The 248,000-nt window shown below is 42.2% G+C and overlaps 2 protein-coding genes across 2 annotated transcripts; one reads left to right on the top strand and one right to left on the bottom strand.

Moving 5' to 3' along the window:
- Positions 1 to 7,971: 7,971 nt before the first annotated feature.
- LRP8 (LDL receptor related protein 8) lies at positions 7,972 to 175,311 on the bottom strand. Its single transcript, XM_062497017.1, has 19 exons — positions 175,242 to 175,311; positions 174,260 to 174,379; positions 71,661 to 71,783; positions 44,392 to 44,520; positions 29,516 to 29,878; positions 23,098 to 23,220; positions 22,636 to 22,758; positions 19,651 to 19,770; positions 19,396 to 19,521; positions 18,523 to 18,694; positions 15,966 to 16,193; positions 15,312 to 15,430; positions 13,725 to 13,864; positions 12,442 to 12,583; positions 11,839 to 11,991; positions 10,862 to 11,092; positions 9,315 to 9,383; positions 8,899 to 9,071; positions 7,972 to 8,010 (listed from the first exon to the last, which is right to left on the bottom strand). Exons 1-19 carry the CDS (start codon positions 175,309 to 175,311, stop codon positions 7,972 to 7,974), a joined length of 2,763 nt encoding a protein of 920 aa, XP_062353001.1.
- Positions 175,312 to 240,918: 65,607 nt separating this feature from the next.
- Positions 240,919 to 246,848, top strand: DMRTB1 (DMRT like family B with proline rich C-terminal 1). The gene is made up of 4 exons (XM_062497723.1): positions 240,919 to 241,381; positions 242,974 to 243,206; positions 243,766 to 243,910; positions 246,778 to 246,848. Exons 1-4 carry the CDS (start codon positions 240,919 to 240,921, stop codon positions 246,846 to 246,848), a joined length of 912 nt encoding a protein of 303 aa, XP_062353707.1.
- Positions 246,849 to 248,000: the final 1,152 nt, after the last annotated feature.

Genomic DNA, 248,000 nt, shown 5'->3' on the forward strand with positions numbered 1-248,000 from the left:
GCACCTGAAGGTTATTCCTCTTTGGCCTTGTTCTTGTTATGAAGGTAGAGTGTGCTCTAAAAGGGAAACATTAAATCAAAGCTCACCACGTTCTGGAGCCCTCACAGCACTAATAGCTACTGACACTACAAATTATGTTGTCTTCATTAGGATTTTTGCCTTGAAGTGACTTATGGAAATTAAAAGGCTTCTGTATACCTGCTCATTAGAAGGTGCTGCTCCAGTATTTAGGATTAAATTGAACCTTTTGTAGGCTGCCTGTGTAGGTTATGCAGATGGCACACAGGTCCTTGAGGGAAGAGGGAGATAATTCTGCATCACATTGATATATAAGTACAAATGCTGATGTGTGTTTGTGTTTTGGCCAAGGTGTGAGCAGGTGTTTGATGTTGTGCTGTTTGTGCTTCCCCACAAAGCTCCACTTCTCCCCCCTGGCCCACCCCTGCCCTGTGCAGTTCTGGGGGGTGGATTTGCCAAACACCCGCCTGCTCTGTAAGGTGAGAACTCCCAACAGAGAAGCCATCTCTGATGTGACACTGGATTATTGGGTCAGGAAGCAGAGGTCTACAGGCAGCCATTGATGTGCTTTGCTGGGCAGTCACATTTAAAGCACCATCAGTGCAGAGCTGGTCTGTGTGGTCACTGTGCAGGGACAGGGACTTCATAAACAAAGTCCTGTGCACAAGACTTACTGAATTAATGACATCTAGGGGCAAGTTTAGTGGGTTTAGGCCATCCTTCTTTGGTTGACCAGGTTTGTCTGCAGGGTCTGGAGCAATGTGGGAGTGGTAAAACACCAGCTGCTATGAAAGGAGTACATTTTGAATGAACTCGAGAAGTATTGCAGATGCACATGGAGAAGCCATGTTTCACTTTCCTGCAAAGCAAGGGAACACCTGGCTTGGCTCACCACGGGAGCTACAGCTCCTGTTCAGCTGGGTTTTCCTGGGCAATTTGTCCCATATATCCTGTTGCTATGGGAAACCATAACTGTAGCTAATTGCTGGCATAGTGTAGCTGAAAGTCCAGAGTAATGTGTTACAAACAACACATCATCATCATATGGTCCTGTCACAGCTTCTCAATTAATTTATCTAGCTCTGCAGATGGCCCATGTCTTTGGTTGTGTATAAACCAGGCTTGGGGTGCATCCCTATCTGTGTATATTTGTATTACTTAGAGTCTATTCTAGTCCAGTGATCACACTTTGAATGTCATGCGTTCTCTACTTTAATCATTTTGGTGCCTTACATATTCATGGCATCATAGAATGGTTTGGGTTGGAATGGACCTCTAAGATCATCCAGTTCCAACCTTCTGCCATGGGCAGGGATGCCTTCCACTAGGCCAGGATATTCCAGCTTAGCCTTGAACACTTCCAGGGATGGAGAAGCTACAACCTGTCTGTGCAGCAAATACCATAGCTCTGTGAGCTTCTGTAAACTGACAGTGTGACTGAAGAAAATACCAAAATGTTCTGTATTTGGTGGTTGTGCATGTAAGTTGCAATGAGTAAAGCGTCACTGCTTATTTATGTCCTGGCCAGAGCCATAGCCAAGGCAAAGGAACAACTTTAACTGTCCTTGGGGATTGTGAGCCAAGCCCTTGTTTTGGTCTCTTAGTCTGCAGGAGACAAAGTAGGTTTTTATGATTAGAGTCTGTATGGATAGTTCTTAAATCACCTTTTAAAAAAAAGGAAGAAACAAGGAGAGATGTAGCTTGGCGAGTTCATACCTCACTACACTGGGGTGGAGCTTGTGTCAACTGAACTCCAAAAGGGCAAAAAATGTTTTAATTTGGCCTTTCCTGCAAAGACCTCTATAGCAAGAGATTCTGTTAACCTCACCTGCTCCTCTACAGGCTGCCAGCCACTGATGTGATGGAGAAAAGTTTTTATGATTGACTTCAATTGCCCCTGATGCCTTTAGGATCAGAGTAATATGAAGTCAGTTCATGAAGTAAGGCTTTTGAATGTGACACCCATTTCAGATGTTGCTAAAAATAATGTCAGTTTCCAATAATTTTGAGTCAGCTTTTCATTACAGGAAGTGTAGAAGTCAACTTTAGCCTTTGTAAGAAAGTTTCTGTCAATGAAACTTAGACCTAAATATTACCTTTAACATGTTCTTTATCTTCTAAGCATAATTTCAAGGTGCTCTCTTTGCTTAGAACTTATTTAGGACTGTGTCTTATTAGTAAAATATGTAGATTCAGGGATTTTTCTTTAATGTTTGGTTGTAAGGCTTTCCATCATCTTTTATGTGTAATGGCTTGAATTAAATGAATATATGTGCTTTTAGCTGAGCCCCAGTGGGGGAATATATGCATGAAAATAAATTACTGCAGTTGGAACTAATTAATTCCTTGATTGACATGCTCAGCAGAAAAAGTCCTGAATAGAGTAATGGGGAATGTCTTTACTATTTGGCCTCAGTTGTACCTGGCCAAGAACTGTAGGTAAAACCTCTTCTACCTGACTTTGTAGCCTCGAGGCAAGGGCTGAAGAACTGATGTGAAGACAAAATTCAGTCCAGCCTTCTGTAATCCTGTGTACATTGTCCTTTGAGCCAGGCAGGGGCCTATCAAGCTATCAGGGAGATTTGCTTGTTTCACTAACAGAACTTCAGCTCCCTGCTACGGCACTGCCTTATCACCCTGACAAGATTACAGTGGTTTCCTTGATGGTGTGGGGATTTTAGCAGGCAGCTGTGGCTAATCCCATAAGGAAATGTTCTCCCACTGAGGTACATAGAGAGATTTGAATGCTGCAAATAATTTGAAAAAATAGTGTAATTTTTCAAAGCATGGTAATTCTCATTCTGCTTGCTGATGCATAGGTGCAGATACAGGTTACCATTACCACCCTCCTGTAAAAGCTAAGAACTCAGCCTGGACTGCTGCTCCTTGGCTTCTTCAGGAAGTTAGGATGAGAAATCTGCATTCAGCACCCTGAGGCATACAGCCCACCTTGTGGGGACTCTCCGGGAGGTGATCTATTGTGAAGCTGATTGTTTGTGTCATGGTCTCTGGTGCTGTGATAGCAAAAAACACAAGTTCATCTTTATTTGTGTAAAATTGGACTCTGAGATTTGCGTCTTGGCTGGGGTGTCGGTGCTCAAAGCCATACAAGTAAAAACGAGGTGGCTCAGTTCATTCTCTGGGGTGTGATGAGCCTGACAAACTTTTGGCCAGGCACCTTTCATCTATCTGAGAAGAGCCCGTTCACTCTGTAGAAAATGAACCCCCCCCTTTTTCTCTTCTGGGCTTGGTGGGTTTACCCTGCCTGGATGCCATTTGCACACCAAAGGCCTTCTCTCACTCCCATCCTCAGGAGGGCAGAAGAGAGGAAACACAAGGAAAGGCTCATGGGTGGGGATAAGGACAGGGAGAGATCCCTGCACCAGTCACAGGCACAACTGACTTGACTTGGGGAAAGACTGATTTCTCTTATTACCAATTAAATAAGAGTAGGATAGTGAGAAACAAACCAAAATCTTAAAATATCTCCTTCCCCACTGGGTTTAACTTTGCTTCTGATTTTCTGTCTCCTCCTCCCCCAGTAGATTATTTACTGAGATGTGTGGCTCTGTGTATTCTTTCTTGCTGTAGCTAGGGCTGACCAGTGTCCCTTTTCTTCACCACACTGGGGCAGGTGAGGGTTCAGGTGTGCAAGGGTTGGGCCAGCCCCGTCCGTGGCACAGGCTCTGTGCACTGGGACTCGGGCTCACCCAGACTCATCACATTTCAGCTCGTGAAATGACAGTCGTGGCCAGGCTGTGCTCGCCATCGGAATGATCCCCTGCAAAGCTGCAGCCCCAAGTTTTGTCATCAGGACAAGCCTTAACAACCCCCAAACTACAACTGGAACAACTCTGTTAGTCTCCAGATGGGACTGTAGCAGTGCCTTCATCACCCCGTGTGCCATTTCCAGGCTATCCCTGAGCAGGAGACAGAGCCCCAGGACCTGCAAAGGAAACAGAGGGAGTGTGTGTGTGTGTGTGGATGTTTTATTAATTAGCATTTGGAGCTGGCCATTGAGCACCCAGCTTGTTAATGTGCAAATGGACTGTAGCTCGAACCTAAAGGGTGGCTGCTGTATCCCACTTCTGAAGTCACTTGCTTTTTTTCTTGTTGAATCCTTCTAGTGTTGACGCTGTGCACTCAGGAGACAACTGGAACTGGCACCACTCTATGAATGCCTGCACTGGGGCAGTGAAAGAGCTCACAACAGCCCATGGCTGTAGGCCCCTGCTTCAAGGCAAGGATGTAAATTAGGAAGACAGATTTAAAAGTGTTTCCCAGAGTTAAAGGGCTGGTTTGATAGAGAACAAACAATGTAAGGAAATGAGCACACAGATTCCTGCAGAAGGCAGAAAGGTGACTGAGTTGCATGTGTTACATAAACACCAAGGGATGTAGATCAGTCCCTATAGTCCATGCAGCATCTTAACGGGAGCAGGCAGAATGTGTTAGTGTGGATTAGCTCAGACTGTACAGTTACTATGTGTGAGAAGTGAAACAAAAAATACAATATTATTATCCAAACCCAGGCAGGTTTGGGACTCTCTTATTGAGGCTATTTCAGTTTTCTTTTGTGCTGTCCTTGCTGTTTAGATCTGGAGAGAATTTTGTTGTTGTTTCACTTGTTCTATTTGTTACCATATTACTTTGTTAAAATACTTAACTGAAAGGGAAGAATGTTCTGAAGTTAGAAAAACCTATTTTCAGTTAGATAGAAAATGAAACCACTGATATTTACCAGTACATCAGCCCCTATTAGTTTGGTAATAACTCTTTGTGCCTGAAAAGTTTTACCTGCTTGGCTGCTTCCTTTGGGAGCTAGAATTGACTGAAAGAGAATTTCAATAAATGCACTGCTTCCAAGGGCTTTGAACAACATGTGATGGGGAAAGGTTTTGTTGTATTGTATTATCCAGGATTTCATTTTTTTTAAGAGACAGGGAAGAGAGAGCAAGCTAAGTGTGTTTAGTTCTGAGTCACTTATGTGTCCAACCAAAACTATTGTCATACTTCCATTACAGTGAACCTTTTTCCAGCTTTATTTCCATGGGGGAGGGACTGTTTGTCCCTAAAAGAAGTTGAGCCTGCCTCTTCAGATCCAAGAACAGCAGTATTTCTGTCTTTTTTTAGAGATGGCGTAAGTGTGGCTCTAAGGAGTTTTGCAGCTTCTGTAGGTGTTTTACCAAAAGCTCAGAGAAGAAACTGAGTTGTTTGCAATTAGTTGTTGAATAGTCCAACATGTAATAATAGTTCAGGTTAAAAACTCCACCAGTTGTGTTGTGGGCACCGTTCAGTTCTGGGACATTTTCTCACGCTGGCTAAGGACTGGTGTACTTGTACCACAGGAGGTTTTACTCAGTTACATAACTGATGGAATTGCTCAGCTCAAAGAAATGAAGCTGGTGCTGTTTTCCATGTGATTTGCAGATGGCCAAAACCAGCATGGTAGAAAAAGACAATTCAGAACAAAGTTCTCTGTTGTGGAATATGAACTGTCCCCAGTGCTGCTGTTGTGCTGCTGCAGCTGAACAGCTGCATTACACAGCACTGCTCCCAGATCCCATTCTGGATTTGGGCAATGAAGAGTTAGGGAAAACTCAGACCAAAATATGACACAGTCCCCTTTCACACACCACAAAGTAAGTTCAGTAATCCCAGATAAAAAAATTTAATCTTTCTATAGAAACAGTGCACTGTTTTACAAACGTGTTCATTTGGTTTCCAGTACAGCAAGTGTTACACAGAGCCCCCCCGCCCCTCCCTGGGCCTTTTGTCTGGAAGGTAAGAACTGAAACACAAAAGGCACCAAGCAAGAACTTACTCTAACAGAACTTCAGTATGACAAGACAGAGCAGAAATGATTACAATGTTAAATATCAACCTACCAATCTGAACCATTATTTAAAATAATTAATTTCTTAAAAAACAAATTTGGTGTTTGACTTCTCAGTAGTTATAAATCTGTAAAGGTTGAAATCAGCACTGCACATTGAATTAATTTACAATGGTTTGAAAAAACCTGCAGCCTCTTACACGTGGTTTGTACAGGTTGGTTTGTGTGTTCTTAAAAAAGTATCAAAACTGTAGAACTTTCATATATATTTACATTCGTCTGTTAGTTACAGTGTTATCACATACAGCCTTTCTCAGCTTTTTTTCTTCATGCACACAGTGCATGGATTTGTAAAAGAGAGCTTCATACCTTAAAACAATAATGGGATATCTCACTCATTTTGTCACTACCTTAAAATCTAAAATTTGGAATAGAAGGATGCTTGATTACTTCTGTATTGTCTATGCAGGCCATGAGGCATTTGAGAGTGTCTATTATGTCTGTAATGCATACCAGGGCTTTAGACACTTTCTTCCTTCTCTTAGTAAAGAATCAGCTTCCAGCTCACATTACTCTGTACATTTATTCTAAAAGAAAGGAAGAGAAAAGGAAAATAAAATCCCAAACCTACTCAGCGTGAGTTTCTTCTATTCACTCAAATAATACAAAAGCTTGGACTAACATAAAGACATGAGGAAGATTTCTCTAGGATTTGGTACAGTTCAGGGAGGTACTAGTCCATTATGCAGTGGGAGGTAAGTGTATTCACTTCCCACAGAATTCCCAGGAAATCCTATAGAATGAGATGAGAAAAACCAGGTGTTTTTCTTGCCAGGTGCAGGATGATCCAGCCAAGGACACTGGAAAGGCTGGGAGTTTTTAACCTGCTCTGGCCTCTTTGCCCAGTGGTCTGGGAGACCTGCCATGGGGCAGCTTGTTCCACGGGCAGGACTTTGGAAGAGTTCTGTGTGTGCCACAGCAGCTCCTAAAATTGGATTTTTTTATCAGTATGAGCAGGGACAAGGGCAAGGAGGGATGCAAGTGACTTTTGTTAATGTGTTGTTCTCCTGATGAACCAGGGAGAGTGCTCACTTGGGAGTGTGGAAATATATGGCTAAATCTTTGTTTCTGTTAATTCTGAGCTGATTTACGAGGTGCAAGATTCTCAAACTGGAAAATAATTTAGATTTACATTTAGAAACAAATGAACAAAAACCAAATCAGATTTGTACCAAGCTGTAAAAAAGCAACAATACAACACAAAAACCCTGGGTGCTGTAAGAATTTATGCTGACTGAAATGCTGGAGGCAATAGCTCTCCAGTAAAATGCACTGCATGGATTCTTCATGGATAGACTGGAAAATGTAAAAGCAGCCCTTAAGAGCCAGGATGGAAGTCAGGAGCATTTGCTATGGAGTGCTTCACTAGTCATCTATCTTACACTACAGCTCTTTCTTACATAGTGTCTTTAGATTTCAAAGCAAACTTCTCAAACATCCTGTAAAAATTCAATTATCCCTAATTTTCATAAATGTAGCCTAGTAGTTTTAAAATATATGTATATATTTATATATATATGTATATATTTATATGCCTATATATCTATCTTGTCCAGATAGATATATACACAGATAATCTATGCACAGCAAGCCAAACATACAAAAAATAAATACTCTCACCCCTCTACTATATGTACACAACAGCTCTTATAATCCACATTTTGTTAATAAATATTTCTAAAACTGCCTGTACAGAATTTTTTTTTTTACTTATGTTGATGGATAGCCACAAAGCATATTCAACATATTTACAAAATATCTATAAATATAGTCTTAAAATAAAGCAATAGCTACTGAACCTTCAGCCTGGCTGGTTATGTACATTGAGTTAGTAGCTCAGCTGTTGCTTATTCACTATCACAAATGGGTAGTGCAACAAGTTAAAATGTGTATAAAAGATTATACATACGAAACTCTCACATCCTTTGGATGTTTGTAGTTCATTATAACTTTGTGGTTACCCTTCTGCAACATAAATAATGATCAAAAAGAAGCAGGTTCTGTGATCCAAAGCAGATTTGTTCAGTGTTCAGATGACTGGAGCAGCATCTTCATCCTCATGGCAACCCATCATCTTCTAAGCTTAATGCAACGCGCTGGGGAGGGAGAAAACACACTTTTGTGAACTGTGATACTGGTGCTAACTTACATGTCTTCTTAGAACTCTCAGGGCTGTCCCTACTGCATTGGTGACAAGTCTATTCGAGATAGTGATTTTTTTTTTTTTTTCCCCCAAATGATGTCACTCACTCAAGTGCTACTAAAGAGGTGCTGGAAAGTTTCCTGCCCATGTATGTTGGATAAAATTCCTTGTAAGGGATGGCACCTTCTCCAGTGTGATCTTGTGAGGGACCTTTAGATGATAAAGGACATTATCTACCTACCCACCTGCCTACTGGAACTCTACTGCCTTCACTCGTTACTCTGGATCTTGCTGCTCTCTTCTGAAAATACAGTGCACTTGTACCTGCCAGTGCTCCTCTCCCCAGGGATGCTGCTCTGACAGAGGACCCTTTTCCTTAACTTCTTACAGAACCTCACTCACTCCTTGGGAAGAACGTGACTTTTCTTTATAGTGTTACTGTAGAGAAGATATTCTCCCTGGTTTGTAGAGAAATTCAATTTATCCATAGAATAGTTTGGACACTTGGTAATAGCCTAAGCACAGATATAATGGAAGCCAGCAGAGGATGAGTAATCACCTGTCCCATCCTGACATAGCTCGAGGGAACTTTACGTTTGTCAGATTGGTACCTTGATTAGGACAATTATTCTTCTTTTGAACAGAGTATCTGATCCAGAGCACTAAATTCTAAGATAACTGATGGGCTGCCAGAAGTTTAAGCTTCTGCCAAATTAATGATACTAAAGAAGTTTTGGGTTTTGTCATTATTTGGCAAATAAGCAACACTGATCCAAATTCTGTATTGGAAAATTCTCAACAGAATTAAAACTTGTCCATCAGCCTCTCCTCAGGTACTTACTGCTGGGTACACGTGTCCAATTTGGGCAGTTCGCCCAATGTGGATTTCATCTTCATCTTCCTCTTCTGTTGTCTTCCTATAAACTGGATTATCAAAATTCATGCTTTTAGTATTCTTCCGTTTCCAGTTTCTCCAGATGAGGTATCCCCCCATGCACAGCAAGCCAATGACCACTGAGGAGAGGGGAGAGAAAGGGCTGTTAGGCAAGCATGGATCTGCTGGGATGTTCCCATGTTGGCAGCCATCCTCATAACATTTTCTCAAAGCTGGGCTACTTTTCCCCAATTCAGCAGTTCCTGTGTTCTTTCCCACCCCACCCCTGAAAACTGGAAAAGTGTATTTACTGTGGTAAATACAGTATTTTGGTGTTGCATTTTGGTGTGGTCTCCTTCAAAGGTTAAATCCAATCTGCTTACCCACAGGAATGACAATTCCAATCACAGCTGCTGTCACAGTTGAACCGAAGCCTTCATCATCATTTGCATCTGTAATTACAGAAATGTTCTGATAATTTAACTCATTTGCTGCTTTTAAAGAATGTTTTCTGCTAGTACCTGTGCTGTTCTGCCCATCAGAAATTTGCAATTAAAGAATTTACAAAAAGTTTTGTAACAATACCATTCTGGTGACACTGAGCAGTGCACACAGATCTGGGCTGAGCTGAGCTCCTTCTCCTGAGGAATGAGGTCCCTGCAGTGCTGCTGCCTTGCCAGGGGACAGGGACACCCCAGAGCTTGAGGTCAGTCAAGGGACACACTTGGTCCAGGGCTGTCAGAGAAGCTCTGACCAGAAATGGGTGACTGTGCTTGGCCCTCCAATTTTCAAGCACAAAAAAGGAGGCCAGTTTTAAAAACCTGACATTTAATGGAAATGCCATGCACAGATCAGGGGATGGTGAATAACGCTCCTAAAAATCCACAGCAGAACACTTGCTTGTACTAACACAATTAATGACTTATGGAGCTGTCAGAAAAAGAATGCAGTTCAAAGCCATCTGCACAGCTTCTCTGTTTAATTTTTTCCCTTTTTATGATTTACAGCTAAGGAGTTAGTGAACACATCTATCCCTCATTGCTGCAGCCTGCCCCAGCACGCAAGAATGGTCCCAAAACTCAATAGTGTACTTACAAGAGAAAAAAGCAATTACAGGAAAATATAATTAAAAAAATTCAATATAACCTTTCAAGTTCTATACTTTAAAATGTTTGCCCTGAGCTCTCATATACAGTATCAGTAGAGAAAATTTACTTTTGCTAAAATATCAGGAGTTGCAGGAGGAGGAACTAACTGTATTTTTTTTTTTTTTTTTTTTTGGAACAGTAGTTCAGCCTTTCTGCTCTGTCTTGGCAGCAGGACCTGGAAGGATTGCCTGTTAGCTCTGAGATGGAGGCTGGTGTTCCATTGAGGAGAGCCTATTAGTGCTCTCCACTGGGATGCTCTTCTGATAAATAATGCAAAACTTCAAACCTGTGTCATGATGAGGCCACATTAACATGCCAAACACAGTCACGCAAACCAGAGCAGCTTGTCCTGGGCTGCAGTGATTCCACATGTCCAGCAGCACTAAAGATGCACAGGGGGAATTTTTCACACAGAACTTGTGCAGGATCATAATAATTAAATAATTAAAATAGGTGAAGCACCTGCGGACTCATCCATTCTACTGCAGCACTGAAGCTGGGATGAGCCAGTACTGGCTACAAGGCAAGGACGGATGTGAACTCTCAGGGCTGTTAATGTGCCTTGGATAAAAGCTGATACAAATTCCTTGACATGCCAAGCGCCTGGAATGACAGCAGCAATGGTAACCCAGGTGCCTGCAGAGAGAGGAGCTGATGTCTCCTGCTGTGCCCCAGGGTGTGCCTGCACATGACCTCTCTGGAACTCGGACATTAGGTCAGGTCTCCCACCAGTGCATGAGGAGATGTGATCTAGAGGAAGGAAAGGGATCTCATTCTCTTACAGTGCTGTGATAAATTGCTGTTTCCAGTAGTCATCTCAGAATCTATGAGGATGGATGTGGTGGAAGGTAAATGAAGACTTGGGGTGGTGATTGTAGCTTCTGGTACAGCTTTGGGGATGACTTCAGTGGTGTCATTGGCACTGCCAGGGACAGCGGCGATGGTCGTGGCGCCATCAGCACGGGACACTCTGCTTGTAGAAACCACTTCAGGAAGTGCAGTGGTTGGGAGATCTAAAAACCAAGAGCAACAATGAAATTTTGTTAAAGCAAGTACACCAAATCACAAATGGTGATATAAATCTGGGAAGGACTGTTACGTTTAACGAAGAGAGGCAGAAACCAAATTCCAGTTCTATTTTCCATGCAGTCAAACTATTGACAGTTCTCTGCCTACAGCTACAGAAACTATTTCCTGAAGTCAAGATTGGTTAATTAATACTAATAAAAAAAGAACTCTGTATTGAAGGTAGCTAAGAAGTTCACAAACTTGGGGGTTTTTGAGAACCTCCTGAGATTCTGATTTTGTACCAGGAACTCATTGCATGTTAGGAAAAACTACAATGAAGCCACTCGTCTCTTCAGGATATTATCAGCAACAACTGTGGCCTCTCAAGATTTGGTATCATTCTATAGACTGATATATAGATATCTAAATATATATAAGTATATATTGCATATATAGATTACATAATCAATATATCAATACATGAGTAATCAATTTTAGTGGTTTATTGACTGTTCACACTTTTAGTGCTGGTCCCTAGCCCTTTTTTCCTCTCTTTCTGCTGTATGTTTTTTTGGTTAAGCTTTCCAAAATAATCAAGCTTTCAACAAATGACACCATAGTGCTGCTGTGCTCAGAGGGCAGCAAGGAGTGGAATACAGAAGTTGGTGTTTGTGTTTTCACCACCAGGAAATATACTCACTGTAAGTATGACGTTGTTGGGACAGTGAAATGGAGATGTGATTGTATTTACCTTTGTAGCATTTTTTCATGTCAGGACCCAGCCACATATTGTCAGGACAGGCACACGTGTACTTGGGGGAATGGGGAGAGATCTGAGGTGCAGGAAGACACAAGTAGTCACAGCCTCCATTTGGCTGGGGGCTGAGCTCACAGGAATCTGGAGCTGTTCCAGGATGGAAGAAAAGACAAGTTATTTTTCTAATTATTTATTCCTTGCTCTTTGGCAAAGAAATATCAGATCCTCTGAAAAGACCTTCTCCCACTCCCTAACTCAATTTATCAGGCTGCTTAAGCATTTTTACAGTTTGTAAGGTGGAGTGGAACCTTAGAAAGTACTACAAAAACTTCCCAAATACAGAATGAATGGGAAGCATCACAATGACAAGAGTAACTCATTCTTATCAAAGATGCTAATTAAACAGCTATTAGCAAATTGCAGATTCTTCAATAAATGCTGCTGCTGAATTAATTATGCAGGAACTTCAAACATTAGGCATTGATTTCCCATTATTGCCTGTGCATGCTCTCTCATCAAGAACCATCAGGGAGCATTTCATTTGGCAGCTCAAACAAATCTGATTCAGGGCCATGACATACTGAGGACACCTCTTACCTTTGGGCTGCTTTAATTCATGAAATACCACGATGTCATGAGGGTTATTGAGATTCTCTGCCAGAATGGAGATGTCCAAGCCATTGAGCCTGTTTGCGCTGAAGATCGCTTCATTCTCCAGGTCAGTCCAGAACACTCTGTCCTGCAGGGAATGCAGATTCCTGACTTGGCCTGCTCAAATCCTACTCGAGTTGGATTAAACTCCAGCAGTCACAAAGTGCCCCATGTTCCTACCTTGGGGCACCTTCTGTTCATGCTACTTTTGTCTGCAGCTTTTTCCTATTTTCGACAATGTTCAAAAGCCCAACATTCCTACAGGTTTACAAAATGCTGTGTAATTTTGAGTAGCTTTGAGACTGAAGTGAGGGAGCAGAAATTTGGCACAGGCGAGTTGCATCCAAGTTGTTTCTGAACTGCTTTTTCTTTGTAAGCTGGAGTAGATCATGAGCAAAGTGCCATACTCCATACTAGAAATATTTGTTACCTTGCTGATTTTTTTCCCCTTTCCCAAGATAAGACAGTAACACCTGCATTAAAAAGGTATCTGTGAAGAGGCCAGTGCCTAGAGCACACCTAGAAGCCGAGCACCTACTTCTCTTTTGTATTACTATATTATGACTGAAGATACTGGTGGAAGAGGTACCCAGGAATACCAAACAGTTTAATTGCTTGATCATCTGTGTGTGCTGCTGCCTCCTAAACCTGTGCATATTTCTATAAGGAAAGCCACACTGCTGGGCAACAAGGGCAGCTTAGCAAAAGCAAAAGGGCTGTCTGTTATCCTACCCAGCCATTCATACCAGGAAGGATGGAGAGAGGTGAAATAACCTAAGAGATCCTTCCAAATGCTGCTGATGGGGATAGCACTAAAGAGCAACAATGACCTGGAGAAACCTATTCCCAAAGTCAGATGCCCAGATCACACACTTCACATAGGTGGAGTAAGGGATTTAAGGATGAGGGTTTTCCTGAGCCAGAAGCCAACTGGACCTTTCTCTGCTATAACTTACCTACAGTGAGTGCCAAAGTTGAAGCCTTTGTTCACCTGATCATTTAATGCACTGGTGCTGCGTTAGATAAAAGCATGAGATAACACTTTGCTCTTGATTAAGGGCTTTAAAAAACAATTCCCCTGCTGAACCCACACGAGGTTAATCGGTTTCTATAGCAGCAACTGCCCTCACTGAGGTCTGTGCTGTGCAAAAGGCAGAGATTTTCATCAAGAGGAGCTCTGAGACCTCGTACAGGCTCTAGTCTGTTCTGCATCCGTTTTCCACTCTTACCTCAAACACTGCCAAGCCAAAAGGATGGCTCAGATCATCCACAGAGGAGATCAGAACTTTTCTGTTGCTGCCATTGAAATCAATGCAGGACAGTGAATGCAATTTGGAGTCTACCCAGTAGAGACGCTGATTCAGCAAATCTGGAAAGTAAAACACAATGAAGCAAAATTACACACAGCTCTTGCAACTCTTTTGCTCTTGCCCAGCATGTTTTTCCTGCTGGCAGTATGACTAATCTCTTTATTATTGTGCCTCTTTTTCTTTTTTTTAACACTAGTTCTGATTTTGAATCGGTGCCCAGATACGCTGGGATAAGACCCTATAAATAAGATTAAACAGGAGGAACATTCTGCTGTGTGTGTATGTGGGGAATGCCTGACTGACAGCTTTGTACAATGAGGTTCTTTTGTAACCAGGAGCAGCAGAGAAGCAGCAGTTTGGGTTTCCCAGATTCTCTCCATCAGTGCCTGAGTGAGAAGCTTTATTCCTCTCAAGGTTGTTCAGGCCTTGGCCTCTTTCTGAAGAACAATTACTGAGATTCCAGTGAAACACCTCCCTGAAGGAGCTGTGAGATTCATACATTTTCAGTGAAGAAGAATCCTTGGCCCAGAAATCCTTCTTATGCTGCGGTCTGGGAGAATCTGCTGGTGGGGACAGTCCTACCACAACCAGCCAGGTTTGGGGAGGGTGCAGGTGAGAGTGAGAGGAAAAGACCCAATACTATTTGGAATGCTAAGCATTGCATTTTTCTTTCTGGAGCAAATTCCCTCATTTTGGATGGGATTCACTGAACAGAATGCAAGTGGATGAGAGCCAACAAAACAAGGTTATATAATTAAACAAGTCATTAATTAATTTCTTAATTACTAAATGATAACATTATTTGTTCACAGCAGTAGCACCTCAGCAGTATGCAATGACAGCAGCATTTCCTCCTACATACTTGCCACAGCCAGCATTTTCAAAGCCAAGCACAGAAGCTCACAGCAGCACGGTGTTAAACACACAGAGCTCCAACTTCAGAGCAGGATGTTCCCTGCTGCTCCACAAAACCTCCTTCCCACTCTGCTGCTTGGTGTGGCAGTGAGAACCACCACAGTCCTCTGGTGGGTTCTATTTGCCCTGAGCAGCTGGGCAGGCAGGGAATGGTGACAGGGAATGGGTTCTGCAGGCCCTGTCCCTTTCCCTGATGCACTGTGCATCAGTCATCAGTCCAGTGTGGGATCCTCACACTGCTCCTGAGACAGGCCTGGGTACAGAGACATTTGACACCAAGGATTCAGATGCTTTTCAGACTTCTAAAGAGTTATCACAGCTTTGCATCCTCCCCCAAAATTTCCTTTTGCCTTAAGACACAATGACAAGCAACTCAAGGCTCCTGCAGTATGAGATTCTGACTGCAGCAGGACTTCCTGTTTGTGCTACTGAAAAAAGGGCACTCATGTTTGTGTGCAGTAGTGACAGACCAGTTTAGGATTTGTGTATGCAAGTGCCTTTGAGCATTTACAGTTTTGTTTTCCTACTTGAATAGTAAACCTGTATTTCCTTCAGCCCCAGTGGGTGCTGTAGCTCTGACTGGGCACTTACCAAGTGTGATGCCATTTGGCCACTCGATGTTGTCGGTGACCAGCACCTGCCGCCCCACCCCGTTCAGACCGGCCTTCTCAATCTTGGCTTTGTCTCCCCAGTCAGACCAATACATGAACCTGAGAGAGGCAGAGGTAAGAAAGCAGTAACCTGGACTCCAGTTAAGAAACCTGCACTGCTGATTGCAGTAGGAGGTGCCCTAAGGTTGTCTCTTTACTAGAGCAGTTAATTCCACTGGTGGAACCCCATGCAGTTCTCCCACTGGGTAACCTGCCACAAAACTTGCATCAGAATGCAGCATCTCACCCCAGTAACTAACCCCTGGAAACTCTCCTGCTGTGCCTCTTAGGTACCTGGCATTCACTCATCCAAATAGCCCAAACACAAATCAGACTTCATTTCCCAACACAGCCTCTGTGTTGGGAATAGCTCAGGCCCATTGAACACATGAACTTGCCCTGAGCTGTCTTAACAGCAAGGACCTTGCCAAGGGCTAGTTAAAGAATCTCCACAGTCCCATTGCAGGGTATATCTTAAAGGGTATCTGAAGTCCTGGTGAGATGAAACTACCCCAAGTTTGTCAGAGCGGCAAAAAGGCAACAGGAATGTCTGTGTTGGTAATGTTGGCAAAGGGGTGTTTGTGTTCACACCCACCTCTGTGTGGGATCCACAGCAATGGCTCTGGGCTCGCTGAGGTCACTGTTGAAAAGTGTCCTCCTCCTGCTTCCATCTGCAGTGGCCACTGAGATGGTCTTGTTTCCAGAGTCTGTCCAGTAGATGTTCTTGTGGACCCAGTCAATGGCCAGTCCCTCGGGGGAGTTGAGCTGGCTGTCGATCAGGATCTCCTGCTCGGCCGTGTCACTCGCTTTGTCGATGTAGGCACTGTGGGGACAGGAGGTCACAGAGCTCCCACGTGGCTCCCAGAGCAGGGCCCAGGGGCAGTGTGGCTGACACAGGAACCCTTATGGTGCTCCTGCAACCTTCTGCTTTCTCCTACAGCTTCTTATTTCCCTGTTCCTATACGGCAGCATTTCCACAGTAGGGAACTGTTCATTTCGTTGTTCTACCTGCTTCCTACTATAACTGCACAATTCAGGAAAACATTTGACTTCAGGCATGTTAACTTCAACAGCATTGATTTGTGGGATTTATGGACATTAAAAATATAATCTCCAGGGCTCTGCTAAACAGAGTTGAATTGAGCATGCAATAAATATGGTTAAATGTACTGCAGAATTAGGAGCTGTGTAGCTAATTATGATTCATCAAAGGAATTCATGAAGCTGCATTAATTTGGCAAGTGATTTCACTAGATACAAACAAAATGTTCACTAAATATTAGTGGCAGCCTCATAATAATCTTTCAAAAAGATAACGAAAGGCAGCAGACTCCACATGGATGTTTCATAAATAACTAGAATGTTGCTCCCACAACCACATAGGCTGATTCTGCTCTCAATATCAATCCTGCTGAGTGAACTGAGATTAGTTGTTCTGAGTTTGCATCAGTGTTTGTAGAGGTTAGAGCTCTTTGAATAACTCAGTACATCTTAAAGCAGTTATAAAACAGCAGGAAGTTTCTGCCCCTCACCCCAAACATTTGAAACTGTAAGATGTATCACATTGTCTCTTCACTGCCCGTCCTGCACTTGCTCATGGAATGAGAAGGTGAATTTTACGGGAGTTCTCCAATATCAGGTTAGAGCCTTGGTACTGAAACCCAGGAATTCCTGACAGTTTTACAGTCTGCAGTCAGGGCTGGAATGGCCATGCAGTCAGCCTGGATGACCAGCACACTGCTGCATCTTCCCTACAAGAATGGTTTTGGGTTGTCTCTGACCCAGCACCACAGGAATGGTACCTCAGGGCCCTATGGGCCTGACAGTGCTCCCGAGATCCCAGTACTGCAGTGTGACGAGCACCCCGTGGTCTCAGTGCACAGCTCCAGGCCAAGTCATCCCTTGCCAGTGGAACAGTTGTTCCCTGCTTCCTGCCTATGCCTGCACAGGAGGGAAAGCCAAGAGGCTCCCACAGCTTCCACAACGGAAGGGCTCAAGTACAGGTGACATTTCTATTCTCCCAGAAACTAAATATTGTAAAAGATCTGACACCTCAAAGGAGACATCACCTCAACAGTACAGGATCTGGAAAGGCAAGTGAGGTGACCATTATGAAAGATGGGCTCTCTTGCCAGCAATTACCTCCTGTACCAGTTTTCACCTTGCAATAGCCTCAACCACAGACTGCTTGTTCCCAGGGACTCCCAGCATATTTATCTGGTGGAGAGCTGCAGGGAGGAGCAGTGTCTTGGATAATTCTCTGTGTATGAACTCACCCCTTGTCCAGACAGGCCCAGTGAGTGCTGACAGCTTTCTTCTGAACTATCCCCCAATTTCAGAGCCCCACAGGCCCCTCAGGGTACCTGCCCAGTTACTGGTGGTCAATACCCAGCACAGCCTAAGCAGATATCCCTGCAGGGCATAGGAGCTACCAGAGCCTGTAGAAACCCTGGCCTGGCTCCCATGTGCTGACACCAGTCAGCCTGTGCCTGATCATTAGCTGAAATCCTGAGCAAACCACTGCAGAACCTGCAATAGCTGCACAAATCAGAATATACACGGGGGATTTTAAGCACATAAATTAAATGCTTTTTTGGCTAAGCACACTCACAAGCCCCATCACATAATAACTGTGATGGATGCCATAAAAACAGCTGAAGGAGGAGTGAGAATGAGAGTTACACAAAGTGTACTGTGGTCAGGTGCTGTGAATTTAAATCCAGTCTACCAGAGACTGCAGTGGGCAGCAGCTTGTGTTCGTGTTGCTGCCTTCTTGCTCCCACCATTTGCCTGCTTTGTGCTTCCAGGTGCCAGGTTCTTTGTGGCCCCCCATACAACACTCACAGTGTGGCAGCAGCCTTGACTCTGCAGTGTCCACGGTTCAGGAAACAAGAGCCTACATTTAACTGCATGAGTGCAGCAGGACCTGGCATTGATGAAAAGTCACCCTGTATTATCAAAGAGGTAACTGCACAAGCCTCTGATGTCTTTATCAATTCCCCCCAAAAAATTACCAAGTCTGGGCCACAACAGGTAATCCTGTCAGGGCAGAAAATCCCTGAGGTGCCCTGTACCCTGCACTGCTTTAGGGGATACGGATGGAATGCAGCTTTGGGAAGGGACCAACACACACATCCTCTCTTGCCCCTTACCTGTAGATTTTTCGGTAGAACAAGTCACACCAATATATTCTGTTTGTTGACACCTCCACATCCAGTGCCACCACGTTCTTCAGCATGGGAATGATACGGGAATAGTCCCTTTTCACCAGGTCTATTTTACGGACCTCGTGGCGATTGGTGAAGATCAGGTACGGGCTCTTGCCTACCACAGAAAATCAGCATATTTATCACTTCAGCAGCTGTCCCAAGGGCTGGATTCAGCTTTCATTTCTCAAACAACAATGGAACTATCAGTCACTGATAGCTGTGTTTTTACAGAAGCTTTACACCACACTGGAAGCAAGTGGAAACCTGCTCCAGAGGCAGAGCTGTCACCTGCAGGCACCCCTGTGGTCTCTGGACACACGCTGGCACTTGGATGGCCTGTTCTGCTAAGCCACAAGCAAAACTCTGGGGAATGGCCTCATCTTCAATTCATTTCAGTGCAAAATCCTGGGCCAGATTTTGGTGACTTACAGCTGGGAGGGTGGAGGGGTGGCTCAGCTACCCTGTTTGAATCAGGATGTTTTCTACTACCACTAAACGTTTTTTTGTGGCACTGTTTTCAATAACACCTGTCAAGAGACTTTCTTTTTTAGTTTCAGCTTCAAACATCCAAGTAGTGACTGCAATCTTGCTCTGTACACTGTTAAAATATTCTGATCTGCATGATCAGTAGTTCTTGCCTAGAGACGCATCTGCTATTGCTGCAGCAGCTCTGTGCTGCTTGCAGTGAAATGTCTTTGCTTACTTTGCATGTTTCCTTTTGTTTCCATTCCCCTGCCTCAGCCCTGTGAGTGTGTTTTCTTATCGGAGCTGTGCTGTTGAGCAAGCAGAGTTTTAGTGCCTGTGGCACTGTCTTACCTACAGCTTTGCAGTTCTTGGACAGGGTGTCCATCTCGTATCCTTCATAGCACTCACATTTGTAGTCTCCTTTGTAATTAATGCAGATCTGGCTACAAGCGTCTGGATTCTCACATTCATCTATGTCTGAAAGGAGTGTTTGAAACCCATCAATAACTTGAAATCAAACCATCTGTGATGGAGCAATGCTCAAGTGAATATAATCACGTCTCTCTATGGTGAAACACAAGGGACTGCTGTTTGCATGTCAATTACCTCCACACGTTTTTTTATCCAGAAGCTTGTATCCAGGCGGGCATTCGCACTCATAACCAATCTTCAAATCTCTGCATATGTGTGAGCAGCCACCATTGTTCATCGAGCATTCATTAACACCTGCAGGGGATACACAGATCACCTATGACAAATGGGGGCTTTCAGTTGTGAGATTGAATAAAATTAAGAGATTTCCTCAGAAATTTTCCCATTCTATCGGTTTTGGTACGGGCCCTATAGAGCACAAGTGCCTTCAGAGACAGGAAGCCTCCACTGTATCACTTTCTTGCTCTTTATTATTCCAAACCAACGCTGGGGGATCATTTGGACTCAAAGCTAGTGGCTGAATGAATGGGGAGCCCTGGGGATACAGCATATGTGAGTCTCTGTCTGCATCTCATCCCATCTGAGAGCTGCTGCTTTGAGCTGTTCTGCCACATGTGAGAAACTTCCAAGGGACCTAAGGGCTCTCTCCAGCATACTCCTCCTTCCCCATGCACTGGTTCATGTTGACTTTTCTGAACAGTCTCTCTGAGCTTTAATAATTCATGATGGGGGACTCTCATCTCCCAGGGGCCAGCTATTTTGAAACACTGTACTATTTTCCCATCTAGCTCCAAGGAATGATCTATGTGAAAAATTCCAGAAAACACTGAAGTGCAGTCTGTCAGAGATACTCAATTAGCACTGAGATACAGTCCTCCCACAAACATGTCCCCTACAACAGTCTTTGCTGGCAGCCCCCAGCAACCCCAGTGTGCAATTTATGAAGCAACAGCCCCCATCCTGTCCTGGGGCCTTTTCAAATCCAAGGCCACCTCTCTGATCCTGCTCTCAAGTGTGGAAATGAAAAACAGAATAAATGGATCCTTGAAAGTAGAACTGAATGAGAGGTTGGGAAAAGCTGGTTTCCTGTCAGAGAAAACATTTTTTCTTGTTGTAATTGACCTACAAAAGGTGAAGAGAAAATTCTGTCCTTAAGGAAGACTGCTGAACAGGAGCTGTGGGATTTCAGGGATAGTGGGCTCACCAGAAGAAGGAAGACTGATTTGCTCCAGTCTATATCACAATTTAAAGGCAAATTATTAATTTATCATTTGCTTTTTTCTTCCTTGCACACTGCAGGTGAGCAACACAGCAGAGCCATTAAACCATTGCTTTTGGAAGAAAATGGAAACAACCACCGTTAAGACAGTAGGACTGGGAAAATACCATGCCAGAAAGAATCCATCTCAGCTCTGGGATGCTTTCACCTTCCTTGCAGGTACATATAGAGATATCAATACATAATCAATGGAGCAAGTTCACCAGGCTCCAAGGTGTCCACAGTCTCACTGTGTGTTTTCACTGTTCAGTGACATTTATGGACAGAAATCTCCTATTCCTACATTTGCATGAGTCTGTAGCAAATTGGGTCATCAACATGCACAACTGCTCTCTGCAGAACACCACAAAAGCTCTTTTTATTAACAAGCAAATTCTCACTCAGGTGATTCCCATGGTTTCAGAGGTGCTCTGTGGAATGGATTTAGGGGCTGTAAATCAAGTGCTTGTTCACTTGCTGCACTTCTCAAGAGGAGCTGAGGAGGAGCCAGGCAGAGCCAGGCAGGAGGACCCTGGGCAGCTGCTGCTCTTCACCCAAACTTCAGCAGTGTATTCCCTGCCTGACTAAAATAGCCAAGTGTTGTCCTGCCTTCTGCAGTGCTTTTCTGGGGGATTCTCAGAGGGCACTGCAGAGTTTAGCACAGCCAGCCAGCCAGATTGAGCTGGGGAGTGTGTCCTGCACCTCTTCCTCCTGTGGGGATAACCTGTGTGGGGGCATTACAGTCACAGCAACCCACAGCAATGTGCCCTTCAAGAACACCTTCCCTTGGGGGATCTTCTCTGCTTCCCAACTCAGACACTTCAATGCCAGCCCAGGGCTGCACCAGTCATGGCACCACAGCCACTGGGTTGAGCATCAGCCCAGCTGTGCCACTGCCCAGTTTCCTATGACAAACCAGGCTGCCAGTTTTGCTGGGAGACCTCCACAGACAACTACAACACCCACTCAGAGAAACAGGGAGATGTGGATTAGTGGAAGAAAGCAAGGGCACACTGGAAGCATGAGGTAGGAACATTTTCACTAGGCATGTACACACTCTTCCTTGTCTAAAACAGGGAGAGACTGACAGTTCTTCCTGAACAGGAGTTATTTAACAGGCAGCCACTGAGCTCCATGATGTCATGGAAAGAGATGCCTGTTGGAGACATCTCTGCACTGGGGAAAACAACAAATGTATTTGAGTAATGCTGCAGATCAGGGCTGGTGTCCACAGTGTCTGGTGGGAAAGGCAAGAGAGGGCTGTCCTATGGAGAAGGGCATGGCTCTGTGGCCTGGGCTCTTTTCCCCTGGCTCCAACAGCCCTGACTCTCCTGGCTTTCCCACAGCCCAGAGCTGGCAGGATGCTGCAGAGAGCAGCCTGCTGTCATTGCTGAGGGAAGCAGCAACAACATGTACAGTGAAAACCAACTAACCTAGAAATGGCTGAAGTCCTCTCTCAGGGGTTGCTGCCATTCTACATGGGAACATTCAAAGCATGTTCCTAATGCTATATGTTTATGGTGTTACCATCATCTTAGAATTCAAATATAATTTAGGCAATGAGACTAAATAAACTGGTCTGTGTTGTGGAGGACACTGGTATTTAGGGAGAGAGGGAATTCCTCATTCCTAGTCCCGTGCTCAGTTCATACATCCCTCCAAGAATAAAAACTGAGTGGAGAAGGGCGCAGTTCAAACTTACAGATGATCAGACTAAGCTACTAATTATATTCATATGAAGGGTGATGAGAGAATAAAGGCAAGGAAAGAGGAGGAAAGAGGAGCAGAGTGAGAAATAGCATTAGCAGCTACATGTGGTTACACTCAAAGCTGTGAGCACCAGATGGAGAAGAGGGGAAGCAGTTACAACAGGAGCAACACGTAGAAGGCAAGTACTGTACCACATTCTTTCAGAGGCTCGTCAGACCAGTCCCTGCAGTCTCTATGTGAATCGCACACTTTGCCTCCGTCAATGCACTCTCCACTCTTACACTGAAACTTGCTGGGACTTTCACATGCTGATTCTGTCATGTTGGGCAAGAGAGGAAAGCAACTAAGTTAGATGAGGCTCGTGACAACAAACAGGCTGATATAAAGCTCAGGAGGGTGTCATTAGCAGAAATGGGATGGGATTAAGCAAATGAACATTGAGCCTGAGCATCATGCAAAGAACTTTTCAAGTCACGCAGTCTGCCTGGTCAGCAATTATCTCCCACAAACAATCCCACTGCCAGAATGGCTTAAAACTGTATAGGAAGCAGCTTGGCACAGCCCAGAGGAGCAGCACAGGCCTCTTTCCCTTCCAGAGGGCACACAGCCCTGGCAGATTTACCCCATGGAGTAAGAGGAGCACCTCTACCCACCTTGGACACAGCCGGCCTCGTCACTGTTGTCAGGACAGTCGTGCACCTTGTCACACTGCTTTGCTCCGTGGATACAGGTCCCATCACCACACTGAAATTCATCTGGCTGGCAGGTTACCAGAGCTTTAAGACAACATATTTAAGCATCAGCCACACAGAACTCAAGTAATTTATGTGGTACGTATCAGCCATGTCCCTCTGACACTGCTGGGGTTGCATCCTCTGTCAGCAGATGTCAATCGGCTGCTTCCACCAAAGCAACACAGGCAGCACCTGCCTCAGCCACTGTTCTCCTGTGCCCCTCTGCTGTCCCAGATCACCCTCTACATCCTTGGGAAAACAGCATCGAAGCCCATATGAGGGCATCCAGTCAAAACAGACCCAGTGCTGGCAGTGAAGCTTCTCAGGTGACACTGAAAGAACCCAGTGAGCAGCAAAACTCGCAGCAGTGGGGCAGCTCTGGGGGCTGCAGTCTTGTGACACCCAGCTGCTTTCTAGCTGGGAGTGTACAGTGCCACTGGGTAGGCAAAGGCAACTGCTCCTCAGCTCTCCCTCCTTCAGAAAAAATTACATTTCTGTCACATTTCAAAACATGTTCAGGCGAAGGCCCAGGCGAGAGACCTGTAGTGACTCTGCCAAAGCATTGTGGTCACAGCAGCAATGAAGGCCAAGCAATGAGACACAATCATCAGGCTACCAAATGCCCATGAGCCAACAGCCCACTGGAAGGCAGAAGAGCTCCACTGCACTGTGGTGTTTTTGGGGCTTTCCAGCCTTAAACACCTCAGCAATATCGACACAGTTTTCATGCCTCAAATTCATTTGTCCACGTCAGATTATAACAGACTCAAATGAGATCTGATAAACAGCAAATTGGAGAAAAATATAAACCAGACACTTGCACTGACCATGCTAAAAGCAGTTGTATTTCCCTCCCCAGGTTAAAATGAGTGAGAGACCTCCGTAGCTGGGACCAGCCCTGTACTTACACAGGGTACAGGCAGCCTGGCAAAACGGGCTCCTCATTCCTGGGACATGTTTTGCAGCTTCCTTCTGAGGGAGCCATCAGATGTATTCATACAATCCTATTAAGGCAGCACACCCTGGAGAGCTCATGATTCCAGCCTTTCCATCATGTGATCATATCCTGGTGTGGTCTGACAGAAAATCACTGCTTCAGAGCAGTGAGGGGAGGCCAGCACTGGTGTTACTACATGGAAGGTGAGAGCTGTCTGCAGACTGCCCTGGACAATTTGACAAACTGGCTCTAACATAAAAACAACTACTTTCAGATAGCCCAGGAGAGCTGCAGACATGAAGTGAGCCAGCATCAATACCATAAAGTATCAGTTGCACAAAGACTCAACATTATTGGTGATTGCATCCTGCAGGATGCAGGATCCAGGTTCATGACTGCTTCACTGGACTTGGTTCTAGTGCATCTTCAGCCAGCAAAAGGCACCAGAGACAGGAAAAGCCACAACTGCGGGGGCTGGTGGGGGAAGGGAGAAATCCTGTCATTAGAAATACACAGTATTCACATGAGGAAAGTTTGGAAATAGCAGTGCTCCTTGGAGAAGAAAGCCATATGCACTATATTCATAAAAAAGCTGCAAAATGAGAAAAAAATCCCAAGCAATAAACACAGTTACGGAACCAGCTGTGCTGCCATGTTTCAGCTAATAAACCCAGGCACAGGAATGGGAAACCTCAGTGGGACATCTGGGACAGCAGCTCCAAACTAAGCATGTGGGATCTGCTGCTCTACCAAATGCAGAAAAACGAAGGAGGGAAAGAAACAAAGGCATGGTCTGGGAGAGTCACAGACACCACAGGTCGGGAAGTGGCACCAAGAAGTCCTGCAGTGAGGCAGAGTCACTTCTGCTTAAACTATTCCTGGCATGTGCAGTCACCTGCCTGGGGAAGCCCTGACCATGGACAGAGCACCCTCCTCCACAGGAAACCTTCACTTCTGCCAAGCTAAACCTTGGCCACTGCAAGGCTTTTCCTGCTGCCTTGCTGAAAATTCCTTTGCCACAATTATTTCTTGTCTTCACCCCTAACTTGAAAACCAGTTTGCTTCACCTTTTCTGTAGCAACTTCTATGTGTGGAGGTAGGATAGGATGATCCTCAGTTTATTACTATAAACATTAACCCCTAACAAAAATGCAACATGTAGTTAAAGCCAATGGGGTTTTGTCTTTTCTGGAGCAGAAACAGGTCTCCAGTTTATCAAGTAAATCTGCATGACAACAGCTACAGATTTGGAAGACAGCTGTTATAAAACCTATAATTGTCTTCAATTGTAATTTTCAAAGCTCTTCCAAAAAGCAGTTATAGCTAAATGCTAAGAACAGAAAGGTTTCTAATCCTAAAATGAATTTAAATTAAGGAGAATTTTATATAAATTGCAAAGACAGTGCTGCACAAGCACCACAAGACTGAGAGAAAAATGACAGCACAATTCTTAGCTCAGTTGCTACAGAGACTGCAAAACACAGATGTGGGGCTGTACTCCACTGCACAAAGCTTTGCTTCAAGAAGAGACAGAAGTCTGGAGACCAGGATGGGTTTCCTGGCTCACTTCTCACTCCACCAGAGCTGTGGAAGTTCAGATCTTTGAGGAACAGCCCCTGAGCCTCTTAACAGACATCTAGAAAAGGCAGATACAGTACTGGATCTTACTGATTACAAAGGCATTAAAATGCATGTATGGCATTCTATTTTTTCTGCATTTTTCACAATTCCATGTTATCCTGAAGTGGAGACACTAACCCATCTCAGCCCCACTGGCAGAGCTGACAGCAGGTTCCCATTAAGGCCATTCCCAAGGCAGAGCAATAACCCAAGAAGAGGGAAGAGCTGTGCTGTTTATTTGCACAAGATGTTCAGAAAATTGCTGTGCCTAATTTGGAAGGTTTAAACCAGTGAAATCTCAGTAGTTTTACAGCCATCTCCTCTGCAAATCAAATACAAATTACCAAAGCCCTGTATACAATGTATACAATTTGTATACAAATACAAAACAAATTACCAAAGCCCTGCCAAATTAACAGGCACCCTCAAAGAGACACATTTCCATTTACAAATCCTGGGCACAAAGCGGCATCACTCAAACTCGGCAGGTATATTCCAGACTTCAAACCTGACCCTCAATTTCTTGTGGTTTCTGGTTTTTTTCCCTTCCTCCCCAAAGAAGAAAATCCCAACATTTTCAAAGTGCATCAATCCCATTTTATAGATTGGGAGACAGGCAGGAAATTGTGAGGTCAGGTCTCGAGGGGTCTGTTTTCTTGTAAGCATTATTTATTCTCCCTTCTAGATGCCCTAATGCAAATTGCAAAGGACATCTTAAAATATAACCATTCCAGATTTGCAGACTAATAAATCTAACCTAATGTTCATTTTATAAATATACATATATACATATTTGAATATATATGCTATGGAAAAAACCCCAGCCACCCAATGTTCTCACACAGCTTTCCTGAAATGACTCATTCCCTCCTATTCATTTGCTGTCTCGCTGCCAAAACCTGTTCACCAATTGTCACCCTTCATTTCTGCTCTAGTCATTTACCAATCCAAAATGTTTAAAACAAATGATGGGTGATGGCCTCATGACTTTTTTTAAAGCATTAGCTCCCATCCCTCTGTTTATACTGCACAAACCCCATATGATCCCCATTTGCAAGAGAAGATGTAGTGGGATCTGCAGTTTTAATCAAGTCCAGCCAAGAGTGCCATCCCTGTTGCTAAGGGGACAGAGCTGTGTCACACACCTGTAACTCTCTGCATGCCCCATGATACTGATCTCAAACAGAGAATTTCTGGAGAGGAAAAAATTCAAAAAGGTCCCTAAACCCTTCAGTCCAACAGATGAGCAGTAATGCTGAGTTTCCAGAGCTCCCAGTGTCCCTTTCTTACTGCAGGCAGGTGCACCCCAGCTGCAGCTGCATTTAGGATGGGGAACCAACATTAATTTTGGCTCTGACACAGCCAACACATCAGCTACACGAGGACTCAGTGCTGCAAGGCCTCCCCTAGTTGCTACCTCAGAGAATCCCATCCATGCAGTGTGAACAGCCACGGGGTCACACACTGCTGTGGCACTGGGATGCAGCCAGAACCAGGCACTCTGTGCAGAGGAGCACTGAGGTAGTTACAACAGTGGGGCTTTGAATCCCACCATTTCCCAATCCACTGGACTGAAGGCAGCAGAATCAACTCACATGCTTCTTTCTCCCAGGTAGACAAACTGCACATTGTGTTGGACTGAGACTTTCTGGAAAGAAACCCTCATTGTGCTAAATCTCCACTACTCATAATTCTCTCAAGTCACTTCTGCCACATTTCCCCCTTTCTCCACTGGTTGTCAGTACCGTGCTGTGCTGCAGCGGTGTCCAGCTGCATCCTCTGCCCTGGGAGCTGCCTCTGGTGCCTCTGGAAGTGCTGCTGGCTGAGGCTGCTCTGCAGCTCAGGGAGGCTGGTGGAGCTGTTCTCCTTCAGGTCTCATGGCTCAGCAGTTTGAGTTCAGCTGGACATGGCTGGTGCTTGTCACACCAAGGAAAGAGGCTGGGAAACAATGGGACCTCTGCTTCAGGAAGGTACATGGGCACAGTCCCACTCCTCTCACCCAGCAACATGTCAAAATAAATGGGGCCTGTAAAGGACTTAAGATGTTTCAAATTGAACAGGGATTGAGATTTAAGAGGCATTTCGTCAGGAAGCATCATCAGTGAGCTGCTCCACTCTTTCTCCACTTGACAATAGAAGGGAGCTCTCTCTCTGTTTCCCTCTCCTGAGCTGTCCAAACTCAGCCATCCTCTCAGGCTGCTGTCACTGCAGGGAATGCATCCCCTGGGACAGAGATCACTTCTGCTGGAGTCCCCTGTACCAGACACCAGTTCTTCACCTTTGTTTGTAACATGGCCCTTGCCGCAGCCTCCTGATTTGGAGGGGATACAGGTACAGGACTGCCCACAGGAGATCTCAGAATGAAAACAGGCATCAAACCACCCAGGATGCCCCAGCCAGCAGTGCCCATCTCCAGCAGCTGTACTTCTGCATGGCTTTCCTGACAGAGGCAGGAACCAGCTTCGTTTCCTGACTCCACAGTCCCTGTGATCCTTCAGAGCCAGGCAATACTTTCTGGGTACCTGCTGCCCAAGAGCTCTGTCAGCAACTTTGGCACCTTTTCGGAGAAGAAGGAAAAGACAGCCTACCCTAATCCACCCCTCCTTGGGAGAGGCTGACCAACAACCAGAGCCTTGTACCCAACAGCCAAAGCTGCTCTCTTCCAAACAAAACGTTTTTGGCTTTTCCTATTCAGCTCTTGCCTCTCTTCAAAGAGTCCTTGGCTATTTTAAAGGCACAGCAGCTCCAGGGTAACCTGTGGCTCATCCCCCTGCTCTCCTGCAGTGCAAACAGTGGCGTCCAGGATTCACTACATCCTCCTCTTGTTAAAGAATCCTCTGAATTTATATCTGCTTCTCTGCTTGGAAGAGTCTGACCCCCAGCTCCTTGAAGGGCTCTCCCACACAGCTGCTCATCAGCCTAGCCTTAGTATTGTCATGGGTATGAAAACATGCTGCTGGCAAAAGTGATAAATTTTCTTAGATACCTTACAAAAATCCCTGGGTTTGCAGCTGGTTGCTGCCTTCCTCCCCAGAGATGGCCCAATGTCAGAGCTGCTAAATATAAACAGCTATGTAAATATTTAATTTCAATCTTGTCATTATGAATATTCTAGCAAAACATTTTGCTCTTGTTTTCTTCTCTCTCCCTCCTCAGGTAAGTGACCAGCTTGAACAGTTTAATGGCCAAAAATGGATGAAACGTTCAAAATACCACACATACCAACACCAGCATGTTAACTGCATAAAGCCAGCTGAAAAGAAATCCATTATTTATTAGCTCTGTGCCTTATAAGCCAAGCTCAAAATGCATTTCAAACTGGATTCTTCATAGGTACTTCTCTTGACTGCTTTGTTCAGTATACTCCAACTTCAGAGGCAAAAAATGAATTATTTTTTTCCACTGATCATATATTCCCTTTAGCATAGCAGCTTCTAACCTCCAGGCTGTGACCCCACCATGCAGCCTGAGGGCTTTGAACATTTTTCCCATTTTTCACTCCTTGTCTTTCTAGTGAAACAAATCTCTTCTGAGGCACAATACCACCCAACAACTCTTACACCTCCTCCACGGATTCTCAAGGAAAAAGCACAAAAGGAGTGTGGAATATACCTGACCCTGCTGGGCTGGGCACCCAGCCTTGTCGCGTGGGACACAAGCGCTCCTTGTCTGGCTCAGCTGCCGCTCAGACATCAAAGCCTCGCCTTCAAACACAGCCCACAGCAGCCTCCTGGCCCTTCCTCCCCAGCCCAGAGAGCCCTGGACCCTGCAGACACTCACGGCAGTCCTGCTCATCAGACTTGTCCTTGCAGTCCTCGTCCCCGTCACACTTCCAGTTGAGGTGGATGCATTCGCCATTCCTGCACTGGAACTCGTGGGCCGCGCACGTGTTGAGGGCCTTGGTGTCGTAGCCACACTTCTCCATGGACTCGTCCGACTGGTCCTCGCAGTCGGGCTGGTTGTCACACACCCACAGCTCCGGGATGCACATGCTGTTGTTGCACTGGAACTCGTTGGGGTTGCAGGTCAGAGGGGAGCACTTCCTTTCATCGCTGCCATCCCCGCAGTCGTTGTCGCCGTCACACACAAAGATGATGGAGATGCACGACTTGTTACTGCACTGAAACTCGTTGGGAGAACAGGCTGGGGAATAAACAGACAGGTAAGCTGGGAGGTCTCCAACCCAGCCCTCACCACTGCCTCAGCTTTAGCACATTAGGGATGTCTGAGGGCAAAGGCACAGAGACATCACCACAGCCTTTCTACCCCAAAACATTTCTCCCAGTGGTTACTACGTGGCAAGGAGCCAGTGAGGCCACAGTGCTCAGCTGTGCCTCAGGATGCATCCTCCGGGGACCCCGGGCAGCCCTGGAGAAGGAGGGGCAGCAGGGCTGTGCCAACTGCGCTGGGAGAAGCAGGGACAGCGCTGCCCTGGCACTGAGGAGCAGCCAGATGAGCCCCGGGTGGAGCAGCAGCCCGGAATGGGAATGGGCAGGAGGTTGCAGGGAGAGGCTGGGGCTGTGCTGGCAGTGCCGGGGCTCTGCTTGGCTCCACGCTGACATTACCAGGCTTCCCGACTTTCATAAGCACAGAATCAGGTTTCAGGATTTCACAGTATGCCTGGTTTTGGACATATTAAGTGGGATGTGTAGGGTAAATATTTAGTGAGTCGAGCATCAATTTAGCTGCAATCTGCCAGTAAGGCCCTTTACAACACGCTGAATGCTTTCCCTGGAAATCACAACTCAACATTAACATACAAATGAGGCGCTTGTCAGATAGAAGCTGACTGGAGCACTCTCCTCTGCAAGCCTAATGGACAGCTGAACCAGAGATGCCTGCTCAAATTAAACTTTCAGGTACTCCAACCAAGTGCAGTTCGCAGTCACTTTAGTCCATCAAGGTGTGGGGGAGCCCAAACCACGGAAGAAATTCTCCGTAAGTACTTTGAGGTAGTTACTTACAAAACAATTATTCTTCTGCAGTTTCAGCCCTCTACAGGGAAGTTATAGCTTTGATAAATTACAAGTACAATAACTATAAATGAGTACAAATTGAAATAAGCTTTTTTTTTTAATTGCACTTGGGAATCTTTTTGTCTTCAGAAGTAGAACTACTTATGCCATATCTGCAGAGCCCCTACATTAGACCACACAGTTTAGATGGTACCAATCACTGCAATGGCAATTGTACCTGGAAAGCAGCAGAATCCCTCTAAAGGACCCGTCATAGCTCAGATTTTAGCCAGTGACAGGAACCCAGTGGGATTCTACTGCAATATTATGTCTGATTTATACCTGGGACTAAAGCTGTATTTATCCAGCAATTAAGAACATGTCCACTTGCACAAATTCCTAATTACATTCTGTCTGGCAAACTTGCTGGGCTCTGTCTGTTAACCTAAGCAGCCTCTCATCAGGACATGAATATATACAGACACACATACAAACACACACACACATATACACCTCTCCCCTCCTGCCCTGTGCTCTGGTGCCATTTAGTCCCAGGTTTTCCAGCTGTTAGAGCACAGCAATCCACCTAATTAGAAGAGAAAGAGGACTGTCTTCCTTGCTGCAATGCCACCATGCCCTGGCCAGGACCCAGGCTCCCTCCAGCAGGGAGAAATGTTCAAGAGAATCTCAGCTGCCTGACTTGACACCAATCACTGAACTCAACTCAGAGAGAGGCACCAAAGGAGCTGCTCGGGCTCCTTCTGCACTTGGTATTTTAGACAGTAAGCTGCCCTCAACAGGCACCTGGCCCTTGGAACAGCCAGAGTTTCTCCTCTCTGAGCAGAAGGAACTGAGATCAGACAACTAATACTAGGAGATGAATCCTTCTCATAAAGACCTGAAATACAAGCACAGTCTGATAGAATAGCATCTAAAACCTTCCTCTTTTGCATGGCAAAATTGAGACCATTAAAATGCTCTGAATATCACTCAAATTCTGCTCTTTATTTCCATTCAGCAGATTTTTCTATCCTTGCCCCATAACTAGGAATCTATTAACCCTACTGATCAGTACACAGCTATATAACTTAACACTGTCTTCAGAGGAGCCATTATATGGAACTGCCTATGGAACATTTCTCCAGAAAGTGGAGATTCAAGGTAACAGTTACAAACTTACCAATCTATTTTAAAATGGTAGTGGGAAAACAGGACTATTTCTATAGCTATGTACAGCTTCTGTAACAGATAAAGGCTGAGAAGAAGAAATTGCTTTTCTGACATTATTTTGATGAATCTCAAAAACAGATCAGAGAGCAAAATCTTGCATAGCTCTTTGATCCCTAATGTTTGGGCAAGATTGTAATGATTTGCACGTTCCACATGTGCATAAATTTCCTTTCCACCAACTGAAATGAGCCCCTATTTTCCCCTTCCTTGTTTTCCTGGTCCCACCTCCACCCCTCCTCCTGTTTGTCCATATTTCCCTTCAGAAATCTGCTGCACTGGCAAATTAGTGACTGATAAACATAGGAGTGGGATACAGACAATGGATGTTTATATAAAAGCTCCTCCTTCGCACCTACAAATCTCAGTACAGATATAAAATTACTGATAATCACAGCCAGAAAGTAGAAGCAGTTCAGCTTTTGTAACCTCTCATGAGGACTTTCTTAGTGAAGCATAAGAACTGGCAGCTAGAAAAATTGCATGATCATGATTATTTTATTTCTTTTAAAAAATTAAGTTCAGTGTGATGCCAGCACTAGAGACACAAGCTCTCTCTCCATGAACAAGCCCAGCAGTTTGGCTGTGCTCCCCTCTCCACCCCACAGCCCTTAAAGAGGGATCAAGCAGCTCCCTCTGGATCACACCTCTGCTCCAGCAGAGCTCCATCCTCCCCTCCCGTGTGTTCTGCTGCTGCCATGGGAGGGCAGAGAGCACCCCAAGAGCCCTCACCCTTCCCTCATCCTCCCGGAGAGCTGAAATCCCTGGGTATGGCAGGGTCAGGCCAAGGCTGCAGCTCCCAGCCCCGGGAGCGGAGTCGCCGCTGCTGCCGGGGTCGTGCGGCACCGCAGCCAAGAGCCCAGGAAATCGAGCACTGCAATTATCTTACACAGCACCTGCAGAGATGGGCATGGGGCAGGAGGGCCCCAGGGACTGGTTATTCACATCCCTTTCCATAAATCTGTCGGGGTACCCCGCAGTCCCATCACCACAGTATTTCGTTGCCTCCAGAGCATTTCAGTAGAAAACGTGTCAATAGTAATGAAATGATCACTGGGGTATTTTTTGACTTGAGCAATTTGTTTGCATTCTCCAAATGTGCTACTTGTCCTATTGTAGGATGATTCACTCAAGACCAAGGAATCAAATAATAATTTGCTTTCTTTAGCGCAGAAGAAATTAATAAATGTTGTACTCCAAGGTTCAAAACCTACCTCAAACATGAGTGATCCCAACAGAAATGTTGGAAATGTTTGTTGCAAGGTGTTTAATCAACAGCCTTCAAAGCATAACTATAACATAAGTTTATTGTAGAGCACTGTAATGTGTAAAGGTTCTTCACAGTTTTAGGAAGTAAAATATCACACATAAATGATTATGTAGATGTAATTTTGCCCGTAGACAAAATATAACAGAGGGATTCTGCATTAATTTTTGCCCTGTGCTATGTGCCAATCTGTAGAGCACAACTGTCACAGTTTTTGCCTCACAGCCTGCAGCTGCACTCTTGTCACTTCTCTTGAGGAGAGTGCAGCAGAAGTAGCCTTGGGATAGAGGAAGTTAAAAATAATAAAATAACAGAAGATCAGAGAGATTGGAGTCAGTGTTTCAGTGCTGGCTGGTTCTCTTTTGCCCAGAGTCAGGATTTAACCAGAGGCTTTAGTGAGAGTCTGGTGCAGCAGGGACAATCTTAGCTCAGGCATGGCACCAAAAAATTCAGATAATTCTGCCACATGCTTTTTAAGTGCTTTTAGAAAAAAAAAGTAGAATTCTCTCATGATGCAGAATTCTTTAAAAATACAGGATGCTCATTAAAAAGTGTAATTTCAAAAAATATATATTTGTACATAACATTTCTACAGTGGGCAGCTATACCAAGTATGGATCCTCAAATCTGGATAAAATCTGGAAAAAATAAATGGTATGTCCATCATTACCAGGAGCTGGGAATTATGTACAATGGACTATAACTGCTGTCATTGCTAATCTCTAATTAAAGATTTTATAGCTTTTCAGTAAGACTCAGGTATTTAATTCACCTCTCCAGCAAAAGAGCTATTTCCACTTGAAATTACATGAATGGCTTAAAGAATTATAATTATTTGGCAAAATTTGTGGCAAAGTGGACAGCAGCAATTATCTGCTGATGCTGATGACAAGACAGTAAGATGAATTATTACACTGTATTTTTCTGATATTGTCCCCAAAGCAACTTAAAAAAAAGTGTCTGAAAACTTATGTTTGTTTTTTTTTTAAATCTGATAATTGATCTTCTAAAGCAGAAGGATAATTTGTGCATACCAACATTTGCATCAGGGAGGGAAAGACCTGCTGTTGATTCATGGCTGCTTCAACGTTGGCAGGAGAGGCTGCTGGACTTGAGAAACCCTCCCAAGCTCTGAGAATTAGGATTTGAGTTCTGCAGGGCTGAGGGGTGGAATTTCCAAGCTCCATCTGCCCAGGTTTTCTGTCCCAAGTGCAAGCCCAGCTCCCCCAGCCCAGAGGGACCAATCTCTGAGCTGGGCCATGGATAAGGAGGTCACAGAGTGCAGACAGGGTAGATTATGTAGGAACTCCCAGTTACCAGCACTGTCAGCATGTTAGTTTTGCTTAACTAGTATTTATTTTCAGGTTTAATTCTGTCTAAATTATTTATTTTGCCTGCAGTCAATTGCTTACTAAACACCTGAATATTTCATACAGATCTTCTGTCAAATGCCAGTCTTTAAAGCACAGATTCGTGCCTGGAAGGACAAGTTTCCCATGGAAAGCTGCCCTCCAGGAAGGACAGCAAAAGAGATGGAGGTAAATTAAGATGACCTTGAAGCTCATTGCTCTGAAAAAAAAATGACAGGCCTCCCATGGAGGGAATAATGCAGCGGAATTGCAGCCTCACTCCCACCACTGGTTGTTGCTATGGTGATTGATACCAAAAAGCCCATCTAGATGGAGGCTGCAGAAGGAATAGTAATTCCTGATATTGTTCAAATCACTAATGGAGCTAAGGAGCCATCTCACACACTCCTGCAAATTAATATTTGCATGTGCTGGCTGTCTTTGTCACATGCTGCCCTCAAACACAAATCAGTCATTTTCCATTCTCTGCAGCAGTATTTGCATAGTATTAGTTAATTATAACCCAGCAACAAGATGCCCAAGCCCCTGCTGACAAGTAATAGTTGGTTCAAAAATGTATTTGGTGATTTAGAATGTATTTCCTGAGATTCATATATTCCTTCCAAGTGGTTTAATTATCTGGAAATAGAATTAATGATGACCCCCAATTTACAGAGAGAAACAGTTTATGTACAAAGGTATGCACACTCTGCACTGTTTGTCTTTAATTTCATGTACGTGCATTAAGGTTGCTACTCATACCTGTGGTCTCCTCAGTTTTCCTTCAAACCAGGAAAGAGTTAGGAAGTTTATCAGATGTTCTTCTGGCTAAATGGCTGGAAATAACCTCAAAATAAGGACAGGTGAAGACAGTGTAGAGGGTTTAAGAGTAAAATAAAGCAGCTTGAAAGACAAAAATGGATGGTCAGAATACCAAAGGTTAATACTGTCCTGCTTTTGTGACAATCCAAGACACCCCAAGGGGATCTCATGAGGATAAAAAAATTATTATTACTCTTTTATATTCTGACTGGAATATAATCAGCTGAATCAGATTTGAGATGTTTGGTACTAGCCAAAATTTAACAGGAAAACAAATGTGCTGTGAAGTGTCCAGTGAGGTTCTTTCCCGACTTTGAAAATTGAGGCCTGTACAGGACAAGCTCACTCCTATTCCCTTAGACATGACTTGCTTATTAAAATGGCAATTTTACAAATTACACCAATTTGGCAAATCCCTCAGAAACATCTGATAATAACCATGAAACCAACATCTGCTCTAATATCATCACACAAAATTCTCTATTTCTAGGAATATATGAACATTCAGCAAGCAGAACAGGGCATTCTTGAGCAGGGCTTCATCCTGGGACAGTGCACACAAATCCCACGTTACTGCACACACAGACCTCTTGGATTCCCTGTGGTTATAAATTTTCTGCACAACCACGGTTTAATTTTGCCATTCCAGAATTTAAATCACAGACACTTTACCAGGAAAAGCCAATCCATGGATGTCACCTTCCATCCACTGGGCAGATTCCCACTCCGTGCTCGTCTGCTGACACAGAGACATGATCTGCCTGTTTTCCCAATGTTTTCTGGTTCCTTATGTCCAGCTCAGGAGAGACATCATCAGAATCCTAAAAGCTACACTGCAACCACATTGGCAAATGACAGCACAGTTGGGTTTATTCTTAGGAAATGTGGGAAAGGCAAGGAATCCCAGCCCATGGCTCCACAGCCATGACACTGGCCTGCCACTTTCTCCTTCCCCTTCCCCACTCCTAAGCACAGGGATGGTACCAGATTAACCAGTGGGAAAGCTGAGCCATTTCTCCAGAATAAAACAAGTCATTTATAAATTGCTGCCATAACTAAGCAGGGAATCCTGGAGGTTGCTGAGTCACAGGTTTGAACTCACCTGAGCAGTGAGAGACAAAGCAGAGCTCACATTGCAAGCAGTGATGTCAGTGCCCCATACAATTTCCATTTACTAATTTACTTTGCTTGATGGGAACTGTCTGTAAGAGGAGATATTGCTTATTGCAGTTTGCTTCACTATTAAACACTCACTGCACTTTGGAACATGCACTATTAACTCTTCTGGAGCACAGACAGAACAAGGTAAGGCTGAGAGCTTTGCCTTTTGAACTCCCCAGTTTACCCAACCATGTCTCACATTTCTCTAGGAACAGTGATCCAAAGTGAGCTTGAATGTAAGTTCAATAACAATTAAAAGATGCTTTTGAAATAAAATGGTTTGCAAGACAACCGATCTGAAAGAAGAAGTACCTTAAAAAGAAGTACTGAGGATGCAACAACAGGCAGAATTTGGTGTAGCCCCATTCAAGGTTATGAATGTAAGTACATCCTATAATGACCAAGTCCATAAACACAAGACCCATGTGGTGATTTTGGGGAGAGACTGACAGACTGCTCAGGAAATAACCAGCCCCTGACTGTTTTCAGTTATGTGATAATTAGGGGGCACAGTTATTATGTGATGTAGACAACGTACCTATGTGCCCACAGTTCCAGAGAAGAATGGCAATCATTTCTCAAAAAACAGTAATAGATTTTCTACTCAAATGGAAAATTTAATCACTGAGTGACACTCACTGCAATTAAACCTGTAAGGGTCGTGTGCTGACTGTACTCACATTAACAGCAAGGAGATTTCCATAGCATTAAGATTTGCCCTGCAGTTTCTATGACTTGGGAGTAGAAAGCAGCATTTTCTTGAATTTGGGCTGAGATGAAGACTCACATGATCAACATGAGCAATTATTTTAAAGTTATTGGAACAAAGAAGGGTAATGAAGTCGTGTTTATTGTGAGCTAAACCTTTCTCATTACATTTTATCTAATGAAAAAATTTCTTTGCAAAGTAAAAGCCAAGTTAATCCAACCCTTATGTCATCCTCTATGAAGAGTATTTCAGCCACTAAAATGACTTTCAGATTAGTTTTATCTGCTAATGTGACTCATAAACCAACTTTTTTTTTTTCCCTCTTGCATCAAACATGACATGGTCCTCTCCTGCGTAGGACTGTGCTCAGTTCAGGCTACTGATTTTGATTTAGCCTTCTGATCATATGCTCAGGAAGCAGAACTGTTAATTAGTGTAACACATATGTACTGGTGGCCACTGCAGGATGCAACTCCTACCCACATATCTGCCATCACAGCATCATCATTGGCACTGCCAGCTACAGAAGATTTCCCTGAATAAAACTAAACAGATTCTTGCTTTTTGATGAATAGGCTCAAAATTATAGCTGCATTCTTATGAAGAAAGCACTTCAGGGACATGAAATACAATTGTATTTGGCAATAAGAGATGCAATTCCTTGACTGTTTCAACTCTAGGAGCTCTAACTGCTGAAAGACAGACTCCCCAAAAGATAAACATAATTACAGGCCAATTCTTGCTCCTCTGCCAGTATGATACGAGCCTGGAAAGAAGAAGCAGAGCCGACGTCTCCATATAAAGTGCAGAAAGAGCAGCAGGACAAAGCTAGTGTGGGTATACACAGGTATCCTGCAGTCCAGCACTATGAAGCTTTACTTTTAATTACCCACAGATCTTTGTACAAAGCAGCTCTTTCACAGACCTATTCCGGGCCCCTGTGAACAATGATCCTTTGGGGTGTGAAGGACGTGTCTGTGTGGGGGTGTGTGCTTATGCTGTTCCTTCCATCCCCCCTTTTCCCTCGTGCTCCTTCAGAGAAATGCTGCACAACTACCACTGCTGCATTGTCTTGTTTTCAGATTGTGTTTTCATCTACTCTGCTTTGGAGAATAAATTATTCATGGAACACTGATAGGGACAATTTCTCTGTGAGGAGGATCAGCACAGGGCAGCCCCACTCTGTGCTGGAAGCTCCATTTGCAGATGTGTCACACATCCTCCTTTATAAACCTAAGCTCATGAGACAGCAGCAGGGAAGGCAAAGCCATTTTGCCCTCACCCTCTGCAGGTAGAGCCCTGGCACAGCTTGGGCCATGGCTTTAGGGTTTAAGTCTGGATTTACACAATGACTGTCTTACCTCTAACCCAAGTTCACACACTGTTTAATTATGTTTAATTACAACGAGCATCCAATATATTAAAAATGCAACCACCTTCACTTTTCCTGTCAGCATGCAATTAAAAGTAACTCCCAATCCCTTTTATTTCTTGCCATTTTGTTCTGAAGGAACTCAGGACAAATATGATTATGGGCTGAGATTTTTTTCTAAATAACAATGGGGATTTTTCTGCAAATTACTACCGCTTTTGAAGGAGCTCTAATACTTTAAGCAGTGATAAAGTGGCAGCTGTACATGTTTAATTTCTGAGGGCCAGGGCATAATGCACACACATTAATCCCTCCAGCTGTCCAGTAATTAAACATGATGTAAAGCCCAGAGGATATCATTGCTGTGCTACCTTATTTATGAAGGACTTGCATTTTGTTAAATCTAGCAATTCCTTTTTTTCCTTCTTGGAAATAACTGTAAATTCTTCCACCATGGCAAGTGCACTGAAGCTACAGCTACCCTCTATAAAATGCGAGGAATTTCAGACCAGCCATGTTTCTTTTCATCACATACTAAAAAAAAATGAATAATAATAGTGGAAAAACATTTATTTTACAGGCATGACTGTGATGCTATGGGCTTTAACCCTGTTAAAATTGGTGGGTTTTCTCAGGGAGAATGCATAGCAAAATTTGATCCTTTGGGTTTGATGCCCCTCTGAGCTGACTGAGGGACAGCACATAATGAATGTTAATTCATTAACAGGCAGTGTACAGAACTAACTTTGACAAAAGCACACATTAATCAAACTGCAGTGAAAGATAAAATCAGTGCTACATTATCACCAAGTTAAAAGGTCTCAGTGGGATCAGTGGAGATCTGGAATGGAATGGATCAGTATGGTCAAATCCCAGTAGGGAGCACTGAAAACTGTGACTCATGCAAAATTTTACTCCTTTTACTGCACAAAGAAGAAAACAGTGCAGGGACAACATGATGCTCTTTATAGCTACAGGACAATGATAAAAGATGATAAAACAATTTAACTGTCAATAGAGAGGTCACTTCATGTGAGCGTAGGTGCAGGAGCAGAGTGGGGGAAGCTGACTTTAAATCAGCTTTGCAATTTCCCTCCTTCAGCTGGTTCATCACCAGGTGGATCTGCTGGAGGGATGAACAGTTTTAGCCTGCTTTAAATTCTGCTGCAGCCAATGGTTCTCAGCTGATCTGAGGGCTGTTAACCAGGGCACTGGCAACAGCTGACTCAAAGTTTTCTGCCGTTGGACCTTCCAAGGAAAGGACCCCTCACTCGGAGGGGCTGCTGCTTTCTATGGAGACTAACACATGAGCGTGGAGATGTGCCTGGAAAAGTGGGAAGTTTAGCACCTGAGGATCCTGTAAATGATCTATATACACAGGAAAGTCTGTGAGCTGCCATGGCAAGGACGTGGTTACAGCTGAGCACACCTGTGCTTACTGTGGTTTCCCTCACGAATTTACAAAACCTTTATCCAGTTCACTTTTAATCTGGCATATCAACATACCATATGGCTGAAGATCTAGAACTAATTCTGATAACGTGGTCAGCAGTGAAAAGCCTGAAGACCAAGGTCCAAAAGAACATGTTCTGGGTAATGGGGCTGTCACTGGCATAAGACTCCTGCAGGAATTCCTGGCTCTCACCTCAGCCAACTGCACAAGTATGAGTATGTCCACTGCCTGCAAAAGTTCTCCATGATCACTACCTCTGTGCTATAGCTAGCAGAATAAACCATGGTATGGATAAATAATCTGCTATCAATGTATCAATGAATACATAATTTCACTGCATCCAGCTGTTGGGAAAGGGGAAAATGGTGCACTTCCAACCCCTCATCAGCAAGACACAATTTCCATATTGAGTGCTATCAGTGGTTCAGGTGAGAACCAGTGACACAGCCAGAAGAGATGGGGCCAGAGCCTTGTTCTCTGTGAGCATCCGAGTCCTTTCAGGTGGAATGTGTGCATTAAAGGGGTTCAGTGCCCTTTCAGCTGGTACAGGATGGCAGCTCTTTTATTCTAAAGCCACTCACAAGCGCTCTCTGCCTTCCTGAGCAGCTGACAAAACACTGCTTACTGTCTCTCTCAGCAGAGATTTAAAAAGTTCTGCAGTACTAGTCCACACAGACCCTGAGTTGTGTTGCTGTAATTACAGCCTCTCATATTTAATTTCTCTTTTAGTCTCAGTAAACACATTCCTAAGCTTGTCCAATCCATTGTGACAAAGGTTGGGTGCACTGGAAACAGAAAACCCTCACCAGGGAAATAAGGAAGCTGCCAGCACCTCCAAGCCAGCAAATTCAAGACTGCCAACCCTGACCACCTATGACTACAACACACCTGGTATTGTGAAGACTCAAATTACTTCTGCTCCAAAAACTGAAAAATACAATTTTTCTTTTTATGTAGTCTTATTATAAAAAGGCAGGTATTTTAATTTTCAGAAATTGTTAGTGCACTGGAAGTCAGTAGTGTTCTTAAAGTCTGTCTGTTGGAAGTCAATTATTGAGGCAGATGGGCACTTAACTACCTATGTGCAATTAATCCTTGGTGCAATTACAGCCTGTGGAGACAAATCTGGATCCCTGATCACTGGTGCTTTATCCATTGCAGGTGAAAGAATCTGCAGTTTCCATTGCTTCCTTGACAAGTTCTTCCACAGGGTGAAAATCACGCCATTTTGTCTCCTCACTCAGATTCTCTACTTTTGTCCCCGAGTCTCTGAAAAACTGCTTTCTCCCCCCAGCTGCCTGTGCCAGTGTCTGCACTAGATACATTTCACATGGATTCAAAAAGCAATGGTATCATTCTGAGAGGAAAAATCCAGCAAGAATTACAAGGTTCAGAGCAGTAACTGGACAGGAGACTGCTGGAGGAGGAAGAACCATAATACACCTACACTGTTCCTACAGTTTTGGATGATTCTGTACCACGATCATTACTGTCCTCTCCTGCAGGAGATCCTCCCTGAACTTGGGCTGTGAACGTTCTGACACAGGGACAGTTTCTTGCACAGTCTCAGCACAGCCAAACTTTGCTCCTGGATACCAGCACAATCTTGTTACTGGTACAAATTACCAATGCAGAAATGCAGGCATAAATAAGGTTCATAAACTCCATATTAAATCCTCTTGAAGAATTATAAATCCAAGAGGCAGTTATTCCTATCAAAAAGTAAGAGTATACACAGTTAAAATATTTTTAAAGTGCCACATGAGGTTGCAGTAATAGCTTTATTAACATGTATTTAGAAAGAGCTTAGGGTTTTTTCTTCTGGATGCCCTCACTCACACCATCCTCAAGTCATCATCCATTTGTTTTTTTGCACATGTAGGCTCTCACCACAGAAATTATCCTGAGCACAAATAAATCCCCTTCCAAACATTTATCCAGCAAGATGTGTTATTTATAGGCAAGTTGGTCAGCTCTGTGACAGGGTGCAGTGCTCCAAGGGGCTGCAGGTGACAGGCAGTGCCAAAGCTTCTTAAAAATGAGAATAAAAACCCGAGTGTAGAGATTAAATTAACAAAACAAAGAGAAGAAGGGGTCTGAAGTGGTCAGGATATTGTGTGCTGCTGAGATAAGAGGAAATAGAGAAAGGAGGATTCTAAACAGAGAAGAAATGGGAATGTTAACAGAGTATCAGTGGATAGGCTTAGTGAGGTTTATCAGATTTGGATAAGGGAGAGGATAGCTATCAATCCTCCACAAGCTCCCTGATGAAACAGCTCACACAATTGTTCTCATGCATGAGGAAAAGACCTTCATTTGACAGGCAACCTCTCTGAAAGTGCTCCCAGTACGGCCATTCAGCAATGCCTCCTGTTTCCCTTTCAAAGCAAGTTTTGACCTCTGAAAGATGCTGAGTTGAGATCTTAGGACTGAAAGCTTTTGATGTTTGCACCCACCCAGGATGCTCCAAGTTCACCTGTCAATGCCTTTTCCCCTGGTCCTTGTGCCAGAGAATGGCCCATCCCACAGCCAGGCTCATCAGAGATTTCCAGTGTGTGGGGACAACACTCAGTCATTAGAAATTGGTTGAAAGTTACAAATTCATTTCTCACCAGTTACCCAACAACCATCAAAATATGGTTACTTGTCCTTGGATTAAATTTCCATTTTTAAGACCCTGCACATGCACTAAAACTGGAAGCTAAGTAAGAGTAGAGGTGCTGAAACATCCAGAAAAGAAACACTCAGCTATTTCCAAATCCATTAATAGCATCATTATGCTCAAATTGTGTCGCATTCAGAACATATTTACATTCATTTTGGGGGTTACCTTAGGCTTTGAAAACAAAAGGTTCAAAGCAATTTTAAGTAGATTTTTATTATAACTAAAAGACTCCATGAGACCATTCCCACTGGTGTGAGCAGCAGCAGCAGCATTACATCAGGAAAGGCAGTGTAAAAATTGTTCTAATTTCACTAACTCATATCAGGAAAATAGCAGTTACAATTATCTTCTGAATTTGTCTCTAATTCAAGCCTCCCATTCAAAGAAAAAAAACCTGCATACTAAAGGGAAAACACTCAAGAGTTTCACATGGAAAACCAATAAAAGAAAAAAAAAAGGCTAAGAAAAAAAATACTTTTACAAAGAGAGCTAAATAGTGGAGTAAGTTCCTCACAAAGTAAAAGCTTTGGTAATACTTTGTTTGATAAAGCTGACTGCAAAGCAATAAGTTTGTCCACAACGCTCCACTCAGAGCCACAAAATGTTCATGTAAAACATATTTCATTATACAGCTTCAAAGAAAAGATATAATGTGGATTATGAATTGGGCAGGAATTAGAACCCAAAATCCAGTTTTCAAATGAAAAAACTTCAATTTGTGCTTGAATGTAATCATTCAGCCCTTTCACCAGTAACCTGGAAGTAAAAATAACATTGCTGAAAGCAAATGCAACACTAGAAATATTGAGGGATGGGTAAATACACAGAATTTGGAAAGCTTCTAAAAAGCCTGGGATCATTTGCACACAAAGAATTTAATAAGAACAATATTAGAAATTAGAAAGGTGATTTTACTTCTGCACAGACTGGCAAGACTGATATTCCCTAAATTCTGGTGGTTTATGTAAAAAAAAAAAGTTGGAAAACCAACTGGAATACCAAAGGGAGCCACAAGAATGAGTCAAGCATTCATACAAAAGAGAATATTTGACATCAAGAAGCATAAAGAACTTATATATTTGGTCGACCAAAAAGGCAGTCTGAGAAATGGTTTCATCACACAATGTAGGAGTTTTCACAGACTGAAAACACTGTTAAAGGGCTCTTTCATTCTGCAGAATGGCCTAATAAAAGACAGTGGACATTTAGGGACTGAATTTAAAACAGTTATGGGTACAGAGTACATCATTCTCTCTCTGTCCACTGAAACCAACAAGCTATCAATGTCCAGGCCTATCTATTCCACCCCAGCAGAAGCCAGCCTGAGTCTGTCCCCACTCTGCAGGGACAAGGACACAGCAGGAACCTGCTGAGCCACCACAGAGGAAGGTTTGGACCTTATTTTAGTACTTTCCGTATCACCTGGGTGTTAACTCTAATAATAATAATAATGATAATAATAATAATACCTAATTCTCTACAGAGTTTACACACTCTCCAGCCAGCCCCAACTGGAGAATCCTCTTTTCCTCTCTGTCTCTAAAAGTCACCACTTAGCACTGCAAAGCAGACTGAGTTTGTTGGCAGGAAAAGTCATCCCTTTCCATGCAGTTTGTAACAGCCACTCCAGGACTTTTATAATCCTAAATGGAGATGTTGGATCTGTGTTAACTCACCAGGAGTGCAACCAGCCTCATCAATTCCACTTTCACAATCCTTCTGCCCATCACATCTCCACGACAATGGGATGCACTTGTTGCTTAAGTCTCCACAGCTAATTTTTTCAGATGGACACACTTGTTTGGCTGGAAGAAAAAAAAACCAAAGAAATAAACAGAAGTTAAACATATTTCTAAACATTTCTAACATTGTTTATGATGTTAAAGTTACTTTGAATGGCTCAGTACTGAGACACACTGGAATGAAATCCCAAGTCAACCTGCTGCCTCTTCTATCAGGTCTCCCTGCACAGGCTGCCCTGGGAACGAGGCCCTTCCTGTCCCTCCAGCCTGTGCCTGCCCCAGCCAACCCCTTCCAGGACCATGCAAATAAAACAAACACCACCCCTCACTCTTAGTTTCAAGCCTAACTCAGCAGAAATGAACTGAGAAAGTTGTTTCAACAGACCAAGAGGGATTCCAGCTGAGAACCTGGGGCTGGTTGATACAGGGAGGGATGTTCAGTGCAGCACCAGCACTGCCTGGCTCTGCCTCCTGCCCAACACACTGAGCTGGAGCTGTTGAGTCACTGCCCCTGCACACAGCACAGCAGCTCTGCACAAACCACCTCCAGCTAAGCCAGGAAAAACAAATCCCCTCATTTTAGTACAAGGGTGTATGTCTATGTTTGGAAAGGCAATTTCTAAACATAATGATCTGGGCAGACTGTGGTCAGCAAAGCTGAGGAAAAAGCAGCAAGGACAAGCAGGAACTTGCAGATGTTTAACAAACTGAGCTGTAACTGTGTAAATTGAGGACAACTGTGATGTCAGACATGGAGACACAGGAGGACCCGCAGAAAGCAAAAACCCCAGTACAGGCAAGAACACAACTATGAAAAAGAATCTGCCAGATTTATCTGGAACCAAGTCAGCTGTGAAGCTCATTCTCTCATAACTAGTTTGCATTGCTAAAATTCCTACTTTTCCCCCCTTCATACCAGTGTAAAGAGCAACAGATCTATATTTATTGTGACAAGGCTGCTGAAATGCAAAATGTTTCGCAGTTTAAACAATTGTTTAGCATTCTGGAATCATCATCCAGTTTGGCAGGATTTGCTTATTAAACAGACCAAAAAAATAATGTGCATTCAAATAGTTCTTCCATTGGTATTAATGACAGTAATGCTGTGTATGGCTGCAGGTCTACTGAGCAAAGGGAACCTAAATTCTAAATTAAAACTTTCACATCACCATGCCCTGGTAAAGGTATTTACACAAAGTCAATCAGCTTCCCAAGTGCTGAGCAAAAGAGGATGAAAATTACACCTCCCCTTGCATCTACACAAGGAGGCTGGGAAAGGGCATCTTAGAGCCCCAAAGCATCAGTCAGCCACTTGGACAGCAGTGCCATTTCATGCCTGGATTTCTCTGTTTTACCGCCTTGAAGTGTTATAAGAAGCACTTTTGAGAAGCTGTGGGCAACCAATACATCAAGAAAAATTAGCTCCTGCCACAGACAGACAGTTAATAACAGATGTAATGAAGTTTTAGAACCCTGAGGCATGACAGCATTTCTGTTGAAATTTGCTCACTGCATACCTAAATAACATTTATGAATGTTGCACGATTACAGGGGAGAGGAAAAAATGATCCTTGCTTAGGCTTTGGGATTATTTTTCCAGCAAATAAGTAATTAAAAAAAAAATCAGAAAGGTTCCCCAGCAAGATCCCACCAAGACCAGTGGATCTGCCAAGTCAGGCCAGGTCCTGTGTCCCCATCCCTCTAAGCTGCAGGTTTTGTACTGCCCATCTGCAGTAAGGGTCAAGACAGGTGAGAACATGTTCCACACACCTGATTTTGAAGAAGGTGAAATACAATCCTAAAATGGTATCATCACACAGTGGGCTCATTAACCAGCAAAAAGGTTACTTATGGGTCACAGTTTAAAGTATGGGCATTACTTTTGCTTGGCTGCTGTGGGCAGATGCTTCATAGCTTTGGGAAGCTGAAAGGTTTGGAAAGGTATGAACAGAAGGCTCCTATTTATGGAAAGCAATCTCTGCGTTAATCATCTCCCTGACAGAATAATTACAGACATTTAAAATATGTAAATCAAAGCTTGAACTTTCAGGGATACAGCAATAGAAACTGCTGTTGGTCACAGTTCATCAAATCTCTGTGTTCCAGTGGTATTTGCACCCAAGCCATCATTACATGGAAGCCAATGCCTTGTAAGCACCGGCAGGTAACAGAGAGGGGATCTTGCACAAAACTCAAAGCAAAACCTTGGTGAAAACACATCTGCATTTCCAGCAAGTTGGGTGTTTTCCTCCCGTCTCCCTGAAGAGGCTGCAGATGCAAGTGGAGGTCATGTTATTGTCCATGCTATTAGAGAGGCTTTCAGCAACTGCAGTCCAGACTTAACTTAATTTCTGTTTCTGTGAATGGCTTACACAAACCCAGGCCTCTTGAGCTGACGTGACCAAAATGTTTTGTGCAGCCAGAAAGGAAAGGGTTAGTGCTGTGTGTGATGGCGAGTGCTCTTACCCTGGAAGCATTCTGGACCAACACGAGTTATAGCAAGATCTGCCTTTTCAGAAAAGCACCATTAAACAACTTGGTTGAAATGTCAGACACATCAAGACCAATTTATCACAATGAACTGCAAATGCCAAGGATGGACAACAATGGTTTATTTATAAGGAGACAAGAGCAAAGAAGACAAGAAGGTTCCATTTACTCACTACCGCCAATGGCACATTCTTCTTTCTCTTTATAGGAGGCTACAAAGTCTTTCAGAGAACCATAGAGCCTAACTGGCGCCCCACTGTTTGCTTCCTCTTGTGCCACTGCTGTGCTTTTCAGGCTCCGGACATCATGTATATTCAAGAAAGCCCAAGAAAACAAAATTGATTTACTTTCAGAAGACCATTTGTCAGGTTCTCACCAAACAGGTACTCTAAGAGCATACACAAAATGCAATTAAGCAGCTTCTACTGGTGGGAAACCCACAAGACTTTTCATCAGCAGACTGAAAAGAATGCCCTTTGTGGAAATACATCATCTTACAGGTCTGAACAGCTCCTCTATCTCTGCTGAAATAACTCCCATCCTCTCCAGACTGCCCCTTGTGGTTTTCCCAGGTTCTTCAGAAGTTCCAACCCAAAACTTTTTTTCCTACAACAGAGAAAACTCAATACTAAAATGGTTTATTTTCTGCCATGGCAATGAACTGTTCCCACAAATATTTCCACTATTTTTATTATGGAACTAAACATTCCTACCTCTCTCTTTCCTCCAGCAATGGTTTAGTTGTCAGCTTTTTTTTTTTTCTTTAAAGGAATGTTTTTTAACAAGGAACTCCCTTCCGCAAACACTGCCCTAAATCTTCTTTTGCCACAGCTGGCAGAACTGCCTCAGAGATGTACCAAGAACAAAGTAAGTGTTCATACCTGCCCAAGTACAGGTCTAGAATCCAATTTGTTTCCAGACAAAACAAGCCAAACTGGTAAATGAGCAATTGTTCTACAGAGAGGGGGGGTGCTGACAGGCAGAGATTGCTTAGGGAAATTCAGAACTCAGAGTTCTCAGTCACTGAAGATTTGTGATTCAGAAAAAAATCTCAGTCACAAGTTTGCATATATAGCTCTTTATATATATGTGTATGTATATGAATGTATATCCCAGTCTACACTCACTACTGACTTACAACTCCAAGTTTCCCATTGAAGTATTTAAGGTGCATGAGAAACACACTTTAAAATCCATCTTCTGACTTAAAATATTGTCACAGCTGAAGGTGTGTCTGACTGGTACTGTCCTTCCCTTGCCCCTTCTCTCAGCTGTGGGTGGGTGTGAGGGACACTGGCCTCTACCAGTTCACTCTGCAGCTCCAGACAGGTCACTGTCATTTTAGTTTACTTTACTCAACCCTTCAAGACACATCAGATTCTGGGTGGGATTTTACAAGGTGTGTTACATCATCTTTGTTGTACTTGATCTCTGTGATGCCTTCCTTGTGACACATTACCATCAGAAGTGTTTTTGTGGGGACAGCAACATCCATGGTGGATGATTCCCACGTGCTGAGAGTTTCTTTGGCCCTGTGCACAGAGCAGTGTGAGCACACAGCGAATCCCCTGAACCCTCAGCTTTCACTGGGTGCTTGAGTTTGGATCTGTGCATCACCAATACACAGAGACAGAACACACTCGGGGGAATGCTAATCAAAGAATTGTTCCCACTAAGGTTAGCTGCACCGAACTCCCCTTCTGTCATGTGGAGCAACACACACAAGAAGCAGCCTGCTGGGACAGCAAGACTTACATGAACTTGTAACTTCTACAAAAGCCAATGCAACTCATCCAGCAGCAGTACTTGGGCTGGTCACCCTATCTGTATTACACATACACTTGAGATCTCTGAGAAAATACAGGCAACTCTACAATTTCAGTTGAAAGCAGCCCAGGCCAAAACAAATGTCATGATTAGTGGCTTAAGTGAATTAAGATTACAGCAGTGAGACTTGGAATGAGACCAACCCACCACCAGTGACGCCTTTGTTGACAGAAGCAGCCACCCCATCCATCTGCTCCCACAGGAAACTGTTCTGGTCAAACTGGGGCACACTAGCAACACCAATTCCCAGGACCTGGGAGCTTCAATTGATGCTACCTGACTCTACATCTGTGGGTGTGTAAGTACAGGCTGACGTACCATAACCTTTGTGGCAGCATGCAAGGGCACAGAAATAGCAAGAAATCTATTCTTGCTCCACAAAAAGATGATTAACTTATGGGCACTGCCTTTAAACTTTCAACATAAATTAAGCAAATCAAGACAGATTAAGAAAGGTGACTAAGGAACTGTACCGTAAAATTCTTGTGTGCTTGTAAGAAGGGCTCCTTTACACCACCATGTATTAGGAGTTTCCAACTCCTTTACCATGAAAGTGGAGAGAGAAAATAAGCTTAGCACACAAAGGGTTCAGCTTGTCTCTAAGAGACAGATAGCAGTTACCTTGCTTTTGTACAGATTAGCACATTGGTAATTACCACCTCTGACATCAGTGTGAAATAATCAGGAATTCAAAATCCCAAGAAATAGAAATAAAGACTCACTGTCAGAATAACAGTGAGGTAACTTTTATAGAAAAAGTGTGTTCCAAAAGCACAGACACTACAAACAACCTCAAGTAAGAAATTTTTTCTCTGGTATTGTGCCAACAATTATAACAGGTAATAATATAAACTATTTTTGAGCACAGTGCAAGGAGGTGAGAGATCTCTATAGCAGTCTGCAAAGACAAATGGCATCAGGTTTTAGCTAAGCTCCATGTCTCACAACATGAGCTACCTGCATAGGTCAGGAAGAATCCCAGGTTCAGAGCTATCCTGATATATTTGGAATACTGAATACTGTCACAGCCCAGGACAACAAGCTGCATTGAAAGGACTGCTACTCTTGGGTTTCCAGGGCACCATTTTATCTTCCATTCCTGATTGCTATGTCTTACTCGTCCACTTCAAAAATCAAAACTACCATCAAACTTGGCTACAAAAAGCATTTCCTTCCCTCAGTCTGACTGGCAGGACTTCAGCTGATTTTGTATCCCTGTAAACACAGCAAATACTCTTTTGCTGCAATCATCTGAGCGCCATCTCACCTAATTAATCTCAGAGCTTCTCCAGATACTGTTCCACTGGCACTTCTGTTCTCTACCTGATGTGCCCAACATGCCCTGCTGCTGAGAAATAAAGTTCTTAAATTCCAGTCAGTTGGCTTGTTTAGGGTAAATTCAAGTCTACGTCAATGTCCCATGGTAAACAGGATGATTACATGATCCTCCTTGGTGTCAAACTGCAGGAAAATTGTGATACCTTCAGTAGGAATCAGAAAGTTTTTAAATTGCCTTTAAACTGTTCCTTATGGTCATACTTCTGAAATTTCAGAATTTACAAAGATCATATGTTTAAAAGGAATGGGGATATAGGATGCTGATCCTCATTAAATTCAACTTTTTAACCATCTAGTGCTTGTAAAACAACAGTGATTTTTTAACTGGTATCTATAGAAGACACTGACATTCCCCCACTGTCAAGTCTGGTTGTGCACAGAGAAACCAGTTTCTAAGAGACCATGACAGGTTATTAGGCATGAGAGAGATGCACATGATACAGTGAGGGCTTTCTGCTCCAGAACAAACTACATTTCCTTACCTGCCATTGCACACATGAGAATTCATTGCAAAAGTTCATTCCCTAAAGCAGCTTTTATGCCCGAGCACCTTGAGACAAAAGCTGCCTTTGCAGGGAAACGGAACAGTTCCACAGATACTGTCAGCAATCCCTCAAGGCCAGTCCTTGCCTTGCCCTGGACTTTCTGCTCCCCCCAGCCCTCTCTGTATTCTCAGCAGTGCTCTGATGGCTCTGATGTTAAATGCCTCGAGGCACTGCTTTGGTCAGGGATGCACAGATCCTTTAATAAACTTGAATGAGACATAGGATAACCCTGGGATTCCAACTCCATTCCTTGCTACCATTTTCTGCAGATTCTAGACACCAATATACCCAATAACCACGTCCACACCACACTGGTGGTGTGACCTGCTGCAGAGCTCAACTCCACTCCACGGGGCAAGGCAGAATGTGAACAACAGAATGAGGCTGGTGCAGTCCAGCTGCATCTGAATAAAGCATTATTGCACAGTGTGCAGCCTTGGGAGGGCCCAGGAGCCACGTGCCACCTCTGAATGCCAGGTTCTCATCTTGCCTGGCACCACAGCCATATGGTCATGAGAAACATTTACTCAGATTAATCCAGAGAAGAAATGAATACAGCCCTGTAGCAACAGCCCTGCTTCATGACAATGAAGCACAGCCCTCATTGTTTAGAGGAACAAAAAGGGGACTTTGATAAACTCAAGTCAGAGGCTGTCTGCCAACCTTCCCCTCTCTTTCTACAAACTTTGGCCCTTTTCATGTCTTCTTGATGGAAAAGGAAAATCTGCAGTTTACCCAGGACTTAAAACGGAGAGCTGTTTAAAACCCTAACATGGTCTCTCCCTGTGAAACCACCAGACTCTCTTGACTTTCTTTCTCTAAGCCAGATAGAACTTGCCTTCAAGAGGAGCGGTGTCTCTAAGACATGATTCTGGCTACTGAAAACCTGAGTTTCCACATCAGATTTCTTCAGATCACTTTGTACTACTTAATATTGTGTTTTCTCTTCACTGGTGGTTTTGTCTCATCTCAAGGATCAGTCGGTCATGCCCTTAGCTTGGCACAGAGGCAAGAAAATACTAATAAAAACCACAGGGAAAATCCTAGCCCTCAAAATAAGAAACCAGAACAGCTGAAGAAGAACCTTTTCCTGGCAGAAGTAAAGCAGCAACGTGCACTGCTGATCTCAGTTTCATAATAAACTGACACTTGACTTTGGTAGTTAGCAAACACCCAGGCCTGCCAGCAAAACCCAGGACTCAAAATTTTCTTTAGAGATAGTTTTCTAATAGAAAAGCTATTAAATATTCCCTTTTGTGAGAGGCATTTTTCATGCTCAATCAAAAGCAAAGATTTAAAAAAAAAAAAATCCAACAATGACATGACTTTGTTTAAGGTCAGAAAAAATACTCTGCTTTTTTCTACCCCGAACATAACATCTTCTTTAAACTCTATTGTTTCTAGAGCTAGTTTGAAAGAGAGTGATGCACAACATGGTCCTGTCAAACCTGCCATCCCACCACTGTCTACATCAATAATTACCCTGTCAATCTACGTACACATTGCCAGTTGCAATGCAGTTCAGCCTTTCCTTCCCTTCTGTATCAACAGGACTAGGGGAGATCAGGGGAGAAAAGAGAAAAAGAAGAAAAAAGGGGGAAAAATAAAAAATAAAAGGATTTTGCCTTTTCTATAGCTCAGAAAACAAATGGAACTCCAATCTTTGACATGGCTGAGAGCTGAGCTCTGTTTCTCAACACAGATCCTCCACCTCTGCTTTTTTCCAAGGATGCCTGTTGTGAAAAACTAAGTCTGCCTACAAACAACCTTTAAAAATCTATCATGATCCACTGTGTCCCCCCTTGACTAGTGATGCGTGATGCTTTTAAGGCAGTTCTGATTCAGACAAGCCTCAGGAGAATAAAACACCCGAGGGTAACAGCTGACCCACAGACTGGTAGCAAAGTAACTGGGAATCAGCAGAGTTCAAACACAGACAAGCTCTGGGAAGAAAGGGGAGTGTCAAGGAAGGAACCATAGTCGGGAGGTTACGGCGGCACAAGCTGGGCATGAATGGAAGTCAGCAAATTAACCCTGAGAAATGCAGCTTCTGAAAGCAAAACGTGTTCCCTGCCCGAGATCAGCGATTCCAGAGCCTTGTGGACAAACAGATTTGTGAAGAACGGAGACTTTCTCACGCAGCCCCAGGTGACAAATGCATGTGCTGAGATGCTGACCAGAGCCCTCGGGCCCTGATGTGGCACAGGTGGGCAACAGCCTCAGCTTCCACCCCAAAGGGGACTCATTACAAATCTCGTGCCTAGCCAGGTGTCAGCGTGTGCCTAATTCCCATTACCTCATTAATTATCCCTCGGGCACACCAGAGCCCACCCTTGATACAAAGCCCATCCCTCCTGTCTGAGTTGGCAGAACCATGGGAAGAGCTGATCTCCACAGAAACTCAGGTGATAACCATGTTCTGCTGATCTGTACTGATCCAATAAAGATTCCTGCTTTATTCCTAGGCTTTGGGTCTAAATGCATTGCAGCTTTAACAACATCAACTTTCTTCACTAAAGATTCAGTGATAAAATACTCCAGATTGCAGCACACAATAAATCAATCATCCCTCCCTGTATGGATTTGTAACTCAGCAGTTTGAAAGCATCTTGGAACAATTTCTGCACAGATACTTTTAGATAAGGGACAAATTTACTTTTTATTGAATCAAATGTTAATTGACTGGCTTTGGTTTATAGCTAAAAATGACAGTTTTCTAGGCTCTCTTCAAATTGCTGGCACTGTGACCCTGAACTGTTGAAAAAATTAGTTTCTAAAAATAATTCATTCTCTCCATTGGCAGTATCTCACTTAGTCTGAGCCTACCAGACATTATCACCTGGGTCATTTGTCAGATTCTTATACAAACAGCTAAGCACAGCACCAGGACAGATTTTTATCTATTTTTCTTCCTATATATTAATTTCTAGAATTCCCCATAATATGCATCCCAGAGTGCTCTGTTTCTATTACAGCAAATCCAGAAACAAAATTCCAGATGGCAGCTTATTTCATACATATTCAGGCATATTTAGGCACTTGACTTCTCCACTCACTTCTTAGGAAGCAAATTAATGCTCAACTCAAAATAAGGTTTTGAAGCACAGTTTAAAAAAATTCACCTATATCGCACAATTAGCAAAAATCAATTACCAGATACCAGTCTGAATGTGAAGATGAAAAAATTATTGTAGTTTGTAAGTACTGAAAATAATAACAAAAATCCTTTAAGTTGGAGAAATGCCTCTGCAATGGTGACTGTGTTTCACAGGCCCAGCGCAGACTGGATTTGAGAGAACGGAGCAGGTTGAAGCAAACATCCAGAATGCTACTGGATGAACCCCGTGGACAGCTAGCCTGGCAAGAGGGGTTTTGTGGGAACAAAAGAGAGCAAAAAAACTGTAATGATCCTCACAGCATCCATACACTGTGCTCATTTAGCAACCAAGAAATATGAGGGGCCAACTTCTACCTCCAGTTCTTTCCAGCAAGGCCGCAAGAAAGTACTTGGCCTGTAAATTGAGATGTAAAACATTATATATACATATATAAATATATAAAACTAGTATACAAAATAGATGTAAATTGTATTATATAAATTTTACTGGCAGTAAAAATTATATAATCAGGAAATTTATAAAAATTTATATATCAGGAGCTGGCAGCTCCTGTCTCTCACTCTTCCTTATCACTTAGGCAGTAACTAGGAAATCGTCAGATATTCCAGTACCATCCTGAAGATAAGCATAGTTTGCTATCTGATGAACTCCTAATGAATATACTGTTAATTGCATAACCTTCCTTCAGCACAGGAACTTTTCTGTTCATCAAGGGCATGGATAAAACGGCTTCTTTGCTTTGGAGCATCCTTGTAATTAATAATATATTCTTCACACTTCTAAATATAACCCATAATGAGATGCTTTAAAGGATCCAAGCTGCACCTTTCACCAAGTGCTTTTGATCAGAAGGGAAGGAGCCAGAGCCTGTTCAGACAACAGAGGCTGCTGGAACAGCGACTGTCGCTTCCCCATCCTGAAAGGCTGCAAACGACTTCAAACAGGGCTCAGCAGCAAAACATGCCAAAACAGCTTCCTCCACCTAAAACACTGTCTCGTTATCTCTGGGCATATTCTGTGCACATCAGAGATGAAAAGAAATATATAGATAGTATATATAATATAGTCTACATAGATGTATATTGGGTAACTTCTATCATTAACATTCTACTCATTAACTCCATGAAAACTCTGCCATCAGTCACAAATTAGGTGATGAGCTACTACAATGTGAAAAATCTCCCCAGTTATGTTTGCCATCCATGTGACCTGGCACCTCTCAGAAATTTCTCCTGGTTTTCATGTGTTGAGAAAAACACATCTCCAAGGATCACAGAACAGAAAAAAAGGTTTCTTGATACCTATGGCTTTCTCTGGAGACATTTTCCAGAACTTCTTTATGCTGAGGGTGGCAGAGCACCGGAACAGCTGCCCAGGGAAGTTGTGGAGCCTCCTTCTTTCTGGAAACATTCCCAACCCACCTCGACATGTTCTTGTGTCACCTATTCCAGGTGACCCTGCCTCAGCAGGGGCATTGGACTGGATGATCTCCAACCCTGACAAATCTGTGATTCTGTGACCTTCAAATAATGATCCATAGCTGGGGAGAAGAAAGGAGAGTGGTTCTCTCCCACCTGTGGAATTCTCTTAATTAAACAAAACCATTTTTGCCCTGAAAATTCCTTCCCAGTGATTTGGATGGAGTATTCCATGACTCTGGGGTGGAGTTTCTTCCAGTGTCAGAGCCTGCTGTGCCTTGCAGCAGCTGGGCCAAATGCCTTCACCTATAAACTGTGAGCATCACTGCTGTCTGTGTGCAGCAGCTGAGAACTTCCCATGTTTAAAAGCCTAGGACCATTAAATGCTTGCACAGCAAAGGCTGACTTTCTACATCAACACCTCGTTTAAACAACAGCGTATCTTTAAGACAGGTACCTATTTTGATTTACAGATTTCAGTCAGTAAGGATTTCTGTACAAAGTGAGTCTACTGTATTTGCCACTACTGTTAAGAGCTGTATCTCATCTGTGTGTCTCTTGTTTCCTGGATCAGGCTGATTTTTGCTAAGCTAAAGAAACAATTGTGTGATGAAACCAAAGAGACAGGTGTAAATTGATAAAGGCAACTCTCTACCCGCTCTTCCATTAATCAAATACCAAATACCCTTCTAATAAGGTTTATTTTTCAACTTTAATCATGTGAGCCTTGTAAGGTTGTTCACAGCCCCTTTTCTAATATCCTTTCCCCTTTATAACAGCTGCCCATGTCTTTTACCACCTCTCAACCACCTGCCCCCTTCAATTTGCTTAGCACGACCTCTAATTACTCCGTAAACTACATTTTTCTAAGCTTTATGTTTAAGACAAATCACATATCACAAAATACACACAGTAGCTTATTAACATTCACAATATCTTATTAACAAGGTCATGATTCAATCAAGAGCCACCGAGAAGTGACAAAACTCTTGGTTTCCCGTAACATGTTGACTTGATTTTTTTTTTCTTTTTTTAAATCTTGATGTATTATATGTTCCATTATCAGGCTCTCTGTGGCTTTGTCCAAAACTAACAACAGCCAGTTCAGGGCACACAGCTTTGGAGTTGAATTGTTATTGTTCTAGCAGTCAGAAACTCCAGGTTTGGGCTGCAGACCTTCTACAGCAGGTTCTGTGCTGTGCTCTGTTTAACCTTTTAAGCCACCCTAAAAATACAGCTTTTACTAACTTACTGAAACTTCCACCAGCCTTTCAACATCTGCAAAACACAGTAATGCAAGTTATAAAAAAAAAACCAGAAACACACATCAGAAAACTGACTGGCTCTGTCCCTCGCTGAGAGTTTTGTCAGTGCTTATGCTTTAAAAGCCAAACCTTTAATAGCTACTGTTGCATAGCAGGCACTTAATTAAATGTGCAAATGCAACTTTTTCCTCTTTCTTCTGAACAAAAATTAGAAATGCTTTCAGTATTTATTCAGTTTCTGCCACTGCAGCCTATACTTCCACTCTCATTGACCACTATTACACTATATGGATTTGTTTTTCATAAAGGATTCCTTATAATCCTTCCTATACCTGGCCACAAAATTGTCATGCTTGGCTTCTGGCTTTTCTTATTCAATAAATTTATTACCTCTTTCTTGTACCTGGACTGTAATAATTTCAACTCTCAATATTATGGATTATTACACTGAATTTCCTACAGCAACTAAGTTTCCATATACAATTAATGCCTCTCCCCAGTAATCTGCTTCTCTGTCCTCATAACTAAATGTGGTAGTCAAATTGAATAAAATAACAAAAAGATAGGACATCTTGAGGGGAATTTTTACATCTTCAGTGAAAATACATGGCAGGGCAAAATGCTCTGACAGAAGAAAAGGCTGCATCAAAAGCCCAGCCTGTACTGGATGACAATCCATGAATGAAGAAATTGGGGAAACTTTTAATTGGAATTCATACTCTCTTATACACCAAAGAGTCGATCAAGCCCAGGACATAAATGAACAGGAGTCAGGGATGGATGAGAAATCAAATTCACAAGTTCTGGTGCTCCTGAAGTATTTGCTAACTCAGTGACTGAAGTCAGTTTGCAGCAATCCCAAGCACAGAGCAAGCAAGAGAAAAGCTCACAGAAATACAGCGTAATGTGGTTCTTGAGGGCTGGTACATGATTTTTTAATGCTTTCAGCAGGAAGACTTTCTTTCCAACCTACTGTAACTAAAACAAGCAGAAAACATGTCTGTCACCTGTATAGAAGGTAAAATTGCACTTGGTCTAGCTAAAGTAATTTTTATGACATTCAAGTTGAAAGAACACCTCATTTTCTATGCAGGTCAGCTATAATTTCCTACACAGCCACCAAAGACTTGAAGGACTCTGATGTCAGAACTTTAAATAACTACACTTGGAGTGCCCAACCTTTCCAAAACCTTCTGTGACAATGCAACAGAGCTGTTTTCATGTAGGTTTTCCCCACCAGGCAACTGCAGAAGTGAAAACACACGGAGCTCAAGAGGAAAGGGTCTGGCAGATTGAAGAGCTTTGCCTCAAGACCCAAAGCACTGGCCCAGCCCTGCTCCCCCTTCCCCACCAAAGCCAGGAGCAGCCAGAAGCCACCAGCCCTGCCTGCCAGCATCAGGGACATGGCACGACTGGCAAGCACAGGCACTTCCACTGGAGGCACAGAGGGCAGCTGTGAGGCAGCTCCTCTGCTCTCTGGGCATCTCTGCCATCTTCCCTAAAGAAAACAGATGCCAGGCTGCTAATCTGCTTTAGGAGACGGAAAGAACAGCCTGGCAGAGATTTTGATCCGTGTCACAATTACAGTTCACTCCCGGAGCAACACACATTTCTCATGATCCCCAGCTGGAATTAGTACAAAAGCTGAGCTGAACCAATATAACCTTCAGAAGGTGAAGGAAATATTCTCTTGCATCGCCCTTAGAAAGTAACTTTAGTATGAAAAATGTGGGGATACCTAAAGAGTGCTTCATCCTGTTAAATTAAAAAAAATCAAAACCAACAAATACCACCATCCAAAACAAGAGTAGCCATGTGAAATCATCGAAATAAAATACTCCTTTCTTCATGTTTGAAAAAGCCCTGATCTCCTGATTGACTATGCCTGGTGAAGCATGCTCGTAACGATGTTCAAAGGTATTACTTTATTTCATTCTCAATACAGGTAACACTGTGGGGCCACACAAAATATTAAATCTAGCCTACAAGTCACCCCAACATCCGGATTTCAACATGTACCAGTCTCAATGACCCGGGTTATACAGAAAAGCAAACACAGATTCTGTGAGCCTGTTACAGAAGAGGACATGTGGTGCTCTTGCTGATTTTCAATCAACAGAACATGATTTGGTCAGCCCAGTCTTTCTGCTGTGTAGGTCCAGTTCTTAATTTGGTTTTAGCTGACAACCACTGCACTCTACACAATGTGCTGGAGCTCCACATGTAGTTATTGTGGTTTTAAAGACAGATTTCTGCATCCATTGTTGTGTGCACTGGCATGTGACAACCTCAGCTGCCTTAAGCATGCACTGAACCATCACTCTCGAGACTACTGTTCCTCCTTCCCCTCTCAAACCTGCCCACTCTCTCCACCCAGCCAGTTTTGACCTCTTAAGATCTGTGGAGTTTGGGAAAGTGCTTAAGTAAACTACAGTACAGAGGAAGCAAGTCAGCACATGTATGGGTTTGAACTACGAAAATTTTTCATTTGTCTCAGGAGGAGAGAAAATGTGTCTTGAAAGCCAGAAACATCAGCCCTTGTTCTCAAAATATTTGATGAGCAGATAGGGACACATTCACTCCTCCTGGAACATACGCTACACGACAGCTTCCAGTGGCAGCTGCTTTACACTCTGGGAAAAAACACTTTTTTTTAATTTTACAAACCAAAACCATAAGAGACAAATGAAAAAAATCCAAGTGAAGGAGAAGAATATGCAGAATTGTTGTTAGGCTATGTATAGTTAAGAACTGACCCCACAGTTCTGAAGTTCCTCCCTGATTTTGCATAGTCATTGAATACACTTTTTGCAGGAACCTGAATCTCAGACATATTTTTATTTTAATTCTTTTACACAATTTTAGAGATTTCTTCTTCATTTATTATGTATAACAGGGATTACATTTTTATTTAGTTTAAATTGGCCCTTTCTAAACATAGTTCTATAGCTTTAAGCTACTTCCCTTTGAAATGTTTTCACAGTGGCCGTCTCCCTGGTATTTAGAACTCACCATGACTAATTCCTCATAGCTTCTTAAATATATGCAAAAAAGAAAAGGACTTTCATTTATGTTACTAAATGCAGTCACATCACAGACTGTCTCCTAAAATCAACCTTTAAAAACAATAATAAATATTTCATACCATATGCTGAGAATATCATGGGCTCCAATCTCATAAAAAAAACCCAGAAACACATGGAAATTCCTTGCTCAGTACTCTGTGGAAAGAAACTGTAAAGCACAACTCAGAGGGGTGGATAGGAGTTGTTATGTACAAGCACAATGCAAAGGCAACTGTTAAATAAACAGAAATTGTGTGCATTAGGACTCAAACTGTGCTCAGAATTCAGGCCACCATGGATCTGAGGCCACCAGCAGTTTAGATCTGTTACCTCTTCTGGTTTGCATTCCAAGTACCGTTTCAAAGGACAATTCTGCATTTCAAGGAAAACAAGGTATAGTGTTTACACCCTCACAGTGTAACAATGAAAGGAAGGAAAAAGAAGAACAATGAAAATTCTCAATTTTCTCCATAATCCTGATACATACTGCTGCCTAAATACTTCTCTTTAAACATCGTCAATCAAGATTTCCAGCTTACAAAACATACCAAGGAATGGCTCAAGACACACTAAGCAATGGAGCATGACTGTAATGAGACAATGTCATTCTGCAGTGATGGGCTGACTTCTCAACAACCCAAAAATCCAAGCTCCCAGTCCAACAGCAGCTGCAAGTAACAACAGTGACCTTTAAATTTCAGGACAGTAAAATCCAGCTACAGCAGGCAGTAGAACAGCAAGAGGCAAAATCTGAGAGCACATATGGGAGACATGATCTATGCCTAAAGGCTACAAAGAATCAAAACTTTCATTTTGGTTTTTTTTTTTAAGCCTTCACACCAATGGTTTTGAAAAGTTGCTGAAGCTCAATTTTTGTCAGAGCCTGTGCACCTCACTGCCTTCATTGAGTTACTGATGCATGTACACATGTTAGCAAAAGCACAGGCATGGCCAGATGTCCCCCTTCTGACTATCACTACAGGACAGTCTGCAAAAGGAATTGCTTCCTAGAATCCATTAATTTAGAGCACTCACCTTAGAAGTTGCTGCCTACACTGAAGCATCCCAAAGGGTGCATATAAACACTGACAATCTCTTTCAGAAATCTGAGTCTGGATCCTATAGATATTTCCTGGTGTACTTGTGAACATCTAGGCTTTACTCTTTACCTACACTTATTGGAAAACAGTGACTTAAGAAAGTATCTTACTTAAATTTTTCATCCACACTCTTTAGTAAGGGATTGCAGAAGAGAAACAATCAAATTAAAATGTCCCATGTGCTCAACTTTTACTCACAGTTAACAAAAAAAAAAAAAAGGCAGGAAATTAGACCAAGAAGAATACCAAGTTAAAAGCTCTCAATCCAATGAAAAAATCCAACCACAATTCATAGCCCTATTATTACCTGGTATCTGTCAAAGAGGAATATAATCAAACCTACTCCAATCACTCAGTTATGACAACACAGCAGCAGCCTTGACAAAGTGGCACCACTTCTTTTGCAGATGGTGATGCTTTTAACCACTTCAGTCACCCATGGCCCCACCACAAGGCAGCAGCAGTCAAACCCAGGGTTCTTGACTGCCAGACCTGCAGCTCCAGGACTTTATGGCAAGCAGTCCTGCAAGTTCCCCTAGAACCACACATTGTTATCTTCGTTTCCTACCACGGCCTCAGCACAGAAGGCAGAACCAGGTGTGCTCCACCACTGGCACCAGACTCCTGCTTCTCCCACCCCTTCTCCTCCTACCTGAACTGCTGCTCACTACCCCACGTGCTGCTCACCTGCCCTTGACACAGGACATCCTCCCATATCTGCTGGTCGTGCTCTTCTTCAAACCCACCTTTGGAGGCTGCTTTTGCCCAATGTACAGTAACTATGTTAATACAATTATCTCTCAGTAACACTCAAGCTGCACCTGGTGTCAGATGAGGGACCCCACTGCAGTCTCTGTTCCACTCCTGATATTCCTCAGTTTCATTGCTCTTCTTGCTTCTCTCCAGGCTCTTCCGGTACCAAATCCCTCTGCCAGCCCCCTGTAACCTCAGCACAGCCATAAGCTCTGTGCCAGAAGGTGGCTGCACAGTTGGGGCAGAACCCCACTGGCTTCAGCAACTCCCTGCTGAAAACTCAACTGCTTAATTACACTGCAAACACAATTATTTAATTACAAAGGAAACTGGGGCTGCTATTACAGGACCTGTGTTGGATTTGCTTTTTGGAAGCACCTCTTGGTGCTGAAATTACAAATCATGATGTAAGCTGGTAGTTTAAGGGCTTGGTGGTTATTGGACAGAAGAACAATTTAGAATGGGCTTGCAGTAGTGTAGTTACATGCAAAAATGAATGTAAAAAATGTGATTTTAAGGATGACAGCGTTTATTTAATCTCTTAAAAGCTGTTTACTTCGCTGCCCGGCTTGAATATAATTAATCAGGAACCATTTTTCCAGCTTTCACATCACATAACAGGTAATTATGGAAACAGAATGGAACTTTAATTTTGAGAAAAACATAGATTGTTCTATTGTGATCATCCACAGCATTGCTGTTTCTTAGAAGTAAACATATTGTGCGAGCTGGAAAGAAACCATTGATTAAAATAATCAAAAGCCCCACTAGAAGGATGGACATGCTTTTCTTTGTAAAAACCAAAATGTATCTCACTAGGGATACAATAGTTGAGGTATTTGAATTACCTCTTCCAAAGCCCACTTTAATTTTTCCTCCCAGATTCATTTAATTAAATCTACTATTACAGGGTGAGGTTTTTTTCATTTTACATACAGTATAGAAAAGCTTGGTGTACTCTGGGAAATCTAACAGATTAGAAAATCTTACCAATATTTTTTTTATCTTGATTTCTTCCCAGTGATTTTCAGCTGAAGCAACCTGTTTAAGATGCTGTTTCCAAGCATGCCAGCAATCAAATATATTTTAAAATAAAACAGTAGTAGTTCCACTTATAGGTACCTGATAAACAGAAAAACTTTTCAATTCCTCCTCTTAAAAGCTAGAATATCAATAAAACAAGGTCAGAGGTGTCAGAGCCATAGGAAAGAGTCCAGAACTGGAATTACCAACCAAGCCAGGCTATGACTGGAACGGGCACCAGCTTTCCCCCAGTGTTTTGTCAGCACAGTGGGTGCTGTGCTGTCGATGCCAGCCCAGGACAGGCACATAAGCACCAACAAACACTTCAGGGGAGATCAGGCCCAGTGCAGGCAGCTCCCCTTCTGCAGATGCTCAAGCACAAATGAGAGCAGGGGGTTCCTGTGGCTCCTTCCCTTTCATTCCCTGGCTCATCAAGGAGCAGGGGCGCGGGGGAGAGGGAATGCTCACAGAGCACTGCCAGGCTCCATCAGCAGGGCTGGTCCCACACTGCCGTGGGCACACAGCCCCTGCTCCAAGCTCTCAGCTGTGGCTGTGGGTCCAGCACAGCCCCGAGGGGTCTCCCAGCATCGGCAGCTGCTCGTTCATCTTCCTTCCTCCCAGGCTCACTTTCCCTCTCTTGTTCACAGAGATTATTATTCCAATTCTAATAAAAACAGGGAGGAAAGAGCCCCACAGAATGCTAGGGGGATAAAACTGTACAAAGGATAAGGGAGTTGAGCAGCGCTGAGACGTGTTTGTAAAAGAGATTATGGTCGCAAAAGTGCTCCTTGTCACGAGGGAAAATAAAGGCACAAAAGGTCCCTCCATGAGCAAACATAATGAAAACTGACAGGATGAGTGATAAAATCATAGAAAGAAAAATTATACAGGTCTCCAGGACACTGCCAGAATTCATTGTAAAACTCTTTTTCCTGCTTCCTGAAGTCTGTACTTTTAAACTTAAAAACTTGCCTGAGGATGGTGCAACATTGGTATTTCAGCTTATTGCTGCCAGGACAGTAACTCCTCTCTGTTCTGTCAAAGGACTGAATAAAACAAACAGCATTCAGGACTTCCCAAAACCTTACACCACAAAGGAAAAACTGAGTGCAGCATCCCAGCCCACCTTCAGCAGCCCCAGCAGCTGCAGGGAGGCCATCCCACACCACTCCTGGCAGCACCTGCACGGCCACAGCGAGGACATTGCTGCACCAAGCTCCAGGCTCATACCAAGCAGAGATGCTGTTCTTTCCACACTAAAGTGACAACTCTTCTGAGGTTTTACAGGTATTGAGAAGTGAAATGCTGCTCAAAGGAACCATGAAGAACTCGGGATTCAGCAGATAAGCGTAGATTTAATAAATTCCAGTATGTCCTCACCCTTTTAAGTACAAAACAAAGTAAGTCTGAAAAGGCTCTGGTGCTATTAAATAATTGTGTTTCTTATCTTGGAGTGAACATTTCATCTTTTATATACATACAAAGACACCCCCACCTGTTTTCTTTTTTAGAGGATGGAACAGGCAGCTTAGATGGCAGTTTTAATTGAATGTGTTCAGGCTGTTGCACAAGAACACTGATGTGTAGACTCGTGACTGGGAAGAAAAGACTTTCCCTTACCACCTACACCTTAACTTCATTATAAATATCCTGCTGGCTCTCACAACTCAGCTCAAAGTTTGACACTTGCAACATGTCTAGAGGCAGGAATTGTGAGGCAGCAACACAAATTCCAGTGGAATTCAGTATGTTAATTGCTATTTCTCAGTCACACTCCACATGGGGCTGATATACCTGATGAAATACTTGAATAACCAATTGTTCTTTTCTCTGTGTGTCTATGTGCATTTCTCAACACATGTTTCATGCACACACAGCGGCTAGAAATGAAATCAATTGTCAAACATGTTACGCATGTTAATCCCTGTACGGGAAAAAAAAAGAGAAGTGTGGTTATGTTTGCAACCTCTGCCAAAACAGAGAATCACAGACTCATACAACATAGAGGGTGACAGAGTAAGATGATGAGAGCAGGCCAGAAAAAGGGTGCAAGAACTGGCATGAGCCCAACATGTGCTCTAACAAAGCTACTCAGTTCCCTGCATTTTAATGCAAAGGATTCAAATGTGCTGTAGTAGGTTAAAATACAAGACAAAAAGGGAGAGATGAAACGTGTCACTTCAAATATAGTCATGAATACAGTGTCCCTAGAAAGGAGGCTGGAGCTGCTGCTGAAGCCAAGCCTTGATTAAGGCTCTCAGAGCATCCCACAGAGACACAGGGAGGATCCACACCACCCTCACACGTGCAGGCAGTGCTGGCTGTGACCCTCTCCCAGAGCACAGCATCACTGAAAGCACTGCGGGCATTAAAAATCTCCAGTGCAAGGTTTAAATTACAGAAATTACCTACCAAAGCATGCAGAAACTACATATTAAACCAATCCTAGAGGAAACAGGATGGAGTGTCATGAGACCCTTACTAACACTGCAAAAGATTTCAGTGGGAGTGAATGAAAACAGGATCCTACAACTGCAGGAACCAGAAAGAGATTAAAAATCCCCATTAAAGAAAAGGTGGTAGAACAAGGAAACACAGCTTCAACTGCAGATGCATTTTAATGTCAGTAAATTTAAGATAAAGTCATTTAATATTCACTTATTTTCCTCACACCATAATTCACCCATTCAAAAAAGGAGAAAAGGTTTGTTGTCTATGCTGTTGCACTGCAATACCACTTCATTCAGTTAAAACATTTCAATTTGCAAATTATGTTTTGCCTTTGATTCCCAGAAATTATTTCCTTTTCACATCAGCCATAGTAGTTAAGCAACTGTGATTCCTGCACCCTTCCCTATATAAACAAACAAAAGGATTAATATAAAAATCAGGTAATCTGAATTTCAGAAAGCAAGTAGCAAGAGAATGGAAAAAACAAAAGCACTAGGCAATGAAAAGCTACTTGAGATTTCTGAAAACCTTTTATGCTTTTAGTAGTTCAATATTTATAGCCTGTTAAATAATTACACATACAAGAGCTTCACACACTCAACTTTAATTTTCCTGCTATTCTCTCCTATTGAAATAACTGCAAGATTAACTGTAGCCATAAAAATGCAGCATCCAACTCCTTTATGACCACTCTTGTCTATAAACTTCACGAACACATTAGACCAATAGGGAAAATGTTTAAATGCTGGTGTTTAAACTTTGTAGCCATCAACAACAAGCAAAATCGATCTGGGGGATGGAAACACTGCAAATGTCCAAGCAGAAAATGCTACATGAAAAAGTGACTCCCTTGCAAGACACCACTGCTGAAGATCAGAGCAATACAAACATCAGAACAGACCCAGTAGGTTTTTCCAGTTGGTTTCCCAACAGAACTCAGTCAGCCCTGTGCAAAGGTCACTGCTGAGACGTAAGCCCTAAACACATTCCCAGAAAGGAAAAACACATTTTATGCAGGCATTACTCAAAACTTTTCAGCAGTGGTAGAACTGCAGCACAATCATTACAAATCCTAAACTCATTTACATCTTTAGGTAAGTAAAATGCTGAGATCACCAAAACCATGTAATCATCATCAAAAAGGAGATGTAATTCACTGCCCACAAGCCACAGACAAAGTTATTCCACTACTGGGGATAAACTGCTCAGCTTTGAGTTTGCTGAATTTCCTTTGATGTAAAAAGAGTAATTTCATGCTTCAAGAAAAGGAACAGGATGCCAGAAGAACTGGATTTGATTCCCTACTCTGTCAAGGACTTTTCTTGTTAGTCCCTGCGGATCCTTTGGGACACTGAGGTTGGCTTAGGGCTGCTCAATCAGGACACACCTGGAGGCAACTCCAGGCAGGTGCAGAGTTTGTGGATCCAGAGGCATTTGGGAAGCAGTGGGCTGAGATAAGATGGTTCAAGCAGGGGTAAAGGGCCATTTGTAAGAGTTTGAAGAATCTCTTACACTTACAAAAAAAGTGACTGTAAGCCACCATGCCTGGGAACTACAGGTCTGCTGACAAAACTCAAAAAGTCTTGTCCATCTCCACTGTTAAGCACTCCCATGGAAAAGGAGTTTTCAGGAGGCTGGAACCCTTTCTGCAAAGTAAACCTGGAAGCTAAGTGACATCTTAAAACCAGAGAAATTAATTAATTAATTAATGTTCAAGTTATATTTTGGATGTGATAAAGCTTTGATGGGGTGAATGAACAAAGCAAAACCTGTATCCTGATTACAGAATTGCATCACTGACAATTATCTGACAAATTAATCTGAAATGAGAGACTACGAACAAGGAGAGTTTGGGGGACCAGCACTTGTTTGGCCAATTGAAGAGCAGGATAAAGGAAGATATCATTGCTGCCTCCAAGTTCAAAATGGGAGGGAATTTTGGAAGTGAAGATGGAGCCAGACTGTTCTCAGAGGTGCACAGTGACAGGATGGGAGGTGACAGACACATGCTGCAACAAAGGAAAGTCTGTCAAGATAAAGGGATTTTTTTTTTCCATTAACAGGGGTGGTCAAACATGAAGACAGGGGTCCAGTTTGAGCAAGGAATTGGACTAAATTACTCCCAAAGGTCCAAATTATGAACCTCTGTCTCAAATTATTCCATTACTTCATGGAGAGATGATCATGGCTGTTTTCATTTTATTCTGTCTCAATAAATTTGATTACATTGACAAATCAAAGCTTTCATCACTATCCCTACAAACCAGTCTGAGCACCTGGAAAATGAGACTGCCACTTTTGTGCCTTGTCTCTGGGAGGATCCTGAGGCTCTAGAAGTGTTTCCACATTCAGTACCTTGTCCTATATTTGCTTTGCAGATGGGGTCCTCATCAGCAATTCAGCAGGGCTCCTGAAGGCCCAGCAGGGACAGTGCCAGGGGGACAGTGCTGTATTTTCTGCTGGCTGTAGCCAGTTGGTGCAGTTGGAGTGTTGTTAAAATGCACACCTGTACATCTGGCATTAGCATCACCGTATTTAATTCCCTGAATGGTCTCTAACAGATTATTCCAACAGAACAGTCCTTAATTTACACGTTCCACTGCATTTGCAACCCCCCAGCATCTTACCACATTTGTACCAACAGATCTGCTCTTAACTTTGGGGAAGAAAAAAGGGGGGGGGGGAAAAAAGCTTTTTTTACTGCCCCTGGTCCTAAAACTGGGTATCTGGCTGTGCCTGGCTGATTTGGCCTAGATTTTTCTTTTGCTACTTGAATTCAATGGCTCAGTGTATGTGATGCCCTGAAAGGAACACTCAACCCTTCTCCAGGAAAAATTCTCCAAGGGCAGGGAACAGTTTATTAAGTCCTTTTCCACAAAAGCACAGTAATGTCACCAAACCCACTCAGTCATGCAGGAGATCTGCATCAAAGAAGAATAATAGAGATGTAACATCCTTTGGGCTGAAGAGAGCTGGGAGAGGATTGTGCATTTGGGGGTGAACGATACCATCAATGCTACCAAACAACAGCATTTTACATTTGGGCAACTTAATAGGAAATGAGGGCAGAACTGACCAGCACTGTGAGCACACACAGCAGCAGCACACAGAGTGCCTGGGACCATGGAAAATACCCATTAAAAATATAACTGTCAAGTTTGGATACATCTCCCTGAACCACTCGTGACATGTACTCTAAAATAAGAAGGAAGTGCCTGAACTGGTGCCGTATTTCAAACCAACATTCAGGATTCGATTTTATATTCCACTTCCATTTTAAAATCTATTTCCAGAACTGTGCTTATTAAACCTGCCCTATTAAATCATCCCCCTATTAAATACAGTATAAATTAAAGTTTCTTTTTCTTCCTCTTAACACCCTACACTCTGTATCTTTCTGTAAAATAAATTCTGCTCTTAATCAGGAGAATGTCATATATCTGAAAAAGAACTAAGTGGTGAATTTATGCTCTCTGCATTCCTTGATCTCATTATATATACAATGTCCTAAGGCAAGAGTTTGCCAGCTTAGATTTTCACTTGCTCTATCCCTTTAATTTGTGTTCCCATCAGTGTTGCTACTGACTGTTAGCATTTGTTTTTATTTTTCTCTTGAGGTTTTATTATTTTTTTGCTAAAATCACTGCTTAAATAATCTAAATCCTTTAGAGGGAAATTTAAAATTTCCTTCTTGTAAAAAGCAGAATAATTCAGTACCTGAGCTGGAACAGCATTAGGTAGGTAACATTCATTTTGCTGGAGGTTTCTGTTAGCTCAGAAGCATGACTTCCCTTCCCCCTCTCTCAGCTCCAAGATAAGGAATAGGTAAGGAATCTTTCCATACTCATAAGCAGAGCCTGTGGGTATCAGCAGCCTGCACCACAGCCCCAGGGTATCACCAAGCCACACTGGGCTGCTCTTAGTGGCAGTAATGAAAAACGGGGCCAGGGTTCTGGATATGGTGAACTCTCCAATGTAGAGTACATGTGAGTGAGCTACCAAAACTCTTCTGCAGGTGCCAGAGACCTGTCTTGCAGAAAAACTGAAGACATATAAACAGTTTCTTATTTCCAGTGAACCATTTCAAAACATTTCCTCTGAAATCAGTCCATGCTAGAAACTAATCAACTTCAGCTAGAACCAAAACCCACAACAGGGAGAAGTCCTAGAGATTTCACCTGCTGAGGATTCAGTGGTGAGATACCCTTACAGACACCACTCACAGACACATTCAGTGGCTAAAAGAACACAGTTAAAAAATAGTAATTGCATGAACAGCAGAAAAGGTGCAGACATCACAGGTCCAGCAGAAATAAGGCCAGCTGGGATGCAATCTCACCCATCCAGTAGGACACAAGTCATGCTGCCCTGTACACCTGGGAATGGCTAATGTCCCTAGAGAACATATTGTTAGGTACAAAGCTGAGCACCTTCAGTGATTAGAGAAACAGAAAAACCAAAGTACAGTCTAGGCTCTGTAAAGAAACAAAAAAACCCACAAAACCCAAACAACCGAAAAACCAAACCAAACCAAACCCCACAAACTGTTACCTTCAACCAAGCAAAAGAGATGGGGAAACAACATCCCTAAGAGAGCATAAACTGTATTTAAAAACACATAAAAAGCCATTTAGCATGTGGCTAGATGCTGAGAGGAACAGCCTTGTTTTCACCACATTCTAAGCTGTAAGTACTCCTAAAATGCAACAGTCAGCATTATTAATGCTCTTAAACTGCCTGGATTGAATGGACTATGGACAATGTCCCAGTGTTGCATTAACTGAGGAATAACCCCAGATCCTGGCAGAGGTGCTGACAATTATGTAGCCTGTCTGAAAGCCATTGATTTTATAAAGCAGTTTGATCTTAACAGAAGTGAGAAACCTCTTATTTCCCAGCCTGTCCATTCCCTAGGGAAGCTCTGCAGGGCAGGTCCCTCCCCAGGGCTGTGCTGCATTTCTAAGCAGCAAAATGAGACAATCACAGGCCCTGCAGTAACCCCTTGACACAGGAAGAAAGTCCAGCCTTGATTTTATCAGAGATAAAGAAAATGGGACTGGAGAGAAGTATCGTACAGGAATGAATGTCCCTCTATACATTTTGCCTATCACTGCATTTCCTGTCATTACAGCCTCATCTTAAATGACATTTACAGAGATGAAGAGTCAAGCCTTTTACAGGCCAAATTATAAGGAAAACCCCACACTCTTTAATAGTTTCTTTAATAGAACAGGAACAAACTTCTTCCTGTGTTGCAGGAAGATGTTTCATGGGCATTTTTCTGAACTGAAGAACCACCAGAGAAACACAGACTTAGGTCTCTTGGAAAGTTTCGAGTAGGAAGAAAAAGAAAAGATTAAAAAATTGAAAGAAAAAAAACCCACAAAAATCTGAACAAATTACTTTTCTCTGAGGACAGCAGTCCTGTATGGTAACAATCTGAGGCTCAGGTCAAGTTTCTTTTGTGATACTTACGATTTAAGGCTGATTTCCCCAGAGGATGAAGTAAGTGGGGGAAAAAAAGAAAGGTGAAATGGGTAGAAAAGGAATGGAAGATGATTAACAGAAATCATCAGGGATCTCAGTGCAGCGTGGCCTATCCATAGCTTGTGTTATGGCCTCTGACACGAGATTTGCAGGCAGAGACTGCAGCAAATGAAGCTGCTTAGTTATTCAGCCCCCCTCCAGACAATCAGGTAGTGGAAGTAGCATTAATGAGGCAGCTTTTAACTAAGGAGGATGCAGGGTGAAAGACCAGCAAATACAGTACATAAATATGTTAATGTATTTATTGAGGTAATTTTTTCTGTAGCCTGTATGTGGCTGCAAAAATTCAATTCATTTTATGCAAGAGAAGTGCATTCATCTCCCTTAATTAGGGAGAAAGTAGGACTGGTACTAGGATTAAAAATAAAAGTATGGTTGATTTTGAAGTCCTCTATGTACCCCATTCTGGTGAAATTTGATAAAATAGTTCCTCCAACACTGCTTCTGACTCATGGGAATATTTGTGAAGTACATGACTGGAAATTCAATAGAATGGCCTGTACTAGATTGTTGCTCTGGCAAGAACAAATCTGCAGATGTAAGTAAGCACACAAATAAAACTCTACATATTAGTATTTTCATTAAAATATCCCTGTGTTTCCCTTCAACTCAACATCAGACAACCTTTCACAGTTCTAGAACAATGGGGCACAAATGGACCTCCTCAAAAGGACATGATAAAATGCACTACATGAAAATCAAGAATGCTCTTTTCAACTTACTGGGTTTTTAAAGGGTGTTACCTGCAGTAGCATCTGTCACACTTACTCAGCTGTAGTTATTTTTTTTTTCATTCATTCTCAGAGGAAAAATAAAAAAATGAAGATCGAGCAACACAGTAACATTGTAAAGCTCCTCTGGAATAACAGAAGTGCTGTCTGCAGTGATGATAAATCCCAATATGTTACCATGCAAAACACCAAATCTGAGTTTCCAAAAAGCCTGATCCCAGGTGAGTGTGACACTTCTCACACTGCCGCTGATCATGAGGCTGACAAGGAGGTCATGATGTTTACAATTCCCTTGCAGACAGAAATCCAGACTAGACATCGCTGCCTGTATCACAGTCTGGAAAAGGAGTACATCCGCAAGTTTGTAAACCATGTGATTTGAATGACCTGAATCCTTTATGTCTGTAAATTTTTGTTCTAACACAAGCATAAATTGACAGATCATCCTGCAAGTGCTGGGAATAACAGCTCCAGTTTCTCTGTGTTTTGATAATAGAGCATGTCTGAGAAACTCCACTTTGTGCTACTCACTGCATGCTGCTTCTGATTCATCTGACCCGTCGGGACATTCTTCTTCCCCATCACATTTCCACCTGGCTGGGATGCAGTGCCCGTTGTCACAAGTGAAATCTGACTCAGCGCAAGTTTTCTTTGCTGCAAGAAAAGAAGAAAGTACTTGGCATGAATATAAACTCTACAGAAGAGCTCCACTGCACCCAACCCCACCAAGGACGATATAGATTACGTTGTCCTAAGCACACTGATTTCACATTCAACACTGCTTCTTCATGAGAGTCACACATATATCATAGATGGGTGTTTCTTCTCACCAGAACTCTTATCCCTCCATTATCTGACACAGATTCACCCTTCCGTGTCTTTTTCCAGCCATTCAAAAAACAGGGATGTTCCTTTTCAAGATAATTTTCTAAGGCTTTTACTATAAAAAGCTGTTGCCTTCATGGAACTGAAAGCATGCTGCATGATTTACAGACAGGCAAGACAAACAAATATCACCTTTCTAGTACTATAATCTAAATATTAATGTTTCTATCTATGCCATCTATTCATGGCTCGTTAGTACATCTGTCACCACAGCAGATGATCATAAAGCACTCCTTCAAACACTAACATTCATTTCATTGAATGTCAACCACTCCACACTCTTTGCTTGCATTAATCTAAGGCTTGAAAAAGATGCAAGACGAACTCAAGCAATTAATTGGTCTATTCCTCCGTGCCAGTGGTGCAGCACCAAGTGCTCTGCAGTTCTAGGCAGCATCCTCCCACTGCAAAGAAAAGAAAAAGAGAAAATTCTACATCTGTTTGGTCCCTTCAGGCTTGAGGCCTCAGTGTTGATGTGACACCACTCGCTCACTGCTTTAGCAGTGGTGACCTCAGTGGCTTTTCTGCTGAGTCCTGAGCAAGGGCTGGGGTTCAGTGTCACCACACTGAAGTGAAATGCTCTCTGGCTACCTGGTATCTACCTTTGTTAGCCATCAACTGACACAGGAAGTGCTGGCAGGGAGATTTGTCTCTTCCCCCTGCAAAGCTGCTCACAACTAATAGGATCACAGGAAAATTCAGGTAATGAAGGACCTCAGGAGGTCACCAAGTCCAACCTCCTGCTCAAGACAGTCTCAGTTCCGAGGTCAGAGTAGGCTGTTCTGTGTTTTATCCAGTCTGATAGGAAAAAAAACTCAACCAAGATGGAGCCAGCACAACCTTCCTGGGCAGCCTATTCCATGGCTTAGCTGCCCTCACAGGGAGACCTGGGCTTGCCAAGCCATTCTTACAAGTCATGTGCACATATATTGCTACATCAATACTTCTTCCAGCAAACATTTTCAAATAAACACAACAAATAAGCCTCTGGGGTTTGATTTTTTACTTTCCTTTCTTGTTTTCCTACATGAGCTGCTGTCAGGAAGGGAGTCATGTTAAATATCACTCACGTGCCCATACAGGAAACATGGAACATTTCTGTGTGAGGTGCTGAAGAGACCTACATAGCTGAAATAAAGCACTCATTTTCTATCACACAAAACATGAAGCTTCTCTCAGGGGACATCCAGCAGGAAAACACTGCAAAGCACCACTAAGCAGCTGTACAATCTCTCAGAATGCACTTCTTAAAGAGAACATACATTTACTCCCTTTCATTTGCTAAATGAACCAAATTCTGGAGAATAGGGAAGGAAAAAAAAAGAGACAATTTTCAATTTTCTGTTCAGCCATTCAGAACATATTATGGAGTAATATAGGATAGAAAAAACATTTCCATACAAACCAAGACACCAGTCATGCTAAGGATCATCCAAAGACATTGCACATCTGTTACCAGAGGGAAAAGATGTTCTCCAGAATACCTCCTTTTAGAAATTCAAAGCTCATGAAACTGGCTATTGCACGTCACTTCTGGGGTATTTAATGCAAGTTTTAATGAATCTGATGTATTTAATGGCCAGAAATGCTGATACTGATAGGATACCTATGCATAGCTGAAGTGAGAACGCTCTCCTGCCCACTGGGAAGTTCACTGGTTAAAATGCTGCTATCTGCTCTCAGGGGAAGGTTGTGGCATCTACGAATGAAACAATCACAGCTCCATCCAAAAAGGAGAGACCAGTGTAATACTGCAGACATTAGAAACCTAATTTTGAAAATGAATGTTGTTTTGTACTTGCTCTCTCAATGCCCTAGTATCTTGCTTTCCACATTAAAACTGTCCTTTAACTTATTCTCCAGAGATCCAAGCAGCAATAAAACTACTATTGTGCCTAAGACAAACCTCTCCTTTTGCCATCAGTCTCACAGTCTGATATGTTTCTGGGATGTGGGGATGCAGGAGCGAGGGGCCAGCCCCAGAGAGGAGTGGCAGGTTCACTCCCTTCACACTTCATGTGCTCCCTCCCTTCAGAAAAACAAAGCTGGGCACAACCACTCACCAGCAGTAGCCAAATCCAGAAGTGTCACCATGTCCCCACGTCCTCCTGATGGTCCCATAGTCCCATGACAAAAACCAGCAGGATACAGAAGTGTTTGGTCTTTGTTTGAATCTAAATTGTCTAATCTCTTCAAGGAACAGGATTAAGAGAGGGGGAGCTCAAACCTTTTTATGATTCTTATATTTACTTCTGCCATTTTATTTTTTTTCTTTTTGCTATTTCCATTTTAAATATTATCATGTATTTGCAATTATTTTTTACTACTATTATGCTCTAGCACTGGGTCAGAGCTCTGCAGACTGTCTCAATTCCAATAACTCCACTTTCTGTTGCAAACAGTAACCCAGATTATTCAAACTGCAAGAATATTGAAGCACTGTCTCATTTTTCACCTCTAATACAAGACTGGAATCACTTTATTTCCAACCAGATTTACCTTCTGGCGCTCAATCCTCATGTCTCTGGGATCACAATGCAGGCAGGGAGCAGTTAATTAAAATATCAGCTCTCTGTTTTTTCCTTCCTTTTTCTTTTTGAAGTGTGATAACCCTTTTTATTAATCTCCCATGTTATACACCTTCCTTCTATCAATAATTCATTGAGGCTCACACCATAAATTGCCAGCGGTGCATTAAAATGTAAAATAAATAAATACATCCCTTTTAGACAATGGGGAGGACACGGGTTCATTTTACAGTTTCACCCGGCTCAGAAATAGTTGAGCAAAATTAATTGTACCCCTGAGATCCATTTCCTTTGCCGTAAGCAGCTCAGGCAGCTCTGCTCACGTCTCCTCCAAATGAACATAAACAAACAGGAGTGAGTAGTCACAGCATCCCTGAGCATCTGCTCCTCAGGGGGCAAAGCAATACCTGGAACGAGAAGAGAGCCGGCTCCCGAAGCGTGCACAGAGCTTTCATCTCCTCCCCTGCTCGGCTGCACACAGCGACACCAAAGAGCCTGCCTCCCTTTGGACTCCTGCTTCATGTGCCTTCAGTTCCTGCTTTTGCTTTCCCACATGTGCAGGGGGACAGATCCGTCAGAAACTCCACTGTGACCGTGGGGCTCAGCTCCCACAGGGAATGAGCCCTGGCTTGGGCAGCTCTCCAAAGGAGGCCTAAGCTAAAGTCTGGTACTCCTACTTCTCTTCTCCCAGAAAGAAAGGCAAGGGAAGAGGGAAAGGCTTCAATTTTACACAGCAGTGACAAAAAAATACCCTAACGTGCTGAATTTTAACTAAAATCGCATCAAGCCCAACACGGCCCCTCATTTTCCACAATGTCCTTTTCCTTCCATTACTCACATCTCTTATCCTGAACTGCAAGTAAGGAGTCAGGGGTCATCCCTGTAGCAAATTAAAAGCAGGGAACCCAGGGAGAGTGGTTTAGAGCATGAACATTTACAGAGTGAATTCATAAAAAAGCAGTGACTGGGGACATGTTTAATTAGACTGGAGGGAATAAATACACACTGAAAGGAACAAGCCTTGTACTGGCTAGGAGCAGGGACTGGATGATACAAATGTGACTTCCAACTTCCAGAAATACCTAGTTCTGAAAGATCAAATTCCCTGACACTAACCCAAACAAGGTATCTGAATCTAATGGAAGAGTCCAGGACTTACTCTTTTTTCCTCTTTCTAATAAAACCCAATGTCCCCTGATGCCCTCAGTCACTTCATTTAACCTCACTTCACTTTTGCCTCAGTTTTAGAGACTTTAGAAGGCAGGTACATCTTTGCAGTTACACCTTATAAGACACCAGGCCCTCCATGACTCATTTTCCAATTCAGGCCTTGTTTATTCCTATTTTTCTTTAATATTAAGCAATACCAATAAAATAGTTTCATTTCTTGCTACTCCCAATTTCCCCAAGCCAACAGCTGAAAAGCAAAATGAACACATTTCCTCTTTTATCGACAGTTCTATGTGGCTGCTCAACAGCAGCAGCAATGTAAAAACACACAAAACCCCATATTTTCTTACTACAACTTGCCTGTAAAGGACACTTGAAAGTGAGGGGAATTTTTTTTTCCCCCATTAGACAATGAACCCTATGTAGTTCTACCACTCTAGACAAAGGGATTTGTTCAAACTCTGGGTTGTGTATCCAGACAAAAAGCCAGGCAAATGAGAGCATCCTTGAGTGTTAACCCACAAAGACCCTACAAACTGTTCCCTCTCTCCATTTTCTTCCCTCAGTAACCCTTGGCCAACTTCCACCAATTCTAAAAGACGGGAAAGATGTGGAAAATAAGTCTAATCTCACAAATTTGATAAAATTGGGAGCTGAATAGAGAACAGTCGAAGTCACAGTTCCACACAGGGAGATAAGGGCAGAAAGTGGCCACGGGGCTGACGTGCCCCATGGGCTGCCAGTCAGCCAGGGCTGCCCAGAATCTGCATCTCATCCCAAGGTGGGTGTATGGCAGACGGAAGGTGGCAATTAGGGATAAAAAAAACCCAGACACCAAACTCATTGAAAACTGATTTAATTTGTTCCACTACCCTCATTCCTTTATGCAGATCCTGCTATTTTAATTTCTGAATCAACACCAGACTTCCCATCAAACTGTATATCTGCTCTCATTTGCAGCCAATATCCAGTCTTCTAGCAGAAAACAGTTTCACCCAAGCTGCTGTAAAATGTAACAAAATACAGTAAAAAACCCCCATACAATGAAAGCTTTGCTGTGATCCTTCTGCAGCAATAAAATAGCACAGCCCAGTATGACGTGATAATGGGGAGATGATGGTAGGCCAGACACTAAAATTCACAAAACAGGCTTTCATTTCATGCTGGGGAATTTCAGTGGCAACTTTGATCAGTGACTTATCAGATCCCCCGACAAGGCTCCATATGAGAACAGAAGCAGCATTGCTGAATTGAGGAGCTAAAATTCAGCCCATCAGCACCACTCTGCCCTGAGAAGTGCCAACCACAGCTCTGTGGGTAATGGGACAGAAGCCAGCTCTTCCCAGAACAAAATACATCATTATTATGGGTTACTCTGCACCTTCTAAGGACCTCCATCAATCCAGTCTGAGAGTGAGCAAAACATAGCCCAGCTCCATCACTGGGTTGGCCCAACAAGATTTTCTGCTTCCCAGAGACAGGTAAGGGCTGTACTCATGATTCAGCTCGAGAAAGCTTCTGTGCTACACAAAACTCAACAGCAAACAGTTGTTTTCAGTTTATACCCTCAGTCAGCTCCTGAATCACAAATACAGCCACCAGGACATTGCAAATGCAATTCCCAGCAACAGAAGAAAACAATTAAAAAAAAAATCGAAGTTATGTTCACCACAAATTTGATACATACTCCCAAACTAAGAAAACACTTGGAGCAGGAGACTGAGCCCTAACTAAATACTTTGACAGCATCTCTGCCCTTCAAAAAGAATCTGTACTATTGATCCCCAATCCTTTGATCAGGTTTTGTACTCCAAGGATATCTTAGTTGTCCTTAAGGAGATCTGAAAATCCTAACCAACATCTGCAGCCCGAGTTCTCTCAGTTGCTGCTGTTGGTTTTGCAAAGGAGGAAGTGTCACAGGGAGTGTGGACGACCCATCCCGGAGTGGTTTCCTGCTCCCAGCAGGTGCTGCATTCCCTGCTTGTACTGGGAGCCTGACCCTTCACAGCACCTCTGCCACAGCCACCGCTGCCAAATCACTGGCATGGGAATCCCAGGAATGTGCTGGTTTGAAGCTATAAAATGGCAACAGAGAAGATCCCAGAGTTGAAATATCAGGAAATCCTAGTGGATGTGGATCATCAAGTCCTTTTAATTTTCATACAACTAAGGACACCTTGAAGTAATGAAAGGGAATATTTAACCATGCTCTGAATCTGGCCACTTCTTTTGACACTGCCATCTCAGCAGGCAGTTACTTTTATACAGCAAGATTAATCAGATCCCCTCAAAGAGCCAGTGCTCAGGCACAGACCATGGTCCCTTTGATACTCCACATGAAACACATTCTAAAGAAACCTCTCCCCAAGACCCCCTGAAACAGCCCCAGAAAACAAGGCCCCATTGACAGAAGCCCAGTCAGAGGCTCTGGGGGCTGCCTGAAGCTGTTGTTCACAAAACCAAAACATGCAACTGCAGAGCCTGGAGCCCCTTAGATCAATCAAATCAAACCAATGACTTTAAAAGAAGAACAAAAGATGTCACGTCTGATTTTTCATTAGTATCAAAGGTATCCACTTTCGTGCATTTTAAATGGTAATATGTGTAAGTCTCCTATTTAGAATTATTTAAATCTGTTTTCATGTTTAACACTGAATTTAATGTAAGGAAAATGACAGAACCTAATTGAAACCTATGAAAAGCAGAACACTGAAACAACATACTGTTCTTATGTATGAAATTAAAGTGACTTCAACTAACAAATACAGGCCTTTCTTCCTAAATTTACTCACATAAATCAAAGTAAAACTGAACAATATTTTTCCCCAGCCAGTCCTCAGGTTGCTGTTGTCATTTCAGTCTTTAAGAAAGGGCTGTATGCTTAAAGCTTGCTCTGTTTTTTACCAGATATGTAAGTTGGTCTAATGAATGCAGCACTTGTCCCTCCAAACCATGCTTCAACCACAGGAAAAGCCGCATTTCTCATCTCCCCTGAAGAAAAATCAAGGACAAAAAGTCCACTTGGATTGGCATGCTCCTTGGAGGGCTTTAGAGGTTGGTCAAACACTGCTTGGTATTCAGGACAACTTCTCCTTGCAAGTTTGAAGGCTTAGTTGGGGCTCTGGGGCTTGGTCCTAGGGAGCTTCGCAGCTGGGAACAGCCCAGGCAGAAAGCTCAAGTGCTGCCTCACTCCCTTCAGAGGAACATGCCCCACACTCCTTCAGGCAAAGCTCCCTCCAACATCTGCTCCCTCCATTCTTCCCTCAGCTTTCTCCGTGTTTTAAAAATCCACTCATAAATCATCTTTTAAGTTGCACAAACCCAGGTTTTATGACAATTTCTTAATTTTTATAATCCAGGAACCCCCTTCACCTCAATGTTCAAGTCTCTGGAATTAAAAAACAAACAGACAAACAAACAAACCCACAAGAAAACCATCTTCTCCCACACTGTACTTGTAAATTGGAAAATCATGCCCTTCTGCAGAGGAAGGGAAAGAAAGGACAGATTTTCCTACCAGTATCTGAAATACACTCCAGTTTTGACGGCCCTGTCCAGCCTGCAGTCACCTCTGGATGCTACCAATCAACCTCATTGTTGTGTGACACTGCACAGCAGGTGTGAAAAACGACCCACCGCTCAATGTCAAAACACGCCACTGACAAAATATCACTGAGGCTCTTCCTCATCCAGCAGCAATAGTGACAAAAAGGCTGCCAAGTACACAGACAAGGTTTGCCTTCAGTAAATGGATCTTTTCTTACAACAAAGCTTATACAAGGTAACACTGAATGGAAGGGGTATTAGAAAACTTGCTCCCTGTAAGAGATCTGAGAACTTGCAAATGCAGGAGTCGCATCCTCCCTTACAGGTTCGCGGGCACAGAGGCATTAAATGAGTCAGAACTCGTGCAGCCAATCTGTGGCACAGCCAAGGGCCTGCCCACGTCTCCTCCACGGTGGATGGCGCGGTCGCCGTATCTCAGCTCACATCAAGATTTCCTCTGTGTGGAAAAGAGCAGCCATCGCTCTGCTGTGGAAGCTGAACGTGTTTCCAGAACTCCATATTGCTGCAGTCATGACCTTTTCAAAGGATTTGGTATGCTCTGACTTTCCAGTTTGTTTCTAAATATTTCTTTGACTGAAGCTCATCCACGCTCACTTTTGCTGACAGAATTGCCAGCTTTGTCTGTCTCTGGGTTTTGTTTTGCCTTCTTTTTAACAAGCAAGACATTGTTGCAAGACAGAAGCTCTTGGGGTGGCAACTACATGTATATTATTTCACAATGAAGGATGTCCACAAATTCCTCAAGAGGCACTTGGTATTATTCTGTCTTTCTGTTTCTGGGAATTGAACCCTAGGGGCCATATTCTACCCTGATGAAACATCCCCAAAGTCCATAATAATTATTGGTCTCAGTGGTCTCTGTGCAAAATTGGTCTCAGATGTTTTTATGACACCCTGTGATGTCTGTTTTCAGTGCAGGTTTTATAACCCTCAGCATAAACCAAAGCCTCTGATGACAAAACTCTCTGGTGTCCTGAGTCAATGCCCCAGTGATATAAGCCAGGTTTCCTGAGGACAAAACAGACTAAAAACTATTTCTGAGAGCAAATATAGTAAGACAGAAAAGCAGAAGTGGTTGAGTGGATAGAGCAATTTTAGTTCCCACCTGCACATATGCCCATAGCTTATCAGACAGGTACCAGGAAAAGAGAACAGCCATATTTTATGGATCAAATCGCCTTCAGTTATTCAGAAAATTAGAGAAATGAGGCTAAGGCATGTGAGCACAGAGAGAGAAAAGAGACAAAGACATGTGAATGCAGATCCTTTCACCGAGTGAGACAGAAGGAAAACACAGGCTTCTCTACACAGTCACTGCTCTCGGCTCACTTTGATGTTTTTAAGTATGATTCCTTTTTCACAGATGGTGGTAAGAAAATCTCCAAGACCAGTGGAGAGGATAGCAAAGAATACCCCTAAAGCCTGATGTGCCACCTTTTCTTACCTGGCTCATGCTGTCACATTGAAACATGACAACACTGGAGTTTACAGGCACAGAATTTGCCTTTCACAGCTTGGACACAGCATTTAAGTTCTCGTTGCCTGAATTTAGTGTACACACCGTGAGGTTAAAGTGCACCAAAGCAAAACATGGCACCTCCAGCAGAATTTCACACCAAGTTTGCACGCAGGAGATAAACCCAGGGGCCCTAAACCCTGCTCAGAGCCAGGTACGATGAACTCCCTGTCACGCTTTCACTGCAGCTGCGTGATCTGGGGTTCAAATCAGCATCAGGCATTTCTGGCAAGCCTCAGGCCCTGGCTGCACATTTGTCACTGCTCTGGTAGGGTCTGTGACTCAGCCCACTTGGCTGACACGGGCTGTGAGAGCACAAAACATCTGCAGGGAAGCAGCAGCAATTTCAGCAGCCACCTTTGCCACTCAGAGCAGAGAAGCACCATTACACACTGGGGGTCCCCAGAACTGCAGGCAAAGTCAATTCCTCTGCAAATCAGCCTTAAAAACAGCAAGAGAAACAAACACTGTTTATACCCTGTTTTGCAGAACTTGGCCTGGGTCCAGGCTGCATACTGATCCATACAACTGTGTGGAAAAACAGCAACCTGATATTTACACCTGCGAGCTCTGTGTCTCTAAGCACGGTTAAACACATGTGCAGGACATTCCTATGCATGAGCGTTACATGTTTCTAAAAATATGGTAATGACTAACAGTACAAGTATCACTGACCTGTCATATAAATTATCCAAATCTAAGGACATGCTGGAAACCAAACAAAAGTCAATGCAAAGCTCCCAGCTTCTAGGAAAACAAAGAAAGGGGAAAAAGGAAAAAAGCAGAGGCTTGTCAAGAGTCAGGACCAACGGCCTAAATCAGAGATTTGAAGACTCAATCCATTTTGCAGTGGCAAAATAATGCCTCGTGTGGGTACAAAACAGGGAGAGGGGATACAAGAAGTGTAACAGACCTGGGATGCCTGAGGAGGTATTGCTGGTTCAATGCACAAATCCATGTGGGTGGACAGGAGGGAGAGGCAATGAGGGTTTGTGCTCTCAATTAGGGAATTACATGGGCAAAAACACACCTGAGCATCCTGTTTGGCAGCCAACAGCAGGGGGAATGAAGCTGTTATTTCGCTTGGTTCTGCTGCATTTATGCATTTTTTATTAGAAGCAGCACTGCTTTTTATGTCAATTTATACATGGTCCAGTTGCTTAATGTTGGATCGATGTTTGCTCTTTTTCATCTGGTCCTACTTTAATCAATAAGTTGCAGGGTAAAACACGCAAGAAATTCTCTATACAGTTAAGAAAAAAAAAGTGCCATGGTTTACTTTTTGGGAGGCTAAAATATTACAATTAAAATATGCACTGAAGTGTCTTGGAAGAATGAAGAGTCAATAACATAAAAAAGGAACAGAGATTTTTCTGAATATTTAAGTCTAGTGTCTTCAGCTTCATTCCTTCTTTCCCACTTACTTTATTAATAACAAAACGATGGCACTTCAGAAAGTTCTTTATGTCCTGAAGTATGTAACTCCTTCAGACACCAAAAATAGAAATGGAAAATTGAAAGCAATAATTGGAATGCCACAAAAACCAAAAATACACACAGAAATCCCTTATGCCATAACAAATAGTACTGAAAGCTTTCTTATATCATACCAATAGCTATAATACAAACTTAAAGTAAATTAACTGGGCAGCAAAACATTGGGAATACTCAAGACAATAAAAGAAAGACTAGAGCCTGGTTGTTAATGATCTTTAGACAAACCAGTGCCACAGATGTCCCTGTGCATGCACCTGTGAAGACACCTTTTCTACAGCACTATTAGCTGCCCTGTAAAGAAGACATTCATTGTATCCAACGACTAATTGGCCAGGAATCTCGCTTTAAGACCGCTGAATCAGAGCCCTGGGAATTGTAAGGGATCGCACACAAAAGCATTTTTAAGCCTGTCTCCAAAGCCAGCATCGTTTCAGACTGAACAGCAGGTTCATCCTCTGATCCAAGTCTGTTGCGGCGGAACAGCGCCAAACAAATGTCTGTTAATATTCTGCCAGGAAGCGCGAGCGGATGGGCTCCTGCACTGCATTGAGGCAAGTGCTCAGGTTACGAGCTGGGCACAGGTCACGCAGCTCCCCCATTCAAGCACAAACCTCTTCACCCATCACCGTGTGTTGTCAAATGCTTTCATGCATTGCAGTATTAAATACTTGTGTCCTGGGGATGGGAATTGAATAGGCACAACATGGAAATTATGATTCATGCAACCATAGCCTTTAACCTATTAACAAGTATGACCAAGATACTTATTTGGAGCTTTCTAATCATCAAGGCAAGAAGACATCAACAGCAACTGTGTCACACTGACAGGGCCTTCAATGGCAAGTGTGGTTCAAAGGTCCATAAGAAACACAAAGAAGCTTTGTCTTTTGATGTAAAGAACAAAGCTACCATGTGGCACAGCATCACACATGCAATTAGTCAGGAAAGTTAATACAGTAGAAGCAGATGGTGGAACCATGTCAACATTTTTAGTGGGCACGTTTCCCCTTACTCTCCAGTTGCTGTGATCTGAGGTCGGTGGAGCAGCAGGCAGATTGTTGGTAAACTGGACCCCACCAGGGATTGACAATCTCCTTTTATCTATCCATCTGAGGTACCCCTGTGCTCCCACTTCTACTGGCACAGCTCCATCTTTGACACCTCCTCTCCACCACATCCCCACACCACAGGGTAGCACCATTAACCTCAGTACACACTGAGAGAAAACGAGGCAGAGACAGTCAGTCCCCAACCCTGCTTGTACTGGGAGATACTGACAGGAAAAGGCATTAAAAATTCCCCTTCAGTGGCCCTTGCACTGCTCATTCTGCTCATTTCTGCAGCTCAGTGTTACCAAATGCTACACAAATCACACGTACAGCACACGTCACTCCGCAGGACTTGAAATGTTTGCAAAGAGCAACTGCTCCTTCCTCACTGCCAGCCCTAAAGCTCAGCTGACGCAGGATGGAAATGAGAAATTTGAAAATCTTGGTCACCACCAAGCGTACTGCACACACAGAAAGTGTGCAACCCAAACCACAAGGATCACACAAAGAAATCCAATACAGGAAACGCTGTGGTTTGCATGACTTTGAAGGTAACAGCCCTGCACAGCTTTCAGACTGAGTCTCTCCCCTGCTATTGTCAACCAGTTTTGCCCAATTCCCCAGCTCCACACACCACAAATTTCAACAGTACCCAGGTGAGCATGGCAGGAGCTTTCAAATCTGCAAGTCATTTAATTAAAATGAAATGAACAACCAGCAGTTAGTCAAAGTGCTTGTATGCTCCAGCCACCACAGCCACCGAATTCTGCAGCCCTCGGTCCAATCTGATTTCCTTTAAAGCTCCTGGCAACCCGTTAATTAAAACACATTATTTACAGCTTCCAGGGGCTTGAAACCATGGGATGCACTTGATGGAATTTATGCAATTACATACAGCCAGTGCTAGTGACAGGCTCCATTCTTGCTCCTGCTCTCCCCTGCTCCCACACTCGGCTGTTCCCTTCCCCACAGCTCATCCACGCAGGGCTGTTTGGCCTGGGTCCTCCACACTGGGATCGGCTGCCATGGAAATGAGCAGGAGGCAACAAAGGACCTGTGAGTCTCTCTCTGGAGATGAAGGAGTAGCAAGGCAATAGCCCAGGAAGGCCAAAACAAAGAGAAACCAATTTGCCTGCTGCCTTTAAACACAAACAACCCTCCTCCTTTGTGCAAGGAGAGGTTGATGAATTGAGTTTTCCCCTGATTTAAGAAACCAAGCCCCTTCCAGCCTAATGCAACAAAGCCATGTGGATAGAGCATCCTGCCTTTGGCCCTATGCAGCATTCCATCCATTAGTGGGGAAATGATCCTAAAGCAAACCCAGAGAAGGTGTAGGTTAATAAGCAATCCTTATGTCACTGGTACCCCAGCATCAGCTGCAGACAGATTTCTCTGCTTTCAGAAGGAGTTTCTCTTTTTACTTCATTATTAAGCAGTCACACTCATCACACAGCACTTCCCGTGACTCTGCAAGAAAAAAGCATCCTAAAACATAACCTTCCAGAGTATGACTGACAAGCATAAAGAAGTCTCCCGTGTCTTTGAACTGATTTCCAAAGGTATTTGAGAAGGACTGAGAACAGCCCTGTCAAGGATTTGGGGTGCTTGGTGGATGTGAGGCCGGACATGACCTGGAGATGTGCATTCACAGCCCCAAAACCAAACGTGTCCTGGGCTGCATCCAAAGGAGTGTGCACTTAATCACAAGTCTAAAAAACAATAAATTCTTGTATGGTATATAAGATAGAAGGAATAAAAGATGGATATAAAGAAGGTATTTTTTATATAATTGCAAAACACTGGCACAGGTTGCCCAGAGATGTGAATGCCGAATCCCTGGAAACGTTCAAAGTCAGGTTGGACAGGAATCTGAGCAACCTGATCTAGTTGAAGACATCCCTGCTCACGGCCAAGGGTTGGACTAGATGACCTTTAAAGGTCTCTTTCAACCCAAGCTACTCCATGATTACTTGTGTTTTACGAGAATAAAGGGAACATAAATTTTTATGGAACTGTGAACTTTTTACTGCTTATGGAGTCCCACATGAACACTGCTGAAAGATCAAGTGCCATAAGCCAAAGACATCCACAGATATAATTATCCCAATGACTATTACTCCTGCCCCCCCATTTGTTTCTTACCTTTTAATTCCATGAGGCCAAGTGATTAATCTGTGTAAAACCTATGGAAATCATCCAGAGATAAAAAAAGGAGAAAACTCTATTAAAGTAAGTCACTACCAAAGCCTCAATCTTTCTTTCAGCAGTATAAAAGTGGATTTTTGCTTTATTCTCCTGTGGTCCATTCACAAAAGGAAGGAAAACAAGAAGTGGAGAAAGCATTTCTTGCACGATGCAGAAACAGCTCTGCAGATTTCAGTCTGTAATTCCAAATACCCAACGTGCACCATGCCCTCAGCTGGTGTGAGAAATTGCTTGTCTGGTCTCAAGTCACTGTAGCTATTCCAATTCAGATTAGCTCTAAAAGCCTCTTTCCCCAAGATGTATTGCAGTAAGACACTGCTATTATTTAAGTCCAGATTTAAATGTAGTACAGGAGATACACTTTTTGCTGCAAGAAAAACCAGAAACTCAGGACATTGTATCAACATTTGTCTTCTCATTAAGTCTTTTGTCACTGTGGTTATCTTAAGAAGAGCTATGAATGGATTTATAGGAGGTAGTGACCATGAAAATGTCTCTGAGATTACTGCTTTCTTGCTTTTCTGTACAGGGCCCCTGTAGGTGATAAAAGTACAAATTCTTTCCCTCCAGGGCAGCCAGAATGAAATACCAGACACTTTTCAGCAATAAAAAAAATCAGCAATATTACTTTAGACCATTCAAAACAGGAATCTGTAAATGCCCGGCCATACTAGAGTATGGAGTGCTAAACTTGCAATACTACAGTAATTTTCCTGGTCCCCAGCATTAATATAACACTAGAAACATTATTCTGGGTGCACAATTTTAAGGCAATAGGTTGGGTTTTTTTTAATTAACTTTTTTATCTTTTAAGACTGTTGCATCACATATACTGACAGTGCAGCAAGTGACCTGTAGCCCCTGTTAATCAGTACCCTCCAGAAATTAAAAAGTAGCATTAGAACCAAAAATCAAGTTTCAGAGATAAGAATTCAGCCTCCAGCAGCATCCTCCAGCTCAGTATATCAGAAATGAAGGTACAAGTAGAGGAATCATTTTCATATGTTCCTCCGAAGTCTTCTCTAAACAGCACAGGTAAGACCCTATGAAGGCCCTGGCCACAAGGTAAAGGTAGAAATTTTTGTCACTACCAAACACCATCCAGCTTGGAGTGGATCCCCAGCACTGGGACCGGTGAGCAATATCAGAATTAAACTTCCTCTCTGCAAATGGTTTCCAGTCACCTAAGTGTTACCAAGACAACTCCAGCACCCAGAATACAAATTACCTTTGGGGTAGCACCCTAAACTCTGAGCACTCACCAACCCTGCATGCAAATTTAAATCACAACAATTTAACTGACAACTGTGTAAACAGCAGAAACTATTAAACTATCACAGGAGTCAATGGTACTATAGTCAGGAAAAATGTTACTGGAGGCAGCAACAAAACCGAGCAAAAGGAGGAGGAGAGACACATTAAAAAGTTCAGCCTTGTAATTCATGAGTGCCAGGCGAGGGCTTCTCATTCCCTAGGAAACATCACTTTTTCTTTGACTTTTCCTTGTTCTGGATATCAGCTATAAATTAGGCCCGATGTTGGGGCAAAACTTTACATGCAACAAAGCCAGGCAGCTTTGGGGTGCCAAGAGACACTGGTTATAAGCAACCCTGGAGCAGTGCATTGCAATTTCTTTATTTCCAGCAGCTGCACTTAAAAAAAAGGAAAAAGAAATAAAAAGAAGAAATAAATATACCTTCTTTTGCCTTTGGCACTGATGTGTGAGGCATTTTTAAAACTCAGTGTTAAAAGAAATGCTCTGGATGTACAAACTGGAAAAAAAAGCTGATAAACTGAGCACAGCAGTACTTATGTCACCACCCTGAAAAATTACATCAGCAAATAGCTTCAGCAAGAGTAACTGTAAGGACTTAGGCAACAGAAGTAAGAATTTTAGATGTGTGACAAACTCAGAGACTGAAACCTGAGAACAAGGAAGGGGTGGGAAACACCAAAAGCTGCAGCCCCCATTAAAGCTGTGTAACAGAGTAGTATTTTATCCTTTCAGAACATTTTTCACTGGAAAGTCCCAAACACTTTACAGCCAGGACAGTCAGAGCCAGGAGGAAACCAGTGGTGCCCTTGATTTTATGCTTCCATCAGGAAGTAACTTCACCTGGCAAGAGCCAGGAGCTTTCCAGCCAAATTCCTTCCTCTCCAGCTGTCCTATCTTCATGCAGACTGTAACAAAAAAAGCAACAACAAACCCCCCAAAGCCCTCCATTTTTAGGGGAGCACCTTAAACTGGATCCCTTGAGAGCAAGCAGTGGGGCAGTGAGAATGACAGAAAGTGACATAAACCACTCAGCTACCAGAGCATTAACAGCCACTTAAGTTCTTATTTATGTTAGATATGTGAAAAATAGAAGCGTGTTATTAGGCTCCATATTCCTTCAGCAAGACTCAAAGAGGTCTGGATCCTTAGGCAGCTTCACAAATCTCCCCCACAAATGAAAGCCAGCAGAGAATTCCTGCTGTCCATAACTCACATGACTGCTTGGAAATTGCTGAAGTGTTCACACCCCTTTATTTTCTCTCTCACAGTGACACTTTATCAAGTGCTTGGCTACAAGAAGATTTACTGATTAAGGTATTAAGTGCAACAGCTCAACTTCACAGTGCCAAAAGCAAGGCAATGTGAGCCTGACCACTTTATTCCTTCTTTTCTTATGCTAAGGTGAAGTCCTCCCTAGCAGATTCAGTCCTTCCTACCAGTGCAGCTTGTAAGTAAAAATTCTCATTCTCCTACCAGGTAAAATTACTGCTGGAAAATCTGTATAACCAGGCAGGAGCCTCTGTTAGAGTATGAGAATTTGCCCAGTGGGACTCTGTGCAGCCACAATCACTTCAGACATTGATCATTCCACAGAAGATGACATGGGATAAAACCTGCCATTATCAGACCTTGCCTTGCCCAGCTGGGAGCAACCGATGAAATCCAAGAAAAGCTTATTTTAAAAAATCAAGAGAAACCCTCTTCATGCCTCTGCATTAAAACCCTCCCTCGTCACCAGTCATTCCCTAGAGGCCACATCTTGCTCTGACAGTTTTGAGGCAGGAGAAGGCAGGAATTTTCCAGGATATCCTGCTTCACACCATAGGAGGAAGGAGCTGCACATGCACAAACAAAAGGCACTTTTAAGCCCCCCTAAGGGATAGAGCTGTGATTGGCCCTGCTTGTCAACTTCAGTACCAATTAGTACTGATGTACAAACTCAAACTGGTAAATAATGGTGAGACTTAATAGAATCAATTAAAATCTTCGTTCTGAAAAGAAACATTAAAAATGGCATAAAAAGTTCTTCACCATCCCCTACTACATGACAGTGACAATGAACAGCCCTTAGGGAGAAGTTGTGTGATCTGGTTCATCTCATCCATCGATTACCTACTGCTTGTCTCTCCAAAAGCAGAAGATGGGAATAAAAGACCCCAATCCCTCAGGAAGCCTAAAAAAGCAAAGAACTTCAAATTACTACTGTCAGAAATGATGCTGTTCTAATAACTCTGTCCTACAGTACTTGGCATTGGGAACTTCAATCCCAGAATATTTTTTCAGTGGTATCACTTTTCCATTTGCTGTGTGCACATTTTTTTTCACTAGTTGCCTCTGGGAAAGGAAAGGGAATTGGTAAAGGAGCACAGAGGGAAGAGTCTACCCACACTGGGGTGGGATGGGGGAATAACTGCACACTGGCTTTGATAGTGTTCACTTTTCTTTAGCTGTTACAGGCAAAAGAATAAGCAAAAGAATAAAATTGAACCCATTGCCAAGTCCCCAGCAGCTCAGTCCCTGCTCAGATAATCACCTAACAGGTATCAGGGATATGCACGTGGCAATTATGGAATGAATTGTTAAGAAGTCCAGATGTCTAGAACCAATCACCATCACCTCAAAAAGAAAAAAAAAGAAAAAAGAAAAAACAACAACAACAACAAAAAACCCAACCAACATTACACATGAGAAAAATGCAAGTATGGAATTTAGAAAGCAGATTTTTTTCCAAAGGGCCATACATTTAAGAGTCCTGATCCTTGGAACTACAGCCACTGGGCAATACTTCCCTTCTGATGCCAGAGTCATTCCTGTGTCCTGCACAAGCAGCTAACACAGGCTGACCATCCTCTGCCCTCAGCTCTCTGTTGGGAGAGGGCTGGAAGGGAGGAGCAGGCTGGCAGAATAATCACTAGAAAAGGGAAGGGAACTATGCACAGAGAAACACCCACATGCAAACTTGCTTTCTTGTGAAAGAATAAATAATTCAAGGATGTGAAGAACAGATAATAGAGCAAAGCCACTTACAATATTTTAGTAAGAAAGCTCCTATTCCCTGCCTTGTGAAAAAAAAAAAGTTTTGTTTCTCATAGAGCTGACTCAATTCTTCCCTTTTTTCTTTTCAGCTCTTGGTCTGTGGCAGTTCATTAAAAGATATGAGCATTTCCCTTTGTTCCTGGGTCAGCCAGGTCCTGTCATACAATTCAATTGGCAGGTGAATTTTAAATGGGTCAGAACTGATAGTAAGCTCTTAAAATGAGAATAAGCTGATTGTCCCTGGAAATAGAAAAGAACAGAGGGGACTTTCAGAGTATCTGTGCCTCCAGATAACCTTTGTTATGTAATGGAGCTGCCTTACACCGATATTTTTTTTTCCCTGCCATGGAAGAACTCTGTCAAGGCCTGCTGACACTGGAATAGCTATTTATCAAGGAGAACCACGGCAACTGCACACAAAGCCTGGGAGCACTGCAGAGAATCACAACTGTGTCCTGCAGCCAAGTCAGACCCCTCGGGGCTGTCCTCCTTGCATTTGCAGCACAGGGGCTTCTCAGTCCCTACCAGGCTGCTGCACAGTGAGCAGAGGCAAGGCACAGGTCTAAGGCTACAACACTCCAAGTGCCCAAATCCCAGTGAAGGACTGCCAACAGTGACTGGCCCCACACAGCAAAGATGAACTGGTTTGCTGGCAGTCTCCTGAACACTAAATCTGACTGCCCTAAAGCCAGATGCACTATGTACAAGGGTTCAAAGTTACTTTGGAGACAGATGAATTTATAAATAGTTGCTAAGAAGCTTTCAGGCTTATATAAGTTTTCTGTGAAAATATCAAGTCCTTTAGCTCACGACTGAGATCCAACCCTCACTGTCCTCCCCACAAGCCCTCCAGGGCCAAATGAAGACCAGTCACTAATATTTAAAACATAAGATGGATATTGGGTACTTGAAGGCTACTGCTCAAAATTACTTCCTTTCAGGAAATCCTCACTGATCAAAAATCAAACCAGAAGCCAAAAACCTCCTGCTTCCCCAAGTCATGCTGTGCCTCCAAACAGCCTGAAGAGATTTCCTAAGGGGTTAATCTGAATTTAGGTAAGCTCAAATGGAGAAAAAAAAAACAAAAAAAACCAAACCAAAAACAAACCAATAAATCTGGTCTCTTCTGTGTTTTAGCTGCAATGAAACAAGAAACAAAGCACACAGCCAGAGATCCCTGCTGTGATTCTTGTGGCCAAAGTCCATTTTTCTCTGGACCAGCATTTCTGCTTTGAGATCAGAATGGTTAACAAGTTTTAAATAGCAGAGCATGAGAAAATCTACAATTATTCCAGCTTCAGGCCTGTCCTTAGAGATTTGATATTATCTAAAAACTAATAAAACCATTCACAAGAAACACATGTAACAAAATTACAATTTGGAATAGTTTTTCCATAGTCAGCAATAGGAGACTACATAAATTTGATTTATGTGAACACAAAATTATAAGCCTGCAGTGATATTTCCAATCACCACCCCTTTCCAATCGCCACCTTGAAAATTATGTATTGTTCTCTGCTCTATTTGAATTAATTCTTAAAATTAGAGGTTCATATCAGTTTTTATTAGTTGTTTCCATTGCTATTTCTTAGTGTGATTTTATTGTACAACTTGCCACACTGCAGAGCCTTTATTCATGCAGCAAAGAGGCTGCCAGGATGAAGCTTTAGATTGTAGCTTAGCCTTTTTATTAGCCTAACTTTTGTGATCATCTTTTATTAAGTCAATAAAGTATTTCATAACCATGAAAAAGAAGAAAAAAAAAAAGTAAAAATGAAAACCACCTTCCAACCTCCCGAGGGACAGCAGAGCCCTAAACCAGTGACATCAGTGATGCATCCCATTCATCCAAACCCCCCACTCTGTGGCTGCCTTGCCCCACGTTTTTTTTTTTTCTGGATTCCAGGCGTCCCCAGGAAGAAATCCCAGCAGAGTAGGACAAGCTTGTGAACACACACCCAGCCAGCCCAGCCCACAACCTCTGCTCCTCTGCAGCAATGTGCTGCCAGCTCCAAATGAAGCTGGGAGAGGTGGAGAAGAAAGGGAGTGATTCCAGCCTGCCCATTCCCCACACCATCCCTAGCCAGGGTTCATGTGTAACTTGCAGGATATCAAATCCACTCTCTGCAGGGACAAATCTCTGGAGCAGCCACATCCCAGAGGTCTCTCAGCTGCCCTCTCTGCCAGCAGCCACATCCCAAGCACAGGCTCTGTGGTGCTGCACAGGAGCAGGAGAGCTGCCATTCTCACACTGTGGGGCCTTCCAGGTTCTATTGTGACAAGGAAGTAAGTCAAGAGCATCCTAACCTCACACCCACATGGTGACAATGCTCTCTCCCTGCCCCCAGGGCACCTGTATATCAAACCCCTCTCCCAGGATGCCTCTGTAATTTTAGAGATTTAAAAAGGTCAAAATTTTACCTGCATTTACTTTAATTGCATTCATATATTATTAAAACCTTTTAGGGATCACCTGCTTGCTCCAGGCCCTCCCCACAGTACAGGGCAGCAAGGGCATGCTAACTAGGGAATTGTTATATATTCCCTGTCAAGGACATGAATTCAGTCAGGCACAGCAGATGCCAAATAAACGAATGCCTTGATATTTCTAATTCAGTTGTAAAATAACTGGTGTTGTTTAAATATGTGTGCATTTACACAACCCTGGAATCTCTCATTTGAGCACACAGAGCCCATTATCCAAAAGTGGTAAGATGCTCTACAAGCCTTTCCACATGAACTGTAAGGAGCAAGCAAAAAAAACCCCCAAAATCAATCTACCTGCACATGAAATTCAGCTGCTTCTAATCTATTTATGAGCAGACAAAGCACCAAGCAACATATGGATATAGAATAATACCACATTCCTCTGAAAATCTGAGAAAAGATCAATCCCAAATAGTGAATCCTCCTTCCTTCTTCATCTGTTTGCACTGGAGAGCCAACACCTGCCGTAGCTTTACATCCTCTTACCAGTAGGAAGGAATATTGATTTTTGTCCAGGGGAAAAGATGAGAAAAACAGAGACACATAATGTTTAACAGCATTTCCTAAAGCAATAACTTTTCTTTTTTTTAAGACTCCCTTTGAAGATTAGCAACTAGTTCATTTCTGGTAAGTCTGAAAGATACAGTACAAAACATAGCTGAAGGCAGGATAGCAAATCAGAGGTTGAGTTTAAACAAAACAAACAGAAAAGATGACAACTTTCCAGACAACATCTTGTCCAAATGTGGTCACTGTTTATAATGCTCAAATACCTATTATTGCTTCTTAATTCACAGATTTAGTGGACAGAAGCGCAATCTTACGCCCAAAGGATGCACACGCAATGTTATGTGGGAATTTCCCTGTTCCCCACAGCTCCCACACCTTGGAACACTCTCCCAGCCACTTCTATAGGGTCGTGTTCTGAAGAATGGAAACCTCAAATGTTTCCTTCTCTTGGAGTTCTCCAGACTGAAGAATGGAATTCTGAATTCTGAAGAATGGAAACCTTGAAGAGTGTGCTCCTCCTCTTGGAGTTCTCCAAACTCCCTCAAGCAGCTGCACACAAAACAAGCCAGGACTGAGCAGGCAGGAACACTCAGACTTCCTTACACCCCTTCAGAAGCTTTGCTGAGGTCTCAAAGGCAGAGGACAGCGTGGACTGAACAGCACAGCTGAAGCCAAGTGACACAAGACTTCTCCAAAGCTCACTTCCCCAGTGAGCTGCCATAAGCCCCAGCCTACTGCAAATGGCAGCAGGGATTCCAGTGCCAAGGAAATCAGATTCCACAGGAAACCTGGGGACCCAGGGAGACTTGGGGGCAGTGCTTCCTCTTCCCTTGCTCCTGTCAGTGGGTGTTCATGGTACAGCTCTGAGGGCAATGACTGCCAAGCCCAGCGGCAGCTGTGGGCAGTGCTTTATGAAAATAAGGAACGTCTGAAGCCAGTTTCAGACCATGGGTTGCATTTTGAACCCCCTGACATCCATTTGAAGTTGCAGATGGAAATCCTGATCCTTAATAAGTAAAGTCTTCCTGACAATAAAACAGGATCTGGGAAGCATCTGGCTGCCTTCCCCTATCCTGATCTCATGGGAACAGTAGCTACCTCACGATAAACCTTTCAACTGACTTGTACTTGAATTACTCTGGTAGGCTCATTCTTTCATCCCATCTCCTGCCTTCAGTTCATCTTAATTTATTGCCAATTTCCATAATGTGCTCCTTTGGTGACCTGTGTATAAACAACAGTTGCTTCTATAAATCAACTTTTTTTTTTTTTCCCATTTGGTTCAAATGTACTTGCCTGGCATCTGCATAACATTTTGGACTCAAAATCTCACACTTCAGACATCCCAGATCTTATTCTAATTTTCTATTTCCTTCTTATTCGCCTTGTAACACTTGCAAGAATAAGTCAAGATATAAATTAAATCTTTAGGTTACAATGCTGCTTATGTTACCACACTTGTAATAAACAGACTTTATCATCACAACATGCTGAGCCACCCTAACAGCTGCCAGGACATTATAAAGTCACCACACTGCAATATCACACATCCATTCCTAAAGGTATTGCTGAGATTTTTTCAGAGCCTGAAAACTCCAAATACACTTTATTTTTTAACACCTCTAAGAGGTCCCTGTCCTAGAAACACTTCCTGTGAACAGTTAATACCAATGGTAAAGCCAAACAGGTTTAATCCACTCCTAGGAACATTCTCAGCTGCTTAACACATTCATTAAAAACATCTTCTGAACTGCTCTTGCTAACTCACAGGGAGTGAGGAATGGACACTGCCAGCAGTGGCTGCCGGGACTGAAAGGAGGGATGTTTAGATTTCCAAGTTCTGCCAAGTACTGATATCAATTACGAGTCCTTATACACTTACAACAGATCATATTCAGTGATCTGTGCTTGTAAATCAGTGAATTGGTCGTTAGTGTAGCACCAAGGCCACTTTCATACATTTGCTGTAGAGAAGGACAGCACACATCTCACACCAAAGCAGGAAAAACATTGCTCAGCAAAATAACAACAACAAAATAAAAAAGAAAAATCCCACAATGAAATTCTCTGTGTGTCAGCACAAGTATGCAGATTGTCTTGGGTTACAGCATGAAGCACACTGGAAACTTTTGTGTTTTACTTTCTTTCCAATAGGTAGAAAGTTTCTCATCTTAATTATTCAAAAGTAGGCAATAAATGAGGGCAATTAGCTCAACGATGCTCTTCCTTGGCGCTAGAATAAGGCTAAACAAATTTACTCCTAGTGAATCTCCACCCTGTAAGTTTTATTACATCTAAATAATTTCTACAGCTTCCTCATGAGGGGACGTGGAGGGACAGACACTCATCTCCCCTCTCCAGTGCCCAGGGACAGGGGATGACATGAAGCTGCGTCAGGGAAGGTTTAGGCTGGAAATTAGGAAAAGGTTCTTTGCCCAGAGGGTGGTAGGGCACTGACCAGGTTCCCCAGGGAATGGGCCCAGCCCCAAGGTCCAGGTACATTTGGAAAATGTTTCTGCTCTCAGGCACAGGGTGGGATTTTTGGGGTGTCTGTGCAGAGATGGACTGATGAACCTTGTGAGTCACTTCTACTTCAGGATATTCTACGATTGTGGACTGGCAGAAGTATGAATAAGCATGAATTTCATATTCCATAGGTCCAAGCAGCCCAGAGAGTATGCAAAGCTGGCTCTGATCCCAACAACTTTAACTTAACCTCTCTTCTTGGTTCCCATCTTTCATCTGGAGCATTAATACATACTTCACAGGCTTGAATTTTTTTTTAAAAAAATCTATTATTTCAAGTTCGCACAGTACTTTGAAGATGAAAAGAGCTATGTTTTCTCATAGCACAGCTTCAACCCAGAGATGTGGTTTATTTTTGCTCAGGAAATTTTGGCCATTAAGTTCTGTTTGAAGAATGTATTTATCAGAAGAAAAAATCTACTTTATGTGAATAAAAAGTATTGTATTTAATAACATGTCTAAAAAAAAAGAAAAAAATAAAGAGAAAACATGGAACAAACAGGAAAAGATTTTGGACATTATATACTCACATGATCAGAAAGCTGCATTGTCTCTCAAAGCACCCTGGAGATTCAGGAGATCCCTGGCGTGACCCTACGTGTCCATGACACAAAGCAAAGCAAGCAATTGTACTGCATCCAAACTCTGAGGGTCCTAAGCTGCAAGAACAGCCCCTTGCTGAGCTCTCCTGACTTCATACTCACAACAAGAACACAGTATAGACCATTCCCTGGGAAGTCAGCACCTCACCTACTGGTGCCCAAGGAGATGTTCTGTCTGCACCAGCAGTTCCTGCTCCACCGCTGTGCTGGGATGTACTGCCACAATAAAGTGCATGTGACAGAACATGACCAAAAGGAAAATGTTCTGTGCTTCCTTGAGTTCTTTCTGGTCAGAGGCATATGGAAACTGGGACCTAAGCAAAGAGCTTACATGGATCTAGACTTGCCTCGTTTCCCAACCCTGCTGCACAAACCACCATGTTTTTTACTACTTTCACAAAATATCAAATCATGTGATTTCCCCCTCCCTTGTTTCTTCAAAGAGGAGGGTTGTTGCTTTTGTTTTGTTTGTTGTAGCTGCTGGCATGTGCAAGGAGAGCAGCGCCCCAGTTACAACAGTTTTGGAAGCTGGATTCATTGTGTTGTGACGGGTAGCTCAGGGCTCTCTCCACATTTTTCCATTTCCTTGGCAGAGCTGCAGGCAGTGCAGTGTCAGAAGACAAATTACAGAGGCATTTACCCAGTTCTGGGGCTCGTCAGCTGCTATTCAGCCTTGACCGAGCTGGCAGTGATGGACTGAGTGTGCTCCACTGCTTGTGGGACAATTTTCTTGGCACTGCAAAGAGACTTTTCATCATATTTTTTGGACAAATGCACTGTGTTAAACATGCCCAAGTATTTTAGGCCACAACCCTCGTTGACGTAAACCAGTGTAGTTTTACAGAAATCTGCACAGCTGTTTACATTCAGTCCTCTAACGTCAGATCAGTTTGAGAATAGGGACTTTAAAACACACAGCACTCTAGGATTTGTGTTTATTGCTGTACAAGCTTTGAAATCATCATCACACAAGCTTCCAACACAATCATCAAGCAACACCATTCATGCAAAAGCAGTTTGTGAACTCTGCCAGATTATAAATAATGAACACATGCATTACATGTGCTGTTACCAGGTGTACTGTAAAACCTCCACAGCTCAGCAATGGTAGAAGTCACAGCAGGGTAACTTTACCAGAGAAGCCAGTTTCATATCTGGTAACCTGACTTGCTCTCACATTCCTCAGGGAGCTAATTCTCCGTCAGGGGTCTTGCCCCTAACACTCATTCCTTTTTTCCCCCAGTACATTTTTCCTCTACCATAGCAGCCATTTCAGCCTCCTGCTCCTACTGGGTCACCTTTACTTTTAAGGCACCAGCTTCTGGGCACCTGTGGTACAGGCAGGTACCTGGACATCTCATGGACACCAGCCTGGGCACCTCTCCCTGACAGTTCTTGGACTTTGTGTTCCATCTCAAGTCACAGAGAGGTTCACTGATTTATCAGCCAAAGTGCTCAAGCTTGTTCATGGACTCAAAGTTTTGTAGGTGGACCTTTAAAGCAAAAAGGAATCTGTTTTTCATGCTTAAATCAAACATGTGAGAAATGGGACAATAAAAAGCAAAGCCTTGAATTCTTCCCCCTTCCACAGATCTCTAGTTTGACATTTCCTGCACTATCAAGGCAGTGCCACATCCAAGGCTACAACAAGATTCCCATTGTCAGCAAAAGGATTTAACTTGCTCTCAAAATTCCAAGGAGCTGTGGAATAACTCCCACCAGAGAATGTTATTTTAGGATCCCACTCTTTTATCTCAAACTATTCAGGAGGGAAGAGAACATAAATCACAGCTCTTCTCTCAGGGAAGAGGGGCTTCCTGCTCTTCAGCTGCTGTGGAGTCTCCCCTTATCCTGCTTGGACTGGTTGAAAACAGGAAAATTCCAAGTAAAATTCACTACTCTCCAGAAGAAAAGAACAAGCAAATAAGTGAATGTCAATCTAGATATCAGAGTCCCTTCTGACACTAAAAAAATAAACAAACCAAGAACACTTTTGAGAAGCAGCTATGCTTCTAGGACAATAACAAGGTACCTGGTGCAGCCCTGAATGCCACTCAAGAGGAGTTTGAGTGAGAAACAAAAAATTTGAGGATTTTCAAATCCTCAAAACAAAACATGTAATGGATCAAATCCCCTGTGGCAGGTGCACTTCTACAAATGTAAGTTGAGCTGTGCTCCCTTGTAGCACTCCTGTGCTCATACCCATGTCAAGAAATCCCATCTGGCATGCAGCCCTGATGCAAGGAAAGTACATTCTCTCAAATACACATCACTCTATCATCACTTCAAAGCCCTTCCTAGTATGCTATAAGGTTGTGGAAGATATTCCTTGTACAGGTTGATTCATTAAATGGTTGGAATAGTTTAATCAGTGGTTTTGCTTTAATGATTGCTGTAGAAGGTATGGCATTGATTAGCAATATGTAAGTTAAGAAAAAAATAGATTGTCTAAATCTATGTTAAACTATGTTTCTGCACCAAACCTAAGACAATTCTGCTTCCTTCCACCACCACTTTGATTGATGGTGATATTATGTAATAGGGATCTTATGGAGAAGGAGAAACCTTGCATCAGCATAATACAGCAGTGCCTAAGGAGTCCCAAAAAAGCATCTGCACTACTGTATCTGGGAGTGAAGGGTTGAAGAGCTGGCTTGGAAGCAACAGCCAGGACAGGGTCCAGGAGGGAACTATCCAGCCAAGGATTCCAAGCAAGGATAATGGCCACTGGGTGCATCTTCCCAGCTGCCTCTTTCATACAGAAGGTTGAAAATTAGCAAAGCCTGGATTATCTTTAAAGCCCTCAGCAACAGCAACATAAAAATTACGCTGGTAGGCTCATAACAAATATTGATCACCAACAAATCTATTTGGCTTCTAGATCCCAGGTGTATTGGCACACACATATCAGAAAGAAGCACTAAGAAAAACATTTTGTGATTTTATTCTTTGCAGAGATTGCTATTTCCTTGGGCAGCACTAAGACAAAAGAAAGGGTAATGCAAACTTGCCAATTCTTCTTTTCCCCATTCCTTCTACAAATAATATATGGTGTCACTTTGCACCTAAGTGAACCCTACCAACGTCAGGGAGCCTTTCTTGCAGAAAATGTTAAAATAAACTCTAAGCCATAGAATTTAGGAAAGAAGTGCCAAAGATCAAAAGTTACAGAATGGCAATTGTAACTCAGAGCTGAGAAAATGGTTCCTGAGGCTTCAGCAAGTCCAGGAAGACATCAGAGTAACATTTCAGGGATGCTTTCTGAGATACCTGAAGGAAAACAATTACAGAGGCACTGAGTCTCTATCTCAGCAAGTCTAACATCTGGGATATCATTTCATCCCATGGAGGAAGCAGGATGAAAAAGTTATCCTAGGAACATGTGTACTTCTAGCAGTGACAGCTAGAAACTGCCATGGGAATGACACTGTTTACTGTCTCAAACATCTCATTTTTACATAGAAGAGTTCGCTTCTGCACAAACTTTTCGCTATGCCAGAGATCTCCCAGTCTTTCAGGGACCATTGTCTCTGCCATGAGCCAGAGAGCATCATTTCTGTGTCACACTAATAATACCTAGAGCCAGCCAGCCTCACCCCTGAACTGTGTGAACATAACCCAGGTTCAAAGTCTCCTTTTCTTAGCAGAGTCCACTTTCCTTCAATCAAATCCTTCACTGTCTTGTCTCTGACTCCTGCCTTATGCAAATGTCAAAGGGTCACACACAGAACAGTGAAATGGAAAGGAATGGGGAGAAACACCTCCTAGCCAGAGTAATGCTGCCTGCAGACTTAGCCCCAAACCCAAGGTTTTCCTACTTGCTGTCCTTCAGCATAGAGAAATAAGTAGTGTGCAAACACACAATGATAATACAGATTCCTGAGATGCAAAAGGTTGTTAATAATTGGCTTCACTGGGATGCTGATGAGGCTTTTCCTGCAGAGCTCAGCTTGCTTGGAATAATGTTGGCATATTTTCCTGATAAAGAGCAAGAAGAGTGCCAGTCTAGATTCACTCCATCTCAGAAAATGCAGATTGTTCTCTTCCAATTCATAGAGCTGGCAGTGACAAATATTCTAGGAGCTATTCAGGAACTTAAAAGAACAGTTAAGCTTCTATACTCAAATATATCCCTCTCTCTAAAAAGATTCTGTAGGGCCTCATACCATTTGTGTATTTGTTTTCCACACTTTTGAACTGATATATAAGAGGATTTAAGTGATGTGCGTCACAGGCCCAGGAAAATTTTCTTTAGCAATCATAGTTACAAGAGTTTTGAGGACTAATTCCAGAAGCACTAAAGAAGCCATGATGCTGTTACTGTTTACGCTGGGTCACGACTGACCCAGCTCAGACATCCTTTGTGAGACTGAACTTCTCCGTTTTAAAACACAGGATCACTTTTCCTCCCCGTCATCAGAAGAGTACTGTTTGAAATAAAATTGGGTGAAGAAATACAGCTTCAGGAAAACATTCCAAGATCCTCATGAAAAAAAACACCTCACGTTGCTCCAGCTGGCAGACACTGCAGCTGCTCAAATGTACCAACATTCAGTGTGAATGCTGAGGGCTCCTTCACTGACACTTTAGCCCATGTTTTATTTCATACTTGTTGCAGAAGAGTTGTTCCCATGCTAGGAGTCATCCCACAGAACTGACATATGGCTTGGCAATACCAGTGACACACGTGCACTCTTGAATCCTGGAAGACAAACGTGGCCGGTCTCTGGTATTAGCACCTTTCTGGAATAGCAAGGAAACTTGTCCATCCTCAAAACCCTCATGGGAATCCCAGGCATGGAAAAGCAGCAGCACTCCCAAACAGAGGGACATGGAGGTGGCTACCCAGGATGACTTGACCCCCCATGCTGCTGGCTCTGGATAACGTGACTACGTCTGTGAAAGAGTCTTCAACAGTTTAAGAGCAAGTCAGGCTGAGAGCAGCTGTAGAGAAGAGTAGAACAAGGTCTATTTCTCAGGAAGATCAGCCTCCTGTACAGGAAGGACAGGGTGCCCAGCGTGCCAGACATGTTCCTTGCCAAAACCCCAAAAAGAAGCAACAGAAAGCTTTAAGTCAATCTGGCAGTTCCACAAGCACAAACTGACTCAGAGTTAACAGTGAATTACAAAGAATTACTTTTCTGCTTGGGTTAAGCAACCCTCTCCAACATTCAAAAGCTCACTCTTTGAGAAGTGAGTTTTGAGACCACCTGACAATTACCAGCAGAGATAACAACAGTTAAAATAAAAACCAAGCATAATTAGGAAAATGTGAGCATTTTGGTTACAAGTTCTGCATTTCTGCCCCAGAAACTGTGTGTTTGCCACACAGAGAAACAAGTGGCATGTATTAAACAACCTGGGTGGGGAAAAAAAATAATCAGAGCATAGAAATCACAACAGCAAAGAATTTTCAACATCCTGACAACAAGAGGAAATATTTAGAAGTTTCATTTACCACTGACCACTGTACACTAAGCCTACTATTTCCCAAGGGCCCTGACATTTTGAATGCTGCGAGAACACTGAGAAATATCAGCTGTTGCAGAAAGAGCTGTTGTCAAAATCTAAAACCCACTTTGAAATACAAAGACTATTTGCACAACATTAAAGTAATAGCTGGAACTGTGTGTCCAGGCTCAGTGAGAGCAGAGGTACTCAGAGGCAGCACAAGAACTTGCCAAGTGATGCTGCAGAGATTTTTGCAAGTGTTGCCTCATGTCCTTGCACCTACAGCTCAGAGCACTGACAGGAGCTGGCTTGCATCAACTCCATGGCAGTCACTACTCACGGATCTGTTTCTCCACCTGCCTTCAGAAAGTCACCTCTGCAACACAGTGGGACACTTCCAATCAAGGAAAACATCTCCTGAAAATCCTATGCACAACAATTCCTTCCAGTCTTCTTCTATAAGGTCTCCTACAGAATCATCTCTGCAGGGTAAACAAAGCACCCTGCAAGGCACAGCAAGTCATGGCTACTCTACAGGCAGGCCAGGAATTACAAGCTGCTGCTTCCAGACTCGGAGAGGAAAGACCTCAATGTGTTTTTTACAACAGAAAGAAAAAATTGCACCCACTTTTGCTGGTGCAAGCACAAGGCCATAAGGAAACTTTTCTAGGCCAGAGAGCTCTTCATTGTTGTGGGGGGTCCAGTCATTCATCCTGTCAATCTCTAGGATCCAGAGATCAAGAATCAGCTTTATTACTCCACTCTTTGATGAGCTTAGCTAAGGTGGCCTCTGGAAGTAATGACAACCATCTGTGTCCAGAGATCACTGGAAAGGTTCACTGATTTCAGAGCCTGTGTCAACATACACCAGGGGAGAATGTGACTCTGCCTAATGGTGAAACAAAGCACACAGCTTCTGCTCCTGAGCCTGTGAGACAGAGATTTATGCACCTTGCCTCTCCCGACATTGCCAGTGGATCCAATGAGCTGAATTTGTTCTTAAAAACAACCGACTTCCCCCTGAAAAGCACTGTGTCACATTTACCATAGAGCAAAGGGACAGGATACAACCACACACCTCTGTCCAGAGCACCAGTGATAGCTGTAGAACCATGTGTTTAACTCATTATAAAAAACATCATGAAAATTTTGTACAAAATTCACACCTTGGCCAAACGCGGGCCCAAAATAGGTGGACAAAACCTGCATGGAACTGATACTACTTTGCAACTTTAAATGTTTCCTGAAAGCAGTGTGTGTCAGTGTAAATCCACCCTGCACTTAGCAATCAGTCACAGAGCCCTCTTAAACTCTGAGATGTTTGGGGTTGCCCCCCTCAGAGGCATTTCAGCTATCTCCTGTCCCTTTTGATTTGAGAATAAGTGTGAAATTGGAAATTTTATCACCAAACCCACAAGCTTTGTAGATCCACTGCTGCTGGGAGCATGCTCTGTTTCTTCATACTTACTCGACAAAGATAACGTGGGATACCGACTGCTAAGTATTATGAACAATACACACTACAAAATAACTTTCTATATGTTTTCAATTATGGTGAATTCAAGCAAAGAAATGCAAAGCCTTTCTGCTACTTCATTAAAATAGAATACCCTTTTGCTCCCCAAGTACAGCAGCTGTACTGCAGTGGCAACCACACCTGTTAAAATAAAGAATGCTTATTTATAGAGCTCATTTAGGCAAATCATAATTTTTCAGACAGAATGCCCAAAAACACCAGGTTCAGAAATTTATCACAGCTAGAAAGGGACAGTGTTTATTTACATTAGAGCACCCCAGAGATTTACAGTTTTCTCTCAGAGAACTAGAACCATTCAAAACTACCACCATAGACTCTCTCCCTCTTGATTGTGTGTTACTTAGAAGTTACTCCTGAAGTTTCTCAGCTTCTCAGATTTTCTTCCATCTGTTAACTGCACTCACCTTCTAAGATTCATCTTAAAAGCTAAAAAACCCCAATTTCAAATTCCCTGGTCTCGTTCTGCATCCCCTTGGGTTTGCTCCCCACTATGAAGCTTTGCAGTTTATTTTGGAGGTCAGGAGACAGATGTGTCACAGCCCACACAATCTGAGAGCTGGACTGAAAGCTGAATAGTGAGTGAATCTAGCAGGAAACAGAGCAAGGGAGGTGAGTGTGGGGAGGGAAGAATTGAGAAGTTTCCTACGGTAAAGGATCAGCCTGTTTCTTGGCTCCTTGCATACGTTCAGGTTTGCATCACAGAGTCCGTATGTCTAAAACAGAATTCTGATCTTTCCTCCCAACTCCCCACAACCTCTTCTCAGTCACCAAATACAGGTGAGCTTGTAATGGGCTTTTTCTAGCAGTTTTTACATTGGCCTCAACACAGCAGCATCCCCTTTCCCCACACATGAAGTGCAACACCTCTCTGTGAGAAATGGTCCTTTTGCCTGTGATAACAAAATGGCCAATACACAATACAGTCCCAATCACAATGATAATAAAAACCCAAATGACATTCATTATGTTACTATAGGTCAGGCTAGTCCTTACATTTCTCACCCAACTTCCTGGCCTATCTACCAACCCATCTCTATTTTTATTCCAAAAATTACAAACAGTACCTTTTTGACAAGCTAGAATAAATATACTCATCAATCCTACTGTGTTTGTATCTACTGTAAGGTTAAAGAATTTCCAGAAGCAACAGATAAAGCCAGGACTGAGTGAAGGGCAGAGCAGAGCACAAAGGGCTAGATAAGCTTTGCTCTCCTTTTACTTTTGCATCCTCACTTTGGTAGGACAAGCCCCAGAGATGTCTATTCATATGCAACGTGAGGTCTCCTTTTCCCTCCCCATGCCAAAAATAATGCATTACCATCTGTTCACAGCTAACAGACATGAACTGCTTCCACAATGATCCTGTGTAAGAGCTGAACAACTCAAGCCAGTCTCTGTCCAACACAAACACACCCCAAGACAAAGCCCATGGAAAGCCCACAATGCCATCCCCTTAGCCATGCGTGTCCATCCCCACCTTGTGTCACCAGCAAGAAGATGAGAGTTAATAAGAAAGCTGCTTCCCAAGAGCTTTGCTGAACTGCATTGCCTCATTCTGTTTTATTATTTATAACACCTAAATCTCTCTTGTAACCAGCCAGTGCAAAGGCAGTGACAAGAAGGGAATGTGAATGGAAAGCTTCGTAAACATACAAGAAATAATGTCAAAAAACCACAACAAATTTCTAAGAAATGAGAACTCAGAACTTCAAAGTCAAGTCAACCAAAAAGCAACCTGTCAGGGCAGGAACAAAGGGAGCTGGTGCTGTGTGCACAGCAATTACTCCATCTGCAAATTCTGTTGAAGAGCAGAACTGACTATAAAAAGAATGCAATGCAAGCCCTCCCTGCTAGTCAAATGAAGGAAACACATCCTTCCAAAGACAATATAAGCAAATGAGGGGAGAAAGCTAAGGCAACAGAACAAAAGGAACGTCCCAAAATACTTCTTACAGTCAAGCTCCTGATTTTATGGATATAATTGAGAGCTCCCAGAACTGCAGTCACTGTTGCTGCATGGTCATCATTAGCTGAGAATGTTTCTTGAAGTTATTCAGCTCAGAGGAAGAAAGAGAAGATCAAGGACACAAAGTTGTGCTGCTGGCATAAAAACACTGAAATAAAAGCAGTGTATAATGAGAATTTCTCTTGGTGTACACAATGCTGCTGCAAGTAGAAATGCAAATAAAAATAATTTTGCCTAGAGTTAGAATTGCCTATTAATTTTAAGGCCTATACCAAATAATGACAATTGTTTTGAATGACTTATACAGAAACAGATGCTCCAGCATAAACCTAAACCTTTATCAACAAGGACAAACCCCAGCTTTTTTTCCTATTCAATTCCTATGCAATTCCCATACACAATCATAGGATTCAGGCACTATAATAGATTGCTTAGGTAAGTGGTGCAGTCACCATCCCTGGAAGTGTTAAGAAAGTGTTTCAATGTGGCACTTAGGAATGTGGTTTAGCAGTGGTGGTGGGTCAACAGCTGGACCTGGTGATCTTAGAGATCTTTTCCAACATTAATGGTTGTGCAGTAGGATTTATAGTTCAGAGCATTCAGGATTTAGCTCCTCCCAACACCCCCAAATAAAAGAAACACGGAGCTAAAATGATTTTTTACTATCCCAGGAACAGGAGGGTGCCAGCTGGCCTCTGCAGGTTCCCTCTGCACACAGCCTGCAAGTTCAACTTCAAGGAGCTCTCTGGCATTCTCTTGTGAAAAGACTACAGAAAGCAATACAGGGTTTCAGTTACCACCCTACACACCCTCCTTACATTCACACAGGGGCTGACCAAGCAGGCACCAGAGCCTGTCTGTAGTGCTCAAGTCAGTGCCCCTCTTCCAGGCTGACCTTCCAAATACATCTCAAAATGGCAAAGAGTGAGCATCACTTCTGCAGCTCCCACTGGTATCCCTGGGGCACAGCAGAGCCATGCTGGCAGAGGAGACAGACTCTTGAAGAGCAGTTGTGATCTGCTACAGTGTTGCTCATCATATTTACCTCAGTGTTCAAAACAACTCTTACTCAGGGGTGTGCCTGACTTGTGACGCTGGGATTGGAATGTTTTCTTTGATGATCCTGTCCTGGATAATCACCCACCAACACCAATCAGGTCAACACCAGAGACACATGACAGAACTGGCTCTGTTTCTAAACAATCTCATGTGGAAGTTTTCTGAGATCAGCTGATTCACAGGGAAGACAAACTTTGTGTTTCTCAGCTGCCACTAGGTCTAAATGCAACAAGGCTTTTTTCCATATTAAACTGATACATTCATATTCCTGATGAGGGAAGTCAAATCATTCCTGTCTACTTCAGCCTCTCAGGTTTTCCCTTAATATATTCACGCCTCCATCATCACTTGAGCTTAACAAGCATGACTTCAGCTAGGACATTTACATCTTTTTGGGAAGGCAATGGAGGGGAGATTTCCATTTAATCTTGTATATACCGTGGTAGAAATTAGTTCTTTTGTTCCATTAAAATGGAGCCTCAAAATACTAAACCAGTATTTTTTTTCCTTAATTATTCCTCTTGTTGCAGAAGCACCAGCACATATGTCACTGGAATAGAAAGATCAGTCTTGTAGGTAATAAGTTTTATTGAGTTCTCGGAACCATATCATCCGTCCACCAGGCTTTTTAATTTGCCACATGACTGGTTCACTGTAACATCAGCTCTTGGAGTACTTGGGTAGGATTCATGCTGAGTGCTTTCCTGAGGCAAACAAAAGTATTCTTCAATGTGTATACAGATTAGAGAACACTTTTTTTTCTCTCCCAGCAGTATTTAGATCACTTTTTATCACTTTAAAAAAGCAGATGACTGATTTATATATAGCTATTTTCATGCAAACTATACTTGCATCTTGTTTAACCTCACTAAAAAAATAAAAACAAACTCTCCAGAGCTGATATTCTAAGCATGGGGTGTGTGTGGAGAGAAAACTTCCATACTGGTGAAACCAATTTCTGGGAAGTTCACATCATAGTCCTGTAAAAACCACACTCCACTTGCACGGACAGTACTCAGGGCTGAGGGCCAAGTCTTGTACTTAGTGAACTCAAAACAAAAAAGCAAACTGAGACTAAAGGAAAACAGAAGGAATCCCAGAAACCTGTACAGTTTGACAGATGTGGGTGCTTGCAAAAGCCTTCAACATTTTCCTTTTTACCTGCTTGTATGGATCAATACTACATAATCAGGACCAATTCCTGCTTAGTGCTCCATGTGTCCCCCTCAGGGCTGCAGAGGTCCTAGGGTGAGACAGTGCAGCTGGCAATGGCACAAAGGGACAACAATTAGTGGCAGTTCTGACAAGCTGTGATACCTTTGAAAGCAATACATCGAGGGATTTTCATAGATATTCTGCATTATTAAGAAAAGCCAAACATCCTCAGACTTAAGGACATTTGAAATCCTGATTTCAATTGCCATTGCTTAACTTTACTTTCTCATCAGTCCATTCCTCCTCAAATATAGCTAAATAAAAAATTTGGGAGAGAGAAAAAAAAAACATATAGCCAACCTGTCATTTCCACCCTCAGTAAAGCCAATCCACTCCAAACATCCAAAGTATTCAAATAGGAACTGGTATTCAAAACCAAGACAGGAAAGTCTGTATTTGCATAAATAATATCCCGATCCTTTCTCCCATTATCTTGAGTTTCACCAAAGGTTCTCACTCTTTCACTGTCCTAAAACATTTAAAATGTTTAAATGTATCTAGTACCAGTATCACAGTATAGAACTCATGGGGAGGGGGAACCCCAACCACTCAACTGGACATTTGTAGTCTTCATTTTGCAAATGTTAAATGATGAAATTATTGAAACTCCATCAATGTAAGTCACATTTAACTCAAACTAAGGACATAAACACAAAATTCTTTAACAATAGGCAAGACTGATTTAATTGAAATTGATGTAACTTCAGCCTATACAAGCCTCTGGTAAGTAGAATACCTGTGTACTAAGGGAAATATTTATCTGGGAAAAGGGATACATTTATTAGCATTAATCCTAAACAGATGACAGAATTGTAATTGGTTTTGTGGAGGAAAGAAAATTAATTTCAACTTACATTGAACAAGATACATCAGGGTAAAATATTGACAAAGCAGATGATTCTGTTCCCCTATGCAGAATGCCAACTGGCACCCACTTTCAAAATGCCAGTGTAAAAAACAAACCAAAATAAGAATAAAGAAATCAACCATTTAAAAGACTACATTGCACATGACTGCATCACAAGCAAATGACTTTTGCTGCAGAAATAGGAAAGGAGAAAGACTCAACTGGATTTAAGAGAACCAATCACCTACTTTTTCAAACACCTAGGTGTAAACGTGTAGGTATCCATACGTGTATTTACTTTCCCTTTGTGGGGATGACCTGTGACACCTCAGGAACTGAGGACAAAAGTAAAAAATTTGGACAATTCACTAATCCTGTGTTCAAAAGGCACATCAGCACAATATGGGGTGGTGCAATACTCCTTTGGTATTCAATATCATTCTAGGATGACAGAACTCTGAATTCAACTTCATTATTTGAAGGGCACCACCCCTCACTCCCCCATTCCAGGTAGCAGAGGAAAGAAAGCTATAAAGGGACAATAGGGTGACCTTTAAAAAACCCCTAGATCACAGGAACCACAGACACAGCCCAACAAACCTGTCCTGCAGAGCCTTGGGAACCAAACCAGTCCTTATGGGTGGTCTAGAGATGTTCCTGTGGGGGGCTGGAGCCTTCCCAAAGCTGTGACATTGACAGTGCCTTAAACTGCTGCCTTCATGCGAGGAGAGATGATCCAGGCCTCCATCTTTCACCCACACGAGGTTTTACCCTTCCTCCCAGATGGAGCAGCAGCGGCCGGACAACGCTCGACACCTCACTGCTGCCACCACCAAAGGTCTGCACAGCAAGTCCCTTCACAGCCACCTTCCACTCCCAGCACTGCCTACAAAACACAGTCTTGTAAGAACAAGGACCACCCCTAACTTCAGCAGGGATTTCTCTGCTCACCAGGAATCAAATATGATGAAGGAGCACACAGTGGGTCCTCTCCCAACAGCCAGAGACCCAAACAAACCTGGCTCTCATCACACACCAGTCTCCAGCACAACTCACACTCCTCTGGTAGCAAGATCAGCATCTTGTGAGAGCAGTTCTTGTGTGAGCTGAATGCATCTCTCAGTTCTTGCTTGCAGGTTCCCCCTGAAGCAAGTATATTACACACTTCTTTAGAAAACATACAGTAGTTTAGAAACTACTGCTCTAAAAGAGCATTAAGTTTATAAAATCACACATTCAAAGCAAACTGTCAAGCAAGATTTCCTGAACAACCTTAATTGAGCTCCCTTGTGTATTTACAGCATAATAGACTTATGTATTCCTGGGCTATTTTCTTTCCCTACCATCTGAGTCTCATTTGTAGAGCACGGAGTTAGAGGGAGGGAGGGAATATTGCTCTTCATCTTAATACTGCACCTGGTTATTAGATCTTCAGTAAACATTATCCAGTCTCTCCACCAAATGCAAAGCTGGCAATTCCCTTTTAATATTTTATAGTGGTCTCCCAACAGTCCCTAATTCATTTGCACCAAAAACGTATATGTAGTGAACAAGCAATAAAATAACCCCCATGAACTGCACACAGAAGTGACCAGATGAAAAGGTCACAGACTAGCAAATGTTAAAACACAGACTTGTCAGATAAATCTGAAGTGTCAGATGAGCCCTTGATATACAATTATTATTAGCTATGTATAATTTTTAGAACTGATAAACTATAAGAACCAAGCTCTTAATCATTCAAGGCAGAGACAACTTCATCTTCTGCTGCAGGTGCCCCTGGCTCACTCCAGCCCAGGGCCTCTCTGTGTCACACAACAGCCCAATCCCAAAATGCACCAAATATGTTGTTTCCAGGCAATTCGGTGTCAGCAGTTCCTGTGATCACTTGGGATTTGTTCTTCTCTTGCTGCCTGGGTTGCAAATAAATTTCTTTCTGTGCTCGCTAATTTTTTCTGAAGTCAGCAGTATGGTAATCCTTGGAGAGTTCCCAAGCTGCTCTATAGGGAAGTAGTTAAAAACAGGAGTGTTTGGCAAACATTATTCTTGCTATAGGTCTTAGAAAAAAAGCAAATTTCTGATATTAATTTTGAGGCAAAGCGATACTGTTGTGAAAATATAATCACATTACTGTGTATAAATTTGCAAGTATTTTTCATGCATTCTGCTCTAAGACGAACTGTAAAAAGAAGAAAATTAATTACTGCACCCTCTTTTCTCCCCCTTCTTGGTTTTATGAACTGCAAGGGAAGTTTTCCCACACAAATGCCATTTTTTTTCCTGCCTTTCTTTTTAAAATTAAACATTCAGGTCTCATCTCCCTCAACATGTCAGAACTAGCAAGCTTATGTTATCACAGGGAGCAAACAAAATCTGATTAACTGCAATGGAGGGGATTTCTTTTTAGTAGTATTTAAACCTATTAGATGGCAACAAGAAACTTCTGTTTCATTAAAAACACTTGAGAGTAAAAGCTTGTTGCTAAGTTCAGCAACATTGCACTGTCAGTAATGCACTGAAAGCTCTTAATCCATAGCCATGGATGGCACAAAGAAACTCTCCCACAAAGAACAGATGAACCAGCAACAGCCCTGCTGGTTCAGGTGACGTGAGTGGGGAAAGCTGCATGAAATCAGACAGCCAAAAAAACAAACTTAAAAAAAAAAAAAAAAGGAAAAGGAAAGAAAAAGAAAAAAAGAAACAAAATATTTAAAAGGTTGGTGGGTTTAGCAGAACTAAACTAATTTCTATTCTCGAATGTGCTTTCCTTTACCAAATGTATTCAAACTTTATCTGTTTTCAACAGAAGTGCCAACAGGCAGTGTACAGAGTGGAAATGCCCAGGTAATTCAGAGATAATTTAGCAGCTAAATTATCTTTGCGGTGAAGGTCCATTACTAAATCACTTCACTGGAAAATGAATAATAATGGAACAGTTACTAGCATTCCTTGGACATATATGCCCTCCTTAGCATGCTTTTGATATTCAAGTGCTTCTTCAGCCTGTGCCAGCTAACTCAGTAAATTCACATCAACTTGCTTCAGAATACACAGGACACTCTGCCTGAAAACAATTTACAAACCAAAGATGGACTGAAATCACACTTACAGGATCGAATATTCCACCTGAAGTTCATTCCACAGCCAGTAAAAATGCAGACTAACTTTTTAAATGAAAAACCCCCATAAAGAAGAGAGGAAAGTCAAAAGTCAAAAAGCAAATTAATGCAAAAAATGCAGAGCAGGAATACTTGAAAGCAGCACTCAAGCAAGGTGATGCAAGAAGACATTTTTCAGGCAGCAAAATTAAAGACTAAAGACATTTTTAAAAACACTAAAAGTGACAGTAATAATGTAGAAAGCGCTCAAAAATAGCTTCCATTCCACAACAGAAGATAACAAAATACTTCCATTTTAGTGAGTAACACAAGTCTGTTCCACAGCACTTATTAAATTTAGACTTTTTAAGGCAAGTAACCTGCACTCAAGAGTTTAAAAGAGCTGGCTGAGGGAAGACAACAGAAAATACCGGTTATTTTCATTAAATCTTCGAATACCTATGTAATTCCAGGAGACTCAAAGAAAGCAAATGTTATGTCAGATTTTAAATACAATGAATGAGTGCTTATCGACCTGTCAACCTAATACCAGTTCTAGTTAAGCTAAGGCAGTGAATTACATTTGTCTTTAATTTTAAGACAAGCAACAACAGTTTATAAAAATGAGATCCTGTCAGGCTAACCAGTTGCTTTTCTTGGTGTGCTATGAGCCTTGCAGAAATAACAGGGTTTGTAGCTTATCAAAGCAGATGGGAAGAGTAATTTCATTACTGACTGGGAGCACCTACTTGGCAAACAAAAACAGGGCATTAGGAGGTTTGTTTAGTTGAGCTGGCAACTCTACTGTGCTCCAGTGACTTCAGGTTGAAGGTAAGTTCAGACCAGAAGTGTCACATCATTTCCAGGAGCCAGTAAATCTCAGGATAGCACTGCAGAGTCCATTGCTGGCTCTGCAGCAATAGGGTGCTAAATGAAATTTGGGTCTTTGAAAGGATGAAAGGAAGAAGAAAAAGGGGAATTACCTGTCTGCAAAGCAAAGAGCAAATCCTGGATAATTACAGAGATGACAGCTCTGCTCTCTTCTGTGCCCAAGACCATTTCAAAATACAAGAATAAATATTCAAGAAAGATTTATCCTTCCACGTGTGCCCCCTCCATGGGCCACTCACCCACTAACTCAGGGCAGGACCAGGCCCCCACAGACAGAAGGGCACACGTGTCAAAGAGAAACAGATGCTGATGCACCACCAGTGCTGCCAAACCATTGCTATTACCCTTCTAGAACAGCTATTAAAGCCATAAAATGAAAACGAGCACTTATCTAGGTACTGCAAATTGATAGATGAAAACGAGTCCTGAAGCTATTACATAATTTCAGGTGCTTCATAAACCATTAAATACTGAGATGTAATGAGGCAGCTCTTAAAACAGCCAGGAAAGGACCACTGGAAAAAAGCTGACCAACAATTTAGCCTTGGTTACTTGGAGCAGTGAGTGGCTGGTTCCATCAAGGAAAAGTCACTGTCTGTCACATCAAAAGGAAACACGAGGTGGGAAGTGACGAGGTGACAGGGCACCTCCGGCACGGCAGCGGCACCGATGCACCCGGCCGTGCTCGGCAGGGCAGGAGACAGAGCCCCGGCGGCAGAGCGTGAACTGCAAAACCAACAGCATGAGTCAGGTTCCAAAGGCATCCTGAGTGGAATGGAGTCTCCTCAGATGCTTGCAGGCCAGTGTAAAGGCAGTGGTACACCGAGTGGGAGTGGGCAGGGACTGTTTTGGGTAAACAAGCGGAAGATGCTGTTAAATATAAAGAAAATATTCAAATGCTAATGTCTGACAGTAATTCAAGAGATGCTGCAATTAGTTAGGTTTTGCTTTCAGAATTACCCTTAAAGAACACAGGTTTCCAAAGGACTGGCCCAATTTTTGCTTCCACTGTAGTCACCAGAGCATTTGCTATTGATCTCATGGGGAAAGGCTCCCAATCACCATCCGTGATTCTGCCTACATACAAGCGTGTCTTTGGGGTGGACACAAGCAAAGGTATCACCTCTACAAAACCTCCCAGCTCTCCACTATCCCCTTTCAGCTTCAAACGACTCAAATCCTTCCTGAATGCACCACATCTTCTGCAAACCATCCTCAAGCACTAATCCTAGCAGAATTCAGGGGGTTTTTGGTAGAACCAGGCCATACAGCTCCAGAACAGACACCATACAGCGTTTGTAAACTACAGCCAGGCAAAGCTGAAGAATTTCTGGAGAGAACTTAAATAAAACTATCTATAGGTATCACCAGTGCCCAGATTCAGCCAAAGATATGTTTAAAGCTTTGTGCTACATTTTGCTTCATTTTTCAATGTGTTTGGAACATTAAGGCAGTTTGTAATGTATATAAAACCTGTGAACACAAGTGGGTATCTAACAGTACGGGGTTATTTTTACTTGAACTTGATTGAAATGGCCTACATAGCTTATGGCTAATGTAGTTTTCCCAAAGACATGTTTATACACCCTTGATATTTCATCAGGTGCAGAGCAGGTACCATGAATTGGGCTTTCCACCCTTAACAACTTTTGCCAAACAATTAATTTCAACTGCAGTGTCCTACATATGGTCTGTAGCACAGGCTATACGTTTTGTTCCATCACCCTGAAGTTAGACAGCATAAATATACCAGTTTCAAGTCAGAGGAAGCGTGGTTCTCCCAATTTAAAAAGATGTTTTCAATGTTAACATTTAGCATTCAATTTTGACATCTGTTTTATGGGTTTTTACAACTACTTAGGAATCAACATAATTAAGGAAATCAGATTTTCTTGCTTCCACTCCTCTCCTTGCAATAGCAAGGAGCTGATTCAGGAGATGTTCTGCTAGTACACAATTAGGGTCACAAATATATGCATAATCTAAAAGGGCAGAGTTCACGGTGCAATAGTTACTCATGTTCCATTATTCATAAATGCTCTGATAGCTTTTCCACAAACGCCCAGTGCTTAATGAATCTTGAAAGCTTTTAGTTCAAACAATTATTCCTCATGAAAATGTGTACCAAAGCATATTATTTGTAACTCTATTTGCTTTTCCCCATTTAAATTTGAATTGCTGAGCTGGAAGCAGAAACAAAACCTTCGCTGTTGGGCAACAGCCACAGTAAAACAAATTATGGAGGTGGAGCAGCTGATGAGCATACAAAATAAAAGTTAAGTTCTTCAATGTGAGGACCACACTTTTATATGAAATAAGGGTCAGCATATGAATTAATTACAAACTGAAAGGGATATCTGACTGATGAATATTACTGGGTATTTCCAGTTCAAACCAGCTGCAATTAACTCTGCCTTTGCTATTACCTCAACAGCCAATCTATATGGTACTGCTGTGAGGGGAACAATGCAGCAATGCCCCATTCCAACTGATAACATGGGAATTGCATTTCACCAGTCTCTAACCCTATCTTTTACTGGAAAGGGCTGTTTCCTGGGAACGCTGCAGCTCAGGACTCATGGCACCCACAAATCTCACAGCCTCCACACAGAGATGCTCAGGAATGCCAAAGGCAGATGCTCTACAGCCTCCCAACTGCTCACAGGGATAAAAGTCCTGGACGGTAAGAAACATGTTTTATGCAAAGAACTTGGGTTGAAAGAAGAGTGGGGAGGGAGAAGCCAGTCTGACCAGCTTTGCAGTCCAACCTGCCACACTGGGCTCCCCCAGGAGCTGGGCTAACCTTCAGGCAGCACAATGGAGAAAAATCTGCTCCTGGTGCTTGCAGCCTTCTCCTCACCCTGGGTGCAAGGTGCATCTGGAGATGTTACAATCTGTTTCCATCTGAATTGCTTGAGCTGATAAGCATTTTCAAGTGCCTGAGTTTCTCCTCCCAGGGAGACTGGATCTGGGAGCTGCCCCATTATATCTGCATGCTCTCTCACACACATACATCCTCTGTCTGTGGAGAAAACATTTGCTATAAACATATGGAGAAGGCCCTGCTGGAGGCCAGCATTTAATGCTCTAGTTAATAACATTTTCAAAGAAAAAAAAAAAAAGGAGGTGGGGGGAAGAAGGAGAAAACTGAATTCAGTAGGATGCGAACACAAATAAGGCTCTCAGGTGTAACGGCACTTGCCAAGGTTTGAGCAAGCAAGCTTAAAAACATCCTAGGGCTCTATAAATGAGAGACATGACCCCCACACAATACATAAGATATTTGCCTCTAATATATACACACACAGAGGAAAGCCTGTTTGAGGTGTGCTGAGGGCAATTTGCATTGGGCTGAGCTTTCTTAACAATGTTCTCAAATACATAGAATAGTTGTTTTTAAATGTCAGACAGCATTTATCCAACTTGTCCTGCACGGTCCTCCTCCTCTGTCCAGGGAGTAGCAGCTGTCTGGCTGACACTCTGGGTTGTTTTCCTTCTGGCTGGATTTTTCCATTTAGCTGCCAGCATTTTTGTTCTTTGATGACTGGGTTTCTAAGCTGGTACCCACTGCTAATAATAATGGCTACTGAGTTCTATTACAGAGCAATATAATACTGACAGTTTACATCCCAGAATGGGAAAAAACCATGAGGGTTGGAGCACAGAGAGGCAGAATGTGTGGGTATGGATTTCGCTCCAGGATCAGCTGTGCCTTCCTTAACTAATTAATCTGCAAGATTTGAACAGTCGGTAGAATGGAAAAAAAATGGGTCAACTTGGCAGCATGGGACTTAAATAAATAAAAATGAGGCAATAGCTTAGACTATGTCTGTGCTTTGTCCAGGTTTGAAGCCAACGCAATATAAAACATAGTCTTATAAAACAGATGAGCTGATGACAAATTAGATGAGGGTGAACCCTGCAAAGCAACTCATTCTATGCCCAGGAAAGAAGGTTTCAGAACCTTTACTGAAGGCATGACACCATTAGGATGCAGAGATGGACAATGCACTTAATGCATGACAGTTGAACAGGTTTCTCACAGGGAAGAGTAACACAAAAAGATGGAGGCAGTTCTAGTCTATACAGTCATAGTTTTACTTTGATTTCAAATTTGTATTGTATGTATGGGTTCTTTTCCACAGTTTTCAAAGCTCAGTCAATCCCAAAGGAAGCCCAGAATCCCATACAGTGCATTAGTACCTGATCTGATTAGGCAGTTTGTGGAGGCAGAGTTGAAAGACTGACCACCATGGTGAATCTTGTCATTCCTTACTGCAAAATGAGCAGGAGGTGTCTGACTGCCCACCACTAGGACATGGATCAGTGTTCATTCAGGGGAAGCAAATTAATTTTGTGCTGTCCTAAAGCTAAGTTTTTAATGGATTTAGTGTAAAAGACTTTAAAATATATTAAGTGGTTTTGAGACCAGAACATGACTCCTCTGTGCAAATTCTGTGGTGTCTTATATACTTACATAAAGACCAACTTCTCTGGACTCATAAAAAGCAAGAAACTCGAAAGATGGAGGTAGGAGACCTCCCTCTTATTGCTTTGAGACCCCCACCCTTCAAATGCCATTAAAATCAGTTCACAAGTAAAAGAAGCCAGACACCTATATGCCAATACCAAGTGTATGCAAGTCTTGCTTTTACAGGAACATAAGGGTAGGCAGCTGAACACACCTTGTGACAAACTGGACCTAATTCTATTCAGATTCAGAGTAGGCAGCAGGCCACTTCTCCCACAAAGGGAAGCTGCAGCGCATATTGAGTCAGAGGATGCCAGTCATGTTCCCCCTCTAGGCACCAAGTTCTTCTACATCTCTCAAACACAGCACTCATTTAATCTAAGAAGGTTTACAGAAAATAACTTGTTCTCTCCTTTCTTCACGGAGTGTCTCTTTCCCACTTGCTCTGCCCACTCCCATCCTACCCTTGGATCACGAGCAGACTTAACTCGCTCCATTACCAATTCTCTTCTGGGAGAAATCTTGCTTTGTACAAGGTACAAAGGAGTAAGAACATTTTAAAAGGATGACAGAGCAGAACAACATTGCAACACAAATTCTGGCCCCCAGTCATGCACACAAACAACTGAGCCACCTGCCAATATTTAAAGCAAGTGTGTAGAACAAATTTCTTTGTTAATTTACTGACCAATTTCCCTCCTCCTCCACAAAGAGAACACTGTGCTCCACCCCTCCCCTCTTTGGGCAGCTCAATCCCATCCTCTGCCCAGCATTTTATTTTGGTCTTGTAATTGTTGTCGGCTACAGAAGACAAATGTCAGGCAAAAAGCAGCTAAAAACCACTGAATTTGTCCAAAAGCATTACATGGTATATATTTCATTCTGCAACTTAACCAGGCAGCCACAATAAAAGCCCCAGACATCATTCCTTGTCCAGAAGCAATTAATACCCTGGGGAATGATCTTGGATAGTGGCTAATGTGGGTGATGCCATCTCTAATGCAACAAGGTCAAAATATATAATTAGCATTTTTCTCTCAGGGTTTCTCTCTCTTGCTCACTCCCCAGCTCTTCTGGCTGTGGGCCGGCCTCCCTTGCTGCAGGGGAAATCAGGAATGAGCTCCAGTGAAGACAATAGCAACAGCCCAGCAGCAATCAATTTCTAGGGGTACTCAGCACTCACTGGTGACAGCTCAAATGTTAAAATGAAAGCTCAACTCAGTCATCCAAGAGGTTGGTCTTCCCTTCACATTGGATTTTATCAGACCAACACTTGCAGCAAGAAGCAAAAGAAGAAGCTAAGAGCAGGATGTGAACTGGGTGAAGGGGATCTCATGAGAGCTGCTGGCATTCCAGAATCACAGCAATAGACTTTCACTGGGACCTTGGCACTTTCAGTGGAGTCTTAAAGACTTTTTTTAACAAGTAGAGTTGCCATGACAAGGAGAGCATCTGCTGCAGGTTCTGTGGGACAGGGCCTGTATTAAAACCTCCATGCTCCTCTCTGCACACAGCATTGGTAACTGTCAGTCATTTATGTATTCCATGAGCATCTCCAAAGCATGAACTCCACATAGAAGGTGCTGGGGAGGCAACAAAGCTTTACGGCATGGCGTAGATTTGTTCTTCACATGGAGAACTTTTATTATCTTTATTAGGCTCATGTCCCCCTCTCCCAGCATGTTGTTGTGTCTTGCCCTGTGTCTGTCTCACCTGCATCCCTTTCCCTGGGATCAGCCTGCTGGGTGCTGCTGTTGTCCCTGTCCAGGCAGGAGGAGGAAGAGGTCACTGCCTGTGACACAAGAGCCTGTAATACATCAGCCCAAATCTCCCACTTTGTTGCCCAAAGTGAAGAGCACATCTTTAATTCTGTCTCAGAGAAAACACCACAACCTGTGATGTCTCCTTGATTCATACATCTCTCCCCCATTTGCCTCCCTGGCAGTTTTCTTCTCTTTACCTGAAAACCATAGCACACTTGAGATCTGTCAAATAGTTTCCATTGGTATCCAGAAATCTCAGTATTAATGATACATTTTTCCCTATTATTTCTAGTTTCAGTGAAACTTCACAGCAAGCTGACAATTTCTGGCTTATAAACACTTCTATGAAACAATTTCATGAAGTCTGGATATAATACCTGAAACAGCAACAGGAGCTGCCACTCAGTCCCATGAGTCTCTGCTCAGAGGAGGGATGCTCACAGCCCTCTTATGGTACCTGGGGTTTACTGTTATCAAGTCATTTCATGCAAATGAAAGATGCACATTTCAAATCCCAGCTACAGGGGAAAGTCCAGCTTTCCTCTGCTCCTAGAGGTGAGGAAAGGAAAGCAAAAATCACCTATTCTCCATATAACAAGACAACAAAACAGGATTATCTGAAGAACCATGCAAAAAAAAAAAAATCAAATGATCACTGTTCAAAGGATTATCATTCCTTTTGAAGTTGTTTTTTACTTCCTCTTCTTTCACAAAGGCCCTCAACCCCCAAAATCGGTGCCTCTCTCTTCTGCATATCTCAGTTATCCATTTTGACCTCGTGTCCCCATCTTTCCTACTGGTCCCCTCCAGCTCTCTAAGGCCTCTACAGTCGTGCTCAATAGGGAGGCAGAAATCTCAAACCTTTCTCTCCCCCTCACCTTCCAGAACATTATCTTTGATAATACCTGGCTTAAGTGATCTGTATTCACTCTGTCTGCTCCTGCCATGGTTTCCTTGGCTGCTCCTGCACTGGCAGAATTCTCACTTCCACCTGAATACCCTGCATTCCCCATTCCCTGCATTCACCCAAGTGTCTCCCATGCCACGCACTTCCAGCAGCTCAAACACACCCCAGCCCCACAGACGTGTGATCCCTGACTCACAATGCAAGTCAGCATTAAGCTGCTTTCCCAAACCCAAATCCCAATCATCTGACCCAGCATGCTGCAGAGCACAAACACAATCCACCTCAAAAATCAAGCTGTGTGACCAGGCGTCATTCACTAAAGGAAATTTCTCCCCTGCTCTTCAGAACATAGCAGAATTTCTGGACAATCTCAGGGCTAAAAAAACACCTCTGCAGTCTGAGCTGGTCCTACTGCTTCAGCTCAACTGCTGTAGAAATGTTTATTTTAGTAAAATTTATTACTTTTAGTATCCCAGGTGAAAATTAAATATAGTGTGGAACAAATCAATAATAACAATAGTAGATATAAGATACACAACTTAGTGCTGACATTAGAAGAGAAAAAGTCAAAGCCAATAGCTGTTGGCAGCCACATCTGGCACTGAAAGATGCTTGATGCTCAATAAGAATTTAACATGAGGTGAGAAATCCTCATCAAGTGACAGAGGTGTGCAGCTAGGGCAGATGCAGCTGCAAAGTGGATTTTGGTGCAGTCCAGTCCCACAGCACAGCAACAACAGATGAAGCACAGAAACACAAGCTAGAGCCATAGGGATTCCAAAACAACTGGAGTATGGATAACTGTGGGAATGCCAGCAGAGCTAGAAAGCTGTATTCTAGAACCATTCTTTCATCACTAAACACAGGGGGCCTAATTTTGTTCTCAACTACTGTGATATAAAAAGTTATAGGGGAGTCAGAGTAATTCCACTGCAAGAAGAAAGTGTTTAATAACAGAATCAAATTTGTACTACCTGTGAATCAATGGGAACAGCATCTGCTGTGCTGCTCTGACTTATTTTGCTTCAGGATTTGTGGCAGCCCCTCCACTTACAATGGGAGGTACAGCAAACAGTCACTTCCACTGGTAGTAAATTATACCCTTGAGCAGGTGCTGCAGAAAATCTTAAGAATAGCTGTCTCAGGGCTGCTCAAACAGAAAACAGATAGTGCACTTCAAAAAAATTAAAATAAGAAGGCCATGAAGTAGCCTTGTTTAGACATCTCAACAATAATAGGAGCCTTATTTTGACATTGACAATTACCAATCCAAATTATATGAAGATGATGCTCCTTGTTTTCTCTATTTGAGGTTTTAAATAACATCATCCACTGCTAAAAAAGCAAATATGTTTACTGAATTGCTCAAGTTTCTTTACAACTTGGACTCACTGCCAAATTTCTGGACTCTGAACTTATGTTATCACCAGGCTAGAAGCATTAGGTCCTTACTTGTTCCCTACCACAAGCTAGAGATGCTTCCTTTTAAAGTGCAGTCTTTTAAGTAAATGTCACCAAAAATTTATAACTTCCTGTCTATTTTTTCTCCCCTAAATCATCTGTCATAATTTCTCTATTCTAGCAAAGTACAATTCCTTTTAAGGAGCCAGAAACTGTGGGACTCTGTCTCCAGGTTCAAATCACATTTATCATATTTAATGGGTAGATAAAGAGTTAGATTAAAATAGTATTAGAGATGACAAAACCAGCTCCTATTGTCAATTCTGACAATATCCAATTTTTGAGTACATGACTATGCCTTCAATGTTCTTTTAATAGAAATCCTTTAAAATTATTCTAAGGTTTTGGAAAGAAAAGAAAAAATTGGAGAGAAAAATTACAGTGCCAGGATGGAAGCTAAACATGAATCTACAGAGATTTGCACAAAGCTTCATGCCCAGCCGAATTTTAATGGCGTTTTTAAAAGCCCATCCTCAACACAAAGGCAGAGCCATGACAGATTTCAAGCCTTTAATGACTCAAGTTCTTCAGTGAAGACCAAATACACACACATAAGTGAGACTATTTTCCTTCTGTCTCTCTGATAAATAGCTTATCTTTTCCTTTATCAACAAAACCTGCCTGAAGCAAATGCAGAGTATATTTGGGTTCAGATAGCTAAACTAGGCCAACAGAAAGCAGGGTCTTAAAAATGGAAGTTCTGAACAGTGTTCACCACATGTAGCTGTGCTACCTCCATTTTACTGCCAGGGATACACAGACTCCAAACACCAAAAAGAAGGGAGAACGTGTGCCTTTGTTAAGCAATCTACAACAAAAGAAAGAATAAATTACAAGGTAAACTGTTGCTATGCCTTTTGTGAATTACAGCAGCCCAATGCTGTAAATAAGAACAAAATATCCAGCGACCCTCACTCCCCACTAATATCCATCATTCCCTTCCATGAGGGCATGCACCAGGGCTAGATGCAGACTGCATGTAAAAACTCCAGCCTCCACAGGCAGCTGTGAACTTGAGGAGCTTCTGGAAACATCCAGCAGGGTAACTCCATGGACAGCACCTGGACACAGAGCATGCACCATTGAGGAAAAGCTGCTCCTGGAAGACAGGGGTATCACTATTGCAAAGTACTTGCACTGCTTTAACTCTCAGAGTCCAAAGCATCACTCCTGAAGAGCACTTCTCTCACCTTAAGCTCCTCAATCAGCGTGTTCTGGGCAGTACTGGATGATTGCTCCATTTTCACAACCTACACTCCACCAAATACTGTTATCAGAGGCCCCATGGGAACTCATGCTGTGAAGGGGACAGCCTGGCATTACACGATGATATTTTCTCTAGTGCTGTTTCTTTAAAAAGAAAAGATACACGCAAATCCCCAAAACACACAGTCATTGTGATGACCCACCTGTAACACTGCCCCAGAGGACCTCAGCAGCCCCAAGGAGGGTGCTGGGAGCTGAGGTGTGGGGTTACCACCATGGCTGGGAATTTGCCAGGACAGGAACTTCTGAAAGCAACTTTTCCACCTGTGAAAATGTAACACTTAATATGTCCATAAATCAATTTGCCTCCAGTGTATTTCATACACAGAGAAAATCTGTTACCTCAAGTCCTAAATAGCATCTTGTGAATTAGGGGAAATGCACCCCCACAACCACATCTAAAGCAATCAAAACTAAAAACCATTAGAACCATGTCTTTCCACCCTCCCCCTTCCAATTTAGTTAGTGTCAAAAGAGTAATGAGTAATCAGGAAAATTCCTGTTAGGCTTATCTCTCAGTCCAGTGGGATCTCTAAATCCTTTATCAGCATTCACAATGAAAAATAAGATAACACCCACACTTGTTTAGCCCAGACTAGACATAGTCTGATACACATTTGTGGAGTGACTGGAATTTCCATCGGGCAGGAATCCAGTTTTCCAGAATCTTCCTGCACCCAAATCTGTGTGGAAGCATCCAAAGAACCATCAGCATCTCGTAGTTTCCAGAGCCCTTCAGTGACCCTTTTTATAAACTGCATTCCAGCCACTAGTGTATGATCCCCACTCTCTTCAAGGTGAATGTGCTATAGGTCTATAGCTTGAGAAATAAACTGCCAGGGCCATGGGGACTTTCTAATTGTATTTGTATTCTGGAAAAACCCTTGTGCCACTTAAACTCCAGTAATTCTGTAGCTTTTGCAGGCATCACCGATTTCTCTGGGAGGGATATTGGAAAGCACTGCAGCAAGGATACACCACTGCTGACCCAGCTGCCTCTGTACCAAAGGCTCAGCTGAGTCATCTCCACTCTGCAAATCCTTGGTCTGAGGCTCCCAGGTGGCCATGGATTAAAATTTGTTATGCAGCCTGGAATTCCCACACTCTGTGACCTCAGTGGATGAAATTTTGTGACCTCCTGACTCAGTGAGTGACTTTACCATTACTGCTGCCACCAACACAGCTGAGTGTGCAAAGCCCCTCCATATGGCACGAGATAAAACTTGGAAAAAATCAAAACTCACTGGGCTGGGATCCTCCAACATCAAGAGCTGCTTCCCATCGTTTTTTCCTCTACAACAGGAATGCAGAATGGTCACGATAAGGATCAGGAACTTTCCCCATCACACCCCCCTCCACATGGTGGAGCATCCCCCGTGTGGATAGCACCACCAGGAGCAATGCTTGGCTCTCTTCATCTTTTTCATACTTAACCAATCCAGCAGAGACCACAGACCACATCCCATGTGAACCAAATTGCAACTTTCCTTTACTATTTCATGCATCTCTAGACCAGAACTGCAAAATCAGCTGCCAGCAGCCTGATCAAATAATCAATAGCATAATCATAGCATAATAAACAGCATAATCAAATAAGAGAGTAAAAGCTATAAAGAAAAAACCCAACAACATAAACCAACTCCAAATTAATAACACAAATGGAGAGATGGATTTGCATGAGAAATATTCACAACAAAAGGTGAAACCAAAGAATACCAGAAACAAATACTTTAGATTACTTGGTCACTAGAAGAATTTCCACTAGACACAAGAAATCACTGAAAAATCTGGAGAAACCAAAAACCTCTGAAAATTCTGCAGACTAAATCTCCTGTCAGAGCCAGTGCAAAAATAAGAGTTCATTCATCTTACATATTTTGCTTAGAAAACACAAATCCCTAGGCTAACCTGAACCACAGCAGAATGAAACTGTTCACAAAGGAGAAATTCTTTTCTGGACACAAACTGGCAAAAAAGCAAGACGGAAAATTTTTCTGTAGCAGCCTGTGCATATTAATCCAAGGGCAAAAAAATATATATTTTGCACAAATATATCCAGCAATGGCTACTGCTGGAGGCAGAATGTCAGCCACAAAAGGCCAACAGACTGATCCCACATGACAATCCTATATTTCTGTGTATTTAACCATATAATTAAAACCTGCTGCTGCTACACATACTAATTAGATGGACAGCATTTCATTTCAGGAGTCGGAACCCCCCTGACTGACAGCATGGCAGCACCAGGTGCCTGCAGCAGCCAGGCAAAGGCTTTTCTGCTTGGAGATGTCAGTGCTGGCTCACCACAGGATGCCCTGGGAGGGCTGGATGGGGGTTCACAGGAATCTCCCCTCCACTGCCTAAGTTTCATTAAAATCACCATAGGGTTGGACTGCTCCAAGCATAAGAGACACACCGGGGGAAAGACAGATCCCAGGAACATCCACTGGGGCCTCAGCAGAGGATACTCCACAGTAAGTTTGAGAAGCTGTAACGCAGGATTTTAGGTAATTAAAGCTTCACATGCTGATTTCAGGGTCAGTACAGTGTCCAGTTCTGATCATGGCTGTAGCTGCCCATTTGCATCTTGGCAAAACGTTCTAAAGCAGATTAATCATTGCATAGGAAAATCTGCACTGATGAAGAACATGACTGACTTACACTGATCTAATTAATCCCCCCCCCCCTCTACCGATGACCCACAACATCCCAGGTGAATGTCTGCAACCACAGAAAAAAAAAAATAATTCAATCCTGGCTCCAGATGCCTTATTAAACATGTTCCTTATCTCCACAGCACAGCCTTAGCACCAAGCGCAAGATTCCTGCAGACCTTCAGCTGGTCTTCAGACATCTCATGGCCACTCATGTTTATTAACAGCCTTTCCAGCTCCCAAGAAAAGACAGAAGACACTTCCATATAATAAACAGCAGTCACTAACCATACAAGAACAGAGTTCCATGGATTTGGAATAACATAACCATCAAAGGTTCAGGCAAATTTCACCACTGCTGCACACATAGAAGCTCACAAAGCATCAATTATCAGCTATACTGAACACAACAATCATTTTTACACATCACCCTGGGCTTTAACATAATTGCTTTCTGCATACATAAACTCAAAGGAAAAATAGTTCATCCCAGACCTCAACTGATCACAGCAACGCTGGTGACCACAGACCCCGTGGGCTCAGGTCAGAGCTGGGCTGGCTGCTCTGCAGGTGAGGTGGCTCACATGCAGCACAACCTTTGCTCATTGGATGTAGCACAGTTCCCTCACTCTCCTAATCCTGTCACTCAGCTGCCTTCAGGAAACCATGGGCTGTAATCATCACACTGCCTTTTAACTGAGCAGACAGCATTAGATTTCATCAGCCATTTCCCTGTCACACTGCATTGTCCACCCAGGATAATGAGCCCCAAGGCTCTGCTGCTTGCAGCACTGTGGGTTGATAGGGAACATAGGGAACATGCCTGTGTGCAGGCATGGCACACAGGGACAGGAGCCTGCCCTGGGGCACTGGCACACCCTGCACACACGTGTAGGGACAAGGCACACCTGTGTCTCTGCTGGGATGTTTCTGCCTGGAGATTTGAACTGCAGCTTGGGCTTGAGTCTTCCCAGTTCTCACAGGAGAAACTTGCAAGTCTTATGGAAACAAAGACAATGAACCCCTCTTTAAGGGTTTCTCTGGCTAAATAAATAAAATTAATTGATAATTATAGAAGTATGATTTGAGGAAAAAAAAATGTTGCATTTTATAGAAGCTGCTGAGTATCTGTAAGGGAAATGATTTTAGACTGTAACTTACCTGACTACATCTTACATTTTTTGCTTCTTTTTGGTTCACCCTGGATATTACAAAATTGGGTTGCTTATAATCAGCACTCATTTTCACATTTCTAAGACATACTAATAGCTGAGCTATAGCACTGCAGTGAAGTGTTAACTGAATTTTTCCAGCACTTCTCTTCACCTTTCCATCTCCACTGACAAAAAAATCTTTTCCAGCTGAGTTCAGCAAACCTGCATATCTGAGTGAAGGCAGCAAGGCCTCACACTGAGTCACAGCCAGTTTAGGTACAAACAGTTCCAAAGCAAAATTAAAAACAAACAAACAAAGCCAAAAAAAAAAAATCTGGGATGCTTATTTAAAGCTACAAACTGTTGATCTAAAAAGTTGGTGCTGACTAGGGAGAAAATAGAGTCTGAACATTTTTAATTTGTGAAATGTTATCAAAACTTACCAATGGGAAACACCAAACTAAGCTATGCATAGTTAAGGTGCTAATAAATACCAGTACGAGCAGGCTTCAAGCTCTGTGACACTGGGATAAATCCAGTCTAAATCTACAGTGTCAGGACAGCTCTGTCCTTACAGATCTATCTAACTGCCAGCAGGAAGAATTTTAGTTGCAGAGAAGACAGGTCAAGGAGGACCTGCCCACCTGCACCTTGTATCCCTCCTGCCCTTTCCGCCTGGATGCAGTTTTAACTGGATAGCATCATTCACAAACAGCAATCTCCCCCCTTTCTGCACTGCAACTTAATACTGCAATTATTTAATCCTACCTTATGTCATTCTGAGCTCCCTGCCTACACACAGCTTCCAGAAAGCATCTCACATGTAAACCACAGAGAAACTATTAGTCCATACATTATGTAAGCAATAATCTGGAGAGCAGGAGGGGGAAAAAAAAAAAAAAAAAAAGAACAAATCCATAGCCTTAGTAGGCTGGCTAAGTGCCCCATTTCCAACAAATGTCAATTTGCTGGTTACCTGAACAGCACAGGGATTACAGATTTCACCCATGCTGACAGATGGCATTTTGCAGTTTTGATCCATGACACATTTAAAGGAATACATTCATGAAGCAAGACACATGATAAAGAGTAAAGGACCTGAATCAGGAAAACATGGACTGCATTAAGCATGCAAGATTCAAGCATGCAAGGCTTTGCTCTGCTGTCACACCAGGATTGATCCCATTAACTTCCATGGGGACAGGCCCGATTTACTCAATTGTAAACAATCAAAATGAGGCCTGTGGCTCCAGTCCAACAGAGCAATTCATTTTCAGCACTGCAAGCTCCCCGGGCTCCATCAGGGCCTGGAACGCTCGGGGATTTGCCAGAGCGAGCCACGGTGTGCCTGGAGAGGCAGCAAGATCCCAGATCCACCTGGCTAATCCTGCTTTCACTTTATCCAGGTGCTCAGCAGAAGTACTTTAGGATGAATAAGGACCTTTATTTATGATGTGGAAGCAATTAATCAGCACTGGGTCCAAGCTGTCCCCTTCACTGGTTATACACATATAAACCCCCTTGAGGAGCAGCATAAATGTGGCACAGTCTCTTACTGTTCTCCAGGCAGGCAAGCATCACCCTGAGAGCTGCTCCTGTGCAGAAGTGAATGTGCAAGAGCACACAGGAGATACAGCATCACTAAGGGTAGGATAAACACATTAAAGTCTGTTACTGAACATCACATCCTCACACGACAAGGAAAATTTCCAAGGATCCTATTTGAAATATAAACAAAGCACACCTTTATTTGCTCTTGTCTTCACTGTCTCTCTTTTCTCTATATTCTCAAAGACTGCAAGAAAGATACAGGCTGCAAACTCCCTGCTCTCATGCCCACATTTCAATTACTGGCTTTTACAATAGTTTAAAATTTTGTCAATTTTATTAATTTTATATAAGCCCTAGTGATCAATCATGAAGTAAAGGATATGAGGTAAAAATGCAATAAACATTATTGCTTGACAGCTGCCCGGTGGCCCATGTGGGACCAGCTGATGGCATTACTCCAGGACCTAATAGAGAAGCTTATACTTTCAGATTAACATTAATTGGCATCCTTAGGGCAGCACAAGCAAAGAGGCCAAGGACCAAATGGGCCACAAAAATTCAACAAAACACTTCTCCCTCAGCTGAGGGGAGGCAGATAGGCAGTTTGCAATGCAGAAACTTCTTTGTTATTCCCAAGAAGAGGCAAATACAGAGACAGTGCCTTGACAGGTCTCTGCAGAGGGTGACAGATGATTTCATAGACAAGAAAGTTTCAAACAAAACAAATAATAAAAGACAGAGAAAGCAGATTGCCTCTGATGTGACCAGAGACATCCTTTGAGGATGCTAATGGAAGAGAGAATTGATTATAAAGCTTGCCTTTTTTGCAGCACACACAATAAAGAACAAGTGCTTGAATCAAACATGAGCATGCATAAAGATGCCCTTCCCTGGAAGAATGCTTTAGACTGAATTTCTGGCAACAAAATGTGCAAAACACTAAAACGTTTATCAAAAAGCTTCGGTCCAAAGACCCATGCATGGGCTCTGGACTATTTTGACATGGGCAGACCAGGGAGCTCTTGGTACATTAAAAAGTATCAGCTCCTCAGAGTGGACTCTGTGTTAAAACCAGAGATTTCAGTTCTTGGTGACAGCATTCTCCTTCACTGTTTATTTGGAGTTAGGATGAGGTTTCTGTTTGGTTTCGTCTCAGAAAATTCTGGCAACTTCCTCCTCTGGACAGCAGGCAGCACAGTAATACGTGGTGCTGGGCATCACATGGGATTCTCAAACAGATCCCATGTGAAAATCTGCCACTCTCCCACATATGCAAACAATAGACTTCTCTTTAAAATGTCAGCTTGCTTTTAAAAAAAAAGTTTCAGACTTCCTTAAACTCTCAGGATCCAGGTCACAGGAAAACTGCCTGTCACATACTTCTCAGCTTCTGACATGTCAGCAGTTAAATGCTCCCAGCAGGAGCCTGCTTGCACCTGCTGTTTCCCCCTTTCCCTGCCTCGCTGTCCCAGAGAGAGTGACAGGTGTGGCACTGTGACACACAAGCAAAAGGCACCTTTCCCTTGGAGCCAGGGCCATGCCACTGCTGTCAGCAATATATTCACTGAGAGGGCTCACGCTTCCCAAACTGAGCTGGAACTATGAACTGTGACTACCCGTGTTTTAGATTGGATGTGTTCTCACACAGCAGGACAGAGGTGGATGGAAGGCACCGTCCCCTCACACCTTCCTGTGGCCAGATCACTCCTGATGCTGACAACACACAAAGAAACAGCTGGCACCAAAACAGGGTGTTGAACACAGAGCAAGTCTGTCACAAGGGCTGCCACTGATTCATGCGACATTCAGATGGCCCATAATGTTTTCAGACTGGTAAAGGAGGATGGGATATCTCAAAGACAGTCTTGGGCTCAATGAAGGTAAGTTGCCTCAACCAGAAAATTCTAAGTGTGAATAAGCAGTCTGGAGGAATATCTCAGCCATCGTTGAGCTGCACAAGCAACTCCACCTCAGCCACCACCTCAGTGTCTTGATCTTGCTGGGACCCCGCCATATAGGTACAAAGCTCCCACACAGGCAACTAAAAGCACAAAACATGAACTAACGTTAAAGTGACCCTCGTTACCCAAGGAGCCAGGCCATGCAAGTCATTTCAGTAAAATAAACCAAAACGCTGGCCAAGAATCATTCTCCAAAAACTACTTTGTATGCAACTGTGTATCAGTAGCCAATTAACTTAGGAGATGGAGTACACTTTGCAAAGACACCAGCCCCATGGTAATGGTGCCTGTACCAAGAGAACAGCAGAGGAGTGGGGGAAGGAAAGGGGTTCGGGAGAATTGCCAGGCTACTGTTCAAGGAGGAAGCTTTGATCTAAGAAGGAAAAAAAAAATTAAAGCATCCTTTAGACTTTATCAGTATGGTTTATTTATCAAGCTAGAACCTATTACAACTGTAGTGATTGCTTTGAAGTTCCGTGGCCTATGTCAACTGTTTATTTATGATTCCATAATTGAGTTGTATCAGAAGTGCCAGCCCAGGAATTAGAGTGCTTCCTAAGGGACAGTGAACATGAGACATGAGTCTGTTTTAACTCCATGGTGCTTCAATGTGTGCTGTCAGGATGCACCGGTTTCTGTTCCAAACTGGGCTGCTCTTCCCTGAGGGCTGAAAGATGTTGAGTGCTCCATGACAGTGACACTAATAACTTGATTGAGAGAGGAAAAAGGCTGCCAGTGAACAAACCAGCACCTGCCAGCTGTGCTACATCAGGAATTCCCATTTCACCTGTGGGATCAGAACATATGGAGCTGATGCTGCTGGTCAGGGGCAGGAGCTGAATTCCACCAGAATCATGACACTAAGCAGTGGCAATCAGAAGTGAAATATTTTTGTTAATTGCCATGATTTTTCCCTTCCCATACTCCAGCCATCCAGCCCATAGGGGGAAAAAAAAAAAAAAACAAACAAAAAACCACCTCCCTTACAGTCCATGCACAGCACCTGACCTGAACCCACAAAACATTTTCTATGGGTAATCTGTCTCCACCAGTGCCAGGCAGCTCCCTATAACACATCTTAGGACTTCTTTACATTCCAGCTTCTGGTTGAATATTTTTGAAGTATGCTACTTTCATAGATTTTATTTCCCAGCTTCTGTTAGCTTTTTTCTTGGCAATACATTATCAACCATAACACAGTCATCAACAATCTAATGCTCCTTCCCACTTAGGGAGTAGTCTTTCACAGCACTACACCCCTCACCTCACAACACAGGTGAACATCGGCATTGTTATTCCTCTTAGTCTTCCTCTTACTTCTCCCAGCTTTCATGCTGCAATCTGCCACCACTGCTTCCCTTTCTTCAACTGGACCAAAAATCCAGGTACACAAAACAAGTATTTCACTGTGCAAAGCCATCATTACCCACCTCTCCTTTCTCTTTTAATCCTTCTCTGGAGAATGCTATTACCAAGATGCCCTAATTTATTATTTATTTTTTAAAATTACTCTCTCATTTCTCCCTTTCCAGCAAGTTTTGCACTCCTCAAAGTATAGTATCCCCTGAGTTTTAAAAGCCTAGATATGTTTACTAGAGGTCATTACCAACAAGGTTCAAAGGATTCACAAACACCAGTGCCTGTGCCCCACAGTGCTTCTGTGATGTGAAGGTCCAGAACATTTAATTTCTGAATGAGGAACTGGGGCTCAGGGAACAAGGTACCTGATCAGCATCTCACACACAGGAAAAAGCCCAAGTCTGTAGTCTTAACATTTAAAAAGAACACGTAAAACAAAACAAACAAAAAGCACACAAAAAACCCAAACAAAAAAGTGCAAATTTTAAAAGCCCCACACACAGTAATTTTTTCTCAAGCACCTTGAGTTCACTTGTTGAGACATCAATTAAAACACCTGAACTCTGACTAAATCCACAACATTACTAATTTTAACCACTTTCCTCTTTCAAGAAGAAGATGATTTCTGCTCCACCTGAGCCCTATTTTCAAGGTACAGCCTGACCTGGGCATTCAGAGTCCCTGGCTCTCACCAGTGGGAAGATGAACATGTTACTTACAGCTCTTTTAATTGTGTCTCATTCAGACTTCAAAGTCCACATCAGCTGCCAAATGCAATTTCTTCTGGGCTTTGAAGTACTTATATCCTAACTTCAAAAATTTCTCTGCCACAGTCCCTCCTTGTCAAATCATAGCTCACCAGTAATAAATGTCATTGACCCAGCCCTCCCTCCTCTGTTACTGCAGGTGGCATGGTTTGATACCATGGTTTTAACTACGCCCAATAAAACCTCATATTGTTCGTTTAAAATTATTTCAAATTCTTTTAATTCATGTTTTTCCCTCCATACACACCCTTCCTTAACCATCCTAAATTTCAGTACACTGGCACTTTTCTAACTCATCCTTCATAAAAAATAACTCCATATTCAATCTATCTTTCTGTACAGGAGAAAGCAGACAATTAAAAAGCCCTCAGTCCTCTCATCCAATTTAAGAGTATATTTGATGAGCACTAGCACGTTCAAACCCTGTGTAATGCTTTGAGCTTGAGACATTCTAATATTCCAGAGTGTAACCTTGAGTCCCATAGCCCTGAGCATCCTAAGCTCATGGGTTTTGTGCTCCAGTATTCATCACCTCCTTTCTTCATTTATCTTTGGCACTAGAAACATGTTTGAGAAAACGGCTTTTTTCTCTATCACCTGGATGACATTCCACTGTTTATTTTCACAAGCAATCAAGGGAAGACCCACCAAACCACCTCTCCCTTTTTCAGACACATCTGAGCAGTGAGAGAGCAAACAGTTCTTCCGTTTGTGATAAAGAGTGCTCAGAGATGGCTCTGCTCTCTGGGGCAGTCTTGCAGAGCAGAAATGGTGATGAACCAGAATTCAATTATGTAATGAGAAATTGCTTTAATTAGCCAGTTAATTGACTCCTAGATTGCAATAACTAAAATCACTTGTTTTTACAAGGCACACTATTTTTTTCCTAAGGGTTCCCAGGAATCATTTCTGCCTCTCACTTCCCTCCACATCAACTAAAACTAACAAGGATCCAAAAGTGCTGGCATGGTGGAGGATCCTACATTTGATTACTGCTTTGGAGCAGCCCCAAAAGAAATTTGTAAGACTAGGGGCAGAGGTGCAGAGCAGCACCAGGGTAATGAACCAGTTTTCATTTGATGGAAAGAAGCCCAACCTTGAAGCTCAATGAATTGAGCTGCCCTAATGCTGACTTTTTTACTTTTGTCCAAAGTGACCCAACTCAGAAAGATACAGATTTTTCAACACTAGCAAGATCCAAGATCTATGCACATGATCAAGAGAGCTGCTCAAATATCCAAGAAGTACACAGTGCCTTGGGAAATGTCCTTAAGACACAGTTTGGGGCCAGTTACACAATGATGTGGTTCTAGAAGTCTCAAAGATGAGCATGAGAGACAATCCAGGTCACTTCTACAGCACGCTGAACCCAGTGCCTAATTTATGATTAGGATACTGCACACAGACCCAAGACAGATGGCAGAATTTAGCCAGAAAGCTGCCTCTGTTTACTGAAAGTTTGGATTTGGCAACCCATTTAACAGGAATGTAAAATTCTACTCTGAAACAAAGAGAACGTGTCTCATGAGTCAAGCAGTGCCCTAGCACAAGGGAATTCCCTGATCTGGAACAGGAGGTAGTGCTCATGCAAATAGTCACCAGATTTCACACAGCAGTGACAACTAAGAAGAGAAAAAGGGTCAGACTGGAATGAACCATCAATCTCTGTGTCCCAGGACTCTGTACCCTGGGTAACCCTCAGAGAGCTGCAAAGGTTTATGGAGAATATTTCTTGTAGCACAGAATCATCACTACCTGGGTAGTTCCTAAGATCTTCCACTTTTTTTTTCTCCTCTTACCCTGCCCCATAAAGCTGCTGTGACAAAGTTTCCTGGTGTCTCAAAATGTACACCTCTACCTGGGTGTCTTACCCAACACAGGATAGGCCTGACCCTGGGGACAGCCTTCCCCTTCACAGACAGAAGTGCAGACAGAACCCTTCACTCCACAGGGTTCTCTCCCTGCTCCCACCACTGAGACTCTCTCAGTGCTCTTGCTGTGACAGTGACCTTCCAGCTTGGTGGTGACCTTAGGTCTCAAGCAATTCAACCACTTGCCCTCCTCTCCTAACTTGCAGAAGGTCATCACCAGGAGGCAAATAAATAACCATAAATTAACTGTGCAAAAGACAGACTGGTGAGATCTGTGACATTTTAAGGATCTGTTTGATAACAAGGGGTAGAAACCTGGATGAATGCATATTAACAGGTCACACTCTCAATAGAGGGCTGAGTCTCACAGCACCTTTTAAACACCAGAGAAAACATCTTACCTTGGTGAAAGGGGAAGGAAGAAGAATCAGTGGTGCTGTGTCTTCACTGGAGAGCACATGGGACTTGAACAGAAACTACAATTATTTATATACAACCTCTTCTTGGAGGAAACCTTAGACAAAATCAACAGGGAACACTTGTATGTTTGATTAGGGCTGATATTTTAATCTAAAGACAAACACTCTGTAATAAGAATAAAATCAACACCAGTGTGGTAAGTAGGTCACTTTTTTGATGCAAGTATGCCAAGAATTACTTTGGCCCAGCATTTCTGCACCTAAAGCATGTGAAAGTATCACCAAAAGTATGCCCTTTCAGATCTGAGCAGCAGCTGCTCCTGCTGGAGCCAGCAGAAAGTAGTGCACTGTCTGGGAAAGTGGCAAACAGGGGCAAGAATCCCAGGTGGGATCACAAGTCAGATGAAATTCAGCTACAGTAGAAGAGTTTGCACCAGAGAATGGAGACACAAGCAGAGAAGTTTGAGACTCACTTTTGTATAAAACTTCCACTGAAAAAACTAACATCATAGGTCAATTTAAAAAGCAAAATCCCTCAGCTCTTGAAACATAATTCACTACAAAAAGCCTGAAGAACTGGCTTCCCAACAAAGCACAGGCTTTTAAATGAACCACTCAGCTTTGGGAAGCACAAGTTGAGATGGATGGCACACCAAACACTAGATACTTGCAGGTCCTGCACATACAGAGCAAACAGACCCTGTCTGGATACAGAAGTATCCAGAACCTGCCCCATTCCCTCCCTCACACCTCCCTCTGAAGGTCCCTAATACCTCTGGCTGCCCCAAAGAAAAAGAACCACCTTCATCCTCAGAGACGGTCACCAAACACACAAAATACATACAATAGCACTAAATTGACTAAAACAGGCTTAATTAGAAATTACTATTAAAATATGTGGCAGGTCTCAGATATTTTTCCTTTTAGCCCTATGACGTTCCTTTGTTTCAAAAGAACACAATTTCCATGACAGAACAACAGCCATTACAGTTTTCTTTCAATCCAGAATATCCTGTCAGGATTGATGCTGCACTAAGTCACTCCTTAAACCTTTAGAACACCATATACTCCAGGATGAACTGTGGCAGCCTTTAAAGAAGTACAGACAGTGCCGTAGATGATTTAAAGACTGGAAGAAATGTCATGTCTAAGGTGGTTACGTGGAAATTTAAAATAGGCAAAATTAAATTACCCATGAGAAATACAGCCTGAATCTCTGACCTGAATTTGGTCAGAAAGTTTGCTTTGTCTAACTCACTCAAATCAGGAGTGCAAGACAGAAAGGCAGGAAGGCCGGGATGATACAAACTATGAAGAATGCAAGGTAATACACAGAAAGCTCTACGCCAAAATGCAGACGGTAAAATACTGCATATGCTGAGATCTAGAAGCAAGAGGAGGGTGTTTCCAAGAACCCCTTCAATATCCTGAGGGACCAAACCATTCAAAAAAACCCAGAGATTCAGTGACCAGCAAGGGATTAACAAAATCCTTGCAATTTTACAGAAGTAATAAAGAATGGAAAAATAACCTGCAAATCTCAAATACAATCCAATTTCTTCAGTACTAAGTGCATGTAGGCATCAAACCAAGCCATGAACTGCATTAAAAGAGTAGAGGCACTTTACTGAGAAAACCAATTCAACAATAAGAGCCTGAGAAATTCATAAATGGCTCTGTATGGCCAGCATGTGAAACAGGTCAGTCCTCACCACCCTACTTCATAAAGCAGAGGTCCATCAGTTATGGGACAAGCCACTGTGTTTGAACATCCCTGGCCAAAGGGCTCTGTCCTCCCTCAGTGTGACCCTTCGTGCCATTTGTAGGAGCACAAGGCTGTCCCTATGCCTTTGTTTGTCCCCATGCCTGGGGCGGCTCCTCCTGTCAGGCCCTGGGGCTCAGCCATCCCTCCTGCCCCTGGGGCACACAGGCTGCAGAGAGGAACCTCGTGTGGAGGAAGAGGAAGGAGCGCTTCCAAAGGAGCAGAGCCCCTGGAGCACAGCCGGTGCTTTACAGCTCAGCAAAGGCCTCCTGTGGGAAGGGAGGGCTGGCAGACAGCACTGTGTGTGCTGCACGGGCCACATTCATGGAAACAAGGCAAGAGAGGCAAGCGACCCCTCCAGAGCCAGCAGGGCCGTCTGTTCATTTCCCTGTTTGTTCGCTCTTTCAGACTGAAACGCTTGAGCAGATTTACACAAGTAAGTGCACTCGAGAAGTGGGCAAACTGAATATGAACACAAGGCCAACTGGCTGCAGCGTCCAGGAAACAGAAAATGGTATTAATCCCCTGAATTGGAGACCAAAGCACCGCCCGCACCCCATGGAGCTTCCCAGTGGGGTCCCCTCCCATCCTTCTGCAGGGCTGCACAGTGGGGAGGCTGCAGGGCACAGCAGTGGGGGGCTGGCTGAGATACCCATCAGGTCTGGCCCCCTCACCCAAAACTGCCCTTCCCTATGCAAAGGGTGGGCAGCTCTTGGCACAAGCCTAAGGCAATTAGTACAGAAGGAAAATAAGGCACTGGGAAGTACTTGAAGCGCTTGAAAGTTTACCAAAATAGCTTTCCCCAAATACAAAAACTCTGAGTTACCATAAAAAGTGCCTCTTCTAGATCCAGCAGTCAAAAGCCATCCCTCTGGGAATGCTGCTGTTTAGGGTACCCCTATGCTACAGCAAATCAAACATCATCTGAAGTGCAAACAGCACAATTTTGGACTTCTAACCCATCAAAGTCAGGAACCAGTTTGCAATGAGAACGCTGCCTTCATGGGTATTTGTGCACGTGCACATAAAAGAACACAGAGAGTCCAGAAATGAAAATGAGGTTTCAAAAATGCTGAAATCCTACAGCTTGCATGTCCCCCTCTGTCTGTCAAACCCAGTTTCTTAGGAATATATTTACAATTCCTAGACAACTGCTCATCAAACCCTGCGCATGTTTTTGTGATTTTTGACAGTTAGAAGAGCATATATTTGTTCAAGTTTATTTTTATAGCATTCAACACCACATACCAAAGATTCTGTAGTATGGAAACCAACGGCATTTTCTTCTACCCAGCTGTAACTTTTCCCATGCCACAGGAGAATGAAGGAAGAGATACCTGCTCCTATCTTCACATCCTCAGCCTGCTTTATGCAGTTTTCACAACAGCCAGAGAATAGCAGTAAAAGACAAACTGTTCTCAAAAAAAATAATCATCTACAGCTTTCTCTTGGAGCTATGATATTACATGATAGATCCTCATCACTGACAGAAGCAGCTGCTTCATGTTCAATAATTAATTCATGTAAAGCTCAGCTGAACTGGATAAATTGTCTGTACCTGTTACTCAGCTCTACACTCAAGCTTCCTCAGAAGCTTCCAGCGTCTTCTGGATCTCTCAGTGGCAGTGGAGATTTTTGCCCATTTTGTTGTTCCAATGACCTTTCCTTTCTGCACATGATGCTGCCCAGTGCCAATTTCAAGGGATATCAGGGTCCACTCTGACCTTGTCCCTATCATTTTCAGCAATCTGTGTTAGCAATGAGCCTTTCTCTCAGTGTAATAAATGTCTATGTTCCGTATGTTCCACCTTCACTTATTATGACCTCCAAACTCTTGTAACTCTCCCCGCTGTCATTGCTCCAGGCATAATCTTGAATTATTTGTGTTGCCATAAATAGCACACAGGGCATTATCTAGACAATATATGTTTTAAAGTATGTTGCAGTGTCAAGCACACAGAGTTGTACAACCTTAGTTCTGCCCTCTTAGGTGTACACATTCACCAGTGAACACAGGAATTTTATGAGGGAGATCAAGACACACCAAATAATTGATGAACACAATCCCAGAATAGAAGAAAACATAATTTCAAGCAGTATTCACAAGCACACAGACCTTCTTGCCTATGTTTTTGTTCCTTTGGCAGTAATGTAGGCCAGCATTTTAGAAACATCCTGCTAGTCTTATGATACAACCTAACAAAAGGAAAATATAATTTTTATCTCAGCAAAGCCTGGAAAGAATTTTAGAGTCTGACTTTCTTGGTCTGCAGGTTTTCTTCCTGTTGGATTTCAAATGCCTGCCACAAACAGAGGAAGAGGGAAAGGTCATTTGTATCCTTCTCACAAACCATGGAAATCCTTTAAATTGGGTTGAAAAGCATCAGGCATTCAGAGCAGCAACCAATGCTGGGTTTGCCCACAGCAGACTTGCCATGTTTTGGATCCCTCTTGTCCAGCTGCCAGGAGAGATCCTTCTCCTCTGCTCTCAGTTCAGTACCAGACAGCTCTCTGTAGGCCACTGCTTGAGACAAGTGACACCAGGCAATCCAAAATCATCAGGTGTTTGATGCTGTCACTGCTACTTGCATTCACACCTGTCTGGACTGTCCTGGAATAAACTTCTAGAAAATACTATGGTTGGGCTGCAATCCAACAGTGAGCAATAACTCAGTCCCAGAAATGCAGCAGCAAGCAGGTTCCCTTAGGCCTTTAATAGCAAAGGGTGCTTCCAAGGGCTCTTTCAAATTCTGGTCAAGAGTTGTTCCAAACACACCATACCACAAATACAATTTTTCTAATACTCAAGGAACTTAATAAGAAAGTGGAACATCACAATACATAGCTGAAGGCACAGACACCCTGTCTCTCCAGCATGGAACATCCTCTGCCCTTTCCCTAGCTCCCGTCTTGCTGTCTCTGCCTCCTCAGATTTTATTTTGGTTGCAGTCTCCTGACACAACTCCCATTCCCTCCATCTGTCCCCAGTGCAATGGGATGGACGCTATGAACCGAAACCAAGGGTGTCCTTGGTTTCAAGATGACTTTCTGTCTTCTCATGCTGCTCTTCTAAAACCATCCTCATCCCATTCCACTCAGCTCAGCCAGAACAGTCAAACCCCAGGCTTCATCCCAGGGATGCCCAGAAAGCTGCTGATATTTCCAGAGGCAGGAGCTGGTAAACAAGGACACGACATTGCCTCAGTATTTCTCATGGCTCTGATTACCATGACATAAGAGTTCACCCTCCCTGAAGGGTCAACAGACAGCCAAGGGAAGAATATATAATGGACAGCAGCAGCCCTGCAAACAGGTCACAAACACAGGCTGCAACACAGACTATCAAACTGCCCACCCTAAAGCAACATCCCAGTTGAGTTGTGCCAACTCATCCCCACACTGGCTGGAGATAACAAGACTGTCTCACACTCTGAGGTTCCTAATTTGCACCCCAATGTTTCAACACCCACAGCTGCTTGCACACCAGCAAGGCTTTCACACCCTTAAGCCAACTACATTTAAAACCAGCAGGTTTGAAACTCCGTGGCTTGTTTTCCTTCAACAAAAAAAACCTCTTGGCTTGATTAAACTCTTGGCAATACACACCAAAAAAAGGCTCAACTGAATTAAACATATTTCACAGGACCTCAGGGGATAAAATGTAGGTACAAAGAGCTGGCCAAAGAAGGTATGACAGAAAATGAATGGAAATAAAATAACAAATAAAAGAAAATCAGGCACCTTTAAATAATTATTTTGGTGCTAAATTCTTTAGTTACTGGAATATTTTGAAGCTTTCTTATAAAAGGCAGTGAGATCCCAAAGCAAAGGACACTGCTTCCAAGACCTACACAGCCTCCAAATTCACACAGTAAAATCAGTAGAAATATGCCTGAGACTGGGGGTGGTGGGAAGCCTGAAATTGAAAAGCCATTCTGCTGAACAGGCAAAAATATTTGAAAAGCTGTATAAAATCTAGGAGCATTCCAGAGTCTTACTAAAAGCTATTCATTTCTTCTAGTAGTTTCCCATATTAAAAGCTTTTTAGAGCAGGAGTGTGTTTTGCAGTGTCCACAGCAATGCATCAGGCAATAGATTCCCAGAACTTCAGAAAAAAGTTCCTCTGCCTAATGGACTGCCAGGAAACCACCAAGCTGGTAAAAGTTGCCCTGGTTAAGAGACAAGAGCAGCCCACAGAAAAGGGAGGCCATAGATCCACTGTGCTTTGGGGTCCAAGAAGGGACTCTCCTCCCAGGATCTCACTCACTGGACATTCCATACAAGTTACAAATAAGTCTGGGGGGCACCTTTACCCTCTCATGATTCAGCCTAGACTTTCCTAGAAACATCTATGATCTATTGCACAGAAAATAAAAAAATAAAACCTGTTTTGGGATCCCTGCAGTGCCCCAACCACAAAGCATTTCTCTGGTAAGCTACAAACTCAGGCTGTGTCAAGGAGCAACATATTTAGATATCTGTGAAGTAAGATTCAACTGCTTTTACAAACAAAAACAAAACAAAACAAAAATCTAACTGATAACAACTTTAAACATAGTGAGCCTACAGGCAACAGTAAGGACTCCTGGTAGCACCCCTGTTACCAAGACACCCCAGTGTTTTGCCTCACAAAGCTCCTGAAAACAATCTTTCAACCTACCCTGCTTTCACTGTTATTTAAGAGATTAGAGGGAGGAAAACAAAAAAAAAGGCACAACAAACCAAAACCATCCAAAATGAACAGACTGGTGTATTTTAAACATAATAACCCATCAGAAGAGGCTCCTGACTGTTCACACCTCACTGTCTTTTAACAAAGACATACACCCCCAAGCCTTCTCCTTTTCAGGAACTACCAGAATTGTGGGTTTGTTTTTTAGTGATCTGATTTTCTGTATATCTATTGTAAAAGGCACAGTTCCACCTTCAAATAAAAAAATCAATCCTGGTTTGATCCCACAGAGGCACAGACTATCAGGGGGTTTATACAATTTAGAGCCATCTGTTCCCACTCCCTCTTCTCCTTTTGCTCATAACCAGGGAGAAGCCACCCCCTCACCTTAGCTCCTCGTGGCTTTTCCATCCCTCTGCACTTTACCTGACTTCATGGCTTCTCAAACTCCACTACAGCCTCCTCTGCCTGGGGCTTTTTCTCCTCTCTCCACCCCCTCCTGCTGATCAGTATTATTAAACACACCTGTCTGCCCTTCATCCAACTGTTATTCCATTTGTATTCACTCCATACCAGGCACACATGCTGCTAGATAATGCTAACTACATTAAACCATTGCTGGCAGGTGCACTGATGAGCAGGGAGAGAAAATAACATTGTCTAGCTGGGATAAGATGTGCTAACCAAGGACTGAAAGCAGAGCATCAGCATGGCACTCCTGGGGCACCCCTGGGAATCTGGGTCACCCTGTCACCACATGCTGAAAGCAGAGCCTCAAATGAGATACGAGGAGCAAAATGGATTTCAGCTCCTCAGCACCACCAGAGCTGGAGCTAGAAGTGAAGCAAGAAAGAGGCATAAATTATAAACTCAACTGCAGAGTGATGCAGCCACAGAAGTTTTTGTTTTCTGTGTGTTTTCGAGTGAGAATCCCTTCTCTCTGCAGGATGCATTGGCAGCTTGTGCCCTAAGGTAAAGAAATCCAAGCCTGACACAGAACTCAGCGAGTCACTTGTTCAGAGATTTTGCAGACTCTCCCATCTTCTCTTTACTGCAAAGTGTATGAGAAAATCTTACCCCAAAGAGTTGATTTTTCTCCAACACGTATTTGTCTTTATGTCCTGTTATTTTAAACCCACTTCCCTTCACGGTCTTATCTAAAACTGGGAAAACTGTGCAATGTTCTCTGTGCTGTCAACAACTGCTCAAAATTCCACACTAGTAATGTGGACAGCCTGAGTGTAACAGCTCCCTCTTAATATTTAAAGCACAGAACAAGATTAAGTAGTATAATACAAACACCAGTGTGCATCAAATTCCCTGTTCTGCTGGAAAAACTGATGGAGCTGACATAGACTTTTTAAAAACTAGAAAAATCTGTAAAACATACTTAATGAGGAAATGTTTGTTTGTCTTTGCACAGTTCTTTTTTAAAAGACAATTAAATTATCAATGTGCTGGTGCCATTTTCTTCATAACCACTCTTAGGAACATCAAGATAGTGATGACAATTAAAGACATATCTAGAAAAACCACAAAATAAATGAAGATTGAATAAGAAAAAGCACACATTGGGAATCACTCTGAAAATATACACATATAGTAATTATCTAATCAGTGTGTGCGTATGTATACATATATAGATAATCTCCCTTTAAAAGGGAGGAAAGACCAAGCTGATACCAGTATTTGAAGTGACACAACCTTTTGATTTTAGTGAAAGAGTAGAACCCAAAGCAAAGCTTAAATGGGAATTTAATCCACACCATAAATACAACAAAGAATCAATACAGAATCTGAAGTGACAGTGAGATAGCTGAAGTTTTTTGTTTTTTTTTTTCTTGCAAGGCAAGATGGTTAATAAGTGCCATGTTTCATTGTAAAATTTGGAAGGGCTTGGTTTTCCCACGAGCTAGATTCATCCAGTGCATACATAAAGCCTGCTTCCCTATAAAAACGAATCATGCTGTGTTGCATTGAAAAAAACCCCAACCCATCTGTGATGAAGCTATGGAGTAAAAGACAGTACAGAGTTGTAAACTGCCTCAGAGGAAGCTCAGGGAGACTGCTTAGAAGAAGTGAGCTAACAGCAGGCTTTAATTCATCCAACAAAGCAGCAGGATGCTGCTAAAAACAGGGAATGCTGGAAGTGTGTAAACCTCTGGCTATACTACAGCCAAGAGCTGGGTGTAAAGACTGGAAACTAAATTCTACATTGCTGAGTTCCCTGAAATTTGTATCTTGCTCTATTCAGAGTTTGAGATTTATTTTGTCAAATACAATCTTTTTAAAAACTCCTTTAAAATTCTTTCCTGAAACTACTGCAGTACATTTACAACATAAGCTTTATACTATTTTTCCAAATATGCCTTCAGTATTTTTTTTGATAATTAGTGATTCAAATACATATTGCTGGTTAGAAGGATTAAGAGTGTTTGCTCCCATTACATTTTTAGTGGTATAATCCACTGCAGAATGCATTAAAGATTTCAAAGGTGAGAGACATGGTGTGCTTGCTGGCTGCCCACTCCTCCCTAGTAGCTTCTTCCATGGTCACAAGCCACCTGCAGTCAGCAACACAGCAACAGATACCTGCACATCCAGGAGGAATCACCTGCCAGTAACTAATGAATCCCACAGTCCCCCAGGTGTAAAGAAGTAAAGCTCACAATGAACATGTACAATGTATCTCAAAATCCTCACCTAAGTCACATTAACTGCGTGTAGCACACCAGGTAACCACCCAACCTCTTGTTTGTCTACATTTCAAGCTACCTTTCATTTAGTATTTAATCCCCTTTTTAGATTTATATAACAAAAGAGGCTTTCAAAATTTCCAATCTATTGTCAGCAGGCTATAACTCTGATATATTAGCTATAATAAAAATGCTGTCATACCTGGAACTTGCTCCATATCATCTGGCATATTTTGTTCAGCTCCTTCTATTACCAGCAGTAAAGGCATTTGCACATTTTTAAATGTACAAGAGATTTTGTATGACGCATCTCATTTGTCCACAAACTCCCATGTGATGTTCTGTGTGTGAATACAGCTGAGGGACACGTGCCAGTCAAAACAGATGCTCAATTCCTACACCAGGGAATGGAGCACAAATACAGGATTTGCTTTAATGTATTCACAGTGCATCCAGCCCCAGCTATTGTCAAGATTTTTCGGTATAAATTGCAGCAGAAACTGCAATTAGAAATCAAGTCTTAGAAATGAAGTTCCCATTTGGAAGCAAAAATCTATCCAGTTAAACACAAATCAATGTTTGTACTAAAAGGAATATCCAGGTAGGCATCACAGTTTCCCATAGTGATGACTTTCTCTGCCAAACTTCACAGAGTAAACTAGAACGAGTCACAGAACACAAGTGTTACATCTCAAAACTGGTTCTGTCCAAGTATAATGATAATTTTGGGGATGATGTGTACTATGGCAATGGCTGTGGAGTCCCTCAGGAGAGGGGATGAGCTGGGGAAGGAGGGAAAGAAGACCAAGGACGTTCTGAATATTCAAAGACCACACCAAATCACATTGTGGTGGTTCCTGGCCAGCACGGTGACATTCCTGCATGGCACAGAGCAGGGCAGCCCTCACCTGAAGGGATCCCGGAGCCAGCCAGGTCTGGAGACACTGGAGGAACAGCGGAACACAAAGGCCAAGCCCTCCCTTCCCAGAGTCTGACCAAAAATGTTCCAAGTCAAACCATGCTCCATGCTGAGGGCACTCAATAGAACCCCCTCGAGGACAGAATTAAAAAAAAAATCCCATGATAATATCTAATAAATATCTTGTGCTAATCCATGAGCTGTACCACCCCAAGCACAACTATTTCAAAACTGGCATTTCTATAAGAAAGGATTGTTATCCTTTTCAGACAATAATACTGTCTCCCTTGGAGTTTATGGCACATTCCTTAGATTTAACAATTATGTTTATCATTCTATGCTTTGTCTTCAAACAGCTGTCTATGATACAAACTCTTGTGCTAAGCTAATACTACTATTCCTCAAAGGAAAAGTGGACAGGTTGTTATTTTGGACAAATATAGGATAAAACCTTTTCCAGTCATATTCAAGCTCTGGGATATATACTTTGCTTTGTCTCCAAGCTCAACTTTACAAGGAGCTTTATCTTGCAAAGCACAGCAGCCAGTGCAGAGCTGATGCTTTATGCAAACCTGGTGTCATTAACATTTGAGAGTCCTACTGACAATGCCAGCTAAGGCATAAGAAAAAAAAAGAGAAAATCCTTTGATTCTAGAAAAAAAACCTTGCAATGAAAAACAAACACTTGATTCACAAGTGCTACAGTTGCAGAGGGAGAGAGTCAAGAGCTAATGTACCATAGTAATTGGATTGAAAGATTCTGAGTTGGTGGAATTTAGTGGCTGTATTAAAAAGCCATCTCCTCTTCAAGGCAAGGAGCCAACACAATGAAGAAAAGACAGGAAACAAGTTAGGGAGTGCCATGCAAGGTTAAAAGAAGATCCTGCTATCTTTACAATGGAAGGACAGCCTATTTCTACAAAACTGAGTTCCTCTCTCTTTTGCAGTCTAGGGCTGTTTTTTATTACCAAAATCAGCAACTGGAAAATACATTTAACAAACATTATTCCCATCATTATAATAATAAAAGGGTCAATTAAAACTCAGTTAAGTGTAAATCTGTTGTGTAGTAGACTTTTCAGTTATTTCAAGAAAAACTAAGTAATACTGGGTGCAGTACTGGTTACCTTTCAAATTCTGAACCTCTACTGCTTAAGAAAGTCAAATCCTTTTTTATTAATTTTGTTCCTCCCCCCCCCCCACCGAACGATCAAGACATTCTGAACCATTTCTCAGTCAAGCAGCGGTATAAGTTTCCAGAAAGAACTGATACTGCAGAAAAATTAAACAGAACTTAAAAATGCAATTTCAGGTTCACAGCAGGAAATAACCAAACTTGTCGCTGATTACCAAAAGAGAAGAAACAAGGCAGATTTGAAGAATTGATGTTTATATTACATCTATTAAATGGGGATTAACAGTTCTAAGAATCTATTGCATGGCAAAAATAGCAGTGAGGGTCTGATTTTTGCACAAGCAATTTGCATTAGAAAATGCAGACAAGTCCTAACTCACACTGCACTTAGAGCTCAGCTTTGCACACTCAGCCATGAACCCCAACAAGCACTGGAGACTCAACTGCCTGAGTGAAATCAAAGAGAAATCTGTGCATTACTTACAAGGGCTCTTCCCTTCAACTGTTCCAAAACAACATGACTTCCATAGCCAGGGTCTATGTACATAATTTTCAGTATATTCTTTTCATTCCTATTCTACTAAAAAAAGGACACGAGAATAAGCTTTGCAAGGTTAGAGAAGGATAGATAACATTTTAGCTCCTTACAAGACAGGATAATGACCCAGTGAGTATTCAGAGCAGTGACAGAAATAACTTCATTTAACACTTAGACTGAAAGGTTAATAATCATGTATTTCACATCTTACCAAACAGTCTAAAATTCTTACCAGGAAGAATCTTCAATACCATTTACACTCAAGACTTCCCAAGTAGAAAGGAAAATTCCTTTCAAGTGTCATTTCACCACTTCTCTTTCTTTTCTCTCCCAACACTAGGACTGCTCATGGGCCAAAGCCCAAGAGCTCAATACTGCCAGTTTCAGGAGAACTTAAAATATACAAAACACCCTCTCAACCCAGGCCTGCATTCCGCAAAGCAGGTCCATTTCTAATTAAAAGCAGAATCTCAGATTATCCCACCCAACCACCAAGCAGTGTAACGAGTTTTCTCAGTGCCACTTTAATAGCCTGCTTTATTAAGAAGCTTTTAATTCTGCATTCAGCTTCAAGACACCAAATGCTGCCAGCACTGTCTGATCTCAGCATGACAGGGAAAAGTACCACTAGGTCTCAGCTCCAGTATTTCTAACAAACATGGCTGAAGGAAATTACTTGCCTGGATTATGAGGCTAACAAGTATTCCCCAAATTAATGATGAACTGCATGAGTTTTACTTTTCATTCTTGCTGGTAAGAAACCACCAAAGTGTTCTTCTAAAAACTCCGCTTCAACCACAGCAGGGATGACTAATTATAAGCACCCTGTCTGGAGTAGAAAGAAAAAGAAAGAAAGAGTTTGTGTAAGCTTATGGAAATGTGGCTCTGTGCTTCACTTTCTGCCTTTTCTCCTTGTCAAGCAAACAAAGCCGAAGGGTGGGAGGGGGAACGGCAGCACAATGAAACAGCCTCGGAAATTCAAAGCTGAAATGATGTTCCAAATGATGAAAGGCAACGAGAGAAGGTTGCTCAGTTCTTACTCTGCTGCACCAGATAAGAGAGCTTGGGACAGGTAAAATCTGTTCCCCAAGCATAGTTCACTAGGGCATATCAAGGCTTCAGAAACATTACTGCATTTGTAATAATTCAGGAATCTGCCCATGTCCCTCTTGATTAACATCTATGTAGCAATTGTCCAAGCTTCACTGAGGTTGTCATTTTGCTGTCTGGAAATAATCTGTAATTGCTCATACCAGCTGAAATGGTTATTTCAGCTTTTCAGTGCCTTTTAAAGTTGCCATCTTAATGAAGGGGCAAATTTTTTGACAGCAGATGACAAAAATGTGCCTAAAAAAAAAATCCAGATGGGAGAAAGAAGAAGGAGAAAGCAGAAAAATTCATCTGCATGCAAGAAAACGTACATTATTCAGAAGCTTTTGAGATTATATACTTACTCCTTTAGACCTGAAATCATGTTCTTGAGAGAGCATATCCACGAGCAAGAATTTGTGTGTTTTAGCGACTTCAGAAGTACTCAGCGCATGCATGTGCAGCTTCCACTAAAACCATAGAAGAGGGAATAAATGCCCTAGAACCAGGACTTGCTCCAGATTTTTTAATGAAAGGAAAAAAGTGGTAAAATTATTATATCCCCAAATTAGCAGGAGAAGGGAACACATTCATTTTACTAATAAAATCTGTTGGTCTAAGCCACCTATGTTAGATCTATTTCAGAGCTCTATTGTATCTCAATATGCCAGGACACCCTTTGTTACATCATAGTTCACTGCTGAACTATTTTTGTACCAGATTATTTTGGTAACTGACCTGAACAGTGGTCCAGATCCATAACAAGTAACTTGAGCCCATTTCTGACACTCTCTAGAGAAAGAACCTTAAATATAATGATCTAGAGGTCTTACAGAATCTCTACTAGATCTTCCATTCAGAGCAGGTGATCATTTTCTCATGCTCACTGCATTAAAATAGTTTAGTTCACACTTGACTTGGACTACAGAGTAACTTAGTTACTCTAATAATGCATTTTCCTAGGACTGACAGGTAATCAATGCTTCTTCCCAAGGCAGCCCAAACTAAGCCAAGACTTGGAATCACAAAGATGCCAGACACACAGAGATGGTCATTAAGAGCCTCCAGACCAGGAAGGAAAGCAGACAGCATCTTCAGCAGCCTGGAATATATATATATATATTCTTTTGTGCTGAGTATAGCAGTCATCTGCCCTGTGCCATGAGGGATGTGACACATGATGAGACAATGAGACACATGAGGGATGTGACAAAGTCTCTGCATTCTTACCAAGTGATCTAGGAGGTCTTGGTGTCCCCCAGGAAAAGAGCATCCATGTTCAGTTGGAAACAGCACTAAGAGCACAATAGGAGCAAGACTTGTGGTAAGTAAGTTCCCCATAACACTGGTCCTTGGCATTCTCCTGAATCCTTGCAATTACCAAGGGGGAGACCATGACAACAGGAAAAAACCCATTCAGTGCTGACACAGGAGACACAATGGCCAACTAGTACCTTGGGTGAAATAAATCACCCACTAGCTGTTGTATTAATGACCCAACCAGAAAGCACATACTTCACTGCAGAAGATGAAAGAGAGAAGTAAACCAAGCTGCTGGTTGACAGGAAAGCATTAATATTCATTTAGCTTCTTATACACTGCCAGTCAGAGCAGCAGAAGAGCTGGGCATTGCTGCTGTGTCAGCACTTAGCACGGTTTAGGCCTTGATTATCTATGGAATTTCCATTTAATTCAAGAGAAGTGAGTGAAGGCAGAAAGACTGACACTGCAAACCATCCACAGCCCAGACTGACAGCTGCCTGCTCATGAACACAGGGTCAGCAGAGACATCCTGGAACTGTGCTGTCTGCTCTGGGTGTCAGCAGTCATGGGAAGCTGATACTTCCAAAAGGAAGCCCTACCATCAGAGTGTGTAAATGAGCTTTTCTGTAGGTAGCAAACTCTTAGAGAAAGCATTCACATCCTCCTGTGTATTTGTACACACACAAGAAGATTTTTCTTCCTTGGGGATTTACTTCTGTTCACCCCAATCCAATTCTCATTTCACTTCTCTGCAGTATGAATGTGAAATGCGGAACAGGGAAGAAAAATGGAGTAAAAAACATCACCAAGACCTTATGGCTTCTTTTTTTTCTCCACTTTCATGCTTTCCTGGAAATGTTTTCACAGTTATTCTACCAACAGTCTACAGACCATATACATTATTTTTCTCTCCCAATGTATAAATCAACAAAGTCAGCATTGAAAGTTCACCAAAGGTAAAATTAAGCCAGTACCAAAATTACTTAGGATAGTATCAAACCTATCATGTTGCCCACCTATAATTCCAGGACTCAAAATATCAATGGCTCAGACAGCACCAAGTCTATTAAGATGAAAAAAACCCTATATTGCAGTAACATATAATATTAATTACCTGTCATAAAATGCACACACACACCCAATTCTGTTCTTCACTTCTGAGTATATGGACATGCCTAAAAAGAAGGTACCACCTTTCATTTCCAGTTCTTCAGGCCAGAATTGTCCTAGAAAGTCAGAAAACTTTACACAGGACAAGGTTACACATGCAGATTTGCAAGTCATGATTACAACACAGAACTACAGGGGTGTAGATTTATTCCATTCCTATTAGGAGGGCTTTCCTGTTTATAAAAAAATAATAATTAAAAAATTCCCATGTTCCTGCAATATTCTGCATGTTCAGATGAGCGTCATCTTCTTTTAGAAAGAAACAGGATACCGAGACCTACCTGAGATTTTTCTGAGAAACAGCATACAAGACTCAAAATTTGCATGTAAAGAGGAAAAACCTTTTCCCTGTATATCTACCTACCCTTCTTTAAGTGAATGCATCAGTCATGAAACATATTGGAACAAAGGCTTTGAAAATTTAAGTTCATAGCCTGAGTATGCCACAGACAACAATTCCTTTATTTTCCTATTGCCTCCCAGCGAGCCTGAATTGTTTAGCATACAGAGGAGGTAGAAAGAAAACATGGGAACATATTTTGGTGTAGTAGATGGCATAGGAAAAAAAATAGGAAATTAGGAAGTCTGAATGTCTTACAATAGGTTCTGGCTAGGAAGCTGAGAAGTCACAAATAAATCAGTGAAAGATTGTACACATCAAATCGATCTCCTGTAGAAAACATATCTCCAAGACTGGGATGGGAAGAAGGAGGTTTCTGCAGAAAAAGAGAAAATAAATTAGGCAACTATTTTGATGGTAAGTACATTCAGAGGCTTTTATTAAATGGGAACTGTAGTTTTAATGGGATATAATGCCTTCAGTTTCAGAGTCCAAAATAAGCACTGAAGGAGATTATGTAGCAACTTTCACTGAAGATTTTCTATCTAGCTTCTGGCACTATCCTCTTCAGCCCACCATACTGGGTTCTTCACAATTTTGCAAATGTGAAATACGTAAAATTTTCTTTAAAAACGTTTCTCTTTAATGTTTGATCTTTGTATACTTTTGAGCCTAATCAAGAAGGGAGATTTAACTGTGAAACTGAGAGCAGCTAACAAGCTGTAAGTGATATCCAGGTGTTAGAAAAACAAATTACTTGTTGGTAGAATTCCCTGGATAAGGTTTAGGGCTGGGCATGTTTCAGTGGTCTCAGACACAGGGGGAGGTTAACAAAGGCTGGGGAGAGGAGGTACCACTGAGAGTGGACACAAAGAATGTAGAATTTATGGGCCACAAGGGCATTTTGCACAACTCCTGAGATAAGGGGAAACTAATAAAGCCAACTCAGCAGTTATGCTGAAATCAGCTCCAACTGGGTAAAAAATAATTCAGGCAGGGGCAGATCATGACCACTGACCCAAGAAACCCACTGACTCAAAAGGAGAGAGGGACTGAGCATGCGGCCTAATTAGCATGAGGAGCGAGAGAATTATTAACCAATAGAAAATAGAATATTAATAAGAGAACTATGTCACTTGTAGCCAACGAACACCAATTCCTTTGTTTGCTGAAATGTATAAATAGTAAAAGTTTTGATAGTTGGTGTGCTTGATTGTGGACTACCACTGAACACCTGGGTTTGTGCAGCTCTAAAATAAATAACCAGTCTCCTCAGTGTGTAATTATTGGCCTGTTGCACGCCAAGTAACAAATCTGATTTTTGAGAACAATAACAGAACAGAATAATGAGGATGAGACCCTATGTCAGACCTGTGAACTCTTCCACCAGTAAGAAAAATTAATAATGATTAGAAAACAAAATTAACAAGAACTCATTAAATTGAAAATACCAGTATGTTTTGTTTTCAGTTTAAAAATTATTTCTATGCATTTCCAAGTAAAGGAAGATTGCTGCGAAAGAAGCCTGTTTGGTTTGTCTTCCCTGCAGTTCTCACCACTCTATTTAAAACCACTCATCCAAACACAAGGTATTCTCAGAGGCACTATTGATAAAAGACTGCACAGAAGCCAAGCGCCGCAAGCAGCTATTTTTAATTATCCAAACTGTGCACAGAAAACACGCACAGCTTTACAAGTGAACTAAAGGTCAGAGAGAGAAGCAGGGGTTAAAAAAAAAAAAAAATCACAGCAACAAGCTTCATGCTAAGAAAAAACTCCCTATGGAACCTCCCTGTCTGGCCTAGGACCCTGTGTCAGTCCAGGTGAAATGTTCTGGGTTATTGTAAATGAAGATAAAACATATTGGCATCTGTGTGACAGACATGGCCACAAATAAATCAAGCAATAAACAGCACAGCGTGCTATTTCTGGCCTTGTGCCTCTTTTTTGTCACATTAGGGTAAAAAGTTGCATTCAAAGACCACAAGTGCCTCTGAAACAAGAAGCCTCCCAAGACCCCCCACCCTGTAGGCAGAAATGCAGACAAATTCAAGTGTCTGGAGGGATTGTGGGATAACAGGGAAGTCTACTAACAAAAGCACACAGCCTTTGTGGTTTGAGGAATCAAAATGATCACCCCAACATCCTCCTCCCAGCCGAGTGCCAGGGGTTTGTGATGACAGTGCTCGGCCTGTGACAACACTGCTGGCTACTGATTCTTTCCTGCCCCAACCCTTCCCTGTTGTTCTTCTCAGAGTCCTAAACAAACCCCAACAAGGTTTTGAGGAACAATCTCAGTCGTTGCCAATCACAGCTTGAGTCACACCACATTTGCCACATGAAGCTTTTCCAGCAGTGAGAAAGAAAACATGATTCTACCAATACATCCAAGAGACCTGAAGAAGAAATAGCAAAGGTCACACAGACAAGGAGATGGACTGATACTCTCAGACATTTGCTTTGCTCTTATTGTATCCTACTCCTAGGAGAGGCTGTCTTTGTGCTTCTTCCCAGCTTCCAGCATCTAGCAGAGAATTAAAAATCACAGAGCCAGGTCTTTGCTGTGTTTGTAGAGTGGCAAACACCAGGATGCCCTGGTGTAACACAGAACCACCAAGTGGCACTGGACAAGCCAGATTTTCCCCGTGTATTGCCCCAGTTTGTGCTCTCCCACTGGCCCTTTATTTCCATGGGTTGTTTTCGCTAGCAACAGCTTTGTTTCTCCAGTGTAACTGTCCCTAAGAACAATGCTGCAAGATTTCCACATCACTCTGAACAGTGACTGTCTGATATAGGAGGATGTGTCTGAACAGCACAGCAAACAACCACTGCAAAATCCACAAAATCCACAGACATGCAACAACCTGGCAGCTAAACTCACCACTTCCATAATGATCCAAGGGATGAACGCCAGCTCAGGGATGGAAGCAGCACAGCTGTAAACTGGAAGATTGGATGATGATTCCCCAACAGAAAAGCAAGAGTTAAGTGTCAGAAAAACAGGGTTTGGGGCACCCTCAGGGACAAGCCAGTCCAGTGGACAAGGTCCAGTGTGGACTGCTAATTCTAGGCATTGAGATGCCACTTTTTGTATCTAGATTCTTTTTCTCAGTAAAAACAATTAGGATACTACACTTACTGTAATTTTAAATATAGTAATTTAAATGACAATGCATGGGAATAGTGTGCTTAAAAGCAGGAGGCTAAAGTTGCAATGAATTAAACATATAAAGCAGAAGATGTGTTATCTGGAGGTACCATGATATATATATTTTCTTTTCCTCTGCCTACCCAGGTTTGCTCCAGGAGACTGTGGTTGTCAGTGTCTATGCTGTCATCCTCCTAAGCAATTTTTGAAAGTGTGGAGCTCAGAGAATCCATTAGAGAAAGTCAAGTTCTGCACTACAAACACTAAATAACTCCTATTTAAAATATGTTTTTAAACCAATCTGAAAAAATTATAGGTGAAGTTAGTTTTGGAGGTATCTTGGCTCAGGCAAACATGGTAGGTCCCCTTGCACACTTCTGGCAGTTGTGACATTTCAAGGTAGCCCAGCTGCAAGTAAACAAGATTAAATGCATCATACATGATGCTCACCCTTTATGCAGCAATTTTTATCTATTAATCCAGTAATAGCTCACAAAGTTGGGCAAAAATATTTACATTTCCATTTTAAGCAACGATGCCCAGAGAGGTTAAGCCATTTTTCCAACGTCACATAAAAATGCAGCTGAAGCCAAGGACAGACCAATTTCTGAGAAGCAGTGAAGCACAGACACCTCACCCCAATTCACTGACAGCTCTGCCATCATATCACAGCCATTCTCATTTGACTGGAGTCACACTTTTCCCAAAAGTCAGTAGACAAAGACATAGCAAATGATTTACACCTCCGCATCTCTCTGTCCATACTGCTGCTTATTACCTTCCCTGGTATGCAGACCTGTCCCAGGCCAGTGAGTTACAGAGCCATCAATCCTGTCCACTTGTGTACACATGCTGGCCCCTGTTGATTTTTCTCATTGATTACATGGACACATCACAATTTTGTGAACACAGCCCAGTCCAGCAGAGTTCCAACTGCCTGACAGCTCAGACCAAGCCATGGGCTTCTATGGGTTGCAAATCCTAAGTCCCACTGTGGCACTGTACCTGGAGCAGCTATAGCCAGCACAAGGGTACAGTCACACACACTGGCCTCCTAAATCCTACCTGAATTTGAGAGAGGTTGCACTTGGGGTGATTTGGTGAACGAGTCAAAGCTTTGGGCTAAGAGTACACGTAAAAGACTGGACAGAGTCACGTATTGGATAGGCTCACCAGAAACTCATGAACAGATTTGTTTCCTCTGAGGCCACAGACTGACTGCAAACTCCTCAGAAGCCAGTTGTCTTCAGCTATTTTTAGGGCAGGATGTCCAGATTTTCCTCAGGAAACGCATGCCAATCTTCAGCAAGAAGTCAATAAAAGAACTAATCTTTGCAGAATACCCAGACTGTGAGAACCCTGCATGTGGACGTCTGACACCAGCACCATCTCCTTTAATGAACACTTCTCAGCACTGACAGACACCAGAAAAACCCCCAGCACAGAGTGAGCAGCCCCTCAGACAGAGCCTGGAAGCAGGCAGGCAGAGCCCCAAGCTTCCAAACACTGCTCCCCAGCCAGCCTTTGCTCCAGACTAGATCAGGGCCCACAGCCTTTATCTGCCAGGGCCTCCCTCTCAGATTCAAATACAGCTGGAATTTCTGTTCCATGAGCAGACTGGATTTGTACATTCTTATTGCTTTGTGTCCTCTGGAATTCCCCACTGGAATTCTCCCATCCTTGCATTTTTCTCCCTTTTTTCTTGCAGAACAGCTACTCCTAACTCATGTCATATCACAGAATCCAAAGGTCCTTTTACTGCAGAAGACATCCTTCAGATTTCTGGAGAAATGAAGGCTCCTGCAGGAGACCTCACAGCAGCCTTTTAATATATAAAGGGGCTTACAAGAAAAATGTAGAGACTTTTTGTCAGAGCTTGCAGTGACAGGACAAAGAGTAATGATTTTAAACTGAAAGAGTACAGCCAATTGCATCATTAAAGGTTCAATTATTCATTATTCTGGGGCTGTGAGCATTGATAGGTCTTGTATTTTGCAAGTACCTTTCCTGTATGGCATTCACAAGGAGCCAGGATCCATCAGTGGTACCCTCTGTCCACAGGAGAACTCAGCACTGTCATATATTTCTAACTTACCCCTGTCCCTGGCAGAGACAGAGGAAGAACTCCAGTTAAGACTGTATCTTAAAATCATGATGATTACATTGCCTTTCTGTCAGACCTCTTGCTAATATCTACTAATCAAACCAGCTGATTAATTTCAATCAAGTTGGAAAATGAAGTGCAGGTCTCAAAGATTGCCATCCTTATAGGGACTTTATTAATAGATTCAGATGACAGCTTGTGTGAGAGAGCTCTGAATTAACATCCTCGATAAAGGAAAGCAAATTCTGTCCACAGATCTTGTTTTGTGGTGGTCAGAGATGCACTGACAGCCCAATCAGAGTACGTATAGCTTTAAGTACAAACCAGAATCACTGTTAGGCTGGGTTTGGATTTGCTTGTGAGAATGTTTTAAACACCCTCATTAGTTGCAATTAGTGGCATTACTGTCCTGGATTGGTTGTGCTTTTCAGGTACTCATCTCAGAAGAGTACTAAATGGGAAGTAATCAGATGAGACACCAGACCAAAGGTCTGTGCAATACTAAAGCCAAATGGAAGAGAAAGAAGTTAGAAGTCCTGAAACCTTGCTGTGACTACTTTGTCTGGAAATATGTAGATTCAGCTAAAGACTTTATCAAACACACAGAAGGTATAGCTGGATAGCTCTGGTTTGATAACTGCCCATGAAATACTTTGCACTTAAAATACTGCTTTATCTCTAGTCAATGTAAGCAGTCACCAAAAAGTGTCACTCCTACTTGGGAGGGAAGTGGTCAGAGGCTGAACTCACCCAACGGATTTTTCTTTCGTAAGCTCTCCCCCCATGTCCCGCTCCCTTTCTGCAGGAGGATTTCAAAAGCAAAGAAAACAAACCACACTTCTCCTCTGGTCTGGTGCTGCCAAAACAGGTCTGCAGGGGAGATTCCATCATCACTCTGTTTGCAGATGCAAAGGCAAAGATGGCCAGATGACTAAATATAGGAACTGAGCAAGGAACAGGAACACAGATATCCTTCTCCAGGTCACATGTTCTTTCTGATCTCTGCACCTGGGACTTCCAGCACCAATCACCCTGGGCCACTTGACCTGAATTCCAGGCAGGTGTTGAGTTACCACTAGACCAAAGGGTAAGAGAAGAGTCCTCCTTATGTCATTCCTACAAAATATGAAAAGCATTTTAAAGGAACTCATATCAGATATTCAACAAAACCACCAACTAGTACCCATTATGATGAAAAACTGAATTTAAAATGTCCCATGAGATTAGGAAAGTCATGAGCCCAAGAGCAATAACTTGATAGGAATGCAGTACCATGCCAAAAACCTTGGGGGGGAAGGCGAGAGAGGAGCATGAGCAATTGTCATATGTTAATGGAAAAACTAATGTCATCCCAGCTCCTACACAAACCCACACCAGATGATCCCAGAGGAGAGCAGAGCTGACTTTGAAATGTGAAAGTCACATAAGCTCAAATCCTTACTGAGGATTAAATTGGACTTTCCATACTGACCAGTAACACAGCACCACAAGAGACACTCTAGAGGGCCTAGAGGTTAAATCAAGATCTGTTCTACTCTGAAGATTAATGATCTATCTGGAAACATCCCAATACAAAACATGTGTTGACCTCAGACACCTTTGGCTGCATCAGATTCAAGTTCAGCTACTGGTGCTGATGATCAGCAGCTGAGTCTCCACTTTTTTTACAGCATTGTGAGACTTTTCTGCCTCAGAGACCAAAAGAAAATAAACTGTCCTAGCAGGTACTAAAATATTACAGTGCCCCTTGCAAGATCTCCCTGCTGTTGCCCAGAGGAGGAACAGGCACTGCTCCCACTCTTCCTTGCAGAGCTGCTGTGGCATGTGGGAAGGTCTGGAGTGCTTTGGGTTTTGACAGTTCATCCAGTATCCTTGGAGCACAGCTCTGACAAAATAATAGAACCTTTTGGAGGGATTCTTTGGAAAGATCCAAGTGAAAACTGAAACAGACTGAGTTTTGCTAGCAACAGAAATTGTATATTCATAGCAACCTCTACCTTACTTATTTGCTTCTCTCCTCAATCACAGACCCTGAGAGAGAACTACAGAAACAGCTGGAAGTAAATGAGAGGAAGGAATTGAACATCCCTGTGCAGCAAACACAAGGAGGATTCACCCTGTATGGAAGATGAGAGGAAAGTCACTCAGATGACTCAGTTGTCAGGACGAATTCCAAATTATTGCAATGTTTAAAGAGAAGAAATGTGCAGCTCTCAAACGTGATTCTGCCAAAAGTGATATGGAAAATAAAATCCTCAGAACAGAAGAGTACCATGACAATACCACCTCTGTAGAAATAAAAAAAAAAAAACTCTTTGACCAGGACTTTGTAGAGACAACAGGTGACTCTTAAAATCATGACTGTTGTTGCAAGATCAGCATTAATTGTGAAAACTAACTAGTTCTGTGATTTTATTCTGTATGAGCCAAGAGAGGAACAAAATATTGAGTGAGCTTCAGGTTTTATTTATAAAAGGATCTGATTGCCAGGTTCATTCTTGTGGAAAGCAGAGAGAAAAAGCTTTTTCACCAGGCATTTTTTAAAAAAAATCACATCTAAAAATAACTTTACGTTTTGGCTTTCCTTGTAAAATGCTTCTTCCCATGCTTCTTCCTTCAGTGGTCACTAAGAAAGCAAGAACCAGATCAAGGAAATCCGTGACACTTCCAGTAACTTCAAACTGAAGTGGTTTGAAGGGTTTGCAATAAATTGGAACATAACTGACCCAGCTGAGCCTCAGTAAGACAGAAATATGAAACTTGCACCCATTTCTGATGCTCAGTTGAAAGCAGACCCCAATACAACTCCCACTGTATTGCTTTGAGCATGTAGTATTTTTCCACATACATGCCCTCCTGGGAAGCATAGAAAGCTTTTATTTTTTAGTGCCCTGTCTCCAGGTCCTTCCTTGAAGCTGTTGTTGCTTCTCATACCACATCTTTCTGAAGTTGTAAAAACAAAACAAAACAAAAAACAAAAACAAAACAAACAAAAAAAAAATGTGCTGTATAGGAGTAAATCCAGGAGGAATGACCAGGAAAATAATTTTTGAAAGAGCCTTAGTTCCCCCCTGGAATGAAAGCAAATGGGTGGCATTTGAAAGTCAGAAGATCAGCTCCCTAAGCCTTTGTCTGTGACAAACAGGCACACCTGATGACACAATGAGGGGAAGCACCTCTGCACACAATACTGTCAGTTCATTAAAAACTCAGATATAACTTTATGACAAAAAGGTGACCTCCACTTAAAAGCTTTTTGCAAGTAATGCTTTCAAAATCAAAACCTGGTTTCTGTCATTAACAGCTACACTGGGAGAAGCACACAACTTTGTGTGATGTGATAAAACTGAGCAAAACTACATCTCCAGAAAGTGTAATGAAGAAGTCTATACTGCATAAAGCCAGTCCTAGGTCACTCTTAGCATACATCCATACTTACAGCTCATAGCCTTGTTCCTATCTGGCTATTTATAAAATTCTTTTTCTCCCTTTAGCAAGCAGCACAGCGCAAGGTTGTATGCAATAAAATGCAATTCTGGGATAATTGTATCATTTTCTTTTCCATGGGGACTTCTTTTTTTTTTCAAATTGTTACATCTCAGGAGAACAGAGTGAAAAATCTCACCTTCAGTACTTCCTTGCAAACATTTCTGCTCTTTTTGAAAAAGCCACAACACATTTCAGTGCAGAGTAAAAACTCGGTACTAAGCTACTGAAATAAATTCTTGAGTAAAACCACTCATTTCTAAACTTCTTAGTGAAGCATTTACTGCTTAAATCTGGTATGAGATCTTGAAGTTCTTACTGCATACAGAAGACTGGGAATTTGCCATTCTCCTACATAAAAAGAAAGCAAGTGCACCCAGGAGTAAATCTTTGTGGCCAGAAACAGGCAGGCATGCTGCAGTGCAGGCTTCCACAACATCTGCTCTACAAACCTATTTATCCCTCATTGCACAGATGCAAAAGACATCTGAAATGTTGGCACTTGAGACACACAGATAATTTCGAGTCACTTTAAAATTAACTTAAAAAAAAGAAAAAAAAAAGCCATGCATAAGTATTTCTGCTACCGATGAACAAATTCAAAGTCAACAAAATCTGGTCCCAGATCATTCTAATATCAGCTGAATCACAACTGTCCCATATGAGTGTTTATTCTTACTGCTCCTTAGACTCAGTGGGATGACCTGTAACTGTGTCAATATAGTTATTACAATGCAGCCAGTTCTTCAGGATTTGGCAGCTCTTTTTGAGTCCAGAGTGCAACAACTTCATTAAGTCTTAGCAGAAATACAGGTCTTAATTTCCATTGGGAAATGTTGAATTAAGCTCACCTTCTAGTAGCTACAAAGCCACTGTTGGGCACCGGTCCAGATACTGGTGGCCCTTTTATTTAAGATTTCATCTTCAAAACAAACTACATGTGAAATTTGAGAGAAGTTTTAAACGGGTTTACATCTACAAAGTCGGCAAAGAAACGTATATTAGCGAGGCTGAGATATGTGGTTGTACAAAAGCAAACAGCTTAAATCATTTAAGAAACAGTACCCACAAATCTCTTTTCTCAAGTGAAGACATCTTTCTCTTTGTCTCTGAGGAACTTTAATTCATCTCATTGCTCTTGAATTTTCACTAGCAGTCAAGTGGCAAGCTGCCAAGTAACTCACAGTTGGCTAGAAGCATGGTCACCTACAAGCTAATTGATGCCACAGAACTTCCCTCCAGGATGCCATCTGGGTTGCATTCAATATTCTTACTGGATTCAGAAGTCCGTCCCTCTAAACTTGAAAGCTGCTTCTCTTGACCAAATGCCAACTTGCTGATTTTGTTTGCAAGCACACACATTTAACTAAACAGCAATACCAAGCTCCTGTTCCACTCTCTTGACCATTTGTTGACTGCACTATTCTACAAAAATAAAGACAAACCACTTCCCTATCTCACAAGCGGGCAAACTGGGAAAATGAGAGCTGAAGGAGGCTGCAAATGAAAGCTTAGAAAGGGATTTTATACCAAGTCCCTGCCCCTGCCTGATCAGGCACATTTAAATACAGCTAGGTACCCTGCTCTCAATGTATACTCTCCATGGCTATGATGAGACTTCTTGTTTTCATTTTTAAAAATAGTGCATTTGCAGAATAACCTTAGTGTTACTTTTGGGGCCTATCTAGCCCACTAACAATCAGACAGGCAGGGTAGGCATTTTTACTTTCTTATTTCTATTTATTTCAGCAGAGAAGCACCTTCCTGACATGGAGTTATACCCTTCCATTTCTCTGCATTGACTTCAGGAGTTTTGTGCATGCACAGCCAATTCCAGGGAAAACAGCAACAATAAGTCAATGCAAAGGCGTGGAGCCCAATCAAGCAGTGATACTACAAGCTCTCTGCACAGAGAGGCACTTCTCCAGGGGAGACTCGAGGACCCAAGCACCCAAAATGACCTTTCAGAAGGCCTGGACCTGGCCTGCCTGTTCCCCCTGAAAACTGTCCCTGGAATTGCTTTCATGAGCAAAGATCCTTGCAAGAGCAGTACAGATTTACCCTACAGCCACCTGCCTATAAATTCTTTGTAACAGAATAGATTTGGTAGTACTGAGTCACAATTATCTGCTCTTCATCTAGAGGGGAGACAGCATGCTGGAAAACTCCAAGGCAGTTTATTTGACTCACTTAGTCAGACATAATGCTGTTGGAACAAAAGGCCAACCTAACAAAAGTTCATAAAAATAAATCTCCATCAAGTTCATACACTTACTAACAAGTGCACAGCAATAACAGAGATGGAGAGCTCCTATTCACATTTGGCAATTCTTCCTGCCCACGTTTTGCAGTCAAACAAAAAAATGTAATATACAGGAAATGTTTTAGTACCCATATATTACAGGCAAATCCTGTTAATGTTACCTGAGAAAGGGTACTGAAAACCAGGATGAAAGTTGCATTACTGATGTAACAGAGTTAAAGAGGTTTGCACTGACTCATCAAGTATGCAAACAGCAACAATAAACTCACTTTGAACTCACCAAGAGTTCTGCTGTGCAATCTAATTGCCTTCAGCTTAGCAGGAAAAATCACCTCTCCAAAGGGCTCAGGGTTGGACTTGTCTTGCTTTGCTTTTTTTTTTGTCAGTTGACTATATTGCACAATATCTAAACCAGAACATGAAATTCAAGATTTTTCATAAGCAAATGGATTAAAGCAATAATATTGAGACTTTCCAAACCATATTCAGGCACAAATACAATATTGTCAAGCAGGGCAAGGAGTTTTAACTACGAATACTCAACCCAGGCAGTAGTTGCATTTTGTGGGACTCAGGAACACTGCTCATCTTCCTTGGGTCTATTCCTGCTGTGACAGGTAACACTGTAAACTGAGCCAAGCCTGGAGAAATTTCAGTAGCTGTGCTGTTCAGGGCAGGGAGAACACCAGAGGCACAGAAAGATGAAGCCACAGTGACGATTTTCCTGCCCCACACAGATTCTCCATAGAATTTAGATATCATGTTAACCTTGTGATGTCCTGCACTTCCAGACTCCCTGTGTCAAAGTTCAGACCTACAAACTGCACCTGTACCACACTGACGAGCTCTAGGTCTTTCTGCTCCAGAAAGAATAGACACCTGAAGTTTTAGCACAGGAAGAACTTGCTTTAGCTGTAGAATACCACATCCACTGGAGTGAGCTTGGCCCCTTCCACCAAAGAGCAGAGCTGTCAATGCAGACTAAGCAGCCTAAGAGAGCAATTTTACAGTATGCAAATTGAAATCAAGATCATTATAAAACTAGGAGCATCACAGACTAAAATATGCCTGCAATTGATCTTTCCTTCAGCAGGACTCTGAGAAACAAAAGCAAAAGAAATACTGGAGACAGACTGAATGGTCAATAAAATATGAAAGGTTTCTATTTTCATGGCATGCCAATGGCAATTCCTCACGCAACACTGTAGCTGGGGGATGCATGAGATCAGGAATGGAATGGAACTGCACTTTCACCCCTAAAACAGAATTAGAGAGTAGTTAATCCTCACTTGGAACAAAACAGTAGTCCAAGGCCAGAACTTGTATTGTAGCTCCACAATGATGCTCTATGCACTTCTGGAGGCTAAAAGAAAGACAGGGTAATACCCTGGTGAAAACTGCTGCAGAAAACATTTTGTGAACACCACAGGCCTGAAGGCATTGATTTTTGAGTTTGGAAAGGTTTCTTATTGTCAGTTGTGACTGTTTCTAAGTATGAAGGAACAAAGTTCCCTTGAAATATAACTGAAAACTCATGTTTTATCCAGTATATTCCCCTGCCAACAGTGTTCCTCTCACCATTATTTCACAGGCTCACATGAGGAGGTAAAATGTACCCGAGGTGAAGCTCTGCCTGCCTGGTGAGGGTGGCCCTGTGGAGAAGCCCTGTCCAGCACAGCTACGTGGGCACAGCCCCGTGCTCAGTGAGGCTAGCCAGAGCTCTTCTCTCAGCAGGACCTCATGGATAACACAAATCCATCTCCTTTCAGCCTTTCTGGGCCCACAGCAGCAGCTTTTCCAGCTAAGAGACGTCAATCTCAACAGAACTACGCCAGCAGGGAGAGGGTCAGGTCTGTGCTCTGAAGCTACAGGGCCAAGATTTAGTCAGCAATCTAAAATACCCAGTCAGCATTTCCTCAGAGACTTCTGCAGCAGTAAGATCAGGATGAGCCCTCACACAGACAAGATGTTTTCTCTCTTCAACTTTCAACATCAGAGAACAGTGCTGTCTGCAGATTAAAGCAATAAGGAACCCCCACCAAACATCACAATTAATTAGAGTGGAACACACAGCAAATATCTTCCCCAAATCCCGAGACACTCATCATTTAACATTTTGAATTCTAACAGTTCAGAGTGAAAGGAGATCCTCCATCTTCCACTTCATAGCCAATAAGAAATATAACTCTCTCACACACAGAGTCCTAACAGGTATGAATCATCTCCTTCCCATCTACTGACAAGAATTTATCCAGCGTAAGAGAGCGAAACTTCCATCATTCTTACATGTCAAACTGCTGGAAAAATCTCTGCTATTATAAAAGCAGAGGAAAAAACCCAACACAATGGCAGATAATCCCAACTGATTACTATAGAAAAGTGACATTTACACATGCCCTTTTTCTATGTAAAAGGTCAAGCTGATGCACCAAAATGCTTCATCTACAGGAAATTCACTCCCAACCATCTCCACAAAAGGTGATACAGCTCTTAGGTGTACCATAGTCACAAAAACCAGCCGTAAATTATATTAAGGGAATTCCAATTTGTTGTTCTAGATCTCACCAGGTTTGTTTTTATCTCTCAGGAAACCTAATCCCACATGACTTCAGCAGAAACAAGTAGCAGGGAGAGAACCCTTTTCAAAAACAACACAGCAAGATTCTGCCCCAAACCCCTTGCTGAATATGTTTCCAATGCCACATTCAAACTCACACTCCCCCACAGGAAGGGAAAAACACTTGTAGGAAGGGGGAAAATTAGGTCCTGTACTTGACTGCCTTCCTCCCCCTCGGTGGTTTTCACTGTCAGAGAAACATCTTTTTTGCATTCTAAAATTAACCCTGTGATATGATGATGAAGCCTGCACAACACTGCTCAGAAAAGGAATCGGTAAGCAACAAAGATCACTGTTCAACCCTTATGATTATGGACAATTCACTGACACTATCCAGCCTGCTCAGAAGAGGAAAGAAAACAGTCCTCTAAAACGATACTTTGGTTTCAGGTTTTCTTGAAACACTCCTCCAGTGCACTGAGCAGGCAGGGATGAAGCTGCCAGGACAAGAGCCCCGTAAACCAAGGACTGTAATCCCCAGCACAAGCCTGACTCGTGCTGTAGGAATGCAGCATTTCCCATGGTGCTGAACCTGTCCTGACTTTGAAAGCTGGGGGATCAAAACTGTTCAGTGACAGCAATGGCTTTTGTTGTGTGAACACACATCTCCTGGGGTACTGCTTGCCAGGGGACTTCACAGTGCCCAGCAATCTGGTGCAAGATGGCCCTGAACTGGAATCAACTGTAGGCAGGCGTGGAGCTCGCCATCAGATCTGGAATCTCCAACACTTGTCTCCCTGGCAGCCTCAACCTGCATTTCAGTCTCAAAACATAAAAATACTGTGAATTAAGTAATTAGATCTGGACAATGTGAATTTAGTAGTTTCTTGCCAGCTGAAGTACAGCATTTATGCAGGAATTATTAATCCTTCCTACGAGCATTAGCACAAATAAAGGCTTGCAATATTCACATGATTGCATGCATAATCCAATGTGAAGAAATTCCTGCTGGTTTCAGCCAAGCTTTGCAGAGTCCCCTGCAATTCCTGAGTGAGGGAAGGTGTTAACAAAGGCTTTGTGCGTTGCTGTTGAGGATGGGCACTCTGTGAAACAGAGCCATGAAATTAATGGCCAAACTCATAGGGAAAGACTGAAAGGAAGAGCAAGGCAATGAGGTGCTGTGTGCAAGCCTGGGAAAGGTTCCATATTGCTCAGGCATATGCTTGTCCACAACCATGGAGAAAAATTAAGTACATTATTTATAATTTCCTTCTAGAAAAGGGTGCCCCAGGATTTCTCCCCTCTTCTACACTCACTCTCTTTGAAGTGCCATGCCATGATCAGAGGCCCTGCAGTCAAGAACTAGACAGATACGATTCTTTTCAGCACCTGTCAATGCAGCTCCTTAATCCTAATTTATCCCCTTCAAGGATCAACATGCACTGGCACCTTGGGCAAATACATATAACACATTATTTTATAAAAAACAGGACAGATTTCTGTGTTAAAAGAGCTCTTGTGAAAAGGGTGAACAGAAATCATCCAGCAAAAAGCTTGAAGTAAAGCAATTTCAACAGACCAATGTGATCCTGGCAGAGATTGGTTCCATTTGAAATTCCTTATTTATCATCTGCCAAAGAGCATTGCCCACGTAGGTAAACCCCTCCTAAATCACGTACCGAGCCCAACCTGTGCAAACTTCAGAGTTGTGCAATCTAAACTGTATCTTTGCTGTTTTACATGAGAAAGGAAGAAGGAAAAGAGTAACAGGAATAAAATAAACAATAGCAAACAACTCCCTCTGTTATCTTGGTTCCTTTCAGAAAATATGTTACTAGTAATTTATGGAGGAACAGGTGCATGAGTGATAAGTTACTTCAGTAGTTTGTGCTCAGGTAACAGCAAGGTGTGGGCAGGAGATGAAGGAGGCTTGGAGAGACACACATACACAATGGAAAGAGCCTCTTCAGCAAAAAGAAGTCTGTTGTGCAGTCTCACAACAGGCACTTTTGGCCAGCTGAAGAAGTGGCTGCAGTGATGTCTGCCTGTACACCTGCTATGCTTCAGGATACCTTGGAATGTACAAAAACAAACTCCATTTTTGAACAGAAAAATATTATGCACCTCCTCAAACACCCGCATTTTCTGTGTCTCCAATACTACATACCACAAGTGAGATAATTGAAACATTTCTTGCACTTGATGCAACACTAAAATTTTGAAACAGTGAGTTGTCTCAATACTGAGGTTTTTCTGAATATTTTACAAACTGTACATGACAAAAGCAAAGGCTAAATCCTTGAGCAGTCATTTAATCCAAGGAATGCGATTATCTGTGTAAAACAATGTGATAATGGACCAGAAAAAAAGAAACTGGGAACTTTCTTCATGAGTCACTAATGTCCACAATGAGTTGCTGAAACACTCTACAGCCTTGGGCAGAGGGTAACTTCTCCAGGCATGGATTTTCATGTTCCTGGGATAATATTAGGCCACTTGTATGGGGAAGATTCATAGAAAGCTGAACTGCTAAGCAGCCACGGGATGACAAGTGTGTAATGAGCGTAACACAACCACACAAACAAGAATAGAAGCACTAAGTTACAGAGGCAGGAGGTGTATTTCCTGGCCTATATCAGTCAACACTGACATTTACTATCAAAGAAACTGGGCCATTTCTCTGTTTATGAGTAGCTCTATAGATGCAACAGTGATTCAGGATGAAAAGTCTACAGGAACAGTGTACATTTACATCTGAAATTCTTATTCTCAGTGGAATTATATTCACTACTCCTGCTGCATCTGATTTTCATGCTCTTAACTACTCCCTGGATCTCACAAAGTAGCATCACATCTGGATGTTACATGTCCAATAAATCCAGCAGGGTTTACTGATATACAATCACTGCTCAAACAGCAAGCCAAGCAGCTGGTATCTATTGTAGGAGACTTGTGCAACACATTTAGAAAGATGCCTACAACCTTACTCACCTTGATCAACAAGACCAGAAGAAGCCTGAAAAGCCATCAAAAATATTAATCATATTAGCTTTATACATGGAAGGCAAAGACAGAAAACCTGGGTAATACACAGCAGGACAAGGATGTGGGATCAAAGAAAAATTTTAATTCACCCCTTGAAATTCAGCAAAGTTATCACCTCAGCGTATATCACACTACACATGGCGTGTCAAGGAAGGCAGCATGAAAAAAAGTATGAAACAAGGCCAGTTAAAATAAAATACAAAGTTAAAAACTGGAACTGGAGCAGTTATCTAAATGAAGGACAGTCTAGTAAAGAGCTTTCTGTCATTTGTACACACCAGTTTCTTCAACAATTATTTTAATTGAATAATCTATACTATATTCTACCTGTAAAGGAAAAGAAGTCTACAACAATGTAACATAACCAAAATCAAGAGAAAATTTCCACCTACTACAATGAATTTGAAACACACTTTTACGCCTTTCACTATTTTGCAAGTGAAAGAAATCACACCCACAGAAGCTACAGAAAACAAAGTTAGAACTCAAGAAAAAGATAAAGAAACTTACAGCGGGCAAAATTCTCACTCAGGACAGACAAGATTCTGCAGCACTAATGAATTAGATTTTAAATAATATATCCATCTTTAAAAAGAAAAAGTAATCACAACACTGCAGAAAGCAGTTGCCAAAAAGAACCCTTCTGGTTCTGCAAGTACAGGACTGTGCTCCTGCTGCCATGGAAACTGAGTCCCTCAGTTTCCAGGACTGCTCCCGTCCTGGTACAGTGCCACACATACTCTCAAGCATTTAATAAATATTAATAATGCATTTAATAATATTGAAGTATCAGAAACAGAACATCTAAGAAAAAAAAATAGCAATAAAACTCACTTTACATGGCTGCAGCCCAAAGGCTTGTAAGCCTTGCTCCAATCCAGCTATAAATCCTGTTCTCCTCTAGTTTCTAACACTTGTTCTTGGCATTAAGTGTGAGGTTAGACTGACTGCCAGGCCTTAGCTTAGACTGAAAATAACCAGGAAACCTGGAGGAAAAACTGAAACCCTTCCACTTGTCCAACAGGTACCTCTGCAAGGAGCAGCTGTGTGTGTTGAGCACTGCTATAGGTCAGGGGCCTCACTTCTGTTCTTGGCTCAGCTGCTGACTCTGTACAGCTGAGTCACTCTGGAGCAGAAGAGCTCTAACACCATTTATTCACCTCTTCACGAGGAGAAAGGTACAGGGCTGCCAGATCTGCCACAGCTCTGGGAAGAAAAGTCGTGGGCTTTGCCAGGAACAGAAGCACAGTCTACCAGGGCATCATGACTATGGCAAGAAACGGGCTATCTCACCCTGAGAGCCTATCAGTGACAGAGCTCACAACCCTGCTTTAAAAATCTTCTGGCTTCTTGAAGGTTAAAATCTGGCTTTTGAAAATATTTCAATGTGGAAGGGTTTAGTTTTATTTTTCAACTAGCTTACAATACTATTGTAACTTCTAAAGTATGATCATATTTTTATCACTTGCATTTCAGGCAGAATTTTTCACAGAGCAGAAAATCTGCATTAATTTTATCACAGGGCCTTTAACCCTTTTCCCCTCCCTTGTGGATATCTTAATATTAACAATTTTCATGGAAAATAGAGAGTTAGAAAAACTACACTCAGCTTTTCCAACACTTCCTGCACATGCACCATAAAATAATGAGGATTTCCCTTCAGCTGGAAGCAACTGTCTGCACTGGGAGCAGAGCACACCAGAGCAGGCAGACTCCTGTTCTGCCAAGGACATGCTACTGCACAAGACAACAAGCAGCAGCCCAAATCTTCATGTCCATCACCCAAACTCAACTTACTGATTTGTTTTCCTGGGCAAAGGAAAACAAGAAAGAACAATTGACATCTTACAGCATTTTATAAGGCAGACACAGAAAAGTGTAGTGACAGAAAAGCAGAACTGAGCAACAGAATGCTTTGGGAACATCTTTGAAATTACCAGGGAAAAGCTGCAGGAAAATGGGAAAGCTGTAGAGAAGAAAAAGTCACCATTAGAAGGACCAGGAGAACTTCACACCAAATCAATTCTACCACAAATGCATCCCAAACACAACATCAGTCTCTGAAGTACACCAAAGACATGGTAGATTTGTCAGCAAATTCAAAAAGCTGATGACCTTGAAAAGGCCAGCAGAAACAAAAGCTGGGTGTCTGCTGTATTAGAAACAGCTCAGGGAATCAATAATGGTTAGACATTTTTCAGCTGTAACAGTGTTTAATGGTCCTTTAGATGGACAATAGAGTCAAGAAAACTTATTATTTCTAGCACTGGCAATCTCTTAGTGTAGGTGTGTCAGATAAATGTGGTCACCAACACATAACACTTGGTTTCTCTGGTCACATAATTGCATTCGAATAAACGTCTGAACATTTTTAATATTAAATTATCTGAAGTATCTTACACTCTTTACATCAATCAGACAGAAGTCACATCTCTAACCTGTGCAAAGCCTGCGTCTGGAACACTACAGACACAAGAGAACTGGTCTGCATCAACTTTTCACAGGATCACAAAATGCTTTGGGTTGGAGGGGACTTTAAAGACCATGAGCTCCAAATTCCCTGTCATGGGCAGGGACAGCTTTCATTAGACCAGGTTGCTCAGAGCCTCATCCAACCTGGCCTTGAACACTGCCAGGGATGGGGCAGCCACAGCTTCTTTATCTTTATACATTAGAATGCTCTGGATGGCTCAAAATTAAGGATAAGCTTATATCTTCTGAAATGGCAGCTCTGATCTCTCTGATAAACAAGTCGTGTTGGTTTCAACTGCACTTTCATAATCTCCTTCTTGAACTTAATAATTACATTCACTCCTCCCATTCTCCTTGACCTCAGGAAAGCTCAGCTCACAGCTTGTTCCTGTAACTGTATCTAGAGCAACTCTTGTGCCTTCTTGCTACAGCACAGCAGTACTGGAAAAAAACAAGTTCACTTCCCTCTGTAATCATAACCTCCCCAGTGGCTCTCCCACATACCCCAGTTCTCTCTTCTGCCTTTTCAGTTGTCCCATCTCAGTTCTCTCTTTCTTTCCCAGACCATGAGCAGGAGTGATAGAAAATCACCAGCTTATGGCAAGCAGTCTGCCATAAATAAAACTACTCAAGAAAATGTGCCAGGAAGTAAGGAAATGGAAAAGAGCATGTGCTTAAAACCTGATTTTCTACATAAATGTTGCAGCAGGTTACACTACCAGGGAAGATAATCCAGACATCAAAAACATGACAGTTAGAGCAAACAACAAGAATATAATGAAAAATTAAGATAAATTAATTAAAACATTCACTGTGGAACAGAGGAAATCAGTAAACTGGTTTTGAGCCTAAGTTCAAATGATTCCAGTACAGACCAGGATAGGCAGACAGCAGCCACACAGAAAAGCAAACAAATCCTGCCTCTCAACACCAGTCTTCCTAGCACTTCCAGTTTTGGGATAAGCATGCAAGCTGGCCACACAACACAATTAGACTACCACTGACACAACCAAGAGCACATGACTATGCATATGTCGAGGAACCCTAGAACTCCACGTGCACAGGCATCTGCAGAGTGGCAGGCAGCAATCACTCAGCATACAGGACACTGGCTCAGTACAAAACAGAAAGAAAAACTGGAGCAATGCATAACAAAGGACAAAAAGTTCTGGAATACACATGGCATTGTGAGTGCCTACCGATCACTCGGTCACACCCCAAAACCCACAAGCCTGGCACACCATTACGCTCCTGCACTTCAAAGCCACCCAGACCACACTTAACTCTGCAGAGCATCCAGAATTTGGTTTTCAAAGAGGCTCCTTGATATGTTTTTACTCCCAAATTCCAGCTCTAGCGAAATCTGAACTGAAAAGCATAGAGACCATGAGACTGCCCCCTGGGCTTCCACACAGGCAGCAGGAGTCAAACTCTGCAGATTCTCTGCATAAAGGCAGTGGAAGAACAGGAGTCCTTCATCCTCCCAATTGCAAAGGAAATGTGTCTCAGCTACACAGCCACCTTCTGTGGCCACAAGACAGGCAAGGGTTGAGGTAGGAGAGGTTTGCTGACACTACATGTTTACGCTGCATTCTGGACACATGGGAACAGTTTTCAAACAGTAACTCCCTTCAGACTGCATCTCACACCTGAGGCAGCCTCAACACTGTTTTTAGAATATCCTTATGATCAGTCCTCACCAGCAAGCAACATCACACAAAGGATGCTGGTGCAAAGGTGGAAAATGGAGCAGGCTGTGTTCCCCTGCAGGAAGGTATTACAAAACTGAAACGATCCTGCAGCTTGTGTTTAATTTTAGGAAACTACTTAAGCTACTGACTGCTTTTTGCAACTATACTCTTTTCCACATTCAGTGTTTATTCAACAGTGAAACATTTAAGTAGAGGTCCTCCAGTCTCATTCACCCACACTCAGGTCTGGGTTAAGATAACGTGAACCATAATTACAAGATAAAAATAAAATCAAATACAACTATCAAAGTAAGAGCTCCTATTTTGCATCAGATATATTGTATCTGGCTGTTTTGCAAGATCTTCCTTGTTTTCTGCTGGCTATAATGGCAAGCAGGAATATACTTGTAAAGCTGGGGAAAAGGCCTCCAAGAGCCACTCTCCCTTCAGAACAGCGCTCTAGGATTTTCCATTCTGAGTCATGTGCCACAAAGCACACAGATCCCTAGTCTGACATGGCTTTGCAGTCTCCACCTTTCCTGAGGGAGACAGAAAAAAGTCAGTATACCACATTTTGAGTACCTCAGCAAAGAATGCTTTTGCCAAAACACTGTGCCTCAGAAAACGGACATTTTTCCCACAATAAAAGTAGCTTTGATGTTTTATAAAGTTGCTGCTGTACCACTACAACAAAATAACTGCGCATCTGCAAGCATTATCTGAAATAGGTTATACGAGTCTTTCCAGCATTTCCAAAGAAGAAAATGCATCACAGGGAAGGACTAAAATGCATCTATAGAAATCACGTTCAGAAACGCCCCAGAGCCCTGTCCTCATTGTACAGACCACATTCAGTGCAGATCATGGCACTGCAAGCTGTAAGCTGTGATTGGGATTTTGTCTTTCCAAGCCTACACAGACTGGACTGAACCCAAGCAAATCTTTTTGCATAGAGCAGAACAAATAGTTTTAGCACAGGTTTAAACAGGAACTCAAGATTTCTAATTCCATAGTTTACAACTTGATTTCCCCAGCAATCCAAACAATGTGACTTCCACTGTTTTTCTCTCTGGAGTTTAGTTTCCTTTCTACAGATACATTTTAATGAACATCTCTACTCCCTTTTTATTTTCCTTTCCTCAAAGTGGTATAACTTTCTGAAAACATGACAGAAAAAAAGGCATCTTCGTATTTAGGCAATCTGTTTACTGCTTTATTTTTACATATTCCTATAATGCACACAAATTAGCATCTCCTTCTTCTCTCTTGTTAACACTACAGAAGTCATGTGCCTACACACAAAGGAGTACCATCTCCTCCCTTCCTGGCAGCCTTCTTGGCTACCTTTCTTTTGCTAGCCCAGAAACCCTGTGCTGGATAAATTTAACACACCTTAAAAACTAGTACTGACTTCAGGTTCAACGTTTGCTATATTAACTCACACATCAGTCCTATGGTAGATAAGCTGAACTACCAGCCACAACAGAAAAGGATTATTTGGTGGAAAACAAATGCCAAGGATGCAATACAGCTTGATTACTGGAACATTCTCCATAGAATCCAAAACATTATGCCAGCAAATCTTGGGGGCAGGGAGGATGGGGGCAAACAGACAGACACGGTGCAGGACACAGCACAAAGGGGACACAAATATAAACAAACAAACAAACAACAACAAAAAAAAAATCAGTCTTGAGCAAAGACGATTTCCAGTAGGAAGCCCATAGAGTCCTGCCAAAAAAATAAAAAAAAAAATCAACTCTTTCCAACTATTTAAGATACTCTTGGTTACAAAATTTTCCAGTGTGTTAGACTGTCTAGCACAAGGAATTGGTTTCATAAACCAATTCTTCACACACATAAAGACCATTCTGTCTCTTCAAGAAGGGAGAATACACACAAGCAGCAATGAGCTATTACAAATACATTATCAGCTCTGGGAAAAAGAATCATCAAGTAATTACAGAGGTTATCAGGGTCCTTATCAGTACTCACTGCCAGCAGGCTACCTGCATTTTCATTTCCCTCTCCATCACCACTCTGGCATACCGAGTTTTCCAGAACAGTTTTTTCTATTGCAATATGTGAATAAAATAGTTTTTAAATAAATACCTTTTTATTACAGCAGTGATAACAGAGGTAGTATCTAGAAGCAAAAACATGGAATGTATTTTCTCACCCAGTGAGTAGAACATTACATATGCTGAAAAGCAGTATGCACTTTCAAAATAAAACTGTATTCAGAACAATTTAAGTGAGAAAAATGTGCATGACAAGTGCAGTTTTTGTCTTTCAGTGTGCTTGAAGAGGCAACTGCAAAGTCTCTCTATAGATGAACTAAATTAACAGTCCATGAGCAATTTCTGTAGTCTGATCCCCAATCATTAATAAATGCCAAACTCAGAGTAAGGAACATATTTTTACCACCCCCAAACCGAACAACTATAAACCCCCTCTGAAATAAACCTAAATCAGATGCAAATAAGCATTCTAACACAGCACAATCCACACTGAGCTGACGTTTAACGGCATGTTGTTCTACACTCTCTCTCCTTTTGACACAATGCTCACAGGGTTGATTGTAAGGAAAAGGAGAAAATAAAAAAGCAGCCCAGATACTGAACCACTCACTCATGCAGGGCGAGAGCTCAGGACATAAACCTACTCTTCCACGTTGAATGCAGGGTCCAGAATCCATTCAAGATGCTCCTCCAGCCACAGTCCCAACCTCTGAAAAGCAGCTGCAAATGCACTGCCCACAGGTAACCTGCAGCTCACCCAGCCCTCGTACCACAGTGCAGAGAGGTTTTATATAGAAGGCGTCAAGAACACCATTATATACCTGCTTAAAGATTCCCAGTGCTTCCACAGATTAGTGTCTCTCTTGGGAAACACAGACACTTCTGAGAAAACATTCCCAGCTATGGCTACACAAGAGTCCACAGTAGATCTCAGTCACACCCGGTTTCCCCAAATCTTTTGCAATTTGAAACATTCCACATCTAAGTTGCCTCTAAATAATGCCATTATAATTCCTGTAGAAGCTATTTCTATACCGCGATTAATGCCGCTAACTTCCCAGATCATAAAAATAATCATACATTAAGCCAATCAAGTCCTCTGAATAAAAATAGCAACCAGAAATAAATGCTATGGGGCGCTCACAGGAAACGTTTTGTTACAATTTAAGAGTCTGGGAATCCCTGTTCTCCTTAAACTAATCTACTTAGACTTCACTCTGAATATCATCTGACACAGACTTACACATGAAGATGTTAACAGGAAAATCACATATGGAAAAACACATAACCAGTGACCTTTCTTTTCACAATATATTCACTGGGTCTGTGAGCTTTGAAGAGCTCACACACTGAACGCACATTCAACGCCTATTATTCTACAGAGATAATTCAAGAGATGTGGTACCTGCTACAATATTTGCAACTTTGAACTCCAAATTAAAGATATTGCTCTTCAAGATTTAGGCTCTGTAATTTCTTTTACAGATGCTTCTTACACTCCATGGCTGAGACAAATTCTCCCAAGCTATCAGAAGCTGTAAGCAAAATAAGAGCCAACTTACAACAGCACAACCCTACAAAGTATGCAGAGTTTATGGGCTTCCACTGATATGTACCAGGGCCACACCACAGGAGAAGGAACAAGTGCCATTTTTTCAGGATTGGAAGTATAGATCTTGCTCTCTCTTCCCTTACACTATGAAGGAATTACATGGCTGACACTGCCAAGCCAAGCAGCGCTCCTTGTTCATCTGCCATCTCACCCTGACTGCAAACATGTTTAAACACAAGATTCACACCCACCCCACATCTCGTAGGATGGTTACGAGTAAAGCAACGTTTTGCATGAGCACCTGTCACTGGCCCTAAGCACAGGCTCTTCCAGGGTTTAACACCGCTCCCAACTGCCCCGAGGACACACACTGCGCTGTTTCTTTTAGGCGCTCTGAGCAGCGATGTTGCTGGAGGCGAGGTGACTGGCAGAGGGGTGGCAGAGGGATGCCAGGTGACGGCTGCGGCCGGGCTCGCGGTACCGCACGGCGCTCCGGGCGTCCCGGCAGTGAGGAGCCGCTGTCCCGCGGCGCCGCGTCACGGATCTGCTGCTCCCGGCAGCCAATCGGCACCGCGGCCGGGCACGGCGCGACTTCATTCATTCATTCATAAAAAAGAGGCGCAGCGCAGCTGGGAAGCGCGCCCTTCCCGGCCCCCGCCCCGCCGCGCGGGGCACGGATACTCACGGCAATCCGCCTCGTCGCTGTTATCCGAGCAGTCGTCGTCCTCGTCGCATTTCCAGATGGCGGGGATGCACCGCTCGTTCCGGCACTGGAACTGGTCCTCCTCGCACTCCTTGACGGCGCCTGCGAGACACGGGGCCGCGCGTGGGTCAGCGGGGCGTGCTCCCACGGCCGGGCGGCGGGGGCATCCCGGGGCCGCCTCGCCGCCTGGCTTGGCCGCGGACAACCCGGGCAAGGCGCCGGCCGAGGGTGGGGACTGCGGCTGGGCTCGCCGGGGCACAGCGGCTCCGTGCGGGGCTGGGGCTGGGCTTGCCGGAGCACAGCGGTTCGGTGCGGGGCTGGGGGAGACGCGCCTCTCCAGGAGCACGGCGGCGATCCCAAAGCTGCTTTGTGCAGGGATAAAAGGGGCCATTTCCGTGCTTCCCCGCATTGTTTTAACGGCGGAGGGAAAAGGAGCCTGGGAATAGAAGATGGTTAAATCCGAAATACGACAGACAAAGAAAAATTATAAAGCGCAGCGATGCTGGGACTTCCTGCGCATCCGTTACCGGGGCAAAACGCACCGACACCTGAGGACGCGGGGCGGAACACGCACCGGCGGCGTCCCGGGAAAAAGGACCTGATCGAACTAAAGTTGAGGGCGGGGGGAGAACGGAGCAAATCTGCTTTGCAGACTCGGTACCGCGCTGCTCTGATGCTGCACAAATCCCCTATGAAAGGGATTAAAGGTGGCAGCTCCTGTCACCAGCTCTCGGGCTGCGTGCGCCCGCTGAAGAGCGTGCCCGGCCCCCGCAGGTCGCAACCCCCGAGCGTGCCCGGCCTTCCGCAGGTCCCAAACCCCGCGCAGGGCACCGGGGCCAGCGGATACCCACGGCCGCAGAGCCCGGGGTGTCCGGGCCGGCAGCACGCTCGCCCCCTCCCCGGCAGCGCCGAGGCGGGGAGACCCCGGCGCAGAGGGAGAGCGGCCGTGCCGCGCCAGACCCACCTTTGCCGAGGTGCAGCTTGAGCAGCAGCAGCTGGAGGAGCAGCAGCCGGGCGAGCGCTGGCCGGCACATGGTGCTCGCTCGCTCGCTCCCTCCCTCCCTCCCTCGGTGGCAGCGCGCCGTGTGCGGGGTGCGCGCAGCCGGCGCGCTGCTCGCTGCCCGCCCCGTGCCGACTGCGGCCGGCGCCGCCCCCGCCCCGCCGCGCCGCTGCCGTGACGCGCCCCGCTGGGCGGGCCCCGCTCGGCTCGGCCCCGGAGAGCGCGGCCGCCGCCGGCATCCCGCCTCCGGGAGGAGCGCCGGGGGGGACACCTGCGGGACGCGGTCCCCGGCGGCCCGCGGGCACCGAAAGGAAGCCCCGCGCATGGCACGGCCGCTCTCGTCATCCCGGAGCTCTCGCTGGGATAGGCGGGCCTGGACCCTGCTGGACCTGACCGGGTCAAGCCCTCACGTCCTGAGCTTCCCTCGGTGGGCCCTGCGAAAATGACAGACTCAGTCATGATATTAATTTTATTAAGCCGATTAAGCACGCGGACTCCTTTAAATGGCCTCGAGGCACAAATTATGTGCTCTCCTCATTACTTCGGGTCTCCCACTGAGGGATTTCATTATGGCCGTACTGATGTGGTCATCTCCACTTAATTGTATTAAAATTAGTGAAACGAGTACCGGCTATACTAAAGGTGGGCACCTCCCTTCGTAGGGACTGCTTACCGTTTCTACTGCCTAAGCACATGTGGTCCGATGAGTAATGACAAATGGTTTCCAAGCTTTCAGGGGCCTCATTTATCACTCCATTTGCACGGTGCAGATGAGAAAGCAGTTTGCTGTCTCTAATTAACACCGCAGCCTTGTTCATAAAGTCAGGATTAACAGTATTCCAGTAATCACATTATGAGAAGATATTTTTAAGAGTAACTTGAATCTAACTTAGCAACAGAATTAACATGATTATATGTGGAGTGTCATTTTAAAAAAAATAAAACCAAGCACTAATTTTACATCTACCAATGTAACAAAGCTTTTCAGTTCCAAAGCCTGAAATGCCATTAACTTAAGACCTGGGCTACCATTTAAAAATGCACCTGTGTCTTTAACAAAAATTTTGCAAGTCATTAGTCAGCAGTGTCACTAATGCGTTTGAATCATGTGAAGAGAAGAGCTAATCATTGAGCTATTCCACTAGCAGCTTATAGAGTATTAACAATTTATTCAAGCCTGTTTGAACAATTTTTAGCATGAGAAATGTAGTGCATGTTTGTGTTTGCTGCATCAATGTGATAGATTACAATAATTGCTTAAAGCAAATGAGGTATTTATAATACATTAGGTCAAATTTCTCTTTTTAAAATGTGTCAAAACACAAATTCACAAAGCTACTGTAATTCATGGCCTCATTCTTCTCTTCTGTAAGTCAGTTTATTAGTTTAAATTGGAAGTAGCTCCAAAGGCAATAATGAAGCTATCTGGTACAAAACAGGTGTGAGTGTGTAGAGCATCAGTCACAGCAATGATCTGCTCTGATTCCTACTGGGATTTTGTTTCATTAAAAAAAACAACCAAACAGGTATTTTGGCCAGAATGCCTCACATAGGAAACATTACTAATGAGATTTTTTTGAGTGAGCTTCTCTGGTGACACCTGAGCAGCAGCAATTCAAGAGCCTTCACTGACCAGCCGTTGTAGGGGCTACTGGTAGCCTAGTACCATCTTGTGGACATATGTGTCTCCGAGGAATTGCAGAGGCAAGAAGGAAACTGGAGGTGCTGTAGGAGAAGTAGATTGGGCAAAGGAAGCCATTTGGTATGAAAGAGAAATTAAATATAAGTTCACCCATTATGTTCCAGTAGTTAAGAATGTTAATTTACCTTTTAATTTAGCTTTGTGGTTTATTGCTTCTAGTTGGTCACACCCCACTGCACATTAAACAACAAGTCACAGGTCAGACACCCACTAACAGAGCAAGGGGTGTACATCAAAACAGTGGAATTTTCTTTCTAAGGAGCTTCATGAGCCAGCTCTCTGTTGTTTCTCATCCATAACATTCCTTTGATCTATTTTACAAATTATTTTTATAGCTTGATTTTTTTTTTACTTAACACAGAACCCACACCTTTTTTCCATATTTACATTTTTCAATGATTGGTCCCTTACATCCATATATTTCTCATGCTAGCTACGTCTTATACATCAGACAAGTCTCTTCAGTGTCAGGATGAATAACTGACCCCCTGCATCCTGGATTTTCTGCTGTCTTGTATTCATACACCAGGTTCTTTACTCCCCCAGGTGTGCAGAAATGCACCCTCCCAGTCACAGAGTGGGAATTGAATCATTCAGGAGCATGTGAAAAGTGATGCACCAAAATCATTTTAGTGGAAGTCCCTCTGGTGTTTCCAGCTTTTGCCCACCGTGTGTACACTTTTCCTTGTTTTGCAGAACACCACTACACATGTTCAGACCAGAAGTCCATCTTGAACAATGTGGTCCAGGCATTTGCACCTGGGTACAGTGTGTGTGCAATGCTCAGGAGTATTTCAGTATCCACAGAGCTGCTGTGCAAGGTGAGGTGACCCAATGCCATCCACACTGACTTAGAGAAAGGCACCACATTTCACCTCATTTGACACTAGGAGCCTGAGTGATGGTGCCAAGTCAGAGAAGAGTCCCTGCTTTTTTACTCACACTCACTGCTGGGAATTTCAAGAAGCTGTGCACCTCCCCTTCCGTGTGACCTCTACTGGAGAACAGCCCCCACTGAAGAGAGCTCTCAGGAATGGAATAATGATGGGTGCTTCATTCATTTATTAATAAAATCTTTGCTAAATACAAAAAAAAAGTATGACAGACTGTGAGGGAAGAGAAACAGCAGGAAAACTGGGAAACTCTTCAAGCCATAGGGACCAAGTTCCTGAGATATTTGTACTACTTCCCCCTCATCTCCCTTTCCCCCAAAACAATTTAATATCCTTCTACAATATATTTCTTTCTTTCAAATGTACATTTTTTAAGTATTAAAAAACCTGTTCTCCTCTATTTGTATAGCCTTTGAAAATATACCCTGTTCATTAGGCTGACTTTTGCAATCTTCTTTCAACTAGACAATCCTTCAATCCCATCACAGCTTTTAGATATGCTAATGTAACATGTTTTGCAAAAAGATATTTAAATTAAACCTTTTAATTAAAGGTAGCTGAACCAATGCTCTAGCAGCCACATCCCTTAAACTGCCAACTGACGTGTTAGTGCCCACAACACTATTTGCATTTCAATATAAAATTTTCTTGCCAAAACTACTGTGAGTTTTCAGTTATACATAGTATTGTATGTTACATTTAAAACTAAAATTTATTTTCTGCTGCTTCTACTGAGGCACAAAACAAACCACAAGCCCACCAGAGCATAAATACCTGTTCATTTCTGATCAAGACTTGTCCTTCAAGATTCTTACACAGCTCCTGCTTTTTACCTGCTGAGTTCAAAATAACCAACAGTTTTCACAACTTTCCTTCCTACTTTTGGGATTTACAAACTACTTTTACTTGTTGGCTGTTTAATAATCTGCTTCAAAATGTTTTACTTGCTGTATTTATCTGTTAAGATGCTTTAGTATTTTGCTTTTGGTAAATGTCTTCAAAATTTGCCCATTTTAAACTGCACAGAAAAGTTTCTTCTACTTTCCCTCTTTTCATAGTTTCCCTAGACTGACTTCCAATTTGCCCATATTAATTTAAGGAAATTCCACTTTTCCACTCTTGTCCAGGTGGTTTGTAGGCATTTTCCCTCACTCATGCATTTGACCACACTCACTGTAGCATCAATGGTCATTAACATTTTACCCTCAAGCCCCTTGGCCATCCTCATCTGTCTCTTTGCAAGGGCAATTTAATGACAGGTGATACTACTTTTCATTTACACAAATCCCTTTTTGCTTGTGTGAAAGCAAGTTAGGGTTCTTAATTCTTTAGTTTGGTTTTTCACAATTTTTTTCCAATTCATATTTTTATTTGTATCTGACTATATGGTGTCTCTTTGATCTCCTTTTTCTATGCTTTTATTTTTGGAACATTTATTGTTTAAAAATGCTTTGTTCAATGTCTTCTATAATCTCCTTTGTTTCTTAGCTTAATTTTATTCTCTTTTAACTTCAACTTCCTTACAGAGAACTCCAATCCCCCTAAGTCAGCTGTTTGCTGGTTTGCTTTTCATATTTCTTACTTAAATCCATGCTCTATAGTTCTTTGCCTATTGGAAACTCCTTCCCTTTTCATTTTAGGGATCTTTCACAGCCATCGGGAATTTTCTTTACTTGTTTCTTGTCTACAAGATCAGTTTAACCACCTTAGCATGCTCCAGGTCTTCTAATGATACCCTTATTTTTAGTTAGTTCATGGCCTAATAAAGAAAGGAGGACACAATCAGATTTAAATCAAACTAGAAACCCCATCCGTTTGTCATCCAAGAACTGTCTTTCCTGCAAGCCAGAATCTCTCACTTCTACAGCCATAATTAGTCTTGGTCCTAAAGCCCACTTCTCCTTTATTCACACATATTTGGCTGTATGATACAGCACTGCCACGCTGCTGGCCAAACAAAATCCCAGGGGTACTTCTTGTCCAGGTATGAGACTACAGCATTTAGTGACCAAAGCTTCCACTGAAATGTAAAACAATCAGTAACCACATTTACACACAAACAAATAATGGTCCCTACTTCACACTTGTGGATTATCGTTTTCAGAGAAATTTCTAATTATAACCACTCTCTTAAATTTTACATATAACTGCAACCGTGCTACCCAGGTTAGTGCACTTTAAGTATCACCTCCTGGTTTTCCTCAGCAAACCAACTGCAGCCATTACCCAGCAGCCTGCAGCACTACCCTGGCCATGGAAAAGCAGCTGGGAAAAGCAGCTCCAGGGGAACACAGCTGCCTGGAGAGCACTGCCACATCTCACCACTTCTCCAGTATGGCACAAATCCATCTTCTTGCACTTCATGCTCTTGTTCCTGCCTCTCTATAGCAATTCCTTCAAGGGAGTATGGGGAAGGTAAGAGGTGCTTTGAAGTCCATTGGTAAAGTTTTTATTCAGCTAGAGAGTAGTTAACACAGAACTGCCCTTCCTTCCTGTCCCAAGGTTGAACACACTGCCATAGTAATTTCCCTAGACAAGGATCTCTGAGTGCAACCAAACCTACCACATCTGTAGGGACCTTTTCCATTAATTTTAATGAGTATAAGAATGAAGGTCCTAAGGAGAGAAAACAGTGAGGATTAGGTGTCTGGAAAGATCTTTTGCATGCCAGAGGAGCACTCCTATAGGCTGCTCTGCCCTTTGCTTTTGTACAGTGACTAATAACTATGAAAGCTAACAAAATTGCAGACTTGAGGCCACAGTTTGTAACAAGTACAGTGGGATTTTTTCAAGAGGTCTCACTTCAAACTGTTCATCCTATTACTACTAACAAAGGAATCATGCATTGGAGTAAAACTGAAGTTGACAGTGTCTTGTGTAGCTCTGCAGTGCCCATATACCAGTGCTGTAAAGCAGGAGATTAGTACTACAGGCTGCTGTTTGCTCTGTGCCTCCCAAAGGGCTTAGATACAAACAGGGAGAAACAAGGAGCAGGACCAAGACTGGATTAGATTTTCTTTCCTGTTAAAAAAATCCTGCTAGCTAGATGCTTGCTCTTTTTTTCTCCCACAGCTTATTTGTTCTGTGCTGCAAAGTGGTGTTTTGTGTGTGGATGGCAGAAGAGGAGACAACGTCTGGTTCTGTGAGGTGCCTAATTCCCTCAGCTCCCAGAAGCCCTCTGGAAAGCTCTAAGCATCTTGAAGGCTCACAGACAAATCATTTTAGCATTAATTACAACATCAATGAGCAAATAATACCCAAATGGGAATTTAGGATGATATCTGTGTGGAGTGTTTCTCATTATTTTGGTATGGATTCTGTATGACAGCAGAACACTTTAAAACCCATCTTGCTTTCAAGCTTGTGCTGGATCTATTGCCTTTGTGCTAAAGCAGTGGACGCAGTTTGTCATCCAATTTGTGAATTCTTATAGCTGCTTGACAAGGATGTCTTTCTTTATGAAGGAATGTGAACCCAGCAGTACTTGTTTTCCTTTTTAAAGTGAAAACTCATTAAAAGCAAAATTTTGAAGGTTGGATTCTGAATGTTTTTTTCTTGCTTTCTCTTTCAATTCACTTGCCTGTATTTAATAATCTTTTTAAGCTATCCTATTAGATATTGCCATCTCATCACTTTCAATTCTTGAATGATGAGAGACGGAATGGAGATTTGAGCATTACCAAAATGTATGAGCTTGGTTAGAGGAAAATTTTTTTGTTTTTCAGAGTGGATAAAATTTAAATTATCTTTTAAAATCCCCCCCAAAAGAGGAAGGGAGAACGGGAAGAAAAGGGAAACACCAGACGATCTATTTTCAGGATAGAAAAATAATCCAATTATCATCTTGCAAATGTAGGCCCAATTCCAAATATGTCCTCACTTTCCATGGTGATTTGCTTAGCCAATGCTACTTCTGGGAATGTCTATGTATGGCTTCACTAGAGACACTGGAATCATGCAATGTAACCTTATTCCCATACGTTTGAGAAGAGTCATCAGTGTAACTGAGTTGTGAAAAACTTGTTTTATTGAAGCTGAGAAACCTTTTCTCACAAATGTCAGGACAGAGCTCAGGCCATGTGTAGAATCCATGTCTGTGTGAGTTACAGACTTAACTCTGGCACTCCCAGAGCCACAGCTCTTTTCAACAGTTTCAGAAAACAGGTCTTTTCAGATTCCCTGCCTGTTACACCACGTTGAAACAACAACAGTTGATGGATCAATCCTTGTGGCATTTTGTCATATCCCATAAAGCATCCAGTGATAGATGCACTTCAGACTAACATGTCCTAGTGATGAATTTCTAGAGGCATAAAACAGCTCTCCTATTACCCTATCCAGTACACCCTTCAAAATATCACCCCATCCCCAATTCTTTCACCAAAGGCAAAGGTTTCTCTCAGATCCACAGATGTTAAGTTCTAACCAGATGGATCAAGATAGAAAGGCCACAGGCATATACATACTTGTAGTCTAAACTAACCCACCAATTCAGCTGGTCCTGGATTTGTGCCTCCTTGGGCTCCTGCCCTGCCTTCTCCTCTGGCTCTGGTGAAGCCCAGTAGTGATGTGTTGGTATGTCTGCTCAGCTCCTGTCAGACTTGCACTGTTTGAACTTCCACAACCATTTTCCACAGCACTTCAAAGCATTGTAATTTTTCCTCTTGAGGCTCCTGCTCATATCACAGAATATCCTGGGCTAGAAGGGACCCACAAGAATCACTGAGTCCAACTCCGAAGTGAATGGCCCACAGGGATTGACCCCATGACCTTGGCATTATCTGCACCCTGCTCTGACCAACCAAGCTAATCTATTGTCTCAGAAAGACCTGGTTTACCTTTAATTTCCACCTTAGGAAGCTTAAACATGTCCAAACTAATGTCAGAACTCCTATTTGTTTAAGTAACTTCTCTGTTGCAATGCAACCTGTGACAGTAGTAGGATTGCTGGATACTTGCTCACTGGTCCTGAAAGTCTGGTCTTGGTACTTGCACAGGACACCAAAATTCCCAGGAGAGCAACACCAGGCCAGCACAAAGCACTGGAGGAGAGCTCTGAAGGGCTGCAGCCAACGTCACAAACCTGCACAGCTGGAATTTTCTTTCCCCTGGAAAATGATAAATCCTGTGGCCAGATTGAGTTAAGAAAACTGATTTAGAGGGCTAGACTCAAATCATGGGCACACTCACCTACTAAGGGCTAACAGGGGCTCCCAAACACCACAAGTTTGTGTAGTTTACCTGAAGCTTGATTTGGGATGTAGATAATTTCTTACTATCTCAAAGCAAGCACTGGAGAAATTCAGATATTTCCACCCAAATGTTTGGGATCTGTTTTTATTTAATACTAACCAACCATGTGGGCCCAAAAAACATGGCATAGTGTTTCGTATCTCATAATTCAGTGTAGAGTAACACCTGCTTTCAGTCCAAAAGTTAAACTTTGATTCAGCAAATTACCCAGCCACCACAAAGGCACAGAGGGAAGTAAGAACCACCTCCCTTTGTACAGGTTCACAATCTTATCTTTGCCTTGCCAAAACAAAATCAATAGAACAAAACACCAAGGTTTGGGCCTTTTGTTAATCATTTGACACCCAAAGTCTATAAATTCATTTCCCTATTTCATTCCTTTATTTATCCTGCTGCTCAGAAAGTCTCAAAAGGACAATGAAAATTGGCCTGACTCCGGCTCTCCCAGTCAAATAAAGCTGGCAAGGACATGGAGTTACACTTAGCCGCCCACCCACACAATTTTAGCTTCCCAGCCATCAAAGGACAATCAAAACTGCATTTTCCTGACTGTCAGTTTCTCTGTGCATTTTTTAGAGCACAGATGTAATAGGTTTTACAGGGAGTCCCTTTGATTCATGCCAGCCTTGCACATTCTCATTCTGCCCCTAATCTCTCCTTTGTGGCACGCGGGCTTGGAGCGGTGGGCATGGATCCCAGCGGACACTGATTACCATCCAAATTCCCTTTTGGAAATTATCCCATCTGGCAACGGCAGAACCCAAGGCTTCGACCGTCAGCCATTGTTCTTCTGCAAAATGAGCAGATTCGACTTTATTGCAGATTAAACATTTGCTGTATTTTATGTTTAAAGCTAATCTCAAGTTCTATGTCAAAACACAGGAGCTTTCTCTGCTGACCCTCCTGTGAGGTTTTTTATTTTAGGGCTGAAAAAAATTAAGCAATCCAAGTAATTTTTTTTTTTTTCAGCATATGTATAAAGAATTGTTCCCCAAGCCTAAACTTTGCACGTCAAGTTTCATCTGGAAGCAGATTCATTTTTAGAGCTCAGTTATCAGCTGTGCAAACAGGCCATTATTCATGTTCATCTTGGGTCTGACAGCATTATTGGCCTCTCAAAAATTTGCTAGACCAGGAAAATTTATGCAGGAGAGAGGGAAGAAAAATGAGGCAGAGCTGAAGAGTCCCATGAAAGACAAGCAACAACGCTGTAGCTCCTACCCACAAGCTGAGGGCAGCGCAGGAATCTCCTGTTGCGCACTGTCCACAGCGAGGTGTGTGCGGGATCCTCAGGGAGCTCTGTCCCCATCTGTGCCACACGTGCAGCACGCAGATGCTTGGGTGGCTCTGTGCTCCACTGCAGAGGTGACAGAGGTGGCTCATGGGCCACGGCGCTGCCTGGCAATGACCGAGTGTGCAAGTAATGGGGCACTGCACAAAACCCAGTGGGAAGCCCTATTCCCCATCAGCTGAACTGACCCTCTTCCCATTCAGCCCATCCAGCAGATCTGATGCATGGATGGTGATAGATCTCATTTCACAATTCAACTCTCCCCAAAACAGCCAAAGTGCACAAACTCAACCCTGAGAGAGTGTCCATCACATTTCTCGCAGCGGTCCTCACAATATACATGTTTTATGGATAAACGCAGCTATTCCTAAAGAGGCTAATCTGTAAAACTACATAGTCCAAATTTTAAAAAATCAAATATTACTGTGCCTTATATGCCTGTGTTATGATCTACATATCCTAGATTTGCGAATTAAATTGTAACAAATGGCATCAATCTTCTCTTGTAGATATTCTTAAGAGTTTAGTAATCTAAGGTTACTTATCTTTCTGAAACACACAAAGAAATCTGGTAATATAAATTCAAAGGCTAATTCCCTGAACAAACAGAAATTTAGTAAAGTTAAGGTCTTTCTGGTTTTACCTGTAGTGAGAGGTGGTATTTTCCTGGATTTTATTACATCAGCATTTCAAAATATGAAAATTATTTCCAAATCAATCTTAAGAACCTGAAAGCATTGTGTAATGAGTCTGCAAACCAAAAGTAATCTTTTGACTTTTGTGCAGCAACATTAGTAAGTATTTAATGATATTTTTTAAGACAGACAATCCTGGTATCCTTACCATTAACACTTGCATTAGTTACAGTCCTGATGTAGAAGTTTGTCTTTCTAGGTATCTTAAGCAAGTCTTTTGTCAGTGTCCTTATTAAAAATGCAGAAATGTAGTATCATCCCTTATCAAAAATTAAACCAGCATGGTTGGCACCTTTATAAAATTTTTATATTGCCATTGTTTCATGTTAAGTTAAAGCTCCCTAATTTGCTTTAGACATCTCTGGGAATTCATCCATCTCCAAAGGAAGCTGAAAGGGCAGGACAGTGCTCCTGTCATTAAATGGAAGAGTAAACAATTGAGATATAACACCAGGGTGGTTTGGGCTGTTTTTTTTTAACCAGGTGCACAAGGATTCAGATGTAAAAGACGCCAATACTTAAGAATTTATCATGAAATAAGACAGTGTCTGGTTCCTGCACAGTAGAATGGGAGCTTGTCAGTAGATTAAAAGTAATGATTACTCCTGAAAAAGGCCAAGAAGCAAAATTTAAGTGGAATGGTAGCCTTTCTTTAGCTATTGCTGTGAGCAATAGGAGCTTATTGCTTAATGACCCTGAGGCTGTTCATGGCTTTTGTCAAATCCCAAATTCTCTGTCTCCTCTTAAGGGGGAGATTAGACTGGCCATCATCTTCTGGCACCTTTCTGTGTCCTCAGCACTTATATTTATCTAGGCAGCAGCAAACTTGATATAAATCCATCCTCACAACGACTGTGAGCAACCTGAACACCTCTTGTGATTCTCTCTCATCCCACCCAGATCTCGATACACAGCATTGCTGTCTCACACGTAGAGTCTCCTTCAAATCCTATTGGTATTGTCCAGTATTCCTTTATCAAACCTACTTATGAAACCAGGGAATTCCTCCTCAGCACCTGGAGGCCAACCAGACTGGGATAATTACACATTTTTCCTTTTCCACATATAAACAAGCTTGGTGGCTCTGACCAGTCTGGCATCTCCAGTTGCTGCTGTTGTGAGGTGCATGAGCCACTACCCTGTTCCTAAATAACAGTGGTACAACAAGAAAACTGAAGTCACCTACCCTGCTCACCAATTTCCATGATGGAATTCTGTTCTCACCATATAAATAAAATTTATCATGTGAAATACCTGCACCAGGATCCCTCTTTATTTTCTTTCTGAATTTCAGACAAAGTAGTCCACATATTTCAGAGAGCTAAAGCAGGGAGAATGAATTGTTCCCCCACATAAAAGAACAGAATAACCTTAGAACCATTTAACTGAAAAGACTTCAGAGTCTTCAGATCTTGAAATAGGGACTTCAAATGAGTTAAAAACCATGGCACTTATTTACTGCACACAAAAACTCTGCTATGCTTACATTATAAAGGCTGCTAATCAAGCACACAAAATAGTGTGGTTGCCTGTGAAACAGTAATTCATGTGCTTAGTGCACGGGCACCACGATAGCACTGTAAATGACACTGTCACATATGCTGGTTTCCATAAGGCCCTTGCCTCATTCAGTGTGCAGAATGAACAATGTTCAACTAATGTGTAGTTTTCAATAGTTTATTTTCCCTTCATTATTCACTCTCACCAAGCATTATTTATTGCACGCTATTCAGATTCTGCTTTGAAAACAGAATTATTCATTTCTTCATAGGCTTTTCTGCGGTGCTTATCAGAACAGTGTGAATGCTTCAGACATCAATGCATACGTTTTTATAAACTTTCTGGGGTGTTAAAGTTACAGGTTTCGCCATTTTTACAATACATGAACTGAAGTATCAGCTAAACATAGGTACCTAACACAAGCTGTTAAAAACCTGAGTTTTCACACTATTATACAGCACTTCAAATATTCAAGATTAAGATCACAGTGGCCTCAGCTGGAACCGTGACTGCTCAACAAGTTACACAGTTTACAACCCTGGGATCCTAGCTGTGTAACACAAAACCAGAAAAACCCACAAGTAGAAAACAGCCTTGAAAAGTTTCATTTGATGTGAATAGGATGCTGAGAATCAAGAGATCTCTGACACATTTGGAGATAAAACCCATTTCTCTGCTATTCACTTGCCATTAGAAAAAGCCATCACAAACCCATCATTTTGCCTTCTGCAGGTCCTTAAAGAAGGGTCCTCACTGGTTGTGAGCCTTTCATTTTCTGAGCAGGAATGGATTTGGTACTCATTCCCTACAGGCAGATTTCTTTCTGGAGCACATTTCGTTATGCCAGCTCTTAAATGAAGCAAATGTCCCAAGCAAAAGAATATAGTGTGGAAACCCATAATTTCAGATTAACATTCAGGTGTGTAAAATATCTGAATTTATGCTGCACCGGAAACATAAGAAAGCTCAACTTTTGTGACCTTAACTTTGCCATTTTAACACTCCTTTGTCGTGGGTTTTCTAAATGGATGTATGCACAGTCTGTGTTCTTTATTAGCAGAAACCATAGCCCAGGTGTTACCTCCTCAGACTCTCATTCAGGCAGCTGCTTTTGCCATTGTTGAGCTCTAAGAAGAGGAGGATGAGTACCCAGCCTGACTTAAAGTATGCCATGATTGCAATGAAACCCTGCTCAGCTAGAGCAGACCATGCTCTCTGCATGCAGTCAGGAGTTTCAGCTGTGATGCTCTGGAGTCTTTCTGGACCCAATCCATGTGGATGTTGGACTGTCAGCCTGCCGATAGCTTTGCATGGGAAAAGTCAAACACACAGAAGTAACACTCCAGCCAGGTCTGAGAGCAGAAACAAAGTAGTTGAGTAGCAAGAGGGTCTGAAATGCTTGAGGGGTTTCTTACGATGAGTTTTAAGATTGATATTTTTGCATGTTGGTAAATCAAATTTCAAATGTTCTTCAGCATTAGTGAAATTTTTCATCATACAGTCCCTCTTAATATCCAGCCACAGGGAACTCAGGACTGCATAAATGGCAGATGTGTCTTGGTTATGCTGGCTGAGAGCTGATTTTAATGAGGGTGAGATGAGACTGAGGCAACAAACATCTAGACAAATCCTCGTTGTGGGAGATTATCTGAGAAGCTGAATAACTGTTGCAGAAAAGGTCCAGCTGGATGCACAGAGAACTCAGATCTGCTCTTACCGAACTCTGTGAGCCAGAAACAAGATTTTTGAGAAGTGACCTATGCTTCTGGAGAGCTTGTATTGCACACCCACCACCATATTCTCAAATACTTTCATCACAAAGTACCACAGGGGCAACCAAAAGAACAGTTCAGAAATGCTAGATAATTTCCTCTTTGCACATATGTTGGAGGGCTCTTGCTGGGAAACACAACAACTTCAAGCTTGCTCCAAATAGTTGGATGATATCAAACTTCAAAACAGAAGAGGAGGGGTGAAGAAACCCAAACCCATCAATACCACTTCCCTAAATGGCAAATAAGCCATTTAAAGTAATCACACCAGCAAAGCTTAGACTTCAAAGCCTGGAGGATTCTCATCACTTCACTAGTTACTCTTTCAGAAATACCTTTCATGTTATGTGAGAAAGAAAATGAATTCTGGATGCATCCCTCTGCAGTGCACAGATACAAGCAGTTGTGCATATGAGCACCAGATAAAGGGATCTGGAGCACCAGGAAATCACACTTACATTAATGGAAACGTTCCTGTGCAGTGATGTGATATTCCTGGCTGGGAGCTGGCATGAAGCACAAAAAGGGAACACGCAGCAGGGCACCTGATTATACAGTTTGGTGCTGTTTCTTGAGAGAGCAGAGGAGTGGGTGTTCAGAGAACAGCACTGAGCCAAAAGCCTGCTCAGCTGCTCTGCCTGGACAGAGAAGGCAAACAGGACCTGGGAGCAGGCACAGAGCCCTCATGGCCAGGAAGAACCTTGTCACATCTGCAGACAAGGACAGCCAGAGAAATGGAGTCTTGAAGAACTGCAGCACAAAGAGCAACATCCAGGTTTGGGCATCCCCACCTGCTGCTCATGCTCCTCCCTGGATGTGGGATTCTGTCCTGAGTTGTCTGCAGCACTGCAGTGATTCCAGAGCAGGTGATGCACAGTCACACCTGTACTCAAAACTCAGTGCAGGCCAACACATCTGTGCCCATATTACTGCATAGGCTTCCCTGGGACAGTATTTGGTGACCAGTTTGCCAGACAAGAACTGGTTTCAATCTAAGGATTTTTTTTTTCCACACAGATTAGTTTCTCTGGGTATAGAATTAGTTAAATAATTAGTTATGCTTACTCATTCTCCTAATCATATGAATTCAGTCATCTCCATATTTCCTCATTTTTCACATGGTTTTTTCGCAGGTCTGAAAAATCACTTTTTCTTCAATAATAGTGGTGCTTTCTTGCTGTAAAATATTTTAGGTTTTGTCCACACATCCTTCACTCTCCATGGGTATTCGTTTTGCTACTCTTTTTATTGTTTTGACCGGACTGAATATAGTCATCATTAACACAACCAAAGAACCTTGTGCTGGAGTCATAGAACTCAGAACATTTAAAAATTAAATTGCTGGCTCAAATTAATTTAGATCACTTGAAACAGCCAGTTATTCTGAGTAGGCAGCTGATTTAAGGACATGGCTCCTGCACTGGGCCAAGCAAGAATCTGCACACAATATCCTTCCATCAGTGGTCAGCAGAAAGCATTTGGGGGAAGAGTGGAACCCATGCAATCCACAGACTTCAGCGAAACAATACTTCTGGGAATTCCTGCCTCACAGATTTTTCCTAGACCATTGTCATTACTACCACCAATGGGTTTAGTTTTAAGTAGAACCTTTAATTTACAAAGTGTTTGATAATAAAAAGGCCTTGTATGCCAAGATTGGATGTTCCCACTGATACAAGAAAAACACTCAAACTATAGAAATTGTTTGGCCTCCACCTGACATTAATATTATTTTTGGAAGACTGGACCACTGTGCATGAGGTTGTGAAGAAAATCCATCATCACTGCCAACAATATCTTTTGATTTATAAGGAGAGGATGTACAGTTTCCAGCAACATTCATGAACAGGACACATGCTTACAGAGAGATTTATCAAATCAAGGAAGATTTTCTATTTTGTTGTCAAAAAAGTCCCCAGAAGTCACAGTGAAGGATGGAGTTGGGTGAATAAGGAGGCTTAGATCAAGAACTGAAACAGATGCTGCTGCTATGGACTACACAACCCATTTGATATGGTGTGCATCGTGGCTGCTATGCAAAGCTTAGAGCTCAAGAGCAGGGAAATAAGGACACAACTAAAGCAGGATGGATTACTTAGGCAGCAATTGAAATGGGAAACAACATTGTGGGTATTACTTTAGAGCCATTTCCTTTCAGATTGCAGTGTTGACATCTCAGAAATTCAGTGTAAATCCATGCCACTGAAGCATATCTGACCTCCAAATAAGGGCCTGTTACAGAAACAGCAGTGCCCAATTTATTTATTTCAATCCAGGATCACAGGGCTCTCATTGCACACATCAAGATTTAGCTGGGTTTGAATGATTTAGCAGGGAGCAGGTTCTCTTACCAGTGACCACAATCAGCTCTCTGCCACACTGCATTTCCCAGTATCAGAGCAGAGCAAACACCTTTCTTTACTTCCAGGTACATTACTTCCAGATGTTCACATAACAAAGTGAATGTGCATCACCAGATCCATGTGCCAGCACCACTCTTGGGAATGGAGGGCACAAGATCTGCAGTGAAAGGGGGAGGAGTTGTTTTGTTTCAGACACTGCAGGCCCCAGGTGGGGTGTGGGCACCCTCCCTCGCTGGGTGTGGCAGACCAGCCTTGCTGCAGCTCTGAGAGATGCTCCTCCTCTGCAAGATACCTTGTACCACCAACCCAGTGGTTTCAGGTTAGAAACGATGGTACATTCATGGACGTGTTTGAACCAAATTGGAACACTGACTTAGAAGTCAAAATGACAAATTAACTCATGAAAAACAATATTTATGAAACTGAAAGTACAGTTCTTCAGAAACACAGATGATACCTATCAGTACGTCTCTGATAATACTGCAGCAAGCTGTTCCAGATTAGATTTTCTTTCCCTAGTTTATCACCCTTTCTATTTAATACTGGCCTAGATCACATTTATATGGAGTGAGCATGCCTAGAGACTTTACTGCATTAAATTAGAAACTGTATTTCCATATTATCAGTGACATTCACATGCACCTCTATTGATATTTTTCCTTGGTTAATTAAGCACTGACTTGAGTATTAGCTCACATCCTGGCCTTTCTCTCAGAGATGATTGTAAGCTCTACATTCTCTCCAGGAGCAAATATACACCAGCTGTGATAATAAGTGTACAAATTGTCTTTGTTCAACCTTTTCCAGAGTCTGTCTGGAAATTCTGTCCTGAATTCCCTCACCTATATTTAGTATTTCCTCACCATTACATAATCTGCACCAAATATTTGGTCTCTGAGGAATCACAGAATAGTTGAGGTGGGAAGGGACCTCTGGAGGTATCTACTCCTACCCCTTGTCCAGGGCGGAGTCAGGTAAGACAGGTTGTGTCTAGTCAGGTTCTGAGAATCTCAAAGGATGGAGACACCAAAGCCTCCCACTGTTCCAGTGGTAAACCAAGTCATAGTGTAAAAGGTTCTGACATTCATATGGAATTTCCAGCATTTCAATTTGTGTTCATCATCTCTTTTCCTGTGACTGTGGACCAGTGAGAAAAGTCTGCTCCTGTCCTCCTTATACATCAAGCTACATTTGCATTCTGTCATAAAAAGCATCTTTGATGATGCGACTTGCTCCTGGATATCTGGGCACCTAACTTCAAATCTCTGAATAACACATGCATATGTGTGCTTTAAAACACAAAGGCTGGTTGTGTATCAGGAAGCCATGTAAAGTTTAGTATGTCAGTAGCCAGGGTTCTGAGATTTCTCCTCTTCCTGAGGAGAGCTGGAAATGCCTTTGTTTCATTATTAAAATGACATGACACTGTTAATATCCAGAAACTCTCTTCCACCAAAGTAGCAACGTATTCTAGTGCCTTTTAAGAGGGAATCAACCCAGAAACATTGAGGGAAGAGCCACTGTGCAGAAAATAGTATGGTGTTTTCCTAAGGAGCTGAAGAAACTGATCCTGAACACAGTTTCCTGGTACCAGCTGGCATCAGGAGTCAACTACAGCCACAGGCAGCAACAGCAGCTCTAACATCTCCTGAGTACAGGAGAGTCCTGTACAGCTGCCCCTCACACTTGCAGCTAAGAGCCCTGGTATTAGACTTAGCTCACCTGTCACAGTGCTTTAGAGAGTATTAAAACAATTATGGAACTGGAGGAGAACCTCACCTACAAAAACTCGGCTGAGTCACATTTCCTGCAGCAGTGTTGTGTTGAGCTATGCATGGATACAAGACAATAGTATTCAGTTATGGGTGTCTCTACCAATCCTCTGAAATGATGTAAGGCTGAAGCTGTAAGCAGTGACTTGGGCAGACAGGAATGCTCGAGCTGTGTATGAACAGGCCTGTGAGGAGAAGCTGTGTGCACTGACCTCACTGGTCCCAAAAGCACAGGAAAACAGAATTTGGAGGTCCCTGTATTTTCATCCAGACAGACTAACAAGAGTATGGCTGACACACCTACCGTTTAGTATCTCAGCTTGCTCTTAAGAATTCCTATAAACAGGCGCAAACTGCAACTAATAATTTTTAGCATAATAATGGGCAAAATCGGATACTTTATAGCATTAATGCTCTATGATTTCCCTGGCACTGAATGAGGTTATCACTGTGCTGCTGATCTCTGTCAGACCCCTAAAGGGGTTCATGTTGAGATGTCAGCAGTGAAATGACCATGCAAGTGGCCTGGCTGTACAAGTTTTGGTTTTCTTCACAAAAGTCAATGAAGCATAGAGTGACTGTCAGTCCCTTTGTTTGAAAACAGCAGCAAGAGAGCAGACTACATGTGCCGCTTCACAAGGCACTAATCAGTTGCTTGCACCATTTAATTGCTATTTATTATTTTATGGTTTTGATAAAATATTTAATGGAATTAAAGCCTCATCACTTTCAGCCATTGTTATCCAATTTGGCTTTAATGAAATTGCATAAACAGGTACACAATCTCAACATGTTTCAGCTCAATTTATGGCTCCAGGGATGTGAGTTCCAGGAACAATTCGACAGAAAATAAACATGATTATTAATAGAAGTGATAAAGGAGTAGGATGATAAAGCAATGTGACTATCGCATAAACATCTAATGAAATAAAAAAGTATCAATTCTTTTCACCCAGCTATGTAGATTTAAAAGGTGTTTAAAATCTGTTTTAGTCTTCTGTATGAATAATGAGTTTACATGCACGCCCTCCTGAAGGGGACAGAATGGGGCTTCAAAAAATATAGTTCATGTTTTCCCCAGACATGTAGAAAACGTGATAGAGGTTATACAGGAGGTTGTAGAACATAAATTTACAGTGATGCTATAAGCAAAGGAAAGGAGATAGAAAGATGAAACTACCATATAACATATTAAGGAGTAATAATGTAAAGGCAAACAGTTCAGAATAGAGCACCCACTGCTTCTACTGTCACAGCTACTGATAAACTGAAAAATTAAGTTGTTCTGAAGGAGGAAAAGCATGAGACTGTAGGACTGGTAAGCTCTTAACAGGGATTATAAATATGCATTTCTCCCTGATGAGATATTCAGTAGCGAATGTGCTTGAAGATACTACTTTAATGAGACTGAACTGGACACAAAACATATTAATAATGCCAGTAAAACACACAAAGCAGACTTCAAGATAATGTTTATCTGTTCTACGAAAAGTGATATGGAAAAACTGCTCAGGACATGAGGTTATAGAGTTTAAAACTGAATGAAGTATGCACCATCATCAATCATGCACAAAACTGCTGCAGTCTATTTTTTATGAATTTGTAGAAAGAAACTCACTTTTCCCTTGAGAAGCACCTTCCTTGTGCTGATCATCTGACAGTGCAGCTACAGGTAGAGCAGGTGAGATTTTCAGTTGGTCCCGCTCTTGGGATGGACACTGGCTGTGGGTTTCAGCAGACAGCTCCTGTTTGCCAGGCATCCACGCCTGGATATCCTTGGAAGTTTTTCAATTCCAACAGAAGCACTTAGAAGCACAGTTAGCCAGGCCACTCTGAAATGGCATATGAATTGATGCTTCAGTAGGGCTTCAGGCCAAGGAATTCAAGATGCTTTTCCTTTTACACCAGTCTAGAAACTTCAGATTTCCACAGTTTAAGCCATAAGACAGCCCTAACCGAAGGTAGGAGACAATACCAGCATCCTCTGTGTCAATCTTCCATTTGTAATCTGTTCAGAGGCAGAATTTTTCATTTTGTTTTCCCTTTTGTCTGTTTTCCTTTAAAGGCCTTAATTTGCCATTTTTTCATCTGCCTTTTTTCTCTTTGGTTCCCAATACTTAGTGCTAATACAGCAGGATATTTGTGTCCCACAGAAAATGCTGCTAATTAGTTTATTTATGTATTCATCACCAGCTTAATCTTGTAGGGTACTACCCAGTTATCAGGCTATTTGGAAGAAATTCTGATCACCTCCATTTCTGCAACATGTTTTTACCAATCTGTCTTGTATTTTCTTAAAGGATTTATAAAAATAAAGTATGAAGACAGACTTTCCCCCTCCTGTGGTTTATCTATAGACCAGAGTTTGTCACCCTTCCTCATACTGAATGGTCACTTATGACATATATATTCTTTAATTGATTTCAGTGGGATTTCTCATTTAGTGTGCATGGTAAAATCTGGCTTCATAAGCATAAATAAATGCCCTTCTCCCCCAAGCAAGGAAGGGCTTCAAAAGAAAGACTCTATATGCTCAGGAAAAGACCCTTATTAATTCCAGAAAATTAATACAGTAGCACTAGCAGGACCTCAGCTTCTGACATACAGAACCAAGAGGTCAGTTCTATTTTCAGTGTAAGAACTAGAAGGATTTAATGTCACTATTTCATCTCGTTCAGTGGCTTGATACCCTCACTTGGCTGAATTCCCCTTTATGTTATGATCCATTTTGCTTAAATTGTTGTGCCACTCCCTTCTGTTTTCGTTAAAGGTTTAAATCCCTCTTCAATCCTATGGACATCCAAGCCTTTTAAAAGCAAAGGATTGCTTTAAAGAGTCATTGATGCTTATCCTGCCCTTAAACTATCAGGAAATATGGTAGGATCCACATTATAGTCCCACTGTCAGTAGATAGCTTCTGTGATTCAATAATAATATAGGTCACTGTTTGCTACATGGATTCCTAAAAAATACGTATCTTCAAATAGCATCCAGTCCAAAGAACCACAGGAAACCTCAAAAAAACAAAAAAACCCACCCTAATTCCTGATGTTTTTTGGCTTCTGTTCCTCTACCTAAAGCAGTCTGGGTTGATGAGAGCAGCTGGCTCTGTGGCCACATTTCACCAGAGATTTGGCATTTCGGCCCCATTTAGATCAAAGCTCTGACGGGAATTTACTTCCAGTGGCTTTGCCCAAATAAAACTCTTCAGGCAAGCAAGGGGTGTAGTTCTTACACCTCCAGTAGGAAGGGAAAGGCTTTTCTACTGTAACAACCCAGTTACTCTCACCAATTCTCTTTATCAGTTCCACAGAAGATGTAAGTCAGGCTGAGATGAGGCTGAAGAGACAGAGAAAATTACCGATGCTTGAACCAGCAGGGTGACATTCTTATCTCCCTGCTTTTGCATGCTCCAGAATCCATGTCTCTGAGCAAGAGGAATGAAGATGCCCAGTTCATAGGACACATGAAAGCGCAGCATTACTTAGAGGTCAAACTACTACTGCTGTTTTCTTGGAAAGTACTTGAGTCAGCAAATACATATAGATAGGTGCTGCTGGAAGCTGAGTGCCTCTCAAGCCCAAGGATAGAGATAAGCACATTTGTATTGATTGCAAACCAGTATATTCTGAGATTTCAATTCTGAAGGAGTTTTATTCCTAGGAAAACTAAAATACAAGAAATTCCCTCCGTCCAAACGAGGGAGGAGGGAGCTGTTAATGACAGCTGCATTGCACCCAGGGATGCTTAGGTCATGCCCACACCACTGCAACTCTGCACAGGCTCAGCCCAGCACCAAGGGCCACTGCAGTGGGGCCAGAGCACTTCTGCAGCTGCAGCAAGGCCTGGCAGGCAAGAGCCAGGCAGGGGAGGCTGCCTTTGGCTCCCGAGCAGCTGAGCAACTCAGGGGCCTGTGCGTGCTGGCATCTTCCTGGGACTCAGGTCAGGGAGTTGGAGGCACAGAGGAAGTGTCAGGAAAAGCAGCTCCAGGTGCACTGGCACTTATCTGTGCTGTGCCCTCCTAAGCAAAGAGCTGCCTACAGGCAGCATCAGCTGAAATGCCAGTCTGGATTATCCTCTGCTCTTGGACTCACCAGACAGGAGAAGGAAAAAAGCACTGAGCTTGCTGTGGGATATCTGGATCCAGGAATATCTGGTTCCTGCTAAATCACAAACATCTTGTGGAAACATACATAAATGACAGGGCAAGCACAATTCACTGTCAGTTAAGTTTCAGTATCTCCACAGAAAAATGCCACGAGAGAAAGCAGAAAGCAGCAACCTAAACAAAAGAAATGATCTTATTCCAGGAGGTCAGCACAGCTCCGGGTGCACCAGCCCTGGGCCATGGCAGGCTGAGAGCACGTACTGGCACAGGCACTTCTGAGACACTTTTCAGCATATTGAGGCTTCCCAACAATGCAAAAAATACTCTGTAAATTGTTTCCAATCATTCTGCTTCCCATTCTCAACTGAAATAGATGATTTGGCTCCAAAAATGTCAGTTACATGAAATGGCTGAGATAAATACCAGGGTAACAAGCTCAGTTTTTTAAAAACCTGTGAAGTAGATGAAGAATACTCATGTAAATACTGTAACAGATTTATAGAATTAGAAATTAATTAGGTCAAAGTAATGTCAGTCAAGATTTTGCAGAAAATAGCATTAATTTTCAGAATAGCTGTAGTCATGTTAGAATTAGCATTTAAAAAGTAAAAATAGAAGACTAATTTATGACACCTAAAAATGTATTAAGGGTGGTCACAGCACTTAGTGCTTTGCTAAACCATATGACTTTGCAAACTTGCATTTCATACACACAAATTAATCTCACAAGGTATTTTGAAGACTTTTGGAGGGATTATTGGACCCCTTCTGAATGAGCCAAAGTTGACAAATTTAATCTAAATGGGAAAAAAATAAAAATTACTACAGACACATTTCAATAACTTTGATCAAGATTAACTCCTTTCTTCTTTCCAGTAATGTTTTGTGTCTCTCCCATCATTCTATAAGAAAAAGAGAAGGGGCAGCAAGTAGATAAACCTTGAAAAAAAAGCCAGGAAAAAACACTGAAGATTTCCCAAGCAACTTCTTGAGACACTCCTGGACAAATTATTTAAGGCATCAGTGGTGCTTTTCTGGGACAGAGTTTTTTCTGGGACAGAGTTAATTTTCTTTCTGGCAGCTGGTATGGGACTATGATTTGGATTTGTGCTGAAAACAGAGCTGATATCACAGGGATGGTTTAGTTACTGCTGTGCAGATCTTACACAGAGCAAAGGCCTTTTCTGCCTTTTTGGGGGAGGTGACCCCAAGTGTTCAAGGATACTGATATTCTGGACCCTGTGGTGTCATGTTCAACATATCACGCTGGGAAGAGAAGAGGGGATGTTCAGAGTGATGGTGTTTGAATTCCCAAATCGCCATAAGACCTGGGGGAGCCCTGCTGAGCAACCTCTCTGCCCATGAGAAGTGAGGAGTAAATTCCTTGCTTTGCTTTGGCCGTGTGCTTTGGCTTTACCTGTTAAACTGTCTTTATCTCAGCCCAGGAGTGTTCTCACTGCTCTTGGGTTCTCTCCCCATCCTGCTGGGGGGCAGTGAGTGAACGGCTGCATGGGGCGGAGCTGCTGGCTGGGGTTAAACCATGACTGACTGAATGGTCATCTCCAGCCTCATAAAGGCTTCCACAAACCTGCAGCTATGTCTGTTTACAAATACGTATCATGGACGTACTTTGAACTGATTATTATTTTCTATTATTTATTTCTTCACCACCAACAACACATACATAATTTATCTGATACGCAGAATGATGAACAAGGTAGCACGGACTCCTGCTGCTTGCTGGTGATAATAAGAGATTTTTTTGTCTCTCTAGACTATTTTTTATTTCATGCTTCTGAGTTTTGGGTTTTACCATGAGGTTTGAGCATCAAAGCAGTGCAGCACAGAACAGGACACGTTTGCCACACATTTTAACACCAGAGGCAGCTGCTTCTATTGTCTATGGGCTAGAGCCTTTTATACAACACATGGTACAAAGAGCAAAATAGATTAAAACATTTCATATGGAAGACAGCACTGAGGAATTATATAGTGATGGGCGACAAAATATTAATTAGATATGGCAAGCTATCTAGGGGGATGAAAGACAAAGAACAGGCAAAACCTGTTCGTCCTTACTGGCTTTGAACTAATGACACATCAAGCAGGAGCTTACTGCATTCAGAGCTAAAGTCACGAATAATCTGACACTTCTCAGAGGACTGTTGATTTTAGCAGACATTGAAGGGCAGTAAGAAGTTTTTCCTAATGACAGAAGTGGAAAAACTGCCACTGATAGTATAATTCAGGCTTGAAGTCCTGGAATAAAATGATTTGAAAGTCTTCTCAGTTATAGCTTTTTCCATGCCAAAGCAATTATTTAACTATATTTATTTTATATTTTATAAATATTTTATATTTATATTTCTTTTGTGTATTTCTTCCCTGCCAACTCCTCCTTTGCAGAAAGTGGCAAAAGATGAGCCTTTCATAACAAAAGTATGCAACTCACTAAGATTAGCATCATTATTTGTTGATCTTTTTTCTCAACAAATTTGTGAGCTGTACAGTAAATATAACAAATAGAAGCAAGCAAGTGAGGTGCATTAAAGAACTAAATATTTTTAATCAGTGTGACTAGATTAAACAGCTTCTTAAATATTTCTACATGGCAATCCTTTAGGAAGTGTTTATGACAAGCTTATAACAGTGCCAGGCAAAAGACAAAGTGGAATCTATCCAGGCTCATCCATATTTAAAAGTGTGTGCTCAGTACAAACATGGCTTAGGGAACAACAATCACATCTCCAGACTCACGATAGGTGGCAGCAGGAATGTTGGCAGAGCAACCATGAGAGATGCTGGGGAAAAAGGGAGAAGCTGACAGCAAGAAACCATTTGAAGGTGTCCATTTGAAGGTGTAAATGAGCTTAGGAGAGAAAAACACCAAGAGAAAATGCAAGTTCTGCAGGCCAGAGTGGTCTATAAGTCATCAGGCTATACGAAACTTCATGCAACATTTTTACCTTCAAGATATCGTGAGAATCTGAGTGAAGAAAAGACACCTGCTACAAAATAACTTGGTTCTCAAGATATGAATAAACTATTTAAGAAATAAGGGGAGGGGAAAATATGAGCTGCAATAAGGTAGCCAAATATTTCAAATACATGAAGAACTTCAAGCTGCCAGGAATGAGAGGAAGACAGTGAGCGTGGATCAAGCCCTCATGAACAGCAGCCTAAGTGAAAAAGCAATGAGTAAAGAAAACACTGCCAACCTTTTTCTTTCTGAACTGTTCCAGGTGCTGTGACTACAGCCTGTGTTTCTGAGGTGGAAAACTCTTCCTCTGCAGTTCAGCATGCCCTGCCAGCATGGCACACATGACTTTAGCAGTCACTGCAGGGATGTGGGTGTTCCCAAATTGCTGGAGGCTCGGGTGTCCACATGCCAGCCTTTCCACCTTTCATTTCAGGCCAGTAATTCAGTTATGGAAACAAAGTACAGCTCATATTTTCTGCCAACTCCATTTATGCTCTCCATCTGGAACGTAGTCCAGCATTACAATACAAGATTAGTCTTTTCCAAGATACCCATCTGCAGAACATAAGCTATGAAAAGGTTAAGTTCCATTCTGTCTCCAGCTCCTACCACTTTTAAACACTGATAAAAATTCAAATTTTCCACTCTATCACCTTGAAACTAGCCAGTAGAACAACACCTTTTTTTTCCTTCTCCTCCCCAACAAGACCACAGCTTAGTCCCAGTCTCAGAGGGTCTCTCTGGGACATAAGCAATTATCAGATATCTGGAAATAGATAGAGCAATGCGTGTATATATATATATTTATATATATAATGGAGTATGTCTGAATATGAAATTGGCAAACTTTCTTTGAGGGGGAGAATTGCTGAATAGACAGTCCAAGATGAGGAAAGAATTGTCATCACAAGTCCTACTCCAGAAACCACTTCTGAAATCAGAGTGATATTCTACCTATAAAAAGAATTTGCCTGAAGTGGCCCTTTAGTAGGACATTTAAAAAGCAGTCAAACAATGGGACAAAGAGATGAACTCTCAGCAAAGCACTGGGAACAGTGTGAGCACAGAGGAGGAGAACCACCACAGAAACACTGACCACATGTGCCAGCAGCACTGACCTAAGCACAAGAGATCAGGCACACTACCATGATCCATCCTGTGTTTTGATCAATGCCAAAGGGGAAAAAAATAATCTACTGGTAACTCTCCAAGTTACTGAGTTTACTCTGTAAGAGCTACCAGTGTAATTGATGTGCACAAGCAGCAACACGAGATGAAACTATGCCTCAAGGAAGAAGTGAAGAGGCCAAGCAAATAGAGAAGGAAAGGAGAAAACATGAAAGGGGAATTACCAAATCTGTCAGTATTTCTGCTCCTTCTTATTTCCTTATGGCCAGTATTTTGCACAAATATTCTGCAGTTATAATACAGAATCAGAGACCTCGCAACCCATAGACAAATCTGTGAATAAGTCAGCAGTGGCATTGTCCACTTGGATCTATATAAACTTTTAGAAAGGGGAAAAAAAACAAAAGCAAACTTTTGAATTTCCCTGACCTCCAGGTCTGGGGTTCCTTTTTTTTATAAGCACCAGCTAAAGTTCGAGGTCAGCAGTCTCAGAATCCTCATTATTTAATTAGCATTAGGCACACAACCAGACACTGTTGTATCTAACTTGTGGTTTGGGACTTAGATTGTAGACTTTCCACTGATAGCACTTGGGGACAGTCACCCTCAGAAGTTACATCTTCATTAGTATGAAAACACTCTCTGTAAATCTTTGTGTAATCCTAATTCTGCTTTTAAAACACTGAATGCAAGAGCTGTTCCTCACAGCATTGCTACCTTTAAAACAGATTAATTTTAATATATGTAGGCACTGGTGCTTTCTTTTGTAACACTGTATGCACAATAAACTTTTTCTGCTCCTGCCAATATCCCAATTTGCATGCTTTCTGTCACATCAAATGAAACTGCTCATTGGAAACTGGGACATAAGCTGCCACTTGCATTCATGAATATGTGCCCGATTTCCTTTAGCACTTGACATTGTCGTGTACTCTTGAGCAGTTCTGCAGGTGAGAAGGCCAGTCATTATCAGCAGCCACTGGAGATAAGAAATAGATGGGGAAAGCTTATCTGAATCCGAGGCATTGCTGCTTTAGCAAGTTTTCACACTATTCAGGTTCTTAAACATGAAAGAAGGTTTTCTCCCTCTCTGCTTCTAGAGATGGGTCTCTGCATATTCACAGCAACCTGCCCAAGGATTTCTGTGCTGCACATTCACTGTTTCCTGCACTGCACTTTACAGGGTGACTCTCCCACAGCAGCTACAAAGGGCTTCTGCCCATTAAAAGGTTCTTCAGTGTAATGAGGTTCAGATGAGCACGTGGGTGCCAGTGTCTCTTCTCAGCTGGCCACAACAGCACTAACACTCCAAACTTCAGTGTAACAATAAAAATAAAGCCATTAAAGTGACCCACTGAAATAATTTGTGCAGTCCTACATAATAATTTATTAATTTGTAATTTCTCTCCAAATGCACACTGAACATAGCTACACAAGTATAAAAACGCTGTTCCCTTCCTGGATGAAATGTATCTCCTGTTGTAGCTGCAGATCTAGCAGGATCAGCCTTGTTACAGCTCTGTGGAAGTAGAGAGGGTTCACCAGAAGATTGTTCACACTGGGTTTGCTGACACAATGAATACAGATCTAGGTTAGAGCCTTGGGCTCTATCCACTACACTGCCTGTCACGTGTGTCTGATATTGTATTTAGGCTCATATTGTGTTCAGCTTAATCAATTCACTCAGCCAACTGAAAGGGCTCTGTATTGACTGAGAAGTTACCTGGTAAAAAATGCACACCCATCTCCACATGAGATCCTGCTTCCATGGAAGACAGGCATCATTCCCACTCACTTCAGACAATTCGAAGTCAGCCTACCAGCAGTTTGGCCAAAAAGAATTTAATCTTATTTTCAAACCCAGGCAATTCAATTTTACACTCAGTTTTTAAATTTTACCTTTCTTTTCCTCAGCACTTTATTCTTTCATCACTTTTTTTCCTGTTGTAGGAATGGTTTTCCAAGGAAACCCATTAATTTCAGTGTTTGTCAGACTGACAGGGCTCATCACCAGCTCACAGAAATGATGGAGATAAACAACATGCACTTTATTCAGATTAATGGGTGTGATGACACTGAGCTTGTGGCAGGAGCAAACAAAAGGCCTTTACAAGCTAATGATAACTATTGCTCTGGTGAACGATGAGCAATTTCTACAGACTGGAAATTGGCAATTAAAAGAGTCACTATCTGCTAAAGGCATCTGTTAACAATAAGTCTTCCTAAAGCAAACAGGGGATCTTGAAGACAAATTGTCAGCCACATCTCCTTGTTCTGGGTGCCCCAGGAAGTGGTTCTGCCAACACAGTAACTCAGTCTGCAGCAGAGAGCAGCTTTCAAATAAAGGAATGATGCTTGAGGAGTAAGACTTAGCCTGAAGCTGAATATTTCAAATTTCATATGCTGATGGAAAGAATTTTATTTACAGTTTGATGGCACTTCAGGTTTGCTGGGAATAAAAACAAATACATATGAAATAAACTACTGAGAAGTAATTTTGTGTGGTCACAACTCTATAATACATCTCTGGTGACTACTTTGAGGGCTGAATTCAACTGAATTGCTTTAGATTTGTATCACAGCACTATATTGTATTTTCTTTTGAACTGGTATAATTTTGGAGTACTTTGATTAACAATAGTGGGATTACTCCAGATTTGCATTGAAGGCAGGTTGCCTTTGAACCATATCATACGAGCAGTACAAACTAGGACAGTGGCTACTTAAACACATGGCACCCAGTGAGAAGCCTTTGTACAGCATTCCGGTGAGACATCAACAAGGACAAAGAGACCTACACAAATAACCAACACAGTTAAAGGTAAGATTAGATTATTTACAGAAACTTTCCAGATTCACAAGGATTAGAAATATGCGAATGAAAACTGTATTTTTTCTTATAGTTTCTGAAATCATTAATCATGGTGCTGAATATGAAAACTATCATTTAGATGCAGCTGGAAAAATAACTTATCCACAGCTGAACTGGAACTAACTCCTTAGAAATCAGTAAATGAGCAAATTTTTAATCATTACTAAGTGCAGAATTATGCAGAAGTGCTGAGGGTTCCCAGACTACATTCTTTGCAGCTGCAAATGGGTAGGGAAAAGGGAGGAATAGATTTCCACTGCAGCAATTGCTGTCTGTGTGTTTCTCTCTGATCCAGTACACCATAACTCTTCACTTTGTACAGAATATGGAAGGATACTCCGATGCATCCTTTTCAACCCTACAGGTGCAGAAGTAGATTGTGTGCCCACGTGGAGATGTTCTTCCCTATTGTGATGGGTTGGCCTGGCAAGGTTTTGGGGGACATGGATCCAGGAGTGGCATCTGTGAAAAGTGTCCCCTATGTCCAATAGAGCCAATGCCAGCTGTCTCCAAGACAGACACAGCACTGGTCAAGGATGAGCCCATAAGTAAGAAAGGTAGAGCCTCTGGGATTTGCAAGGATGAAGTAAAAAAACTGCAGCAGAACAGCAGCAGAGAGAGGAGTGAGAACATGAAAGCAGCAGCCCTGCAGACCCCAAGGTCAGTGGGGAAGGAGGGTGAGGAGGCACTCCCTGAGCAGAGATTCCCCTGAGCCTGTGGTGCAGACTGTGGTGAGGCAGCCGTGCTCCTGCAGCCCATGGAGCTCCATGGAGGAGCTGAGATCCACCTGCAGCCCATGGGGAACCCCAGGCTGGAGCAGGGGGATGCCCAAAGGAGGCTGTGACTCCATGGAAGGGACCCACGTCGAGCAGTTTGGGAAGAACTGCAGCTTGGGGGAAGGACTCATGTTGAAGAATTTTGTGGAAGACTGTCTCCCGTTGGAATAACCTTATACTGGATCAGGGGAGGAGTGTGATCAGTTTTTCCCCTGAAGAAGAAGAAGCAGCAGAGACAACTGTGATGAACTGACCACATGATCACAGCCCCCGTTCCCTGTCCCCTGGAGCCTCTGGTGGAAAGGAGGGAGAGAAATGGGGTGTGAAGTTGGGGGAAGAAGAGAGTGATGCAGAGGTGTTTTAAGATTTGGTTTTATTTCTGATTTTGATTGTTAGTGAATTTATTTAATTTTTCCAAATTGAGTCAGTTTTGCCTGCGACAGTAACTGGTGCGTGATGTCTCCCTGTTCTTATCCCAGCCCACAGGTCTTTTGTTATACTTCCTCTCCCCTGTCCAGCTGAGGAAGGGAGTGGCAAGGGTGGCTTTGGGGGGCACCTGGCATTAGCCAGGGTCAGCCCACCTCACCTATTGTTCTCATAAAACCCTTCTAACACTTGTGATTGACAGCAGCCAGCAAACTCAGCCTGTCCAGTGGAGATCCTAGGCACCAGCTCAAACAAGCGCACAGATCTGACAAAGCTGCAGCAAGGATGCTCTACCCCCATTCCAGAGGAGAGAAGAGATGTGCTCAGTCCAGCCTGAGTTACAGCAGGCAGCTCTTGCCCTGGGGCAGGTTGCTCATACTACACAAGCATCTAAGGGCTCCTTCCTGTGAACAAGACAGCAAGATTATATTTCATGGTCAACCCAAATTTAGTTTGAGAGAAATGTCGCTTTTATTCACAAAGAACAGCCATGAATCAATGCTAAGTAGAGTAACACAACTCCTGAAAATGAAGAGATTTTCCTGTGCAGTAACAAACTGAAGTGCAATTTTATGATTCTGTAATTCTAAATTTTCTTTGAAATGTAACTTAATTGTACCATGCCAAAGTATTTATTACATATAAAGGTAATAAAATGTGCTACTAAAGCATTAAGTTGAACTCTACATAGCACACTGATGGAAAGCTCCATACTCTTTAGGACAGCAACATATCCATAAGACATGACAAGCAGCAGATTTGTTTTGGCTCTTTTGCAAACACTGTTTGTTTGCTAAAGCACAACAAATTGATATGTTGCTCTGTGTGTTGTATACTCAGGATTTCACAAAATGAATAACAAATCAGACCGTGTTTAACTTTGGAGGAGCACCATTAAAGTACCTTGCAAATGTCTGTGTCACAGGTGTTTCACTGCAGATTCTACCCCAGTGAACACGCAGCTGGTTATCATCACATAAGGTAGAGTTCAGATAAAAGGAAGATGCGACATGTTGGTTAATCAAGGAGAAGACAAAAAGAAAAAAATATTATGCTTCTGTCTCTAACTCTGTTTTCTGCATCACTGAGCACTGAGACACAATGTCATTTATTTCAACCATATAAACCATGACCACATATTTGCAGATGCAATTACTTCAACTTTATATTCACTAGCTTGGAAACAAGCCCCATTTGTCTCCTTCCTCGAGGAAAATAGGAGCCATAATGCAGAAATGGAGAACAGAGATGTCACATCCTTTCAATTCACCCTCGCAGCTTCCTCATCTCTGATACCAATCACTGCTCCTGAGTTTCTGGGGACAGGTTTTTACACATCTCACAGGAACTGATTTGTAGTGGGAACAGTTTTGTGGGATAAAGATATGAGGAAACAGGGAAAGATGAAGTGGTGTCAGAGTGGACAACCCGTGGGATACAAATTCAGAGCTTCCCTAAGGGGCAGCTTTTGGAGATGAACAGCACCTCTAATGCAAATATTATTCCTCTGCTGTTGGCTGGCTAAATAGCCAGCTGAAGGACATTTTACTCATTCAAACTTAGTTTTTTAAAGTTGCAATTTACTTAAGAGTAGAATACTTCAAAACAGCTTTTTGTGCATGTCTCCAGTCATTAGCAACAATGCTATAGACCTCTCTTTAGACAAAGAGCAAATTGAGTTAGCACTTAAGTCCCTGAAAATACCAGAGCATGTTCTCTAGGAGGAATAGAATAAATAGTAATTAGTAATTAGTAATTGCTCATGTAAAATTTCCATGGAAATTTTTCCATGGACAACAAAGTCCAGTGTCAAGATCTAGATTAATTTTGTACTTGAACAATATTAGGTTAGTGAACAAAATTAAAGACTAAAAAGGGAAAAGATCAGACCAAAACAAAATAAGAAAATAATAATTTTCCAAGAAAAGAATATTGGGAAAAATAACCACTGTGTAAATACAGCATGAAATATACCAAGTCAAAGCAGTTCAATGAAGATGGGTACACCTGCAATAGTGATACACATACTAGTCCTAGGACAGTGAAAGGAAATTATTTTAGTATCTCTGCTGGACAGATACATTCCTAACACATTAATACTTCAAAAGCTGAAAAAAATCGTAAAAACACACACAAGGCATTAGCATTGTATCTGTGTACTGAAATGCATTTGCACATGGTTATGCTGATAAAAGTAGATTATCCCACTAATGAGATAAATAATTACAGATGCACTTCTAAGAAAATTGCTATAATTACTGGAAGTGCCCTGCAAAGTATTATCCATTCCTAGCTGGCTGAAGCTTAAAACTTTGACTCAGCTTTTAATAAAATATCCTGACTAGAAATGTTAGCTATGCCCCTAATAAACAACCTTGAAAATAAACAGCTAGTTGATAAATGAAGGGCACTGTCTATCTTTGTGTAGACTACTCTATATACGCTGGACATAAATCCAGTGCTCATCAGATAAAGAGAAGGCAACTTAATTGCTGGAAAGTGGGTGAGAAGGCAAGGAAAAGCAAAATCACTAATGCCCTAATGGGTATGGCTCCCAGAATGACCTAAGCAATACCATAAAATAAATTATTTCCAAAAATGTGAAATGTTAACAGGCCACATTCATAACTTTTCTGGCTCTGGTGAGTTAGATACTTGAAAGTAAGTGTGGGAAATTTCTTTTACTAGAGACAGCCAAATAAAAAGTCTAATTCCAACTTTGATATTTCCACCACAAAGTCAGTAATTTTGACTGAATTTCAACTTTAAAGCCATACTGCATAACAATAAACAGCAATATATTAATTCTCTCTGTCAAACTGGCCTAGAAAAATGGGACTTATTTGACATCTTCCTATCTATTTAGTAAGGAAACTAATATAAATATTTTTATACTGTAGACGAACAAAAAAAGGTAAATGCTGCTGTCTAGAGATATTTCCTTAGAAGTCCAATGATAACAGAATACTACTGACAGAATACAGATATAAGAAAGAAGATTCTTATCACTACATGGTAATTTGTTTTCTCTCCTCCCCACCCCCATGAGCCCTGACATCTTTGGGCCATTTCAATTTATTCTGTTTTTCCTCAAAGCCAGGGGGTTTTAAATCTGTGATCCTTCTGGCTACCATCATTGAGGACTAACTGATCCAAGCACTCCATAAGAGCCACACGGGTCAGACCAGTGCAGCAGAAGAGAGGGAAGCCTGGGCCATTTCTACACCTCACCTGCAGGGCTTTAAGGGGTGTTTATTACTTGAAAATAGTACAGCACTGTTGACTGAAGTGCAATTTAGGATGTGCTGGAATTCTCTGGACTCCTGCCTGCAGAACTCCATTCAGTTCTTCTGCTGCAGCATTGTTCCTACCTGTCTTCGTTCTTATCAGGTGCTGTCCTTGTTCTTATCGAGTTATCTTCACAATTTTTCTGTTCATTTCTCTAATTTATAAACGTAGCTTTGAATACTGATCCTATCCTCCAAAAGTCTTGCAACCCTTCAAACCTGGTGTTAATCTGCAACTTCAACAATCATGTTTGCTAATACCTCCGTGAACCAGTAATGAAGTTTTTAAACATTTCCAGCCTGAGTAGCTCTGTTTGACATAGGAATGTGGCTCCATGGATGGCAAATTTAAGCCTCCTGATAACAGGGTTTTAAACTACCTTTTCTGGTCCCCCAAGTTGAAGCACATTCTACAAGAAATTCCTCACTCAGACCTCCAGCCTCAATCCATGTGTGTATCTTTTTTCTTATGATGAAGAGGTAATAGTGTCTGGTTTTCAGTCTTGGAGTCTTTTTTCCTATAGCAGAACCACCAATTCAATTCCATGAATTAGTGCTCGGATAGTCAGGGAATAGAAGATTCAAAATACTAAAAATATTTCTGAAAGATTCAAAATATGTTGATGCCAGTTAGACAGGTGGTCAGAACACTAACATTTCTTCTCCTTCAGCAAATTCTATGCTGAATTGTTATGTCAGTTCCTGGTGTTTTAACAGTTTTTTGCAAGTTGCACATACTTTGAGACTACAATAAACAAATTTTATTAGATAGAAAATAAAATACCCAGAAATCACCAAGTTTTATACATCACATCAGTGAAAGAAGATAAATGCAAAGGACCTACTATACAGCAAAATGATGAATTGCACTGCTGGTTATTTCTGCCAAATACAGGACCTGTGATAGCCAAAAAAGCAAGATGCTGAAAATGTACAGTACACTCTTCAACTATGTGCCTTTCTGTCCATTAATCCCTGCATTTGTATGGATCCTGTAACACAGCTGTGCAAGTTCTTTCTGTGTTGCAAAAGACCTTTTTCTTTTTTTGCCCACTTCTTTACTTACTAGACATAAAATGATGCCCTGATATGTGCATCTGCACCCCCTGAATAAAAGGCCTTACAAATAATATGTGCAAATTTTGGAGTGACTCCATATCAACCCCTTAGTCCATGTACACTCCCACTTGTCTCTTCAGATATCCCTCGTGTGAAGGTCTCTGTCAGCTGGCATTGACTCGCACTGCCATTGGCAGGCAGATGACATGTTTCTCTTAAGGGAAGAATAGCTACAGCCTCAATTAATGCCTTTATTTTTCTCTTCCCAATATGCCACCTCTCAAGGACTAGCCACGACAAACCCTATTTTATAAGCCCTCTGCATTGGTATGCCTGTGGTGCAGCAGCATTTGGAACATGTCCACGACGTGCTGCATGCAAATGGCTCTCCTGTGAGAGTTTCAAAGAGACCCTTCTGCCACTGGCACATGAAGATGAATTCCAGGAGTTCTGTGACAGGTGAAAACCACTTTTGCTCTGTAGTGATAAAGGAATGAATAAATGCATATAATGGCAGGAAGTCAGACTCTGTCTTTGGGGCTGTATTAGCAGTGAAAAGGTTTCAGTCTAAGAACTCTGTTGTTTTGCCTGCATCTGCATCAGTAGAAGCTGGTCCTTTCTTTACAAGTCTGAATTACCTGCTGTTGCAGCTCAGTGCTACTATTAAGAATCGCTTTGGCCAGTGTGATGAAGGGAGAGAGACTATGAATAGAAAACTGTCTTGACTCCAAGCAGGTGTGAAGTCTGAAAGATGCAGATGACAGTTTGATCAGGCATCCTCCTTCAGGCTGGTGCTTCAGTGTAATGGAACAGACTTGCTCCATGGAGAACTCCTACTGCTGCTACATGGTCATTTACAGACATATAAATAAGATGGAACTCTTGAAAATAAAGAACATAAACACGAGAGGTTTTTACAGGGCGCCTTGTTCTATTCCTCATACAGGGGCTACAAGAAAGACTTAGTAATCTCTGTATCTTAATCCCTGGAAGAGCAGAGAAAAAAGGAAATCAGTTAGTGAAACCAAATATGCCATAGCAAAGATTCACTTTGACTTCCAAAATGTGTCTGATGTTTTGGGATGTTTCTCTTTTTGAACATTTAGCTTGAAAGACAAGAGGGTGACTTCAGCTTCGAAAGTGCTGAGCATGCACTGTCTGTAAATCAGATCCTCTTTAAGGTGCTGTATGTCAGACTAGATTTGAAAATTTGAGATCAAAGTTTTACTGACCCGCTTTAAAATATCGCTTTGTGGTAAATTCCTGCTGCAACAGAAAAACAAAACTTGTAACTAAACTTTCCTAGAACTTCCAAAGATGAGAATATACAGATTCAAACAGAAATCTAGGAGCAAGGACAGCTAATTATCTGTTTCAAAGGTGCTCTGAGATGTCATTAATGTATTGAATCTTGACTTGGATTTCACCTAAATGTTTTTTTTTTTTTTGCAAATGACTCAGTCCCTGTGCTTTAGAGAATTACACTTTAAGGGCAATATATAGCTTAAATCACGGAGGAAAAAAGAAAAGTATTTTATATGTAGAAATTTTGAATATCATTAATTAGACAAGGGAATATCTATTTTGTGAATACTAAAAAAAACCAACCAAGCAAACAAAGATATTACATATTAACTTCTGGCATAACTGTGTTTGTCTCAAGTTTTCTGTTTCTCTGAAGGAGAAAATAAGATTCCCCTACTTGTAAAGCAGGGTGAAAACTCTGGGAAAACTAAAAATGAAAGAAAAAAAAATAATTAATTTTTGAGAAAATAATTTAAAGAAAGGGCTAGTGCTCGTTATTTTATTCTCTTCCTCACCCCTATCTGCTCTCTTGTTCTCTTTCCTACACATACATGCTCACACATCCTTGAATGAAGCCAACACTGGAGAAGACAGAGCAACAACCAGGCAAGACCTCAGCAACTGCACTCTTGAAGCAATGAGCAGGAACACCAGATCTACTTCTCAAACATTGAGCTGAAATGACACCTGTCACTAAAGTCAGAATGTACAGTAGAATCAGATCCCATGAAAATATGCAAGAGTTTTGGAGCTGTTGGCTAATAAGAAAACAATTGTGACCTGGAATGGGCACAGGCAGGTTTCTCAGCTGTCCTCCACTGGCTGGGTGTGATCTACCCCCATGCTCTTGAGGGGTTCCACTCTGCCAGAAGGCATCTTTCTAACTTTGCTTTGAGTGATGGCAGCTTTGTAGCAGGAGATTTCCGTGACATGGGAAACTCAATTCACATCATTCCATAGAATGCTGTGTTTAAGGGATGTCCTCAAGGCAGTTTTCATGTTTGTACATTGTAGTAATTATTGCTTTGTTCTACTGAACTGTTTCTGCTGATGATTTTATGCATCACAAAGTTCACTCTTGTTTTAACATTCTTAAAAATAGGTATGAGATACAGGTTATGTTATTAAAGTACATGTTAGTAACTAACTTTACAATTTACATTATTAAAGAAAAACAAAAATACAAGTCTGTACATTTGCCACTGTCAGTTTTCTTATAGAGGTGACAGAGATGCACATACAAAAATCCTCTGTGCAGTTTTATCAAGTTATCCATCAGTGGCAGAAGTTTAGGCCTCCCTTACTATTTTCCGTGTTTCACCTCAAGTCAAGCTTCTCTTTATGCCCTTACCAAAAATACAAGTTATTTTCTACCTTTATGTGAAAAGGATTCAGTTAAGAGGAGTGACATATGATAAGGAGTAGTTCTGATGCCCAGACAGAAACAAGAGATGACTGTGACCAGTGAGTTGAGTCAGTGAATTAGAAATTAGAATGAAGGCAGGTGAACTGAAGAACTCATTTATTCCCATTGAGAAGGCTGATACTGCACCCAAGGGATGTGGAAATAGTGCACAGGTCTTTGCACAGAGTGATGTTTGCTGTCAGTGACCAGCCATTGCATCACTGGAGATGCTGAGGCCACTCTTCCACTGGATTTTAGATTTCCATCCTAGCCCTCTGGAAAGAACCATGACTTTGCTTTGTACACAAACAGTTCTGTCACCTTTATCATTGTTCATTGTGTCTGCACCTTCACTTTTGCACTCTGGGTGAGAAGAAAGATAAAAAATAGATTGCTTTTGCAGATTATCAGCAGTTTTTTTCTTTCCTAAATCATGAGTCTTAAATGGTTGTGTACCTCCAAAATTTTGTGAAGCCCTTTGCCCACTGACAGGGCTTAAACAACAGGATCAGGCATTTAACCATCAACTTAATAATATGAGAAATGATATTGTTCCAGCACTATATACTGAGAATACTGCCTTAGACAGATGTAGGCCAAGAGAAAGATGTGAATGATGGATTCTTGCTGCCTGCAAAGGAAATGAAGGAAAGGATATGTATGGTAGTCAGCAAGACTTGCATCTTATCAATAAAATATTAACTGTGACAGCTGCAGGTGGAAATGCCATTCCACTGAAATGTTGCTAGTTTTTTTCCAAGCTTTCTCTTCTTAAAAATGCTTAGTGGTTGTATAAATATCATTATTTAAGAGCCCATAAAAACACATATTGGATCTCCACCTAGGGCTAGCACAAAGTGTCCGGAATGTGTCCTAAATTTCAGCAGGATTTGTGCTTGTAAATACTTGTCTCTTAGAGGAATGATTTTCAGCCACTTCAAAGAATTCACCTTTTGAAAGGTTCCTGATTTTACTTCTAACCACATATTCCAACTAGAAGGAGGAAATATATTGCCATGAAGTGTTGGGAAATTAAATATCACAAAGACTGGATAATCAGCAACAGAACTTATTGCCATTGACTTGTAGAATTCTTATATCAAAGAAAGGTTTTTAATTACTACTTGTTAAATCCTCAGGTTTAAGAGAGAGATTGGAGACCATTTCTCTGGCCTGACATCACCTTCATTTTATGCCCACCACAGCAAGTGACAGACTGTGATCCTGACATCCTGCCCTGACTCCCAGTACAAATGCGGCACTGCAGTCTCCTCCTTATTTCATCAGTGTAAGTGGAGAAATTCCACTGAAACGAATGAAATTCTGTGATTGCAAAAGTTGTGCAATGTTAGAGGTGGTTTGAGAGCACTGAAAAACACAAAAACCAAGTTTTCCATAAGCTGATATACCTGCCTCACCTGCTGTATATTTACGTGCAGCTCTGCCTTTCAGTCAAGATTGTTATGGATAGTGCCATTTCCAAATAAAAGTCCCTTTCAAATCATGTGTAAATGAACTTTCAAAGGTATTCATTCTGTTTTATGACAGACACTTTTGCTACTGGCATGAACTAGACTTCAAATAAGACTTTTCCTGAGACTCTGAGGATTTAAGAAACAATATTAGCTCAGTCTCCAAAAGAGCATTGGCACAAGATGATCTGTGAAGTAGAACAACTGTCTTTGTGGTGGAACTGTCAGTGTGGCTACTTCAAACCTTTATAGAGTTGCTTAACTTTAAGTGTGTCAGGCATGAGCACTCCGACCTGCTGCTGTACACTATGGCTTGTGTACAAGCTGGGATCCTCCAAAAACAACCTTTGCTTTCTAGTGTTTCCTCCTTCTAGAATCACAAATGAGTGAGCATCCACAGAAGTTCAGGATGGGAACACAAGCACCAACAAACAAACAGCTGTGGTTATCCTGACAGTCCTAGACACAGCCCCTGGATCTGCTGAAGACAATCCTCTCTGCTTTCAGCTGTATTCTATATTCCATCCTGGGAGAAGGGGGAATGAATGCATTTTCATGCTCCACTGGTTCCACTTTCCTCTTACACTGCATGTTATTGCCTCCACCTACTTGTGTTTCCTCCGACTTCCTGCAAACTCTTTGGGGTCTGAGCATATGGTTTGCTGTTCACGTGTAATGCCATATGTGCTGCCACATGCCTGTACTGCACACTAAGAAATGTGTCTTTTGTATTCTGATACCTCCAGCAGTGCCCTTGTTTTAGTATTTAACTGTGAAATTAAAGCAAAAGAAAGCTTCTTATTTTGGTTGTCTCAGAAATCTAGTTGTTATAGGCATAATCATTAAAAAAAAGTATTCAATGCCTAGCAACTGTCTACCCACAATTTAGACAGAGCAAATATTTTTTGAACTGTGCAGTGTGAAGACAGAGCTCCCTTATGTATCTGTGACTGTCGTCCCAAATCCCCTTGTGTCCATACACAAGATAGGGCTCGATTTCACAGACACATTTTGTACCTTTGTCATTTGAGAGACTGAGATAATACTCTAGGAGTAAAGTACTGCCTTCCCAATTTCTGCTCCCAGCCACTTCTGAATTTTAGACATGCTTTCCCATTATTTCTTTTACTATTCATTGCATTCTCATTTTCCACAGTTATTTGACATGTTAAGCATAGACTGGCTTAGGATGAACAGAAAGCTAATCAAATATTTACATCATGGTGATTTGGACATATGCAGCACTAACACACTGTTTGAAATTTAAAAACTTCTGTTACAGAGATAGTTAATTAAAGAGGTTTGCTAGATGAGGATTGATAAAGAGAAAAAAAAAGTTACTGGTGTCTTCCCTGTGTGGGGTTGTCTGTTCACTGTATGAAGAGCTGCTTGCAGGATTACAGCTACCAATGCAAAGGGAAAGTGCATTTCAGCTCCTCTGCAAAGGGAATTGAGAAAAAATTGATGGTGGTTTTTCTATACCCCTGATGATGGGAATTCTCTCTTCTTTAATGTTTGGGGAAGATGAAAATGTCCAGTATTTTCAGGTTTTCAGGGAGCTGCTATAGCAAGCAAGCTGTAAAGTCAACTGACAAGTGTTAGCTGGAAAAAGATGCAGTGAATTCTCTCTCCAGTTAGGGTTTTTTATTTGTTTAGGATAATCAATTTGCTTAAGAATTTATTCCCTGAGCAAAAAATAATTGCACAGATAAGCATTTTTATATCCTATCTGCCATATCTCAACAAGATCTAAAGATTTAAAAGCTTTGCATTCATGATAAAAGTCTTGCTTATGCCTAAGCAATTATTTTTCAAATTTAAATGTCTCTGTTAATAATGTATTTTTTACTTTCCTAAAGGGCTTTAACTAATCTGAAGAACCAACTAACATCAGATTTCCTTTTTTAAAATGGAAGACAACTATAATTTAAAAATGCAGTATTTACTTAGTTCTCATTTAACCGAAATTTGATGTATTTAGAAGCCTCCTAATTTATATTCAGGATCTCCATTTCAATACCAATGATCAGAATTTCATACATATTTGTGCTCAGCAGCTATTGCATGCATACTGATGAGTCCTTTCCAAGGCATTCCTGTGGCACTAACATTTGCAAATGCTGTGCTGACATGGTGGTCTTGCAGGTAAAATACTGCACGTAGGCACACTGTACCCATTCCAATGATATGTGATTCCACTATCATTCCAGTGATAGTGTCAGTCCAAATCCAAGATAAAGTAGTAAAAATGGGATGCAAAATGCAGGAGGGGGCACACAGTCCCTACAATTGCCTGTGCCTACAAGCCTGTATCAGTAAAAGCAGGCACTTCTCTTATTTGGTGGAAACTGAAGTTGTGGCAGTATGATTGAGAAGTTTGTATTTTGTTAAACAGGCTTCTCCTGAGAAGGAAAAATTCAAAGCTTTACTCCAAAGGGAAATAAGTTCATGTTCCACTTACTTATCACCTACATTTAAGATAAATGCTGAGTATCACCCCTGCCTTGGGATGAAACAAGGTCAGCCCGTTCCCCCATGCACCCACCTGGGCTGGTGGCTCTGGATTTCACTGTCAGGGATACATCAAGCTCCTGCTGAGATCAGGGCCTGCCATGGGAAGCGAAGCATGAGGACACGGTGACTGCTCCCACCTCTGAGAATTCAGCCTTCTCAGATGAGGCAGAGAGGAGTAACTGTGAGCACCTCCAGGAGGAATTACTACAGACAGTTAGAGAAGGGTTTCTCAGAGTCACCTGTCATAGCTTTTTGAAGCTTACCCCAGAAATTCTCAGAGAGGGATGCTAAATCAAGAACTGGATGGATTGTGCCACTTGTGCCCTGGCCACATGACTTATGAACTGTCTGTTAAGTCTCCCTTCCCCAGACCCCACACTGTTGAAGGATCTCTCTCTTTCACAGGATACTGCTTGTTAGAATTCACATAGAGAATAATTGCATACATTTTTTTACTGTTTCAGGCTCTGCTGTGCAGAACAAAGCCAAATCTACTCTCTAATAATGTAATTTCAGCTGCACTGTAGCATACACAGCTTTGCACTCTGTGGTTCTGCTCCTCATGGACTGATATATCAGCTTATCATTGTATCAAAACTGGAATGCTTTTTTAACTCTTCTCTCTCTTTCTCTATATTTTACACAAAGAACTTAATAAAGGACATCAAGCTGCTTAGGTGGCAAAAAACATAGTCAAGATCCTTCCATTTTATTTAAAGAAAATATGATTTTTTCAGCCATACTAATTTCTAATACAGAGCAAGGCTGACTGCCCATCATTTTTAGTTTATTTTAAAGAAGGGCTGGTGAGCAGAGGCTGGTACTAGGAACTGCAATCCAACAAGTTCACTCTTACAGTAAGAGTGCATATTTCCCAAGGGATGACTGGCTAGGAAAATCACACAGGGGATTTCTGCAGCAACTGCCTCCCTGTCACTCAATGTCTCCTCTCATAGCCAGAGCCACGGATAGCCCAAGATGGCTGTGCCCCAAGACTGCTGCTGTGCCACAGCAGAGAAACATTAAATGTGTGAGTGCAGCTCTGGTGTTTTCCAGTCCCTGGCTGACTGTAACCACAGTGACAGGACCCTTCGAGAGCTGCTATACAACATTGCAAATTTTTTTTAATTTTATGTTTTGGTTTGTATGTATTGCTTTGTTTTGCAGAGGACTACCACAGTGCAGTCTCCTACTTGCACATTTGCTGCTATTTATTACTTTCACAAGACACCTAAAAATTTACTAATAGCATTGCCTGTGAACTGTCTACCTCTTTAATAAAGGTATTTCTCCGAGCATGACATGTCTTCAAGAGCTCTTTCTACAGAAACTGTTTAGGGCAAGAGTAGGAAAGCATCTCCTGTTTTTGATGAAGATCTTCAATCACAAAGCCCCTCCACACAAATTTATGAGTCCTTTCTCAGCTAAGTTTCTGGGTCTGTGGATTTTTTCCCTGTGGACCTTTCCCAAGAAGATAGAATGATCTGTATATGGGATAAGGAAGAAGATATGGGGATCCATAGTGCTCATTAAAAAAAAAAAAAAATCCTCATTTTAGCCATTTATCGGCATTCTATCAGATTTTTTCAGTCCTGTGTAGCAGCCATATAACAAATTCTAACTGCATAGTTACTTCTTCAAGCAAATTTTTCCTGTCTGTCTCAATGATTTTCTCTGTCCTTCTATTCCCTGATATGCAGCTCTGCTGACACCACAAAAAATCTCATTATAAATTACCTTGAGTAGACTGATGGGCTCTCCACAATGGTACAGCTCATTCCTCTGGTCTGGGAGGGGATCAACACCATTGCATCTTCCATTTCTGGTTCTATGTACCAGTAGGATTTATATGCTGGAAAACTGGTTAAAAAATAAAAGCTCTATTGATCCTAACCCACGATATGGGGTTTTAAAAGACCACTGTATAAATTAATAAGCTCTGGATTGCAGCCTTAACAAGAATCATGCTTGCATTTCTTTATATACCTCACTATTGTTCCATTCAGCTTTATTTTCACTAACTCTGCCTTTTCCTTTCATTTTCTACAGTCCCTTCCCTTTTTTACATTGCACAGCTGTTCTGAATACTGCAGGAACTCTAAATCATGTCTCAGAGGAAATAAAAATATTCCTGTTAGATTCAGCAGAGGAACCCTGCCAGGTAAGGGAGGGTTTCTAAATACAAGACAACACAAATTCAGTTTTTTCCCTCACAGCTGCAATAGCAGGGATGAACATGCACCTGCCTGCCTGCTTCAGCCCTTTTGACAGGCTGGGATGGAAAACCCCCAAAATACCTGTTCATTCAGTCCTGAGTTTAGAGTACCTGAGTTTAGAGTATTCTGAATTCAAATCCAATTATTCTCCATCCATCTGTTAGCCAGGCAAAATATTTTATTGTCTTTGCTTCAGCTTTCTCCTCTCATATGAAGTTCTACCCTTGCCTTTCTGGGCGTTTTGTTTCCCTGGGAGATGCCAATTTAATAGAGAGATTTTGAAGGATATGAACCCAGTTGTCAAATAGAAAGATCAAAGCCTGGACACCTGTTTTCATCTGCTGGTTCTATCAAATGGGCGCTCAATCTCTTCCCATGGCACTTAGCCAATAAGATCATCAATGGGTCACTCAGATGTCAGCATCTGAGTGTGCAGAGCTGTGTATCAGCACAGCTCAGCAAGTCCTCCTCGGCAAAATGAGATTTTGGGGAAAGGAAGCTTTGAGAGGAGCTCAGTGCAGAGCTATCAATGTGCAAGTGCATCAATGCAAACACCAATGTAATTTGGAGTGCTGCAAAATAGCAATTAATGACGTGTGCTGTGAATAAGATATTCCAGTTCCACCAGCTGAAATATGCATAGATTTGAGTGCATGCTTTCTCTCTGATTTCCCTGGCTGCTTTTTCAGTGGTAGTGTCTTAGCTCTTTTAGCCTACATAGGGAAACTACCTAATAATTGCTGGATTGCTCACCTTTGGTTCCACTGATAGGCTAGTCTTGTATGCCACACTTTTGCTGTAAAATATTTGCATTTCCTCTGATTGAAACCTTGAGGATCTGCAAAATCAAGGTTATTGACATCCTCTTCCCTGAGCAGCAGAGCTCCTCTTCTCCCTCTTGCTTTCTATCTAAGCATTCTACCATGTAACAAGCTGAAGAAGAGACTACATAAAACAGATTTTCCCTTGCAATACAAATCAGCTTCAACTTGTAAATAAAAAGCCTCATCAGAGACAGGAAACTTCTCTTGCCAAGAGATTGCTGGATGCTTCAGGGAAGAAGAACAATTCTTTAATAAGGAGTTGCAGTTCTGAGTTCACAGTTTAAAAATATCAAATTTGCTACACCTTATAGGGCATAATAAGGGAGCAAAATCCCAGACATCTCCAGGTGAGGTTTCTGCTTGTGCCTTAAACTTACATTCAGGACGATGTGTAGGTAAGCACGTGTCAGACTCCACATGGATGTGATAAGAGGAATGTGAGAATAGGAAGGAATGTTCCTGCCTTCTATTTCCTGAGGGCCACTTTCCTAATCAACTTCTATTAACTTAGATTTTCTGAGTCCAGCCTGGGAGCTGCAGTGTTTAGAACAAGGGTTTTGGCAGCATGAGCTAAACAAAACCAAATTTTCAAAATCATTTCATAACACAAGAGATATGCATCCAGTGTCATGCTTTTCCAAACAGGAAAGTCACAGAGCCACAGAATCACAGAAATACAGAATGGGTCAGGTTGGAAGGGACCACAGTGGGGCATCTGGTCCAGTCTTCCTGCTCAAGCAGGGTCATCCCAGAGCACATGGCACAGGATTGTGTCCAGACCATCCTTGAGAAGCTCCAGTGAGGGGAACTCCACAAACTATCTAGGCAATCTGTTCAAGAATCCTGTCTGACTTTCCTCAAACCTAAATATCTCCTTTCCCTAGGCCTGGAAAAAAAAATTAAATCTACCTAGTAGCATCTAAGAACCACTGGAAATCTTGTCCATTCTACAGCTGATTCAAAAAACTCAAATATGGACTGAGTCCATGGGGACAGAGACTAATGCTTTCCTAGAGCGATACCTCCCTCAAGACTGGGTAGATCAGGGAACAGGAATCTGTCAGGATCTTCAGTCCAGCACTGTGCATTTCCTTTTGTCTCTTCTTTTGCTGGAAAGCACTGACTTACTTACCTTTACCTGGAGGCTTAGCCTGCACTTCTCACACAAGCTTGTCTTATTGCCAGCATATTTTCCACTCAAAAAGATAAAGCTTGTGGGGATGTGTGGGTTGTTACAGCAGAGCTGTGCTGCAGGGTCTCCTGTGCTCTTCCAAGTGTTCTGTAGTGGGTGTTTGTTTTTACTTCTTTCAGAATCCATAATGACTCCATCCTTTCTGCTTTTCCCCAGCGTTACCCGCTGCACATGAAAGCAAAGTCAACAAGATCAGTGGAACTAATATCATATTGAGTTCCTGAGGATAAGTAATCAGAATTCAAGCCATCAGGAAACAGCCTACAAAATAAGATGCTCCAAAATATCTGACAAATCACAGATACAAATAGCTTTCCCCCCACATTGTTTTGAACACATTATTTTAATCTTTGGTGGACCAATATGTAAACCCAATTATCTTTGGGGAGAAACCTGGATGATAAATAGTCTGATGTCAATTAAATACTAACATTAAGATACTGCTAGGATGACTCTTCTCTGACTGGAGTGAATCAGCTTCCCTGATTATACCAAGATAGAACCATTGTGAAAGATTTTTATGATCTTCCTAAAAAATTCTATATATTAAAATAGTTCACTGTTTGATGTCTGGTGCAGAGGTTGGATTCTGTCCTGATTCTGAGCTATATGGATATTTTTTCATTAGGATTTCCTCTGTATTTTCTCCTTGCCAGGATGGAAAGGATTTAATTTCAACTCAGGCAGTGAAGATTTTAATGCAGAATTCCGACCTGGTAAAAAAGCAGTGGAGTAGACCCATGTGAGGACAGAGGAGGGTTACAAAGTCCTGCCTTCTATTAATGAATGAATTTATACCTCCAGCTATTTCCAAGTTTTACTTCATCCTTTCCAGACCTGAGTTAAATGGGCCAAATCAATCTTTGGTGGAAGCCCACTAGGACTGTGGTATCTCTGTTCTGTGACTGGCATGCTGCAGAATCAGATCAGGCACCAATTTCTCCAATCCCATGAACTGTCAAGCTGCCACCCAGATTTACAATCCCTGCTCTCTTCCATGTAGGACTCCATTTTACAGGGGCCCTGCAAATCAGTAGTTTGGCTTTTTACTGAAATGAGCAGAACATAAGCTATTTTTCTTACCAAAATTGATTTAATTTGTACAGTACATTCATTATCTATAGCATAGCTGAATACCAAGTGTTTAATTGGTCTTTGGGATGTAGGAAGCAAAATACTGCCCAGTTGGAACAGAGCTTAGAAGACATTTTTCCTGATTAGGAATATAACTGAATCATGGTTCATTAGCAGATTTCTATCTGGAGATGGAATCTGGAGAGGTAGTTTCTAAATCATGTGGTTTATATTAATGCTGCCTAGCCAAAGAAACAGTCTGGGTATATATCTGTAAGTGTTATCACCATCTCTGACTGAACAAAGCTCGAGCAAGCATCTCTTAGTAATTACTCTGCCGAGTGAGAGCTGAGCTCTTTTGCTTTTTTTGTCCCTACAATTTGCTACTGAAAATGGTATCATTTTACTTAATCTTTTCTGATGCAAAGTTGGATGGAGTTTTTGATCAGCCTTTTTATGACACTTTCTCAAAAATGAACAGCTATATTGCATTTTTTTTGATTGTTCCAAACTGTTTTGAGTCCTTTGACAGACAAATTTATTTCCCTTTCATTATGTTGCTCCTGTAGATTACTCCTTGTCACAGCTTCTGCCCTCTTTGCCACAAGAACGGGACCTGTCCTTGCCTCTCTCTAAGAAATGGAGTGCAGGGGATACTCTACCCAATTATGTTTTCACAGGATTCAATCAGTCGAGCTATGCTGATTTCCACTAGCTGAGGTCTTGGATTACTATCACTGAAATAAGCTGTCTCCATGGCCAGAGAGATTTCAGGCATATTATTTTACATGGGTGGTTTCTCCAGTAAATGAGCCTTGCTGGTCTATCTTTGAAGTGTAGTCTAAAGTGGATCATTTCCTGAACCATTCACTGTATTATCAATGCTATTTCCATTTTAAAAAACCCCTCTTGTGACTATAAGTCTTATCATACCATTAACATTTGCCTCAAAATTCCAGCTAAAGCTTAGCCCAGCATGCAATTTATGAGAGGAGCTGGAATTCTGTTGCTAGATTTGTTTCCTTATTTTTTCTCTTCCCTAATTCCTTTGAAACCTTTCCAGGGAGATATTTCAGTACTGCAGGATGATAAATGAGGACTCCAGGATTCCCAGGTAGAGGCTGCAGAAAGACAAAGGAGAAAGTGACAGCTGTTATGCAGTTTTGTTCTTCTGCTCTTCGCCTCCCTCGCCTTCTGGCCAGAGAGCATTTAGAGTCTGTGGGTCCTGCTGAAAGGATGAAGGAGATATTTGGGATATAGTGCCATTTTTCCTGCTGACAGTAGCACAGGGATCCCCTCTCCTTAGCTTTTCCCTCCTGTTGCTGCTAGATTTTGGCTCAGCACTGGATTTTTTACTCACGACCACAAACATATGACAGCAAGTTCCCTGAAACTTCAGTGTCTATATCCAGACTGCTCCTACTCAAGAAAAGCTAAATAAGTTGTACTTGGTTTTAGCACTTTTGCTTGGGACTGCATGCTTAAAATTCTGGACAGGTTTGGCCTTGGGGCAGGTGGTGCAATGAAAAAAATGAACATTCAGCATCCTTCCAGGAGAATTTATCCTACAGTACTGCTTATAATGAGTGCTTGGTGTTCTTCTGGCTTATGACAAGTGGAAAGAGAAATGTCAGAGACTCCTGATTTATTCCATATTTCCTTTTTACCTGTGAAGCTTCTTGATATCATTCTTATTCAGCTTACTTCTCCACTTTCTGCAACCTGACTCCACTTGAAGCAATGAAATGTTTTAAATGGAAATCATTTCACTATCTACTTTTCTCCCTGAAGGTGCTGTTCAGCAGGGACACATACACTGAACCAGCTCTGATCAGGAAGTTCACAGTTGAACTCACCTGTGCTGGCTTAAAAACTCAGGTTTTGTTCCATAGCACTTTCTTACCAAAATCATGTGATTTCTCTGATTAAACTTCATCATATCAATGTCTGTCCTTTCCTTTCTTCCAAAAAAATCCCAGAGGGTTTTAGGAGATGGAAATTTCACCATTAATGTATTTCAGATCTCAGTGTAACTGACAAGCCATGCTTCTTAGCTCTCATCTAACTTACAATGTTTACCTTCACAATTAAAAATAACAATCAACACTGGCAGTGTCTCCAAGGGTTTACAACCACCTGTGAGACTGGACCATTGAAGGCAAGCTCAAGAGCTGTTGGATTCTGCAAGCTGCTCCCCAGCCAATGCTCTTTGACAAGGTTGCTATTGCTATTTTAACCTCTTTTTTAAAAAAAGAAATTCAATATACATGCTTTATGTTATTCCCAACAGAGCCATCTCTCTTCCAAGGCATAACAGAAGAATGGGTTTTAATAGCAAAGCTGGACTGCAGTAAAAAACATTGCTAAAAAAAAAATCAGCCACAGTTCTGATTAAAGTTGCTGCTCTGAGTTCCAAGGGTTACAGTTACATGGAATTGAATTTTCAAACAGCAAAAGGTGTTTTGCTTTTCCCACCCAATTAATTTCCTTTTTTTTTTTTTTTTGAAGCCTTCCCCTTTGAGGTCTTTATTTATTTATTTATTTATTTATTTAGATACTCAAGGATTTGGTGATAGTTAACTGTGAGTGGCATCAATGGATATCCTGCATTAAGATCTTTTGGGGATTTACACATCCCCACAAGCTCAGCCAAACATTTCCATAAATGTTGCAAGGAGGTTGCAGCAGGTGAACTCTGCAGAACCCCAGAGAAAATTTCCACTGCAAGGCTCTAGCAAGCATAGCTTATGCCCAGCTCCTTATGTGCACTGACTCCTGTGCTGCACATCACCCAAGGTCAGGGGAAGGGGGGAGCTGGTCCCCTAAATCGCTGCCATTTTGCAGCAGAGACTCAGAGCAGGACAAACACCTGCATTTTCCTGCTCACCTGAAGGAGGGCCTGCAGTGTGGGGGGAGCAGGGAGCTCAGTGAGGGGTTCTGTCCTCTCCATTTTGGCATTGTTCCCTTGGGAAGAAACATTATCTCAACTTCACTGTCAGCTGTGCACTCCAATGAATGACCTCTCTGAGAAATACTTAAAATAAATCTGTGTCCCATCATTTCCACTGTCAATCTGCTCTTCTCACGCTGAGTTTCAGTCCTTTAAGGGAACAGGAGGGTAAACTGCAGTGTGAGATGCAGCCTTGGCAAAATCACCAGAAGGAATTTAAGTGAGAATGGAAACGGGTCCCCAGGGTATGTGATCCATCTCAGCAATTCCAGCTACTGGGATTCACAATGTTGGATGCCAGCATCTTCCCATCACCTACCTAAAGTTTACCATCCCTCTGTCTGAGGGGGAAGAACAAGCAAGAAATCTTCCCTATTGCAGCCAAAGTTCAAAGCCCAGCCTATTACTCACATCACTATTAATTTCGTTTTACATTAATATATAATATGGCTAATGCTTCTCTGTGGATTTCTCACATATCAGAAGAAGCAAGCACGTGTTAAATTAACTAACAGGATGCAGAGTCTCAATAAATTAACATAGAGTAGCCCTGTCTTCCCTGGTACTGCCTGAGATTATCAGAGAGCCAAATACAAGACAAAACCAGAAGCATTTCCCATCCCACCTTGTGAGCAACAGGACATTAATTCAGACATAATCCAGGTTTCTTACCAGAGTCAATCCTTATTTTGTTGTTGATCTCCAATGTGTGTGTTGTTCTCACAGCCTCCTGACTCTTCCTAATTTCACTTACCTGGAAAGAAGCTGCCTGGCAATACTCTTGCTGTGTTCTAATTAGTTTCTATCTCTCTGACAATTATTTTACCAAAGCTCAAATTCTCACAAAACAAATTTTCATTCCTGTCATATGCTCAATAATTTCGTTAATAACTTTAAGACCGTTTTTTTCATGACAGTTTATCTTTTACTGCTGTCACAAAAAATATTGTTGGACCACTGTATCCTGTATAGACACCACAATTTAAGGTGGCAGTTCTTATTGTTGATGTTTCTTCTCTTAATAGGTACTCAACAGTCTCCTCTTCCCAAAGTTTTAAGGGATGCATTTAAGCATTGGGAACATTTATCATATATGTGAATGGTAGAAGTCAGAGACAATTTAATTATAATGAAAATTACTCTGAAGTAGAGGGTCAGATTTTTGAATAATTATTACAGCATTAAATATAGACTATGATTTGGGAAACTAAAGGCCAACACAGTAAAGCGAGAAAACCACAGAGGTCAGTACTACTTGTCCATATTATATGGGGAAAATGCAGTGAATTTAAGAGTGTTAAAAATAAAGTACATTATCATAAGCAGGTTTCTAAAAACTTGATTTCTGTAGTCAGTTGAAGAAAAAGCACTGTAGCCAAGAGTATATGTATGACTTTGGCTATCATTCATTCTTCTAAACACTTGGAAAGACACCAGAGAGATTTGGCAGAGATGTGCAGAATTAATTTTATTTTTCTCTCTAACAAACCTCCATGTATCTATTATAAGATTTAAGGAATGAAATGTATAAATCCCAAGTGATTATTTAAGGATAACATTTAGCCTTGTAATTACTGTGGTCTCTTAACAGCTGTTATGTTTAATTGAAATGCTTCAGGGCTGGAACAATTTATCTTGGAGCTCCATCTACTGACCCGAAGGTGGCACGACTTCGTTAGGAACCATCCCAAGCCTTCAGACCTGAGCTCTGGTCCAAACCTGGGTAAATCCCGCTGCGAGGAGGGACAAATAAGCCCTCTATAGGCGTATCCTATACCCACGTGTGGTTTGACACGCATCGATCTCAGCCCTCTCTGTCCCCTAACTGCACGTGCCCAGCGCCACAGTCACCCCTGGGCAGCCGCTTCCCCGGCTTTTCAGGAAACACGGGCAGCTAGTTCAGACAGTGTTGGGTGTTTTGGTCCCAGGGGCTGGGATGAAGGCATAGCACCTTCCCCACACTCCCCGTGCCCTCCAGGTCTGAGCAAAGCACTGCCCAGACTGAGCACATCAGAAGTGAATTAATATCTGTCAAACATTTTGAAGCTTTTTCAGAAAAAGGAAACAAATAGACCTGTCTGTAGAAATCCAAGCATCTTTGCATAAGATTTTATTCAGACAGCTCCACCTTCATTTCAGTAGGACTGAATGGGATGTATCAGAGTAAAGTCATTGGTTTTGGTCCATTATCATTTTCTTAAAAGATATTCAGCACTCTGTTTTAGAAATCACTCAAGACTTCATCTTTGATATTTAGCATGAAAAGAAATCAAAACAGGGTTAATGTGGACTCTCTTTAAAAATAACTAAATTGTTTTATCAAATAAATTATACTGGATTGTTGCAGAGAGACCAAGGAAAATTAAACCTGTATGAACAATAACAAGGCATTTGGAAATAGACTACAACTGAAATTCCAAACATTGAAAACAAGACAGAAAGAACAAACACTTTCTTTGAAATTAACTGTATCGAGAAAGAGTAGGGGCTGCATACTGAGATTTGGAAATAAATTTATCTTATTGTCTCCTTATTCTAGAGAAAGGATGCATGAGATGTGACTTGTACTGATGTGGCACCTTGCATTGATGAGAGAAGTTCTAATCAATTCATTTGCTTGCAGCCCTATAGGTAAAGTGCCCAAATGAACTCAGTATTTTGCCATCTTGAACACAGCTCCCAGTGCTAAGAGTGGTCCCCAAAAGGAATATTTATCACTGCAGTAACAGTGAAGAGATGGACAGCAGCAACACTTTGCTTCATAGCTTGGGGTGCCCTGATCAGCTCTGAGTTTTACGAGGAATCCGCTGCAGGAAAATCTCTGGAAATGTTCTGGTTGTGCTAGCACTGCACACAGCCTGCTGGCAACAGAGAGAAAAGGGGATGTGTGGGGTCAAAAATACACCATTTCTCCAACAAAGAGAAAGAATGCTACAGGCAAGTGCAGTTACACCTGACAGCAAAATGACCCAGCTAGGCATCAAGTGCACTAACCTCTATCCAAGATGGATTCTACCCAGAGGAATAAGAATATTCAAAGAGAAAAACTAGGACATTAGAAGTCTTCTTTGGAGATTTGTTCCTATAATAAAGCACAACAGAAATATTTCTGTAGGATTATTTCTATCATGAGGTCTTTACTGGCTATTAATTAAAAATTTATTGTCTGCTTAGACAGACAAAGACATTCAGGAGCTCAAGTAAAAGATAAAAAAATAGACTCCATATAATTAAAAAGAATTCTGAAATATGTTTAATTATATGTTTTATCTCTCTGAAAAGCAATTTAAGTAAGGTTCCTTTGCTATCAATAATGACATTAATGAGACAACTTTCAGCTGTCTCAAGAACCCAGTAAACCAAGGGCCCCCGGGGCACGAGTACTGCACTCTGAAATCCAGGGCTGTGTACACAGATCTTGCATGCACAGAACAGCAGCTTCTTTTGGACATGGCTGCACTTCCTGAAGCAGCTTTCAACTCCATTCTCTCCAGATGCATTGTACATGTACATTTACTATTATTATGCCTGATGCACTGTAAACACTAAAAGCTCTGTTGATTTTACAGGTCACTGAGAATACAACCAGCATTAGGACAAAGTTGTCACTGCAGTCTTTTCTTTCTCCTCACAAGTTTTGCTTTGGCTCTCTCTTTGCACAGGGAGCACCCACCTAATCCATAATATTCTGCTAATTATTTCTTGCCAAGAATACTTTTATCCCTGTGAAAATTCCACCTGCCACAGTGACAGCAACAAATCATAAATGCCTGGCATAAAGGAATAACATCTACCAGGAGCTTATAACATTTTCTTGACAGAACTGCCTAGTTTAGTTTGAATTTCTAGAAACAGCGCTCTGTTGCGAAAGCACAAACACCCACCCCCCTGCAACTCATTCCATGGATTCTTTATCTAGATCCACCCGCAGCACAGGGAAATCTTGTCACAAGTTTTCAGATACTGCAAGCAGCAGCACATCAACTCCCACCAGGGAGGGCCCTGGCTGGCAAACCAGACCTGGCAATGCCATGGATAAAGTTGTAGGTGCCAGGCTCCCAAGCAGGGCTGGTGATGCCAGGGTCTGGTAGCCCTTGCTGCTCTCCTGCCCCTGCCCTTTCATCTTCAAAAGAGTGAATAACCACAGCGGAGAACAACTCTGCCAGTGCTAAGGAGGCTGAAGAAATCCCCTTGCCCAAGGAAGGCCCAAGGAACAGAGGGTTTCAGGAGACTTACTTTTTGAGAGAATGTAACCCCCTAGGTTTAGCCTGGTTCCCTCTCATTTTTGCCCCTGAGTTGTGGTCAAATGAGCCACTGCAGCCCTGTACTGTTGCCCACATACTACAAAAACAGTAAGCGCCACAATGGAGGCTGCAGCCAAGAACCCTCCCAATGCTAGGAGAGCCAGAAGAAAGAAACACCTCAGTTAAAAAGCTAACCTTCTCCTCGGCGGCTTCTTCCCCTGAGGGCTGGCATCCTCTCAGCCTGGGCCTGATCCTCCTGGGCACTGCTGCCCTGCACCATCGGCCAGGCCGGTGGAAGTGCTTCTCTTGCCTAGGTGGCCATGATGTGCTTCCCTGGAGCAGCACCTCCTTGAAGGATGGGTTCGTGATTCCTTTGTGAAAGGAATGCAACACCCACTTTAGCTACTCCATATTTTGTGTCTCTTTTTCTATTTCTTCCTCTCCTCCTGGGTGATCTTCCCTTCCAGGGGTGCCATGTGCAGCTGCAGTAGCTCTGGGCTCCATGTTTCCCCTGAGGTGGCCATGTTCTTTTTCCCACCTCATCCCCTCCTGAGGTGCAGGGAGGGTCCTGCTGAGGCACCTGGTCTGGCAGGTGTGCAGGGACCCTTGAGCAACCCCAATGTGCATAGGTGCAAGAAAACTGCCATTAAAATGTTCCTTGCCTTGTCCTGAGGTGCACAGCAGCCCTAGAGCCAGAGAGGCTCAGCTGAAGGCGTGAGGGGAGAGCGCTCTGCCCTCACGGCAAAATGGCGGCTGCGCTGCAGGGCGGGAAGGGGCACCGTGAGGGAGGCCAAGACAGAGCTTTCTGCTGCTGCCGCACCACGTTCACTACATGGAGCTTCTGCATTTGTCTGATCCAGGCTTCCATCGTGCAGCCACAAAGAACAGTCAACAGCGAGGGCACCCAGGCCTCAAAAGCTGCAACGTGAGCAGCAGGAGCTCTGCCTGTCCCCGGTGAGTCTGAGGGGCTGAATGTGGGGAGTCAGCCGCCCCTGTGGTTCCTGTGGAGGCCCGTGGGCCTGCCCCGGCTCCACCCATGGCCTTGCCCTGGAGGGATGTCCTTTGGGTGGGCTGTGATTAGCTTATCTCAACCCTCCTGGAAGGATTCTTCTTAGGTTGGCCCACCTTTTATTATCCTGGTGAGCTATCCCTCCACGCCCTAGTACCCGTGTTAATCCTTTGTAACCCATTGGTCTTCCCCCCTTGGTACCACCCTTGCTCTCCACCATAAAAAGCCCAGTATTTCCCCAATTCAGGAGCGAGCAGTCATTCCTGGCTCCCTTCACAGAACTGCTGGATAATAAAGGAATCTCTGTGGAATTTGCCATGCGAGACCATTCCCATCTCTCTGTCCCTGAGTCGGCCTGGGATAGCCTGGCAAGCAGAGCTGAAATGGCTGAGATGAAATCACTGATCAGAGCTGATCGCTCGTGGCCATGGCCACCGTTTGCTGAGGCTTATCCGGCGGCTGGGAGACCAGGCAGAGACCCCCTAGAAGGCAGCTCCTTGTGGGACTCTGTCTCTGGAAGGCAGTTCCTTGTGGGACTCTCTCTCTCTGGAAGGCATTTCCTTGTGGGACTCTCTCTCGCTGGGAAGGTTGGTGGCTTCCTGGGTCTGGAGCATCAGATCTCCATGGACCCACTAGCAGCCAATAGGTTCCCTTCACAGCATTTTGAGTAAACTTTCCACATAATCTGTGCCCAACTTCCACGTTTACACTGAAGATTTTTTTTCTTTCAGAAAATGCCACAGTTGAGGATGTTCCTTGTCTTTGCAGTCAAGTTACTCCGGCACATGAAAAGACTTAGTGGAGCATGAAAGTTTAGGAAAAAGAAAAAATGAGCGTATACTAAAATTCTCCTTTTAAGTCTTCTCAGAAATGATGCTTTTAGCAGTCACTATTTATGCCTATCTGGCTGTACATGTATTACATACAAATGCCATCTGCCTGCACATGAACATCTGTGAGCCAGATTCTGCCCTGCTGGAAAAGCATACTGGTGTGATTCTTCCATGAATTCTTGGGGGTTTGGGGGTTTTTTTGTTTTTTTGGGGTTTTTTTTGTTTCTTTTTTTTGTTTGTTTTGTTAGTTTTGGTTTTGTTTTTGGTTTGTTTTTTTTTTTGCTCACTAGTACTGATATCAATTTAGTGAAATTTCACTAAATTTAGTAGAGCTGTTTTTTAACTCTAGTGAGAAGTGAGAACAGACTCTTCTGTATTATGTCAGTCTAAAATGATCAATCATACATAAGGTCAGATTTTGTCTTTAATCACTTTTGTTCTCAATAGTTTTTTACTGAAAAGAGATGGATATCAACCAGTTTCTCCTTTCTTCTGGCTTAACACTCTCTAAACTGCATATCCACAGCACCAGAACTGTTCTACAGAATTTCATTGCTGATTGCCAGCTAGACAGGGGAACTCTTCATAAGTAACGAATCTATTGTTTCCTTTTTTCATTTATTTTTATGTATTTAATTAACAATATAGTCCTATATTCTGAAAGTTTTTTTCTGAGCATAAAGAAATTAAAAATATAAATTCACTCCTGCAGGTCTCCACATAAATTTTATTTTCTATTAATTGTCTACTGTAGTACTGATCTAAATCAGGCTGAAAACCATGAGCAAAATATCTCTCATTTTCACTCCATTCTGTAAATTCTGAAAATAGCCTCCATTATTTTTTCTGTGCTCTCTTTCACTTTTTTTTCTCAGATGCACTTTTTCTTTCTAAATTAATTTAATTTACTCCATTTTCAGTCTGTCTTCCTTCACCACATACTCTGTTTTTCATCATTTTGTTCTCATGCTTTTCCCTTGTAAACCTCCCTGTCATCACGGAAACCAGTGTAAAAGAGAGACACTTTGCTTTGCCATTTTTCATCTACAATTGCCCAGAGTTCAAACTGAGAAAATTAATAACTTTAAAGCCTGTGTGTAGTTTTCTGATGGGTATGCAGTCTTGCAATTTCTCCTTATTTCCCTGTTATTAAGTATAGAGTACGTAAACTTGGTACATCTGTGAAGTTTTGTAATTCCCAAAAAACCTTAATCTGTCTTGTGGAGCTTGGAGGGATGCAGTGCAGGCTCCTGAATTAAAAACTCTGGCAACAGAATGAAATCCCTAATCCTGCAAGTCACTTAATTGCAGTGTTTCCTGTTCAGTTCTGCCATTTGCACTTCACAAATCAAGTTATTTTCAGATGTATTTGTATTCTAAACAGGGAATGATCTGATAGTAGTGACATTGCCACAGAACTATTACATGCATGGATGTGCAACTGTTTCTTTCTTTTTACAGTAATGTTTATATAGCAAATTGGTTGTAAAAAAAAAAACCCACAAAGCCTAAAATTATGGGATTTTAATTTATTTTGGCAAAGCCGTAATAATTAATGTAGAACTGTAATTTATCAAAGGACCTTAATTATGAAAATAAATCCTACTAGGAATTTCTTTGTCAGGAACTTTGCAATTAAAGATAAAACTATCCACAAAAAAATGTAACATGTAAATGGAGCATGTAAATGTAAATGTGGATATTGAAATTATTACATGTGAGGTAAAGGAAAAAAAGAGCTTAAAGCACCGAAATTGGAATGACAGGATAATCTCAGTCCGTGGGTTCTGAAAGAGCTGGCACATGAAATTGCATGTCCAGCAGCAAGGATTTTTAATAAAGCTGCTGACTGGTAGTAGAGCACTTCTGAAAAGCTAACCTCTCACCAGAATTTCAGAAAGGGGAAAAAGGAAAACCAGAAAACATTACAGCGACCTCAACAGTATTCAAGAATTGAGAAGGTTTTTCTTTTAAGAAAACCATCCACGTGAGTAGGAAAAAAAATGGAAAGTGTGACAAAATGCAAGCTAAGTTTAGAAAACATGAAGCAGGTTGAGTGAATGTATCTCTATTGATTAAAAACATTTCTTTTAATCAGTAGAAAGTGATGCAGATACGATCTACCAGGCTTCTGCAAATAAAGTTGAGAATAAAATTCTAAAGCAGGGAAAGCCCTTGGTTGTGCTAAAAGAGGAATTGTTTTCTCACGGGAGGATATTATTGTAATTCTTGAAGGATCAATACTGGAATCTGCCTTATTTAATATTTGCAGTAATGACTGCCACAAAAAGTATGCTAATGAAATTCTGCAGAAAGCAAACACTGAGGGATATTACTAACACAGAAGAGGATTAAAGGCTCAAACAGGAAAGAAATAGATACTGTGACAAATGGAATAACAGAAATGGAATGAAATTTAAAAGCATATAATGTATGTATGAAAAGCCAACAGCAGGAGCTGGGCATTGGAAACCAAACACGGAAGAGATCCATTAGCTGAACAGAGGCTACCTATAAGTCACTGCTGTGAAGACATCTGTGGAAAAGCTGAACACAATCCTAAAATATTTTAGATTTGGTATTGCTAATAGATATATGAAAATATTAGTACAACCGCACAAAGCATTCCTGAAGTCTCATGTCAAACATTTATTTTTATTCTCCACGTCAGAGTGCTAGCACAGGTGGAATTGTGCTGTAAAAATGGGAAAGCTTCTCTTACCGAGATAATGAAAATAATTCATTTTCTTCCCCTGACTTATTATCAAGGCATTAAAAATCTGTAATATTCACCAGTTCATCATTTTGAATTACAAGACTGCTGGATAGATCAATGTCCTGATAATGTGGCCAAGAAATCAACACAAAGATATGTAATTTTGCAAGGATGGCTGCCTAATTGTTCCCCTTAAAGATCCACATTGCACTTCATTTACTACCTCAACACAAATATTCATGGTAATCTCTATTTTTTACAGCAAGGGAAACTGATTTAGATAAGATTTTCTACAGATAAGGATGTTTTTATTTGCTTTTTGATATTTTGTTTCTAAAAGGGTAACATTTAACAAATAACACTTGGGAAAAGTGTAGATTAAGATCTGTATACTGACTGAGACTTGTCTGAATTAAGAATAGACACAAACATTTTATTTTAGTTATGATGTTGTCTTATTCTTTTATTAAAGAAAATTAATTATTTTCCTTTATCTGTACTTTTTGTAAAAGATATTGTGTCTAATTGGTGCATGTATTACATCTACTCTTCTATCTCTGGTTAATAATTTGAAATGCAGTACAGATTTGTACAGTACAGGCATGTATAGATTTTCTATTAAAGAGCAGGGAACCTTTGGATGTCTGCCAGTAAATATTCTGTGAACATTTCTGCCAACTGCAAATAGTCACTGTCATTAACACTTCAAACTTAAAAATACATTGTGCACAATAATACCAGACTTGTTTGGTTTTGTATGAGTTATGAGGTAAATAATGCTAAAACAAAAGACAAATATTGTTAATATGCAATTTCAATAAACTCTGTAGATACATACTTTATTCAGGAACACTCATCTTTATGTCAATGTAGTAGTTCACTTTATTACATGTATTCATGTTAGTGCTTTCATTCCGTTAAATATTGAAAGATAAATCTTATATTAAATATGTGAGGAAGATTACTGTAATATTGAAAAACAGTGTGTTTCAGGACAACATTTTCAGATTCATTATCCAGGGAAAACAGGCATCATACGTTATGGGAATCCTAATAAACCTTAAGACAACATTCCTTTTATGTGCAAATGGATTAGAGTGTGAAATTTGTGGGCTCAAAGTGCTTTGAAAGAAACTCACCTTCGGAATAAGGATATTTCTGGTGGTAGAGGCTGAGGACGGCTGAGGCAGAGCTTAGTGATGGGACTCTGTGCATGAAATCCATTCCCTGTCCTGGGCTTATTGCCCTGGAATGTCAAAGCAGGCACACCACTCATCCTGCCAGAAATGCAGCTTCCCTTCTCAGCTTAAATGTGGCTTTGAGAAGACTTCAACCCTCCATGATTTAATTTTAAATAAAAATGTGTGTTAGCTGGTGCTGGCATTTTAAGATGATGATAGAGGTGCAGAACAGGGATCACTAAGCAGGATCATTGGTCATCATCAGCCACCAGGTCCCATGACTTCCCACCACTGCTGGCCTTGTATTTCCTGTCATTCCACGTGCATGGGAGAGGCTGGGGAAGCAGAGGCCCGAGAGGTTCCTCTCAGCTGTGCTCTGGGTGGGTGAAGGCTGAACAAGGGACTGCCTGCAGCAGCCACTGCTGTGGAGGTCAATCTTGCAGCACAACCCTGCAGCTACACACAACCTTTTGTGACAGTTGGGTCCCACAGCTCCAGGGAAATTGAAGAAATGATTTGGTGTCTTTCTCTATTTGTTTTCTGGAGTTGATCAAACTAAACTTTCCTGACCTAAAATCGAGTTTGGTTTAGATTCAAAGGAAAAATTGCTAACAACCTATTGTCTGATTCTGCTATTTCTATGCTTCATAATAACTAATCTTGCAAATATTTACATTTAATATGATGAAAGTTAATCTGATTTCATGATCACAAAGTATGAAATGCCAAGGAAATGTGCCTCTTTGGTTTCCCTTTATTTCTGCTGTGAAAATACTTTAGTATGGCTTCACACCCGTGCATGTTTATCATCATATCTGTCAAAGCTGCTGATTAGCTGCCTGCTACTTTCATGTCTTCTTTGTCCATTATCCCTGCTACCAGAGGTGATTTACAGTCCACTGTAGAATAAGTGGACTTCATTTTAATTTACTGCATCAAGGAGGTAGAAAAGAGGATTATGCCCTATCAATGCATTGATTTTATTCCTATTCCACCATTTACTTTCTGCGTTGTGTTAGTGGATTTTGAAGTTCCAGGAGCCAGCTGAAGTAGCTCACCAACACATTTCATGTTGGAAAGAGAGAAATGCAAGTTGTCTTAACACAGCAAGGACATAAGTCTGTCGGGCAGGAGAGCTTTACTCCCTCAGTTTGGAGACAAGCAGGCATCCTTTCAAGTGGACTTTTTATGTTCATATTTGCAAAAGTTGTCTCCCATGAAAATATATCTCCAGTATATGTACGTATACTGTATAAATATAACCTACAACGTTCTATTAAATTGGAAAGATTATCTTGTCATTGTACACAGAAAAAAAATTATGGAAATAATAAAGACAAGGAATTATTCTTTAACAGCATCCTTCAGTATACCTGGCTGAGATGAGCTAATGCAAATTCATCACTGCTAGAGCTTGCATTCTCTTCCCCACTACAAACCAGTTTCTCTCTGACATACAGGTTTAAGGAGCCAGCAAGAAGCTTTATCATCTCACTGGGAGTCTATCAATTCCCAGAATCATCCCCAAAGACCAGATGATGTTCTATTGTTGTGAATACCAGAAATCAATTTTACTATACATGCCAGAGATTAATCATCACTACTGTTGTCTGTTCTGTCTCCAAACTAAAAATTTTGATGATAGTCTCTCATTCTATGCTGGTAAGTAGCTACTATTTGGTGATTTCATTTTTACTGGCTTCACTGAAATATCTGTGAAGAGTCCAGGCTGAAGAGGAAGAAATTATGGCAAACAGATGGTTTTCTTTATTTTGTATCGTTTAAGTTACTTCAGATATTCTGAAACCTAATTCAGATGTGAGGTGGAGAAATGCATTTAGAAAATGTGGGATATGTACCAGTGTTGACAATCACAAATGGAATCCTGCCCACAGCAAGTACACTTCATGTTTGTAGTGGTCTTTCAGCTGTCTCCTGCCTTATCCATCTATTAGCATTGCTTTAGGCTTGCTGACAAGGTGATATGACAATTCCAACATGAAATAGGTGCTAAGCAAAGATGACTCTAAACGGGCCACCTACTTACTGTAGAGAGTGTGACTGTTTCTGCATGACATCCTTTTTGTGCTGTGTGGGAGAATTCAATTGTGATTTTCTGTTCTTTGTGTCTAAGATAATATGACAAGAACTATAGCTGAGGGGAAGGAGAATGAGGACTCTGGATTAGAAATGTGTTTATTTCTCTAGGCAGAGGACTGATTGACAAGCTGAGTGGTAACTAGTATAAAACTCACTAAATTTGGGAGCTTACTGAAATAAAATGGTGCTGTAACTAAGGCACCCCTGCAGCTGTCACAGCACTACCAGAGTGGACTGTTCTTTGGGTTTTCACTTACTCTTTTTTCTATTAATGCCTACAAAACTGACCTTCTAAAGTAACAAAATATTTATTCTGAAGGGATAATTATTTTCTTAGGCATAGAAAAATAAGCAAACAATCAGACTTTGACGATACTGTGATCCTTATTTATTGCAAACTGACTGAACAACTCCCACAGGAGTTTTTTACCACGGATCTATTTTTTTCTAGGTAGGGATCTTTAAACACCCTATCACTTATTTGGAGAAAGCACCCGTGTGTGTATGTGTATTTATGTCTGTCTCATTCTTTTCCCCTTAATGTATTTTATTTCCTGCTTATCTGAGAGATGTATTGATGCAGAGTAAGAACTGCTACGTGTTTGGTTTCCTTGCTGGGGTTGATTTCTCTCCAGGTCCACCCCACCCTTCTGGAATTCATGAAATAAATCAGATCACAGAGCTTCCAGTTTAATCACTATTTCTTTTCTCTTAAATAAAGATCTTGTTACAATCAACAAACAGCAGTGTTACTAATAAAGTCTCTGCTGTTGATATTTAAGAACTGTTATATATTAAAAATATACTCAATTTTAGGTACTCAGTATTTATTTTAGTTGTGTTTGTTAAAGAAACCAGAAGTGCTTATATAACTTTGATACATTTTTAAGACTTTACAATATGTAAAAACTTCATCCAATTTTCTCGGATCACAGCACAGAGTTTCACCTTTTTGATACAGCAGATGAAAGTTAACATCTAATTGTGCTCTGGTTAAAACTGTTTTAGATACAACAATAACACCCCACACCCACCTCAGTGGAATTCCTGCTTGCATTACAGAAGACATAATTTTAAAATAAAGGAATTGATGCTGAAAAACTATTGAAAAGCTAAATCTGTTTATTTCAATTTAAAGAACTTAACTGCAACCAGATTTTCAATAGGTGCAACCCAAACACATTTCAGCAATTTCAAATTTTAAGGTAGATAATCATATTGCACTGTTTCCACACTGCACTTTCCCCCACATTAAAAAAAAAATCAACCTAAATGTTTACTACAGTACAATTTCACCCTGATTAGAAAAGTGGAAAATAAAGTGTATAGAACTGACTGAAAGAAGTTTATTCATTGTCATGTAGGCTTGCTTTGGGCAGGATCACACAACCTCGTGAGCTTGTCAGCAGAGAGCTGAGCCCTGCAGTTCTGTGGCAGCACTGATGGATGTGTGGTGCTGTGAGCTCAGCAGTGAGAGGGGATTTGGTACTGCAGGCCAGCCAGAGGATGTTGGAAATGCTTTCATGTTTTTTATAAGGAGCTTCTAACTATGAGGATGCTAAGTAGGCTGCTTCTTAAAATGATATTCTGGGACAGGTGAAGGCGAGAGTTCTTGAGCAGTTCTGCCTCTGCAGGTAAATCTCCACATGTTGATTCTGCCCTGACTGAGCTGTAAATGCAGTTCTACATAGTTACAATGGAGAAGACCTGATAATAGTACTACTGTACAATGTTTTATATAATTACTTATGAGTACTACTGTACAATGTTTTATATAATTACTTACGACAGTCTATAATGGATACCTCCAAAGATAAAAATATTATTTTTGAATAGAGTATTTTACCTTCATATGTGATGTCTTAAAAATTTGAAAGATGCTTTTGATTTTTTATGTATAAGAAAATGTATTTCCAACCAAGTGGAGATATTTATTAATGGAGATCTCAGACTGAACAGATTTCTTGATTAAGTTGCTGTTACTCTCTGGAATGTCAGAAGGATTTTCTTGCCGCAAAATAATTTTCTTGCCAAAACCATTTACTGTATGAATATTAGCTGGAAAGTCTGAGAAGGAAGAAAAAAACCCCAAATCCCAATTTTCTGCTATTCACTTTTATGGCAGTCTTTTGATTTGTTCCCTTTTAGCTAAATCATTGTTTCTCCTCACTTTTTCATGTATAAAGCAAACTGCATACCAAAACCACACACTTTATATGCTCCAGAAGCTGGAAAGGAGTAGACATATTATTGCTATTTATTTCAATAACACAAAGTCAGAAGGTTGCCTTCCTTTCATTTTTGCAAGATAATAATTCTTATAAATGCTACTCTAATACACAACTCTTTACACACTTTATGTTCTGCTCCCACCATATGTTACATAAAATGCCAGAGAAAACTAAGTTTTGAAGAGTCTTTATTGGGCCTCATTTTCTTTCAAATATGAACAAAGAAGCAATTTATAATAGACATGAAGCTGCATCCACATACAAGTCTACACTTCATCCCAAAAGCATATTTTGAAATGTTTCTATCTTCTCTCTGTTACGGTCTTCTTACAGTGTGTGATGAGGCTAACTCAAATAAATGCACAAGTATATATATGAGAACACAACAGGACTGGAGTAACACACTTCTTTGAACTGCCTGCAGAAATAAGGATTTACCTCACAAGCAAAGTAAAACATTCACTTTTCTGCAAAAAGCAAGTCTAGTTATGTTTGAAACAAACTATATGGAGAGTATAATAAGTCCTGAATGTTGAAAGTTGAAAGTTGTTCAAAACAAAAATCCATGTGACTTTGAAAAATATTATTTAATTAGTGAAGAAACTGATACAGCCCACAGCTGGTACACCAATTTAGAAAGAGGAGAGATAAATATCTGTGTATTTGTGTAAATGTCTTGAAGAATAGTATTATGTGACTCAGAATAGAAAATTACTGGGGAAAATGCATGTAGCCTACCTTTCTCCCCCTCTGCTCAGTATCCAAATGAACACAGATTTGGTATCTATGAAAAGATATAATTACAGTTTTTAAAAATGTGTCATCCATCCTCTTTCATACTACAACTAAATTAGCACATCCTGAGCATACAGCAAAAATATGTACCATAAGATTAGGAATATTTTATCTATCTATATTTAATACAGAGTCAATGAGTACAGGATTGAGTATGAGTACAGGAAGATCAAGGCCTTGGCACAGGCAAACAGCTGCATTGAAGGGCAGCTTCTATTGAAGGCACATCAAACAAGTGCCTTTTTGAACCGGGAAGAAATGGTAACACACACATGGCCATGCACATGAAACTGGTTCTCCACACCAAGCCTTAGGAGCCATGTCGGGAAAACAGCTGCTGGCACTCCTGTGAGAGAGGGCACAGGATCTCTGGCTGCACCTGGTGCAAAAGCACAGCGGAGAGTCCTCCCAGAGCGCAGCTGCCAAAGGCTCAGCCTGCTGGGATAGCGAAATCCGCAGGCTGGGATTGGCACTGAGGGGTCGAGGGATTTGAGGATTTGGGTCTGAAATTGCTTTCAAGTGCAAGTCTGGGCTCCCATGCTGGTATTGCACTTACAAAACATCTCCCCAGGAGGCATAATCCTACTGGAAACCTTCGGGACTTAGGTGCAAAGTCCTACTGGGTTTTTTGCAGAGAAGCCTGAAATGTAGGCTGAGTTTAGGTGGGCATAGGGGTTGGATGCTCACTGCAAACAAGACCTTCTCCCAAACCACACTGCTGCCAAATCCCTAACGGGAGGCTCTGCTGGGGCCTCACCCCCCAAGAAGTTGAAGGGCGCTCCAGGTTTTGCAGGATTATTTGCACCAAGGGAAGGGTTTCTGCCAGGTTCTGTGAAACAAACTCCATTGCAATTAGAATTGTTTCAGAGCAAGCAGATAGATGTTACCTGGTTCTCTGGAAACTTATTAGAAAGCTTCACTACTACTTGGGATTAATTTCTGTGGAGTTCTTTTAAACATAGAAGCTATTGACACTTTAAGATTTTAAAAACAGCTATTGTATAGGTAAGAAAAGCCAGCAGTGTTGCAAAGTGGAGAGTTTTCTCCTGAAATGGGCTACTGTGTAAACCATGTGTTTGCAGCTACCAGCAGTAACAAATAACAAATGCCCTCAAAGCAATACTAGAACTGGAGCATTCCTGTATTTCTAATTGTAAGCTTGTCCTTTTTTCCAGAGAATAAGGAATTCTGAGAAAAAGAGACAGGTCTTTGGAATGAGATATGCTTTCCACCTTCGTCTTAGTACCTTCATTTGGAAAGTTTTCTTTTTCTGCTGAGGCAGTCACTCCTCCTCACCAAGAGAAGCATGCTGCAAATTGGAAACAAAACGGGACTGTAGTCCCGTGCACAGTCAAAGCGAATGCATGAGAGTTATGTAAGTGGGTGCAGATGTTAAAGCGCCAAAAGGAAAAATTATCTTTTAGGGCGCTACTATAATATGCAACCTATTCGTGCCCGCGCAGGCCGGGCCCATCCAAGCCCCCAGCACCAGCACAGGGCAATGGACCCGCCGTGGGCTCCGTGCCCCCCGCAGCTCCTGCAGGTTCAGCCCCCCACGGCCGGGGCTCGGCTCCCGCCCGCACCAAAGGGCCGCAGGGGGTGCCCGGGGAGCCTGGGCCTGGCGCAGGGCGGGAACCCACAAAGCCCAGGGCATTCCCCACCCGCCGCCGTGGGCTCTCCTGCCCGCCCGCCCGGGTTGCTACATGCCAGGCAGCACGGTGTCCCATATAAAAGCCCAGGGAAGGGGGAGGACCTGGCCGGGGGGTCCGGGCGGGCGCTGCGATGCCATGGAGGCGGCCGAGGCCACGGCGAAGGCGGTGCGGGCACCCAAGTGTTCCCGCTGCCGCAACCACGGCTTCGTGGTGCCCGTCAAAGGCCACGCCGGGCACTGCCGCTGGAAGCTGTGCCTGTGCGAGAAGTGCTCGCTCATCACCGAGCGGCAGAAGATCATGGCAGCCCAGAAGGCGCTGAGGCAGCAGGAGACGGAGCCGCCGGCCAGGGCAGGCGCGGAGCCCGTTCCGTCGGGCGAGGGCCCTGGGGCGGCAGCCCGGCCGGCCGGTGCCCCCGAGCGCTGCAGCCACGAGAGGAAGAAGGGCGCCCAGCCCGACAGCGGCGGCAAGGGCACGGCAGGCTGGGGGCCACCGCCGCCTCCCTTCAGGGACGACGGTAAGGACCTGTCCCCAAAGCCTCTTTCCAGCATCTTGCTTTGTCCGCTTCCCCGTGTCAAACGTGCCTGCGCCTTTCGCTGATTGCTCAGGCTCCGGCTGCCCGGAGAGCCGCTCCCGCTGTCTGTCCCGCTCTTTCCCCGGTGGGCACTGGGCTGCCGTGGGGGTTGTGCAGCCCCATCGCGTCCCTTGGCAGCGCGGGCGGGAGCAACGTGCTCAGCCTCGCCGCCCTTTGCGAGCTCGAACCTTAAGCAAAGTGGCTTTTCACTGAGAGGGAAATTAGTTTGGGAGTGCAACCAAACTGCGTCTGCTCCGCATTTTTTTCTGAGTGCTGTCACAGTGTTCATGAACTCACAGGTGCAAAATTCCAGCAACAGAAATGCTAAAAAGCTCAGCGATGGCATGTCAATAGGTAAGGTAGTGCTGCAGCTGTGTGAAGCAAGCATTTTATGTTAGCACTGGAAAAGAAAAAGACCTTTTTGCTTTAATTCATACCTGTAGGAAAAATTAAATTTGGCTCAGATGACTTGAAGTAGAAGTGCATTTGATATTTAAGAGCAGGGTATAAACTTAGCGAGTGGAGCAGTTGTATGGCTTGTCATCTTTGAAATTGCTTCCTTTAATAGAGTCTTTCATGTGACCTGTCTACTTTATTATAGTAACTCCATTCTATTACTATAAGAATGTTGCAGAAATTCTTACTGATTGCAGTAGTCATGAATCTGAACCTCTGGAGAGCTGGCAGCCTGCAAGACAAAATGTTGTCCTGAGAAGCCCAGGGAAAAGACTTATTTTGGACATCTGTAATCCCCAGAGAATACTGTCAGTAACTTCTCTTTTTTAGCTTTGTTTTGGTATAAAAGTATATTTATAGAGGACAGTAGCTATACAGATATCTGTCAGTCCTTCCCTTAACATTTCTAACCTGCTTACCAACTTCAAAAAAAGATTAGACACAAATTATAGTACTTAAAAAGTAAACCTTTCAAAGAAAATTCTTTGCCTTCTCTGCCAGTCTGAGGATGGGGCAGACAGAAGGATCCTATCTACATTCAAAGAGTCACTCTACTTCTTTTCCTTAGACTTCAGATAGGCCATGTAAGATTCAAGATGCAAAATAAAAAGTGAAGTAACTGATTTCTGCTTCTGAAGTTGTTTGTATACAACCCTAAAACTGAGCGTGCTGTAAATTAACCTAAGAAGTGACAGATAGGACTGCATTATTAGAACAGTAGAAAGTTAGAACTCTACTATTTCTGTGGAATTTTAGGTACCACAAGAGTTAAGGTAGGCTGTTTTGCTCTTGTTGATGTACTGAAAGAATACGATTCTGCAGCCAGTCCTTGACTAAGGACAAACTTTACAGCACACAAGCCCAAAAAGAATGCAGAATAACTGCATTACAGTGTCATCTCCTATACTTTTCTTTAGTTCCTGAAAAAAATCACAAAATCAATTCATGGAGAGCTAAACATGAAACTAAAGGACCAGATTCTCCTGTCTGAGAGTGGAATTTGTTCCTGCAGCTACTTCTACGTAACTCTATAAAATTACATGGATAATTTTGTTTGTTCTTTTCTCATTGTTTCCTAGCTCACCCTGCTTTTCCTCCAGAATACACCATCAACCCAGAATATCTGGAGAGAGAAATCCCCAAAGTGTACCCTGGGTGTTCTGGGGTGTATCCTTACCACCCATTTTCCCTGGGATTTGCCATCAATGAGTCAAGCAGTGGGGAAGCACCATCACCTCCCGGGTTAACACTTCAGAGAGGATTCCGACACATTCCTAGCAGCTATGTGCCAGGGAGTGCAACCACTGTATCCGTGAGTAGCAGGCTTTTAATTACTTGTGCTAATACTGCTTTATTTTAGCTGCCTTCTCTCTCTTGAAGTAACCATGAAGAGTCATCCTCCTTACCAGTTACTTCATAGCATTTTGATACATCACACTGAAGAAAACATTAGCAAATGATGATGTTAATAATGTGACCTGCTTTCAGTACAATTCATCAGTTGATGTTAAGGTAGAGTGATCTGCCTCAAGACGATAAACAATGGATATAATATGCTTGTATAGAAGTTACCTGTCACATTTTAGGGGTTACTGAGAAAAAGAATGGCTGCTCCTGATTTAAACCAACTACTCCAATGAAATGCCAGAACAGGTGACAAGGACTTAAAAAGTCAGTTTTGCTCTGACGTGGTCTGAGAAGTTCTTGCTCCTCAGTTGCACTGTGATACCCTATGCACAGGCTTTCCACATGCCAATATGTGCACTGACATGGCAGCATATGGACAAAAACCCAGAAATGGTCTGGTGATGCAGATGTATCCTGGAGAGAGTATTTAGATGGAAGGTGATCTGTTTCATGTGTTTCCACAGGTTCCAGATGGAGCTGGAGATTTCCCTCAAGGATACTTCAATCCTCTGCATCAGTTCATCCCATCAAGTTTTCTGACAGGGATTCATTACATCCCAGCTCCGCTTTCACTGAACCTCCTGGCTGAAACAAACAAGGAAGTACATGGTAAGGAAGTACGAGATTCACTGTTAACCTGGTTTCAACATCTAACCCCAGAGATGGAAAGCCAAGAGACCCTGATCCCAGCTAGCTTTGGTCTCTGGGATTTAAGCCAGGCCTGAAGTCCTGACTCCTGGGACGGGTTGTACAGCTCTGGGAGGGGCTAACATAAAGCACCTCAATCTCAAGCAGATGTCAAAGGCCCCAGGACTCAGAGCTCTTCCAGAAAATGATCTGTTGATGTTATCAAAAAGAAACTATTTCTCTACATAGCTAGTATGCCGGACATATCTTAAAAATTATTTGGTTGCATTTCAATTCAGACAAATGGTTAAAAAATAATGCAGACTAACACCATGAATATGAAATTTCTTGCTCATCTGAAAGTCCTAGATTTTAATTGCTGGAAAAGAAAGATTGAATCTTCAAAATCTCTTAACTGATTCCCACAGGATTATAAATTTCTGTCATAGATTAAGTCTTTGTGCCTCTCTGTTTTAGGTCTGTTTCATGTACTGTGCCTACATGTGGACGTTTATGATTGTATTTGCAAGTTTTTCATTTGGCTGCAGCTAAGCTGTGACCACAAGAGGGTAGAGCTGCTCAGAGAATTAGCCACTAATATTGGATGTGCAAATAGCCAGTTTTATTTACTTTTTTTTTTATTTTAAACTTTTTAAAATGCAGATAAATAAATACAACTTTGTCTTCTTGAACACAAGGACAAAAAATTGTTAAGCTAACTGTTTATGAAATAGATTACAATAATCACCCACTGAAAAATCAAGAGGGAGGAGAAGTAAGAGAAGTAGAATGATCTGATCTGAACTGAAAAGACAGTGGTGATGGTTATGCAGGACAAAATAAAAATTGGGGGTTTTTGGTCTGATTTCTCAACAACATAAGGCTTGTGCAGCCTCATTTTCTGTTAATGTCAGTCCTCTCATAACTCTTCAACCCATTAGCTATTTTCAGCCAAACATATCTGTTGTGAGCACATGCCTACACAATATTGATGTGCAAGGGAAGCAGATGCCTCCCACTGAAGCATTTGCTTGCAGCCACGTTGTGGTGTTGGACTGGCTGTCACCCTGCACTCAGTCCCTGGCTGGTGTGTGTGTCCCTGGGCCAACCACCAAGTGCTGCCAGTCAGGCCAGCAGTGGGGACACATCCCCAGAGCACTCAGGGCATTCCTGCTCCTTGTCTAGCTGGAAAGCCAAAGAAAAGGAAGCAGGAGTTGTGGTGGCCAAGGGGAATATGGAGAATATGGCAGTGTGGGGGTGTACAAACGTTGTAGAAATGTTAAGTTATTTTAAGATAGCAGTAAAGGCAGTGTGTAGGAGATACTGGTGTGCTGGAGGTGAAGTAATACGGGCTGAGTTTGAGGGGAAGAGAGGAAAACAAGGGCTAGCCTGCAAATCCAGAAGTGTGTGTGAGGATTAATAGACTTTGTGATTTGGAGGGGTCAGAAACCTGGGGGATCCTGTAGTGGCATGTAGGGAGCTGTAGCTTTTCTGTTGGACTCTGAGGGAACAGGAAGGAACTGGGAGTAGCAGACAAACATGGGGGACATGAAGTTATAGTAGTGCATGAGAGAAACAGAGAAAATCCAGTCTTGCACTGGTAAAGTTGTACTGGCCAAAAACTGATGAAAACAGGAACTCTATAGAGAAGAAACACCAGTGGAACAGCCTTCCCCAGGGAGCAAAATGCCATCTAATGACCTCAGCCCTTAACACACACCAGGGAAATCACAGCTCAGGCACAGCACCATAGGAAGCAAAGCATCATGGATTGTGTTGCTGAGAGAACAGTCCAGTTTCCTTAGTGCTATGGAGAGAGTAAAAATTAATTCTACTGCATAGCATTTGTGTTCCAGGATATGTAGAAATTTGCAATTGTAACTCAGTGAGAGGGGATAATTCTGCATGAGGTCATACAAAATAGCCTGGAAGTAGAAGATGCAGATGTCAAGGGAAGAGTGAAACGAATAAATTCTTTCTAGAACTCAAGATGCTTGAAAAAAGAGAAAAGCTGTAATGTGCAGTGCATAAGGATGTGTTAGGATTGCATAATGTCTTTTTTTTTATTTCAAAATGGAACTGACTCAAACCTGCAGTTAAACTTTCTCCAGAAACCTCCAGAACTGAGGTGAAATGGGCTTTCTGGCAAAACTGTTGCAGGAAGATGGATATAGAGAGCCCTAGTGGGGTGACAGCTGGTAAGGAGAAGTGTCTGTGATCTCTGCTCAGAAGCAAATGTCAGATAAAAACAAAAAAAATTAAAAACTCCAAGGCTTACCTGAAAAAGATGCCCCCAGGGTAGAAGATGCTTCCAGAAAGATTTGAGTTAATGATTTAAAGGGGTGGTGTGAAGTATAGATATGTTGTTACACAATTACAGTGTTGACTGGTCATGTTACAGAGATTTGACAAAATAAATACAAGTATATGCCCAGTAAAACAGACAGCACAGCATCTGATGGTAGACTCTGATTTCAAATGGTTGGCTTTCTAAAAGGGCAAACCACAGAAAACCAAAACCCAGGTTGCCTGTGAAGAGATGAGGGACCTTTTCATGAAAATCGCCAAGTAAATACTTTATAAAATAAAAATCCCTAGTTGGATTTGAAAAAGGGATTATGAATCAGTCTGTCAAGGCCTTTGAGAATTCACAGGAGTGTTAAGAAGGCATGGCATAGGTTCACTCTGGGTAAGTGGCAGAAGTGTCTGCCTCATTCTTCTATTCCAGTGCAGCTTCAAATGTGGAAATGTGATTGATTCCAGGTGTAACAAGAACTGAAACAGAGGGTTTGGGATTTTTGCTTCTTTGTTTGTGTTTAACTCTGACATTTTTCTATTCTTTGTTTTAGCTACTGAAACTGACAGTGAGGATTCAGGAGTGGTTCATGGACATGGCCAAACTCCTTCTTCACCAGAATAAACAAGAAGAGACCAATCTGTATATTATGTACAATAAATGGGCTGGAGGAGAGCTGAGAGCAGACAGCACTGTTTTCATTTCTGAGTGTTAGTTAATGAGGGTAGAGTGACACTTAATCACTGAGCAGTCACAACAGCCAGAAGGGGATTAGTCCCCTGCCTCACTTTATGATCAATGTTGGAGCTGCCAGGCTCACAGCTCTGCCTCCCAAGCACTACAAAGCCCATGTTCGTAAAAGGTTTTCCAGTAGATACAACAAATGATTATGACTCTGAATTTGTTCCTCTGCTGAGGTTATCCAGGCCATGGTCTCTAAACCATATGCATTCTGCAGCATTTTCATGTTCATGACAGTAGTCAGAAAGATGTTGTTTATATCAGTTTGCTGTAAAGGAAATCTGGTTCTGAATGTTACAGAAGAGTTAAGTGATGTGGAGCCTGAAGACGGTGTGAGAGAGGATGTGGAGACAGCCTGAGCTGCTGATGCACTTGGCTGCCTAAGAAGGTGATTGAGCAGGGGAAGGGAAGGGTGGGTCCTGGTCTGAAGGGCATGGCAGGAATGAGTGGAAAGGCCTGGTGCCTCCGCATGGTTTCTGGGTCCTTTAAGGCACCTTCTGTGTAGACTGGGTACAAAGTTACTTGGAGTCACCTCTTGTCACACAGGCTTCACATCTGACGTTTTGATTGTCCTTGATGATTTATACATGATTTCAGTGTTTAACTTGTGACAGCTGAAACACAGCAGTACTGTTTGTTTCTAAAGGGCTGCTGTAGACAGCTGTACATGTGTGTACGGGAAGTGCACTGTGGCATAGCCAAGGTGTGGAGAGATTTGCCCAGGACAAAACACCAGTTAAAATAATAATTAGTGAAATCCATCCATACTATGATTGTCAGTGGTAATCTTTAATTAAAAATGAATGGTATATTCCTCTACTGTTTTGCCTGGATCAATTGGTTTTGTATCTAGTGGATCAGTTGTTAATGTTTGAATAATTGTGGTGGGACTTTTGTATAATTAAAAAAGATACATTAAACTGTTGTTATGGTTTGAAGTGTGTCTGCATGTAATTTTTCTAGCTAAATGTCAAGATGTTGCCCTGAACAGCTTTGTGGAACAGACTTGTCTGGAGAGAGATTTAGCCCTCAGTA

This window comes from Cinclus cinclus, chromosome 8 (assembly GCF_963662255.1).
Source record: "Cinclus cinclus chromosome 8, bCinCin1.1, whole genome shotgun sequence".
NCBI lineage: Eukaryota > Metazoa > Chordata > Aves > Passeriformes > Cinclidae > Cinclus > Cinclus cinclus.

Coding starts and splice junctions, on each gene's coding strand:
- LRP8 (XM_062497017.1), bottom strand. CDS start 175,311: ATGTGCCGGCCAGCGCTCGCCCGGCTGCTGCTCCTCCAGCTGCTGCTG. Junction 174,380..175,241: donor CAAGCTGCACCTCGGCAAAG/GTGGGTCTGGCG, acceptor CGTGTCTCGCAG/GCGCCGTCAAGGAGTGCGAG. Junction 12,584..13,724: donor TTGGCTTGGCAGTGTTTGAG/GTAAGAGTGGAA, acceptor CATTCCCTGCAG/GACAGAGTGTTCTGGACTGA.
- DMRTB1 (XM_062497723.1), top strand. CDS start 240,919: ATGCCAGGCAGCACGGTGTCCCATATAAAAGCCCAGGGAAGGGGGAGG. Junction 243,207..243,765: donor GGAGTGCAACCACTGTATCC/GTGAGTAGCAGG, acceptor GTGTTTCCACAG/GTTCCAGATGGAGCTGGAGA. Junction 243,911..246,777: donor AACAAACAAGGAAGTACATG/GTAAGGAAGTAC, acceptor TCTTTGTTTTAG/CTACTGAAACTGACAGTGAG.